We start from the raw sequence: 267,155 nt of genomic DNA, 5'->3' as shown, positions 1-267,155 counted from the left end.
AAACAAACCATATAGTTATTTTAGAATCCGTTATCATAAAGACATAAGAACACTTGGAATAATAACCATCCATTCTTTCCAGCTTTATCAATGAGTCCTTGTACATAATTCTCAAAAAAGGTACCAGGCGGGTTCTGCAAGGAATTAGGAAGGCAAACAGAATGTTTTTCTTTACTGCAAGGGGGATGGAATATATAAGATATATATGATAATTGTACAACGGATGGCAAAACTGCATGTAGAGCAACGTGTATAGTTTTGGACTGCTTACTGAATACTCTCAGGGTGTCTTTGTAATGCTTCCTTTGCCCTCCGAGTGATGGCTTAACATTGCAGAGCTCAGAATAAAGTCTTGTGTGTGGCAATCAGACAATGTGGCCTGCCATCACAGCCGATTGTGCGTGGATGCCTTGATACTGAGGATATTGAACAAGGAGAGGGCACTCACATTGTTACCCCAATCTTGCCTGTGGATTTGCAGACTTTTTGCAAAGACACTAGAGTGAATTCTCCAGGGGGTCGATGTATCTGTTGTCCATGGTTCATGTTTCTGATGCATACAGGAAGGGGGCCACCACTACTCTGTAGACCATGAGCTTGGTGCTGAATTTGAGGTTTTGGGCTGCAAGCACTTTGTTTCTCAGGCATCTGAAGGCTGCACTGGCACATTGGAATTGATGTTAAATTGCATTGCTAATATCTACTTACACCAAGACGAGGCTCCAAAGGTATGATCCACATCATCCTGGGACCATTGTGGATCTTGATGTTTGCGAGAGCAGTGTTATGTGACAGGAGTGAAATCTTTTCCAAATGTTTAGATTAGATTAGATTAGATTACTTACAGTGTGGAAACAGGCCCTTCGGCCCAACAAGTCCACACCGACCGCCGAAGCGCAACCCACCCATACCCCTACATCTACCCCTTACCTAACACTACGGGCAATTTAGCATGGCCAATGCACCTGACCTGCACATCTTTGGACTGTGGGAGGAAACCGGAGCACCCGGAGGAAACCCACGCAGACACGGGGAGAACGTGCAAACTCCACACAGTCAGTCGCCTGAGGCGGGAATTGAACCCAGGTCTCTGGTGCTGTGAGGCAGCAGTGCTAACCACTGTGCCACCATGCCGTCCACTCTCTTATAATTCTTGGTGAATTTGTCAATCATGGTTCGTAGTCAAGAGGGTGGTGCTGGGAAAGCACAGTAGATCAGGCAGCATCTGAGGAGCTGGAGAATCACATTTCGGGCATGAGCCTTTCATCAGGATTGAGGCTTGCTGGCGGGGCCTGAGAGATAAATGAGAGGGGGGTAGGATTGTGGGTAGGTAGCTGAGAAAGATATAGGTGGATGAAGGTGAGGGAGAAGGTTATGGGTCAGAGAGGGAAGTGGTGGACAGGTCAGGAGGGTGGTGCTGAGTTGGAGGCTTGGAACTGGGATAATGTGGGGGAGGGGAAATGAGGAAGCTGTTGAAATCCACATTTATCCCGTGTGATTGCAGGATCCCAAAGCAGAATATGAGGCGTTCTTTCTCCAGGCGTTGGGTGGTAATGGTATGGTGATGGAGGAGGCCCAGGACCTGCATGTCCTTGATGGTGTGGGAGGGGGAGTTGAAGTGTTCTGCCATGGAGCAGTGGGGTTGGTTGGTCAGGGTGTCCTAGAGATGTTCCCTGAAACGATCCACAAGAAGGCGTCTTGTCTCCCAGATGTAGAAGAGACCACATCGGGTGCAACGGATGCGGTAGATTACATTGATAAGGTACAGGTAAATTTCTGACGGATGTGGAAGGATCTCTTGGGTCCTTGGTTGGAGGTGAGGGAAGTGGTGTGTGCACAGGTTTTGCACTTCCTGCAGTGGCAGAGAAAGGTGCCAGGATTGGGGTGTGGGCTGGTGGGGGGCATGGACCTGACAAGGGAGTTGTGGAGGGAATAGTCTCTCCAGAACGCTGATAGGGGTGGTGTGGGAAATATATCTTTAGTGGTGGGGTCTGTTTGGAGGTGGTAGCAATGGCGGAGGATGATGTGATGTATGCAAAGGTTGGTGGGGTGGAAGGTGAGGACAGGGGGTTCTGTCATTGTTGCATTGGGAGGGGTGGTGTTCAAGGCTGGTGGTGCATGAAGTGGAGGAGATGCGCTGGAGGGCATCGGCAACCACATGGGAAGGGAAGTTGCAATCATGGAGGCAGGAGGCCAACTGGGAATTTCTGAGGTGGAATTGGGAATAAGGGATGGCGTTTTACAGAGGTAGGGTGGGAGGAGGTGTAGTCTAGGTAGCTGTGGGAGTTGGTGGGCTTGTGGGAGACGGTGATGGAGAGGTCCAGGAAGGGGAAGGAGTTGTTCAAGATGGTCCAGGTGAATTTGACGTCAAGTGGAAGGTGTTGATAAGGTTGATGAAGGTTAATAAGGTTCAACCTCCTCTTGGGAGCATGAGGTGGCATCGATACAGTCATTGATGTAGCAGAGGAACAGGTGGGGGTGGTGCTGGTGTAACTGCGGAAGATGGACTATTCCACATATCCAACAAACAGTCATGCATAGCTGGGTCCCATGTGGGTGCCCATGGCTACCCCTTTGGATTGGAAAAATTGGGAGGATTGGAAGGAGAAGTTTTTGAGGGTGAGGATCAGTTCAGCCAGCAGATGAGGGTGTCGGTGGAAGGGTACTGATTGAGATGGTGTGAGAGGAAGAAACAGAGGGCTTGGAGACCTTTGTTGTGATGGATCGGTGTGTACAGGAACTGGATGTCAATGGTGAAGATAATGCGTTGAGGGCCGGGGAAATGAAAATCATGGAGGAGGTGAAGGGCGTGGGTGGTGTCACGATCGGAGGTGGGGAGTTCCTGGACTAAGGGGGACAGGATAGTGTTGAGTAGGAAGAGATGAGTTTAGTGGGACAGGCGCAGGCTGAGACAATGGCTCAATTGGGACAGTGAGGTTTGTGAATCTTCGGTAGGATGCAGAAACGGGCAGTGCAGGAATCACGGACAATGAGGTTGGAGGCTGTGGCTGGGAGATCGCTAGAGGTGATGAGGCTGTGGGTGGTCTGGTTTGTAGCTCAGTCTCTGAGCATGTGCACATGCAGCTCAATGACAGAAGTTGGCCATGTTGGTTTTGACCTGGAGCCATTGAGGGTTGAACAGTTTCCCACTCATCCCATCCACTTTGGCAGGGAACTTCACGGAGATGTGGTGGATTGTTGAGAAGAAGAAAATAGAGAAGAGTGTTTGTGCAATGACAGAGCCTTGTTAACCCCAGGTTGTACTCATATTGGTTCTATGTTGGGTCCATTGGTGAAGATCATAACTCATAGTCATCATGAAGCAGGCAATGAATTTCTGCAGGTTCCATCATGGTTTACAGAGTTGAAAGCCTTTGTGAGATTGAAGAAGGTCATGTACAGAGGTTGGTGCTGTTCCATGCATTCATTAATATTATTTAATTTGATATGTTGCTCAATTGAGGTAAATTTCTGATAAGAAAAAAGCACATAAAAAGTCACAAGAATGTAAATACACATATATATAATTTTATGCTTATGATATATTGGTGTATTTGGCAAATATCAGACTATGCATCATTTAATGCTATATATTTTACCATAATATCACACAGTGAGAAAGTTTATACACTGTTACTAAGCTTATAGGATTGATTAATTTCATATTCTATGTATAGAAGAGTTAATTATGTCTCAGCTGTCCTTCAAATTCACTTTTCCTTCATTGGCATTTAAATTATGTCCTAAAGGTAAGATTCATGGTTTGTGTAACATTGCTTTAAAATATCCTGAATATGGGTATTCCCTAGCTGAAGCTTGCTTTAATAGCTTTGAGTTCCTTTGATGTGTCAAGGAACATTATTGCAAATTTTCATCTACATGGCTGGCAGTAAAACAATTTATTTTTGGCTTGCCACCACCAGAAGAGAATGCAATCATTTCTGCTACTTTGAACGTGTTGTCAATTAGTGCCGAGTTCGACGGTGTACCATGGCTTTGTGTCCATGATCACTTTGTACCATCTTTAACCTCCTCGCCCTTTAATGAACTGTTGTCCTAAGCAAGGTAGCAGCACTTTCTAATATGATTGCTACTGTTCTTGTCATTGACACCGGACTGGCAGTTCCCACATCCTGGATCTGCTCGGCATCTCTAACTGGGCACTGAGCTCACCTCCTGCCCATCCAGTCCATTTACATCTAAAAACAGTATCAGACACGCAGTCAAGACCAGAAATTCATCAATGTGTTGGGGGTTTGCTGATCCTACTTTGAAAATCCAGTTAGTGGCCTCATGAATCTGTCAAAGAGATAATAAAGCCTGTTTTAGGACCTGAGCCAGACAATGAATATTCTGAATGCAGTAGGTGTAGGGATCATCTGCTCTCTATGCAATGTATATATAGATACTTATCAGGACTGCTACAATCAGGTAAGTCCTAAAATTGTAAAAATTCTTAAAAAGGGACCCAGCAGGAGCCGTGCTGAGGTTTTACACACGCCAAAAAAACACACAGGCTGCTGCCCCACCTGCTTTTCCTGCTTGGCTGCCCCATTCCCAGACTCAGATTAGGCCCTGGGTCAGCTGATCTCACAGCCTACATGGGACCATTGACTTTTCTTTTGGCTGTGACTAGTGCCTACAGCATGCTGGCACAGTATACATGAGGATTGTGGACCATTTTGGTTTGCTCCTGCCATTGTCCTCACTAAGTAAGTGCAGCATGAACTGCAGCAGACTCACTGCTTGATTCAGTTTGATCATATTTCTAAATCCTTTCATTCTCTAGAATTTCATTGCTTCCTGTGTCATTTATTTTATGAGTTTTGTAACATCATTAAATGTTGTCCTAAATGTCACTTTTGTAATTTGTTGGAGAGTTTCTTCTGACATTTAGAGTCATACAGTCAAAGAGATATACAGCATGGAAACAGACCCTTCGGTCCAACCCGTCCATGCTGATCAGATATCCAAACCCAATCTAGTCCCACCTGCCAGCACCCGCCCCATCTTTCTAAACCCTTCCTATTCATATTCCCATCCAGATGCCTTTTAAATATTGCAATTGTACCAGGCCCCACCACTTCCTCTGGCAGCTCATTCCACACGTGTACCACTCTCTGTGTGAAAAAGTTGCCCCTTAGGTCCCTTATATATCTTTTCCCTCTCACCCTAAACCTACGCCCTCTGTTCTGGACTCCCACACCCACACTTTGTCTATTTATCCTATCCATGCCCCTCACAATTTTGTAAACCTCTGTAAGGTCACTCCTCAGCCTCCGACGCTCCAGGGAAAACAGCCCCAGCCTGTTCAGCCTCTCCCTGTAGCTCAAATCCTCCAACCCTGGCAACATCCTTATAAATCTTTTCTGAACCCTTTCAAGTTTCACAACATCCTTCCGATAGGAAGGAGACCAGAATTGCATGCAATATTCCAAAAGTGGCCAAACCAATGATCTGTACAGCCACAACATGACCTCCCAACTCCTGTACTTAGTACTCTGACCAATAAAGAAACAATACAAAACACTTCCTTCACTATCCTGTCTACCTGCGACTCTACTTTCAAGGAGCTTTGAACCTGCACTCTGAGGTCACTTTGTTCAGCAACACTCCCTAGGACCTTACCATTAAGTGTATAAGTCCTGCTAAGATTTGCTTTCCCAAAATGCAGCACCTCACATTTATCTGAATTAAAATCCATCTGCCACTCCTCAGCCCATTGGCTCATCTGATCAAGTTCCGTTATAATCCGAGGTAACCTTCTTCGCTGTCCACTACATCTCCAGTTTTGGTATCATCTGCAAACTTACTAACTATACCTGTTATGTTCACATCCAAATCATTTATATAAATGACGAAAAGTAGTGGATTCAGCACCAATCCATGTGGCACTCCACTGGTCACAGGCCTCCAGTCTGAAAAACAACCCTCCACCACCACCCTCTGTCTTCTACCTTTGAGCAAGTTCTGTATCCAAATGGCCAGTTCTCCCTGTATTCCATGAGATCTAACCTTGCTCACTAGTCTCCCATGGGGAACCTTGTCGAACGCCTTACTGAAGTCCATATAGATCACATCTACCGCTCTGCCCTCATCAATCCTCTTTGTTACTTCTTCAAAAAACTCAATCGAGTTTGTGAGACATGATTTCCCACCCACAAAGCCATGTTGACCATCCCTAATCAGTCCTTGCCTTTCCAAATATATGTACATCCTGTCCCTCAGGATTCCCTCCAGCAACTTGCCCACCACCCACGTCAGGCTCACTGGTCTGTAGTTCCCTGGCTTGTCCCTACCACCTTTCTTAAGTAATGACTTTCTTTATGTAGTTTATGTTGCCAAGCATTATTAATATTTGCCTTATATTGTAGCATATATATATATAATTTTATCACCTCATTACTTGGGGTTTTTTTGTGAAGAATAGTTTATTGTTTCTGTTTAACAGTAATTTTACAATGTCCTTGACGTCTCATTTAAAAATGTTGTATGTGTTGAAAACTTAACACCTATATGTAAATTAATTTAAATTCTCTGTGTATTTCTTTCAGTGTTTGCACTTTGGGTAATTGTGTTTATTGTTTGATGACCTGATTGTGGATTATATGTGGTTTGCTTACTGGATATTCGAGTGTTGCCATGGTAGCAGCCAGAGGAGGTGCTGTAAATTGTGGGTTGGGTTTGAATGCATTGGAGGAGCTGCTAAATGCTTCTGTCAGGATAGGTTCAACAAACATTGCAAAAGCAATTTTCATATTTGGTATAGCAATAATCCTATTAAATATATCCAATGCATGCTGTATGATTGCACTAGGAATATTAATCAGCGTGTAAATATTGAGTGAAGACAGAAAGCAGCTTTCTCAATTTAACCACAATACTAATGAAGGCATTACTTAAAATATTTAATCTATCTTTCTCTTTTAGATGCTTAGAGTCATAGGGACATACAGAACAGAAACAGACCCATTGATCCAAACAGTCCATGCCGAACATAAATCCAAACGAAACTCGTCCCAGCTCTCTGCGCGGGGCCTATATCTCTCCAAACAATCCTATTCATGTATTCATCCAAATGTCTTTTAAATGTTCTAACTGTATGTACATCACTTCCACAAATGAACCACTCTCAGTGTAGGAAAAGTTCCTTATGTCTTTTCAAATCTTTCTCCTCTCACCTTAAAAATGTTCCCCCTGGTCTTGAAATCCCTCACCCTAGGGAAAAGGCACCTGCCATTCACCTTATCTTATACCCGTCATGATCTTATAAGCCTCTATAACGTTGACGCTCAACCTCCTGTATTCTGGCAAAAAGGTCCGAGCCTAGCCAGCCTCTCATATGACACAAACCCTTCATTCCTGGCAATATAGTGGTAAATCTTTTCTGAACCCTCTCCAGCTTAATAATATCCTTCTGATAGTCGGGCAACCAGAACTAGGTGTAGTATCCAGAAGAGGCTTCACCAACATCCTATACAACCTTAACGTGACATCCCAACTCTTGTACTCAAATGTCTGAGCAATGAAGGAAAGCATGCTAAACGTCTTCTTAAACATCCTGCCTACATGTGATACAAACGTCAAAAAATTATGTCCCTGAAAGCGCTGGGTCTCTGTTCTACACACTACCCAAGGCCCTACTTATAATTGTACAAGTCCTGCCCTTGTTTGTTTTACCAACAGGCAATACCTTGAACTTATCCAAATTAATCTTAGACAAGGCATTCTTATTCATGTCACTCCCAGAATTTTACTGCCTTAACATCTATATTGTCCCGTGGACATATTGAGCAAATTGGGCTTGTTTCTCCTTGTGGTCAGGGGCTTGGGTCAATAACATTGCTTCCTGGTTTAGGAAGGCTCAGGCCTCTCACCCCAATGATGTCAGCTCTGACGCTGGTTACCAATACTGGACCCTTCATGTTCAGATTAAGGAAAGGCTTGTAATCAGGGGTGTGTGCTGGGAACTATCAGAAGATGTTGGGGCTCAGTGGGTATCCTGGATTAAAATCCGCATCCCTCATCTCTGTCCGTGTAATCCCCATCCTTAAACAGGTTCAGTATGCCAGACACAGGCTCAGGAATCTGAGTAGAATGTTAGTTTGTTTTACAGCATTGTTGCTTTAACCCTATTGGTATCTTCTTTGGCCTTAGTGGCTTTACACTGTTTCTCCTGTTCCCTTTGTTTTTTTTCATGTGCCCATTCACAGTCAGCTATGAACATCACCCTGTCTTTGTGAGTTCCATCCGCTGTACATCCCTCTATCCCCCAATCACGTGCAGAATTCCTTCAATTGCCTGACGTCGGTGGTGGGCAAGTTGTTGGAGGGAATCCTGAGGGACAGGATGTACATCTATTTGGAAAGGCAAGGACTGATTAGGGATAGTCAACATGGCTTTGTGCATGGGAAATCATGTCTCACAAACTGGATTTAGTTTTTTAACGAAGTAACAAAGAGGATTGATGAGGGCAGAGCGGTAAATGTGATCTACATGGACATCAGTAAGGTGTTTGACAAGGTTCCCCATGGGAGACTGGTTAGCAAGGTTAGATCTCATGGAATACAGGGAGAACTAACCGTTTGGCTACAGAACTAGCTCCAAGGTAGAAGACAGAGGGTGGTGGTGGATGGTTGTTTTTCAGACCGGAGGCCTGTGACCAGTGGAGTGCCACAAGAATCGGTGCTGGGTTCTCTACTTTTTGTCATTTATATAAATGATTTGGATGCGAGCACAAGAGGTACAGTTAGTAAGTTTGCAGATGATACCAAAATTGGAGGTGTAGGGGACAGTGAAGAATGTTACCTCAGATTACAACAGGATCTTGATCAGATGGGCCAATAGGCTGAGAGGTGGCAGATGAAGTTTAATTCAGATAAATGTGAGGTGCTGCATTTTGGGAAAGTGAATCTTAGCAAGACTCATACACTTAATGGTAAGGTCCTAGGGAGTGTTGCTGAACAAAGAGACCTTGGAGTACAGGTTCATAGCTCCTTGAAGGTAGAGTTGCAGGTAGATAGGATAGTGAAGGTGTTTGGTATGCTTTCCTTTGTTGGTCAGAGTATTGAGTATAGGAGTTGAGAGGTCATGTTGCAGCTGTACAGGACATTGGTTAAGCCACTGTTGGAATATTGCGTGCAATTTTGGTCTCCTTCCTATCGGAAAGATGTTGTGAAACTTGAAAGGGTTCAGAAAAGATTTACAAGGATTTTGCCAGTGTTGGAGGATTTGAGTTATAACGAGAGGCTGAACAGGCTGGGGCTGTTTTCCTTGGAACATCGGAGGCTGAGGGGTGACATTATAGAGGTTTACAAAATCATGAGGGGCATGGATAGGATAAATAGACAAAGTCTTTTCCCTGGTGTGGGGTGTCCAGAACTAGAGGGCATAGGTTTAGTGTGAGAGGGGGGAAGATATAAAAGAGACCTAAGGGGCAACTTTTTCACACAGAGGGTGGTACTTGTATGGAATGAGCTGCCAGAGGAAGTGGTGGAGGCTGGTACAATTGTAACATTTAAAAGGCATCTGGATGGGTATATGAATAGGAAGGATTTAGTGGATTATGGGCCGGGTGCTGGCAGGTGGGACTAGATTGGATTTGGATATCTGGTTGGCATGGACAGGTTGGACAGAAGGGTCTGTTTTCATGCTTTACATCTCTATGACTCTGTGAGTCTATAATACTCTTTACTGTCCACTACGTATTGGACAGGGGGTGGCACGGTGGCTCAGTGGTTAGCACTGCTGCCTCACAGCGTCAGGGACCCGTGTTCAATTCCAGTTTCGGGTGACTGACTGTGTGGAATTTGCACGTTCTCCCTGTGTCTGCATGGGTTTCCTCTGGGTGCTACGGTTTCCTCCCACAATCCAAAGATACGGCCTGTTAAATTGGCCATAGTATTCGTTGCATTAGTCAGAGGTAAATGTAGGGTAGGGTGGGTGAATGGGTCTGGGTGGATTAATCTTCAAAGGGTTGGTGTGGACTTGCTGAGCCAAAGGGCCCGTTTCCATACTGTCGGGAATGTAATATGTTCTTATAGACTCATTGTGGTTTTCTAAAGGGTTCAATATTTGTCTTTACAATAAGACATGTAATAGGCCAGGAGGCCAATAGAATTGGTGGAAAATGCAACCAGTTTTGTTTTTGGACTTAATTAATCATCTATGGGCCATCTTGTGGTGCAGTGGTAGCGTCTCTATCTCAGGAGATAGAGACCTGAGTTCAGGAACTCAGGAGACCTGAGTTCAAGTTCCATCTGCACCAGAGGTGTGTAATGACATCTCTCAATAGATTGAATAGAAAAATAGGCTAAGCAATCACTTAATTGGAGCTCCTGTGGTGCAGTGGTTGTGACCCTATATCTGGACCAGGAGTTCCAGATTAAATACCATCTGCCCCAGAGGTGTTATGTTTGAACAAATTGATTAGAAACAATCTAGGACTCTTGTGTTGTAGTTGTAGTGTCCTTGCCTCTGAGCCAGAAGGTCAAGATCCCAATTCCACATGTTCAAGAGGTGCCATGTCTGAGCAGGTCAGCTAATGCCAACTAGTCAATCATGTAGGTTAAATGCAATGGGATAGCCTCTGCATAAAGCCATGCACAAGCCCACTCCCCCAATATAGAAGGGAGATTTATGATGGTGGCTCTAGATAATGACCATAGGATCTTATAGTGGTTTGAATGTTGTGGTTTCAGGTGAGATGTGTGGTAAAATCAGGCAACAAATACACAAGGACCATCTCAACGTTGGGAGCAATGGTATGTTTCACATGCAGCATGGTGAGATTGTCTCTCAGCAGTAGTGAGTTGCCAATTGACAGGGATTATGGCCTCATTAATATTCAGCCACTGTTCTTACCAAACTCACCAAATAACATCAGGAAAACTCAACACGGAAATCAGAGTGAGCTACAGAATGGATTCAGCTCACTGTCTGCTCCAAACAACTCCATACTGGACTCCAAGCACCAATATTCCATGGCACACTCCACTGGCACTGACCACATGCACCCCATGTCCACAGACATTGGCATTGAATATGTGTCAGCCATGAAGTAGTTTCCAATGCACTTACAGGATGCACTCCAATGCTTCACCTTCAGCTGTACCGGCAGCTATCATAGTAATGCTTTGCTCAGAGATATGCACTCACATCATGGACTGGACCAGGCTGCATCTCTGGACTGTTTGCTTGCTGACATAGTGCCTACTTGCCCTGAACCCACCTGGATGCTCACTGCATCTCTGCCATGCCTTTTCTGCACCTTACCTCTTCAACCAGATATACCAGGATTTCATTACATACATCTATGTTGCCATGCCACTTAGCACAGGCACAATGCTTCTCACAGTTGTCAGCAGGCTTCAGTTAAGTCAAGCAAAATAGCGTTTGCTCAGGAGTTCCTGTCACAGTAAGTCAAGGGTAGACTCCGCTACCTGTCCAGACCAGCCTGGGAAACATCAAATTTAGGATCCACTCCTCATAAGAGGTGAGGAATTGAATGTTGGGGTGCCCACCATCAATCATTCTGCACCACTGTGGGCTGTTTTCCTAATGGAATGTGACAGAGGCAGGTACATACAGGAGTTTAAAGTGTGTAGTACAGCTATTACTGTTGGCCCAGGTTGGGAGTTGAGGGAGTGAGTAAGCAGTGCAGAGGGCTTGCAGGGTTTGAAATGTTGGGTGTTGAGGTGGGTGTGAGTGAGTCAGGAAGATGTTGCAGGTCATGGTGAGAGAGGTAGACCATGTATCTTGGAGGGTACAGTAGCAGAGATGGACTGAGTGTGAGGTATTGGAGAGAAGATGGTGGAGTGGAGCAGATCACTGATGTTTTGACACTGCTGTGAGTTCCTCCAGATGGTTTGGACTCCACAAATCAGATGGCTGTCTTGCCCCAGGCTGGCATCACCTGGTGCCATGGCTTCCACTGCTAGTCCTGGGGCAAGAGGATATCCCAGCCATGCATCATCCCATCCGGCAATACCTTCGTGCCCACCAAGGGCACTAATTTCACCCTGCCTGCTGTATTCGGGGAAAATGTCAGAAAGCATACAGGGAGCTCTGGTCTGAAAATGCTTGTTCAGGTGCACAATGACGTTTTTGAGATGGCATTGGTGCAAGGGATGCTGGTGAATTCTGAGATATTCACTGAGTGACAAGTTGTTCCAGGAATGACACTGGTAAGATGAGGTGGAAATCAGACATGAGAGATGTCATTGTGACAGGTAGTTAATGAAGCTGATTTGGTAAGATGCAGTGGGGGGACTTATTAAGCGTCACTGTGACAAACCGTCCAAATAAACTCGCAACTCAGGACCTAGCCAAAAAATTGTATTACTGTCGTAGCTGGCAGCATGGCTTCCAGGAGTTTCAAAGTTAGAGTATGAACATGGAGTGACCTATTTAGCAAGCAAACACAAGGAGTCTTTTCTCCCCTAGACAGAGCACAATCACATTAAGAGTTTAAAATACCATAGGTTACAGTAAATAAATTGACCCAGCATATAAAATAACCCGATGCTTTTTCATACCAAAACGCAAGCTGAGGGCTTTACTCAGTATACAAGTTAACCCTTCAGTTTTTAGTTAATAAATGACTGTTTGGTGCTATATTTGCATGAGGGCATTAACCTCACTTTTTTTCAGATCAGGAGTATATGTTTAGGGTTACTCCGATCTCATGAGTCAGAATTTGGGATCAGGCAGATGAAGTGAGTGTTATGAAGAACTTGCATGGGAGCTTAAAACATGCCCACAGAGAACAGAGCTCAGGTCACAACTGACAAATGGAATTAGCTCCTCCTGGGGAAAGATTGAAATATGAAGCTGGTTTCAAGCTATAAGTTGTAAAATTTGCTAACTCATTCAATAACAATGCTGCAGTGAGGCGATTCAGTGTTAATGAAGAATTGGTGTGAGAGTGAAAGAATAAGGAATTTACTCTGAAGATTGTCTTTTACATAAATGATTTGGATGCGAGCATAAGAGGTACAGTTAGTAAGTTTGCAGATGACACCAAAATTGGAGGTGTAGTGGACAGCGAAGAGGGTTACCTCAGATTACAACAGGATCTAGGTCAGATGTGCCAATGGGCTGAGAAGTGGCAGATGGAGTTTAATTCTGATAAAACTCACATTTTGGGAAAGCAAATCTTAGCAGGACTTATACACTTAATGGTAAGGTCCTAGGGAGTGTTTTTGAACAAAGAGACCTGAACAAAGAGTACAGGTTCATAGCTCCTTGAAAGTGGAGTTGCAGGTAGATAGGATAGTAAAGAAGGCTTTTGGTATGCTTTCCTTTATTGGTCAGAGTATTGATTGCAGGAGTTGGAGGTCATGTTGTGGCTGTACAGGACATTGGTTAAGCCACTTTTGGAATATTTTGTAGAATTCTGATGTTGTGAAACTTGAGAGGATTCAGAAAAGATTTAGAAGGATGTTGCAAGGGTTAGAGGATTTGAGCTATAGGGAGAGGTTGAATAGGCTGGGGCTGTTTTCCCTGGAGCAGAAGAGGCTAAGAGGTGACCTTATAGAGGTTTACAAAATTATGAGGGGCATGGGTAGGGTAAATAGCAAAGTCTTTTCACTGGGGTCATGGAGTCCAGAACTAGAGGGCATAGGTTTAGGGTGAGAGGGGAAAGATATAAAAGAGACCTAAGGGGCAATTTTTTCACACAGAGGGTGGTACGTGTATGGAATGAGCTGCCAGAGGAAATGGTGGAGGCTGGTACAATTACAACATTTAAGAGGCATTTGGATGGATATATGAATAGGAAGGGTTTGGAGGGATATGGGCCGGATGTTGGCAGGTGGGACTAGATTGAGTTGGGATATCTGGATGGCATGGATAGGTTGGACCAAAGGGTTTGTTTCTGTGCTGTACATCTCTATGACTCCATGACTCTATAACATTCACAATCAAATGCAATCAATTAACATTCACAAATCAAATGAGAACAGGGACTCGACACTGACTGGACTGTTCTTTGGAAGCATGTAATAACATTGGGGGTGTTATCAAACTTGTCAGAAACGTTTATTGGTCACTAGAATTGAAATGCAAATACACATAAACCAAACTCTGAGCTTAAAGATTTCAGAGCAATAGCTAACAGGTGCAGCTGCTGTATGGAATCAAATGTCTAATTTGGTGGCACAAGAACAGCTTCTTCCCTGCCCTTATTAGACTGATGGACGGACTTTCCATCTTCAGATAATGTTATCTTCTTAATGTTGATCTTGCTTCATGCACCTCCTGTGCTGTGTAACGTATATGCCTCACCCTGTCTATGGTCTATATGTCCTTGATTACTATGATCTGCCTCAGCTGCTTGCAAACAAAGCTTTTCACTGTACTTAGGTACACCTGACTACAATAAATCAAATGAAATCAGATGCCTATAATTGCACAGAAATTAGTGAAAGACCTCAATGCCAATATAACCAGTTCATCAGCAGACAATGGTAAAAACGTGAGTACCTATTATGTTACATCACTCGTGAATTTCAATCTTCCCTGAAACTGAACAGTGAAGTGATATGTTTCAAAATCAGTTCAAATGAAAATGACAGGACACAAGAAGGTAAGACTCATGGTGGTGGAAGTTAGCTTGCAAGGCTGTGGAATGAAATGAAAGTCTATGATAATCTTCAACTGTAAAACCATATTGAAAATCACATTCCATACAGGAGCTTTTGAGCATGTCCATGACAAAGGTTGGAGGGATGAAGGCAGTTTCAGCACTGCAACTGATGTTAGCTTAACAATCGAAATGGGAGACTGTCTCATGGAAACCAGATTGTTGCTCTCCATGTATTTTTCATCCGTTTAATATCCTGTCTCTAAGTTTAAACAAGATGGTAACCAGTGGAATGTAGTGATGGCATGCACTATGGGCTGTATTGAGCAAAAGATAGGTGCTAAACAAATGCAAATTATTTTTCTTTCTCGCTGGGGCATGAATAATGAGCTAGAACATCTGGTAGTCCAAAATGTGCAGGTGTTGTCAATTGGCCATGCTAAATTGCCCATAGTATTCAGGGGCATGTAGGTGAAGTCCATTAGTTATGGGAAATGTAGAGTAATAGGGTAGGGGAATGGGTCTGGGTGGGATAATCTTCGGAGGGTCTGTGTGGACTTGTCAAGCCAAATGACCTGTTTCCTCACAGTAGGGATTCTATGATTCTGTGAGTCCATTCTTCTGCTGTATCCCCGTCCAATTTCCTTTCAAAATCACTAATTTCCCATTCCAGAACCCCGAAGGGCAATGAATTACCATGACGCTGCATGAAAATGTCCTACCTCACCCCTGCATCTGTTACCCAAAACCTTAAATTTGTGTTCTTTGGGTTTTGTACCAACAACAACTGAGAACAGCTTTTCTTTGTAACTGTATCAAAACCTGCCATAACCTTGTACACCTATCTCTTGTTAGTATCCCTAACATGTCCTAAAAAGTAGTAATGTGAAAATGTGCTGAAGAAAACTCACTTTCCCATTGGAAAAATTATGTAATAAAAGTGAGTTATGTTCTTGACCTGTAATTTTTACATTGGCTATTGAATACCTTAAATCTAACTGATCCCAGAATCATCTTATCAATTTTTCTGAACTTAATGATTCTTAAGAACTTACAAACTGTTCTTATTTAACTCTTGCTTGCTGACTCTCACTCCTTACTCACTCTTTCTCTCCTCCAACCCTTTTGCTCTGCACAATAACCACAGCTTCTCCAATTTAAACTTGTAACGAAACTTCATCCTCCTTGGACACATTCAATACAGTCTCCTCTTACTTTCTCAAAGATCCTTACATTCTTTAAAGTGTAGTGACCAGTACTGATGCAATACTCCAGAAATGGCCTACACAGAGCTTTATAAAGATTCAGTGGAATGTAACATAATCTGTTGGATCTTACAGTGTAAACAGTGGCCGCTGAATTTGTCTACTACATAAATCTAATGACTGCATCTCAAAGGCATTCATCAGCTGTGAAATGCTTCCAGAAACTGAGTGATGAGGTGCTTTTTTAAATTATGCTTGTAATATTCATGTTGGTCAAAATAATTTTTTATAGGCGTGGTTTGCAGTAATGTAGATGATCTTTTACTTCTTTATTAACGCTGATTGAAAAAAATATATTGATTAAAACCCAACAAAATTCATTTATGATGAATGCACAGCTTTTGTTAAATACCGCATGATAATCTCGTAGCATTTAAGAAGTATTTAGATGAGCACTTGTGATGCCAAGGCATGCAAAGCTATGAGTCAAAAAGTGCGGCACTGGAAAAGTATAGCAGGTCAGGCAGTATCCGAGGAGCAGGGGAGTCAATGCTTTGGGGCATAAGCTGTTCATTAGGAATTCCTGTGCTTTTCAGCACCACACTTTTTAACCCTGACTCTCCAGCATCTGCAGTCCTCACTTTCTCTCAGTCGATACAAAGCTATGAGCCAAGTGCTAGAAAATGGAATGAGAAAAATTAGGTGGTTGTCTTTGACTGGCTCAGACTCAATGGGCCAAAGGGCCTTCTTCTGTGTTATAGACCTCTACGACATCATGTCTCTATGACTAGGACTTTGTTAATGCAAATCAGTGGATTTAGATTAGATTAGATTACTCACAGTGTGGAAACAGGCCCTTCGGCCCAACAAGTCCACACTGCCCCGCCGAAGCGGAACCCACCCATACCCCTACATTTACCCCTTACCTAACACTACGGGCAATTTTGATTGGCCAATTCACCTAACCTGCCATCTTTGGACTGTGGGAGGAAACTGGAGCACCCAGAGGAAACCCACGCAGACACGGGGAGAATGTGCAAACTCCACACAGACAGTCGCCTGAGGTGGGAATTGAACCCAGGTCTTTGGCGCTGTGAGGCAGCAGTGCTAACCACTGTGCCACCGTGCCGCCCAACTGGGCTTTCCAACTGAGAGTGGTGGGAATTGTATTCAAGATCTCACTGTCATGGTAAAGATGTGGCTGAGCTAAAAACAGGAGAGGGTGTTGAACTTCAAAACTGATCCAGGGATCCAGACATGTGTAGGCTGAAACCTGAAGACAGAGGAAAATATGTGAGCAAGACTGAAAAGGGTCTCCATACATGTGTTGCCTAACCGCAGGATGAATGAAGGGCAAGGGAATGACATGGTTCCCCAGACCATGGATATCAATTGCTCAGCTGTCCTGGAAAAGCGTTATCCAAAATGTAATCTCTTAAGGCTAGAAGGCCTCTGATGTTGTCAAATCAGTGGACCTCTTCCATCTTCTTCTTGAGTTCTTTGCTTTAGCAGATCTAACCCACAGAGCTCTGACCTCTGTCACATGTGGGGCAAGGAGGCCATTCCCAAAGCCACCCCAGCTGGACAAGAGATCAAGCCCCATGCTGTTGGGACTAATCTGATCCACATTGGACATTCAGTGAAGAGAACCAACCAGGTCCCCCAAGCAGTCCAAGTTGCTGCAGCAACAAACACTTTTGCATGCATGTTACTAGAGCCATGGATAGTGATGGTAAAGGCTCCAATTTCCTCCCATCATGTGGTTGACTGGGATTCACTCCAGCTTTTATTGTTAGTCATTGGAGTATGTTGGAAGTATCTACAAGCTGGTCATCAACCTGTTGCATTTTGTTATGAGTGCACGTCCATGGCTCTCAAGTCCTGGAGTGGGAAATGAACCATCAGCTTGTGATTCATCTGTAGGGAAGATCCCCTCTCACATTACAAGATCCCCTCCCCCCACTCCCCCCCCCCCCCCCCACATCACTCCATCCTTCAACAATTTCTATTAGGCTTATTGTCTAAAAGATAGTTTCTTTCTAGCATATCAGTGCATCATACAAACCATAAAGTTCTAAGTTTACCCTAAGGTTGATGGAGAACTAATTAATGCAAGTCCTACTGGTATGATTGACAATGAAGACAAAAACTTAGACATGGCTGACTTAAACAGAGAGTGTGGGCAGGTTATTTTTGTTTGAACCACATCTAATTCTGTCATTACCCAAAGTATAACTGGAGTGAAAAATTGGTCTCTTTTTCTTGTCAAATACAAGGTATTTGGTTTTACAAATAATTGGGTTCCAGTTTCCTGAAGGTTTGTTGCTTTTCCTTGTTCCCTTCATCGACAGTTAAAATTTCACGGATAAAATTTGCACTTGAACTCCTGTTGAGAGGGTTGAACACTCCTCTCTGTTAATGCAGACAGTATACAATGTCACAGTGCACAACACTTTTATTTCAAACCCAGACTTTGATATCATGCCATGTCACAGTTACTGAGTTGATGCTGCTGAAAATCACTGTTTGTTTTTGTATTGGAGGATGCAATAGCTGAGTGTAGACATGCCAAATCAAAGATCTTCAGGGGTGCAGCTAGCAGAAGCAGGCTGTCTCCTCACAGGGAGGGTGGAAAAGATAATTATAGGATGCATCACCCTTCACAGCTCCTGGACTCATTCTGCCAGCTGCTTCAAACACAGCATCGGGAAAAGGAGAAGACTGGCACACTCCCAATGAATAACACTCAGGATGAAAAAGTGGAAGGTGAGAGCGGGTATGTAGAGTGAGGTGGAGTGTCTCAGTTCTTTGCTGCTCCACATTCGGGTGCTTAACAAAAAGACCCTTTCAACGGCAGGTGACAGCTGTCTCATTCAGAACCATTGCTTTGCTTGCATTTAGATTCTGTCTGAGTGCAGTCAGTATGACCCCGAACTGTGTCATAGAGTCATTGAGTCATATAACATGGAAACAGACACTTAGGTCCAACTCGTCCATGCTGACCAGATATCCTAAACTAATCCAGTTCCATTTGCAGCATTTAGCCCACATCCCTCCAAACCCTTCTTATTCGTATATCCATCCAGATGCCTTTTAAATGTTGTAATCATACCAGCCTCCAGCACTTACTCTGGCAGCTCATTCCAAACATGCACCACTGTCTGTGTGAAAAAGTTGCCCCCTAGAAACCTTTTAAATCTTTTCCATCACACCTAAAACCTGTGCCCCCTAGTTTTAGACTCCCCTACCCTGGGGAAAACAAGTTGGCTATTCACCTTATCCATGCCCCTCTTGATTTTATAACCTCTGTAAGGTATCCCTCAGCCTCTGATGTTCCAGAGAAAATAGACACAGTCTATTCAGCCTCTCCATATAACTGAAGCGCTCCAGCTCTGGCAACATCCTTGTAAATCTTTTCTGAACCCTTTCACGTTTTACAACATCTTTCCTGTAGCAGGGAGACCAGAACTGAACACAGTATTCCCAACGTGGCCTAAGCAATGTCCTGTACAGCCGCAACGTGATCTCCCAACTCTTCTACCCAACGCATTGACCAATAAAGGCAAGCATTCCAAATACCTTCTTCACTTCCTTGTCTACCTGCGACTCCCCAAGGTCTCTTTGTTTGGCAACACTCCCCAGGACCCTCTTGTTAAGTGTATAAGTCCTGCCCTGATTTGCAAAATGCACCGCCTCACATTAATCAAAATTAAACTGTGCTTAAGACATCAAGATTGAGTAAGGATTTTCCACTCCTGAGTCCCCATTCCTCATTCTTCACTCCCCTTTCTTGACTCGCCTGTCCCATGTCCTCTCCCCATCTTCCTATTTTCCTCTCTTCCTCCCCCCCACTACATTGGTTCCATTTACAGAACCATTTATGAATCTAAGTTGTCAAACTGAGGTATATTACTCTTTTACAAGTGGTGAGTCCCTCACAGAAGGAATCCTTGAGCATAGCTGAATTATTGCCAGAGGTTTTTTTGCTTAATGTCCATTGTCCACTGGTAGTAATAAGATTTACCCCCGAGTTTATGTTTACTTCAGTTCACTGAGCAGCAAGAATAATTTACTATTTTCCCCAAAGTTGGCAATTTTTGCTTTGTTCTGGTGAGTATTATTTCCTGTGAATTATTTTCCCCACTTGTTGCTCTTTTTACCTTCTCCTAAAGCCTTATTGATTAGTCATTCACGGGATGAGAGTGTCACTGTCTGGGCCAGCATTTATTGCCCATCCCTAATTGCCGAAAGGGCAGTTAAGAGTCAACCACATTGCTGTGAGTCTGGATTCACATGAAGGCCAAACTGGGTAAGGATAGTAGTTTCCTGCCCGAAAGGACATTAGTGAACCAGATGAGTTTTTCCGGCAATCGACAATGGATTCAGGGTTGTCCTTAGACTCTTAATTCCAGGTTCCTTTTACTGAATTCATATTCCACCATCTGCCATAGTGGGATTTGAATGAAGGTCACCAGAACATTATCTGGGTCTCAGGATTAACTGTCTAGCGATAACAGTGGGCCGTCACCTCTCCCTCCATATTGATTATATTTTTCAGCCACCAATCACCATGAGAACCTCAGTCCATTGTTCATATGTAAGCTGTAAGAATGGGTTTTGGTGAGATGTGTGTCTGCAATTGGACCTCATATTTTTTTTTATTAGATTAGATTAGATTAGATTACTTACAGTGTGGAAACAGGCCCTTCGGCCCAACAAGTCCACACCGCCCCGCCGAAGCGTAACCCACCCATACCCCTACATCTACCCCTTACCTAACACTACGGGCAATTTAGCATGACCAATTCACCTGACCTGCACATCTTTGGAGTGTGGGAGGAAACCGGAGCACCCGGAGGAAACCCACGCAGACACGGGGAGAACGTGCAAACTCCACACAGTCAGTCGCCTGAGGCGGGAATTGAACCCGGGTCTCTGGCGCTGTGAGGCAGCAGTGCTAACCACTGCGCCACCATGCCGCCCACAAATCTAGTGTGCTCACACAGATATATATTCTCCAGAGAGCTTGATCTGAAATCCAAGCAAATTTCTGCTCCCAACTTAGGGCTCTGAAGTTATTTCTAGATCTTGTGCCACTATATGGCTAAGATCTGCACAGACAGCACGACTGGAAATATATCCTGAGAGCTTCATCAAGGGCTTGATAGGCGACACGCAATGAGGCTGTTTCCTGTGACAGGAGAGACCAGATACACAGATCAGACTCAGAATAAGGGGGTGACCATTTAGCACTGAGTTGAGGAGCTATTTTGCCTAGTACAGAGTTGTGAATTCTCCAAAAACTGAAATTGTCAGGGACACTCAGCAGGTCTGGCAACATCAGTAGGGAGAAAGCAGAGATATTGTTTTGAATCCAGTGACTCTTCATCAGAACCGATAGCAGCTAGGAACATGTGATATTATGCTGAAGGCAGAGCTGGTGTTTACGAAAGAGAGAGAGAGAGAGAGAGAGAGCAAGAGAGGTGAACAGATGAGTGGAGATGCAGCCCCGATAGAGAGAGATATGAAAGGGGTAGGCAGGCAAGCAGATTATTGATAGTAAGTCAGGACAGAAGAGAAACTGAATAAGTGGTAATGAGAATGCAGGAGGGAATGGGTAGGCTGTTCTGAAAGCAACCATGTCATGACAGGACCAGGGTGTGAGGGTGGGTAAAAATATTTGGAAGGACATAATCCGGTCCAAAAGTTATTAAACTCCATGTTGAATCCGAGAGGCAGGAGGGTCCTCAAGCGAAAGATGGGGTGTTGTTCTTTGAGCTTGTGCTGAGGTTTGCTAGAACACTGTAACAGGCCTGAAACAGCAGTGTTGGTGTGGGAAGATGGTGGTGTTTTGAAGTGGCAGACAACTGGAAGATCGAGATCATTTTTACAGGTAGAATGTAGATGTTCTGCAAAGCTGTCACCCAGTCTGCATTTCATCCCCCCAACACAGACGAGACCACATTGTGAGCAGTGAATAAAGTAAACTAGATTGAGTGAAGAACAGGTAAATCGCTGCTTCACTTGGGATGTATATCTGGTGTTTGGATAGTGAGGAGAGTGGAAGTAAACAGGGTGTCACTATCAGATATATATTTACATTCTCTCCTTTGTCAGCATTCTGCAGGAATCTTTCCCTCCGGGACACCCTGGTCCACTCCCAACACCTCCCACTATTTTATGGGAAGGTGCTGTTGGAGTGTGGGAGGTGTTGGGAGTGGACCAGGGTGTCCCGGAGGAAAAGATTCCTGCAGAATGCTGACAAAGGAGAGGATGTAAATATATATCTGATAGTGACACCCTGTTGGAGGTGGCGGGAATGGTGACTTATGATCCTTTGGAGTGTATGCTGGTGGGATGGTAAGTGAGCACTGGGGACCCTATCATTGTTGTCAGAGGGAAGCAAAGGGGCGAAGGCAGAGTGCGGGAAATGTGTCAGACGTGGCTAAGGGCCCTGTCAATTGTAATGGTGAGGAATCTTTGGTTGTGGAAAACCATGGATTTCTGATGGCTCCCTGGGGAAGATTGTGTCATCCAAATTGAAATTCTCCTCCCTGTAGGACAGTGAAAACTCAATTACTGAGTCAATTAATATGAAGGCTGATAGATTTTTGGAAGCTAAAGAAATCAAGAGAACTGGGGATATGAGTGCGAAAGTGAAATGGGTATAGAACATCAGCTCTGACTTTATTGAATAGCAGAGGTGGCTGTGATTCCTGATGAAGGGCTTTTGCCCAAAATGTTGATTCTCCTGCTCCTTTGATGCTGCCGACCTGCTGTGCTTTTCCAGCATCACACTCTTGACTCTGATCCCCAGCATCTGCAGTACTCACTCTCTCCAGAGCTGGCTGTGCACCCTACTCCTGCTCTGATTTCTTATGTTCTTAGGGCAATTTATCAGATAATGTCACTGCAAATATTACATTGTTGTATTTTTGCACCAATTGGCTTAAAGAATCACTTATGATTACAATTTTAGCAAGATACTTCAATGTTCTGATCAAACAATAATCAGCTACTTAACACATAACAAATATGGTCAATAATGAATATTTTTATTTCTATTTGTATCGAAAGGTAAACAATTATGAAACATCAGTTAAAAGCAGCTTTATGCGCTATTTGCAAAATTTATGGAATTGAGTAGACTTTTTATCTGGGGAACTAATTTATTTTTTGACAATGAACAGGAAGAAACCCAGAAAACATTTCGCAGGAAAAGACAGGGCATTTAACAGGAAGGATCTGGGCAAAGCACTTGTGAATCCTTGCCTTCCCATTCTCCACCATACTTTATGATCAGTGACATTCTGTTTTTCTTTAACTAGAATTCAGTTTTTAAGTATTTTCCTTTTTAAAATATGCTTCTAGGCATATTTTTCGATGTTATAATGTACACTCGCACATATGATTCATGTGCCTTGAATACATATGAGTGAGTATACTGTACATTTACGTACATTTTGTGAACAATCAATGTACAATTAAGATATATCTCAATTAGATCTTTTGTAAGGTTTTTGTATACTTTGATGCATAATAACCCAAATTACAATAAATCCTATATTTTCATGATATGTTCATGGAATCACTGCGCATCCAGAATGCACACGTCTGTGGAATAATGTATTGCAATGTCAAGCTCCAGGAAGGGAGAAATATTCAGGTTGAGGAGCCAAAGCAACTGTTTTGGGTGTTGGGATCTGAGGTTTGTCAGGTCAGGAATAGGATCTTGAATACCAGTAGTCAAGTTGCTTGAGATTAGTGCCTGGCCAATGAGTGAGGCCATTTGTTGTTTATTGGATCTCCAGTAATAGACCCCAGACTGCCTGATATTTCTCAGATATTGGACTTTACCTCCAGCACATATATTTCATGGTGTGTCTCACTAACTTGTTTGAGTTTTTTTAAAGAAGTAATGAGGACGACTGATGAGGGCAGAGTGGTGGACGTGATCTGTATGGACTTCAGTAAGGCATTCAACAACATTCCTCATGGTAGACTGGTTAGTGAGGTTAGATCTAACAGGGAGAACTAGCCATTTGGATACAGAACTAGCTTGAAGGTAGAAGACAGAGGGTGCTCGTGGAGGATTGTTTTTCAGACTGGAGGCCTGTAACCACTGGTGTGCCAGAAGGATTGGTGCTGGGTCCACTGCTTTTCGTCATTTATATAAATGATTTGGATGTGAACGTAGGAGGTATGGTTAGTAAATTTGCAGATGACACCAGAATTGGAGATGTAATAATCAGCGAATTGAATTGAATTTATTGTCACGTGTACCAAGGCGCAATGAAAAGCTTTGTTTTGCAGATCACAGAGTTAAATAGCATAGATAAGTAAATAATAGGTAAACAGTGGCAAAACATAGGTACAGGCGAATACTAAGAGTTTGTGAGTCCATTCAGTTTTCTAACAACAGAAGGGTAAAACTGTTTTGAAACTGGCTAGTGCGTGTGTTCAGGCTTTTGTACCTGCTCCCTGATGGAAGAGGTTGTATAAAAGCATTGTCAGAGTTGGATGGATCTTTGAGAACGCTGTGGGCCTTTCCTTGACAGTGGGCCTGGAAGATGGATTCGATAGATGGGAGGTTGGTCTTTCTGATTGTCCGGGCTGAGTTACCTCAGAGTAAAATGGTATCTTGATCAGATGGGCCAATGGGCTGAGGAGTAGCAGATGGAGTTGTATTTGGATAAATATGAGGCGCTGCATTTTGGAAAGGCAATTCAGGGCAGGACTTATACATCTAATGGTAATGTCCTGGGAGTGTTGCTAAACAAAGAAACCTTGGAGTACAGGTTCAGAGTACAGGTTGAAAGTGGATTTGCAAGTAGATGGGATAGTGAAGAGGTTGTTTGGTATGCTTGCCTTTATTGATCAGTGCATTGAATATAGGAGTTGGGAGGTCATGTTGCAACTGTACAGGACATTGATTAGGCCACAAAAGGAATACTGCATGTAGTTTTGATCTTCCTGCTATCTGAAGGATATTGTGAAATTTGAAAGGGTTCAGAAAAGATTTACAAAGATGTTGCCAAGGTTGGAAGGTTTGAGCTAGAGGAAGAGGTTGAATAGGTTGGGGCTACTTTCTCTGGAGCGTCAGATGCTGAGGGGTGACCTTATAGAAATTTATAAACTCATGAGGGGCATGGATAGGATAAATAGACAAAGTCTTTTCCCTGGGGGGGGGGGGGGAGTCCAGAACTAGAGGGCATAGATTTGAGGTGAGAGGGGAAAGATTTAAAAGGGCCTTAAGGTGCAGCTTTTTCACACAGAGGGTGGTGAGTGTATGGAATGAGCTGCCAGGAGAACTGGTAGACGCTGGTACAATTACAAAATTAAAAGGCATCTGGATGGGTATACAAATAGGAAGTGTTTTGAGAGATATGGGCCAAATGCTGGCAAATGGGACAAGACTTATGTAGGATATCTGGTCAGCATGGAGGAGTTTGATCTGTTCCTGTGCTGTATATCTCTATGATTATGACCTATGTACCTAAGAAAGGGAAATCTTGAGAAGATAATTTTAACTGTGTATCTGAGTTGAGAAGACACTTTCAGTTCAACCTGAGGAAGTAAATGTATTTTTATGTGTTAAAATTCATTCAAAATATTCAGGTTACAAGGACAGTATTTTCTTGGAGGATTAACTAGAAAGTTAAAAATCACACGACACCAGGTAATAGTCCAACAGGTTCAATTGGAAGCATGAGCTTCTGGAATGCTGCTCCTTCATCAGGTGCTTGTGGTGTCTCCGAACCATGATGAGCTAGAAAGTGAAAGACTAACAGGAAATGGATTTTATGTGGGAGGACAGCACCATCTGCTGTACAAAGTGAGGTAATGCATCAGACTAGCTTCTGAGCTTTAAAGATGTAAACAGTCAAGTTATCATGTGTGCTGCACATTATCATTTCAGCAGCACTAAAACCTAAAAATTGGAGTTTTTCATAATCTAAGACAGTTATTTACTTCTCATGTCATTGTAATATTAGAAAACACAGGGACACATAAATAGGATTAGGCCATTTAACTTGTTATGTTTGATCTGCTATTCAATTAGATCATAGTTGATCATTTACCTCAATATCACGTTCCACTGCTATCGTGAGGTGCATGGACAGGTTAAATAGACAAAGTCTTTTCCCTGGGGTGGAGGAGTCCAGAACAAAAGGGCATAAGTTTAGGGTGAGAGGGGAAAGATATAAAAGAGACCTAAGGGGTAGTTTGTATATGGTCTGAGCTGCCAGAGGAAGTGGTGGAGGCTAGTACAATTGCAACATTTAAAAGGCTTCTGGATGGGTACATGAATAGGAAGGGTTTAGAAGAAAATGGGCCGGGTGCTGGCAAGTGGGACTAGATTAGGTTGGGATATCTGGTTGGCATGGATGAGGTGGCAGGGTCTGTTTCCGTGCTGTACATCACTATGATTCTATGACTCTATAAATCTATTGATTTCTGTTTTTAATCTTGCTCCGTTATTGAGTTTCCAGAGTCCTTTGGAAATAGACAATTCCGAAGATTCACCGTCCTCGTGGTGAAGGGGTTCTTCCTCATCTCCATCTTTAATGACTTGCCTGTTCATCTGATACGATATCTACTGATTCTCAACTCACCAGCTAGAAGAAACTTCAATTCATTGACAAGTCTGTAATCTTTAAACAGTGGTTTTAAAGGGATCAAGGCCAATAGAGCATCAGTTTCAATTTAACAACAGCTTAAGGTGGGATGATGCACCTTTTTATAAGCTGCATTATGCATAGCAGGAACCCTATTAAGGAATGGGCACCCAGTGACCCATTTACTGAATTATAACTGTTCAAACAGTTTTATTTTATAGGTCAAGTGATAGATGATCCTACAAAATGAGTTGTGAACATTTCTCTTACATTGCCAATGAAGGACTTAACAGAATTAACAACATCCAATCTTTCCATTGACAATTGGAGAAATTCAGCAAAGGTCTACGAGGTTCTCAAAGATAGGAATGAATTAAGAATTAACAGATTCCAACTCATTTCATACAGATAGTAACTCAAGAGTCTATTGACTTTTTTCCAAAAATGCTGTAATGTGATCATATGGCAATAATCTGCCATTGTCACACTGCGACGCTTATGTCCGCTCCCATATGATATGTGTGAGAAGTGAGTTGTGTAGTCCTGACTCCTCAGATTTGTGTTTTTAAACTACAAGCAAGCATTTATTTTTGTTATTCATTTGTTGAATGTGGGATTCATTGGCTGGACAGCATTTATTGCTTGTCCCGAATTGCCCATGAGAAGGGGGTGGTGGTTGGTGAGCTGCCTTCTTGACCCGTTGCATGCCATGTGCGTAGGTAAACACAAAATGTCTTTCGGGAAGGAAGTCCAGGCTTGTGACCCAGTGACAGTGAAGGAATAGCAACATATTTCCAAATCAGTATGATGAATAGCTTGGAGGGGAACTTGAAGAAGGAGGTATTTCCATGCATCTGCCGTCCTTCTATATGGAAGTGATCATGGGTTTGAAAAGTGCTGTCTGAGGATCTTTGGTAAATTTCTGCACTGCACCTTGTAGATAGTACACACTGCTTCTACTAAGCATCAGTGATGGATGTTTGGTGTTTGTGGATGTGATGCCTATCAAATGGGCTGCTTTGTCCTGGATGGTGTCAAGCTTTGTGGATATTTTTGGAGCTGTACCCATCCAGATCAAGTCGGGAGTATTCCATCACACTCCTGACTTGTGCCTTGTGGATGGTGGACAGGTTTCTTCGAGTCAGGAGGTGAGTTACTTGTCACAGTATTCTTAGCTTCTGACCTGCTGTTATGGCCAGTGTTTATGTGTGGGGTCTAGTAGAGCCTCTGGTCAATGGTAACCCCTAGATTTTGATAGTGGGGGATTCAATGTTGGTAACACCATTGAATGTCAAGGGGCAGTGGTTAGATTGTCTCTTATTTTTGATGGTTATAGCCTGGCGTGAATGTTACTTGACACTTGTCAGCCCAAGCCTGGTTATCGTCCAGATCCTGTTGCACTCGCACATAGACATGCTTCAGTATCTCAGGAGTCATGAATGATGCTCAAAATTGTACAATCATTAGCGAACATCTCCACTTCTGACATGATAGTGGGAAGGTCATTGATGAAGCAGCTGAGATGGTTGGCCCGAGGTCACTACCCTGAGAAACTCCTGCAGAGATGTCCTGGAACAAGGACGTCAGACCTCCAACAACCACAACCATCTTTCTATGTGCCAGGTATAACTCCAACCAGCTGGAAGTTTGCCCCTGATTCCCATTGATTCCAGATTTGCTAGGGTTCCTTGACACCACGCTCATTCGAATGCAGTCTTAATATCAAGGGCTGTCACTCACACCTCACCATTGGGATTCAGCTCTTTGTGTTTGAACCAAGGCTTTAATGAGGTCAGGAGCAGAGTAGCTCTGGAAGAGCCCAAACCCGGTGTCACTGAGTGTCAATTACGGGCCTGGGTTAATGCTAACCAATTTGGAAGTACTGCAGCACATTTCACTCAGTGCATTATACTGTAAGAGGACAGAGCTCAGCAAAAGGAGACTGACAACTTTATACCATTAGGTGGCATGTCATGATGTGCTGATGACATCATGAGTATGTTACTTAAAGGTATAGTGCATATCAACTGTGAGACATAACATCCCCCTTTTGCAAATGAAAAGAAGTCCCAAATAGATATACATCATTATTCATAAGCATGCACTGTGATTCAATAATTATACAGACATATAAGAATGGAGTTAACAAGATTAATATTTCAAACATCAATATAATGTTTTGAACATTTGATAACTTGTTCTAATCTGGGTGATCACATAACCATCTGGAGAAGTACATTGCACTCTTGCTTGCAGCTGCCTGACAACTTGGTTGTCTTGCTGCTGGTTGCTGTCACTCGACATCATTGCACTATCATCATTATCAGAGTTTTTACTTCCTCACTGTCTGCATGCATGATCAATGTGTTATACATTGGCCTGAGGTGGCTTCTGGTCCTGAACAGGAGAGCACCATGATTAGGAATTACTTCATAAGACCTGGGCTGACTCCATATCTGAGAAACCTTTGCTGGCACCTAGGTATTTGCGATTGGATATCTGACTAACACTCTTTGGTGTGTAGTTGTGGTAGTTCTCTAACCACTTAGTGGTGGTGTATCTACTTCATTCTCTTCTGTCTTTGAAGAGGAAAACCCTGAGGCTTTTTAGTTCTCACTACCCTGGGGGTGGTTTGAATTGCATGAATGATCATGACACAGCTCATGCTAACATATTACCACTATGTATTCCAATAAGCGACACTCCATAGCAGAATTTACAAAAGGCTATCTCACAGCACAATCACACTGCAATGTAAATTCAGTTTGAATTCCCCAAATTTCCTACCTGGTAAATACCAACAGTGTGGCAGTGACAGGACTATCAGAACACACGCAGCTTCTTATCGATTTTGGCTTTCAGGGTGTGTTGATCTGCCTTTTGAAGGAGTAAAATGTTGATAATTGTAGAAGCTTGTTAGTTTCCTGCTGTTGACATGTGGGAGGTTGACAATCTGAAAGGCTTGGTCATCTCCAAAGGTTGATTTTTGTTTTGTTAATGGTTCGTTTCCTTGATATATTTGTGTTTGTTTGGTTAACTTTGTGGTTTTGTACCATGTTGTTGGTTACCTGGATCTTGTTCAAGGCTCAGGTTTGGGTTTTGAAGCCAGATTTTTTTACACATACAAAGCCAATGTCCTTTGTACTCTTTGTTTGCAGATGTGAAGAAGCGTTGGGCTACTTCTGGCTAGGTGTGACCACTCGCATCTATGACAGATCTTGCTGGTTTAGCATGATTGCTGACCACAATAATAGCTTGTCTGCACCTAAATTACATCGTGGATGTTGGCCTCCCACTTGGTTGCATGCTGGCATTCCTGTTCCAATTCTATGGCTCCTTTCCCGTCGTTCTTACTGGAAGGCTTTGACTGGGGTAGAGATGAGAATTCAATGCAGCATTCTGAAAGTGACCTCAAGAATGTCCTATACATTCGTAACATGATGTCCCAACTCCTATATTCAGTGTACTGACCAGTGAAGGCAAGAGTGCCAAACACCTTTTTCACTACCCTGTCTACCTGTGACTCCACTTTCAAGGAAGTGTGTACCTCTACCTCTAGGTTCCTTTGTTCAGTAATACTCCTCCGGGTCCTACCATTAACCGTGTAAGTCCTACCCTGGTTTGCCTTATCAAAATGCATCATCTCACATTTTTCAAAATTAAACTCCATCTGCCACTCCTCAGTCCATTGGTCCATCTGATCAAGGTCCTGTTGTATTTTGATTTGTACTTTGAGCTGGTCCGCAAATCTCTTACAGATCACCTCTGGTCTTTGTTTTATCATCCTCAGAAATATTGGAGGATGATTTGTAGGTTAGGCGGATTGACCGTGTTAAATTGTCCATAGTGTCCAGGAATGTGCATGCGAGCTGGATTAGCCTTGGGAAATGCGGGGATAGAGTAGAGAGTATGAAGGTAGGGGTGGGATGCTTTTCAGAGAGTTAGTGTGGACTCGCTAGGCCAAATGGCCTGCTTCCAGGGTATTCTATGATTCTTTCCGTGAAATCCTACCTTGTAAATAGCAAGTAATATTTTGAGAGTTTTTTTCAGAATAATTTCTGGTTTGATCTGCAGAAGTAAAGCTGCTTAAATAGCTGTAGCTGAAGGTGTCACTTGCTGACAATCTGTTATAAAATACTTGTCTTCCAGTTCTTGTTAAATATCTGTTGACTTTTTGTTTCATTAAAGGAAAGACCATTAATAGGTTCAGGCAGCATGCCATGGAGGGAGTATAGTGCCTGATTGTCTGTTCCTCTTTTGCAGTTATGTCTGCACTCTGTTGAGAGCAAGAATGCGGTGTCCACCAGGATGACAGAGGCCTTTAGAGACCAGTAGGCATCATAGGGGCTGGATTGGATCAGCACCCAATGTAACATTATGTTGATTTGATCTGAGTAAATTTTTGTTACTTTCTGTTGACCATTAAATTGTGCTTTAGATTAGATTAGATTAGATTAGATTACTTACAGTGTGGAAACAGGCCCTTCGGCCCAACAAGTCCACACCGCCCCGCCGAAGCGCAACCCACCCATACCCCCACATCTACATCTACCCCTTACCTAACACTACGGGCAATTTAGCATGGCCAATTCACCTGACCTGCACATCTTTGGAGTGTGGGAGGAAACCGGAGCACCCGGAGGAAACCCACGCAGACACGGGGAGAATGTGCAAACTCCACACAGTCAGTCGCCTGAGGCGGGAATTGAACCCGGGTCTCTGGTGCTGTGAGGCAGCAGTGCTAACCACTGTGCCACCGTGCCGCCCCGTGCTTCTGTTAAAGTGCCTTACCAGGAGCTGTTTGACTGAAGTTTATTGCAGAATAGAATAGAAAAGAGGATTAGTGGCCACACTCTATCTCAACCATAAACCTCCACTCATTACAACTACAACGTATAACATCAAGGTCACGTTGGAATCCTGCCAAAGAGACCAATCATTAACTCTTCTAAAGACTTGAACAGGTTTTATATGAGAGGAATTCTTAGGCAGCTGTGAATCGTACCCTGCTTCTGAGCTAGAAGCTCGAAGTTCAAGTCCCATCCTTGGACTTGATGACCATCCAGAACATGGCCAAACTAATTATCTATTAACTTGTGAATCCTTCCATTATATGCCAATGAGAGGTGGTGAGAGTGGGATGGATTCCTGATCACTCAAGTGTTGGAAAGAAATTGGAACCTTCACCATCACCGACCCTAACTCCAGGCTACAAGATGTAAGAATGTATATTGATGCAGCAACTAGGACTCCTTGGCAGATCAGTTGGCCGGGATAGTCAGGGTGGGTCAGATTGATGCCAACAGCATGGCGCTCGAGCCACACTCTGGCTGGGGTGGATTCAGGATCTTACTCCTCACACTATCCATACTGGAGGTCATGGTGTTGGTGATTGGACCTGTCTTTGGACCGAGAATGAAGAAACAGCGAAGAAGTTTGCATGGGGAGGAAAAGTTCATCTCTGGAAAGCAAAGCAGCATATAAGTAGGAAGTGGTGACAGGTAGGTCTTGGCAGATAGGTGTATCAAGTTCTGCCCTAAGTTTTGTGCAAAAGAGGATGGCTACAGTGAACCCATAGCAACAGCTCCTCCTGCTGGGCTTTGTTTGCACAGGATGAGCAAGGCTTCAGCCCACAGCAGAGCCACCCTTAGCCACAGTGGGGAGCTACAATTGGCAGCTTGTTCAGTGGAGGGCGTATTTCCCTCTTCTCATATTCTGACACAGTTGCCATTGTTGAAAGTGTGCTGCAGGGATGTGAGGTTAGGATGGAATTAAGAGTAGTGGCATTGCCTTTTAGAGTTGACACATCCATCAACCTTCCAACCGCAAAAGGATTGAATGTCGGACCTTCCTGGCCAACACTGCTCAGACACTCAGTCGTTTGACAAAAGGAGCCATAAGTTCCCACCTTTCACTGAAATTAGTGGAAAGTCTTCAGGCAACAGGAATCTGTCCTTATCAAAGGGAAAGGAAGAGGTGGAGGGGGCTGGTTGAAAGGAAACAAAAAAACAGAAAATAACATTTTACATGATGCTGAGAAGATAGATATTATTTAAAAAGACATGAAGAAATGCTTAAACCAATGCATATTTTAAACATGTTCCAAACACACTGCTGAAACATTTAACCAATATTCTTGTAAGCAAAAAAAAATTCAAAATTGGTACACTTCATGATACATTAAATATTTGTGTCACATGCTCCTGAAAATCTTGGAAAGAACAGATTAAACCTGGTTGGATCAGCTGCTTTCTGTTTCATGCCATTTCTTGAATCACATCTGACTCTGCCTGAGCACCAGATCAAGTTACCGAGTCCTTGGCAGAATCTATCGAAAACTTACATCTTCCTTCCCAATGCTATGTTCCACTTTGTGCCTATGGTCCTTAAATGCTGCCTTTTGGGAAGTGTCCATTCAACCCTGATATTTGCAAATGAGAAGTTTATTTCACAGGTTGAACTGGGTCTCGAGCAAGTTTCACAGGAGATTTTACATTTGCATTAAATGACAGAAGCGTTATGGCACAAAATGAAGCCATTGAGCCCGTCGTGTCTGCACTGGCTATCTAATCAGCAGTTTGAAATCGTGCCATTCTCCTGCTTTTTCCTTCTACAATCATACAATCTTTTCATTCAAATAATCATCTCATGCTCTCTTCAATGCCTTAATTGAACCTGCCTTCATTGTACATCCAGGCAGTGCATTCCAGACCTAAACTATTTATTGTCTGAAAAGATGTTTTCACATCATGTTTGTCATGTTTGCAAATCACACGGTAATGAAGTGCTTGAGACTGATTCTGTCGAACCTGAATGTTCATGTGTACACAATCTGTGTTTATAATTGGAAGCAGCAAACCTGGATTGATTTTTCTCTTCCTGGTCCAAGTTTAGCAGACAAATTATAATGCCCCACACTGAAATCAGCTAACGCAGCTTGCCGAAAGGACCCAGCTACCAGTTACATGCAGCTTAGTGCCAAGCTAACAGAAGGATACATTCTAATGCTCACAAACAGATCTTGTTGGAAGTGTTCTAAACATTACTGTTAACTTCTTATTTCATCATTATTATTCTCATTGAACCATAGTTCCATGGAAAGTTTTACATACTATAACATAGATAGTCTTTTTATACACAACGTCTTGTAGAAAATTTCATTGTGCAGCTGTAGAACACATAGTAACATCATAAGAGCATTGACTCCTGCAGAAGTGAAACAAATGCAATGCAGTAAGCTGGATAACGTTATAACACAGCAGCACATGGTCAACTCAGCTTGGCAGTGCTTGGTGTGTTTGAAATGTTCCTTTCCCTACATGGGGCACTTAAGGATAAGAATTGAAAATAGTGTTGGTCCAAAACACCTCTTCACAGATACAAATTGAATGCATTTGACTTTCATTTGTATTAATATTATTCCTGCAATCTGATTTTCGTGGACCATATAATAATGAATGTAGGGAAACTACATGCTAGATTGGGAAGCTCTTCCAAATCTGGATCCATTGCCAACACAAACTTGAAAGCAGATTTTACATTGCTGTTGACTTAGATCAGCTTTGACACAGTGGCTGAATTCATAAAACACTCAAAATATAAAGTTTTAGAGAAATTCTATACTCTGTTAAGCCACACATGCTAGCTCAGGCAGTTTTAGATTGTTTTGTTGTTGTTTCCTCTGGCTGTCTCTGGAGATCAGTCAGACTTATTCTAATGAGTGTCCAAATTCCTGGAACTCGAAATGAAAATAAAACCTTAGAAATGACAGAATTCTGATTTAAGTTATGTTTACAGCATTCACAGGATACAGTTTTTCAAACAGGGTCAACAGATGGTTTGCATTGCAGTTTGTAATGGGAAGGATCTTTCTGCTGCTTGAAAACTCTTAACTTTCCTATCTTTTCTGAATCTAAATATTTTAGTATATAATATATGCATAGAATAATGTTGTGGAAATTATGATCAATATCACAAGCAGTTCAACAAGCAATAAAAACTGCACAGTAAATCTTCACTATCCAAATTCCTGAAAATTGTAACTATATGTGAATCAATTTTTCCCTTTATAGCCGATGCAGGAGCTGCAGTTAGGTTCTGACCTTCCTCATCAGAAAAATATACGTTAAGATATGGCACCTTTAGTGATGATAATGAGGTCAGCCAAGTGGACCTCAAGAATCGAAAAGGGTGGCACTGGAAAAGCCGCAGCAGGTCAGCCAGCATCTGAGAAGCAAAAGAATCATCGTTTCTAGCATAAGCCCTTCATCAGGAATAGGGGATGGGGAAAGGGGGTTGAGAGGGTGGGGGTAGGGATGGGAGTGGGGATGGGGGGAAGGTAGCTGGGAAGATGATAGGAAGATGAAGGTGGGGGTGTGACAGTGATACGTCAGAGCGGAGGGTGGAGCTGATAGGTGGGAAGGAAGTTGAACACGTAGGTCAGTTCAAAAGGGTGGTGCCAATTTGAAGGGTTGGATCTGGGATGAGGTGGTGGGGGAGGGCAGATGAGGAAACTGGTGAAGTCAACATTGATGCTGCATGTTCAGAGGGTCCCAAGGTGGAAGATGAGGTGTTCTTCCTCCACTTGTTGCGTGGCTTGGATTTGGTGGTGGAGGAGGCCCAGGAGCTGCATGGATTTGGCAGAGTAGGAGGGGGAGTTGAAATGGTCAACCACAGGGTGGTGGGGTTGATTGGTGCCTGTGTCCCAGAGATGTTCCCTGAAATGTACGAGTTGGCATCCTGTCTCCATATGTAGAGACCACATCGAGAGCAATGGACACAGTAGATGAGGTACTTGGATGTGTAGGAAAATCTCTGTCAGATGTGGAAGGATCCTTTGGGATCTTGGATGGAGGTGATGGGGGAGGTGTGGGTGCATGTTTTGCACCTCGTGTGGTGGCAAGCGAAGGGGCTAGAAATAGAGAGTGGATTGGTGAGGGCGTGGACCTAACGAGAGAGTCACGGACGAAATAGTCTCTGTGGATCGCAAATAGGGGTGAGGAGGGAAATATATCTTCACTGGTGGGGTCTGATTGCAGGTAGTGGAAATGGTGGAGGATAATGCACTGTGTCTGAAGATTAGTGGTGTGGAAGGTGAGGACTAGGAGGGTCCTATCCTTGTTACAGTTGGAGGGGTGGGGTTCAAGAGCGGAAGTGTGGGAAGTGAAGGAGATGCGTTGGAGGGCATTGTTGATCACGTGGGAGGGGAAATTGTGGTCCTTGGAATAGGAGGCCATCTGAGTTGGAGTGAAATTGCTGCTTGTCATGTTTTCTGATCCACCGAGTTATTGCAAGCACTTTCCTATCCCCCCGGTTTGCAATCTCTGCCATTCCCTGGTCCTCCTGGACTTTGCAAACTCTTTTTTTGTCACTGGATCTCTTGTTCCCCACTCTTCCTTGTCACTTCTCTCTCCTGAACCCTTGCTGGAATCAAGGGCTTGGACAATGAGAGGCAAGAGACAGGAGGACCTTGTCCTGTTTTGACCTACAGAAGGTAAGCTGCAAGCTGGTGAGGTGGCAGTGAGAGGGAGGGTCAGGTAATAGCAGAGGCCGTGAACCAGAGCTTTGGCAGCAACATGAAGGATCATGATGCAGCAAAGAATGCGAACTGAGAGTAGACGGTGAGATAGAGGCTTGAGATTGTCAGAGGCTGCAAGTTGGAGGTTCAACAGTGACAAAACACTATTGATTGAGTGACTTGGTGCTACTTCCGTCTCAGTGCAAAACAACTTTGAAACAAATATCCTGAAGTTAAATGTAAATAGGGTTGCAGACCAACCACATAAACACATTGGCAAGGTTTGCATGATATAACGAGCTACAAAGCGAAGTTGAGTAGAATCGCGAGCAATAATGCACCTCTCCCTGATGAGCTCAATGCATTCTATGCTCATTTTGAACAGAAGGTCAGTGACTCTATGACTCTACAGCCTCGGGTGTACCTGACCCCACAGGCATTGCCGCAGCCGTCAGATCGGCCTTCTTGAGGGTGAACCCACGGAAAGCCCCTGGCTCAAATGGAGTACCTGGCTGTGCACTCAGATCCTGCACTGACCAGCTGACAGGAATATTTACAGACAGCTTTAACCTCTCCTTACTCTGATCTGAGGTTGTCACCTGCTTCAAAGAGACCTGCTTCTAACATCCCAATGCCAAAGGAAAATCAGGCAACGTGCCTTAATGACCACCATTTGGTGGCTCTGACATCCATCATTATGAAGTACTTCACAAGGTTAGTAACGGCACACATTAACTCTAGCCTCCCAGAATGTCTTGATCCACTACAATTCGCCTACTATCACAACAGGTCCACAGTACACACCATCTCCCTGCCCCTACACTCATCTCTGGAACATTTGGATAACAAGGGCACCTACAAATTGGCATGTCTGCAGTGACTCTTGCCATATTTTATAGATGCACCATAGAAAGCACCCTATCTGGATGCATCATAGCATGGTATGGCAACTGTTCTGCCCAACACTGCAAGAAATTACAGAGAGTTGTGAATGCAGCCCAGTCCATCGTACAAACCAGCATTTCTCCCATTGACTCTGTCTACACTTTGAGCTGCCTCAGGAAAGCAGCCAACACAATTAAAGACCCCTCCCATCCTGTTTATACTCTCTTCCACCCTCTTACATCAGGCAGAAGATACAAAAGTTTGTAAACAGATTTAAGAATAGCTTCTTCCTGGCTGTTATCAAAGTTATGAACGGACCTCTCATATTACAGTTGATCTTTCTCTGCAACTTCTCTGTAGCTGTAATACAGCATTCTACATTCTGTTCTATTAGAGTCATAGAGTCATAGAGATGTACAGCACAGAAACAGACTCTTCAGTCCAACTTGTCCATGCCAACCAGATATCCCAACCCAATCTAGTCCCACTTGTCAGCACCCAGCCCATATCTCTCCAAACCCTTCCTATTCATATACGCATCCAGATGCCTTTTAAATGTTGCAATTGTACCAGCCTCCACCACTTCCTCTGGTAGCTCATTCCATACACGCACCACTCTCCGTTTGAAAAGGTTGGCCCTAAAGTTTCTTTTATATCTTGCCCCTCTGACCCTAAACCTATGCCCTCTAGTTCTGGATTCCCCCACCCCAGGGAAAAGATCTTGTCTATTTATCCTATCCATGCCTCTCATGATTCTATAAACCTCTATAAGGTCATCCCTCAGCCTCCAAATTCCAGGGAAAACAGCCCCAGCCTATTCAACCTCTCCCTGTAGCTCAAATCCTCTAACCTTTGCAACATCCTTCTAAATCTTTTCTGAACCCTCTCAAGTTTCACTACATCAGAATTGCACAAAATATTCCAAAAGTGGCTTAATCAATGTCCTGTACGACCACAACATGACCTCCAACTCCTGTAATCAATACTCTGACTAATAAAGGAAAGCATATAAATGTCTTCTTCACTAACCTATCTACCTGCAACTCCACTTTCAAGGAGCTATGAACCTGCACTCCTAGGTCTCTTTGTTCAGCAAAACTCCCTCAGACCTTATATTTAAGTGTATAAGTTCTGCTAAGATTTGCTTTCCCAAAATGCAGCATCTCACATTTATCTAAATTAAACTCCATCTGTCACTCCCATTGGCCCATCTGATCAAGATCCCATTGTAATCTGAGGTAACCTTCTTCGCTGTCCACTATACCTCCAATTTTGGTATCATCTGCAAACTTACTAACTATACCTCCTATGTTCATATCCAAATCATTTATATAAATGACAAAAAGTAGTGGACCCAGCACCGATCCTTGTAGCACTCCATGGTCACAGGCCTCTGGTCTGAAAAACAACCCTCCACCACCACACTCTGTCTTCTGCCTTTGAGCCAGTTCTGTATCCAAGTGGCTAGTTATCCCTATATTCCATGAGATCTAAGCTTACTAACCAGTCTCCCATGGGGAACCTTGTCAAACACCTTACTGATGTCCATGTAGATCACATTTATTGCTCTGCCCTCATCAATCCTCTTTGTTACTTCGTCAAAAAACCCAATCAAGTTTGTGAGACAGGATTTCCCACGCACAAAGCCATGTTGACAACCCTGAATCAGTCCTTGCCTTTCCAAATATATGTACATCCTGTCCTTCAGGATTCCCTCCAATAACCTGCCCACCACTGACGTCAGGCTCACTGGTCTATAGTTCCCTGGCTTGTCCTTACCACCTTTCTTCAATAGTGGCACCACGTTACCCAGTTTCCAGTCTTCCAGCACCTCACCTGTGACTATTGATGATACAAATATCTCAGCAAGGGGCTCAGCAATCACTTCCCTAGCTTCCCACAGGGTTCTAGGCTACACCTGATCAAGTCCTGGAGACTTATCCACTTTTATGTGTTTCAAGACATCCAGCACTTCCTCCTCTGTAATTTGGGCATTTTTCAAAATGTATCTATTTTCCTACATTCTATATCTTTCACGCCCTTTTCCACAGTAAATACTGATGCAACATACTTGTTTAGTATCTCCCCCATCTCCTGCGGTTCCACACAAAGGCTGCCTTGCTGATCTTTGAGGGTCTCTATTCTCTCCCTAGTTACCCTTTTGTCCTTAATATACTTGCAAAAACCCTTTGGATTCTCCATAACCGTATTTGCCAAAACTATCTCATGTCCCCTTTTTGCCCGCCTGATTTCCCTCTTAAGTATACTCTTACTGCCTTTATAGGCTTCTAAGGATTCACTCGATCTATCCTGTCTATACCTGACATATGCTTCCTTCTTTTTCTTAACCATAACCCTCAATTTCTTTAGTCATCCAGCATTCTCTGCACCTACCAGCCTTTCCTTTCACCCTAACTGGAATATACTGTTCTGGACTCTAGCAATCTCATTTCTGAAGGCTTCCCATTTTTCAGCCATCCCTTTACCCGTGAACATCTGCCCCCAATCAGCTTTTGAAAGTTCTTACCTAATACAGTAAAAATTAGCCTTCCTCCAATTTAGAACTTCAACTTTTAGATCTGGTCTATCCTTTTCCATCACTATTTTAAAACTAATAGAATTATGGTCGCTAGCCCCAAAGTGCTCCCCCACTGACACCTCAGTCACCTGCCCTGCCTTATTTGCCAAGGGTAGGTCAAATTTTGCACCTTCTCTAGAAGGTACATCCACATACTGAATCAGAAAATTTTCTTGTACACACTTTACAAATTACTCTCCATCTAAACCCTTAACATTACCGTGATGTAAGGTATGATTTGCCTGGTTAGCATGTAATATAATACTTCTCACTGTATCTTGGTACATGTGACATAAATCAGATCAAAGCAAATAAGATCAAATCATTATCTGACTGGTATAAAAGTGGAGCAACTTAAAACAGGGACTTTCTAACTATTGCGCGATTGGTCACAAAATGATTTATTATGACATTCAGCCTGTAATCCTGAATTATACTGTTGATTGCATCTTGCATCAAGCCAAGTGACTGTGCTTGCATGATTGGATAAATTTCCTTTGCTCCATCCCAACCCCTCCCTTAAGTACAATATCAGAAATTGCTGGGAAAACTCAGCAGGTCTGCCAGCATCTGTGCAGAGAAAGCTGCCTTAACGTTTTGGGTCCAGTCACCCTTCTTCAGAACACTCCCTGCAATAGCTTTGCTTAATAAAATTAAAGAATTGCAAATGCTTGCAATCTGAAATAAAATCAGAAAATGCTTAAAGCTTACCTCCTATTTTCATTTTGTTCTTTTCAGAATGACTGTGTGCTTCTGTTACTTTTCTGATTACCTTTTAACAAAAGGCAGGACAACAGAATCTGACCTGCTCTCTGATCAAGACTTTTAAAAATATATCTGTCTAATCCAGAAGGTCCAATGGGTGTACTGGGCACTTTTAAAATGCTGTGCTAGACTGGACTGGGTTAGTTTGTACCCAGTTGGAACCACCCATGATGTGTGGTCTTCACTTCTGCTTTCATGTGGTGGGACGTCAGATCAGCCAAGTTAAATGTGTTTATGCTCATTCAAAGCCAATCCACACAGCCATAACTGCACCCTAAATCTCAGAATCATTCATCCTTTTCTCTTCACTTATATTTGCCTATGACTTTTTTTTGGTCGGCTTGGGCATTGTTTCTTTCCTAACTTTTTCTTAACACCTATTGCAACACTCCTCTCCAATTTAACTATGTTTCCTGTCAAGGATTTTTTTGTTTTCATATTACTTTAGTAGATAATGCGTATTCCTGTCTGACACTGCATTCCCATGACATATTTTCCATTCTATCTGCCCCATTTGTTGATCTTCTGTAATCTGATGGTACCTTCCTCCCTGCTGTCAATCTGGAAAGTGCAAGCAGATGGTATGTGTTGAAGAGGAGTTGAAGAATTACACAAGTCTCAGTTTCAGCCTCTGTAATCTGGAATCTGGCTCAGAATCCAGGTCTTGGAGCCAGCAAGGAGTCTGGGGACAAAAGGCTGAGATGTAACTTCAAAACATTCAGAGGAAGCTTTCGTATCGGAAGAAGAAGAAAAGTTTTTTTCACCCAGAGGTTTGATACTGAGGTAAGCAATGCGCTGTAAACTCTTGAAAATATTAGTCTTTAGAGGCTTTACATAAGTGTGTTGCAACATTTCTGTAACATTTCTTTTATATTACATTGCTCAATCCAAGCAAATTTACAGCCGGGTCTGTTGCTGTTTCCTAATGGCAGGCTAATAGCTGAGCTCTGCAAAGTTAACTCTTGTAAAATTATTATCAAGCTGTGTCAATTTTCAATTTAAAAGTATATATATTATCTTAGTTAGCTGCTAATTGATAGTTGGAACATAAATACTTGAATAATGTAGCACTTTATTAGTCACGACAGTATGTGATTTTAAACTGCATTTGGAAGGAAGATTGTGTTTCCTGGGAAATGCTGACTAAAAGAATGCATTTTGCATTATGTTCTGTGATGACATTGGCTTAGGATCAAATGGTGGCTTTTAGAAAAACATACAAATCCATTATTTAAAAAGTATTAATTCTTATAACATAGTGACTAAAGAGGTTTCATTCCAATATAAATTAACCTTAAACATGCCACAGTAGTAAACAGAGATATTGAAATGCCAATAGTTGTTTAGCGCAGCATGATTTTGGTGATAATTATATATTAAGCGTTTTAAAGATGTTGTACAAAAATCAACATATTGTCAAAAGTACAGATGGGCATGTGATTATCTTGGTATTGTTTAACTTTTAAATTGGCCTGACAGTGCTTTGGCTTTTTTTTTGAAAGCTGATAAAGCCTTTATGAGATGTTTTCTGAAATGGAAATAAAGACGTTGCTCAGCTGGTTCAAGGTCCCTTTCATACGTGATCGTATCTTTTAAATTACAACCATAACCAGTGACATTGGCCTCGACATAGTGTGATTTATGAGACTAGAGCATTACACCTTTCAAGATCCCAGTTGTGTGTGTGTGTCTGATTTGATACAGTCTTTTGTGGTTGTTCACTTTTTTAACTTTCTGTGAAATGAACTTTGGTTTCACAGAAGTGATACAGCATGAATAACATGAAATGCAGGTGAAAGAAAGGATCTGAATTCTGAACATTCTTTCATAGTGACAAAAATGCAGTGCTTTCTAATACAGACTTGTTGAGTAAAAGAGACCATTACCTTGGGAGAATCCTCAAGGAGGCACAAAATGAGGAATAGAGCTTAACATTAATTATCAGTGATTTCCTGTGTGCCACTCAAAGCCAATACATTTACTCACTTCTGCTTATATATTCACTATTGACTGCAGATTGTTTTCTGTGATAATGATTTTAATGGTGTAGAATCTTTGCACTTGTTTGGGGGAGAGGAGTGATGTGCTGATGTTGTGCAGAAATGAATTCAGAAGTGACATGTTTCAAGAAGATGTGTATTAATGCAGTGCCTGTTTATAAACAAACAAAGGAAAACTGAGGAATTGAGTTTTGGAATCAAGACAATGGCTGACTTGACGGGAATTGTTTGGGAAATGTCAACTTCCAGTGGGCAATTCTTGAGCTCCCGTGATACTGCATAAAAACTTTTGTCTCTGAGCTAGAGCCAGAGACTTCAGACTGTTCTGCGGTACTTAACAGAATACTGTAGTTACTAAGGAAATGTAAGATGGATGAAAACTTAAGTCTAACTCCTGGACAGCTACAGAAGGGGCAAACTACAATCCTTCACATTGAGCCTTCTTGACTGCTCTGTCAACTTTCTGACTAAATTCCCTGATATTCCAATTAACTCTGATCATCTGACTAACACCTGATCTGATCAGATTAGCTCTTGACCTGATCTGATCTAACTCAACTCCTCCCTGATCTACCTACTTACGTCACTCAGGTACATAGTTCACCTACGTACCTAACTCAGTTAGCAACCACCCTTCCATCCCACCTACCACTTCACCAGTCACCTATTGCCCTACCCTCTTACCAACTCAGGCACTTTACCCACCGACCCATTTGGCTCAAGAACCTACCCACACTGTAACACCACTCATTCACTCATTCATCTAGTCACCCATTCAGTTACATTCAGACTGGACATTCAAACTTATTGAGCTGTAGCTAAGATTAGATTACTTACAGTGTGGAAACAGGCCCTTCGGCCCAACAAGTCCACTCTGACCCTCTGAAGAGCAACGCATTCCCCAACATTTACTCCTTCACCTAACACTACGGGCAATTTAGCATGGCCAATTCACCTAACCTGCACATTTTTGGACTGTGGGAGGAAACCGGAGCACCTGGAGGAAATCCACGCAGTCACGGGGAGAATGTGCAAACTCCACATAGTCAGTTGCCTGAGGTGGGAATTGAACCTGGGTCTCTGGCGCTGTGAGGCAGCAGTGCTAGCCACTGTGTTGCCATGCCGCCCACCTACAGCTATTACTGTAAAAGAAAATTGCCTGTGTTGTTCAGCTTGGCCTTTCCTGTGATCCAGTGCAGCTGTATGAGGGATGCTGTGGTCCATGTTTTTGGAAGGAATGCGGAGCAGTCTTGTTTTGGAGAAAAGTTTAAGATGATTGCTTCTCCTCAAAAGAACAGGGTCCTGTTTCTTAAATGATGTACATTACTCTTTATTCAATCTCACTTCAATAAGGGCACTGAAGTTGCAGAGATCTCAGCGAAAATTCTTAAATAAAGAACATGAATTCTATAATAGAAATAATAGGTGATGGTAGCTGGCTACCTAGCTGAGCTACAGTTGCTCATAACTTGTGAAGTTTTATTTGATGAGTATGCATTCATCCCTTTTTAACTCTCCCCTTCTGGTAAACTTCTGCCTCTTATTAGCTATACCTTCCCTTTAGATAATCAGAGGGAGAAAAAGGATTATTTCAATCTGTGAAAGCATAAAGTGAGAATGGTCACTCTTTCAAAGAGTAACATAACTGAAAGCCTTCTTAAAGTAATGTCCAAACAGTGGAGATTGAAATTCAGCTGTGGCAGAGATGTTGTTAGCTTGTTACGAGCAGGGAAAACTCAGAGAGTGAACCAAAATCTATTCCCTGTAGGAATGATATCACCAACAATCTATCCTGGTCCATCCATGTCAGCCTAAGGTCAAGAAAACACACCAATGCCTCTACCTCCTCAGAAGGCTAAGGAAATTTGACATGTCCACAATGACGCTCACAAATTTTTATAGATGCGCCATAGAAAGCACCCTATCTGGATGCATCACAGCATGGTATGGCAACTGTTCTGCCCAACACTGACAGAAATTACAGAGAGTTGTGTACGTAGCCCAGTCCATCACACAAACTGGCCTTCCTTCCATTGACTCTGTCCACACATTCTGCTGCCTCAGGAGAGCAGCCAACAAAATCAAGGACAACCCCCCCCCCACCCCGGTTATACTGCATTCCATCCTTTTCTATGGGGAGAAGATATAAAAGCTTGAAAACACATACTAACAGACTTTAAGAATAGCTTCTTCCCTGCTGTTATCAGACTTATGAACAAACCTCTCATATATTAGATTTGATCTTTCTCCGTAACATTAAGAATTCAGGGAGGCAATGGCCTAGTGGTATTACTGCTAGACTATTCATCCACATGGTGGAATTTGAATTCAAAAACAAAGGTCTGGAATTAAGAATCTACTGTTGACTATGAAACCGTTGTTGATTTTCATTAAGAACCCACTTGGCTCCTTTAGGGAAGGAAATCTGTCATTCTCACCTGCTCTGGCCTCCATGTGACTCCAGACCCACAGCAATGTGGTTGACTCTCAGCTGCCCTCTGGGCAATTATGGATGGGCAATGAATGCTGGCCTTGCCGGTGACGCCCACACCTTGTGAATAAATAAAAGCAAATTATATTTGGCATTCTGTTCTATTACCCTGATGTACTTATGTAAGGTATGATTTGCCTGTAGAGCACATAAAATAATACTTTTCACAGTGTCTTGCTTCATGTGACAACAATAAATCAAATCAAATCAAATCAAATCAAATGGTCTGGTTTCCACCAAGATCGAATTGAAATGTTATTGTAATGCTTTACCCCAGGAATTTCTTATGATTCTGACAAAAGAGAGATCCCCAATAAGTCTCAGTCAGATTCTCAGTGATGAGCTTTCATAGAACCTCAGAAAATGAACAAAATAAAGAACTGGACTCAAAATGTTAACTCCTTTTTTCTCTCTTCAGATGCTGCTAGAACTGTTGTGTTTCTCCTGTGCTCTCGGTTTTTGTCTTAGAAAAATAAACTTCTCACATGCTTTGTGATCCTTTATTATTAGTTTGAACTGCAACAAAATATTTGTAACCTTTAAATGATACCTTGGTGACAATCCATGCAAATTAGGTTAATTAGAAAATAGATGTTCTGCTAGAAATAAAAAAGCTTTTTAATTTCTCACTTTTATGTATCTTGAAATGCTAGATGTGACCATGGTTTCTCTACCTGTTGATGTTTCTGTCTTGCATGTTTGATATCAGAATCATTCTGAGATACTCAGTGAGCTACTGCTGACATTAAGATGTTAGCTTTACTGCCACAAACCAGTATCAGTGTCTGCAGGGGCTCTTGCATCATTTTGGCCTTGGATTGAGAGCAATATGAAACAATAGGCTGGATCTTTTGAGATTTCGCAACCTTATGCTACTTTGGCTCTTTTTATTTTCGAGAGAAGGCAGCTACACATTTCTGAGAGCTGTTTTTGCCAAAGTTTCCCTCAACAATATGGTTAACTCTCAACCGTCCTCTGAAATGGCCTGGCAAGTCACTCAGGATTGATGACTGTGTACTTCACCTGTATATTGCTTGCTGACTGTTCAAGCACACCAAGCCACACCATCACAATATTTTCTACCTCTGCTTATCATGTCATGTTAATTATAATATTTAATAATGCATCACTCAACAGGGATTGATAAATTCTGTGGTTTAATTTATTTCAAACAGTAAAACATAATACAAATTACAAAGCAACATTCCAACAGCCAACTCATTCCTTTGTGTGTCAGCTGTAGACCCAGAGCAGACTAGCTGTGAGGAAAAGTCATAATATTGTATACATACACCACATGGAAATCTTGAAGGTGAATTCTCTTAAAGGTTAAGTTCGCATTCAAGAGTAATGAACAGATAACTGTTTGAGTGGTGTTATATTGCGGGTTCAATATTGGATCAGTAATTGTCTAAACTGAAAGAAGACAGCGGGTGGCGGGAAATATTCATCTGGGAGTTCAGTTACTAGCGGGGTACTGTTGGGATCTGTTTTAGGTCCACTGTTGTTTGTCATTTATATAAATGACCTGGATGAGGGCATAGATGTATGGGGTAGTAAATTTGTAGATGACACTAAGGTCGGTAGAGTGGTGGATAGTGATGAAGGATGTTGTAGGTTACAGAGAGACATAGATAAGCTGCAGAGCTAGGCTGAGAGGTGGCAAATAGAGTTTAATGCTGAAAAGTGTGAGATGATTCACTTTGGAAGGAGTAGCCAGAATGCAGAATACTGGGCTAATGGTAAGATCCTTGATGGTGTACATGAGCAGAGAGATCTCAGTGTCCAGCTACATTGATCTTTGAAAGTTGCTACCCAGGTTGATAGAGTTATTGAGAAGGCCTACAGTGTGTTAGCTTTTATTGGTAGAGGGACTGACTTTCAGTACCATGAGATCATGCTGCAGCTGTGCAAAACTCTGGTATTGCCATATTTGGAGTATACATACAGTTCTGGCATTATAGGAAGGATGTGGAAGCTTTGGAAAGGGTTCAGAGCAGATTTGCTTGGATGTTGCCTGGTATGGAGGGAAGGTCTTAAGAGGAAAGGCTGAGGGGCTTGAGACTGAATGTAGGTTTGCTCGCTGAGCTGGAAGGTTCATTTCCAGACGTGTTGTCGCCCTACTAAGTAACACCTTCAGTGGGCCTCAGGCGAAGCATTGCTGATAATTCCCACTTTCTATTTATATGTTTGGGTTTCTTTGGGCTGGTGATGTCATTTCCTGTGGTGATGTCATTTCCTGTTGTGAAGTCACTTCCGGTTCTTATTCTCAGGGGGTGGTAGATAGGGTTAACTTGATGTGTTTGTTGATAGAGTTTCAGAACCTAAACCTGAGCCAAAAATCTTCTCAAAACTTGCTAAGGCTTGAGACTGTTTTTGTTAGAGAGAAGAACGTTGAGAGGTGACTTACTTGAGACATCTAAATAATCAGAGGGTTAGATGGGATGGAAAGTGAGAGCCTTTTTCCTCAGATGACGATGGCTAGCATGAGGGGACATAGCTTTAAATTAAGGGGTGATAGATATAAGACAGATGTCAGAGGTAGTTTCTTTACTCAGAGAATAGTAGGGGCGTGGAGCGCATTGCCTCCAACATTTGTAGACTAGCCAACTTTAAGGGCATTTAAATGATCATTGGACAGGCATATGGGCGAGAATGGAATAGTGTAGGTTAGATGGGCTTCAGATTGGTTCCACAGGTCGGTGCAACATCGAGGGTCGAAGGGCCAGTACTGCGCTATATTAGTACATTACATGTTCTATGTTCTATTGGCCAGAATACCAGCAAGAACTCAGCTGCTCTTTTTTGACATAATAACTTGGGGTCTATTATATCCAGATAGCACCTCAGTCTTATATCTCATGAGAAAAGTGATTCCTTTATAATGCCTCAATCCGTCAGTACTGCTCTGGAATTAACTCATAAATGAGGAGAAAGTGAGGACTGTAGATGCTGGAGATCAGAGTCGAGAGTGTGGTGCTGGAAAAGCACAGCAGGTCAGGCAGCATCCAAGGAGCTGGAGAATTGATGTTTCGGGCATAAGCCCTTCATCAGGATTCCTAACCTGCTGTGCTTTTCCAGCACCACACTCTCGAGGATGATCTCATAAACCTTTGATTCAGAGGAAATAAATGCACCCTCAGAGCCACAGCTAACAGCTGTTGGGTGCAATGACCTGTATGTTGTACAAAACAATTGGCCTGAAGGGTTTAACATGGAAGCTTTAGAATAGTTCTGTCCACTGGTATGTAAATACCTGTGTGTAGGAGCAGCTAGCCAGTTCTGGTTTGTTGTTAATTGTTAGTCAGTTCTACAGTTTGCATCCATTGGCATAGATTGAGTTACTACCTCTTGGGAGATGGCAAAGTTGCTTAACTAGTGTTAATGTTGTTCACCAAATTCAAGTTAATGTAACCTGTTGTCTTACTATTGTGTAATAAACAGCTCCTTGATACTCAAGTACGTGCCTCTTCTGTTAAAACCTTATTCACCACTAAATACTTGTACCTCTGTGGGCAAATATTACAAAAAGAATTGTTGGTGGTAAACTACCCACAAAAGAGTGCCAGCCATGGACACCTCTTATATGCGTTACCCTAGAAACCTTATCGAGATTTGCTGCCTCCTGCTTCATTGTGATATGAGAAAGCAGGGTAATTGGGAACCCCAATGAAGATCACTGATAAAATACGATAAATATTATCCTGGTTGGATCAGAATGAATGTAGCACATAGTACTCCACACGTTTTCAATCTGCCATAAAATCAACCTATAAACTAAATATATATTTTGTAAAATCCCCCAGTTGAACCAGGAAAACAATTCACCTTTATGTTATATAGCAAATTCCCATAATATTGCTACTTAAAAATAGTCAAAGTACTGCAGTCAAGGTCAGCTTTTCTATAAAAAATAATACACTACATAAACCACAATTTGTTTATCATATTTGACTTGATTACATCGTACAACATCAGTTTTCTCTTATGTGATAATAAACATGCTGAAAATTTGCACAGTTGGAGGTTTTGATTCCATTGCATTCCACTTTGTTTCTGCTTTTAGACCATATGTTGGTGGGAGCTGATTATGTTTTGGCAGCGCTGTGTTGTGAAATCAGTTATTTTCAATCAGATAGGAATTTCCCTGGAATTCTCACTGCACTGTCCTGTATCTTCTTACATTAGCTTTTACCTCCACCAGCGCTGTGAATATACCCACATCACACAGACTGCAGTGGTTCAAAGAGTGAGCATCTCACCATCTGCTCAAGGGCAATTAGGGATGGGCAATAAATGTTAGCCTTGCTGTCAGTGATGCTGACATCCCAAGTACAAAGAAAAAAGAACAAAGAACTGCAGATGCTAAAGATCTGAAATAAAAACAGATAATGCTGGAGAACATCAGCAGATCTGGCAGAACTGAGTTCTAAAGAATGGTCACTGGACTCGAAACGTTAACTCTGCTTTCTCTCTTAATTAATAAAGGAAACAAATATTTCTTGTTTTCCTTTAGTGTTTCCATGTTGATCAATAGAGATTATTGCAATTACAAATATAAAATACTACAGATGCTGGAAGCCTAAAATAAAAGCAGAAAATGTTGGAAATGTTTAGTAGGTCAGGTAAGAGCTGGGGAAAGGGAAACAAAATCAACATTTCAGTTTGAAGACTTTCCATCAGAACTACGTCAGAAATACAGCAGGTTTTGAGTGAAATAGAAGTATACAGGGATAAGGGAATGAGGAATAAATGAAAGGGAGAGGATGCAAATTATGAGACATTAGATGACAAATGAATGATAGTGCAAGACAAAAGGCAATGAGACTGTTAAAGAAGCAAGAGGTGTGTTTAGAGGATTTTAAAATGGGAATATTAGGCTCATTACTAAAGGTTGTCTGAAAGAATGGAGGCATTTATTATGAATGAAAGTTGATGAACTCATCGTTGAGACTGCAGGCTGTGAAATGTCAATCTGTTCTGTTCCATTTCCCATCCTTTCTGCTTTTATCCCTTTTTCCTTCTTCCATGTCCTCACTTTTCACCTTCCACCCTCAGCAACCTCCACAGACAACAAATTCTCCTTCATCACTTTGCTCCCTTCAACCTGATAGTTTCCTTCTCTTTGGTTCTAAAGGGATCATTCCTTCCCCAGTTCTGGATCCATTCCCCAGTTACCCCAGTAGGTGCACTCACTCCCCTCCCCTTCCCACAGCTCTTTTCCATGCAAATACCAGAGATGCAACATCTGCCCTTTAATCTCCTCTGTTCTTATTTTCCACGGATCCAAAAATCCCTTCCAGATAAAACAGGCATTTTTGTCAATCTACGATACCATAGTCCCTGCTCACAGCAGTCTCCTCGACACTGGGGAGATCAAACACTGATTTCAAGTTACAAATTTAACCCAAAGCTTCTGGTCATTCTATCATTCTAATACTTAGCATTGCGTATGGTCTGACTTTTCCTTACTCTCAGATCCTTACACTGTCCCAGTGAAGCTCAAAATAAGCTCAAAGGAGAGCACCTCATCCTTCAGATTGGTACTTTACAGCCTTCTGTCCTCAACATTGAGTTCAACAATTTCAGGTCACTGCTTCCACTTTTGGAACAACTGCAGTTCGCACCAACTTTGCTGTTCCCATTTACATGTCCTATAGGTCCAGTTTTTGTTTCTTTACCTGTCTCATTACTATCTCTCTTTGTCTTGCAACATGATCCTTTCTTTCATTTAGTCTCCCCTGCTTTCCTTTTTCTCTTTCCTCCCCCCTCCCTTTCCTCACCCCAGTTCCTTAATTAAACCTGTTGCATTGCTGACGTTTTCCTGTATTGACCTGAAATGTAACTCTGTTTCTTTCTTCACAGATGCTACCCAAACTATTATAGACACCTGAATGTGACAATCTCTGATAAGAACTTTGAGGGAGAACAAACATTGGGCATGGTGTTCTGCATTTTGTTTGTTTGCATCAGAGCCATCACATAGATCTTCTAAAAATGGGCAGTCTGTTTTACAGGTGAGACCCATGGTGCAGTAAGGGGATGCCCCAGAGACCAGGATGTACAGAGGTCCACTAAAGTGCACTGTATGCCTTGCTAGAGGATGGGGGAGAAGGAGGGATAGTGAGGGAACTGAGCAAAGATTATTAGTACATTATAGCTTTCGTTTTATTATATTAGAAAGTTGTGTTAAGTTTAAAATATATACACTTAATTTTGTTAATTTTGAAATATTTGTTTCAGAAAATTCAGAAACAGATTTTAAAAAGCTTAATATCAAATTTTGAAGACCACAATTCATATTTCTGCAACTGGTTCTGAGGTACTTAGCACTAGTTCTTAAAGATGCTTTGATTACACTTAGAAGTCCCATTTTTATCACAGGGCAATATGCTTCTCTACAGCTCCCAAAGGAAATCCACGTCTGGTTAATTACAACTGAAGATAAATCTAAAGTAATGAATTCCTGAAAATTACCAGCAAGCTTTCCAATTTGAAGTTGCTATCTTAAAAATATTAGTGTGTCCCTGAAGTTGTAACACAAATGGGACATGTCCCATTTATATAATAGACTGCTGATCACAAAGCTAAGGACTAATTTTGCAAGATCCGAATTGTCACAACTGGTGAAGCTTGATAATGCTTTGTTTCGCTGAGGCTGTTTTGACTTTGGGTGACAACGTAAAACGTGTTCTACTGGAAAGCCAGAGGAACACCTCTCTTGATTTTAAGTCAACAGGAGAAACCTTTAACCTGTGATTGAATATTGTCGTATTTACATCATCCCCAAAGTCAGAATTCACCAACCCCCACCAAGATATTCTACTAACCTTCAAAGTTTGTGAGAAGATTTGTAGCTCGGGTGCTCGTTGTTGTGGTTCTCTTTGCCGAGCTGGGAATTTGTGTTGCAGACGTTTCGTCCCCTGTCTAGGTGACATCCTCAGTGCTTGGGAGCCTCCTGTGAAACGCTTCTGTGATCACAGAAGCGCTTCACAGGAGGCTGCCAAGCACTGAGGATGTCACCTAGAAAGGGGACGAAATGTCTGCAACACAAATTCCCAGCTCGGCGAACAGAACCACAACATTCTACTAACCTATTTGATATTAAACATGCCAACATCATAACCTCAGCAATCACTGTTTGCAATACCTGAGTATGAAAATGTAATGCTTCATGTGACATGCTTGATTTCACAGAGGATATGGCTTGTTTAAAATAATGGGTGTTATTACTGTTTTCTTTCATAATTGTTAACAAATAATAGAAATATGCAGCCACTATACATTTACAAAAATTCTTCAAAAAGAGAACAAATCCTAGAAGCCCAATGGTCCAAGGATTCAGTTAATTGCTTGAACAAAAACAGAGACTTCTTTATTCCCAAGGAGGCTTTATACTACTGATTTATGTATGCGTCATATGAACCTGAATGATATATATTTAAAATGATACTGTGAAAATCTGTTCTTGTTTCCTACAGAAAGACCAAATGCAATACGATGAATAAATACATAATGGGTGAGAAAGAGTGGATGATTGGAATATCAAAAACCTCTCAAAAACCTGAGAGGAAAGGCAAATCAGCTGTGGCTAATGAAGCTTAGATAAGGGAAAATAAGCAGATGTAGTATAGTTTGATTTTCAGAAGACTTCTGACAACATTCCACACAGGATTTCTTAATCAAAAGTAGAGCACATGATGTTGGTGATATACTGATATGGAATAGGCATTGACTAACAGTCAGAATTCAGAGAGTAGGACAGTGGCTCAGTGGTTAGCATTGCTGCCTCACAGCACCAGGGACCCAAGTTCAATTCCAGCCTCGGGCAACTGTCTGTGCAGAGTTGCACATTCTCCCTGTGTCTGTGTGGGTTTCCTCTGGGTGCTCCGGTTTCCTCCCACAATCCAAAGATGTGCAGGACAGGTGAATTGGCCGTGCTAAATTGCCCATAGAGTTAGGTTAGGGGAATGGGTCTGTGTGGGTTACTCTTCGAGGGTCGGTGTGGACTTGTCACTGAAGGACCTGTTTCCACACTGTATGTAATCTAATTAATCTAATCTAAAAGGGTCATTCTCTGGTTGATAGGTTGTTACTGCTGTGGTACCATGCTCATCAGTCCTTGGGTCCCAGCTATCCACAACCCATATAGATAATTTGGATGTGGGGAACAAATTTAATAATAATTACAAATTTACTGATTATGCAAAACTAGGTGGGAATTGAAGAGGATTCAAGGAGCCTTCAGGAAGAGCCAGTCAGGCAAAGTGAGTAGGCCAGCATATTGCAGATAGAATATGATGTGAAGTGTGAAGTTCATTACTTTAGTCGCAAAAAAGATAACAAAAAGGCTGAGTATCTCTTAAATGGTGAGAGGTTGGGGATTACTGATTTCTGAATGGATCTAGGTTTCCTTGTTCATGAGTCACTTAAAGATAGCATGCTGGTGTCGCAGGTAATTACTCAGGCAAATGATTTAACTCGTAAGAGGACAGAGTGAATGGAATAACACAAAGAACGATGAATGCTGGAGATTTGAAACAAATAAAAACAGAAATTGCTGAAGAAACTCAGCAGATCAGCCAGCATCTATGGAGAGAAAAGAGTCCCATATCCCTTCTTGAGAGTAGTGAAGACTGTTTATCGTTCATAATATGTGAATGTTCATGTTTTGATAGTTGCTTTTGCACATTTTACAATGCATGTTACTTAGAGATCTCAATGTGTTACTCTGGGTGTGCATTTACACAGTTTTCTCAGAATATTCATGTTCTGAGAAAATTTGTATACTGCATAGCTTTTGGGTTTGCACGTTACATAACTTAACACCCCAGCTTGTTTTTTTAAATCCCTTAATTTGATGGAGGATTAAGGGTGTTAGTGTTGTTTTTGTCCAGTGGTCCACAATATTAAACTTTTCCATTAAATTTTGGTAATGTTTCTGCTAATCCTACTGCTTAAGTAACAAACAGCTGCAAAAAAAAATTGCCAAACAGAAGCTTCACTATTTGACCGCAGTAAACCGATATTGGATGCAGTGGTTGCGTTCAGTGCCATTAGTATCTAAATCTTCTGGTATTTTGTTTACGCATACTGTGTGCAGTTCTGGTCACCCCTAAAGGAAGGATATTGCTAAGTTGGAGAGAGTTCAGAAAAGGTTCACCAAAATGTTGCCAGGAATGGAGGGCTTGAGATATAAAAATAGTCATGGAAAGACCGGGTCCTTTTCACTGGAGTGTAAAAGGTTGAGGAGTGATCTTATTGGGGTTTATAAAATCATGAAGTGCATAGATAAGGTAAATGACAAAGGCTTTTGCCCCAGGGTGGGGTCAAATTTAAAGTGAGGCGAAAGTTTTGAAAAGGACATGAGGGGCAGTTTTTTTTACATAGAGAGTGGTTCATATGTGGAATGAAATACCGGAGAAAGTGATGAACGCAGGTACAGTTACAATGTTTAAAAGACATTTGGATAAGTACATGAACAGGAAAGGTTTGGAGGGATATGGACCAAGTGTAGACAAGTGGGACTGGTTTAGTTTGAGAACAGGTCAGTGTGGACTGGTTGGACTTCAGTCTGTTTCCATGCTATATGACTCTATGACTCTCAGAGCGTTTTCTTTTACAATCATGTTTCTTATTTTCTTACATTTCTCTCTGCCATCTCTTGAAGGTGCTGACTTATTGTTGAGGACATTTCCTTTAATTTCATGTGCAAGTAGCTATTATTCATGTGTTAAGGTCTGTGAGTGTGGATAGAATTGCGATTTTCTTGCCCTGGGCAGCTAAGATGGAGAAGAGATGCATCCTGGCTCGTGTCACTTTATCCTGAGACCAATTTTAATAGGAAAACATAAATGATCTTAGGTGCCATTTTTGTAGGTATGGAATCTTACACACAGGAATAAGATGCTTTCAATGTGCCTGATTATTCTTCTATTTTTCCTTCCAACAGGCTTGGTGATTCTAGTTCTGTTCCCTGCTTATTGGTGGCTGTAGTTGTAATGCCTTGTGTTGGGCAGAAGCTTGCAAATTTGGATCTCCGGGTAAAAATTCGATATGCTGCATCGTACCCACAAAAGTACTTTTGACATCCTGTAATATGACTATTTCATCATTTCATGCAAGGCTTGACCTATCAAACATTACATCACTTCTTGCTGAACAAATCTCTTCCAATCCAATACTTGTAACCAATGTTGCTGAGGCAACTTCAGTCCAAAGATAGGCAATTAGGTCAATTGGCCAAACTCAATTGCCCTGTAGTATCCAGGGATGTGTGGATTAGGTGGATTAGCCATGGTAGATGTCGGGTTACAGGGATAGGGTGGGAAGCTAAGTCTGGGTGGGATTTCTTTGGAGGGTTGATGCGAACTTGATAGGCCAGATGGCTTCTTTCCGCACTGTAGGGATTCTATGATTCTATGTATGTTGGCTTTCTTAGCATTCGAGTATAGGAGTAAAGACATCTTACTACAATTGTGTTGAGCCTTCTGAGATTGCACCTGGCCAACTGTGTGTTGTTTTCTTGATGAAGGGCTTATGTTTAAAACATCGATTCTCCTGCTCCTTGGATGCTGTCTGACCTGCTGTGCTTTTCCAGTGCCACACGTTTCAACTCTGATCTCCAGCATCTGCAGCCCTCACTTTCTCCTGTGCTTAGTTTTAGTCACATTATCTAAGGGAGGATGTCCTTGCCATAGAGAGGTTCACCAGAGGAACCCCTTGGATGGCTATATTGTTGCATAAAGAGAGATTAAGGCCATGAGCCAGTATTTTCTAGAGCTTCAAAGAATGAGAGGTGGTCACAAAATTCTAACAGGACTTGACAGGGTAGATATAGTTAGGATATCTTTGGGATGGTGAGTCTAGAACTAGGGAATACAGTCTCAGATTATGGAACAGACCTTTTAAGACTGAGATGAAGAGGAATTTCTTCTCTCAGAGGGTGACGAATGTTTGGAATTCTTTACCCTTCAGGCCTGTGGATGCTCAATCATTGAGCAAATTCAGGACAGAAATCAATAGATTTCTGAATTCTAATGCTGACATGGGATAAGAAGATAGTGGGGAAAATGGCGCAGATGTACTGATCAGTCAAGATCTGTTTGAATGGCTGAACAGGGCTGTATGGCCTATTCTGGTTTCATATGCATTGTATCAAGCAACTGTCTTATTAATTCTAACATAAAATCTTTCGACCTCATTCTAGAGTAACATGTATAAAGTAACTCTATAAAGTACTATCCAGCAGTTTTCAATTCCTTGTACTTGTCCTGTTTGGTCAATGTCACAGTGTCTTTTCAGATATTTATTGTTCTCCTTGTTTTTCTGAACAATCATAATGCAGTTTTATTTTTATACAGGTGGTAAAGCAGTCAAACATGAATATCCATTTGGCTGTCTTGCTGACAATTGAAGTCTCACTGTTCCTGAGTTGTGTTGGTGGATTCTTAAGTAGAAACCCATTAGTACCAGAAACTGAACTGTCTAGTAATGAGCGAAAGGGACAAGAACATTATGACGACTCAAGCATTGAATCAGATACATATGAACCCAAGAAAGACTTTCTTCATGCAGAATCAAACCAGCCCGAAATCAAGGCTGTGGGAAGTGAAACTGCCCAGTGTGTCCAATGTTGTGATCGCCCACCTCGTCGCAGGCAGCGTTACCATTACTACAACGAAGATCCACCAGAATTTCAAGCTATTCCTCAAATCAACCTGACCATTCTCAAAGGTAAGGTTAAAATTACAAAGGATGATGAATTGAGATAATTCTCGGATAGAAGCAGGAATAAGTAATAACGTATGTTCAGGACATCCTTGTCGTGTATCTGCACTGACAGCTGGTCTTAAGTATGCTAACCAAGCTTATCACAAAAAGCAAAATACTGTGGATGAGGTACCAGGTTACAGACCTAGAATGTAGGTCAGAACAGTTGCAAAAGCTTTGCGACCCCAACACTGGGAGCAAATGGGGTCCCAAGTCTGTCCCAAGCAGTGATAATTGAATGGGACGATTGGGCGCAGCCGTTTGGGCGCTGATGTTTTGGCACGGTCGTTTGGGCGCCAGCTGATTTGTGATGATGTGGAGATGCCAGTGTTGGACTGGGATGGACAGAGTTAAAAATCACACAACACTAGGTTATAGTCCAACAGGTTTATTTGGAAGTACAAGCTTTTGGAACACTGCTCCTTAAGCCTGTTGGACTATAATTGAGCAGTGAGACTAGCTCATCAATTTTTCTAGAGGTTGTCTCCTGATTGCCTACGTCTGAGTTTGCCATTTAATTCAGGACAACAGGCAGAAAGTAGATGCTTCCACTTCATTGCAACAGCCAGCAGTTTTGAAGCCTTAACAACACCATGACTGGGACAGGAAGTCAAAAATTTAAAAGCTAGCAGTACCTGGTACACAGACCATTCTGGATAGCCCATTGGTGCAACAATAGTAATCTCATGGGAGAGTCTAGGATCAGATGGCATAGTCTCAGAATTAAGAGTTGTCAAGTTAAGATTGAGATGAGGATGAAATTCTTCAGTCTAAAGGGTTGTGAGTCTTTGAAACTTCTTGCTACAGGCGTCAGTAGAGGCAGATTCCTTGTGGATAATTAGGGTTGAGCTAGAGGGATTCTTGATCAGTAGGGGAATCAAGGTTTATGTGGAAAGGGCAGGAAAGAGAAATGTTGGATCCATTGTGATCTTGTTGAATGATGGAGCAGACTTGAGGGGCCAAAGGGCCTACTTCTGTTTCTGTTTCTTATGGTCTTAATCTGTTTGAGACCTACTTTCGGATACAGAATCTCCAAATCCAGCAGTCCATAAATGAAGTTGTGGTCTCCCCACGTGGTTGGAAAATTGTCCTTAAGTAGGTCTTGAATTATTTATAATAATCGCCTGCCTTGGATCAGGAGGCAGCTGATTTATATCATTCTTTCCGTAGGGAAACCACAGGCTTCCTTGCATTGCTTGGAGGAATACCACAGCTTCTGCAGACCCCAGGAAATTCTGAAAATATATTTGAAACATAATTACCCCTTCTGGATCCTGGCACAGTTTGCCTAATGGAGGAGCAAAAACTACGTTTCTTCACTTGATCAGTTGATATCAGGTCCTGATGACTGTTATCAAACAGAATCAAGCTCCCTTGCTCCATGTATCCTTTTCAGTTGCTCAACAGCAGGTTAATTGGGGAACACACAAGGAAGAAAGTGGAGTTGATGAGGGTAACTGCCTCTTCATCCAGTTTCTGCCCAATGGGATATTTCAAATCGGGTTTTGGGTTTTAGCTTGATTCAGTGTTGGCACATTTACTGCTGAGTCAGAACATGGTTTCTTGAAGGATCAACACAGACTTAAGACATGATATAGGCTAATAGTTCAGTCAAGTTCCATATTCAAGTTGGGAATGTGATATTGATGCTGTTCAGATGGATGAAAGATGGATTCTAGGAAATCATAACCCAGTCAAGTTTAAAAAATGATCTGCCTGGTCATTTATTACACTGCTATGTGCGACATGTTGCTGCCAATGCCTATAATATAATGACGACCACATTTCAAAAGTATTGCCTTGATTACAAAATGATTTGAATATTCAGAGGTTATGAATAGTGATAAATAAATACATACGAGTCTTTCTTCCCCTCATCAGGTGTTGATGGACATTTTATGTTCTAACTTTGCCATTCTTTAGCTCTTGATGCAAATAAAAACTGGATTGGAAATTTGAATCCAAATTTGGATACATGGCTCTGTGCTGTCATCCATTATGTATGTCAGAGCAGAAAAACACATAGACAGAATACTTGGGCAGTCTCTCCAGAGAGGGTAACCCTGGTAGCAATTCTTCATCAAGCACAGAATGAGAAAAACAGTGACAATGGCCCAACAAGCTGTCAGTCTGTTGGGAAGTAATGTTACCTAACAGCATACAGACCTTCAGTGCCATTAGCGATCATATAGAATGTACAGAACAGGAACAGGCCATTAGGCCCAATGATGTGCCTGAGTGTTTCACAAAAGTCTTTTTTACTCTTTCATTTCATCCTCTATTCCTCTCTATTCTCTTTACTTTATAAAAATTTTGAGTGGAGAGGCTGGTCAGAAATATTTAAGAAAATAATTTCCTGCAATTATTCCTAGGTTGCAATATTGTCAACATTTATTGTATTCATGTTTTCATAAATGCTATTTATTGGCAGCGTTTGAGAAGCAATATGATTTTTGTGGAAAATATTCATAGTGGAGTCATATGTAAGACCAAACAAAATAGGAGCAGAAATCAACTATCCAACCCATTGAGTCTGCACCAAAATTCAATGAGATCATGGCTCATCTGGTCATCCTCCACATCACTATTCTGACTTTCCTCCACAACTCTCACCTCCCTTACTGATGAAAAATCTATCTGTCTCTGTCTTGAATATACATAGTTAAAAGTCACACAACACCTGGTTATAATCCCAACAGGTTTATTTGGAAGTACAAGCTTTCAGAATGCTGCTTCTTCATTAGGTAGCTCGTGGAGTTGGATCAAAAGATACAGAATTTATAGGTAAAGATCATAGTGTCATACAACTGATGCAATATATTGAACAAACTTAGACTGCTGTTGAGTCTTTCATCGTTTAAAATGGGTTGCAGGTTTTGATTCATTAATATGTAAATTCCAGAACTTCTTTCAGGTCACATTACCAAGGTACATTAAGGTTTTCTAAAAAAAGGTGACATCTCAGCTCAGACAATGCATTAAAGATATGAGGTTAGCATCAATCTTGAGTCAGACTGGTTCTACTTCCAAAGTAGGAATTTATAAAATGTTACATGGATTATAAAAAATATTGACTGCCTTCATATTGTGTGCTTTTCAACAAAATAGAATGTATGTGCCAATACATTTCTGCCAGTGCAAATTCACCCCCTAGATTTATATGTGTGTATGTGTGCATGTGAGGGAGAGAGTGTATGTGCATGCTTGATAGAGTGTGTACGTGAATGTGATGGAGTAAATGCCTGTGAGAGAGTGTGCACATGGGTGTGAATGTGGGGGGATGTGTGTGTGTGCCTGAGAGAGAGGATGTATATGAAAGAGGGTCTGCGTGAGTGCTTGAGTATGTAAGAGTGAATGTGTATGTGTGAGTATGTGTGTGAGAGTGTATAGCATCCTGGGATCAACTGTAGTGTGACATGAACCCAAGGCTAAGGGCTCTCTTTCAGGCACACAAACCCACACCACCCATACTCACACCTGTTCACACATACTCTCATAGGCATATGCTCTATTACACTCATACATACACACACATGCGCGCATTTTCTCTCATGTGTACACCTGGACTCATACACACACATATAAGTCGAGGGGGTGAATTTGCATTTGCAAGAATTGTATTTGCAGATATATTCTATTTTGTTCAAAAAACACACAAGCTGTAGGGAGTCAATTTTTTAATAATTTATACAAAGAACAAAGAAAGAACATTTACAGCCCAGGAACAGGCTCTTTCAGCCCTCCAAGCCTGAGCTGATCCAAATGTACTGTCTAAACCTGTCGGTCAATTCCTAAGCATCTTTATCTCTCTGCTCCCCACCTACTCATGCATTTGTCCAGATGGATCTTAAATGAATCCACCATGCCTGCCTCTATCACCTCTGCTGGCAACATGTTCCAAATGCCCACCACCCTCTGTGTGAAGTACTTATCGCGTGTATCCCCCTTAAACTTTCCACCTCTCACCTTGAAAGCGTGACCTCTCGTTATTGAATCTTTCACCCTGGGAAAAAGCTTGTCTGTATCCATCCTGTCTATACCCTTCATGATTTTGTAAACCTCAATCAGGTCCCTCTCAATCTCCTTTTTTCTAATGAAAACAATCCTCTAATTTTCTAATGAAAACTCAACCTCTCTCCAACATCCTCATAAACCTTCTCTGCACCCTCTCCAAAATGTCCACATCCTTTTGGTAATGTGGCAACCAGAACTGTACACAGTATTCTAAATGTGGCCGAACCAATGAGTTGTACAATGTTAACATGACTTGCCAGCTCTTATACTCAATACCCCGCCCAATGAAGGCAAGCATACCATTTGTCTTCTTGACCACTCTATCCCCTGTGCAACAACCTTCAGCGTACAATGGACCTGCATTCCCAGATCTCTCTGCCCATCAACTTTTCCCAAGGCTCTTCCATTCATTGTATAATTTAGTCTACAATTAGCCTTACCTAAATGCATCACCTCACATTTTTCTGGATTGAAAACCATTTGCCACTTTTCCACCCAACTCTCCAGTCTATCTATATCCTCCTGTATTCTCTGACAGTCCCTTATGCTTTCTGCTACTCCACCAATCTTTGTGTCATCTGCAAACTTGTTGATCATACCAACAGTGCCCTCTTCCAGATCATTTATGTATATTACAAACAATAGTGGCCCCAACACTGACCTGAAATGTCGATTTTCCTGCTCCTCAGATGCTGCCTGTGCTTTTCCAGCACCACTCTAATCTAGAATCTGGTTTCCAGCATCTGCAGTCCTTGTTTTTACCCCTGTGGAACTCCACTGGTCACCTTTCTCTATTTTGAGAAACTCCCTTCAACTACTACTTTCTGTCTCCTGCTGCTCAACCAGTTCTTTATCCATCTAGCTAGAACACCCTGCACACCATGTGACTTCACTTTCTTCATTAGTCTACCATGGGGAACCTTATCAAATGCCTTACTAAAGTCCATGTATACGACATCAACAACCCTTCCTTCATCTATCAACTTGGTCACTTCCTCGAAGAACTGTATTAAGTTGGTAAGGCACAATCTCCCCCGCACAAAACCATGTTGCCTATCGCTGATAAGCCCATTCTTTTCTAAATATAAATAGACCCTATCCCTTAGTACCTTCTCCAGCAACTTTCCCACCACTGACGTCAGGCTCACTGGTCTGTAGTTACCTGGAATATCCCTACTACCCTTCTTGTACAGGGGGACAATATGAGCAATCTTCCAGTTCTCCGGCACCTCACCTGTATTTAAGGATGTCACAAAGATATCTGTCAGGGCCCAGCTATTTCCTCTCTCACCTCCCTCAGCAACCTGGGATAGATCCCATTCAGTCCTGGGGATTTGTCCACCTTAATAACCTCTAGCTTACCCAATACATCCCTACTTATGTCCATGTGATCCGGACTAATCAAATTTCTATCTCTAATCTCAACATTCATCATATTCCTCTCTTCAGTGAACACTGATGCAAAGTAGTCATTCAGACTCTCACCCATTCTCTCAGGTTCCTTTGTTATCCCTTAGTGGACCAATCCTTTCTCTAGTTACCCACTTGGTTCTTATATAAGAATAAAATACTTTGGGATTCTCCTTAATTCTGCTCGCTAAACCTAGTTCATGACCCCTATTAGCCCGCTTGATTCCTGGTTTAAGACTTGTCCTACTCTTCCGATATTGCTCCAGGGCCTGTTCTGTTCTTAGCTGCCTAGACCTTATGTACGCTTCCCTTTTCCTCTTGGCTAGTTGTACAATTTCTCCTGTCATCCACGGTTCACGAATCTTGGCCTTACTATCCTTTGCCTTCAACGGGACATGCCTATCCTGAACTATCTTTAATGTATTTTTGAAAGCGTCCCACATCTCAAATGTGGACTTCCCTTCAAATAGCTGTGTCCAATCCACATTTCCGAGCTCCTGCCTAATTTTGATATAATTGGCCTTGGCCCAGTTTAGTACTCTTCCCTTAAGACCACTCTCTTTTTTATCTATGAGTATTCTAAAACTTACAGAATTGTGGTCACTGTTCCCAAAGAAATCCCCCACCGCAACTTCTACCACCTGTCCTGGCTCATTCCCTGATACCAGGTCCAATATGGCCCCTACCCTTGTTGGACTATTGACATACTGCTCTAGAAAACTCTCCTGGACGTCTCTCACAAATTCTACCTCATCCAGACCTCTGACGTTAAGTGTATCCCAGTCAATGTTGGGAAAATTAAAATCTCCCATCACCACTACCCTATTGTCTCTACATCTTTCCATAATCTGTTTACCTATTTATTCTTCTACCTCATGCTCACTGTTGGGAGGCCTGTAATACAGGCCCAACAGTGTAAATGCACCCTCATTTCTCAGCTCCACCCATAATGCCTCACTACCCAAGTCCTCCATAGTGTGCTCCTTTAGCACAGCAGTGATATCATCCCTGACCAGCAATGCAACTCCACCCCCCTTTTACCTCCCTCCCTGTCCTGTCTGAAGCGTCTATATCCTGGAACATTTAGTTGCCAATCATGCCCTTCCTTCAACCAAATCTCTGTGATTGCAATAACGTCATATTCCCAGGCACCAATCCAAGCCCTAAATTCATCTGCCTTACACACTATACTTCTTGCATTAAAGTAAATGCATTTCAGGTCACCAGTGTTTTTGCGCTCATCTGCTCCCTGCCTACTCTTCCCTTTATTAATGCTATAATTCTTACAGTCTACAGTCTCCACCTCGTTGCCTAGTTTTTTCTCTTCTGGTTCCCAGCCCCCTGCCACATTAGTTTAAAACCTCCCCAACAGCAGTAGCAAAAACCCCCCAAGGACATTCGTTCCGGTCTGATTCAGATGTGGATCATTCATTTTGTAATAGTCCCACCTTCCCCAGAACCAGTCCCAATGTTCAACAAATCTGAACCCCTCTCTCCTACACCATCCCTCAAGCCACGTGTTCATCCTGCCCATTTTTTCATTTCTACGCTGGCTAGCATGTGGCACTGGTAGTAATCCCGAGATCACTACCTTTGAGGTCTTCCTCTTTAACGTCTCTCCTAGCTCCCTGAATTCTTCTTTCAGGACCTCATCTCATTTTCTACTTATATTGTTGGTGTCTATATGCACCAAGACAACTGGCTGTTCACCCTCACCTTTTAGAATGCTCTGCAGCCGATCGGTGACATCCCTGACCCCAACACCTGGGAGGCAACATACCATCCGGGAGTCCCATTTTTCGCCACAGAACTGCCTATGTATTCCCCTCACAATTGAATCCCCTATGCCTATGGTTGTATGAGTCTTGTTCCCGCCCTTCTTAACAGCAGTGCCCGCCATGGTGCCATGATCCTGGCAACTGCTGCCCTCCCCTGGTGAGCCATCTCCCCCAACAGTATCCAAAATGGTAGAACTGTTTTGGAGGGAGATGACCACAGGGACACCTGCACTGCCTTCTTACTCTTTTTCTGTCTTTTGGTCACCCATTCACTGTCTCCCTCTGCACTTCTAACTTGCTGTGTGACCACTTCACTAAACGTGCTATCCATGATCTCCTCAGCATTGTGGATACTCCATAGTGAGTCCATCCGCAGCTCCAGGGCCGTCATGTGGTCAAACAAGAGCTGCAGCTGGACATACGTCTTGCAAGTGTAAGAGTCAGGAACATCCGACACATCCCTGAGCTCCCACATCAAGCAAGAGACACATGCCATGGGTCTGAGGTCCCCTGCCATCGTAAGCTTAGCTTTAAATGAACTAACTAAAACCAAACAATGCACTTAAATATATGAGAAAGAAAGATAAAGAAAAAATAAAAGCCTTACCTTACAGAGTCTTTTTCTTCTGGTTAGAGGAGGGGGGTGGGGGTTGGGGGTGGGGGTTGGGGTGCGGGAGGGAGATACTAAACATGTAGTATCTTGGCTTTAGCCACTGCCCAAATATAAATTAAGCCCTTACCTTCCTGGCAGCCCTCGCTTCACTCCTCCTTCTCTCCTCACCGCTCTGTCAAAATGGAGGCCCGACTCCTGAGGTAAGTCCCTTTTTAAGTAGGAAAACGTACCCTTCTCAGCAGCACTCACTTCACTCCACCTTCTCTCCTCGCTGCTCTGTGACGTTATTCAATATATCACATCAATTGTATGACACTATGATCTTTAGCTATAAATGCTGTGTCCTATGATCCTACTCCACTAGCTACCTGACGAAGGAGCAGTGGTCTGAAAGCTTGTACTTCCAAGTAAACCTGTTGGACTATAACCTGGTGTTGTGTGATTTTTAACTTTGTCCACCCCAGTCCAACACCGGCACCTCCACATCTTGAATATACATAACAACCTAACCTTAACATCTATCTCTGGTAAAGAATTTCAGATTCTTCTGAGAGAAGAAATTCCTCCTTATCGCTGTTTTAAATGTACGACCCTTTATTCTGAGGTTGTGCCCTGTTGTCTGAGACACTCCCACAAGGGAAGACAGCCACTCCACCTCCATCCTCTCAGGATATTGTATGTTTCAGTAAGGTCATCTCTCATTCTTCTAAATTCCAACAAATATAGGTTCAATTTAACCAACCACCCCTCACAAGGCAGCAGGCTAGAGATCTTTCTCTGGACTGCCTCCAAAACCAGTTTGACATTCCATAGATAGGGGAAAAATACTGTTCATTATATTCCAGCTGTGGTTTAACTAATGCCTCATATAGTTTTAGCAAAACCTCTCCCTACAATTATACTCCATTCCCTTTGAAATAAAAGCGTACATTCTATTTGTTTTCCCGCTTACCCGCTGAACTTAAATGCTAGTTAATTGTGATTCATGCATGAGGAATCAGAAATCTCTTTGCTCTGTAACGTTATGCTGTTATTCTTCATTTCGGAGGGATTTTGGAGTGCTTGTACATGAATTGCTAAAAGTTGCTTTGCAGGTGCAACAGGTAATCAGGATGGCAAATGGAATATTGGCTTTCATCGCTCGAGGGATTGAATGTGAGAGCAGGGAGGTTCTGCGGCAATTGTACAAGGTGTTGGTGAGGCCGCACCTGGGGTACTGTGTCAGTTCTGGTCTCCTTCCTTGAGGAAGGCGAAACAGGCTTTGGAAGCAATGCAGAGGAGGTTCATCAGGTTGATTCTGAAGATGATGGGGTTACCCTATGAGGAGAGGTTGAGCTGCCTGGGACTGTGCTTGCTAGAATTTAGAAGAATGAGGAGGGATATTCCAGAAACATAAAATGATTAAAAGCATAGATAAGATTGAGGCAGGCAAATTGTTTCCACTGGTGGGTGAGACTAGGACTAGGGGACATGGCCTCAAGATTAGAGGGAGGAGGTTTAGATTAGATTCTGTACAGTGTGGAAACAGGCCATTCGGGCCAACATGTCAACACCGACCCTCTGAAGAGTAACCCACCCAAACCCATTTCCCTCTGGCGAATGCACCTAACACTATGGGCAATTTACTGCACATCTTTGGACTTGTGGGAGGAAGCCGGAGCACCCGGAGGAAACCCACGCAGACACAGGGAGAATGTGCAAACTCCACACAGACAGTTGCCAGATGCTGGAATCGAACCTGGATCCCTGGCGCTGTGGGGCAGCAGTGCTAATCACTGAGCCCACCATGATAAGGACAGAGATAATAGCTTTCCCAGAGAGCAGTGATTCTATGGAATTCTCTACCCAACGAAGCAGTAGAGGTAGCTTCATTAAATATATTAAAGACAGTTGGATGGGTTTTTGCATGGGAGGGGACTTAAGGGTTATGGGGAAAATGTAGGTAGGAGGAGCTGAGACGATGGATAAATCAGCCATGATCTTAATGAATGGCAGAGCAGGCTTGGTGGGCCAAATGGTCCACTCCTGCTTCTATTACTGTGATACTATGAAATAATATGCAGCTCCTCTAAACTGCTGCCTCACAGTGTCAGGCGACTGACTGTGTGGAGTTTGCACATTCTCCCCGTGTCTGCGTGGGTTTCCTCCGGGTGCTCCCACAGTCCAAAAATGTGCAGGTTAGGTGAATTGGCCATGCTAAATTGCCTGCAGTGTTAGGTGAAGGGGTAAATGTAGGGGAATGGGTCTGGGTGGGTTGCGCTTCAGTGGGTCGGTGTGTACTTGTTGGGCCGAAGGGCCTGTTTCCACACTGTAAGTAATCTAATCTAATCTAAAAAAAAAATTTCCACATTGCATTCCATCTGTTTTTACTCGCTTACTTAATCTATTTTTATCCCTTTGCAGGCTTTTTCTATCATCCTCACTGCTTGCCTTCCCGATCATTTTTGTGTCATCTGTAAACTTGGTTATAGTACATTCATTTTTCCTATTCGAGTCTTTTTAAAATAATTATGGACCCTGTGGTACATCACTAGATGCAGGTTGCCAACCTGATAGTGCCTCCCTTTCTTGCCCCAACTCTCTGTCTTCTATTAGTTAGCCAGTCCTCTATCAATGCCAATGCATTACCTCCAACATCACGGACTCTTATCTTACTAAGTAACTTAATAGGTGGTGCCTTATCAAATGCCTTCTGAAAATCCAAATATATTACATTTACAGCTTGCCCATCATCTACTCTGCTCATTACCCCCTCAAACAATTTTTCAGGCACAATTTCGCCTTCATGAAGCCATGCTGCCTCTGCTTGATCATATTATGTATTTCTAAATGCTTTACCATTTTCCCAATAACAGACATTAAGGTAACTGCTCTGTTGTTACCTGTTTATGTCTCCTTCCCTTTTTAAATAAAGGTGTTAAATTGGCAATTTTACAATCCTCAGGCATTTTTCCATAATCTAAGGATTCCTGGAAGATTACTACCAGAAGATTATCTCTGCAGTGAATGCTTGAATATCCTATGACGCATCCCATCAGGTCTAAGGGAATTTTCAGAATTTAGCCACATTAGTTTCCCTAGTACTTTTTCTGTGCAGATAATTATGTTATTTATTTCCTCTCCTCCTTTTGCCCCTTGAATATGACATGATCTTGAATTTTTATGCTTATTTGGTTCTTACAAACATTAGTGTTAATGTTTCATATGTTTGTAACTGTTCTGTGTATTATCTGTGACTTTGTGGGTACAAAATGGAATGTTTATTTTACTGGACAACCCAGAGGCCTAGACTAATGATTCAGAAGCCTAAATCAAATCTCAACAATGGTATCTGGAGAATTTAAGTTCAATTAATTAAATCACATGAAATACAAAGCTGGAATCAGTCGTGGTAACCTTGAAACCAATGGTTTGTTGTCAAAATTCATTTGGTTCACTAAGGCACTTTTTGAAAAAAAGCTCACCATTGCTAAAAGTAATTTTTTCTTTCATGAAATATAGCTTGGTAAAATAACATATAATTTTTTAAAAAACATAAAAATAGAAGAACAATCAATCCAGCAATGATTGTATTCATAACATCAAACTGTCTAGTCCTTTTAGGATTTTACAGATTTCTATTGTGGACGGCACGGTGGCTCAGAGGTGAGCACTGTTGCCTCACAGTGCCAGGAGCCCAGGTGGAATTCCAGCCATGGGTGACTATCTGTGTGGAGTTTGCACATTCTCCCCGTGCCTGTTTGGGTTTCCTCCGGGTGTTCCAGTTTCCTCCCACAGTCCAAAGATGTGCAGGTCAGGTGATTTGGCCATTCTAAATTGCCCATAGTGTGAGGTGCATTAGTCAGAGGGAAATGGGTCTGGGTGGGTTACTCTTCGGAGGGTCAGTGTGGGTCAGTGTTGGGTCGAAGGGCCTGTTTCCACACTGTAGGAAATCTAATCTGAAGCGTAACATCCTTATTTTTGGTCTCAGTTCCTCACTTCATAAAGGATAGCATTCCATTAACCTTTTAAATATTTATTGAAGTAACAGCAGTAGAGGTTAAAGAATCTTTAGCTCCCAAACACTAAGGAAAACATTCTCAAGGTAAATTATCCACAATGGAATTGATTACATGGTACTTCAAGGGATTGAGATACCCTTTTACATAATAGAAGTGAGTTCTTTCAAGTCTTGCAGGCAGAATTCTGGTAGAATTTTCAGGGGAAGTACAGAGACCCCATCAAAAACATCCCTTGACATTGGAGGAGTTGCTGGGTAGAAGATCTCCTCACTCTTTCCAAAGGAATTGTCTTGCCCTTGTCTTCACAAGGTGAAATCCCAGCAGAACCAAACTCTGATTTATCCCCATTACAATACCCTTCTTAGGCCATAAGACTGTAAGATTAGATTAGATTCCCTACAGTGTGGAAACAGGTCCCTTGGCCCAACAAGTCCTCACTGACCCTCCAAAGAGTAACCCACCCAGACTCAGTTCCCGCTGACTAATGCACCTAACCTGCACATCTTTCGATTGTGGAAGGAAACTGAAGGACCCAGAGGAAACCCACGCAGACATGGGGAGAATGTGCAAACTCCACACAGACAGTTGCCAGAGGCTGGAATTGAACTTGGCAGCAGTGCTAACCACTGAGCCACCATGCCGCCTATTGTGCAGAGTTAGACCATTCTGCTCATTGAGTTTGCTCCACCATTCGATCATTGCTGATGGGTTTTTCTACCCATTCTCCTGCCTTCTCCCTGTGAAATTTGATCCCTTACTAGTCAAGAACCAATCAATCTCTATCTTAAACAGACTCAATGACTTGGCCTCCATAGCCTTCTGTAGCAATGAGTTCCACAGATTAACTACCCTTTGACTGAAGAAATTCCTCTTTATCTCATTTCTATAGGATTATCCCTTTGCTCTGAGGCTGCGACGTCAGGTCATAGTCTCTCCTAACTAATAGAAACATCGCCGTCTCCTCTCTGTCCAGGCCTCTCGTTATTCTGTAAGTTTCAGTGAGAACCCGTCATCCTTGTAAACTCCATCGAGAAGAGACCAAAGTCCTCAACCACTCCTCATATGACAAGTCCTTCATCCCCAGGAATCACTCTTGTAAAACTCCTCTGGACCCTCTCCAAATACCAGCACATCCTTCCTTAGATACGGGTCGCAATATTCGAAACGCTGTCTGACCTGAGCCTTATACAACCTTAGAAGTAAATCTTTGGTTTTGTATTCTGGCCCTTTTGAAATGAATGCTAACATTGCATTTGCCTTCCTAACTGCCAACTGAACCTGAATCTTAACCTTAAGAGAATCCTGAACTCGGACTCAGTTCCTTTGTGCTTTAGATTTCCAAAGCTTTTCCCATTTAGAAAATAGTCTACACTGTTCTAAAAAAATGTCACTGAACTCAAAGTGGCAACTCTGCTTTCTCTCCACAGATGCTGCCAGATCTGCTGTGTTTCTTCAGCAATTTCTGTTTACATTTCAGCTCTTTAGCATTCACAGTTCTTTGTTTTATATAGGATCACTCAGTTTGATAAGCACATGATTCACATAAAGATAGACAGAAAACAGACTTCATATTTGATGTTATGGATACAATGATTCCTGGATTGATTGTTCTTCTATTTTTATGTTTTTTTAAAAACTTACATCATGTTATTTTACCAAGCTATATTTCATGAAAGAAAAAAATTGCTTTAGCAATGGTGAGCTTTTTTCCAAACAGTGCATTAGTGAACCAAATGAATTTTGACAACAAACCATAGGTTTCAAGGTCCAAAGGCCACCCCTGCTTTGCCTAAATATGATGCCATCAGGCACTTCCAATGCATTTTTGTGTGGCAATCTATCAGGAAAGGAACGATGTGATTATGAATTCTGCAGTGAGCACTATAATGCTGTGGATAGATGCTGTCTCAAATCACATGGCACAATACTAATATGATGTCAGGTTACTAAATTTGGACCCCAGAGGTCGAGGCAATTAAACCTGTCAACCACTCACCAAACAACAAACTTTAGACAGCAACGTGGAGCCAGCATTAGCTTTCCTTAAAGAAGCAGAAAAGCAATGGTGATGCCTATTTCCACAATGGAACCAGCCAGGTTAGGAGTACAGGCTACAGGCTTACTCCATACAGAGTTCTCTAGGGCATTGGTGAGAGCAATTCTCAAATACTATGTGCAAGTTTCATCTCCTTAATTAAAGAATGATGCAAATGCATCAGACATGGTTCAAATGGTGTTTACTAGATTGGTATCTGGTATGAGGTGGTTATCTTATAAAGAGAGGTTGGACAGGCTGGGCTTGTTTCTACTGGGGTTTCAGCTGACTTATTGAATGGTCTTGACAAGGTGATGTGGAAATGATGTTTCCTCTTATGAGCCAGCCCAGAATTAGGGGCACTGTAAAATTGTTATTTTTTTAGATTACTTACTTACAGTGTGGAAACAGGCCCTTCAGCCCAACAAGTCCACATTGACCAGTCAAAGCGCAACCTACCCAGACCCATGCCCCTACACCTAACACTACGGGCAATTAAGCAGAGCAAATTCACCTAACCTGCACATTCTTGGACTGTGGGAGGAAACCCACGCAGACACGGGGAGAATGTGCAAACTTCACACAGTCAGTTGCCTGAGGCGGGAAATGAACCTGGGTCTCTGGTGCTGTGAGGCAGCAGTGCTAACCACTGTGCAACCGTGCCGCCCACTCAATTTAGACAGAGGTAAGAAGATTTTTTTCTTATTGAAGGGTTATGCAATTTTGGAAATCTCGACATCAGGGAAGGGGTGTCATTGAAAGCTTTTTAAGGCAGAGGTTGACAGATATCTTTTAGGCAAGGGAATCAAATTTTGCCAGTGGTTGATGGGAACGTGTAATTTAAAGCAAAGGTTAGCACTGATCTAATTGAATGGTGGAGCAAACTCAAGGGGCCATATGGCCTACTTCAGCTGCTACTGCATATCACTGTATGTATATTCATACCTCTTTCTTGGTTGTAGTGCTATCTTTTTGGGTTTACGCTGGGCTGCTCTCAACATACTAATGTCCCCAACCAAAGAATGAGCATACAGACTAAGGGAAAAAGTGATAAAGAAAGAATAAAGAAAGAATATTTCAGAAATCTGCCACAAGTGGGAACAAAGATGCTCCTTTGTATAGCATTTTTCATTATCCAGTAGTCGTTAAGTGTTTTTTTTTCTTTGGTCTCCAAGACAGATGACCTTTTAGAAATGTTTAATCAATCTATTTAGATATGTCACTACTCATTGCTGCAACAGGTGAGGCATGAACATATGCCGCCTAAACCAATGGTTCGGAGCACTACCACTGTGCATCAAGAATCTTTGTAGGTAATTTTAATCAACGGGTTCAGACATATTATGATGTGTCTGGTGTAGATGTGCCATGAACCAGAACGCAGAGCCGAGCGATAGAGAGACGACCACAGCACCACCAGAGCTCTCTAAATGGTCGATTACTTTTGCTATGAAAATTATTAACTAATTGGCTAATTAAATAAATAAGGTAGATCAATGTGGCAGGGAAGGTGGTGTGCCATGATAGCAACAAGTGGGAGTCTCTGGAAGGTCATGCAGTGCAGAACACCCATATTTACAGCAATTCTCCACATGAACTGAACCATTCAAATTGGGAAGGGTTACTTAAAAGATAAGTATGCAGCATGTTTCCGTGGCAGTTTGCTGGAGTATTTTGGAATCAACTAAGGATAAAGTTAAAATGAAAACAGAAATATTCAATAGGTCTGACAAAGTCTGTGGAGATGGAAATAAAGTCAACTTTTCAGGTTGATGACTTTTCATCAGAACTGCAAAAGGTTAGAGAGGAAATGGGGTTTAAGCAAGGGGTAGGTGGAACAAGGACGAAAGGAAGGCCTTTGTTAAGGTAGAAGACAAAAGAGGTTGTATCACAAATGAAATGGCCTTACGAAGTCAGAGGGAATGGTGATGGGACAATAAAAGAAACAAGGAGACATCTAGAACAGATTTGCTGTCTGTAATCGAAACTAAGAGCAAAACTAAAATATGTAAAGAAAAAGAAGCAAAATAGGCGACAGTTTATAGCTGAAATTGTTGAATTCAATGTTGAATCTGGAAGACTGTCATTCCTGTGATTATTGAGTTTGGATTTCAATGTGTAAATTGTCTACCTCAGTTAAATAACAAGTATAAATTGAATAATATAACATTGGAAAAGCTACTCTCCTGGCTTGCTTGTTCTAGCTAAGATTTAAATGCCACGTTGCAAAATATGATGCTAAAAATAGGCCTTCAAAAGCTGAAATTTTGGATTCATGGCAGGAAAATTGACCAGATTGGTATCAAGGTCTCAATATGAGCAGTTTTGCTTTGCATTATGTTGTCATGTACAAAAGGAAGTAAGTACATTCTCCCTGAAATATTTCTCCAGAGATCCTAGTTAAAAATATTTCTTAACGAAGAAGAAATAGCCTCCATTTTGTTGACATTATTACAGCTTAAATTAGGTATTTTGTCATTTTATCTTCAGTTCACTGAGCCAGCAAGTAGCTAGCAATTGATTCTGTGTTTCAGTGCTAGAATTGGGCCTTGGATCTGAAAGGATGCTGATTGCCCTTGATTTAATGGCAACCGGCTAAATACAAAATGGTGATGAAAATCCTTTTAGAAACAATGTATTCCCCAATGGACTCCTAAAGCTCTGAAAGTCAAAGTGCCAATGGTGACATAATAATTATTGATACAAATTCTTTCCACTGGCTAGTTCTAGATTTTATTTTCAGGTTGTTGTGAAAAATAGTGTGGTCTTTGGACAGGATAAAAAACTCGAGCTTTATTTTGTTGCTCATTGATGAGGCAAGAGAGGATCTTTCTTTAGATTAGATTACTTACAGTGTGGAAACAGGCCCTTCGGCCCAACAAGTCCACACCGCCCCGCCGAAGCGCAACCCACCCATACCCCTACATCTACCCCTTACCTAACGCTACGGACAATTTAACATGGCCAATTCACCTGCCCTGCACATCTTTGGACTGTGGGAGGAAACCGGAGCACCCGGAGGAAACCCACACAGACATGGGGAGAATGTGCAAACTCCACACAGTCAGTCGCCTGAGGCGGGAATTGAACCCGGGTCTCTGGCGCTGTGAGGCAGCAGTGCTAACCACTGTGCCACCGTGCCGCCCACGCTGACAAACAGAGCAGATGTGTAGGAGCAAGTGTTAAAATGTGGGTTAAAAAGTGATGAGTATAATTCTGTTTTGAGCGATGAGCAGAAGACTTCTGCCCTTCCAGAAATGACTGACCAAACCAATTGCATAGAGTGAGAAATACATCCAGTTTTGTGCTTAAGACCTTGTGAAGGTCACTCACAAGGAGCTTTGATGTTTTTCGCAGATAAATCAAAAAATTATGATTTTATTCTATTATTCTGGAATTAACAATTTTAGTAAATGCCTGGGTGAATAATGAAGCATCACCACAGCACTGACAGAAATAGCACCGTTCTGCATGATATATGGATGCATGGAGAAAGAGCGATAGCACCCAGTACAAGATTAACAATGTTTCATTTTGTAAAATAAATTAATAGAACTTTCAACCTCTGCTGTATCCATTCCGTAACAAAAGAGGTATAGGGAGTAGATGAATAGGCTGGGGCTATTTTCCCAAAGTGTTGGAGGTTGAGGGGTGACCTTACAAAGTTTTCTAAAATCATAAGGGCCACAAATAGGGAGAATAGACAAGGTCTTTATCTCAGGGTAGGGAAGTACAGAACTAGAGAGCATAGGTTTAAGGTGAGAGGGGAAAGACATAAAAGAGTCATAGAGCCATAGAGATATACAGCATGGAAACAGACCCTTCGGTCCAACCCATCCATGCTGGCCAGATATCCCAACCCAATCTAGTCCCACCTGCCAGCATCTGGCCCATATTCCTCCAAACCCTTCCTATTCATATACCCATCTAAATGTCTCTTAAATGTTGCAATTGTACCAAAAATGGGATCTAAGGAGCAACGTTTTCATGCATAGGGTTGTGTGTGTATGGAACGAGCTGCCAGATGAAGTGGTGGAGGTTGGTACAATTACAACATTTAAAAGGCGTCTGGATGGTATATGAATAGAAAGGGTTTAGACGGATTTGGGCCAAATGCTGGCAAATGGGATTAGAATAATTTAGGATATCTGGTTGGCATGGACGAGTTGGACTAAAAGGGATTGTATCCGTGCTGTACAACTCAACAATTCTAAAGGATCTTGTGTGTGAAATAATCCCCTCCGACGGCCTAAATGTGATGCCATCAAGCACTTCCAATGTATTTTTATGTGGCAGGAAAGGAACGATGTGATTATGAATTCCCCAGTGAGCATTATAATGCTGTGAATAAATGCTGCCTCAAATCACATGGCACAATACTAATATGATGTCAGGTTACTAAATTAGGACCTCAGAGGTTGAGGCAATTAAACCTGTCAACCACTCACCAAACAACAAACTTTAGACAGCAACGTGGAGCCAGCATTAGCTTTCCTTAAAGAAGCAGACAAGCAATGGTGATGCCTATTTCCACAATGGAACCAGCCAGGTTAGGAGTACAGGCTACAGGCTTACTCCATAAAGCCTTATCCAGACCATGGGGCAAGGCATGAGGTTGGAAACAAGAGCAATGCAGTGACTGTCAATGTCCTTATCCATGTCCTTGAGCATGCACAAACTGGTGCATATGAACAGCCCTTTGCGATCGGGTGACATGCAGTTTAACTGGTCATGCAGGTCCATCTGAAGCTGGGAAAATTGCAACTGAGGCATGAAGACAATCTTAACTAGTCGTTAAGTGACCATGTAACCATCTTTGGGTCTTAAATGGAGGTGGGATGCGAAGGTCACCCATTGCTGTTAATCCCCTGCATTTATAAATGTGGAGGTGGGACAGTGTTATGGACCAGGTCAGACTCCCTCAAAACATTTCAAGAAAGTATCCCGGATCCTAACTTTGCCAGTTGTTTTCAGCAGGTGTAGAGTGGATATTCCAGGAGTGATGCAGTTGGCCAAACTACTTAGTTTTATACAAAACAGAATTTATTTGCAAGATTACCAAATGAAACACGAAGGAAAGAGAAATGCATATAGAATAATTTAAATTATTCGAAAATCCAACAGATTATTCCAATTTAATGATGCTGTTCCAATTTCCTACAACAATCCCCATAAACAGCCCTTGGCAAAAAAGGTAAAATCAAACATAAACTCTTACAGGAGAGATGGCAGAGAGATTCAGCTGGAACACCTTCTTTCATTTAGTTGTATCTTTGACCAGCAGCCTCAAACTGCCTGACTACTTGTGCTGAACAACCAGACTGCTAAAAACCAAAACAAACCAAACCAAGCCAGGCAAAAGCTGAACTGGGAAAACTGGCCATTCCACTTTCATTGTCACAGAGTCATAGAGATGTACAGCATGGAAACAGAACCTTTGGGCCAATTCGTCCCTGCCGATCAGATATTCTAACCTAATCTGATCCCATTTGTCAGCACTTGGTCCATATTCCTCTAAACCCTTCATATTCATATACCCATCCAGATGCCTTTTAAATGTTGCAATTGTACCAGCCTCCACCATGTCCTTTGGCAGCTCATTCCATACACACGCCACCCTCTGTGTGAAAAAGTTGCCCTTTAGGTCTCTTTTATATTTTTCCCCTCTCACTCTAAATCTATGCCCTCTAGTTCTGGACTCCCACACCCAGGGAAAAGACTTTGTCTATTTATCTATTCATGCCTCTCATGATCTTATAAACTTCTATGAGGTTCCCCCTTCAGCCTTTTACACTCCAGGGAAAACAGCTCCAGCCTATTCAGCCTCTCTCTATTGCTCAAATCCTCCAACACTGGCAATATCCTTGTAAATATTTTCTGAACTACTTCCACAACCTGACCTCCCAACTCCTGTACTCAATACTCTGATCAATAAAGGAAAGCACACCAAATGCCTTCTTCACTATCCTATCTACTTGCGACTCTACTTTCAAGGAGCTATGAACTTGCATTTCAAGGTCTCTGTTCAGCAACACTCTCCGGGACCTTACCATTAAGTGTATAAGTCCTGCTAAGGTTTGCTTTCCCAAAATGCAGCACCTCACATTTATCTAAATTAACTTCCATTTGCCACTCTCAGCCCATTGGCTATCTGATCAAGATTCCGTTGTAATCTGAGTTACCCTTCTTTGCTATCCACTATACCTCCAATTTTGGTGTCATCTGCAAACTTACTAACTATACTTCTTATGCTCAAATCAAAATCATTTATATAAATGATGAAAAGTAGTGGACCCAGCACCGATCGTTGTGGCACTCCACTGGTCACAGGCCTCCAGTCTGAAAAACAACCCTTTACCACCACCCTCTATCATCTGCCTTCGAACCAGTTCTGTATCCTAATGGCTAGTTCCTCAGCCGTTCCTCATATGTTAGGCCTATCATTCCAGGGATCATCCGTGTGAATCTCCGCTGGACACATTCCAGTGCCAGTATGTCCTTCCTGAGGTGTGGGGACCAAAACTGGACACAGTACTCCAAATGGGGCCTAACCAGAGCTTTATAAAGTCTCAGTAGCACAATGGTGTTTTTATATTCCTACCCTCTTGAGATAAGTGACAACATTGCATTTGCTTTCTTAATCACAGACTCAACCTGCATGTTGACCTTTAGAGACTCCTCGACTAGCACTCTCAGATCCCTTTGTACTTTGGCTTTACGAATTTTCTCACCGTTTAGAAAGTAGTCTGTGCTTTTATTCTTTTTGCCAAAGTGCAAGACCTCGCATTTGTTCACGTTGAATTCCATCAGCCATTTCCTGGACCACTCTCCCAAACTGTCTAGATCCTTCTGCAGCCTCCCCACTTCCTCAGTACTACCTGCCTGTCCACCTATCTTTGTATCATCGGCAAACTTCGCTAGAATGCCCCCAGTCCCTTCATCCAGATCATTAATATATAATGCGAACAGTGGCCCCAACACTGAACCCTGCGGGACACCACTCGTCACTGGCTGCCATTCTGAAAAAGAACCTTTTATCCCAACTCTCTGCCTTCTGTCAGACAGCCAATCCTCAATCCATCCCAGTAGCTCACCTTGAACACCATGGGCCCTCACCTTGCTCAGCAGCCTCCCGTGTGGCAACTTATCAAAGGCCTTTTGGAAGTCTAGATAGACCACATCCACTGGGTTTCCCTGGTCTAACCTACTTGTCACCTCTTCAAAGAATATTGAAGAGGTGAATTTTGAAAGCTCTTGCCTAATTCCATCAAAATTAACCTTCCTCCAATTTATAACTTCGACTGTTAGGTCTGGTCTATCCTTTCCCATCACTGTTTTAAAACTAATAGAATCATGGTTGCAGGCCCCAAAGTACTCCCCCACTGACACCTCAGTCACCTGCCCTGCCTTATTTCCCAAGAGTAAGTCATGTTTTGCACCTTCTCTAGTCAGAACCTCCACATACTGAATCAGAAAATTTTCTTGTACACACTTAAATTCCTCTCCATTTGAACCCTTAACACTATGGCAGTGCCAGTCTATGTTTGGAAAATTAAAATCCCCTAACATAACCACCCTATTGTCAGATAACTGAAATCGCCTTACAAATTTGTTTCTCAATTTCCCACTGACTATTGGGGATCTATAATGCAATCCCAATAAGTTGATCATCCCTTTCTTATTTCTCAGTTCCACCCAAGTAATCTCCCTGGATGTACTTCTGGGCATATCCTCCCTAAGTATAGCTGTAATGCTATCCGTTATCAAAAAGTCCTCTCCCCCTCCTCACTTGCCTTCCTTTTTATCCTTCCTCTAGCATTTGTATACCAAACATTAAACTGCCAGTCCTGTCCATCCCTGAGCCACTTTTTGGTAATTGCTATGATATCCCAGTCCCATGTTCCTAACCATGCCCTGAGTTCATCTACCGCCCCTGTTAGTCCCCTTGCATTGAAATAAATGCAGTTTAATTTATCAGTCCTACCTAGATCTCCACTTTGTTCCCTGCCCTGACTGTTTGACTCACTTCCTTTTTCAACCGTGCCAGTCTCAGATTGATCTCTTTCCTCACTGTCTCCTTGGGTCCCACTGGGTCCCACCTTAATCATTTAAATCCTCCCGATAGCTCCAGCAAATCTCCCTGCCAGTATATTATTCCCTTTCCAATTCAGGTGCAATCCATCCTTCTTGTACAAGTCACTTCTACCCCAGAAGAGATTCCAATGAGCCAAAAATGTGAATCCTTCTCCCATACACCAGCTCCTCAGCCATGCATTCATCTGCTATATCCTCCTATTCCTACCCTCACTAGCTCATAGCACTGGGACTAATCCAGATATTATTACCCTTGAGGACCTCCTTTTTAAATTCCTGCCCAACTCTATGTAATCTCCCTTCAGAATCTCAACCTTTTTCCTTCCTATGTCGTTGGTACCAATGTGTACAATGGCCTCCTACTGGTCCCTTTCCCCTTTGAGAATATTCTGCATCCTCTCTGAGATATCCTTGATTCTGGCACCAAGGAAGCAACACACCATTCTGATTTTCACTGTTGGTCACAGAAACGTCTGTCTGTACCTCCGGTTAGAGAGTCCCCTAACACGATTGATTGCTTGGAACTTGATGTATTCCTCATTATGTTACAGCCTGTCTTGGTACCCACATTCTATATCTGTTCGTGCTGCATTTCCTTGAAAGTCTATCACCCCCTACATTTTTCAAAACAGCATACTTGTTTAAAATGGAGATATCCACAGAAAACTCCTGTACTACCTGCCTACCTCTCCTACCCTTCTTGGAGTTAACCCATCTACCTGACTGTATCTGTGGCTCTTCACCCTTCCAATAACTGCCATCTATCACATCCCCTAGCTTTTGTAAATTCCTCATTGCCTCCTAACTGTCACTCCAACCATTCAATCTGACAGGATTCACAACCAATGACATTTATTGCAGATCTAATCCTCAATAACCTGGAAATGCTCTCGAAGCTCTCACACATGACAAGAAGAGCATATCACTCTACTAAAGGCCATTTTGCTCCTTCCAATCTATAGATCAGAAAATCACACCATCTTATTGCTCTACAAAACACTGCTCCAGGCTAACTTATTACTTATGGTTTATATTTTTAAAATTTAATCAAGAGACAGATCCCAATAAAAAACATATAATCAATATTGAACCCACTTTACTCACTATTGTAGATTTATAGTAAGGCTATACTTAAAACTATTCACTTATCTGTTTCTGTGCTGTGACATCTTCCAAACAGGTTCCTTCAAGATCAGCTGTGAATTTTGCTATTTGTTAAGTTTTCCTCGACACATTTTGACGTCCAGCAATACATGAATTCAAACAGGAAGGCAGTAACTATGCAGATTCGCTGCTGTGTCAGTTAGCAGTGCAGATTTCTCTCTCTATCTCCCTTACAGACCATGTGCTTGCTGTCTTTGTCTGGCTTTCTCCCTTTTAAAAGCTCTTCTCCAAAGTTCCAGAACAATGCAACAGCATATAAAACAGTAATTGCTGCTCCTGGAATTCGAGGAAATCACCTCCACCACCGAAAAGACCTCAAAAAAGGAGCAGCTGTTACAGTTACAAATTTTTCCCATCCTCCATCTTGGATTACCTAGAATCTAAGTGTTTTTTAAAAAAATCTTGAAAACCTTTTTCCTAAGGCAGTATCTGTTAGCTCAAATCAAATTGGCCCTAAAAACTATTTAACTCAGCCCTTTCAGCACAACACTTTTGAAAACAGCCATGGATAACATAATCTTGTTAAAGGAGCATCATCATCATAAGAGCATTGTGTATCAGTTCTAATTTTCCAGGCTTCCATGTCCTTCATTGACTTATGTTGGCTCAGAAGATTGTGCACATTGTTTTCTAAAAGAAATATGTAATTGCTTGGGTTTTAAAGATTGAAGTTGTTCATGAACCATGATTGAAGAGAAAAATACAGCATGTTGTGCTGCAAAACATCTGCCCTGAATATTTAAACAACCACCATATAAGAAAGAACTCTGATCTTCTGTGGCTCTTTTGATGTTTTAAGGGGCTTGTAAAAATAAAAACGATGAATTGTTGGCGCTTATTCATCTACATCGTGGCTGGCCATTATCATTCCATCTGTGAAGGATGGAACTGGAACAGAGAGAGCTTAAAAAGCTACATTGTGAGAGATTTACCGAAGCATTTAACTTGCCAATTAGTGGGCAGTAAAAAACGTAATTCCGCTGCTATGGTTTGGTGGGTTGTGGAAATCAAAGGAAAGTGGCAACTGATTTTTCACTATCTCCAATGAACTGATGGGAAGCATGAGGGTTTATCCTTTTGGGGACACCTTGTGTGTACCAAGGACACAGCGTCCAAGGTAGTACCCTCTTGTGACTCCACCTAACACCCTCCTACCCTCTCCTTAACTGCCTAGGTTCCATTATCCCTCCCCACCCCATGAATAAGGACAATCATTGATTTGGCGTCAACAATGCCTTTTTTCAGGGACTCGTTGTCCCTGAGGGTTGGTAATGCCATGCACCCTCACCCCCCCCCCCCCCTCCCCCCCTTGTAATACAACTGTGGTGAACCTTTTTTAAAATTACTCATCTCATGACCAACCCTTTCTTCTGTAGGGGTGATTAATATTACTCCCTACAAAAGTTCAGCCCAACGTTTAATCAACTAAATTGTGCTGAAGCAAACAGACAAAAACAAGAACCAGTAATGAACATGTTCACCAGCTTAAGCTAACAGCACATATGGCATGATGCCAAGTGGGTCTGTCTGGCTCCTTTTCTTGGCTTTGTAAATGTTGTTTTTGTAAACACTATTCCATGGTGGTTCTAATACAGTGGGATGTGCTGTTTTCAATTACCTGGCAGCAGCTCTATAGGAAAATTAGGAGCAGCAAACCTGAAACACTGCACTATTTTTCAATGTTTCCAGATTCTCCAAATAATGACTGAAACACGATCACTCTGAAACAATCTGAGTAGTTGAAGAAGCACGTGAAATAAAGAAATGGTCTGAAGTATGAGACAGTAGGTGACAGTAAGTTAATGCTTGGATATGACTTGAGCAAATAATCCATTATGGTGTCTTCAGTGTAGCACTAAGAGAGATCTGCATTGTTGTAGTTGACATCTTTAAATTAGATATTTCACAAAGGTCAACTCATCCATGTTGAAGGCAGTGTAGTGCTATAAGAAGTAGAGCTTGGAATTTGTCTGATCCCCTTGCCAGTATTAAAAAAAAATTCTGGATTATCCAATTACAATGCTATTAGGCAGGAACTGGGGTGCCTAAATTGGGAACAGATGTTCTCAGGGATATGCAGTGGGCGGCATGGTGGCACAGTGGTTAGCATTGCTGCCTCACAGTGCCAGAGACCTGGGTTCAATTCCCACCTCAGGCAACTGACTGTGTGGAGTTTGCACATTCTCCCCATGTCTGCGTGGGTTTCCTCCAGGTGCTCTGGTTTCCTCCCACAGTCCAAAAATGTGCAAGTTAGGTGAATTGGCCATGCTAAATTGCCCAAAGCGTTAGGGGCAGGGGTAAATGTAGGGCAATGGGTCAGGATGGGTTGTGCTTCGGCGGGTCGGTGTGGACTTGTTGGGCCGAAGGGCCTGTTTCCACATTGTAGGTAATCTAAAATAAAATGTGGAGGTCTTTTAGGGAGTACTTGCTGACAGTGCTGGATAAGTTTGCCTCACTGAGGCAAGGAAGGGATGGTAGGGTGTAGGAACCTTGTGTGACATCTAGTCAAGAGAAAGAAAGAAGCTTACTTAAAGTTGAGGAGGCTAGGATCAGACAAGGCTCTAGATGGTTTCAAGATAGCCAGGAAGGAACTGAAGAATGGAGTGGGAGAGCTAAAAGCAGGCATGACAAAGCTTTAGCAAGTAGGATTAAGAAAACCTGAAGGCATTCTACACTTATGTGAGGAACAAGAGGATGGCCAGAGTGAGGGTACGGCTGATCAGGGATGGTTGAGGGAACTTGTGCCTGGAGTTGGAGGAGATGGGGTGGTCCTTAATGAATACTTTGTTTTAGTATTCACTCTGAGAGGGACCTTATCGTTTGTGAGGATAGCGTGAAACAGGCTGATGAACAGGTTGATGTTAAGAAGGAAGATACGTTGAAAATTTTGAAGAACATAAGGATAGGTAAGTCTCCTGGGCCAGACAAGATATAATCAAGGTTACTACAGGAAGTGAGAGAATATATTGCTGTGATTTTGGCAATGATCTTTGCATCCTCACTGTCTACTGGAGTAGTACCAGATGATTAGAGGGTGAAAATGTTATTCCCTTATTCAAGAAAGTGAATAAGGATAATCCTGGAAATTACAGACCAGTCAGTCCTATATCTGTGGTAAATTATTGGGGAGGATTCTGAAAGACAGGATTTATGATTACTTGGAAAACCATAGTTTGATTAGAGATATTCAACATGGCTTTGTGAGGGGCAGGTCATGCCTTACAAGCCTTGTTTATTCTTTGAGGATGTGACAAAACACATTGATGAAGGTAGAGCAGTGGATGTGGTGTACATGGATTTTAGCAAGGCATTTGGTAAGGCTCACCACTGTAGTCTCATTCAGAAGCAAGGAGGTGTGGGATATAGGGAAATTTGGCTGTCTGGATACAGAATTGGCTGGCCCATAGAAAACAGAGGGTGGTAATAGATGGACAGTATTCAGCCTGGAGCTTGGTTAGCAGTGGCGTTCCGCAGGGATCTGTTCTGGGACCTCTGCTTTTTGTGATTTTTATAAATGACTTTGATGAGGAAGTGGAGGGGTGGGTTAGTAAGTTTGCTGATGACACGATGGTTGGTGAAGTTGTGGATAGTTTGGAGGGCTATTGTAGGTTGCAACGGGACATTGACAGGATGCAGAACTGAGCTGATAAGTGGCAGATGGAGTTCAACCTGGAAAAATGTGAAGTGATTCATTTTGGAAGGTCGAATTTGGATATAGTGTTAAAGGCAGGATTCTTGGCAGTGTGGGGGAACAGAGGGATCTTGGGGTCCATGTCCATAGATCCTACAAAGTTGTCACCCAAGTTGATAGAGTTGTTAAGAAGGCATATGGTGTGTTGGCTCTCATTAGCAGGGTGATTGAGTTTAAGATCCATGAGGTTATGCTACTGCTCTATAGAGCCCTGATTAGATCAGACTTGGAATATTGTGTTCAGTTCTGATTGTCTCATTATAGGAAAGATATGGAAGTTTTAGAGAGGGTGCAGAGGAGATTCACCAGGATGTTGCCTGTAGGGAGGCTGTGTCTTATGAAGAAAGGTTAAGGGAGCTAAGGCTTTTCTGATTGGAGCAAAGAAGGATGAGAGGTGACTTGATAGATGTGTACCAGATGATGAGAGGCATAGGTTGAGTGGATAGCCAGAGACTTTTTCCTAGGGCAGAAATAGCTATCACAAGGTGGCACAATTTTAAGGTGTTTGGAGGAAGGTTTAGGGGAGATGTCAGAGGTTGGTTCGTTACACAGAGAATGGTGGGTGTGTGGAATGCACTGCCAGCAGTGGTAGTAGAGTCAGATAAGTTAGGGACATTTAAGCAACTCTTGGATTGGCACATGGATGATAGTAAAATGAAGAGTATATAGATTAGCTTGATCGTAGATTAGGATAAAAGGTTGGCACGACATCAAGGGCTGAAGAGCCTGTACTGTGCTGTACTATTCTATGCGCTATATTCTATGTTCTATCTACCAACCTATTTCATTTGTTAAATGTGGGACCATGCTGGATGAACAATTGCTGCCATGTTTGTCTCTGACAACTTCATGCTTGTTTCTCTTTCTTTAGGTTTTATTTCACATAAATACTTATTTAACTGTAATATGCTTTTGAGAGGTTCTGAGGACAAATCAGATGCTATATACTCAAGCTTTTTACCATTTTTCCATTGAAGTAGTACAAATGTTAAGGTTGTTTATAACTTGTGTTTGAAGCAATGAATGCACGGTACTGTGTGGTCAAATTATTGTCACCTATTTGCCATGAAATGTTATCATAAGCGTTCTTGGTCACCTCGTCAATTTTTTTCCATTATGACTTCTAGTTGAAGTTGCCAAAGTAAACTTGCCACGCTATAATTACACTCAGCTGCATTGCTCCTGAGCACCACTCCCTCAACAGCACCACTTGCTCAATAAATGATTGTTATCTCATCATCTGGCCTCCTGGCCCAGCCTGTTGATTTACATTTTTTATTTACACGTATGTTGGAGCTAGAAAGAAAGAAATATGAATGAACGAGACCTAAAGGAAGAGACACATTCAGACGGCATGGGAGACAAGATTTAACTAGGCACAGAGTAGACAGAAAACAGAAAAGAAAAGCAAAGAAGAAGAAAGGGAGAAAGAAAATAGTAGGTAGATAAGGAGAGAGAACAGAAATGTGGAAAGTTGCCAGGCAAAGGCACAGAGAGTGTGAGGACATTGGAGTACAACCTCAGGAGAAAGGCATAATTGAAAGAGCTATTGATAAGACAAATCAAGCATTGTTGAGCAGATAGCAGACAGGTTAATTGTATTGGAGGTGAACAACATGTGGGGGTGGGGTTTGAAATAAGTTAGTAGTCGATCAAGAAAATTCAAATCATTGCAGTTTAGAAGCATGAGAAGTGACCTTATTGAAATATATAAGATTCTTAGAGAGGTTGACAGAGTAGATGTGGAAAAGCTCTTTCCCTTGTAGGGGAGTCGAGGACCAGAGGGAATAATCTCAGAGAAAGTGGTTGCTTTTGATGAAGAGATGAAGAGATGAAGAGGATTACTTTTTCTTTCAGAGGGTGGTGAATCTGTGGACTTATTTACTACAGGAGACTGTCGAGGCTGGGTCATTAAGTATATTCAAGGCTGCAATACACAGACATTTAACCATTAAGGCAATATGGATGTTCATTGAATGCTGAAGTAGACTTGATGGGCCAAATGGTCTACTTCTGCTCTTAGGCTTTTACAGCTTATGATCTTAAGATGTGTTAAATCAATTGACAAAAGTACAAAGATACAAAGAAAAATGAAGGTCAATTCAAATGATTACAGATGGAATATATTTTGTATTTAATTGATTTACCTGATGCCTGGACTGGGAGTAGGGAAATCAATGATTCAACTTATCATAGGAACATTGAAAATAGGAACAGGAGAAAATGCTATGGCCTGTCAAGCCTGTACCACTTTTCAGTATGATCATGGTTGATCTTGGGCTTCAACTCTTTAAATCTTTGAGTGAAGAAATTTCTCCTTATCTCAGTCCCAAATGATTGGCTCCTCATTTGGAAATATTGCCCCCTTGTGTTAGGTTCTCCAGCCAGGGAACAACCTTCTAGTATCTATCCAGTGTCAAGCTCCATAATAATCTTGAACACTTCAATGAGATCATAGCTCATTTTGCTAAATTACAGAGAGGATAAACCCAGTTTACTCAGCCTCTAGGACAATCCTTTCATCACAGGGACCAATCTAGTGAACTTTTGCTGTGGTGCCTCCAGTGCAATTATATCCTCACCTAGATATTCATGTCAAAGCCACACACAGTATTCTAGGTGTGGTTTCACAAAATCCCCATATAATTATAGCAAGATTATTGTTGTATTGTAATCCCCTTGTAATAAAGGCTAACATAATATTTGCTTTCCTAACTGCTGCTAACATGTTGCATTCTTTGTACAACTGTCTTTCAATAACATGCACATGCATAGGTTTCATGCTTTTTAAAAATATCAATCAGCTTTTCTGTTCTTAGGGCCAATGTGAGTAAACTCATATTTCTTCTTATGATGATCCATCCATCATATTGTTGTCCAATCACTTAACCTATCCATGTCTATTTGTAGACTGTTTCTATTCAAATGGCTTGCATTTCCACTTAACTTTGGATTATCAGCAGACCTAGGTATATTACTCTTTGTCTTCTTGTTTAAGTAATGAATATAGATTTTAGATATAGACCCCAGCCCTGATCCTTGTGGCATTTTACTAGTCATGCTTTAATTGGCAACAGTCTAAAAGTGTGGTGCTGGAAAACCATAGCTAGTAAGGCAACATCCGAAGAGCAGGAGAATCGACGTTTCGAGCATAAGCTCTTCATCAGGAATTAATTGGCAACATCCAATTTATCCATACTCTTTGTTTCCTATCTGTTAACATCTCCTCTATCAACGCTAAAAGGTCACTTCCAACACCAGTAGCCCTTATCTTATGTATTAACATTTTGTGTGACACCTTATTGAATGTCTTTGGAAATTCAAATGTAAGTAGACAAGGTCTTTTCCCTGGGGTGTGGGAGTCCAGAACTACAGGGCAGCGGTTTAGGGTGAGAGGGGAAAGATTTGAAAGGACTTAAGGGGCATTTTTTTCATACAGAGGGTGGTGCATGTATTGAATAAGCTGCCAGAGGAAGTGGTGGAGGCTGGTACAATTACAATATTCAAAAGACATCTGGATGGGTATATAAATTGGAAGTGTTTAGAGGGATATGGGCCAAGTACTAGCAAATGGGACTAGATTAATTTAGGATATCTGGTCAGCATGGACAAGTTGGACCGAAGGGTCTGTTTCCGTGCTGTACATCGCTATGACTCTATGTGGAGATGGGAGAGGCGCTAAATGAATATTTTTCATCAGTTCACACAGGAAAAAGACAATGTTGTCGAGGAGAATACTGAGATACAGACTATTAGACTAGGTGGGATTGAGTTTCATAAGGAGGAGGTGTTAGCAATTCTGGAAAGTGTGAAGATAGATAAGTCCCCTGGGCCAGATGGGATTTATACTTGGATTCTCTGGGAAGTCAGGAGGAGATTGTAGAGCTTTGATTTTTATGTCGTCATTGTCTACAGGAATAGTGCCAGAAGGCTGGAGGATAGCAAATGTGGTCCCCTTTTTCAAGAAGGGGAGTAGAGACAACCCTGTAATTATAGGCCAGTGAGCCTTACTTTGGTTGTGGATAAGTTGTTGAAAGGATTAGATAAGATAGGATTTATAATCATCTGGAAAGGAAACATTTAATTAGGAATAGTCAACACTGTTTTGTGAAGAGTAGGTTGTGCCTCACAAACCTTATTGAGTTCTTGCGAAGGTGACTAAATAGTTGGATGAGGGTAAAGCAGCTGATGTGGTGTATATGGATTTCAGTAAACTGTTTGATAAGGTTCCCCCGCAGTAGGCCTTTGCAGAAAATATGGCAGCATGGGATTGAGGGTGGTCTTGCCATTTTGATCAGAAATTGGCTAGTTGTAAGAAGACAGAGGGTGGTGGTTGATGGGAAATGTTCACCCTGGAGTTTACCGCTAGGATCAGTTTTGGGCCCACTGCTGTTTGTCATTTTTACCAATGACCTGGGTGAGAGCATAGAAAGGATGGGTTAGTAAATTTGTGGATGACACTAAGGTTGATGGAGTTGTGGACAGTGTCAATGGATGTTGTATGTTACAGAGGGACATAGATAAGCTGCAGAGCTGGGCTAAGGGGTGTCAAATGGAGTTTAATGCAGAGAAGTGTGAAGTAATTCACTTTGGAAGGAATAACAGGAATACAGAGTACAGGGCTAATGGTAAGATTCTTGGTAGTGGATGAGAGATTTTGGTATCCAGGTGTATAGATCCCTTAAAAATTGCCACCCAGGTTGATAGGGTTGTTAAGAAGGTGTATGGTATATGGTAGCTTTTATTGGTAGAGGGATTGAGTTTCGGAGCCATGAGGTCATGTTGCAGCTGTACAAAACTTGGGTGTGGCCGCACTTGCAGTATTGTATGCAGTTCTGGTCATTATAGGAAGGATGTGGAAGCATTGGAAAAGGTGCAGAGGAGATTTACCAGGATGATGGTATGGAGGGAAGGTCTTATGAGGAAAGGCTGAGGGACTTGACGCTGTTATTGTTAGAGAGAAGAAGGTTGAGAGGTGATTTAACAGAGACATACAAGATGATCAGAGGATTGGATAGGGTGGACAATGAGAGCCTTTTTCCTTGGATGGTAATGACTACCACAAAGGGTCATAGCTTTAAGTTGAGGGGTGATAGATATAGGACAGATGTCAGAGGTCGATTCTTTACTCAGAGAGTAGTAAGACTGTGGAACACCCGGCCTGCAACAGTAGTAGACTCACCAACATTAAGGGCATTTAAATGGTCATTGGATAAACATATGGATGATAATGAATAGTGTAGGTTAGATGGGCTTCAGATTCATTCCACAGTTTGGCACAACATCAAAGGCCAAAGGGCCTGTAGGGCGCTGTAATGTTCTATGGCTATATTGGATCCCATGCACCTACCCTCCAACTTACTTGCTGAGAAAGCTCTAATAAATTTGTTCGTCAGGATTTACCTTTCGTTAGATACAATCAATTGTTCTAATCATACTTTGCTTTCTCATTGATAAAAAATCAGATCATGCACTAGGAATACAGATCTCATCTGAATAACTGGTAAATATCACAAAACACAGAGTCAATGTAAACAGAAGTGAAAGTGTAGAAAAATGACCGATTAATAGAAAAGATTTGTAGGAAACCACAAGAACATGCATTAAAAATATCGTTGGTTCCTACTTTACAATAATGACTTACCCTTGTTGTTTGAATGGAAATGAAGTTATGTCATGCTTTGTGAGTTGGAGAAGAGGGGCACGTGATGTACTGACATTTTTTTATTGTCAAAAAATGTGGCGTTGGAAAAGCACAGTTGGTCAGACAGCACCTGAGGACCAGGAGAGTCAATGTTTTGAGCATAAGCCCTTCATCAGGAATGTGGCAGGGGCAGAGATTTAAGGGGGCTGAGAGATAAATGGGAGGAGGGTGGGGCTGGGGAAAGGTAGCTAGAAATGCAGTAGGTAGATGAAAGTGGGGGTTGATTGTGATAGGTCGGAGTGGAGGGTAATATGAATAATAATAAATTATTATTATTTATATTCATATTATTAATATTATTCATTATTGACAACCATTGTTCATGCATTACTGAGGGAAGTTTGTCTTAAATCTTATCATTGTTGCATTTAATCTTGAATTTTTGGTTTTCACTGCTTGTTGTATTATCACCACTCACCTTAAGCTAGTGGAAAAGAATACAGTTAGATGGTTAGACACATCATTGTTCTGCCATTCTCACATTCCAATCACTTAATGTGAACTATCCACATCTTTTCTTCACCAACACTTCACACCCTTCCACAGCCACATCCCTCCTCCACGATTGCTGAAACGCTGTCCCCTCTTGTGAGCTCTGAATAAGAGTCATCTAGACTTGGAACGTTAGTTTGCTCTCTCTCTCCATGGAATGCTGACTTGACCTACTGTGATGTCCAGCATTTGTTGTTTTTAGTCCAGATTCCAGCATCTGCAGTAATTTGCTTCTCCAGTTGGATAGATACTGTCAGCCTGTGACAATTAGCTGTCTTTTTAAAACATTGTTTTCATTTTTGTTTTAGGTGAGAAGGGTGACAAAGGGCCACGAGGATCTTACGGCAAAGATGGAAAAATGGGATACCCTGGACTCCGTGGTCCGGCAGGTGCAAAAGGTTCAAAGGGAAATCCGGGACGGTTCGGAGAGCCATGTAAAATGTACTATGCAGCTTTCTCTGTTGGCCGAAAGAAAGAACTTCACAGTAACAATTACTTCCAAACATTGGTGTTTGATACTGTGTATGTCAATCTATATGATCAATTTAATATGTTCACAAATAAATTTTACTGCTCCATTCCAGGTATTTACCACTTTAGCTTAAATGTACACACCTGGAATCAGAAGGAAACCTATATGCACATCATGAAGAATGAGGAAGAGGTTGTCATTCTCTATGCTCAGCCCAGTGATCGCAGCATCATGCAAAGTCAGAGCATTATGATGGATCTGAAACAGAATGATGAAGTCTGGATTCGTTTGTTCAAGGGAGAACGGGAGAATGCCATCTTCAGTGATGGTTTTGATACATACATCACCTTTAATGGCTACCTGATTAAACCAAACAGTGAGAATTGAGTGAATAATTAAATCAATAACACTTCAATGAATAGGGGACTGTCATTAGAGAGCAATAAGGAAGCTTACAAAAGGGAAACTCCATCTTTCTGTTATAAAATTTGTTTTATGTCTCTTATCTCGATTTATAGCAGCTAAAATCAGTTTTGTTACTTTTATATTCTTTTTATTCAGCCTTTCCAAAACACAGAAATCTGTACTTGTTTTTGTAGCTTGCTTTCATTCCATGATGCTATAATAGGCACTGTCAGTCTTATCAATTCATGCAGTTTTGTTCATTCAGAGAAAACGGTGAAGATTCAGATCTCCCCTGTAATGCAGAAAGCAAGAATGCTGTTTTCTGTGGCTGATATTAAAGTCTCTAAACATGGAGAATGTCACAACCAAACAGCCTGCTTTTCTAACCAGTATATGTATGTCCAATTTATACTCTGTTATCAAACTATCAGATAACAAGATGTTAGTGAGTTATTTTCCCTCATTATCTGAGTTCATATAAATAAGAATGTTAGGATTATATATTATGGGATGAAATCACTGCAACAAAATCAATGCTTCCACTCTGTGCCTATCTTGAGGGGCCAATTTTAGTGTAACCGGTGGGACAAGATTTAATCATTATTTTTCAATTGTCAAAGTAAATATGGAGTGATATTTAAAGGAGTTTAAAACCGGCAATCCACCTGTGCAGCAAGTTATTTTAAAATTAGCCACAGTAATAATGTTTAAGATTCCTTGAGTAAGTAAACAATGATCTTTTTATTTGTCACTCTTTCTCTTAGCTCTAGTTTTGTTCTGGGGCCAGTTAGCTCAGTTGGGTGAATAGTTGCTTTGCAATGCAAATGATACCAACAGTATTAGTTCACTGGCTGAAGTTACTATGAAGGACTCCCCTTCTTAACCTCTCCTCTCACCTGAGGCATGGTGACTCTCAGGTTAGGCCATCAGCCATCTTTCTTTCATGACAAAACAGCCCTTAGGTCCAGTTGGACTGTAAGGACCATTTAATTCCATTGATTTTTTTTATTTAAAGAAATTGTGGCCCATGAAATGCAGCAAATTGTACTAAGTTCTGCAACAGCAAAACCCTCAGTCACTTAATCTTTGATTTTCCATTTGGTTTCCGATGAAAAACAGACCTAAGCTGGTCAAGCTGGTCAAAGCTGGCGAGCATGCAGAGTGAGAAACCATTGCCAGATCCTTGCATGTTTATTGTTCATGGGAGTAAGGAAATTTTAACTTCTGGGCCAATCTGTATGCTTGCTGTCAGTTACCCACGTCAGCTTGGCGAGAAGTAGTGTGAACCCTGCTTTGCTATGGATACCCTATTTTGCAGCATTTGAGCTAGTAGCCATGTCATATAATCATTGGATCATTCACATAGGGCTCCTGTGGTACTTCAATCCAAACAGAGCTGTTGTCAGCCATCCTTACATGTTTCACTTCCTTTGGCACAGTTTCTATGGCCTCATCTGAACTGTAGGGATAGCTGTTGAACTCCTTCCAGACATTGAGAGGGACCAAATAAGTCCACCTCCTTGAAACATCACAAAGTATTTGAACTGCCCATTTAAATCCTGCAAAGACACTCAATTTCTGGCTTTAAAACAGACAATGTTTTAATCACAAGTATTTACATTGTCAGGAACTCGCCTTTTTAATGTAATGATGTGGAGGTGCCAGTGTTGGACTCGGCTGGACAAAGTTAAAAATCACACAACATCAGGTTATAGTCCAAAGGTTTACTTGGAAGTACAAACTTTCGGAGCAAGGCCATAAGTTCTGTCTCCTACGATCCTACTCCACAAGCTGATTGACGAAGAAGCAGAGCTCTGAAAACTTGTACTTCTAAATAAACCTGTTGGACTATAACCTGGTGTCGCGTGATTTTTAACTTTTTAATGTAAGTGAGTCTGCTTAGAGAATTACAAAAGTGGGTTCTGTGCACTGTAGGCTGGGCAGAGACTTTTCCTGCAATTTCTGATTCTAGTCGAGCTTAATCTTATTGGAAATTTATGACAACTGTGCTGCTACTGTAACAAAATAAACATGCAATATTTGCATGAGGGAACTAAACAGCCTGTAATGTTTCATAAATGCTGTATTATTCCATCCTTTTGGGTTTTGGGTTTGTCTCTATTCAATACTATCAAATTGTCACACTACTGTTTTCTTTTAATGCAACAGAACTATAATGAATTAGCATTATGTATAAAACCATATAACCTTGCTGTTATCATTGCTCACTGTTTATTCGACTTGTATTTATGTAATACCTTTAACATAATGAAACATCCCAAGATGCTGTTCAAGAGTATTATAAGACAAAATTTGGCGTGGCACATAAAGATTCAGGAGGCAGATGACCAAAAGATTGGTTGTGAAGGTAGGTTCGTGGAGTGTTTTAAACAAGGTGAGTGTAGTAGAGGGATAAAGAATAATGGGGAAGGATTCCAGAGCTAAGGGGCCTCACAAATGTAGGCACAATTGTCAGTGATGTAATGATTAAAATTTGAATGTCTACAAGGCCCGAATTTGAAGAGTGTAGAAATGTCAGAGAATAGTACGGTGGAAGAGATTACAGAAATTAAGAAGGGGCAAGGCTATGGAGGGATTTGAAAATGAGGGGGAGAATTTTAAAATTGAGCTATTAGTGTCTGGTTAAGGAATGTAGATCTGCGAGTGCAGGAGTGATGGATGACCAGGACTTGGTGCAATTAAAGACACAGGCAGCAGTGCTTCGGCTAATATCAGGCTTATGGATAATGGAACATGACAGACCAACCAATCGTAAGTAGGAATCATCAAGTTGCATTCCCTTGCCCTATTTTTGAGTTATCTTAGGTTCTGAAGACCTAATTTCTGTGATTATTTATGATTACTGGAGTACTAAAACTACATTCCTATTTGTGTAGTTTGTCTAAAATGATCCATTTAGAATGCAGAACTGGGAGAATGAGTTTTGTGTGGGGCAATAATTGCACGTATGGAAACAAAATATGTGGTATTCTGAAAATGTGAAATAAAAGCAGAAAATTCTGGAAGTACCCATCTTTAACAAGCGTAGATAGTTACAGGGATGTCAGGAACAGGCTTTTATTGCGGATCTAACAGCGAAGTGTTTTTGCATTCATTCTTTATTGAATATTCTTGTTAGTGTACGATGTTTAGATTAGTTTATAGTGTGGAAACAGGCCCTTCGGCCCAACAAGTCCAAACCGACCCGCAACCCACCCATACCCCTATATTTACCCCTTACCTAACACTATGGTAAATTTAGCATGGCCAATTCACCTGACCTGCACATCTTTGGACTGTGGGAGGAAACTGGAGCACCTGGAGGAAACCCACGTAGACACGGGGAGAACGTGCAAACTCCACACAGTCAGTCGCCTGAGGCGGGAATTGAACCAGGTCTCTGGCGCTGTGAGGCAGCAGTGCTAACCACTGTGCCACCTTGCTACCATGTTGTACTTGCTGCTGTAAAGGACATGGCTGAACTTGCAGGATCAGCTGACACCCCCTTCCATACATAGTAAAGGAAATTGTCTGAGTTCACTCTTCACAGAGATAATTGAAATGTTATATGTGAACTCAAAAGCTGCATGAAGACTGTGCCTGGCAACACTCTGAAGCAGTGACATATGTGCATAGCAGTGAAACAAAACCTTAGGTTCCTTATTTTCTTACCATGACTGATTGCCCCAGCTTCCCCTTATCACCTATGGGATGTCAGGCACTTCCCACTAAACATTGAAGGCCCTGACCACACACTCTGTCATCTCCTGGATCCCTCTCCCATTCGTCCATGCACCATTCCAAAGCCAGCCTGCCCCTAACCCTTCACCATTGGCTCAGCCTTGTCAATTCCAGTCCTCTGTCATTTTTGTGCTGTAGAATTCAACATGCAGAATTGCAATCTCAGCCACAAATGCACAAAGCTGACTGATGTATGATAACTTCAAGCAAATATAAACTGGATGCAATGATATTCTATGCACTGCTGATTTGATCTTAAAGGCAGCGCTTTATTAAAACAAAACATTTTTATTCACTTGTGGGACACGAGACATGGGCACCACTGACATGGGCACCATTTATTGCATATCCAAGTTGCCCTTGAGAAGGTGATCGTGAGCTGCCTTCTTGAACTGCTACAGTCCACCTGCTGTTTAATTCTGTCTTATGAGTTGCACAGGGTCTGCAATCTCATAAAGGAAGATGTGATATTTAAACAGTAATATCCTGCAATGCAACATGAAGTTTCGCATGCTATTTATACTGGTAAGTATTCATGTTGTACAAATACAAACCCATCACAGGCTGATGTGAGGCATGACGTGTAGTGAACACACTGTTAATTTTACTCTGGCTCTGAGCACGCTACCAGGAAATGAAAATTTTGCATCCTATCTCATTAAGTCACCACACATGTTTGCTGTTCTGTGGACTCCATTAAAACCCACCTATTTCTTTATCTCTGCATGGATGCTGTCTGACCTGCTGAGAAATTGCAGCATTTTATGTTCCTTTACATTAAAATGTAAGTATTTGTTCCTATGAATTGCAAATCTGGATGATCAATTTTGGATTATTGCCTATTTATCTGCACCAAATCTATTCCTGAAAGCAATGAGAAAGGTTTCCCTTCCTATTAGCAATCAAAAGCTACAATTGAATTCATTTCTATTTCCAATAAGCTTGAGTTTTTACCAGAATATGCCCTGAAGTCATGATCCTTCTTAAAAATCTCTGTGAAAGGTACAGAAATCAGGTTGTGCCACATGTGTTGACATTTAATGTACTTTGTCAAATTCGGTGCTGCTTGGAGTTTCCATTGAGGTTCTACATTAGAGGTTATAACCGAGTCAACAGCTTCATTAAAGAGGGGTTTAGACTGTTCTTTTATGTTTTCAATGACTAGAAGCTATTTTTTGACAATATATTGTAGCACAAGGGTAGTAATGGTTTGTGATGATTACAGCATGCACTTGGCTTCTGAAATGTGGCATTGGTTATGATTTTGCAGGATCAATATCGACCTTGTCACTTTAATGCCTTGTGAGTTGTATGGGGTCTGTAAACTCATAAAGGAAAATATGATATTTAAAGTGTAACAGTCTGCAATGCAATATGGATTTTTGAATGAGTGCTAGAATCACAGTTGACCAGCTTGTTGGTTGAACAAGGTCAGAATGTTATTCATGCATGCAAGCAATTTGCTTCATTTGTGCACTGAGGTACACAGCAATAAGGTTATTCATTTTTATATGTTAATCAAAAACCATTCAGTTTATTGAAATATTTTGTAAAAGCTGATAAAATAATTTGGAACATTTTGTATGACGTTAGCACATACTTTCTAGTCTATGTTTAATATTTGTATTTTTGCATGTAGGTTTGAAATGGAAATAAATTTATTGTTTGCTTTGGTCACAATGATAATATAGTCACATCTGAATTTATTGGTGATGTAATGGGAATCCTTCTTAAATTCCACAGTTTACTACCATTACAAAGAGGCGATTGTGACCCATTAGCTATGTGTGAGTGTCAGTTAGCTGGATGACTGCTCTCTGATGCAGAATGACATCAACAGCATGGGCAGAAGTGGGTACTGCAGATGCTGGAGATTAGAGTCAAGATTAGAGTGGTGTTGGAAAAGCGTAGCAGGTCAGGCAGTATCTGAGAAGCAGGAAAATCAACGTTTTGGGCAAAAGCACTTCATCAGGAATGAAGGGCTTTTGCCTGAACCGTCGATTTTCCTGCTCCTCGGGTGCTGCCATTAACAGCATGGGTTCAATTCCTGCACTGGCTGAGGTTGCCATGAAAGACTCTCTTTTTTAACCTCTTCCCTTGCCTGAGGTGTGGTGACTGTCAAGTTAAGCTACCACTAGCTGTTTCTCTCTAATGAGAGAGCAACCCTATGGTCTACTAGGTCTGTCGTACCTTTATTTAGTTCATCTGCAGAATTCCAAACAAGAAGGGCAGAAGTCATTCACAGTCATTGGGGTCCAACTGTTTAAGGAGAATTTTATCAGAAAGGCCCAGTTATAAGTCATCATTTCAAATGATCCAAGGTGAGCAAGGAAAGGCACGGTGATGCAGCAAAAGGGATGGGATAATTTGTTTTTTTTGGATAGTAATGAGGGGTTCTGCTTGCAAATGATCTATGCTGGGAGACACAGAAGCACTGTTGATATATCTCTGACTCCTTCTGACATCCTCAACATCACAGATGTTAGTCTTCAGGCAGTTTGATTTATTCTGCAGGAGATCACAGGAAGCTTGGATACTAAAATGTTTATGGTCCCTGACAATAGTAATGAAGACAAGTTTTCCAGAACTAGCACCTCCCACACCAGACAAGCTGTTCCAGTACAGTTAGAACTTCGACATTGACACAGCAAGATGTTGCCCAGGTACGTATGTCCTCTCCTCAAAAAGCAGGATAAATCTAATCCAACCAATTACTGCCCCAACAGTCATTCTCAGTCATCAATAAAGCAATCAAAGGGGATGTTGGGCTCTTTTGCAGTTGTATTGCCTGTACCCCTGGACCAGGAGGCCCATGTTCAAGTCCCACCTACTCCAGGGGAGAGTAATAACATCTCTGAAAAGGTTGATAAGAAAAATAGATCAAATAAAAAATTGGAAGCGTTTGTTGCGTGTACTATGAGTCAGCATTTGCTCAACAATAACCTGTTCACTGACACTAAGTTTGGGTTCTGCCAGGCTCACTAAACCCCTGACCTTATTGTTCAAGCATGGACAAAAGAGTTGAACGCAAGAATGGAAGTGAGGCCGACTTCCCTTGACACCAAGGCGTTTGATTGAATGCAGCTTCAAGGAACCCAAGCAAAACTGGAGCGAATGGTAATTAGGGGGAAAGTTCCTGGCTGGTTACAGTGATACCTAGCACAAAAAAAATTGATTGTTTTTGTTGGAGGTCAATCATCTCAGCCCCAGGACATCAACTCAGGAATTTCTTAGGATAGTGTCCTAAACCTGTCAATGACCTTTCCTGTACCATAATGTTAAAAGTAGGGATACTTGTTGATGATTATGCAAGGTTCAGAATTAACCATGACACCTTAGACTACTGAAACAAACTATATGCATATATACAGTAAGACCTGAACAACATTCATTGTTGGACTGATCAGAGGCAAGTAATGTTAGTGCCACACAAGTGGCAGGTGATGGCCATCTTCAACAAAAGAAAATCCAACCATCGTCCCTTGGCATTAACGATGACATAATGACATTGCCATCACTAAATTTCCCATTATCAATACTCTGAGAGGTACCATTGACTAGAAACAGAATGAGACCAGCCATATAAATACTGTAGCTACAAGAATAGTTTGGAGATTCCATGTTGAGAAGCTCACTTCCTGTCTCAACAGCTTATCCATCATCTAAGAAATACAAGTCAGGACTGTGATAGAATACTTAGCATTTACTTGGATGAATGCAGCTCCAACAATACTCATGAAGCTCATTAACAATCAGAACAAAGCAATTTTTTAAACACTGCTTAACACGAAACATTCACTCCCTCTGCCACAGTGGCAACAGTGTGTATCATCTACAAGATACACCACAACAACTCATCAAAGCTCCTAAGACAGCACATTCCAAATTCACAAACTCTACTATCTCGGAGGACAAGGGCAGGTAGAGCATTGGAATACCACCACCTGCAAGTTTCCCTCAAGTCACACGCCATCCAGACTGGGAAAAATATTGCATTCTGTCACTGTTGCTGGGTCAAAATCTTGGAACTTTCTCAGTAACTGCACTTACAAGTGTGCCTACATCAGCTGGACTGCAATAGTTCAAGAAGGCAGTTCATCAACACCACCTTTAGGGTGATTAAGAATGAGAAGTAAATACTGTCCTAGCCAGTGATGCCCATATCCCATGAATGAATTTTAAAAACCCAAGGGAAAGTAGACTTAAAAAAATATTTTTACATCATTTCTTTGCAATTTATGTGTTCTGTTGCATGTAGAAGGACTTGACTAGGTATGATTCAATACTTGAAAACCCATCTAAGTATATCAGAATACCTATTAAATCATGATGGAAATTCTAAAATGTATCAAGTACTCGATCATTAAAATATATTCAATTTAACTTCATTGCTTCTCTAATTAGAAAATATGGCTCATGTGTAAAAGTGGAAACATGGGAACTCAAAATATTTTTTGAATAATGGCAAAGATTAAATGCTGCAGAAAGAGAATTAATTAGCTGTGGGCTTCTGTAATGTTCACTTTATTTAATTCAACTGACTGGTGAATTGTAGAAACTGACTGTAAATCTTTGAAAACCCATCAGTGTTATTTCTGCTCCTTCCAAATTCAGTTATGAGACAAGACACTCATGGAATATTTGATTCAAAAATGTGGCCCTGACCTTTAGTCATATTTTCAAAATGGATATATTGATTGGATTCTGAGCTTCCAAGTAGAGTATATAATTACCAGGAGTGGATCATTACCACAATTATTTCAGTATAAGAGGTTGTTTGCTTTTTGGTTTTTCTGATCATATTAATCTCTTCACTTCTGCCTGAGTCCTGCGGCCTTTACAATTTTTTATTCACAATGTACTTAAAATATTATGAATTAACATTTGAGTTATTTTGCATTGTACTCAAACAGGGAGCACAACATTCTGGACTTGACTAGAGCTTTTGAAGGGTGGAAGCAAAATTTCAGTTTCCGGATGGTGGGTTTAAATTTTGCAAAGGCATTCATAGAAACTTTCAGGTTGGTCAATTCTCTTCACCTGCATCATCAGGAAACTGCTTTGCATTCATTAGAAGCCATGAGTAAACATTAAATTCTAGCCCACTGGAATTGCATTCAAGCATGCTATTTTTGAGTTGAAAATAGGTAATATGTGTGTGTTCACTAACATGACAACGTTTTAAAGAGGTGTGTACCTGCACGAGTAGAGTTCTTTCTCTGAGAACTAATGAGTACAAACATCTTCAGCAACTTGGCTCCTCCCTGGAACGTAGGAGGCTGACGGGAACATTTATAGAGTTTTACATAATCATGAGGGGCATAGATAAGGTGAATTGCCAAGGTCTTTTCCTCAGGGTAGGGGAATACAAATCTAGAGGACATAAGTTTAAGGTGAGAGTGGAAAGATTTAAAAGGGACCAGGGGAGCAACATTTTCACACTGAGAATAGTGCTGAAATGGAACAACCTGCCAGAGGAAGTGGTAAGAGTACAATAACAACTTTACAAAGACATTTGGACAGGTACATGGATAGAAAAGGTTCAGAAGGATATAGGCCAAACACAGGCAAATGCGGCTAGTTTTAGGAAACCTGGTTGGCATGGATGAGTTGGGCTGAAGGACCTGTTTCCATGCTATATGACTCTTTGACCTCTCCTTGTGCAAACACTTCCAAGATAAGGGGTGAAATGTGACCAAGTCAACCAGCTCATGAAAAACCTCAGTCATGTGGTGTCTTGTCTGCCTTCTTGTATAAAATGCTTACATTGGGAAGAAGGCTGATTGAACCCAGTACCCTGCCCAAGTGAGGGCAAGCAAGCGGGGCTCATAATCAAAGGAGCATTAACTTGAAAATGGAATGAACCAGAAGTGGGGCTCGACTTAAAAGGAAGATTAATATAAATGTAAATGGAAAAGTGGGCTAGGTGGAAAGGAAAGTTAGGGGATGGAACTTAAATGTTGTTCTTGCCCACTGGGAATGGAGGGAGGAAACTGGGATACAGAGGTGAGAATGACAGTAGTGGGACAAAGAAGCCAAAGAAGAATGAGAATTGCATATTAAGGATGGGGAACACCTTGAGATAGTTAGGTGCACTGGGAACAGAGAAGGGATAGTGGAAATGAGTAAGGGAGAGTGTGAGGGGGAACCTGGGCATGGGGATCTGAATGGAAATGGAATGGAGGGAAAGACCAGGCACATCCGGGGAGATATTGAAAGAACCGATAGACACTGAAGAGATGGATGAAGGATATGACGGGGAAAGGAGAAGACCATCTATAGTTATGGATGAGGTAATAGGGATAAAATTTACTCTAGAGGAGGAGGGTAGAAGGTGAGTGACAAACAAAAAGTTTGTTACCACTATCTTCCTCTAACTCAGTCTTCAAAATAAGGCTTTTTGGAAAGAGCACAGTGTGTATGGGAGAGGCTGCGGATTTGTTTGCACATGTCACCGCACAGCACAAGTATGCCCAACTGTGGGAATTGAAACCAAACCTAATGATATGATTGTGCAAACATTTGGTTCAGACCTTTGCTCAAAACAGAAACACTTATTGCAAAATAAGAGGGATTTAGAACATGATGATGCATTCAGCCACCTCCCAATATTCATTAACCTCCAACAAGAAGGAAAGCTAACTATTACCAGCTGATGGTGCTGCAGGGTGGTTATGGCACATTCAAATGTTCACAAGAACTCAGGCTTGTGCCTATGAAAATTACAGACATTTGCATGAAACCATTTTGCAAACTCTATTTTCTAAGGCCACAGAGCTGCATCACAGAAGATATTGGAACAAGAGTCACATTGCGCTAATCCCACATGCAAGTAAACATTATAATGATAAAGGACACAAATGTCTTGCATATGACAGCATTGGGAAAGAAAATATCAGACAGGGTACAAAGGTGAGAAATTAGACGAGGGGGAAATGGAGAAGCCTCCTGTCTCCTAAGATGAGAAAGAAGGAATGTTTAATGGAGATGCCGAGGGAGTCAATGCTGATGATGAGAATGCTGAGGAAACCAGGCCAGTAGTAAGACAAGGCAGACAGATCTGCAAAACCCTAATAGTGCCTTGATTTGAGGCTGAAGGAATTTGCACACTCATTTGAGGACACTCAGATGTATTTGTTAATTGTTGTGCAGAGGTATTCCTGTCCTGCAAGGAATTCTTGATTCTTAAATATTAAACATTAAAATACTTTGATTTCCAGTTAGTGTACATCCCTGGCACCAATACCTTACTGTCCAGTTTTCTGGCTACAGTATCAATATGCACTTCTGCAGACGTACATGAAGCTTGTATGACTCAAATCTTCATTTGCCAGGGGCATCATTCATCACTGAGAGGGAAAAGGCAGATCTACTGCCAAAACCCAACCATGTGGCTTAGCCTCCCACTTTATGTTCCTCCCAGAGGATAACAGTAAATAATAGATTTGGCAGTTTTCGCACTGCCTCACGTGGTGTACATGTGAGAGTCTAGGGTAATTAACACCACTCAAGGTAATCTACAAGGAAAACTGGAACAGTCAGCAGTCTTAACAAATTGAAAGAAACCACAGGATTCTGGTGTACAAAGAACTGGATTTATTTCATTCTTGTACTGTACAAAAGGGTAACTCCCATGCAGCCAAAGTGATTTCAAGGTTGTTTCATCTTTCTTTTCTTACTGCTACATCTTGGTGCCATGGCTGAGCTTATGGAATCCTGCTGACTGCTTTTCTGCCTTGCCACAGATGATTAGCGGCTATATATTGTTAAGCCTGAGCTTAGAGGGCTCCAATCTTCTGGGTAAGGGGCTTCCACATAGGATCAGGAGCAATTTCCTTGACCTGACCTAATGGAGATGTTTGGATTGCAGGAAGAGGGAAGGTGTTGTGGTGGGGCATTTCTGGAATATCTTGAGATGACAATCCCAAGGTGACTGTCCATTTCTCCTCTTCCCTGTCAATGTACATTGATACCTCTCTCACCCCTTGAAGGAATGGGGTATCTGGTAACTTGCCTTGGGCTGCTATCACTAGCCATTGAGTTAAATGGCTCAAATGATGGAGTGAAGGTCTGAGTGCATATCCAGCAGATATTGACTCATATGCTGGGTCTGGCTCTGCACAGCGTCCATAAATAACCCTTTCAATGAAGGCAGCCATGAGCCCATGTGCCAGAGCTATGATATCAGGCAGAACATGCGCAGACTTCTCTGCTGTTCCGTCCAGTCTGTCTACAATCATTGGTATTTGTACCAGCCATGACCCTGCTTGCCTACACATCTCCATTGGTTCATGTACAAAAGCCCATCATCTGTACTGGATTCAGTAAGTGGCTGTCCCCTAGTAGTGTTATGGGTGACTGAGACCACACTCATTTCTTCCTTTTCTACCTGCGTGGGCCCTGTCAGTGCTGTATTCACCAGAATGTGACCGCAAGCCTACTCTAGATAGATTAGCCACCACAGTGAATTCCTTTGCACTGATGGAGTGTGGGGAGGAAGGCCTTGATAATGCTGACTGTGTCTCCTTAGAGGTATGATGTACAGGGCCGCTTGTGTTGGGCTTGGAGGCTGGTATTCTTCTGGTTCTCTTTGACCTGGCTAGGGAAGGGGATACAGAGGCAGCAGAGAAACATAAAGAGTTATCAGTGCTTTAAGCCACCCAAGGCTTTATTGAAAAATGACAATATGATGTCAGCTGGGAGTAGCTGTTTCAAGGCGTTCTCTCTGGATGGCTGAAAATTCCAGTCTCTCCTTCAGCACAGTCATGTTCCCCTTGCTCACCTGCCTGCTCACTAACCTGTTCTTGAAAGTGGGTAAGGAGTTTATCTCAGCAGCAAGGAGACATTGGCATGGGTAAGTGCTCATGCACTTTGAGTACTTTGCCTGCATTAAGATTGAGATGTGAATGACCAGAGCTATAATTGTCCATGCATTACATTAAGCATAATGTGATATTGGGGGAGTAGAAGTAAAGGGGCTCTGACTGAAAGCTAGTTCAGTGTTGTCACAGATGTAGCGTTGATGGAAATCAGCAAAGCTTCATATGATATATATGCAGAGTGCTCAGTGAGGTGTTTGTCCCAAAGGTATCTTTTCTGGTTGTATCTTGCGAAAGCCTTTGTTGAAAAGCTACCAGAGGTCGGTGTTCTACTAGTTATGTTGAAATGTTAGTTAGGTGAATTGGCCATACTAAATTGCCCATAGTGTTAGGTGAAGAATGGGTCTGGGTGGGTTGCTCTTTGGAGGGTCGGTGTGGACTTGTTGGGACGAAGGGCCTGTTTCCACACTGTAAGTAATTTAAATCAATCTAAATCTAAATTTAAACTGATGGCTTGTGCGCTACTGGAAGTTGTAGTTTTTTAACTTACAGGTACATGAAGCATAGAGTAGACAGTGACACATATCCAGCCTGTGCTCATTGATCATTGATCCTCTCATCCCAATCAATTCAGTCTCTGTTGATTGCTCCCATGGCCAGGGCAGTCACCTCCGTCTAGGATACCTTGGTCACTCAAGATGGTGTCTTCTTGTCATCCTTTGGAAACAATATATCATTTCTATCCTGGAAACCCTGTAGGGGCACCTCTAGAGAGGTGTCACGAAAAGCATGAGGATGTGTATTGGCAGGTCCCCAGTGTCCTGAGGAGTGGGAGCGCTGAGATTAAATGATGCCTCTGGGCTGCAAAGAATTCTGTCTGGGTGTCCTTTAAATGTGACACCTGGAAACTCAAGTCTGATAGATCCTGCTGGACTTCAGAGGTTCCAGCTATCTGTCCATAAAACCTGATAGTTCATCCTGTGCATGAATATGTAATGAGTGAAGAAGAGCATAATCACATTGGAAAACCTGGCTGGCTTCCTGAAATAGAAATCCCTTCTGCTTTTATACTTCTCCCACACTTAGTCTCTAAAAATAAGATGCCATCCACTGTGTGCTTTGTTTTATTGTTGCTCATCTTCCTTTTTACTGAACCAAGGTTGTTCCAATTATTTTTTAGTTGATTTGCAAATTTTGGAGAGTTTACAGCACTAACATAGAGATATTAGCTGTCAGTTTCTTGTAATTGCAAGTCGAATGATTGGTCCTTTGCAAGAACAGGGAGCAGCAACTGTTCAGCAAGGTGACAATGGATGCCTTGATGTCAATAATTTACAAAAGAGGAAATGTCAGACGTTGAAGGTCATGATTTGATGAAAACAACTCAACTCCATTTTTCAAGCCTTCAGAATTTTGTTGGAGACCATTTGGAATTAGAAGGCAGTCAGAAGGTACATAATCATAAACTGAAGGCCAAGAATACAATGCTCCTTTCATTGATACATGTTCTAAATTAAATATTTTTAGTGAGTTATTTTCTTTTCAAGCTGTTTGGCAGGAAAATGATTGAGGGATATTAGCAGAATTGGAATGTTTCAAAAAGCACACAATTTTCTTTTCTCTGTTAAAAAATGGCTAGAAATGTTATTTTGCCCTTTTTGCGATTTTAGCAAGATGCTTGTTCTCTCATGAAATAAGAACAAGTGCATCTGTCTTTTAAGCTGAAATGAACTAATAAATTTGAAAATCCATTGTTAGTGAGGGCTGCAACAATTTATTGTCTCAATATTCCTGACTGTCTATGCAGAGCATGTGCATGCAATTGCCAAAGAAAATAATTCTGCGCACAAGCCATTAAATAAAATTGAGCAGCTATTAGAGCTAATGCAACTTAAAATGGCTGGACCAGGTTGGATATAAATTTTACATTCTGCCGGATCTTGGCATCCTTTGATTTTGAGTAAACTCTGATGGGTTGCCGAACCAATGTTCAAACTGTCCATATCATACTGTGGCAGAATAGGTTGAAACCACCCTTTAACATTATTATTACAGGTTTTCATTGATATCCTGAGCAGAATTAAAGTAAATTATAGTGGAAACTTCAAGAACAGAGTCATAGAATCTTAGTGCAGACTTTTTTCTTCACTGTGTGCAAAACAAAAGAACAAAAACAGCCACACATTATTGTCAATATATTCTTGACACTCATAAATGGTTTAATATTTTCCAAGCAATTATGTGGTTCGACATAAATTGCATCAATGTATTAATGTTAAAACTGTTGTGACTGAGATGAGAGACAGCACTGTCTTTCCCTAGATCCACTACTTCATGGGTCACAACATAAACTTAATTGTTTTCTTTGGTTTCCAATACAGTCAACTGGATCCAAATTCAATATTACACTTAAAATAAAAAGATCATGAACCAGGATACTTTACTAAGCAGAAAATTATTGATTTAGCATATATAAAATTAATTTAATGATGATGCAAAATTAGTTAACACACTTACTTTAGAATTTTCCACTCTCTTGAGCAGCAGTAAATTGGGAAAATTCTGTGGGCATAGAAAAATCAGATGTTTGATTCGAGAAAAACATTTCTGATTTTCCCTTTGGATTTAAATGGCAAGGTGTGAATCCCCCAATATCTATTTTAGTTCCATGCATTTGCATCTTATTATTAGCAAACTTCACCTCAATTCTATGCAGCTTACAATTCTCCACAACACCCCTGCTTTGCCCCGAAATGAAACAGTAACTCCTGATATGAAAATTAGGGTTCTTACTTGGGCAGTTAGCTGGACACTCAGATAACTCCACTGCCAAACCACACACATCATCATGCCTGCTTTCAAACTAACTCAACTACCACCTCAGCAAGTCAGGACCTCATTTTAGAGTTCAAAGACATGTACACTTTTGCAGGTCACTGTACACATATGGACATATATGCATCTACACAGCATACATCTTATAACTCTTAGCTTACTGTCTTCTCACATTTCTACTTTGTGCTGACTTAGGGCCTGTGATCCTCTGTGTGGCTTGCATTGCTTTTCAGTGCAGAGAAAGAGGCAGGCAATTTGTGACGGTTTGGGGCACTTGACAGTCAAGTGGGTGGACATATTCCTGTTCGATACCATGCTATGTCCATGTCATACTGTCAGCAGCTTACATGGTAAACACACTGCGCTGTGGTTCAATGGCCATGCCTAAAAGTCAATGGGATGCACTCTTTATCAGGATCAATGGGGATGACAGCTAGACAGGTATTTTACCACAATCTGTCAAGGAGATTGGCTGCAGTCAGTCAGGTCTTGGTCCCACCACAGTCTGTGGATCCATGCCTTTACAGTCCACTGGTTGGGCAATGGTCATTCTTGCTGGTCAAGTCCACAGTTTAGAGATTACAGATAAGTTAGTTGGGGTGCAGTGATGACATTAGTCCTGGGTTGGGCTATGCTTTGTTTGGGTTCTTCTGGCAAATCAGACTGGAGTGGATCTGGCCATGTCCTTACAAATAAACAGTTGGGACTTTTCAGGGTACTTTCCATGGAGCCCTGTCAAAAGTAGAAGAGGCAATAACTCTGACCTCAACATGGGCAGAGTGCAGTGTCAACAAGGGCATGGCAATTTGCAAAGCCATTGACTTAGGATGTAAATTGGAGACATTAACAATCATGTAAAGGGGATGAACAGAAATGAGAGGAGGTTTCAGGCTGAGAGCACAGTAACAGCAACACAAAGGGAATATAAAGTAAAGAGTGATCGTCCTGTATCTCAGGCAGAACTTGCAGCTCAGTCATAAGGGACACTCCTTGAAACTTGCCATATTTCTTCCAATCTCAACCCTGCAATAATAAGGTAATGTGGCTATTTTCCTCTTTGGGGCCAGATTTAAATTGCGTGAACGTGATGTCCTGCTTGGAGGAATTAGACTGATCATGCATCTGCTTATTTAATAATCCCACCCATCTGGCATCAAATTGCAAGTCATTGGGAAGGAGATTCATGTTGTAAGAATGTGTCGCAAAGCTGGTCCTTTTTTTTCTAAAAGCTGTTCCTTTTCTCAAGGATACTGTGCCCTTTGTTTTTTTTTCAGAGGGGTCATAAACAGGCCCGACTCTGAAATGGCTGGGTTTGGTACAGAGAAGAAAGGCCTTTTTGTTTATACGTAAACAGTTGAGTCGTTACGCCAAAGCTTTTATTTTTAGAAGTAACCAGTATAAGCCAAGGGGTGTGACCAACTCTCTAACTGAGCTGTTCAGTTCAGAACCAGTTTGGGAGTTCAGCTATGGGCTGTGTGGAAATAGGCTGGGAGACTCTCTCTCCTTCTGCCCTTCTAACTTCGACCTGAAAGCCCTTGTTTCATTTTCACTGTGTTCAAGGGGTTTGGTTATTGGGACTGTTGTGTATAATCAGAACAGCATAATTAAGTCCAGTTTGGATAGGCTGAGCTCTGGAGGGGTTCTTTATTCTGTTCTTTGTGTTTCATTGTGTAATTTTGTGCGTAAGTTTTTGTCTGTTTTAAAATATGGTAGTCAACCTAGCTAACTTACTCTGGGTAACTTTCACTGTACACTTACCAAAACAAATTGCAAAGTTATGGTCTGAGCTGCCTGCTTAAGAATGTTTTGAGTGGTCTGACCTAGTCCATAACAGATTGGGGGCTCTTTGCAGGATTTTAAACAGCGAGTGGTAGGTGCTAGTGTCTTTATTTCGGATGTTGGTTTGATTGGGTAGACAAAGCTTGGGATAGTAATGGCTCTTTTAATCGCCAAAAGTTTTCTGGAAGTGGATGTGGTGACTTTGGAATTTTGCAAAAGGTGAATCAGACCAAGCTGCAAGAATTTGCAGACAAGCTGGAATAGGACCTGCCTGCTTCTGTAAGGAAAGGAGAGATAATTACAGCAGTAGCTCAGCATTTAAACTTGCCGGAGAAAACCTCAGAATCTATAGAGATGGCAAAAATTCAATTTCAAATGAAGCAACTTGAGTTAGAGGCGAGAGATAAGGAAAGAGCAGCAGAAATGTAACAGTTTGAGTTACGATTAAAAGCAGAAGAGAGAGAAAAAGAGAGACCATTTGGGCTTCTAAAACTGACATTTAAAAAGGAAAGTCAGCTTAAAAGGCTAGAGATAAAGGCTGAAGGTAACCTTAGTGAGGAAGTAATGCAAACTTGTGGAAGAGCGGAGAGTTAAAACAGCAAGGTTAGCAGCTGAAGTAGCTGATGATTATGAACTGGTCCATAAAACAGGGTTTGGCTTCCAGAATCAATTTCAGTCCATGAGGGATAGAAATTGGGGCAAAGAGAAACCCTCATGTAGAAAGGGAAGGGTAGATCTCAGTGAAGATCATCAGGATAACTTACCATAGGGTAAAAAAGAAACCTTTGAGGGGGACAAAGAAGTTAAAATGCTCTGGTGTTTTCATTGTAATAAAGTGGGCCACATGAAATCACAGTGTTGGTAGGCTAGAAGTCAGATGTAGGAAAACGGGACAAGCCTGGGAGTTTGTTGGACTAGTAACAAAAAGCACAAGGGAAGTTAGACAACTGCCTCAGAGTGTATAAGATGATCAGAGGTTGATTAAGGAGAAAGTGCCAGATCTGCTTAAAAAATATACATGCAAGGGTAATGTTTATTCACATAGGCCAGGAGTAGCAGGCAAAGAAGGTTACAATATTAAGGGACACTGGATCCTCTCAGTTTGTGATGCTGAAGGATGAGGAGATATGTACTCCTGAGGGACTATTGTCAGAAAATGTACTGGTAACAGGAATTCATGGTGAGACAAAAAATGCTCAATTATGTAAAGTGAGACTAGAGTGTCCAGAGAACAGTGGAGAATTTGTGGTAGGAGTACCGGACAAACTCTCAGCTCCAGGAATACAATTGCATTGAAATAGCTGATTCACCAGTTGGTGTGCTGCCTACTCTAGTTGAAAAGCCAGTGGAGACTCAAGCTACTGATGAAATGCAGGATATTTATTCAGGAATTTTCCCCTGACTATGTGGTCACAAGATCACAGAGGCACAAGCTGAAGCAGGAGAGATCAAAAGGCACAGATAAGGAAGCTGAGACTTTTTTTGATCAGATAAGTGGGACAGATCAGGAGCAATTAGGTAAATCTGAAATATCTTTAGCTCCGTTAGGCTTATTGAGTTACAGCAGAAAGATGAAAACTTAAAACAGTTGTATCAAAAGGCATATTCAGAGAAGGAGAGTGAATGCATCCCTGTGTGTTATTACTAAACAAATGATGTCTTAATGACAAAATGGAGACCATCACACATTCAAGCAGATGAGAACTGAGCAGAAGTTCATCTGATTATTTTGCCACTAGGGTATAGGAAGGAAGTGCTGCAAGAGGCACATGAGCTACCACTTGGAGGTCATTTAGGAGTGAGGCTAAAATACAAAGACATTTTTACTGGCCTGAACTATACAAGGATGTAGTTGAATTTTGCCACACGTGTCATACGTCACTTAATTGGAAAACCAAAGGGAGTAATAAAAACTGCACCATTAATACCTATTCCAGCATTTGAGGAACCTTTCACAAGAGTCTTGGTTAATTGCATAGGTTCCCTACCTCAAACAAAAAGTGGGAATAAGTATTTATTAACAATAATGGATGAATCGACTAGATTTCCAGAGGCAATCCCATGACGCAACACCACAGTTAAAAGGTTGTAGAAGAAGTGATAAAATCTTTTACTAGGTACGGACTACCAATAGAGATACAGTCAGATCAAGGGTCAAACTTCAGATCCAAACTATTCAAGGAGGTCATGGATAACTTGGGAATAAGGCACTTCAAATCTACTGCATATCATCCAGAATCACAGGGAGTGCTAGAGCGATGGCATCAAACATTAAAGACCATGTTGAGGACTTATGGTCAGGATTATCCAGATGATTGGGATAAGGGAATTCTGCTTGTACTTTTTCTGAGCAGAGGTGCACCAAATGAATTGACCAAATTCAGTCCATTTGAATTAATTTTTTGTCATGAAGTAAGAGGACTGTTAAAATTGATTAAGGAGAAATTATTAAGTCAGAATTCAGAGACCACCCATTTGGACTATGTGCCAAATTTTAGAGAATGATTAAATAGAGCTGAAGAGTTGGCTAGATAGAATTTAAAAGTATTACAGCATACAATGAAACAGGAAGCAGACAAGAAATCACAAATTTGCAATTTTGCCATTGGGAATAAGGTATTGGTGTTACTTCCAGTAACAGGTGAACCTTTAAAAGCCAGGTGTAGTGGATCATATCAAATCAAGAGGAAATTAAGTGAGATGAACTACTTGATAGGAACTCCAGACAGGAAGAAATCTCACAGAGTGTGTCATGTGAATATACTCTAAAGGTATTTTGACAGGGAAGGAAGGCAAAAGGAGAAGGTGTTACAGCACAGAAGGAAGAACCAAGTTCAGAGGATTCTGAATTGGACATTCCTGAAATCAAATTGGACAATGAGGAAGTTGTCAAAAATTGGGATACATTATTGAGTTGCCTTCCACAAGAAAATTGAAATGACCTGAAAGAATTATTACTGTCACATGGGGAGATATGTGGAAATGAACTGGGAAGTACTAACCTAATTGTGCATGATGTAGATACAGGAGATACTGTTCCGATTAAGCAACATAGTTATAGGCATTACCCTCTAAATCTGGCACAGGTTCAGAAGGAGATAGAGCGCATGCTTCAAGATAGCATATTCGAAGTGAGTTACAATGACTGGAGCCCCCTCCCCTCTCAATATTCATGGTGCCAAAGGTAGATGGTACCCAACAGCTATGTGTGGACAATTGCAATGTCTACGCCGTTACAAAGACTGATGCATATCCAATTTCGTGGTTTGAGGACTGTGTCAAAAAAGTGGGAAAAGCAAATTACATTTCTAAGTTGGATTTGCTCAGAGGCTACTGGCAGGCACCTTTGTCAGAGAGAGCAAAGGCAATTTCGGTTTTCGTAACACCAAATGGACTGTATTAGTTTCCTGATGAAGGGCTTTTGCCTGAAACATCGATTTTGCTGCTCGTTGGATGCTGCCTGAACTGCTATGCTCTTCTAGCACCACTAATCCAGTATTTGGTTTTCAGCATCTGCAGTCATTGTTTTTACCGTATTAGTTTAAAGTCATGCCATTTGGAATGAAAAATGCTCCAGCCACATTTCAGAGACTGACTAATAAAGTCATTACCGGATTACCCAACTATGTTGTTTACATTGATGACCTGGTGACTTTTAGTCACTCACGGAAGGAACATTTACAGCATTTATTTGACTTGTTCAATCGATTTCAGAAGACAGACTTGGTGGTAAACCTACCTAAAAGTGAATTTGCCAAAGCCCAAGTCACCTTCCTGGGCCAAGTTATTGGACATGGACAAATGGGATGTGAAAACAAAAGTAATTGGGGAATTTCCCACACGCTCGATGAATGTCACCATTCCTGGGATTGAGTGGATTTTACCGAAAGTTTGTGCTGAATCTGTTCTTTGTGTTTCATTGTATAATTTTGAGAATAAATTTTTGTCTGTTTTTAAACCAGGTAGTCAACCTAGCTAACTTACTCTGGATAATTTTCACTGTACAAATTGTAAAATTATGGTCTGTGCTGCCCGCTTAAGAATGTTTTGCGTGGTCTGACCTAGTCTATAACAAACAAATATTAAAATGATGGCCTCAAGCAACCATGACCACTACACAATCTGCAGTAATTGCAGACCTTTCTGTGTCAGATAAGCAAATCTATTCGGCCACTATGAACGTCTCACATGGGTTTACCATTTCTAAATTGCAATTAATACCTAATAGTGGAAAGCAAAGCTTTAGAGCTGTCCCATTCACACACTGAACGGCAATGAAAAGGCTTGTGATGTTCAAGGTGACTTTTTTTGGGAATGGGTGCCAACATAGAACAATAAAGACAGAATTGCAACTCCTCCAAAATAGCATTAACACTGGCTTTGTGACATACATCTAGATGGAGTTACCCACCTCAGTGTTCCTTATCAAGGCAAGACATTGGCATCTTATGAAGCCTCCATGGCAGATTGTGTTAAGGAATATCATGACAGTTCATTGTGATCCATGTGAAGGTAGGTGTAAAGGTGGATGATTTGTACAGAGGCAGGCTCCATCACCATCCCTGCCCATTGCTTGTAGCCTCAGTATTGTCCACATTAAATTGCAATGCCTTGGCTACAGTCACCAATGTTTCAAGGATCAGTAGCTTCTGAGGCCAACTGCTGTCAAGAGCTTGGAAGAAATAAGCAATGCCTGGCCATTACAACTTCTTTTATTCTAGGGATGTCTGAATGGTGTGCTCATCACCCTCACATGAATGCATCTGCACCAGGTCTGACAACTAAAAAGACATGAGAGCAGGCATTTAAGAGTGAAGTGAAGTTATATTTACACACCATCACATTGGAGGCCACAAGAAGAGTGTTTTCAGAAGCAGCAGAGCTGAGCTGAGAAGCTCTTTGACATCCCCTGGCTACCTGATAAATGAACAGTGCTCTGAAAGCTTGTACTTTTAAAAAACATGGTGTCATGTGACTTTTAATGTTGGTTGATCACTGACTGAAACACCCAAACAATCTCCAAAGCAGACTATTGCTCCTCAATCTTCAGAAACCCAGGCAGGGGCCTGCAGTAAATAAGCAGCTAGTATAAGGCATGTGGCTACCAAGAAATGCCTTATTTAAAAAGAGAGTTCCACTGTCCTTTAATTGGAATCTTCAAATCAGAAATCTAAGTAACCCCAAACTTTCAACCTCAGGCCCACAATAATTGTTAAATATGAACCATTTATACATTTAAAATAAAAAGTGTCTCTTTAAGTTAGTTTTCAATTAGACAAAAGTCAACACAATGACTCTGTATTAACATGGAACAATTAATATCACTTTGCTCAAACAGAAATTGTACATATTGTAGATGATTACATAATTAAGTACCATATGCTGATGATAATCATACAGCACAGTTGTATGTTGAAGGCCAAAGCATTCGTCATAGCCTGAATGAGCTCAAGGGAATTGGCACATTAGATAATCAGTCGAGATAGTAAAATTAGGTGTTGTGCTCAGTTTTGATTCTACTTGGCCAGAACTGAATTGAGATATAATACATGTACTATAAAGCATATCGTATATGCATATTTTTTTAACTGTGGGTTTGGAGCCAGAATTGACTGATAAGATGAAAATCTCTTGCTTTGATGACTGGAAATGGTGACATTTGGGATCCCAACTCCATTTTTGGTGGGTATGTATCCACAGCACAAATAAGCCCCAGTGCCAGAGAGAGTTTTCAAAGTTACTCTGTTTTGGCAGTGAAAGAAAATTGATAATATAAGTGGATACCCTTGCAAGGTTAAAGGTGCACTCTTTAGTAGCATAGTAAGGTCATGCTTTACCAATGCTAATCAAATTCTGAAAAGTATTCAGTTTTTCATAAATGACAAATATCCTCCTCATCAGTGCAAAGACATAAATGGAAGACAGAAATAGCATTGTAGTTGTGTTGATTGACAGGAACAGAAACATTCAGAAAGGAGATATGCATTGAAAAGGCAAGATATGTAAAGTGACTTTCTATCTCTTTTTTGACTTTATCTGCACCATTCCTTCTTTTCTATCTGCCTCTCTACTTTTCGCAACTTGATTTTGACTTTTCCCTCCCAGCTATCTCATTCTTCCTCTCTCTTTACCCCCTCATGCATCACAACTTTGAACTCCAGTGAGACGAAAACTGATATATGACTATTACTTCACACCATTATATTGAACATGATTTAGTGATGCCAGTGTTGGACTGGGGTGTACAAAGTTAAAAATCACACAACACCAGGTTATAGTCCAACAGGTTTAATTGGAAGCACACTAGCTCCATACAACCTTGTCACGGTAGACACTACAAGACGTGTCAGAGTGTGGACATAGATGCCACCATTACGTGTGGGGACACCTCCCACCTTGTACATGGCAGGTACGCATGTGACTCAGCCAACGTTGTCTATCTTATACATTGCAGGCAAGGATGCCCGGAGGCATGGTACATTGGGGAAACCGAGCAAAGGCTACGACAACGGATGAATGGGCACCGCACAACAATCAACAGACAGGAGGGTTCCCTCCCAGTTGGGGAACACTTCAGTGGTCCAGGACATTCGGCCTCGGACCTTCGGGTGACCATCCTCCAAGGTGGACTTCAGGACAGGCAGCAAAGTGGCCGAGTAGAGGCTGATAGCTATGTTCGGTACCCATAGGGTGGGCCTCAACCGGGACCTTGGGTTCATGTCACATTACAGGTGACCACCATTGCATTATACATACACACAGATACTCCTACACACACAAACTCTCACACACACACACACACAGGCACACCTATACACACGGACACACATACACACAGATGCGCACACAGAGACCCACACACACCCTTACAGACACACACATTCCTAAACTCACACATGCACCCCCCCACAGACTTAAGACACTCTGCACTCACTACACACACAAATACACTTTCTCACACTCACAACCCACAACCCAGACAGACACACACACACACACAGACATTCAAAGACCTACATGCACACATATATTTTGTGAGGTGAATTTGTACTTGCAGGGATACATTGTACTTTGCTCAAAAATTGCATGCATTCATGTAGAACTCTGAGCTCCAAAACCGCATGAATTTATGTAAAACTCCGTTACCTCACTTTTTAGATTAGAATCAATCTAAACATCATGGCATAGACAGAGAACACAGGGGGCCAATACCTTCTACATATTGTCTAGCTATCACCCATTGTTAACAGCTAACACGAGAATGCAACTTTTTAAGAAAAAGGTTTTGTGATTTACACATGAAAGAAGTGAAACTATCACTGCATTCTAACAGATGAAAGGCTTAACAGACAATCAATTTTTCAATGTATAATTTCAATTACATCACATTGTAAATTTTTGCTATAAATTCTGTGTTAGGATTGAGCCCTCCACTATCATCTGATGAAGGAGCATCGCTCCGAAAGCTAGTGTGCTTCCAATTAAACCTGTTGGACTATAACCTGGTGTTGTGTGATTTTTAACATTATATTGAAGTTATGTATATTTTGATCTCTGCACTGAAGTACAACAAAAATGATCACTGCAAGGTACATTATAGAATTGCTTCTACAAAATGGAAAATGTGACATATTTATAGTTACATGTTTGTTTTATTGGAAACAACTCAGGCAAGACACACATTGCCAGTGAAGGACCAGCTTTGCAAAATCTTTTATTGATTCTCTGGTAGGTGAGGTCAGCAATTGTTAGTATCTGAAAGAACAAACATATACAATTACTGAAGTTTTTCTAAATAGAACAAAATACTACAAGTGACAATTGCAGCAAAATGTCTGGTTAGAAGACTCTTTGCTTTATTTTCAAGTACACTTTACAAATAGCTTGTCTTCACTACTGCAGGTTTGAGTCTGAATAATTAATATATTGCATGCAACATTTGTTGGTAAATGCAAGCTACAAAAAGGCAGTTTCACTATAAAGGCAACCTTTAAGGGAACATCTGCAGTGTTGCACAAATATCCTTTGACATTACTTGGTTCTTCATTGAAACTTTTTAGATTGGTCAACCTGTTCATTGATTTCTGTGCTTTTTCACTTGAAGACGTTTATCAGAGTGGCCAGTGAAATGTTTAATTCCTGACTGAATACCTGCCAGTGTCTGGAAGAATTTCAGCTTTTGCAATTATTTCTGAACATGCTTTAATCAGGCACTCAGGATGTAACTGGTAAAGGCCATTTCTTCATCCATCAGCAATTTAGAGAGCACCTTGCTTTAAGTTTTAGTGCATGAAATGGATGCCGAAAACCAATTGCTATCCTTACATTGCTAGGTGGTGAAATTTATGGGTACGGATTTTAAAGAAGCAGTATTAATTGACAACTTAGCTACTGTTTCTTTGGTATTTAAAGTTTCATTAGATGATAAGTGCTGACACAATGCAAGTTCTAAAGAGAAAAGCATAAAGAAGCACTTGCATCAGCGAATTTGTTTTCTCTTAGCTCACCAACTGACGTTACTGAATTTAGTTTGACAATCAACGTGCTTGTGCAACCGATGGTCACTATAGTCTGAAATAAAGCAGAATCGTAGGCTGTCATATTGGTCTTCAATACCTATGTGGAACTGAAAACAAAAAATGTTGGAAATCAGTGGATCAGGCAGCATCCATCGAATGAAAGTCTAGATGACTCTTCGTCAGGACTCTGAAGAATCATCGAGCCTTGAAACATTAGCTTGCTTTCTCTCCATAGATGCTGTCTGACCTGCTGTGATCTCCAGCATTTGTTGTTTTCAGTTCCAAATAAGTATTGAAAAACAGTAATTTGCCCCCACAGGTAACTTGTTGTAATCTCCATAGATAATGATAACTTTAAAAAGAACTTTTAAATTTTAATTAATGGCTAAAAGGCTGACACAATAATATTTCACGTTTAATACTTTATTGAAATAAAACACGGAAAGCACTAATTACTAAATATTATCTTTGTTGAAAACATCTACTTTAAATCACAAAATAGATCGATCTCTTTTTGTTTTATCACAAGTGAAGACACACTCCATAGATATACTTTATACAGTGCTTTAAGTAAGCATACAATTTTCTTGGAATTTGTCCAATGTGATTCCTAGCTCCTGAGGGCTCACTTTTTATTTTCCTTTATTGGCTGGGAATTTTTAATGTCAGAACTGTTTTTTGGAGTGAGACAGTAATAGTTTTTTCTTGGAAATGTCTTTTCTCGTGTAATATAAGCAAATCTTCCACCTTCATTTTAACTCCTCATGAATTTGGTCTTTTCAATCCAAGCACAAACTCCCACCCACTTTCCTACACAGGGAGCCATCGTGTCTGGCTGCCTGTAGCTGCTTTCCTTTCTCTAAACAAAAACAGAAATTGCTGGAGTAATCTCAGCAGGCCTGACAGCAGAAATAAAGCAGAGTTAAAATTTCGAGTCCAATGACCCATCATCAGAACGTTAACTTTGCTCAGTCTACACAGATGCTGCTTGACCTGCTGAGCTTCTCCAGGAATTTCTGTTATTAGATTAGATTAGATTACTTACAGTGTGGAAACAGACCCTTCGGCCCAACAAGTCCACACCGCCCCGCCGAAGCGTAACCCACCCATACCCTTACATCTACATCTACCCCTTACCTAACACTACGGGCAATTTAGCATGGCCAATTCACCTGACCTGCACATCTTTTGGATTGTGGGAGGAAACCGGAGCACCCGGAGGAAACCCACGCAGACACGGGGAGAACTATTATGTTTCAGATCTTCAGCATCTGCAATTCTTTGTTTTATTCCTGCTCCTAGAGCTTGCCAGACAGAATAGGTCACACAAATCCCTTCATTTTAACTTAAATTGAAGACAGTCCCAAACAACACTTTTATATAAACCTCACAATTGCAATAAGTATTAATATGTATATAACTTACTTTTGGCTCAGTTCTGCCTTTGGAACCGACAGCAAGTTGCACATTCTGATGGCAAAGAGATAGCAGTGACTTTGGCAGGTAAGGAGTTTGAATTTGAATTTGGCAGGTAAGGGGTTTGCACAGGCCTCCAAGTAGGTGACACATGAGGGTGAGGGTTGCATGGAAGTGGCAAGTGTATTGGAATTGGTAGGCCAGACCATGTGTGCCTGGCAGCAGTATTTTAGTGGAGCTCCCAATCCAAAAAAAAAGCTTTTTTGTTATTTCATAATCAGTTTATATGTTGGGGTGTGTACATACCACAGGTTCTATATATGTTCCCTTAATATTGCATTTGAAGCACAAATTACGTACTCAGGATTTTGATTGAATTGAGAAAGAGCTGACAGGTAGGTCCTGAAGCTGCTATGTTTAATAACTGTCAAATTGCAGTGAACCAATTATCAGGCAATTCTGGGGAGGTGTTAGTGCAGTGGTATGTCATTTGGATTAATGATCCACTGGCATTTGGGTCAATGTCAGAGTGACAAAGCCAATGCTTTACGACCAAGGTAATAGATTTTAGATACAATTAATAAAAATCTAGAATTGACAGCTCATCTCAATCGATTGTTGTAAAAACCCATTTGGTTAATAAAATCTTGCTGATCTGGTCTAAACTTTGGTTAGGGACAGCTGGAATACTGTGTGTTTACTTCTGGTCACCACACTATGGGAAAGATGTGATTGTACTGGAGGGGTGGAGACAAGATTCCTCGGAATGTTGCCTGGAATGGAGCAGCTTAGCTATGAAGAGAGGCTGGACAAGCTCGGGTTGTTTTCTGTAGAGCAGAAAAAACCGAGTGGGGACTTGATTGAGGTGTATAAAATTATGAGAGACATGGACAATGTGGACAAAAAATAGCTGTTCACCTTAGTTGAAGTGTGAAAAGCAAGGGGATATAATTTTAAAATGAAAGGCAGAAGATTTAGATTAGATTTCCTACAGTGTGGAAACAGGCCCCTCGGCCGAACAAGTCCACACCGACCCTCCGAAGAGCAACCCGCCCAGATCCATTCCCCTACATTTACCCCTGACTAATGCACCTAACACTATGGTCAATTTAGCATGGCCAATTCACCGGGCCTGCACATCTTTGGATTGTGGGAGGAAACCGGAGCACCCGGAGGAAACTCACGTAGACACAGGGAGAATGTGCAAACTCCACACAGACAGTTGCCTGAGGTGGGAATTGAACCCGGGTCCCTGGTGCTGTGAGGCAGCAGTGCTTACCACTGAGCTACCATGCCACCCTTTTTTAAAACTCCATGATTACATGCTGAATTGAAGGAAAAATGTATTCACCCAGAGGTTGGTGAGAATCTGGAATGCACTGCTTGGAAGGGTAACCTTCCACAACCTTTTATAAAGAACTTGGATGAGTACTTGAAATAGCTATGGGCCAAGTGCTGGAAAGAGAGACTAGTGCAGATTCAGAGTAGTTTTTGTCAGAACAAACTTGATGGGCTGAAGTGCCTCTAACCATACTGTGTGATTATATCATACATATGGCATGGCTTGTGGTTGACTCTTAACTGTTTTGTGAAATGGCCTAACAAGCCTCCTAACTGGGGGAAATTCAAGAAATTGTCAACAAATTCTGAGCTTGCTAGTGATACCCTTATTCCATGACAAAATGTGGCTGGAAGGTTATTGAGCATTGTTAGACCCATACTACCATGTAAACGGCGCTTTATCAATGCATGAGAACTTTTTGTAACAGTAGACTTCCAAACTTACCAGGGAGGAAGCTGTGCTGCTTCTGGTCCTAGGAAATGAGGCAGGGCAAGTTGAGAACGTTAGAGTCGGGGAGTATTCAGAAACTCTCAATCGTAACATAATAAGATTCAATATTAAGTTAAAAAAGGATAAAGATTGTTTACTCATTAAATTCTGGACTGGAAAAAGGGCAGATTTTAGGGATCTAAAAGTTGAACTGGAGTACGTCGATTGGAAATGCATTTTGTTGGATAAAACAGTGGATGAAAAATGACAGAATTTCAAAAGTGATAAACAAGCTAGACACCTACCCAAAAAAAACATATACAAGGTATCAAAAGCTACAGTAACCTGAATGACTGACTAAGGATATTGATGCAAACATAAAGAATTAAAAGGGGGCATATGATGTATGCTAGAATAATAATTGCAATAGAAATAAGGAAGAGTACCTTGAATGCAGGAAGAAGGCTAAGGCTGGAATAAGGAAGGCTAAGAGGCTGCTCCAAAACAAATAGTAAAACATTCTTCAAAAATATTATTTATGGTACAAATTTTTAATGAAGCATCGAGTGGGACCCATAAGAAACAAGCAAGGTAAGCTGCTCAGTGAAGCAAAGGATATGGCAAAGGTACTAACTGCATATTTAACTTCTGGATATACTAAATTAGAAAATTATGACAATGGCAGAGTTGAAAATGCAGGCGTTGAGCAACTGAACAATATAGCGATAGATAAAGAAGGGGTGCTGAAAAAGGCTGACAGCACCCCAGGTAGAGTGGTCATCAGGCCCAGATGGGAAGCATACTAGATTGCTGAGATAGATAAAGCAGCAAATTATGGAGCTGTTTACAGAATTTTCCAGGCCTCTCTGTGCACAGGATTAGTCCTGGAGGGATGGAGGATTGCAAATATGACACCGTTGTTCATGATTTTGAATACCTCAATAAGTTCACTGTAAGAAACAGGCAAACGATAACCCAGAAAATTGCAGACCTGTCAGCTTAACATCAATAACAGGAAAACCGATGGAGGCTACAACACGGGATAAGTTAAATATACACTTAGACAAAAATAAGTTAATACTTTATAGTCAACATGGCTTTGTCAAGGGCAGATTTTGTCTGGTAAATTTAATTAAACTCTTTGAGATGACACAGTCACTGGACGAGGATAGTGCTGTGGATGTTGTATATTTGGACTTCCAGAAAGTATTTGATATGGTGCCACATGGTAGGCTGGTTGGTACATTACAAATGTTTGTGGTCAATGGATACTTGGGTGCATGGATTAGAAATTAGCTAAAAGATAGTAAAAAGAGAGTAAGTATAGATTGCAGTTCTCAGATCGGAGATGAGTTGAAAGTGGTGTTCCTCAGTGATCAGTATTGGGATCCTTGCTTTTTTTCTGATTTCCATAAATGATTTAGGGATGGATATTGAGAGCAAAATCTCTAAATTTGCAAATGATACTAAGTTAGGGAGAATAGTAAATTGTGAAGATGATACTGAGTGACCTCAGAGGGACATTGACAATTTGATCAATTGGGTAGACATGCAGCAGGTGAATTTCAATGCAAAGAAGTGTAAGGTAGTGCATATTGGAGGAAGAAACATGGATAGATGATTCAGGCTCACTGGTACAACTTTGAGGGGAGTACAGGAGCAGAGATACCTATAGGTTCACATGCATAGTTCTCTGAAGGTGGCCAAACAAGTAAAAACAGTTGTTAAGAACTGAATGCAGGTTTGCTCGCTGAGCTGGGAGGTTCATTTCCAGACGTTTCATCACCCTACTAGGTAACATCTTCAGTGGGCCTCAGGTGAAGCTGTGTACATGATTCCTGCTTTCTATTTATATGTTTAGGTTTCTTTGGGTTGGTGATGTTATTCCTTGTGGTGATGTCATTTCCTGTTCTTTTTCTCAGGGGTGGTAGATGGGGTCTAACTCGATGTGCTTGTTGATAGAGTTCTGGAACTCTATCAACAAACACACCGAGTTAGACCCCATCTACCACCCCCTAAGAAAAAAGAACAGGAAATGGCATCACCACAGGAAATGGCATCACCACAGGAAAAGACATCCTTATTTCTGTCCTTATCATGGCTCAGTGGTTAGCACTGCTGCCTCACTGCACCACAGTCCCAGGTTCGATTCCAGCATCTGGTGACTGTCTGTGTGGAGTTTGCACATCTTCCCGTGTCTGCGTGGGTTTCCTCTGGGTGCTCCAGTTTCCTCCCACAGTCCAAAAATGTGCAGGTTAGGTGAATTGGCCATGCTAAATTGCCCATAGTGTTAGTTGCATTAGTCAGAGGGAAATGGGTCTGGGTGGGTTACTCTTCGGCGGGTCGGTGTGGACTGGTTGGGCTGAAGGGCCTGTTTCCACACTGTTATAACAAATGCACAGAGTATATGAGCAAGGAAGTGATGCTACACCTCTATAAATCATTGGCCAAACCACATTTGGAGTATCGTGTTCAGTTCTCGGCAACTTATTTGAGGAAGGATGCTAAAGTCATGAAGAAAGTTCAAAGGAGATTTACTAAAGGATACGAGGAATGAGGGATTTTAGATACAAGGAAAGATTAGAGAAGTTGGGCTTATTCTTCTTGGAGCAGTGAAGATTAATAGGTGAACTTATTGAGGTGTTCAAAATCTTGAACAATCTTGAAGGATATTCTGTTTCTACTAGTTGGTATGTCAGTAACTAGGGGTCATAATTCAAGACAGTCAACAAGATAGCTCAGAGTGAGATGACAAGAAACTTCTTTACTCCGTTCTTGGAATTTGGAATGTGCTGTCTGGAAGAGTGGATTCTATAGGAGGATTCAAAAGAGAACTGGATATATGTTAAAAGTGATTAATTTAGAGCTCTACAGAAGTATGACTAGAGAATGGGACTAGTTAGTAGCTTTTTTTTGGAAGCCAGTATCCCTGAAAGTTGCCATCCAGGTGGATAGTGCTGTTAAGAAGGCATATGGTGTGTTAGGTTTCATTCGTAGAGGGATTGAGTTCCGGAGCCGCAATATCATGCTGTAACTATACAAAACGCTAGTGCGGCCAAACTTGGAATATTGAATACAGTTCTGGTCGCCATATTTCGGGAAGGATGTGGAAGCATTGGAAAAGGTGCAGAGGAGATTTACCAGGATGTTCCCTGGTCTGGAGGGAAGGTCTTATGAGGAAAGGCTGAGAGACGGGTCTGTTCTCATTGGAAAGAAGGGATTTGATAGAGACATAGAAGATGATCAGAGGATTAGATAGGGTAAACAGTGAAAGTCTTTTTCCGAGGATGATGATGTTAGCTTGTATGAGGGGGCATAACTACAAATTGAGGAGTGATAGATTTATGACAGGCATCAGAGGCAGGTTCTTTATGTGGAGAGTGGTAAGGGCATGGAATGCCCTACCTGCTAATGTACTGGATTAGTGGTGCTGGAAGAGTACAGCAGTTCAGGCAGCATCCGAGCAGCAAAATCGATGTTTCGGGCAAAAGCCCTTCATCAGGAAGGGCTTTTGCCCGAAATGTCGATTTCGCTGCTCGTTGGATGCTGCCTGAACTGCTGTGCTCTTCCAGCACCACTAATCCAGTATTTGGTTTTCAGCAGCTGCAGTCATTGTTTTTACCTACCTGCTAATGTAGTCAACTCAGCCACATTAGGGAGATTTAAAAAATCCTTAGATAAGCACATGTATGATGATGGGATCGTGTAGGGGGACGAGCTGAGAATAGTTCACAGGTCGGCGCAACATCGAGGACTGAAGGGCCTGCTCAGCACTGTAACCTTCTATATTCTATGTGATTGGTTGAATGGCCTCGTGCTGTACTATAAATTTTGACTCTATGATTGAGCCTGCAGGAATACCTTCATTGTATTTCTGGTCTTGGTGATGCGGAGTCTGCTAATCATACCTTGATCTTGTTCCCTGTCATAGTTGCAAATTCAGTTTCCTGCCCAATGATAAATTCATTGTGAATCACATTGGTTCCAGGTGCAATTGTGATTTTCGAGTCGTTTCCATTCTGGACTATTTCTGTGATGCTTTTCAAGTCTTTCTCTTTTCCAATCAGCTCATTTGGAATTCCTGTAAATGGATAAAAGGAGAAAAACCTGAGAATTTGAATTCCCTGTCTGGTCTTTATTTCGATAGACTTTATCAAATTGAGCAATCAAAAACGTGACTGTTAAGGAGGAAGGTGGTACCTTTCTAACAACTGACCTTACCTAACATTGAATATCTCATACAAATTACTGTCCTATCAGAAACATATTTCCAAAATGCATCGTTGCTGAAAATTTGAGGTTGGGAATGGATCTAGGCTGTAGATCTTTAAGAATTTAAATGAATGGTGAACAAACCCGAGGGGCTGAAATATCCCATTTGGTGTATTGTCCCCAGGCCAAAGACAATATAAATAACTTTATTCCTGATGAAGGGCTTTTGCCCGAAACGTCGATTTCGCTGCTCGTTGGATGCTGCCTGAACTGCTGTGCTCTTCCAGCACCACTAATCCAATATAAATAACTTGTCTACTCTCACTGTCAATATGATGGATTGGGTGATTAGCCAAGGTCTTTTTCCCCAGGGGGTAGGGGACAGGGGAGTCCAAAACTAGAGGGCATAGGTTTAAGGTGAGAGGGGAAAGATTTGAAAAGCTCTTCAGGGGCAACTTTTCACACAGTGGGTGGTGTGTATATAGAATGAGCTGTCAGAAGAAGTACGGAGGCTGGTATGATTATATCATTTAAAATTCATCTGGATGGGTACATGAACAGGAAGGATTTAAAGGGATATGGGCCAAATGCTGGTAAAGGGACTAGATTAATTTAGGATATCTGGTTGTATGGATGGGTTGGATTGAAGGGTTTGTTTCCATGCTTTGAGTTATTGCTTTTACTCTAAATTAGGCAAAAGATATTAAACATTGTTGCAAACTATTAGATTAAAAGTGTGATATGAAGCACATTTGTTTCCGAAGAACCAAGAAGCTTCATAATTCCTCAGAAGGTGAGAAGTTGGAGCTGATTATATGGAAAAGCAGCTGCAGTTTAAGTTGGCTTCATTTAGATTAAACAACATGGTGTGTAACTAACCTCTAACAATGATTTTAAGGAAATGATTAATGTTATGCGTGAATATTCTGAAATGAAGAGACTTTGCTTCTGAAAAGCCAAGTTAGTATTTAACTCAAAACTTGGGGTGGGAGGTCAAGCAAGATTTGCTTGTATTGGGATTAAAAATGTTCCTTCTACCAATATTTTCACAAAGTTCTTCATGATCGTTACACAAGATCAATTTTCTTAAATACAAATTGGCTTTTAAAACATGATTAACAATATGATTAGCATTGAGAGAAAATCTGTAGTTGATAATGGTAACACAGATGAATTAGCTGTTAACAATTTAAATGGAGTTATTAAAGACATTGTTTAAACTTATATGTTAGTTATCATTAAATTACAGAATTCCTACAGTGTGGAAGCTGGCCATTCAGCCCATTGAGTCCACTCCGACCATCCAAAGAGCACCCCATACCCTGCACCCCAACCCTCAACCGTAGCTAATCCACCTAAACTACACATCTTTTGGACGAGATTCCCAGAGATTGGGTCATACACAGTTGAGGGAGGAAACCAGAACACCCGGAGGAAGCCCTCACAGACACAGAGAATATCGAAACTCTACACAGACAGTTGCTCAAGGCTGGAATCAAACCCGAGTCCCTGGCGCTGTGAAGCAGCAGTGCTAACCACAGAGCCACCGTGCTACCCATTGCTTAGGAACGGCATTGCCTTTATTATAATTTTTTTTGAGGGATTCTGGATTAATAGTAGTTTGGAGTAATAGTAGCAGGGAGTAATCTGCCAAAACGTAGTTTCAATTAAGAACTGCATGTTTATTTTGATGAAATCCAACTCAGTTAATTTTTTCTTTACTTACCTTCCGGAGAGAGTTCAGTTTGTGGAGCCGTGGCAGTGAGAGTGTGGCAATGGCTGGGAGTCTGGAGCAGGACTTTGACAGTCAACATGAGCCTGGATGGCGGTCGGTGGTGAGGTGTGGTTGGTGGTGAAGCCTTTCTTTATTTTCCTACTTTATACTAAGAAGAACTGTAATATTGAACTTATTTCTTTATTTTCCTATTCCTGTACCTAAGATTTTGTATCTAGGTACCTTTGTACCTAAGATGGCGCTGGGATTGGTGACTTTGCATACTTTTCATTGTACTCATGTACTCCTATACTTGAGTATACATGACGATAAAACTGAATTCTAATTCTAATTACTGTAAACAGTTTTCGTGAAAAGATCAAAATTCTCCTGATTCTCAAGTTCATGTTTTCCAGAGAATGAAATTTTGGTGGATCTTTGTGATGTAAAACTGAGATGTGAATGTGAATTTATTACCTTTGTACTTAGTATTTTAGTCCTACTCCTTTTTGGAAACCTGATAATAAACATTTTGGATCACTCATATGTGCATGTTAATGATAAGTGCAACTGTTTAATATTTAACAGAAATATTATGCAATGACCTCAATAAACTAATTATTTTCTCTGTTCCTTTAAATGTTTCCATGCCATGCATTGCAGTTCGTTAAGAGGACAAGATGGAAATTTACAGTGACGTTTTGCCAGTGTTGGTCTATCTCCCTCTAAATGACAGAAATGAGTGGTTTTCTCTCTCTTTCCTTCTTCAAAGTTTTCAGAATCTTTCCAAGGAACAGGGGAATCAGGAAGCCAATGTGTGTTGAACCATCTGCCACAAAACATCACTCAGGTATTCTGTGACTCAGTGTGTTGTAACTCCAATTGTTGCCATTAAAGTTTTTGATCTTCTCAATTTGTCTTATTAAGTTAAGTATCTTGAATGTTACAGTACAGAGACACACTAATGGTATGAAGTGATTTGAATATAGCATGGGAAAATGGCTTTGAGGTAAATGATCAGCCATGGGTCTAGAATCATACGGCGGTATCCAAGGGTTAATGATCTACTCCTACTCCTACGTTCTTAACAATACAGAACAACTTAGACCTTTGCTCGACATCAGATACGCAGAAGCATATAATCCAGAAGAGGGAGAATCCAGAGACATTTTGAGGCTTTAATATTTGTACGACACCAGGGAGCATAACAAAAATCCAACTGCCAAAGACTTTTTGGCCAACAAATCATTCTGCTTTGCTGGAAGTCAAAGGCAGCTAACATAGATGGAAATCTGCTGGAGAAACAAGACATTTTGCAGACAGGGGACAAACTCAGGGCAATAGTGAGCCACAGTATTCTTACAGAGGCTGGACCAAGGCTTCCTGATTTCAATTTTTCTATTTAGGATTCGCACCCTCATGCTTAAATTTATTAGTGACTTGCCTCAGTCTATTTCTGTAATTTTCACCAGCCTACAATCTCCCCAAGAATTCTGTTATGTGGCTTACGGTGCATCCCTCTGCCATTATTAATGGCTGGGTATTCAACAGTGTAAGACCCAACCTCTGGGAAGTCTTTCCTTAAACTCCCCTACCTTTTCTCTCACTTCCCTTTTTTCAAAGACTCCAGAACAATCAAGTCTTCAGCTAACCTTCTGTCATCCCTACCAGAATCTCTACTTCAAGTCCACTGCACATTTTTGAAGTATTTAACCTCTGTGAAAGGCCTTGGAATATTTTTGTACATAAAATGCACAACGTAACTGCAAATAACCATTGAAAAGGTACTTTTATTTTCCTTCGAACAATCAAGTAGCAGCTACGAATTGTCTTTGCCTCCAAGGATAATGGGTCTCAAGACTAGATTTGTGGCATGGGAAAATGAACTGAGCAATATCACCTCCTCATGGCTACACTGATTTTTAAAAAAAATCCCAGCCCATTGCGACTCCAGAGCTTCATCAGTAAATTATGAGATGGAATGCACCTGAATTCCATGGGAATGATGAGAAAGAGTAGGAGAGAGATTTCAGGCAATCTGAGGATTAACCCCTAGGTTAATTGGTTGGGTGCCAGAGATGAGCAGGCAATCATGATCTTGGGAGTGCAAAGAAATATGTGAAGAAATGGAGAAGTAGAGGAATATTTCTCTTTTTTTTTAACCGAGCCACATCGGTTCTGAAGGGCCACTGAACGCAAAATGTTAACTCTCTCATTTCTTTCCACAGATGCTGCCAGACTTGCTGAGCTTTTCCAGCAATTTCTGTTTTTGTTTCTGATTTCTAGCACCTGCAGTTCTTTTGGTTTTTATTGAGAAATGTTTTTTATTCATTTGTATTTAAATCACACTGCAGACAATATTGCATCTTTGGGAGATGTCTCAGTCTTCTTTTCGAAAACAAAATAATACAACCTCTTTTCGCTAAAAAAACAGGAAGATGTCTTTATTTAAAAACAGCTGTCTGTTGGAAGTTTCCACAGTAACCTTTGATCTATTTTCCCCTAGCACATCACAAAGAAGTGGTTTCCCAGAGGAAATGACAATAAGATTGCTGCAAAACATTCTGGCTGGTGCACTTAATGCTCACATAATCAGAGAGACTTCTCTTGTCACCATTCTCCAAAGCACAAACTTATTTCTAACCCAATGACACATAAGAAAAACTTTAACAAGAGAGAAAATATGTCTTGGCCTTGATGCCAAAATCCTGTTATAAGTTCTCCTTCAATATTCATCATACTTCCACATCTTCCATAATTTATCCATCAAACTCCTCTTGATCCAACTTCGAATTACTGCTTGATATCGGCCAAAATGTTACAAACAGAGGTGATTGAAGGTGCAACGACAACAGGTTTATTTCATATGTGTACACAGATGAATCAGCACTCTGACAGGCTGCTTCCCCAAAAGTAGTTGGAGTCTTATATTTATGCATCTATAAGTCTGATTTGGGGTGGGTTTAAACTAATCCAGCAGGGGGATGGGAACCAAAATTGTAGTTTGCTATAGAAAAGGTTGAGAGTAGGGAGGTCTGAAATCAAGTTTCGGGGACGCAAGATGGCACCGGCAAGCAAGAAGTTGGTTTGAAGTGTGTCGACTTCAGTGCCAGGAGCATCCGGAATAAGGTGGGTGAACTTGCAGCATCGGTTGGTACCTGAGACTTCAATATTGTGGCCATTTCGTTGTCATGGGGGACTTCAACTTTCCAAATATTGACTGGGAACACTATAGTACGAGTACTATAGATGTGTCAGTTTTTGTCCAGTGTGTGCAGGAGGGCTTCCTGACACAGAATGTAGACAGGCCAACAAGGGGCAAAGCCACATTAGATTTGGTACTGGGTAATGAGCCCGGCCAGGTGTTAGACTTGGAAGTAGGTGAGCACTTTGGTGATAGCGATCACAATTCTGTTATGTTTACTTTAGTGATATAAAGGGATAGGCGTATACCACTGGGCAAGAGTTACAGCTGGGGGAAAGGCAATTACGATGCGATTAGGCAAGATTTAGAAAGCATAGGATGGAGAAGGAAACTGCAGGGGATGGGTACATTAGAAATGTGGAGCTTATTCAAGGAAAAGCTACTGTGTGTCCTAGATAAGTATGTACCTGTCAGGCAGGGAGGAAGCTATAGAGCGCGGGAGCTGTGGTTCACGAAGGAAGTGGAATCTCTGGTCAAGAGGAAGAAGAAGGCTTATGTTAGGATGAGATGTGAAGGCTCAGTTAGGGCGCTTGAGGGTTACAAGGTAGCCAGGAAAGACCTAAAGAGAGAGCTCAGAAGAGCCAGGAGGAGACATGAGAAGTTGTTGGTGGATAGGACTAGGGTAAACCCTAAGGCTTTTGATAGGTATTTAAGGAATAAAAGAATGATGAGAGTATGATTAGGGCCAATCAAGGATAGTAGTGGGAAGTTGTGTGTGGAGTCAGAGGAGATCGGGGAAGCACTTAATGAATATTTTTCAACAGTATTCACTCTAGAAAATGACAATGTTGTTGAGGAGAATACTGAGATACAGGCCTACCAGACTGGGTGTGATTGAGATTCACAAGGAATAGGTATTAGAGATCCTACAGAGTGTGAAAATAAATAAGTCTCCTGGGCCGGATGGGATTTATCCTAGGGTCCTCTGGGAAGCCAAGGAGGAGATTTCCGAGCCTTTGGCCTTGATCTTTAAATCGTCATTGTCTACAGGAATAGTGCCAGAAGACTGGAGGATAGCAAATGTGGTTCCCCTGTTCAAGAAAGGTAGTAAAGACAACCCTGGTAATTATAGACCAGTGAGCCTTACTTCAGTTGTTGGTAAAGTGTTGGAAAAGGTTATAAGAGATAGGATTTGTAATCATCTAGAAAAGAATAATTTGATTAGGGATAGTCAGCACGGTTTTGTGAAGGGTAGGTTGTGCCTCACAAACCTTATTGAGTTCTTTGAGAAGGTGACCAAACAGGTAGATGAGAGTAAACCGGTTGATGTGGTGTATATGGATTTCAGCAAGGCGTTCGATAAGGTTCCCCACAGTAGGCTATTGTACAAAATGCAGAAGAATGGGATTGTGGGAGATATAGCAGTTTGGATCAGTAATTGGCTTGCTGAAAGAAGACAGAGGGTGGTGGTTGATAGGAAATGTTCACCCTGGAGTCCAGTTACCAGTGGTGTACTGCAAGGGTCGGTGTTGGGTCCACTGCTGTTCATCATTTTTATAAACGACCTGGATAAGGGTGTAGAAGGGTGGGTTAGTAAATCTGCAGGCGACACTAAGGTCGGTGGAGTTGTGGATAGTGACAAAGGATGTTGTAGGTTACAGAGAGACATAGATAAGCTGCGGGGCTGGCCTGAGAGGTGGCAAATGGAGTTTAATGCGGACAAGTGTGAGGTGATTCACTTTGGTCGGAGTAACTGGAATGCAAAGTACTGGGCTAATGGTAAGATTCTTGGTAGTGTAGATGAGCTGAGAGATCTCAGTGTCCAGGTACACAGATCCTTGAAAGTTGCCACCCAGGTTGACAGGGTTGTTAAGAAGGCATACAGTGTTTAGCTTTTATTAATAGAGGGATCAAGTTCCAGAACCATGAGGTTATGCTGCAGCTGTACAAAACTCTGGTGCGGCTGCAATTGGAGTATTGTGTATAGTCCTGGTCACCGCATTATAAGAAGGCTGTGGAAGCTTTGGAAAGGGTGCAGAGGAGATTTACTAGGATGTTGCCTGGTCTGGAGGGAAGGTCTTAGGAGGAAAGGCTGAGGGACTTGAGGCTGTTTTCATTAGAGAGAAGAAGGTTGAGAGGTGACTTAATAGAGACATATAAGATAATTAGAGGGTTAGATAGGGTGGACCGGGAGAGCCTTTTTTCAAGTCTGGTGAGGGTGAGCATGAGGGGGCATAACTTTAAATTGAGGGGTGATAGATATAAGACAGATGTCAGAGGTAGTTTCTTTACTCAGAGAGTAGTAAGGGTATGGAATGCTTTGCCCGCAACGGTAGTGGATTCGCCAACTTTAAGTACATTTAAGTCGTCATTGGACAAGCATATGGATGTACATGGAATAGTGTAGGTTAGATGGGCTTCAGATTGGTATAACAGGTCGGCGCAACATTGAGGGCCGAAGGGCCTGTACTGCGCTGTAATGTTCTATGTTCTGATTTGTTCCATAGGTTTCTCAAGCATCACAGGATTAAAGGACATGTACAATGATTACAGAGTTTCACATCTCCCAGACACATCTCTGGTTAGTGCATGGTATATCTAGAAACACCTAAGCCAGTACACATTCCTCAGCACTGGGCCCTTTTGTGCTGCTAATGGCACCCTTGATCGTGTGCATTCCACAATGGTTGTATTCCTTGTGTTTCTGACAGCAGCTCACCACATCCAAGCAGGAAAATGATCTGATCCCAGGTTTATTGACCTTTTTTGGCTCTACAGTATCAGTGGGATTCCTCTTTTCTTTGTGTTGCATAGAGGTTTCCCTCTGACCCATCTTTAACTATCGCCCTTCATTAGATTATGAGGGTTCCCAGTATTTGCAGGCATTACAATCATAATATACCTCTCTGTGTGATAGGGTGACAATCTTCCTATTTCATTTAATGCTTAGTCTGGTTCCAATGTTAAATGATTCGACTACAATATACACATTCCAGTTCCACTTGTCAATGTCATCACTTATATATATATTTATTTGATGTTGAATTTCTATATCCTCCTATTGCATCACCTTTCCTGGTTGTGATGCGACTCACATTCTACTTCACTATGATACTTTTTGTTTCTTTTCTGATCTGCCATTGCTATACTTTCATAACAAGCTGACAACCTTCAATTTTTTCCAGTTGGAATACATATCTAACCGACTATCTAACCAGCCTTTCCACTGCAGGGCCCATGGATGTCTTGCAATTTCCCACTCTTGCTTCAATCTCCTTCTAAATATGTTCTGGTCTGTTTCTGAATGCCTTGGTATTAAATCTCGCTCCCAGGCTTTTCCCACCTTGTGTCTTCCAGCTGTAACGTTCTGATGACTTATTAATCTCTTTTGATGTTGACAGCACATTTCTGTGCACAAATTTGTTAGGTTTGTCTACATCACAATAATGGCTGCATTTTTAAAATAACACATTGCTATGTAGAGATGACAAAGATGAATCTTTGTCTTTCTTTTTGTGAGTTCTTCCTTTTTGTACATTTTTCCAGCTCTCCCTGTCCTAGTAGCTATGACAAAGCTCTCAGCCATATCTACCCTCTCTCTCTCTTCCCTAAAATCTCTCCTGCTATTTGCTCTGAACTTTTAAAAGCCTTTTTAAAACTATAAATGCTCCAACCAAGGTGTGACATCCATTTGTATTGTGTTTGTACGAGGATTCTTTTCTGTGACATTAAGCAGACATTTCCTTGGGTAGCCATTCCAGCAGCTGTACTGGAAGAATATCTAATGGATGTCTCAGTGTTGGAGAATGGGTGATAGGGAAAATTTGGAGCATCCTTGGCAAATAATTACCTTAAGCTACAGGGAACAAAGTTAGTCAGCCCCCTTTGGTAAGAGGACTCATTACCCAGGTTCCATTGTGTCATTCTGAGCCATCCCCCATTAATATTGATTCTGGGTGACACTTTTGGACACCATTGTGACCCACATACACACTTGATGAGACCCATTTTATTGGGTGTAATAACCAACATGGAATCACTCACTCAAAAACAGGAATTGCTAGAGAAACTCCACAGGTCTGGCAGTGTCTATGGAGAGAAAGCAGAGTCAAAGTTTTGGGTCCAGTGACCCATCTTTAGAACACTATCTTCGAACTGATATAGTACAGAAGGAAGGTACTCAGTTAGTTGTGTCCATGCTGGCTCTCTGCAAGAACAAAATAATTAATCCCCTCTCCCAGTGCCTTCCCCATAGCCCTGTAATTTTATTTCCTTCAAGTACTTTACAGTTCCTGGATGAAAACTCTCATTGGATCTACCTCCATCATATTCTCAAGCAATACATTTAAGATCCAAACCACTCGCTACACACAAAAAAAAATTCCTCTTGTCTGTGTTGGTTCCTTTGCCAAACACCATAATTCTGCGTCCCTTTGCTCTTTACCCTTCTACCAATGGGACTAGTTTCTCTGTAACTACTGTATCTGGATCTCATGATCTTGAACATCTATTTGAACCTCTTCTTTACTTTCTCTTTGCAAAGGAGAACAACTCCAACTTCTCTATGTAATTCACGTCCTTTCTTCCTGGGACCATTCTAGGAACAGGTACTGCATGTCCTTGATAAGTATGTACCTGTCAGGCAGGGAGGAAGTGGTTGAGCGAGGGAGCTGTGGTTTACCAAAAAAGTTGAATCTCTTGTCAAGAGGAAGAAGGCCTATGTTAGGATGAGACATGAAGGCTCAATTAGTGTGCTTGATAGTTACAAGTTAGCCAGGAAAGACCTTAAGAGAGAGCTGCAAAGAGCCATAAGAGGACATGAGAAGTCATTGGCAAATAGGATCCAAGGAAAACCCTAAACCTTTCTATATATAAATCAGGAATAAAAGAATGATTAGAGTAAGGTTAGGGTCAATCAAGGACAGTAGTAGTGGGAAGTGATGGGTGGAGTCTAAGGAGACTTTTCTTCAGTATTCACCCTGGAAAAAGGCAATGTTGTGAAGGAGATCACTGAGATACAGACTATTAGACTAGGTGGGATTGAGGTTCATAAGGAGGAGATGTTAGCAATTCTGGAAAGTGTGAAAATAGATAAGTCCCCTGGGCCAGATGGGATTTATCCTCAGATTCTCTAGGAAGCCAGGGAGGAGATTGCTGAGCTTTCATTTTTATGTCGTCATTGTCTACAGGAATAGTGCCAGAAGACTGGAGGATAGCAAATGTTGTCTTCTTGTTCAAGAAGGGGAGTAGAGACAACCCTGGTAATTATAGACCAGTGAGCCTTAATTTGGTTATGGGTAAAGTGTTGGAAAAAGTTATAAGAGATAGGATTTATAATAATCTAGAAAGGAAACATTTGATTAGGAATAGTCAACACTGTTTTGAGAAGGTAGGTCTTACCTTACAAACCTTACTGAGTTCTTTTGAGAAGGTGACCAAACAGGTGGATGAGGGTAAAGCGGTTGATGTGGTGAATATGGATTTCAGTAAGGCGTTTGATAAGGTTCCCCACGATCGGCTATACTGTGTATAGTTCTGGTCACAGCATTATAGGAAGGATGTGGAAGCTTTGGAAAAGGTGCAGAGGTGATTTACTAGAATGTTGCCTGGTATGGAGGGAAGGTCTTATGAGGAAAGGCTGAAGGACTTGAGGCTGTTTTTGTTAGAGAGAAGGTTGAGAGGTGACTTAATTGAGACATATAAGATAATCAGAGGGTTAGATAGGGTGGACAGTGAAAGCCTTTTTCCTTAGATGATGATGACTAGCATGAGGGGACATAGTTTTAAACTGAGGTGAGATAGATGTAGGACAAATGTCAGAGGTGGTTTCTTTGCTCAGTCATAGGGGCGTAGAACGTCTTGCCTGCAACGGTAGTAGACTTGCCAACTTTAAGGGTATTAAAATGGTCATTGGATAAACATATGGATGAAAATGGAATAGTGTAGGGTAGATAGGCTTCAGGTTGGTTCCATAGGTCAGTGCAACATTGAGGGCCGAAGAGCCTGTACTACGCTGTAATGTTCTATATTTAATATTCATTGTCTTAAATTGTTCTGCACCTTCTCTAAATCCTCCACATTCTGGATAAACTGTGGTACCCAGCATTCAACCCAATACTCAATTGAGGCTGAGCCAATCTTTTGTACAGGGTCATCATCACCTCTTTGCTTTTGAAGTTGATGCTTCTACTTTCAAAACCCAGAGTCCTGGGGCACCTTTAGCCGCCTTCTCAAGCTGCTCTATGAACTTCAATGAGTTGTGCACATATGCCCCTTGCTCTCCCCCTATTTATCTGCCCTATTTTGAACAGAGCACTTTGTTTTATATTGCCTCTCTTTGCCCTTCCATCTCCTGCGGCTCCACACAAAGGCTGCCTTGCTGATCTTTGAGGGGCCTTATTCTCTCTTTAGTCCTTAATATATTTGTAAAAACTCTTTGGATTCTCCTTAACCCTATTTGTCAAAGCTATCTCATGTCCCCTTTTTGCCCTTCTGATTTCCCTCTTAAGTATACTCCTACTTCCTTTATACTCTTCTAAGGATTCACTCAATCTATCCTGTCTAAACCTTACATATGCTTCCTTCTTTTTCTTAACCAAATCCTCAATTTCTTTAGTCATCCAACATTCCCTCGACCTACCAGCCTTCCTTTTCACCCTGACGGGAATATACTTTCTCTGGAATCTAGTTATCTCATTTCTGAAGGCTTCCCATTTTCCAGCTGTCCCTTTACCCGCGAACATCTGCCTCCAATAAGCTTTTGAAAGTCCTCGCCTAATGCTATCAAAATTTAGAACTCCAATTTAGAACTGTAACTTCTAGATCTGGTCTATCCTTTTCCATCACGATTTTAAAACTAATAGAATTATGGTCGCTGGTCCCAAAGTGCTCTCCCAATGACACCTCAGTCACCTGCCCTGCTTTATTTCCCAAGAGTAGGTCAAGTTTTGCACCTTCTCTAGTTGGTACATCCACATACTGAATCAGAAAATTTTCTTGTACACACTTGACAAATTCCTCTCCATCTAAACTCTTAACACTATGGCAGTCCCAGTCCATGTTTGGAAAGGTAAAATCCCCTACCATAACAACTTTGTTACTCTTACAGATAACTGAAATCTCCTTACAAGTTTGTTTCTCAATTTCCCTCTGACTATTAGGGGGCCTGCCCCAATCAGGTGATCATCCCTTTATTTCTCAGTTCCATTCAAATAACTTCCCTGAATGTATTTCTGGGAATATTCTCCCTAAATATAATTGTAATGCTATCCTTTATCAAAAATGCCAATCCCCCCCATCTCTTGCCTCCCTTTCTGTCATTCCTGTAACCTTTGTATTCTGGAACAATAAGCTGCCAGCTCTGTCCATCCCTGAACTACGTTTCTGCGATTGTTATGCTATCTCAGTCCTAAGCATGCCTTGAGTTCATCTGCCTACCCTGTTAGGCCCCTTGCATTGAAATAAATGTAGTTTAATTTATCAATCCTACCTAGTTCTCTGCTTTGTCCCTGCCTGCCCTGACTACTTTGCCCACTTGCTTTCTCAACTGTACCAGTCTCAGATTGATCTCTTTCTTCACTATCTCTCTGGGTCCCCCACCTCCACCTTACTCGTTTGAATCCTCCCAAGCAGCTCTAGCAAATCTCCCCGCCAATATATTATTCCCTTTCCAATTCAGGTGCAATCCGTCCTTCTTGTTCAAGTCACTTCTACCCTAGAAGAGATTCCAATGAGCCAAAAATGTAAATCCTTCTCCCATACACCAGCTCCTCAGCCACACATTCATCTGCTATATCCTCCTACTCCTAACCTCACTAGCTCATAGCACTGCAAATAATTCAGATATTATTACTCTCGAGGACCTCCTTTCTAAATTCCTGCCTAACCTTCTATATTCTCCCTTCAAAGTCTCATCCTCTTCCCTTCTGATGTCATTGGTTCCAATGTGTCCAATGACCTCCTGCTGTTCCTCTCCCCTTTGAGAACATTCTGCACCATCTCTGAGACATTCTTGATCCTGGCACCAGGGAGGCAACACACCATTTTTACATTTTGCTGCTGGCCATAGAAATGTCTGTCTGTGCCTCTGACTAGACAGTCCCCTAACACAATTGATCTCTTGGAACCCGACATACCCCTCATTTCATTAGAGCCTGTCTCTGTACCAGAAACCTGACCGTTCGTGTTATGTTCCCCTGAGAATCCATTACCTCCTACATTTTCCAAAAGAGCACACTTGTTTGAAATGCGAATAGCCACAAAAGACTCCTGCACTACCTCCCTCCCTCTCTTACCTTTCCTGGAGTTAACCCACCTACGTGTATCTGTGGCTTTTCTCCCTTCTTATAACTGCCATCCATCACACCCCCTAGCTCTGGTAAATTCCTCATTGCCTCTAACTGTCGCTCCAACTGATCCATTCGATCTGACAGGATTCGTAACTCATGGCATTTGTTGCTGATATAATCCTCAGTAACACGTAACTCTCCCTAAGTTCCCACACTCGACAAGAAGAGCATATCACTCTACTGAAGGCCATTTTTGCTTCTTCCAATCTACAGACCCAGAAAATAGCATTGTCTTACTCCTCTACAAAATACTGCCCCAGGCTAACTTAATACTTATGACTTCAGGGACATATCTCAATAAACATACACTCAATAAAGAACCTACTCTCCTCACAATTGTAGATTTACAGCAAAGCTATACTTAAAACTATTCACTTACCTTTTTCTGTACTGTGACCTCTTGCAAACAGGTTCCTCCAAGATCAATTGTGAATCTCTCTCTCTCTCCACTATCTAAAAATTGTTGCTACTGGAATTCATGGAAATCACCTCCAACACCTTAAATACCTCAAAGGAACAGCCTGTTACATCCAGAAATGTTTCCCATCTTCCATCTTGGATTACCCAGAATCCAAAAGTTACCAGAGGGCACAATTTTAAAGTGATTAGTAGTAGGATTAGAGGGGACATGAGAAAAACATTTTCATCAAGAGGGTAGTGAGTGTCTGGAATTTGCTGCTTGGTTAGATGGTTAAGGATAAAACTCAATTAGAAATGAATGTGGATCTGCACCTGAAGCTATGGATCAGGGAAAAAGAATTGGGTTGGTTGCCTCGTCAGCTATTGCAGACACAATAAGCTAAATGGCTTCTTTCTATGCTGTAACTGTTCTATGGTTCTCTACTGTGCTGGGCCACAACAGGGTCTCAGGAGAGGCTGCTCCAATTTAGGCCTGTGGTTTGCCATGTAACAATGCAATCAGAATATCCCATGAAGCAAAGGCATCTGACCTGACAAAATTATTAGTTTTCAAGGCTTTCAGCTGACCTGCTTAAGGTTTGAACAGTGCATCCACCAAGGGACAAGCTAGATTTCTGAGAGTGGATTGTCAGCTTGGGTATTGGAGGAATTCTCTGTTCTTTATCAAACAGTGCTGCAAGACCTTTACCATTATCCAAACTGGTAGAAGAAACCTCCACTCAAAGTTTTACCTGCAGGACAGCATCTTCGACAGAGCAGCACACCCTCACTATCACCTGAACTGAGCTTTAATTCTACTCTTAAAGCATGGGACTTTCTGACTCAGAAACAAAAATGCTGTAATGAGCCAAACTAACATATTTGGCAATGCACTTTTGTAATATTTTACACTTTTTGATACCCTTGGACTTAATTGAATTGTTGTGTTTTTTTAACAAATGGCTAACAAATATCCAACATTAGAAATCTGAATGTCAATGCATATGGGTGACTTCCCTCAATCTGAACTGGGAACACTTTGATCAGCCATTTTCTCCAAATTTAATCTGCTTCATTTCCAGCTTGAGGCAACTCAGCTATTATTGATTTTTTCCAGCATTGGACATCTTTTGGGAAATCAGCTTTTGCCTTCCTTCTGAATTATGTCACTGTTCTCCTGAGCAGCTGCTCCTAGAACTTGAGAGAAAGTCACAAACAAGTAAAACCACAGACATTTGGCAAACGTATTTGATCAGAGCAGTCAGGCGTTCCAAATGCACTGCCCTCCCCTTCGCCCTGTCTTGGTTCACAGCCGACTCTGTGGTTTGAAACTGTTAATTATCTCACATATCCCCATCAACAGTCCAGCCTCCCTTTCCCTTCCACTACACCCAGCCGTGCTCCCCCCCCACTCCCCCCCCCCCCCCCCTCCACCGTCCCCCCATCACTCCTTTAACACTTACGTGATCTAATCTTCAGTCATAGGTTCCCATCCACTTTAAACTGTCTGTTTGAATCATTGCATTGGTTGTATAAATAATTTGCTCATACCTGACGCAGATTATAGTTTGGCTTCACAGTGGCATACAGACACCATGTGAAAATATTTGTGGTACAGTCCAACAATTTTGCTTTTGTGCTCAAGTAAAGTTGAAGTTCACTTACATTTTTAACTTGTTCATCTTGCACAATGAACATGAGAGAATAAATTGAACCATTTTTAGTTCTGTTAGTTCCAATAATTTGGCAGCTAGTGTTTTCAAAGCAGCTTCTGTGGTTCAGCAAGAAATATGAGAACATTGGCTGGTAGACTGTGGAAGAGAGTAGCTGCAGCAGGCTGTGTAACTAACTGGACACTTTACTTTGCAGTAAATCACATACTGCTCCCCCGACAGATAGCTAGTTTAGGTAGTGAGCTGTGCAGACGGAGTTGTAGTGCTTGGGGGAGGCATGCCCGCACCAGACTGGAAGAAAGGTCACAGTACAGAAGCTAAATAGGGAAGCTGAAGTAAAAGTGATAGGATTTGGATACATGGGCAGAAAGCTAAAGAAAAGCATTGAGACTCAGTGCAAAAAAGGAGAAAGATAACAAATTCTCAGCAAGCAGAAAATGCTACAGGAAGCAAATAATATAATACCTGTTTCAAAAAAACAGTACAAGGTGCTGATGTGACCTCATCTGGAGTACTGTGAGCAGTTTTCGTTTCATTTAAGGAAAGATCTTATTTCATTGGAGAGTTCAGATAAGCTTCACTGGGATGATCCTTGGCAAAGAGGATGGTCTTATGATCAAATGTTAAACCGGTTAGGACTGTACTCTCTGGAATTTAGAAGACTAAGAGATAATTTCATTGAAACACATAGGATTATTAAGGGCTTGACAGAGGATATGCTGAGAGGGTGTTGCCCCTCATGGGGTATCTATGACCAGAAAGAGGTGCAAATTTAAGACTGAGATAAGGAGGAATTTCTTCTGAGGGTTGAGAGTCTTTGGAACTACTTGCCACAAAGAGCTGTGGGAGTAGGGTCCTCGTGTATATTTAAGGCTGAGATGGATAGATAGATTCTTGATCAGTTGGGGAATCAAGGGTTATAGGGATAGGGCAGGAAAGTGGGCATGATGAATGTTGAATGGTGGAGTAGGCTTGAGAGGCCGAACAGCCTCCTCCTGTTCCTATTCTGATCTTAAACAAAGGATCAATGAAAAATAAAAGCATATCAAATTGCAGTTACACAGCATCAACCCCCAAACAAGGGAGTTGGAGGCATTAATCAGAAAACAAGCATCAAAAACATAGTTGTAGACATAACAGGATCAGATGTGAAATATTGAAGCCTTAAGGGAATGTGTGGAAATCAGTGTATAAATGAAACAATGCTGGAGAATTAGTGGAACTGAGTGGTTTAAAAAACCCTCAGGTGTGACAGTCTGCATCATATTTTTTTTAAATGAGATAACTGCAGTTATCATGAATTCATTGATTTTGCCCTTTCACATTGCAGATCAGAGCCTATGGATAGGAAAATATCAAACGTAACCCTGCTAATTAACAAACATAACCCTGCTAGTCACAAAGAGAATGTGAGAAAACAGATAACTATTGGCTAGTAACCTAACATTCAAAGGAGCAAAATAGTAGCATTTACTGCTAGAGGCTTAGATCTGTTCTTAATACATCCCCCTAGTGAGTTTGAATGTGGGTGATACGTAAAATCTAGCATAAAGGTCTTCTTGTCACCGATTCATCTGTCCTGATCTGGCTGCAGGACCTCATCGTGTCCCAGTGGGTCTAGGATTGTTTCCAGGTAAGCATGTACTTGCAGTTGTGGATGTCAGCAGACACTGCCTTTTTTCTTCCCTAATCAACCTGTTCAGAGATGTTATTATACACCTTTTGCAGGAAGTGCGACTTGAACCTGGGCCTTGAGGTCCAGGGGTAGGGACACTATCACTGCACAACAAGAGGACTCAAGGCTACTGCACCTGGTATTCCCAGGTGTTCTTCCATGCAAGTTTGAAACTGGCCTGAGTCTGCCTGGTTAGTACTTGGACGGGAGACACACACTGCTTTACCTTTACTCCCTTGCTTTCCTTGCCATCCTCTAATGCATAACATTGCACATCTGTGGATTAAATTTCATTTTATATCTTCACACACACACACAACAGAGCCATTGATATAATCCTGTAGTCAACAGCCACCGTCCTCACTGGTGATGTAATTGAAACATATATATTTATATAGCAAGCATTTTTCACTGTATTGAAACAAGTACACATACCTTAGCACTTTGTATTTTACTTGGAATTTTGCAAAGTTTTTCAAATAAAACACTTCTTTACTATATTTATAATTGATATAGATCACTGCAACATAATTTAAATCTGTTATATTATAAAACAATCCAACAGTTGGATTGCGAAAATGATTTTTAGACTTGCGGCAAAATCAATGTTTAACTATGAATGACAAGCACAAAATAAACGGAAATCATGGCTTTCCTGAACTGAACTTTAAACATCGATATTAGGTTATAACAGTTGTATTTGATGATGATATATAATTCTAATGTTACATTGTATAGTGAAGGATGACACAGTGGAGCAATATGACAGTACAAATTCCATTATAAAGTTCAAACTCTGCACCTGAACCGCAGGCTTGTGTTGATAGATGTTGACTGAACTTTTGGGTGGCATGGTGGCTAGCACTGCTGTCACATGTGGGTTCGATCCCAGCCTCAGGTGACTGTGGAGTCTGCACATTCTCCTTGTATATGTGTGGGTTTCCTCCCACAGTCCAAAAATGTGCAGATTAGGTGGATTAGCCGAGCTAAATTGCCCTGTTGCATCATTGGTTATACAGGCTCGGTGGAATGGTCGTGGGAAATGCAGGGTTACAGGGTTAGGATAGGGGATTGGATCTAAGTCAGATGCTCTTCAGAGCCGATGGGCTGATGGGCTTCCACACTGGAGGGATTCTGTGATCTTTTACTAGCATTTACTGTTTCGTATTTCTAATAGGTTATAGTCAGGTCATCTTGTTTATGTATGGAGAGTGAAGAACATAAGAACTAGAACCAGGAGCAGAAGTAGGCCATTTGGCCCTTTGTGTAACTAAAAGGTTCCACAAAATACTATTAGTCTTCAACAGCAAATATGATTTTCCAAGGGTAAATTGCACAAATAGACTACAAAAGTTGACTCAGTTGAATTGAACACAATTGAAGCCAACAGGTTTTCCAAAAAATGAATTTCACTAAAAACAGAGGCATATTGCTGACGTTTTTCATGTTGTCCTCATCAGGACAAAAGCGAGAATGTAAAAATTACGATCTTTTGAAATTTGGCAATAAGAGAAAAGGGTGCTGACTGGTTGGCAAGTTGAATCTGATTGGACAGGCCAATGGCACGGAGAAAGCTACAAGCAACTGCAGGCTGCTCAAATTCATGGGTAATTCAAAACAGTTAAAAAGCTTGAACGTATTCCTTTTGTGATGAACTGGCAAATTTAAGTGAGTCACTTGATGAGTTCAACTGACTATCTTAAATAAGTTATAGAGTCTTAGAGTCAAAGAGCACAGAAACAGACCCCTCACGCCTTCTCATCCATGCCAATCTGATCTGGTCCCATTTGCTGGCATATGGCACATATCCCTCTAAACTCTTCCTAAACACCCAGCTAGATATCTTTTAAATGTTATAATTGAACCTGCCTCCAGTACTTCCTCTGGAAGCTGGTTCCATACATGCACCACCGTCTGTGTGAAAAAAGTACCCCTCAGATCATTTTAAAATTTTTCCCCTCTCACCTTAAACCTATGCCCCCTAGGTTTGAACTCCCCTACCCTCGGAAAAAGACCTTTTCTATTCACCCTGTCCATGCCTCCATGATTTTATAACCTCTACAAAGTTCCCCTCAGCCTCTAAAGCTCCAGGAAAAAAGCCCCAGCCCATTCAGCCCTTCCCTATCACTCAAGCCCTCCAGCCCTGGTAACATCTTATAACTCTTTTCTGCACCTTATCGAGTTTAACAGAGCCTTTCTATAACAGGGTGGCCAGAATTATATGCAGGATTGTAAAAATGGCTGCACCAATGCTCTGTACAGCTGTGATATGATGTCCCAACTCCTATACTCAATGTTCTGACCAATGAAGGCAAGCATGTCAAACACCTTTTTCATCACCTTGTCAAACTGCCAGTCCACTTTCAAGGAACTATGCACCTGAACCCCAGGCCTCTTTGTTTGGCAACACTCCCCAAGACCTTACCATTAATTGTATCAGTCCTACCCTGGTTTGTTTCTCCAATTTCCTTCCATTTGCTCACATGGCTGTGTCTTGTTGACTTTGCAGTAAGGGCATTTTCTTCCTTTCACACCATCATCATTAACACCCAATTGGCAGCACCGTTTGCAATCTTTGCCTTTGGCTCTGGAGACTGTCACCATCTGTTCCCCTCACTCTTACTGTCCCTCTGTCTACAACTTAAAAAAACAGCCCCTCTCAGTTTGGAAGAAGAATTAAATCAAACTCTAGACAGTTAGTTGTGAGTCAGTGATTTGAGGGAGGAAGTTGAAGAAAATTTGTCAGCCTTGCAGAGTGTTAACGCTCTTTCCTGTAAGTCTAAAAATACTAAATGGGTGGTTGAATTCTATCTGCCCTCTGAAAAGGTCGAGTAAACCACTCAGTTGGACTAAGCATTACACAATCAAAAACAATGAAACGTAATGGAAACTCTACAATCAACCTAGACACCAGAAATGACAATGTCACATGCAACTGTCAACTCTGCAAAGTCATTTTTACTGACATCTAGGCTTGTGTCAAAATTGGAAGAATTATCCCACAGAATAGACAAGCAAGGGTTTAAATATTCTGCAGACAATGCTCCAGATGCTGCCATCATTACCCCTGTTGTCTCTTGATCTACCGACAGGTCAGACCTTGCAGCGGTGACATTGCAGTGGGGTTAGAGTGGGAGGAAGTTGCCCTGGGAATCCTTAACAATAATCTGTCGCATCTAGTCAAACTGCAGATTATGACTTACCAACTTTACTCACCTTCCCTCAGCTGATGAATCAGCACTCCTTCATGTCGAATACCAATTGGAAAGAACACCGAGGATGGCAAGGACACAGAATGTACCCTGTGTGGGAACGTCAATGTCAATTGCCAAGAGTGACACAGTAGCACTCCAACTGAATTAGCTGGTGGAGTCTGAAAGGGCATAGCTACTGGCCAAGTGGTGAAGAACTAGCAAGGGAAAAACCTGCTCTACATTGTCCTCACCAATGTGCCAGTTATATATGATCTGTTGGTGACAGATAGTATCAGCACAAGGTACCAAATAGTGGCATGGAGCCAAGTCCCAGTTTTATAGTGAGGATCCCATTAATTATGTTGTACAACACTATCACTGTGCTCAATGGCATGGGCTTAGAACAGTCTAGCTACTTAAACCTGGCACCCATGAGGCACTCTGGGCCATTAGCAGAAACAAAATTATTTTCAAACATAATTTGTAATCTTATGGCCCAATATATTCCTCACCCTACAGGTGCCATCAAGCTGGGAGATCAACCCTAATTCAATGGAGAGTGCAGGAGAATATGCCAAGAACAGCACCAGGCACATGAGGTGTCATCCTGATAGAGCTACTTGCAAGGCAAACTGTGGAAATAGCATGTGATAGACAGAGCTAAGTGATCCTACAACTAACAGATCAGTCTTGAATGGTGGTGGACAACTAAAAAAAAACAACAGTCAGAGTTGGCTCTGCATGTACCCCATTCCTAATCGTGGGGGAGCCACACCAGTGCAAAAGACAAATGTGAAGCTTTTGCATCATCTTCAGCCAGAAGGGCTGAGTGGACAATCCGTCAGCCTCATTCTAAGATGCCCAGCTTCATAGATGCCAGTCTTCAGCCAATTCAATTCACTCAATGTGATATCAAGAAATGGCTCAAGGTACTTGATATTGCAAAGCTATGTGCCCAAATAACATTTTGGAATTAGTCCTAAAAACACGTGCTGCAGAATTAACTGTACCTCTAACTACCTGTTCCAGTACAATGACAACACTGGCATCTGCACAATAGTGGAAACTTGCCTGGGTGTATCCAATACCCACAAGGCAGATCAAATTCAACTTGCCCAATTGCTGACCCATTAGTCTATTCTCAATTAAATAATGGAAGGGGTTGTTGATAGTGCTGGTCTGTAAGGGCTGCTCAGCTATATTTGTAGCACAAATATAGATTGACCTCCAGCAGCCAGAGCAATCATTACAATTCCATCAAATACTGGAGAGGTTCCTCAGGGTACTGTTCCAGGTTGAAACACATTCATCTGCTCATCAAAGTCCTTCCTTTCATCATAACGTGAGAAGTGTGGATGTTCGCTGAAAGTTACATAATGTTCTGCACCATTTGGCACTCTTCAGGTACTGAAGTGGTCCATGTCCATGTGCAGCAAGACCTGGACAACATTCAAGCTTTAGCTGATAAGTGGCAAGTAACCATTTGTATCACCCGAGTGCTAGGCAATGACCATCTCTAACAAGAGAGAAGTTAACTGTTCCTCATGCATTAAATGGCGTTACCATTATTAAAGTGATCATATCAGCATTCTGAGGATTATCATTGACCAACGATCCACCCATATAATTGCTGTAGATGCAAAAGCAGGTTGGGAATTTTGTGGCAATTCACTTTTCCATCATCCACAAGGCATAAGTTGGGAGTGTAATGCAATGCTTCCCACTCCCTGAATGAATGCTGCTCCAATTACACTAAAGAAGCTTGATACAATCCAATTCAAAGCAACCTGCCTGGATTGGCATCACATCCATCACCTTAAAAACATTCACTTCCTCCACTTGTACACTGTAGCAGCTGTGCGCACCATCTACAAGATGCACTGCAACAACTTACTGAAGCTTCTTAGACAGTACCATCCAAACCTACAAATACCACTATCGAGAAGGACAAGATCAACAGGTACCTGAGATCATCTCCATCTGTAAGTGCTCCTTCAAACCACACCCTGGCTCGCAACTATATTGCTGTTTCTTCATTACCAGTGTGTCAAAATCATGCAACTCCTTTCCTAACAGCACTGTCAGTGTACCTATACCCCGGGACGGAAGTGCTTTATCTTTCTGCCTCACCACTATCTTTTCCAGGGGACTAAATGCTGGTCCAGCTGATATCCTATAACAGAACAAAGAACAGCTAATGAGGAAAGTCAGGATAGTTCTCTCTCTGTCCTGGCCATCATTGATCTCTATCGATACCACTAGCCATACGTTATCAGGTCATTAATCTCATTGTTTTTAGTGGTGTCTTTGAGAATGCACATTACTGCAATATTTACAGAACATTACAGTGCTGACAACTTTTTAAAACTTCTTGATTGGATGTAAAAGAAAACTCTGAAAGAACTGTGGATGCTGGAAATCAGAAACAAAGACAGAAATTGATGGAAAAGTTCTGGTAGCATTTAAGGAGAGAAACCAGAGTTAATGTCTTGGGCCAAGTGACCCTTCATCAGAACCTCAGTTCTCAGATTTAACTCTGACATTAACTCTGATTTCTCTCCACAGATGCTGCCAGGTTGCTAAGCTTTTCCAGCAATTAGTCATAGAGTCAAAGAGATGTCCAGCACGGAAACAGAACCTTCGGTCCAACTCATCCATGCTGACCATATATCCCAACCCAATCTAGTCACACCTGCCAGCACCCGGCCCATATCCCTCCAAACCCTTCCTATTCATATACCCATCCAAATGCCTTTTAAACGTTGCAATCGTATTAGCTTCCATCACTTCCTCTGGCAGCTCATTTCATACGTGCACCACCCTCTGTGAAAATGTTGCCCCTTAGGTCCCTTTTCTAGTTTCCCCTCTCACCATAAACCTATGCCCTCTAGTTCTGGACACCCCCACCCCAGAGAAAAGACTTTGTCTATTCACCCTATCCATGCCCTCATGATTTTATAAACCTCTTTAAGGTCACCCTTCAGCCTCCAACGTTCTGGGAAAACAACCCTAGCCATTCAACTCAAATCCTCCAACCCTGGCAACATCCTTGTAAATCTTTTCTGAATCCTTTCAAGTTTCACAACATCCTTCTGATAGGAAGGAGACCAGAATTGCATGCAATATTCCATCAGTGGTCTAGAACTTTCCCTTTAAGTGTATAAATCCTGCTAAGATTTACTTTCCCCAAAATGCAGCATCTCGCATTTATCTGAATTAAACTCCATCTGCCACTTCTCTGCCACTGTTTACATAAAACAGGACCAAGAAGGGGGTACAGTTTTAAAGTGTTTTCTTAAATAATAAAGGTGAGGGGAGAAAAAGATTTAGTTAGAATATCTGTAATTCACTGCCGAGAAATTTTTTGGAGGTAGGTTGTTTCAGTTGACACGTTCAAAGGGACATTGTACGATTATTTAAACAGAAACGATGTACAGGTTTACATGAAAAAGGTAGGAATTTGGTACTAAGTCAGATGGTCCCAGAGCCATTGGCCATAAGGCCTCCTTCTGTACTGTAATAATTGTGATTCTTCTCTAAAAAATAAGCAAAGCAAAGATGCAAAACAACCAACTCTGAAGTTAAAGACTAAAAATCTCATGCCTAGGATCTGCCCAAATTTGCAGGTCTTTCAACAAGTGCTGTAATAGTTGTAGTTTGTTTGAAAGCATGTGATAAAATCAACAGCTACTCTACCTATTAAGTGTTGGGAATTAGAATTGTAAAGCAATGAATTGATATGTGTATCATTGGCGATGCAGTATTTGTCATCCTAATGGCATTGAGGGAGGGTTTGGTTAAGAAAAAGAAGGAAGCATATGTAAGGTATAGACAGGAGAGATCAGGTGAATCCTTAGAAGAGTATAAAGGAAGTAGGAGTAGACTTAAGAGGGAAATCAGGAGGGCAAAAAGGGGATGTGAGATAGCTTTGGCAAATAAAATAAGGAGAATCCAAAGAGATTTTACAAATACATTAAGGACAAAAGTGTAACTAGGGAGAGAAATAGGGCCCCTCTAGGATCAGCAAGGTGGCCTTTGTGTGGAGCCGCAGAAAATGGGGGAGATACTAAATGAGTATTTTGCATCAGTATTTACTGTGCAAAAGGATATGGACGATATAGACAGTAGGGAAATAGATGGTGACATCTTGCAAAATGTCCATATTACACAGAGGAAATGCTGGACATCTTGAAACGCATAAAAGTGGATAAATCCCCAGGACCTGATAAGATGTACCCTAGAACTCTGTGGGAAGCTAGGGAAGTGATTGCTGAGCCTCTGGCTGAGATATTTGTATCATTGATAGTCACAGGTGAGGTGCCGGAAGACTGGAGGTTGGCTAACGTGATGCCACTGTTTAAGAAGGGTGGTAAGGACAAGCCAGGGAACTATAGACCAGTGAGCCTGATGTCAGTGGTGGGCAAGTTGTTGGAGGGAATCCTGAGGGACAGGATGTACATGTATTTGGAAAGACAAGGACTGATTAGGGATAGTCAACATGGTTTTGTCCGTGGGAAATCATTTCTCACAAACTAGATTGAGTTTTTTGAGGAAGTAATAAAGAGGATTAATAGTAGAACGGTAGATGTGATCTATATTAATTTCGGTAAGGTGGTCGACAAGGTTCCCCATGGGAGACTGAGGAGCAAGGTTAGATCTCACGGAATACAGGGAGAACTAGCTGTTTGGATACAGAACTGGCTCAAAGGTAGAAGACAGAGGGTGGTGGTGGAGGGTTGTTTTTCAGACTGGAGGCGTGTGACCAGTGCTGGGTCCTCTACTTTTTGTCATTTACATGAGTGATTTCGATGTGAGCATAACAGGTACAGTTAGTAAGTTTGCAGATGACACCAAAATTGGAGATATAGTGGACATCGAAGGGTTATCTCAGATTACAACAGGATCTTGACCAGATGGGTCAATGGGCTGAGAAGTGGTAGATGGAGTTTAATTCAGATAAATGCGAGGTGCTGCATTTTGGGAAAGCAAATCTTAGCAGGACTTATATACTTAATGGTAAGGTCCGAGGGAGTGTTGCTGAACAAAGAGACTTTGGAGTGCAGGTTCATAGCTCCATGAAAGTGGAGTCGCAGTGAAGAAGGCGTTTGGTATGCTTTCCTTTACTGGCAGAGTGGGCGGCACGGTGGCACAGTGGTTAGCACTGCTGCCTCACAGCGCCAGAGACCCAGGTTTAATTTCCGCATCAGGCGACTCTCTGTGTGGAGTTTGCACATTCTCCCCGTGTCTGCGTGGGTTTCCTCCGGGTGCTCCGGTTTCCTCCCACAGTCCAAAGATGTGCAGCTCAGGTGAATTGGCCATGCTAAATTGCCCGTAGTGTTGGGTAAGGGGTAAATATAGGGGTATGGGTGGGTTGCGCTTCGGCGGGGCGGTGTTGACTTGTTGGGCCAAAGGGCCTGTTTCCACACTGTAAGTAATCTAATCTAATCTATTGAGTACAGGAGTTGGGAGGTCTTGCTGCGGCTGTACAGGACATTGGTTAGGCCACTGTTGGAATATTGCATGCAATTCTGGTCTCCTTCCTATCGGAAGGATGTTGTGAAACTTGAAATGGTTCAGAAAAGATTTACAAGGATGTTGCTAGGGTTGGAGGATTTGAGCTATAGGGAGAGGCTGAACAGGCTGGGGCTGTTTTCCCTGGAGCGTCGGAGGCTGAGGGGTGACCTTATAGAGGTTTTCAAAATTATGAGGGGCATGGATAGGGTAAATAGGTAATGTCTTTTCCCTGGGGTGGGGGAATCCAGAACTAGAAGGCATAGGTTTAGGGTGAGAGGGGAAAGATATAAAAGAGACCTACGGGGCAACATTTTCACACAGAGTATGGTATATGTATGGAATGAGCTGCCAGAGGATGTGGTGGAGGCTGGTACAATTGCAACATTTAAGAGGCATTTGGATGGGTATATGAATAGGAAGGGTTTGGAGGGATATGGGCCAGGTGGTGGCAGGTGGGACTAGATTGGATTGGGATATCTGGTTGGCATGGACGGGTTGGACTGAAGGGTCTGTTTCCAAGCTGTACATCTCTATGACTCTATGACTCTAAGATCCAACAACAATAATCTGAAACAGAGCACAGCTGTGCTGTATTTGTGAATTTATAATCTGGAAAAGTGTATAAATTCCATAAACTGTAAGTTACCAGATTTAGATAATGAAGTCTATGTTGAATCTTGCTACAAGGGAAAACTGTACTTGTTAAATTGGTAATTTAACTGCTGAAAAAGTGAATGCATAATAATTATCTTTGTAAGCACCAAAGGGCGAATTCAGAAACTTGCAACTTACAACTCTGAATAAACATATAGCTGGAGATTTTCTCACAAGGTCTGTCATCTTCACCTACTCTTTCCCCCAAATGTCTCCCATTGATCATCTGAAGTGTCTAACACTGAACAGAAATGGGAGAATTTCTTTATCAGATGATGAGCTGATTCTTCACCATCAGTCATAGAGTTGTATAGCACTGAAACAGACCCTTCGGTCCAACCCGTCCATGCTGACCAGATATCCCAACCCAATCTCGCCCCACCTGCCAGCACCCGGCCCATATCCCTCTAAACCCTTCCTATTCATATACCCATCCAAATGCCTCTTAAATGTTGCAATTGTACCAGCCTCCACCACATCCTCTGGCAGCTCATTCCATACAAGTACCACCCTCTGCGTGAGTCCAAGCCTTTTTGCCCCCGCCCAATGCTTTCTCAACTCATGACTAACAATCAACAAAAAAGTTATTTTTTTTGTAAAAGAAGTGTACTGTCTCGAAAATAACAGTATCCTGGATTTTGACCCAGCGACTAGTGTAAGTTGCTGCCGATTCTGGTGTGTTTGCGAGATCATCCCTGCCCATGCACGTTGTTATTTAAATCCCCTTGGTCAGGGGCTGGCTGCGGAAACAGCAGAGGAGCGAGTGACTGAGATCACTGAGTTTGGCTGTAACTGCAGAGCTTGGGTCTTAGTACCGTGCAAAGGTCAGAAAGTGACAAAAGGTTTGAACAGTGGTACAAACAGCGCTTGCCGCTAAATCCCCACCCATAAGCAGACTCTTAAAGTTAGTCTTTTGCTGATTCCACTTGGAGCGGACTTCAATCAGGGCAGCTCTCTCTCCCATCGGGCCCGCTGTCAACAAACGCGTTTCGAGGTTGTTTGGTGTAACTTGTGCTCAAGGAGCTGCCGTTAGAATTGGTAACACGACAGTTTGTGTTGCGGGAGATGGAGAAAAGTAAAAGGAAGAGGTTCCTGTCTGATTCTGATTCTGAGTCTGGGGGGAAGAGAGCAGCAGAGGATCAGGCAGAGAGCGGCACTGTAGGTGACAGCAGGAAGAACGTGAACAGCAATGAGTGAGTACACGGAATGGGCAGGTGTTACAGTGGATATGAGCATCTCAGCTTCAGCCCATGAATCTGTATTATAAAACGTTTTGCCTTTTGTTTGCATCTCCTCTCCACTTCCCATTCATTTCTCACCCCACTGTACCTATTTCTGTCACGCCTGTCGCTCAGGTTCTCCTCTTACAATGAAACCTGTTGAAAGTTTGGTGTAGCGACTCACAATGGTAAATGTTAGCAGAAAATCGCGACAACAAAAAAAAACTTAAGATGTTAGGAAATGCAGATCCGAAACAGGGTTTTTAATAATTGGGTGGTATATTTTACATGGTATTCTGTTATTCTAAAACAGCACCAGCAACTCACCGTCATCAGCAGTAAAGTCTCTAGAAAACCAGCAGGAACTAAATCTTATAACATGCATTATTTAGTGGTCAAGATGTTCACATGTCCAAAAGCCTGTCATAAAATTTCGACAGATGGTTTCTGTTTGAAACTCCATATATATTGTGGAAACCAGTAATTAATCACTTTTGATTATACTGTGATTTTGTACTGTAGGCCCAGGCCATTCTATTTTAGAAAATGAAACCTTGCTATTCCACGCGCCGCTTGAGTAAATTTCCTGAGATAATACTGCCCTCTGGTGTCCTGACCAAATGACCACTCTTTATTTGTGAGCAAGTGTGTTGGCAACATCACTAAAATCAGCCCTGCTTTTCCTTGGCAACAACATCCTCTCATTTTGCAATTGGGGTCCAAATAACTCCTTTTCTCGCTAGCAATTGCAGTTCTTCTTAAAAACCAATCCAAGCAAGATTGATGATGCACTGTAGAATGAGAATTCAATTTTGAACCTTTCTTGTCACCTTGTGTTAATAGTTAGGTTGTATTTAACTTTGCAACACAGATGCTGGTGCATACCTGTAATGTTATGATTTGGAGATGCCGGTGTTGGACTGGGGTGTACAAAGTTAAAAATCACACAACACCAGGTTATACTCCAACAGGTTTAATTGGAAGCACACTAGCTTTCGGAGCGACGCTCCTTCATCAGGAAGGACAATCACCTGATGCAGGAGCGTCACTCCAAAAGCTAGTGTGCTTCTAATTAAACCTGTTGGAGTATAACCTGGTGTTGTGTGATTTTTAACATTGTAATGTTGATTTGTGTCACTGTAATTTAGTTCTACATGTTTAATGCTGATATTGTAAACTATTGTCTGATATCATTTTTTTAAAAAAGGGATGACAGTTGAGGGAAAATATCTGCTGCTGAGTTCAAAAAACATCTTGCTGAAACTTCTCTGTTACAATTTGAACATGCTTGGGGAGGTTTTTGTTCTCATAACAACTCTGTTGTCTTCTCTTAGTGATGTCACATGCAACTTAATTATACTCACTGTTTAACTGCAAAGCAAATGGGCATTTGTTTTTTTATTTGAGTGCCACATTTGATTCTCTACTGTTTTAAATACATTACACATTATTACAGGATTAAATGTTGACTTGCATTAATGTCTGTTTTGTAGTGTCGCTGTTAATCAAGCTCATCCAGTGGAGCATCAAGTTGATCACACAGTTCAGTACGATGCACCTCAGCTGCCTGGTGAGTACATATAACTATAGCGAACACAGTCAGTGAGACTGCAGGCAAAGCAGCCAGTAATTTTACATACATCAAATGTTGGTTTTTGAAAATGTTTCACTGTGTTGTATTTGTTGTGAGCCTTTATCACTCAGAATCGACTGGAGATATGACATGTTTTGTTTTGAAGCATTGGTTGGAATGAGGGAACCTTTTATTTCCTTCCAAACTGTAATGCCAATTTTTTTATGTTGTGGGGTATAAAATGATTTTTTGAAATGCTCTCAAGTATCTCATTATTGTTCAAAATGTAGAAAATGAATTGTTTGAATCAAGATCCACCCAGAATATCCAAGTTCATTTTGTGATTTGGAGACGCCGGAGTTGGATTGGGGTGTATAAAGTTAAAAATCACACAACACCAGGTTATAGTCCAGCAGATTTATTTGGAAGCACTAGCTTTTGGAGCTCTGCACCTTCATCAGATTGTCAACTACCTGATGAAGCAGCAACGCTCCGAAAGCTAGTGCTTCCACATAAACCAGTTGGACTATAATCTGGTGTTGTGTGATTTTTTTTTAGACCAAGTTTATTTTAAACTAGTAATTGTATTCTTCTTTACATTGGGTGCAAGGGAAACCACTTTGATTGAGTTGTTGCTTCTCTGAGCATCTCAGTTCGGACTGTATAGATGATTTGAGTTTCCAGTTGCCTGCCATTTTTATTCTCCATCTCGCTCTCCTTCTGGCCTCTTTGCCCTCTGTCACCAACATTGTTCCAAGCAACCTCAATGTAAGGTTAAAGAATAGCTCCTCATCTTTCACTGAGGGACCTTACCATGTTTGAATAGTATCATACTTTGGCTTGGTATCCTTTTCATCAAGTTTCATGGAGGGTTTCTCTTCATGAGGGCTGATGAGTTTTTTTCACACTATTCTTGCAAAACTGCCTCATGAACTACCTACCACACATTGATGGAGCTCCTCTCATCTGATGTTAGCCTGATGCTACCACTACCAAGAATTTGGTACTGTCAGGGCATTCACATCCCTAGTGCTAGTAGTATCGTTGAATCTTGGCTGTGACCCAGTCAAATGCTGGCAAGCTGGAATTGTCCTTTACTGTTAATGTGTTTCCATAGCAACCACGATCCACCGCTTCTTATGACATATAGCTGGCATGATGGCACAGTGGCTCAGTGATTAGCACGACTGCCTCATGACACCAGGGACCTAGGTTCAATCCCAGCCTCGGGCAACTGTCTGTGTGGAATCTGCACATTCTCCCCATTTCTGCGTGGGTTTCCTCTAGGTGCTCCGGTTTCCTCCCACAGTCCAAAGATGGATGGGTATATGAATAGGAAGGGTTTGGAGGGATATGGGCCGGGTCCTGGCAGGTGGGACTAGATTGGGTTGGGATATCTGGTCGGCATGGACGGTTTGGACTGAAGGGTCTGTTTCCATGCTGTACATCTCTATGACTCTATGACTCTATATGCAGGTCAGGTGAATTGGCCCTGCTAAATTGCCCATAGTGATAGGGGCATTAGTCAGAAGGAAGTGGGTCTGGGTGGGTTACTTTTCAGAGGGTCGGTGTGGACTGGTTGTGCCAAAGGGCCAGTTTCCACACTGTAGGGAATCTAATCTAATCATAAATTATACTTACAGTTCAGGTGTAGAGAGCGTCAGTTCCACACTACTGTGTACACTATAATGTCTGACATTAGTTCTATGCGCATTGTGGCCCAGAGGTGCCCCTTTTAAGACTGTCATTGATTACTTCTGCCTCACAGAAGTGTCCATCTACAAACTGCAAGGACCAATGACACGGTCGACATTGTTTATGACAAGCAGCGGACCTCACACACTGGGACACTGCCTGTATTTCACATGCACAATGATATGATTGCAAATGATGTGAATCTGCATTCTTCAGGTGTATTATTAATGCAAATGCCCCTTGAAGGACCTGTTTCACAGAACTGAAACCTGCATCTTTGGCCAGCAATTGGTCAAAGCATTGAGTACAGGAGTTGGAAAGCCGTGTTGTGGCTGTATAGGACATTGGTTAGGCCACTTTTGGAATACTGCATGTAATTCAGGTCTCCCTGCAATAGGAAGGATGTTGTGAAACTTCAAAGAGTTCAGAAAAGATTTACAAGGATGTTATTGGAGTTGAAAGGTTTGAGCTATAGGGAGAGGCTGATTAGGCTGGGGCTATTTTCCCTAGAGTGAGGAGGCTGAGGGATGACCTTATCGGGGTTGATAAAATCATGAGAGGCATGGATAGGGTAAGTAGTCAATGTCTTTTCCTCAGGGTGGGGAGTCCAAAACTAGAAAGTATAGGTTTAACATGACAGTGAAAAGACGTAAAAGACATCTAAGGGGCAACCTTTTCATGCAGAGGGTGGTGTGTGTATGGAATGAGCTGCCAGAGGAAGTGGTGGAGGCTGGTACAATTACAACATTTAAAAGACATTTGAATGGTAATATGAATAGGAAGGGTTTAGAGGGATATGGGCTAGATGCTGGCAAATGGGACTAGGTTTGTTTAGGATATCTGGTCAGCGTGGATGAGATGGACCAAATGGTCTGTCTCCTTGTTGTAAATCTCTATGACTCTAAGTAGACAGTGACTCTGCCCACTTCAGGCACGCTAGCTGCAATTTTCCATTCATAGGCTACAATTGGCAATAGAAAGATTAGAGAAGGCAATGCACATCACATTGGACATTGTGAATATTGGGCTCATCCTGGTGGTCAGGCGTCCCTCTCCTACCCAAAAGCCCCATGTCCCTTTCTACCTTGCATTCCTTGGATCGTCCTCCTGACTGAACCCCCACATGTTTCTACCCACTACTTCAAACTGAGAACAAACTGTCTTCCTTAGCCCCTGAGCTCCGATCACTAGTTTGGTGATGTCCACCATTATGCTGCACTGTCCCTCCATTAACACCATGGTGGTGGTGACTATCTGTCACCCTGCCTCCTCTCCTGCAACATCCCATGTTCCCCCATGTGAGGTAGAGTCACCTGGTACCTACTCAAACTTTCTTGTTGGAAATTCCTGGTATCTAGTTTCTATCTAATGGAAACTTCCTGTTAATGAGGCAGGATTAGATATTAATAAGGAATAATGAGTAATAATTCCTATTAATAGACTTCTCACTGCTCATTAGTAAGAATCTTGTCTCAATGTATGGAATTCTGTTAAAATTGTGATTTGTTGCTCTTGACATCAAAAAAGGCCTCACTCAACTTCTCACATGATTCTCCAGATTTCCAGCAGTAATCCATGCCACACAGGATCTGGGAAGATTCTGCCTCTTTTCCTCCTTACCATTCTCTTTTTCGTTAAATCTCGAGTTATCAACTCGAAAAAGTAATGCTTTCCTCTCTGCACAGATAGAGCCTGCCTTTGATTTTCTTTAAGATACATAGAATTCTGAGGGACTTATTAGGGTAGATGCTGAAAGTCGTTTTCCTCTTATGATGAATATAGAACAAACCTGCCACAGTTTCACAGTAAAGGCTCCCATTTTAATTGCAGCAATGAGGTGGAATCGCTTCTTCAAGCATTGCAAATTCTTGGATGTCAGTCTGCCACAGAACTGTAGAGGCTCAGTTGTTGTCTTTCTTGACCATAAATACATTCAGACTTTTCAAAAGTAACAATGCTGTGGCTTATGGGGAACATGCTGGAGGGTGAAGAATTAGAATTAGAATTAAGTTAATTGTCACATGCATTCAAGTACAGGGATATATGAGTACAGTGAAAGTGTGCAAAGTCACCATTTCCGGCACCATCTTAGGTACAAAGATACTTAGGTACAATGTTTTAGGCCTAAATTATAAAAATGAAATAAAGTTAAAAGTTCAGCATTGTAGTTCTTATAAAGCTAGACACAAAGGTACCAGGGTACAAATCTTAAGTATAAATCAGCAAGAAATAAAGATAAAAGTTCAGCATTACAGCTCCAAAGCAGTGAGTCACTCTGGGCTTTACCTCGAGCCCGGACTCTGTCAAGTCCGTCTGAGGCATGGAGGTAAGTAGAGAGAAAAAATAAGAAAGAAGAAGAAAATCAAACACAAAACGAGGAGAAAGTAGAAAAGAAACTGATGGACCAGAAGAGCTCTGGCTCAGGAACTCTACTCTACCTCCATCTTGAGTTGACCTCCCTTGGTAATTGATGGAGTTGGATTTTGTGGAGTTGAGCCTAACTGTAGATCAGCAACGAACCTTCCTGAATGGTGGAGTAGGTTTGCTTGTTTTTGTGACCTGCTTTTCTGTGTATATTCTGGGTAAAATGATGTTAGGTTGGAAAGAACATGTTACAAAGACTCGGAACACTTCCTGTAATGTGGAACATTTGCACAGGAAGCTTCGAAGCAACATCATCAGAAATAATTGTATGTGGAGAGAAGATATAAATGCTAAAAGGGATGATTGAAGAGATGGAGAGGTAAGTGGAGTGTAGGTGAGGAATGTCAAAGCTTGAAGCTTCTGGGATAAAGGGAGAGGCAAGAAAAATTTGCAAAGTTCGGGACAAAAAACATAAAATGACTTAAACACGAGAATAACAAAATTGGGCTTGTTGAAGCAGGAGAAACCGATGTTACTCAGCAAAAACAAGAGTGTCAGTTGACCAGGACTTGGTGCATCATTGGATACGTTTAGCAATGTTTTGCATGAACTGACATTCATGCAAGCTGCGAGGTTGGCCAGGGATCACTGAGCCAAGGGATGATTGAGCCAAGAGATGACTATCTGGAAGAAAGATGAAACAGTTAATAGGTTCAGATGGAAGAGGAATCCTTGTGGAAATCAGGAGATAACTATCTGGGATTGGGAAGAGAAATCATTACTAGAGGTAGTTTGCCTGGCATTGGATAGATTGGAACTAAGCAAGGTTAGTCCCACTGAGCTGAACAGTGGAATAAGGGGGATAGTGTGGTTGATCATATTAATTATATGCTAGTTTACATATTTCAGGTAAACATTACAGAATGGCCCTGGTCTAAATAACTGAGGGCAGTATTCTCTGAGCAGAGGACCAGAAGAATTAGAATTTAGGTGGCAGAATGATGAGACTGAATTTTCCTGTATTATGGATTACCCAACTTCTCATATTTGAATGATTATCTTTGCTGCATTTTATGTACAATTAAAGATCATAGAAGGTTAAGTGTGTATATTTCTTTTAAAGTTGAATCTGTTTAAATCACCCTGAAGTGACATTATACCCAATTGAGAGAAGAGACTATCATCTTGTCTCGTTAAGATTTGAACTGTGGTTCAAGGATAGCATGCCAGTCTGCTGCCGTATCCGGGCTTTGAGGTTTTGTTGTGAATTTTTCTAAATCATTACTGTGTTTCCTAAGGTTCAGTGTCATGTGTAAATGGGAGATAAGATTGGTTATTGTTTTTGGTCCTTTGTTGAATGCAGGCCACTGTTACGACCCTGACACCAGTGCACCAGTCAGCTTTTACATCTCATCACTTGAGGAACTGAAATTGTGGCAGCCTTTTATTCAAGATGAGCATTTCAACAAAGCAGTCATCCCCCTCGCTCCACGACAGCCACCGATGCAGTGTAATCGGCCAAGGACGCTGGTCTGTCATGATATGGCTGGTGGCTACTTGAATGACAGGTGTGTTTTCTCTGGATAGCGTGGTGACTGATCGATATCCTTAACAATTTTTCTTTAAGTGTGAGGCAGGTCTCAATGGAAAAGAATGATGACAAATGATTCACATGTTTTGCCTTTTATACCGTGGAATGTGTCACGACATTCTGCCTTCTGACACAATTTGGTGAACTTGGAATACTTATGGTGATGTTGATCCAGTCACTAAGGATTCAACATTATCAATTTCTATGTCATTACTTAAAGCACAATGCTCAACATTTGCTTTTATATAATGTGCTATACATTAAACTAAGATGAAAATATCCATTTGAAGTGAGGCAATTGATTAACATTGATACTTAAATGCTTGTTAATTACTTAGGGTAGACAAATGTAGCTTGAGCACGCTGTTGAAGCACAATGGGAAATATAGGAAGTGAAAAATATAAGTTGTAACAATTATCCATTGCTGTACAGCCCACAGAGGTAAGGGAATACTGAAAGTTCAGTTGCCATGGAAATCAGGCTGAGATTGAGATTGAGATGAGAGGGGGACCGACATTAAATTGAGAATTTTCAACTGTGTTGAAACTCTTCAGGAGGAGATGAGCATTCCTGGAGATAGTAAGGATTGCAGATACTGGAGAGTCAGAGTTAATAAAATGTGGCGCTGGAAGAAGCACAGCAGGTCAGGCAGCATCTGAGGTGCAAGAGAGTTGACGTTTCAGGCATAGTCCTCCTTCAGGACTAGCCTGGGCATTTAGGCGAACATTGTCTTCTTTCAATAAAATCTGCGCTGACTTTACCCAAGATTCAAAAGTGGTTGTTTTAAAATTATCACTTTATAGCATAGTGAATTGTGATGAAATCTTTTTAACTCTTTCTAAGCCATTAATGAGTTGGATTTGCCATACAGAATAAAGTCCGATCACCTAAGACAGCACCACCTGTGTGATGCATTAAAATGTGGCAAATATTGAGAGGTAACACAATCTATGTTTACAGCTCTGCCATCTCATTGGAGAAAAGGATTATTTGATGGGAGATTGGAGATTTGGCAGGTTTCAAACCATACAAAAGATCTCTTTAAATATTTTTGAACTTCGCTAAAGCTGCTGTTTTAAAATGTGGATATATCCCTGACAGCAGAAACTGTCCAGCTACACATCTAGGTGACTTCAAATTCCTTTTGTGGTTTAATGTTGGAAGGTGGAAGTTTTACCATGATAGTGTATGTCTCATTAGCTTGTGGAGGTGAGGTAGGGAATTCCAGTAAGACAGCAGGTCTCAATTGGCCGAAGTTGGTGCTTTAGCCCAGAGACAGGCTATCTTGTGAAGAACAGAGGTCTTATCTGATATGTTACAGGGTTTGTCAATGGAGTACTTTAGATATGGCCATAATGCTTCAAATGTGTTTGCACTCAATATGCTGTTTTTTTTATCATGAATCTGTCATATCGTTTAACTTCTGGTGTGCGATTCCCATCTTTAGCAGTTTGCTGAATGGCAGTCAAAACATGACAGGAAAGGTTAAAATCCCAAATACATGGCTGCGAATTGTGAAGTGCTACTGCACCCTTGGAGCCTTACATTACTGTGATTTTATGTTTCATATATTTTCGAATTCCAAGTGTGTGATTGTATAAAGAAGATTAATGCAAGTTGCAAATCCAAATGTTCCAATGTCGCACTTTGCCCAGTGAATGCCTTGGATTCAGGAGAGTTCGGGCCCAGGAGAGGGGGGTGCATCAGAGACCAATAACCAGGACCAGGGGGCCACTGTGTTTGGATCAGAGGGACTAGGGACCTGGGCCAGGAGCAGTAAAGACACCCATAATGTCTCTCTCTAGCCCTGCATGGCACCACTGGTTGGGTTCTGCAAATTTAAATTTAAAGGAATTTAAAGTAAGGTCATGTTAGAATTGATTGGACAGCGATAATGGAAAATCACAGCATCATTTATATTTGGTTTGGTTATGGATAAAGAGAGATGGCACAGAATGCATTCTTAAAGTGTGTACTCTTGTTTGGACATCAGCCAGTCACTCTTTTTCTCTGGGAGATTATGCGCGATAAGTCCTTAACCTGCCACTTTCTTCTCAGGTTCATACAAGGTGTGCATGAGGAGAATCCTTTTGTTTTTTACCACTGGTTATATATCGATATCTTTGTATATTTCAGTCACCATATGGTGACCATCCCACCCGTCTGCTGGACCAACGCTGCGCATAAACACAGTGTCGCTATTCTAGGTAAATATGCTTAATTTAGGAACTAAGTATATTTGTGCTTCACTATGGCAAAAGGCATGGTTAACTTTCTGTATTTTCAATTTGGATGATTTTCATTGACACAGAAAGCTTCTGATGGAGTGCTTTGGAAGTTTGTTTATTCTCTTCTGGGAAATAATCTTTCTTAACTGCAATGTTCCAAGAATTAGAATGCTATTTTTGAGTTATTTCAAGGTTCTTTCACAGAACTGGAAGCTCTTTTTTTTCTCCTGTGTCTGGTAAGTATTGTTGACTGGCTCGGGTATCTCTCCCATGTGGCAGTCTGACTTAAGAAGTGTTTTATAGAAACATGCTGTTCCTGATGTCGGAATAAGAATGCTTTTTTGCTTGTTTTAGTGCTCAAATTAATATCATTACAGACATTCCCCAATGGATATTTCGATAAAATAGGTGAGGTTATTTCTAATGGGTGGAAAATTTTGATTTTGTGTTCAGCTGTTTTTGGTTTCAGGAACATTCATCACAGAATGGGAAGCTGGGGCTGCAATCTGTGAGACTTTCTTGGAGAATGAGGAGACATTCCGTGCACTGGCTGATAAACTAGTACTCATTGCCCACTGCTTTCAGTTTGATGGATGGTTGGTTAACATCGAAAATGAATTGAGTGTGAGTAAAGTGATCTGTATTTTGTTGGCACTTACTGAGCTAGTAAAGGATGCTGATGTGACAGCACTCTTTGAGCAGAGGGAAAATGTAATTGTCACATGCAAAGGCTTTAGAATCTAAAATATTTATTGTTTTGCAAGATGTGAGCTTCCTTAATTGATCTTGAGAAGGTGATGGTGAGCTGTCACCTGCTGCAGTCCTTGTTGTGTAGATACACCCAGAGAGCTGATAGAAGGGAAGTTCCTGGATTTTAACCCAATGACAATGATGAAGTGCCGCAGATCCAGTCAGGTTGGTCTGTGGCTTGAAGGGGAATTAGCAAGTCACAGTACTGTATCTGGTCCCCTTGCCCTTTAGGTGGTAGAGGCCATGGGTTTGGAAGGTGCTGTCAAACGAGCCAAGGTGAGTTGCTGCTGCGCACCTTGTGGATGATACACAATGTTGCCACTTCTGAGTTTTAATAGAGATCTGTTTCAAAAGCAACATTTTCCTGAAACAGTCAACAGCCTGTCGCCAGAGGCTATAGCATGTGATACACCACTCTATGGCAAATATGGCTGACTAGGTGACACTGTTGCACTAAGTGACTGACTGTCACAGGCATATCAGAGGGATTGACAGGTTGAGAATAAGGTTTGACCACATTATGAATACATCTTCCATTGTCATCAAGCCCTGGAGTGGAATGTGAAACTGAAGTGTTACTACTATACCACAAGATCTCCACCTTTTGGCTGGTTGCTAATTATACAGTAATATTAAGTAGACAGTAACTAAAGAATAAAGAGTTCAACATTTGTTTCTTTGGCCCAGTGTTTGTACAGAATGGTGTCCTGAACCCTATTAGCTTGCTCCAGAGCTTATTGTATGAAAATAAACTGTGATGGCCAAGTTACACTAAAAATATGCTACCCAGGCACACTTTTACATTGTATGTTGGTACTAGAGGGAATGAACATTGAAGGTAAAGACATGGGTATCACTAAATCACACTGATTTATCCTGGCTGGTATTGAGTTTCGTGTTCAGCTGTACTCCTTCATCACACTCCTGACTCGTGCTTTCGAGATGGCAGACAGAGTTTGAGCAGTCAAGAGTGGGGTTATTCACTGCATATTTCCCAAACTCTGACATACTTTAGTAGCCACAATATTTATTTAGCTGAATCCAATTTAGTTTCTGGTCAATGGTAACCCCCAGGATAGGCCATCCTTTGTCTAACTTGATCAGTACCTCCTCAAACAATTCTAACATTTGTCAGCCGTAATCTCCCCTTGGTGAAACCGTGCTGACTCAGCTTTATTTTGCCATGCACTTCTACGTACTCCTCAATCACATCCTTAATAATGGATTCTAAAATCTTACAATGACTGCAGTCAGGCCAACTGGCCTATAATTTCCCACTTTCTCCCTCCCTCCCTTCTTAAACAAAAGTGTTACTTTAACCATTTTCCATTCTTCTGGGACCCTCTCTGACTCCAGTAATTGCAGAACAGTCATACCAATGCTTCTATAATCTCTTCAGGTGAGTTCCTTCAGAGTCCTGGGGCATAGTTCATCCTCTCTGGGTGACTTATTCACTTTCAGACCGTTCAACTTCCCTAGCATCTTCTCCTCAGTGATGGCTACGACATTCACCTCTTCCCCGTGACTCCCTGAAGTTCTGATATGTCACTAGTATCTTCCACCGTGAAGACTCATGCAGAGTACCTGTTCAACTCCTCTGCCATTTCTTTGTTCCTCATCACTACTGCTCCAGCCTCATTTTCCCGCAGTCCAAAGTCCACTGTTACATTTTTATATATCCAACAAGAACTCCTGCAATCTTATTTAAAATTAAGAGTTAGTTTACTCTCATATTTCATAGTCATCCCCCTTATTATATTTTTAGTTATCCTGTGCTGATTTTTAAAGGTGTCTCAATCCTCTGGATTCCCACGAACCTTTGCCACATTGTATGCTTTTTCTTTTGCTTCTCTGCGGTCCTTGACTTCATCTAAGATTGCTTCATCCTCTCTTCCTTTGGGGATGAATTCCTGCTGTCCCTCCTGAAATATCCCAGAAACCCACTGCCATCTTTCCTGATGGGCACCCCTTCCAGTCACCTCCCTCATGTCTTTGTCATTACCTTTACTCCATTGTAATACCGTTACATCCGATTCCAGCTTTCCACCTCAAACTGCAGGGTGAATTCTCTCCTATTGTGGCCACTGCGCTCTAGGGGTTCCTTCACCTTAAAATCCATTATTAAGTCTGTCCCATTACATATTACCAAATCCATAAATACTTGTTCCCAAATGGGCTCCACCACAGGCTGCTCCAAAAAAAAACACCTTGTAGACATTCCACAAATCCCTTGTGATCTGCTACCAACCTCCTTTCCCCAGTCTACCTGCATATTGAAGTCCCTCATGATTATTGTAGTGGCTACACAGGTAGTGCCTTCCTTCCATACCTTTTCTATCTCCTAATTTATTTTCTGCCCCACATCTTAACTGCTGGTTGGAGGCCTGTACATTAGGATCTTTCTTGTTTTGCGGTTCCACAACTCTATCCACACGATTTATACACTTTCTGGCCTTATGTAGCTTCTTGCTATTGATTTCATTTAATTTCTTTACTAGCAAGTCAACTCTGCCCACCTGTCCTTTCGTCAGTATCCTTGGATATTTAGTTCCCAAGCGTCATGTCTCTGTGATGCACACAACATCGTACCTGCCAATTTCAATCTGTGCCACAAGTTTATTTATCTTGTTTTGTAGTGCTAACATTTAAATACGACACCTTCAGTCCTATTCCCCCCCAATAACTGTTCCCTTATCTGCTGTGCCTGAAGTTAGATTCCTGAGCCTTCCCATACTCTCTGTCCGAATACTTGTTCTGGAAACTTTAATAATCACAGCTGAGCCCTCCCTCCTTTCTGTCACTTGCTCATGGTTGAGAGTAGCTTGCTTGGTAATTGGCTGGGTTAAATGTGTCCTGCTTTTTGTGTACAGGATAGGCCTGAGGACATTTTCACATTGTCATGTAGATGCCAGTATTGTAGCTGTCCTAGCACTGCTTGGCTTGGGGCATGGCAGGTTCTGGATCATAAGCCTTTTGTCAGAATGGTGTCGGGTCCTGTAGTCTTTGCAGTATTTGAAATGTAAGCTTTTTTGCGAGAGAAGTGATGAAATGTAACTAAGTTACTAGAGAGCAGTTGGACACGAGGTCTTGCTTCAACATTGTGAGTTTACATCAACCGTTACATCAATCATTTACATAGTGCCTTTAATGTAGAAAAGGATGCTAAGCAACAGAGGGGGTTTTTAAAGAGGTAAAACTTTGTCAAAAATGTCAGTTTTAAGGAAGTTATGGGAAGGTAATGGACAGATTTATGGATGGAATTTCAGAGATTGAGGTCTCAGTGACTGAGGTATAACAAACTGAAGGGTGGAATGAAGTGAGGTCGGGACATGACACCAGAACAGGAGCCACAAAAATGTTCCAGGTGTGTGGGGAGGGAGTTGTAGGGCTGGAATAGGTTTCGGAGATGGTGACGATCAAAGCCACAATGGCATATGGAAACAAGGAAAACGTTTTTAATGCAGAGAAACAGGAATATGCTGTAGAATGTCATTGGGAGAATTTCTGATGAGCTGAAAGTTGCTGAATATGGACCGTTTACATTTTCCGATGGGACCGAGACGAAGTGGTCATGGTGTGAGGGCCGGAAGCAGGGAAAACAAGAAATGACTCATCCTCGACTAATGTTGTGTGCCTTTCAGATGGTGGCTGTTGTACAACTGGGTAAGCAGATTGAGAGCAGGTTTCCTGCCCAGTCTCAACGCCAAGAAATTGTGTTCAGAAGTTAAAATGGGGGGTTGATTTTAAAAAAAGTTCATTCATTTTCCTCTTAACATTATTTAACTATAAGTATCATATTATTATCAATAAATGATCCTTGCATTTCATTTGGAGCTGCTGTCGACATGGAGTAAGCGAACTGCAAAACAGCTGTGTGCTAATGATCCGATAAAATGTTAATTTAGTTTCTGTCTTGTTCCTTCCTGCAGTGGTGCACTGTTGAAATTCTTCCAGGATATTGAGTCTTCTACTTGATTTTAATCTCTCTTTGACTGAACACTTAGGAAATTCCAGTGCACTGGTGATGACACGGTGGCTCAGTGGTTAGCACTGCTGCCTCGCAATGCCAGGGATCCAGGTTTGATTCCAGTCTCGGGCGACTGTCTGCGTGGAGTTTGCATGTTCTCCCCCTGTCATTGGGGGTTTCCTCCAGATGCTCCGGTTTCCTCCCACAATCCATAGATGTGCAGGTTAGGTGATTTGGTCATGCTAAATTGCCCATAGTGTTCAGGGATGTGTAGGTTAGGTACATTAGTCAGGGGTAAATGTAGCATAATAGGATAAGGGGATAGGTCTGGGTAGGTTACTCTCTGGAGGGTTGGTGTGGACTTGTTGGGCCGAAGAGCCTGTTTCCGCATTGTAAGAATTCTATAATTCTATTTACAATTTATATAAGTTGTAAATAGATTCGGGGCAGCATGGTAGCTCAGTGGTTAACACTGCTGCCTCACAGTGCCAGGGACCCGGGTTCGATTCCAGCCTCAGGCAACTGTCTGTGTGGAGTTTGCATGTTCTCCCCGTGTTTGCGTGGGTTTCCTCCGGGTGCTCAGGTTTCCTCCCACAATCCAAAGGTGTGCAGGGTTAATCGCAGGGTTCAGAGTCTTTGGAGCTTTTCCTTCAGTAGGGTAGAAGCAGAGGATTTGAATTGGCAGAGGTAACTAGATTCTTTTAAAGCAAGGGGTGAAAGGTTATCAGGGTAGGAGTGTGTATTTGAGGGTGCAATCAGGCGTAATTGAGAGCAGGCTTGAGCGGCACAGGAGGCTGATAAATAAATTAAGAGCCCATGGTGGTATGGGCAAGGGACTGGCATGGATAGAGGATTGATTGACTGGCAGAAGGCAGAGAGTGGGGTTGGAGGGATAATGGGTTCTTTTTCAAGATGGCAGCCGGTGATGAGTGGAGTTCTACAGGGGTGAGTGATGGGACCACAATTATTACGTTATACATTCACAAATTGGTTGAAGGAACCGAGGGCCATTGTGGCTAAATTTGTAGATGACACAAAGATAGGTGCAGGGACTGGTAGTGTTGAGGAAGCAGAGAGGCTGCAGAAAGACTGGGGCAGGCCAGAAGAGTGGGCAAAGAAGTGACAGATAGACTACAGTGTGGGAAAGTGTGAGGTTATGCACTTTGGTAGGAAGAATAGAGGCACTTTCTAAATGGGGAAAGGCCTTGGAAATCAGAAGCACAAAAGGATTTAGGAGTCTTAATTCACATTCATTTGGCAGTTAAGGCAACTGCAATGTTAGCATTCATTTCAAGACAGCTAGAATACAAAAGCAAGGATGTACTGCTGAGGCTGTATAAAGCTCTGTTCAGATTGCATTTGGAATTTTGTGAGTAGTTTTGGTCCCAGTATCTAAGGAAGGATGTATGGTGTTAGCGAGGGTCCAGAGGAGATTTACAAGAATGATTCCAGGGATGAAAGGCTTGATATACGAGGATTCTGGGTCTGTACTCAACAGAGTTTAAAAGGACGAGGGGGGCTTTGATCGAAACTTACAAGATACTGAGAGGCCTGAGTCGAGTAGATGTGGAGAAGACGTTTTCACTAGTAGGAGAGACTATGACCTGAGGGCAGCCTCAGAGTGAAGGGATGACACTCTAGAACTGAGATGAGGAAGAACGTTTTCAGTCAGAGGGTGTTTAATCGGTGGAACCCATTGCTGTAGAGGGCTGAGGAGACCACGTCATTGAGTGTATTTAACATAGGTTCTTGATTAATCAAGAACCTCAAGTGTAACAGGGAGAAGGCAGGGGAATGAGAGTGAGAAACATATTAGCTGTAATTAATTGGTGGAGCAGACTCGATGGGCCAAATGGCCTAATTCTGCTCCCATATTTTAAAGTCAATAAATTTGTATGTTATGGTTATGTGATTTCATCAGCGATTTCACTTAACTTCTCAATTCAAAGACTGACCCTATTGGTAAGAAGTTCTAGATAATGTGGGAGATCAATGCAAAAGGAAGCAGGAGGGGAATTGAGTCAGTTGGAAATGTGCAGTATCAAGATTTTATTTTTACATCTTTTGAACAATCATTCTGGTCCTAGTTTCATTTGTTGTACATTTAAATTAATTGCAGTAACCCTGCTGGTTATGATACTATACTGTATAACATTGTTAGCTGCTCAGAGTCTTCCTATTTGCAACTTTCTCCAATCTAAAGGCAATCTTGAACTCTAGTTGGGTTTTACAACATTAGTGATTCCAGTCGGCATGAGCTGCATGCATGAAGTTTGTGATTGTCATTCAGTCTGGTGACTGGTGTTCTTGTAATGTGCTCCAATATCATAAAACCACTGATTAAGTAGATATCAAATAGAGCCTCCAATCACATTGACAACCATAAGAGCTATGACTAAAATCTTTACACAGAGGGGTACAGAGGACACAATTACAATTTAACAACCAGAGATTTTTTTTTTAACAACTGCACCACAGTCAGCTCAACATTGATTATTCGCTAGTACCTCATTTATTTTAAAAGTCATGGTGCTCTTGCCTAATTGGAAACACTCCTGAATAGCGAGAAGTCGGGAATCTGTTGTCTGAGTCCATAGCAACTGTAATTTAGAGCAAAAGCAGATCTTGGAGAGGTGAATAAATAGCCTGCCTGAGGGTACCTTACCGCAGGAAATGCCATTACTGGTTGCAGATGCTGCAGATGCCTGTGGTATGCATTCTGACATTTGTTGGATTAGCATGCAGATTCATCCAAAGTTGTGATTCTGATACAATGCATGAAACTTCTCCAAGACATTCTAGATAGCAACGATCACACAGGAAGCTTGAATCTTGAGAAAATGGGTCAGCGGTGTTAGAGTTTGCTTCAGGATAAAGACTGAGAAAATACTTTGAAGAGAACATGTCCTCCTGGAACCTGGATATCTTTTTAACACATCATTCCAATGACTGCTTTGTCCATTGCATGCAGGAAGAACAGTGAGACTCACGCTTAGAAAAGACCATAAGAAATAGGAACAGGAGTATGCCAATTGGCCCCTCAAGCCTGCTCTGCCACTCAGTAGGTTCATGGCTGATCCAACATTCCTCATGTCCACTTTCCTGGTAACTCTCTTTTCCCCTAAAGGTCAAGAATCTATCAACCCAGTCTTAAAAATAGACTGCTCCCACAGCGTCTCTATGGCAAGAAGTTCCAAACACTCTGAACCCTCTGAAAGAAGAAATTACTCTTCATCTCTTAAGAACTAGAGAAATTGAGGGGTGTGGTTCAGAAAAAGGAGGAGGCATATATCAAGTATTGACAGGATAGATCGAGTGAATCCTTAGAATATAAAGGTAGTAGGAGTATACTTAAGAGAGAAATCAGGAAGGCAAAAAGGGGACATGAGATAGCTTTGACAGATAGGGTTAAGGAGAATCCAAAGGGTTTTTACAAATACATTAAGGACAAAAGGGTAACTACGGAGAGAATAGGGCCCCTCAAAGATCAGCAAGGTAGCCTTTGTGTGGAGCTGCAAGAAATGGGGGAGATACTAAATGAGTATTTTGCATCAATATTTACTGTGGAAAAGGATATTCAAGATATAAAATGTGGGGAAATAGATGGTGATATCTTGAAAAATGTCCATATTACAGAGGAGGAAGTACTGAATGTCTTGAAACACACAAAAGTGGATAAATCCCCAGGACCTGATAAGGTGTACCCTAGAACTCTGTGGGAAGCTAGAAAAGTGATTGCTGGGCCTCTTGCTGAGATATTTGTATTATCAATAGTCACAGGTGAGGTGACAGAAGACTGGAGGTTGGCAAATGTGGTGCCACAGTTTAAGAAGGGTAGTAAGGACAAGCCAGGGAACTATAGACCAGTGAGCTTGACATCGGTGGTGGGCAAGTTGTTGGAAGGAATCCTGTGGAACAGGATTTACACATATTTGGAAAGGCAAGGGCTGATTAGGTATAGTCAACATGGCTTTGTGCATGGAAAATCATGTCTCACAAATTTGATTGAGTTTTTTGAATAAGTAATGAAAGGGATTGATGAAGGCAGAGTGGTGGACGTGATCTATATGGACTTCAGAATGGCGTTCGACAAAGTTCCCCATGGGAGACTGATTAGCAAGGTTAGATCTCATGGAATACAGGGAGAACTATCTATTTGGATACAGAACTGGCTCAAAGGTAGAAGACAGAGGGTGGTGGTGGAGGAGGGTTGTTTTTCAGACTGGAGGCCTGTGACCAGTGGAATGCCACAAGCATCGGTGCTGGGTCCACCACTTTTCATCATTTCTATAAATGAATTGGATGTGAACGTAGGAGGTACTGTTAGTAAGTTTGCAGATGACACCAAAATTGGAGGTATAGTTGACGGCGAAGAAGGTTACTTCAGATTACAATGGGATCTTGATCAGATGGGCCAATGGACCGAGGAGTGGCAGATGGAGTTTAATTTAGATAAATGCGAGGTGTTGCATTGTGGGAAAACAAATCTTAGCAGGATTTATACACTTAATGGTAAGGTCCTAGGGAGTGTTGCTGAACAAAGAGACCTTGGATTGCAGGTTCATGGCTCCTTGAAAGTGGAGTCGTAGGTAGATCGGACAGTGAAGAAGGCATTTGATATGCTTTCCTTTATTAGTCAGAGTATTGAGTACAGGAGTTGGGAGGTCATGTTGTGGCTGTACAGGACCTTGGTAAGGCCACTTTTGGAATATTGCATGCAGCTCTGGTCTCCTTCTTATTGGAAAGATGTTGTCACACTTGAAAAGGTTTAGAAAAGATTCCCAAGCATGTTGCTAGGGTTGGAGGATTTGAGCTACAGGAAGAGGTTGAATAGGCTGGGGCTGTTTTCCCTGGAATGTTGGAGCCTGAGGTTTATAAACCTTACAGAGGTTTATAAAATCACGAGGGGCATGGATAGGTAAATAAACAAGGTCTTTTCCCTGGGGTGGGGTAGTCCAGAACTAGAGGGCATATGTTTAGGGTGAGAGGGGAAAGATATGAAAGAGAGCTAAGGGGCAACGTTTTTATGCAGATGGTAGTGCATGTATGGAATGAGCTGCCAGCGGAAGTGGTGGAGGCTGGTACAATTGCAACATTTAAAAGGCGTCTGGATGGGTATATGAATAGGATGGGTTTGGAGAGATATGGGCCAAGTGTTAGCAAGTGGGACTAGATTAGGTTGGGATATCTGGTTGGCATGGACAAGTTGGACTTAGGTCTGTTTCCGTGCTGTACATCTCTTTGACTCTATGTCTAGGATGGTCATGTTCTGAGACTAAGCCTTCTGATCTGTCTTGCCCCCTTAGCATTTACATTGTCAGGCCTCATAATAGATGCTACTGGCAGTGTGGCTGACGTTGGAACAACAGGTTTACTGCGTAGCCCCAAGACAGCCAGTGAGAAGAGAATACATCTTTTGTTCTGCATTATCAAGCAGATTTATTTTAACAGAACTGCAACTTGTACTCTGGAAAGCAGCAGCTCCATGGTTACCATAAAAGGATTTCTGTCCATGCTATGAGCTACCTCTGCTCAATTCTTTACCTTGTTAGAACCACAGAGCTTGGTCCTACTCAATGGCAGTGAACTGTCTTAGTGAAAGTTGTAAATTGTTGGCTCTTGCCACTGGTTTACCAAGTGTAAAATCTTTTCTTTTTTTCAACTTTCCAGAACCTTGTGTCATTTTAAATTCTTCAGTTGAAACTTTGAAATTCAGACGCGTGGGAAGAAGTCTTTTGAAGTCATTTGTGACGTAGACAAATACCTTTGTGTACTCCTCCAGGTGAAAATGTAATGGATCTCGGAACGCTCATGGGCCAGATACACAGATTAGAATCCGAGAACTGTAATTTCTATAGAAGCCAAATAAATAACATTTACAGGTTGCATCCCATGTCACATGCAAATAATGTGTCTTTCTCTCTATTTTAATGCAGCCTAATGCAGTAAAGAATGTGCCAGACTTTCTTCGTTACTTCCGTGCTAAGATGCAGCAAGCTGTTCCCCATAGTCTCATTATCTGGTATGACAGTGTGCTGAAGACTGGACATTTGCAATGGCAGAATGAACTGAATAAGGACAACAAGTGAGTGACTGAAATAGTGAGTGAGTGAGTCATCTGCTGTTCAAACATAATTTTGTGTCTTATTGAAATCAATAACTTTGATTCTGGTCTTCAGTTCAGTTGTGTGCTGGTCATGTTGTAATCTGAAGGGCTTTTGCCCGAAACGTCGATTTTGAAGCTACTTGGATGCTGCCTGAACTGCTGTGCTCTTCCAGCACCACTAATCCAGAATCTGGTTTCCAGCATCTGCAGTCATTGTTTTTACTGATATTGTAATCTGTATAGAGTGTATTATCTCCCTATAATGTGTAGTGAGACGTAGACTGCAGTCTGAATAATGAGGCCCAGTAACATTTGAGACCTCAGGGCTTGACAGTGAGGAAGCTGTTGTTCAGAGAATACATGGAGAGGAGAAGAATTCAGGAAGCAAATGATAGCTTCTGTTACATTCTGTCTGTTCCAACCATCTTGATAAGATGTCTTACAATGCTAACATGATCTACTTTGCCTTTTCCAATCCCCAACTATAAGGCATAGAGTCACCAAGATGTACAGCATGGAAACAGACCCTTCAGTCCAACTCGTCCATGCCGACCAGATATCCTAAATGTATCTAGTCCCATCCGACAGTAGTTGGCCCCACATCCCTCTAAACCCTTCCCATTCATATACTCATCCAGATGCCTTTTAAATGTTGGAATTGTGCCAGTCCCCACCACTTCCTCTGGCAGCTGATTCCATACACAGATCACCCTCTGCATGAAAAGGTTGCCCCTGAGGTCTCTTTTAAATCTTTCCCCTCTCACCCTAAACCTATTCCCTCTCATCTGGGCTCCCCTACCCCAGGGAAAAGACCTTGTCTATTCACCCTTTCCACGCCCCTCATGATTTTATAAACCTCTCTATATTTACCCCTCATCCTCTGACGCTTTCGGGAAAACAGCACCAGCCTATTCAGCCTCTCCCTTTAGCTCAAACTCTCCAATCCTGGCAACATCTTTGTAAATCTTGTCTGAACCATTTCAAGTTTCACAACATAGGAGGGAGACCAGAATTGCTTCTTTGGTGTGTTTGCTTTGCTATATACTCTGGGTACTCTGGCCTATTTTTATCTTGCCTGTAAGTGTTTACATCCTCGTAATATTAGTGTTACTTTTATAACAATCTTGTTATCATTTGTCTTTTGTAGAAAGTACATGTGCTGCTTGGATTTTGCAAAAAGACTGCAGTTTAAAGAAACCTAGTAGCTTCAACTGGAAATTTATAACAATGATGAACTGTAGCCAATCATTTGCCCATTTATCATAAGTCTTTGTTGTGGTTTTCTTTAAAATTATTCTGAATCACTTGAGGCCACTACATTTCACAGATGAACACTATATAGTGGAGGGAAGTATCTGTTCCATAATCTATATTCAAAATCAGTTAAGGGAATGTAAACATAGATCTACAAATATCTGGAAAATTATGACTGAAAAACACTTAGGGACTTTCTCTGGGTAAAGTCCTTACTTCAGTGTCTTTTTTTGATGACATCTGTTATTGTTTTTGGGCTTTCTTTTTGGATCTTCCACAGTATGGAAATATTACACTTCAAAAAAATTAGCATTTGAAATGCTGCACGTTGTGCTATAGGAACAAGATTTTGTTCAATTTCTCAATCATCTTTGAGAGTTGATTTCCAGGATTCAGAACTTAGAACCTTTTGATGTCCAAGTGTAATGATTTGAGGCTGAGAGCCATTTTGGAGTTGGAGTGGTAGCTGCACGTTTGAGAATCTCCAAGTGCTTGCTGGAGACTGCTGTGCAATCTGTACTGGAGTGTGAAACTGTCTGTAGCATAAAGCAATCATCCATGCCAGTGTTGCCAGTTTAGAAAGATAAGATTTTGATCATGATACAAAAGGTCAAATTATTATTAATGTTGAACACAGTGCTTACAGTAAGCTAGAAGAATAATTTACAGATTCATAGGAAGTAAAAGATTATGCTATCAGACTGGTTTGATAAATTGCATGTCTTTCTGCTAACTTCTAGCATGAGACTAAATGGAGTATTTCCAAATGTGATTACATTTCACCAAATGTCTGTGAAACTCAAACATTTTATTCACAAATGCATAACAATGCCTGAGTGTTTGACCAGTGCTTTATGTTGCTAGTATGTGATCTTGTTGTGACTCATTTTACTTTGAGCCACACATTTTTGTATTGAGTATCTAAATGTTTTTTTTGGTTACTTCACACATTTTCGTTCCTTCTTGCAGAGTATTCTTTGACTCCTGTGATGGCATTTTCCTCAACTATAACTGGATGGAGGAACATCTTCAGCAAATGACATCGATGATAGAAGGACGCCAGGCTGATATCTATGTTGGAATTGACGTGTTTGGCCGAGGAGATGTCGTAGGGGGAGAGTTTACAACCAATCGGGTAAGGCTGATTTAGAGCTGTATTCAGACAATTAACAGCTCCAAAGGCAGTTCTTAACTCCTCCTCCCAAATCTCTTATTTTATTTCTCTCTTATTATATGACTGCATTATTTTCAATGGACCCTTCAAATCAGAGGGAACCATTGAGTATTTTGGTCATTTTAATGGGATATTCTGTTTATCGCTTGCATGAATTGCAGATATGAATATTGATCTGTGCTTAGTGAACATATTGTTGCTCAAATTGTCAGTCGACTGGTAAAGGGAGATAGTGGTCTTGTATGAATCCAGTGAAATTACTACTCCAGTGACCCAGGCTGACACTGGTTCAGATCCCATGTGGCTGGGGTTTAAATTCAATTAATTTCAGGGGGTGAGATTTAAATTCAATTAATAAGTCTGGAATATAAAGTTATTCTGCTTAATAATGACCATGCCAACTAACATTGTTAGTTGTAAATCCCCCATCTGATTTATTACAGTCCTTGTGGGAAGGAAATCAGCCCTTGGTCCTGTTGACATGTGACTCCACTCATCACCACCACCCCCTCCCCCCCCCCCCAACTGAAATGGCCTAGTAAGTCACTTAGTTCAATAGTAATTATGAGGATGGGCAATAAATGCTGGCCTTGCTAATGATGTCCACATCCTGTAAAGGAATAGAAATAAAAAGTCATTTCTAACTTATGTTGAAAAGTTCACAACTTTGATTTTCTGGACCATTACGGTTTTATTGCAGCAATTTTGTCAGACTATCTAATTGGTGACATTTTAGGAAGAGGAAGAATTAAGTGTGGCACAGTGGAATAAGGAGTTCCCTTCTTTGCTGGTACAGGGTTTTGACTTTTGCAAAGGAATTTGCATTTCATATTAGTGCTTTTGCTGCCCTCTGCTGTTGATTCATTGTATTCACAGCTGCTGCTTTGTGCATTTGACCAAATGAGGTTTCACAGTACAGTTCTTTGACCATGCTCAAATGATGGCAATAAATCATGGCTAAACATTTTTTAAATTCTTAAAGTTCGAATACTGAGACAAGAATTTGGAATTGGCCAGAAATTTGTTTTTGCAGCTGTTGAATGAAAGCTAAAATCTGAAAAGTTTAAGGCCAAAGAGTAAATTATAAAGGTAATAGAGTCTGCAATTTGCACTGGTCTGGATAATGCTTTTTCATCAGTTTCAGAGTGCAATGCGTCTTATAAGTCCAGTTGAAAATAAAGGAATGAATTGAAGGTCCAGTTTGCGTGTGCTAGACCAATTCTTCTTCAAGTATGGATACCACACAAGTTGTTTAATGGTTGAATATCAGATTTCCTGCCAGTTCCTGCATTGACTAGAGCCTTTTTATATGGTTATTTTATAAAAGTCTGTACAGCAGCTCAAAGACAGAGATTATTTTTAAGAAAAAGGCAATTGTAGGTCATCCTTTTGTATACTGTATGTTACTCAAGCAAATTACAAATCCAGGAACAAGGAACAATTTCATTTTAAATATGAGAAGCTGTGACACAATTGTGTGCATTTTGGAACATGTAATTATGTCTTTGAAGTACGTTCAGACTACCTTCTAATAGTTCAAAGTAATACATAAATGGAAGTTAATTTTAGTAAAAAGATATTGTCGTTCGTCATGCAATTGATTCCCTGCGCTCAAAAGTAAAAGTTTCAGAACTCGTTAGCTCTTCAATGCAGCATTAAATAGAAAGCCTACCTGCCTATTGCAGGTGAATGTTAAAGAAGTAAACCAGTAGTTGTTCCACCTTCTTCCTCCACTATCTCTACAATTATTAAATTGGCTAACTGACCATCTCACAGTTGTATGGCTTATTCACCAATATTTCAAAACAATTCCTTCTGTATAAAGTACTTCATGATGTCTGGAGAAATGGCAAGGTTCTATATCAATGAAGATTTCTACTCTATAAGTACAACTTATTTTGATAACTTTTGCAAATCCCTGTTTGGCACTGTTATAATTTGCAGAAACTTAAGGATAATTTTTGCGCAAGTTGCAAAAATGTTCTTAATTATCCCATTTGTTGAAAGCTTCTAACCACAAAATTTCTTTCTACTGTTACAACTTCATAGTAATTTGCATTGTCTTCCAGTCTTTGGAACTCATCCGCAAGTACAACTTCTCCGCAGCTATATTTGCTCCTGGCTGGGTCTACGAGACTTTGGGAAAGGAAAACTTCCATCAAAACCAACACAAGTAAGTCAACATTGTTCAATGGAATATTGATGCTTACCAAACTTGCGGCGATCAGGTCACCAAGTTCATCACATGACACAAAATATGTGCAACAGGTGCGGTGAATGTTGTAGCAATGTCCCAGAGATGAACCGGGATTAAGGGCTGGGGTAGAATAGCACTGAGGCTGAGCGATATTGTGAATAGCAGCTCTGTCACAGAAACAGAGTAAGGTAAAAGGTAGGAACAGGGAAAGGTGATTTGGTCCTTCGTGTCTGTTTTGCCATTCAATCCTATAATCATGGCTCATCATTCAACTCGGTAACTTATTCCAGCTATCACTGCACACTCTTTGATCCCTTTAGCCTTAAGAATGATTAGATTCCCTACCGTGTGGAAACAGGCCCTTTGGCCCAACCAGTCCGCACCAACCCTCCAAAGAGTAACCCACCCAGACCCATTTAGCATGGCCAATTCACCTGACCTGCACATCTTTGGACTGTGGGAGGAAACTGGAGCACCTGGAGGAAACCCATGCAGACACGGGGAGAATGTGCAAACTCCATACAGACAGTCGTCCGAGACTGGAATTGAACCTGGGATCCTGGTGCTGTGAGGCAGCAGTGCTAACCACTGAGCTACCATGCCACCATATCTCATTCCTTCTTAAATGTTCAATGTTTTCGCCTCAATTGCTTTTCTCTGGGAGAGAATTCCAAAGGCTCACTACTCTCTGGGTGAAGAAATTTCTCTTGATATGGTCCATCCTGTATCCAAAGACTGTGATCCCTGGTTCTGGATTCCCTGGTCATTGGGACCATCCTTCCTGCATTTATACTATCTAGTCCTGTTAGAATTTTATTGCTTTCTATGAGATCATTTTTCTAAACTCAAGTGAGTATAATCTGGACCGATTTAGCATCTCTTCATATGTTAGTCCTGCCACCCAGGAGTCAGTCTAATAAATCTTTGTTGCACTCTCTCCATAATCAGAACATCCTTCCTTTGACAAGGAGACCAAAGTTGCACACAATACTCTATGTATAGTCTCACCAATGCCCTGTGCAATTGCAGCAAGGCATTCCTGCTCCTGAATCCTCTCACTCTGATGTCCAATATAACAACATTATACTTCATTTACCATGCATTTTCCCACTTGCTCAACTTGTTCCAATCAGACTGAAGCATCTTTGCATCCTCCTCATATCTCACTCTCTTAGTCAACTTTGTGCTGTCTGCAAACTTACAGACATTATACTTCATTCCCTTATCTAAATCATGAATATATCTTGTGAATAGCTGGAGTCTAATTACTCATCACTGTGGTAACCCACTAGTCACTGACTGCCCATTTATTCCTACTCCGTTTCCTATCTGCCAGCTAGTTCCCTAACTATGTCATTCCACTGTTTCCGTGCCAATGTTGTGTGCCTTCTGTAAGCTCAAGTAAACCACATCCAACGACTCCTCCTTATCAATGTCTCGAATTACAATCCTCATACTTCGGTAGATTTATCAAGGATGTTTTCCCTTCCTTAAGTCCATGCCCACTCTGTCCGATCCTTTCATTATTTGCCAAGTGCTCTGCTTTTAAACCTTTTAAAATGGACTCCAACATTTTCTGTGCTATGACACTAGGTTAGCCATTCTATATTTCCCAGTTTTCTCTCTATCCTCTTTTTTTTAAACAGTGGGGTTACATTAGCCAGCCTAACAATCTATAGGCACTGTTCCAAAGACTGTAGAATCTTGAAATATGGCACCAATGTTTCCATTATTTCCACGGCCACTTCCTCAAATACTCTGAGATGTAGATTATTGGGCTCTAGGGATTTATCAATATTTAATCCCATCAATTTCCAAACACCATTTCCCTTCTAGTACTGATTTCACTTGGTTCTTTCCTCTCAATAGACCCTCTTTTCCTCAACATTTTGGGACATTACATGTGTCCTTCTTCATGAATACAGAACCAAAATGTATATTTTATTGGTTTGCCAATTTGTTCCCAATTTAAATGTAACCTGTTTTTGACTGTAAGTGACCTACATTTGTCTTCACTGACCTTTTTCTCTTCACTGACCTTTTTCTCTTCACATACCCTCAGAAGCTTTTACAATCAGTTTTTATGTTACTCGATTTTCCCTCTCTTAGTCAATCCCTTTTTCCTTCTTTGCTAAATCTAAACTACTTCCAATCTGCAGGTGTGCTGCTTTTTTTAGCCAATTTTTATGTCCTTTCCTGGGTCTAATATTATCCCTAATTTCCATTTCTGGTTTTAGTTTTGTTCCAGTCAAAGAATATTTTTAGTACTGGCAGCTAATTATTACCCAGCATCCAGTTGCAATACAGTAACTGCCAGAATTTCATTTTCATCGACAGTGGCCTCTTTACTGCATAACTGAATGCAGCGAGACTGGAGATTATTTTTATAAAATTGAAGATTGTTTCTACCTGCAGGACTTTTACTTAATTTTAACATGGCCAGGTAGACTCTAGTGTGTTCTCAGTCAAATAGATTGCCACAGGGTCCTAATGTCTCACCCAATAGAGAGCATCAATTCACCAAATGATTTACCCCATGCGACTGAAGTGTCAAACAACACGACACAAATGCTACTGGCATTTCCATTGTTCCATTTGACACAGTGGGTGAAAGAGCAAGCATTATGGGAATGAGTTCTGTGCAGTTATTGCAGGTAGAGAAGACATTAGGGCTGCTCTGAGATTTCCTCCCAAAACTACTTCTCTGTTCCAACTCTCTCCCTTCCTTTCAAAGTCTGTCTTGCCTGGCCCAATATCTGTACATGTGATAACATTTGTTTGAAGTGCCTTAGAATGTTTTACTATGTTGAAGGGATTATGTAAATATAAGTCAGGTTGTGGGGGGAGTTTGACATTATTGATCACATTTTGTGAAAGGATTTGTTATGTGTTGGAATCTGTTGTCTGTCTGTCTGTCTCTTTCTAGGTTCTGGAACTTGTTGACTGAATACTTACCCAGTCATAGCATCTGCAGCTTGCCCTTTGCCACCTCTTTCTGTCAGGGCTTTGGAATGAATCTTTACAGGAATGGAAAGGTAGGACTTGAGTGACTAACTTTACAGTACAACGTTAACTCCTTCCCTCCCTGTCCTCAGGCAGCAGACATGTGGAGGGAGCCTATGTGGAGCAAACTAATTTTGAATTTAATCGCATGAAAAAAAGAATGTTGAACACATTCATTTTTGTAACTAGTCATCATTGCTGCAATGGTAGGACTGAGCATTCCCCTGATTCACCTTCCTCGTTATGTTTAAAAATATGTCCTTAGGATGAGCTTCCTTTGTGATGTTATTGTATTAAGTTCATCCAGGTGCAGTAGAGGGTGGTATATGTACATTCAATTGCCCTCCATGCTCCTGAGAAGATGGTGGTCCTCCTTGGACTAGTGCAGTCCCTGTGTTTCCAGGACTTCAACAATAGTGTTAGACAGGGAACATCCAGGAAATGCCAGTAGCATTTGTGCAGAAATAGCAGCTTGCAGTCTAGTCAGGATAGTCTGAGGAGGATGGTCATGATCTTGTTGCTCTTGCGCTTCTTGGTGGTAATGCTGAAAGGACAAGAACGGATGTTTGCTGTAATCTTGGTAAATTGTACGCTACTAATGGAGTGACTGGGTATTACATCCAGTGGTGGAGGCACTACTCAAGGAAGTTGCTCTGTGTTATTAGGTTTGACAGACACTTGGTGAGGAGATCCAAATGTCAATCTTTACTTAGTTTTAGATTCATTGACAAAGTGAGAAATCAGAAATTTATGGTTCCTAAGTCTACAGTCCCCAACCAGTGTCAGTATGTGTCTCCTGATGCTCTTTAAATGAACCAATAAAAGAACCAATAACCAAATTGACCAGCAATAGCCCCCTAACAGGGCTGTGTAACACAGATCAAATCCTCAGTGGCACTGTGTTAGATTTAAATTGAAGTTTTTAAGGGAGTCTCTCTCGCTCTCTCTCTCGCTCTCTCTCTCGCTCTTTCTCTCTCTCTCTCTCTCTCTCTCTCACACGCGCTCTCTCTCTCTTGCTCCTACTCTCTTTAGTGTGTTGTATACACACATGCTGTTATCGCAGAAGAGTGCACCTCCCCGTCTTGTAACCACCTAATCTTATTTATACAATTAGCACAATTTCAGCTGTGAAGAGAGATTAGAGTGGCTGGGATTGTTTTCCCTGAGTGGTGGAAGCTGAGAGTGGATCTGATTGAGGCGTACAAATTTCTGAAGGGTCAGAGACAGGATAGCTCGGGAGAAACCTTTCCTTTAGGTAGAGGGGTCAGTAAACATGGGGCCCAGTTTTGAGGTAAGAAGCAGGAAGTTTAGAAGATTTTGAAGAAAACCTTTTTCTGGAAAACCTGTTTTTGCTGCCCAAAAGCATGGGAGGGGCTGGGACCCTCAACACATTTTAAGAACTGTTCAGATGAACACTTGAAACACCATAGCATAGGGCCGAAAGGCCTCTTTCTGTGCTGTAAAAACTCTAGCCTGTTTATGATGAGCTTCCTTTGTGATGTTATTGTATTAAGTTCATCCAGGTGCAGTAGAGGGTGGTACGTGTATGGAATGAGCTGCCAGAGGAAGTGGTGGAGGCTGGTACAATTGCAACATTTAAGAGGCATTTGGATGGGCATATGAATGGGAAGGGTTTGTAGGGATATGGGCTGGGTGCTGGCAGGTGGGACGAGATTGGGTTGGGATATCTGGTCAGCATGGACGGGTTGGACCGAAGGGTCTGTTTCCATGCTGTACATCTCTATGAGTGTATGAATCTTGAGTACACCATTTCATTCCCGACTTGAGCCTTGTAAATGATGGAGAAGCTCTGAGGAGTCAGGAAGTGTTTGGCTTGGTCTTTTAGCTACTTTATTGATATGGCTAGATCACTTATTCTTTGATTCAGTGATGGCAGTTTGTTTGTGGAAGGAGGTTTGTTGATAACAGTAGATTTTAAAATTGGGGATGTGGAGATAGATAATCATGACCTGGCACTTGTACTAGTGACTTGAATCCCAGGCCTATGTTTATTCAGGCTCTATTGTAAGTTGCCTCAGGTTGCTTAATTATTGCAGAAGTGGAATTAAACAAGTTGAATCCTCAATGAACAGCCTAGTTCATGACCTTATGAGGGAAAGAAGGTCATTTATAACACAACTTAAAAAGATTGACTCAGGATGTTTCCCTGAGGAGCTCCTGCAGTCATGTCCTGAGGCTGCAGTGACTGACTTCTGGTGAGCATTTCCATAAATCCTGTTGAGACCAGCTACTGGAAGGGTTTCCCCTGGAAATTTACTGACCAGTACTGGACCAAATGCTGCCTTGACTTTGGGGATGGTTACTGTCACCTCTGCTTTGTGTTTTACAGAGAATTCTTGATGCTGCAGTAGTGTTTGTTCTGCTTGATTCTGTAGTTCAGCACAAACATAAAATTTGCCAGTCTATTCAAGCACATGTAAAATAAATGTTCTGTGACTCCATGTAAATAACACTTAAATATATTGGACATACATCTCTTATTCATTTGTGAATCTATTTCTTAATGACTGTTTACAAATCAGCATTAAAGGCACTCTCCTACAAACTCCATTTAGCACAGAATGAATCTCAAACAAGTCCACACAGACCCATTACCCAAACCTATTATTCTACATTTACCCTAACTAATGCACCGAACCTACACATCCCTGAGCACTATGGGCAATTTAGCATAGCCAATTCACCTAACCTGCACATCTTTGGATTGTGGGAGGAAACCGGAGCATCCGGAGGAAACTCACGCAGACACAACTCCACACAGACAGTCGCCCGAGGCTGGAGTTGAGCCCGGGTCCCTGGTGCAGTGAGGCAGCAGTGCTACCACTGAGCCATTGTGCCACCCCAGACAGCAGAGTTCTTTCATGCGCATTTGAACTCATCTCATTCTTGTTGGACCTTTTTGACATAAAAGGCATCAGTAAGGAATATAGGAAAAGGAGTAGGCCATTCTGTCCATTGAGCCTACCCCACCATTCAATACGATCATGGCTGACTGAACACTCAAGTGCGTTTTACTCACTCCATCCCCATAACCCTGTACACCACTGGTAATCCGAAATCTATCAATTTCGACCTTAAAGACACTCCAAAAGATTGAGCTTCCAAAGGTTCACATTCCAAAATAATTTCTTCTCATCTCAAACCAAATGAACATCCCCCTTATTTTTAAATTATGTTTGAGTTTGATTTATTGTTGTCATGTCATAGAGTCACAGACCCTTTGGTCCAACCCGTCCATACCGACCAGATATCCCAACCCAATCTAGTCCCACCTGCCAGCACCGGGCCCATATCCCTCCAAACCCTTCCTATTCATATACCCATCCAAGTGCCTTTTAAATGTTGCAATTGTACCAGCCTCCACCAATTTCTCTGGCAGCTCATTCCATACATGTACCACCCTCTGCATGGAAAATGTTGCCCCTTAGATCTCTTTTATATCGTTCCCTAAACCTATACCTTCTAGTTCTGGACTCCCCCACCCCAGGGAAAATACTATTTATCCTATTCATGCCCCTCATAACTTTGTAAACCTTGATAAGAGCCTGTTCAGTCTCTCCCTATAGCTCAAATCCTCCAACCCTGGCAACATCCTTGTAAATCTTTTCTGAACGCTTTCAAGTTTCACAACATCTTTCTGATAGGAAAGAGACCAGGATTGCAGTGGCCGAACCAATGTCCTGTACAGCCGCAACATGACCCCCCAAATCCTGTACTCAATATTCTGACCAATAAGGGAAAGCATACCAAATGCCACCTTCACTATCCTATCTACCTGTGACTCTACTTTCAAGGAGCAATGAACCTGCACTCCAAGGTCTCTTTGTTCAGCAACACTGCCTAGGACCTGCCTTATACACCTGAGTGTATAAGTCCTGCTAAGATTTGCTTTCCCAAAATGCAGAACCTCGCATTTATTTGAATTAAACATCATCTGCCACTTCTCAGCCCATTGGCCCATCTGATTAAGATCTTGTTGTAATCTGAGGTAACCTTCTCCACTGTCCACTGCACCTCCAATTTTGGTGTCATCTGCAAACTTACTAACTATACCGCTTATGCGCACGTCGAAATCATTAATATAAATGACGAAAAGTAGAGGTACCAGCACCGATCCTTGTGGCACTCCACTGGTCATAGGCCTCCAGTCTGAAAAACAACCCTCCACCACCACCCTCTGTCATCTACCTTTCAGCCAGTTCTGTATTCAAATGGCTAGTTTTCCCTGTATTCCATGAGATCTAACCTTGCTAACCAGTCTCCCATGAGGAACGTTGTCGAATGCCTTGCTGAAGTCCATATAGATCACATCTACTACTCTGCCCTCATCAATCCTCTTTGTTACTTATTCAAAAAACTTCATTAAGTTTGTGAGACATGATTTCCCACGCACAAAGCCATATTAATTATCCCTAATCAGTCCTTGTCTTTCCAAATACATGTACATCCTGTCCCTCAGAATTCCCTCCAACAACTTGCCCACCACTGACGTCAGGCTCACTGGTCTATAGTTCCCTGGCTTGTCCTTACCACCTTTCTTCAATAGTGGCACCATGTTAGCCAACCTCCAGTCTTCCGGCACCTCACCTGTGACTATTGATGATAAAGATATCCCAGCAAGAGGCCCAGCGATCACTTCCCTGGCTTCCCACAGAGTTCTGGGGTACACCTGATCAGTTCTTGGGGATTTATCCACCTTTATGCATTTCAAGACATCCAGCATTTCCTCCTCCGTAATATGGACAGTTTTCAAATGTCACTATCTATTTCCCTACATTCTATATCTTCCATGTCTTTTTCTATATTAAATACTGATGCAAAATACTCGTTTAGTATCTTCCCCCGTTTTCAGCGGCTCCACACAAAGGCCACCTCACTGATATTCTCTCCCTAGTTACCCTTTTGTCCTTAATGTATTTGTAAAAACCCTTTGGATTCTCCTTAACTCTATTTGCCAAAGCTATCTCATGTCCCCTTTTTGCCATCCTGATTTCCTTCTTAAGTATACTCCTACTGCCTTTATACTGTTCTTAGGATTCACTCGATCTATCCTGTCTATACCTGACATATACTTCCTTCTTTTTCTTACCCAAACCCTCAATTTCTTTAGTCATCCAGCATTCTCTGCACCTACCAGCCTTTCCTTTCACCCTGACAGGAATATAATTTCTCTGGACTCTCATTATCTCATTTCTGAAGGCTTCCCATTTTCCAGCCGTCCCTTTACCTGCGAACATCTGCCCCAGTCAGCTTTTGAAAATTCTTGCCTAATATCATCAAAATTGGCCTTTCTCCAATTTAGAACCTCAACTTTTAGATCTGGTCTATTGTCATCCATCACTATTTTGAAACTAAAACAATTATGGTCGCTCCCCCACTGACAGCTCAGTCACCTGCCCTGTCCTTTTTCCCAAGAGTAGGTCAAGTTTTGCACCTTCTCTAGTAGGTACATCCACAGACTGAATCAGAAAATTTTCTTGTACACACATAACAAATTCCTCTCCATGTAAACCCCTAACACTATGGCAGTCCCAGTCCATGTTTGGAAAGTTAAAATCCTCCACCATAACCACCCTATTAATCTTACAGATAGCTGAGATCTCCTTACAAGTTTGTTTCTCAATTCCCTCTAACTATTAGGGGGTCTATAATACAATCCCAGTAAGGTGATCATCCCTTTCTTATTTCTCAGTTCCATCCAAATAATTTCCCTGGATGTATTTCCGGGAATATCTTCCCTCAGCACAGCTGTAATGCGATACCTTATCAAAAATGCCACTCCCCCTCCTCTCTTGCCTCCCTTTCTATCCTTCCTGTAGAATTTGTATCCTGGAACATTAAACTGCCAGTCCTGCCCATCCCTGAGCCATGTTTCTGTAATTGCTATGATATCCCAATCCCATGTTCCTAACCGTGCCCTAAGTTCATCTGCCTTCCCTGTTAGGCCCCTTGCATTTAAATAAATGCAATTTGATTTATCAGTCCTACCTTGTCCCTGCCTGCCCTGACTGTTTGACTTGCTTCTGTTCTCACTGGGTCCCCCCCCACTCCACCCCCTCCACCTTACTAGTTTAACTCCTCCCGAGCAGCTCTCGCAAATTTCCCTGCCAGTATGTTAGTCCCCTTCCAATTTAGGTGCAATCCGTGTGTGCATCGAGATTTTGTGAAAAGTGTTGTTTTGCATGCTTTACAGGTAGATTGTACCTTACAAAATGCATGAGGATAGCAGAACAGAGTGGAGAATACAGTGTTACAGCTACAGAGAAGGTGGAGAGAGAGACATCACTATTAACATCTGAGAGGTTCATTCAAAAGTCTGATTATAGAGGGGAAGAAGCTGTTCTTGAACCTGTTTGTACATGTATTCAAACTGTCATATCTTCTGCCTGATGGAAGAGGGTTGAAGAGAACATGACGGGTGGGGGGTGTCTTTGATTATGTTAGTTGCATTCCCGAGGCAGCAGGAAGTATAGATGGAATCAGTGGATAGGAGGCTGGTTTGTGTGATGGACTGGGCTGTGTTCACAATTCTCTGTAGCTTCTTATAGTCTTGGGAAGAGCAGTTGCCAAACCATGCTGAGATGTATCCAGATAGGATGCTTTCTATGGCGCATCTATAAAAATTGCTGAAGTCTTTGTGGACATGCTTGTTGAGGAAGATATGTACAGACCTCCTAACAATGGTCAGGACCACGGGTACAAGATGTACCGGGAAATAGACACAGCATGTCAGAAAGGCAAGGTCATGGTGATCATGGGGGACTTCAATATGCAGGTGGACTGGGTGAATAATGTGGTCGGTCGATCCAAAGAAAGGGAATTCATGGAATGCTTACAGGATGGCTTTTTGGAACAGCTTGTGATGGAGCCCACAAGGGAGCAGGCTATTCCGGACTAAGTGCTATGTAATGAGCCAGACTTTATAAAAGATTTTAAAGTAAGGAAACACTTTAGAAAGCAGTGATCATAATATGGTAGAGTTCAGTCTGCAGTTTGAAAGAGGAGGAAAAATCAGATGTAATGGTGTTACAGTTACATAGAGGTAATTACAGGAGCATGAGAGAGAATTTTTCTCTTAAGTAGACCCCTACTGCTTTTATACTCTTCTAAGGATTCACTCGATCTCTCCTGTCTATAACTGACATATGCTTCCTTCGTTTTCTTAATCAAATCCTCAATTTCTTTCATCATCCAGCATTCCCTATACCTACCAGCCTTCCTTGGTCTATCCTTTTCCATCACTATATTTTAAATCTAATAGAATTATGGTCGCTGGCCCCAAAGTGCTCCCCCATTGACACCTCAGTCACCTGTCCTGCCTTACTTCCTAAGAGTAGGTCAAGTTTTGCATCTTCTCTAGTAGGTACATCCACAGATTGATTCAGAAGATTTTCTTGTACACACTTCACTGATTCCTCTCCATAGCCCCAGTCTATGTTTGGAAAATTAAAATCCCCTACCATAATTACCCTATTATTCATACAGATAAGTGACACATCCTCATAAATTTGTTTCTCAATTTCCCTCTGACTATTACACAATCCCAATATAACACAATCCCAATAAGGTGATCATCCCTTTCTTATTTCTCAGTTCCACCCAAATAACTTCCCTGGATGTATTTCCGGGAACACCCTCCCTCAGTACAGCTGTAATGCTATCCCTTATCAAAAACGCCACTTCCCTGCCCCTCTTGCACCCCCCCACCCTCCCCACCCTCCACCTTTCTGTCCTGCCTGTAGCATTTGTATCCTGGAACATTAAGCTGCCAGACCTGTCCATCCCTGAGCCATGTTTCTGTAATTTACTATGATATCCCAGTCCCAGGTTCGTAACCATGCCCTGAGTTCATCTGCCTTCCCTGTTAGGCCTCTGACATTGAAATAAATGCAGTTGAATTTATCAGTCCTACCTTGTTCTCTGCTTTGACCCTGCCTGCCCTGACTGTTTGACTCACCTTCGTTCTCAATTGTACCGGTCTCAGATTGATCTCTTTCCTCACCATCTCCCTGGGTCCACACCACCTTACTAGTTTAAATCCTCCAGAGCAACTCTAGCAAATCTCCCCACCAGTATATTAGTCCCCTTCCAATTTAGGTGCAATCCATCCTTCTTGTACAGGTCATTTCTACCCCAAAAGAGATTCCAATGATCCAAAAATGTGAATCCTTCTCCCATACACCAGCTCCTCAGCCACACATTCTTCTGTTCTATCCTCCTATTCCTACCCTCACTAGCTAGTAGCACTGGGAGTAATCCAGATATTACTACTCTCGAGGACCTCCTTTTTAAATTCCTGGCAAACTCTCTGTAATCTCCCTTCAGAATCTCAACCTTTTCCCTTCCTATGTCGTTGTTTCCATTGTGCACAGTGACCTCTTGCTGGCCTCTTTCCCCCTTAAGAACATTCTGTACCCTCTCTGAGACATCCTTGATCCTGGCACCAGAGAAGCAACACACCATTCTGATTTAGTAAGGGGTGGTTGTGCGTGACAAACCTGTTTGAATTCTTTGAAGAGGTAACAAGTAGGTTAGACCCAGGGAAACACAGTGGATGTTATCTACCTGGACTTCCAAAAGGTCTTTGATAAGGTGCCTCACAGGAGGCTGCTGATTAAGGTGAGGGCACACGGTGTTCAAGGTGAGCTACTGGCATGGATTGAGGATTGGCTGTCTGACAGAAAGCAGAGACTTGGGATAAAAGGTTCTTTTTCGGAATGGCAACTGGTGACAAGTGGTGTCCCACAGGGTTCAGTGTTGGGGCATCAGCTGTTCACTTGTATATATTAATGATCTGGATGAAGGGACTGGGGGCATTCTGGCAAAGTTTGCCGATGATACAAAGTTAGGTGGACAGGCAGGTAGTATTGAGGAGATGGGGAGGCTGCAGAAAATAATTAGACAATTTAGGAGAGTGGTCCAGGAAATGGCTGATGAAATTTAACATTAGCAAATACAAGGTCTTGCACTTTGGAAAAAAGAACACAGGCATGGACTATTTTCTAAACAGTGAGAAAATTCATAAAGCCAAAATACAAAAGGATCTGGGAGTGCTAATCCAGGATTCTCTAAAGGTTAGCTTGCAGGTTGAGTCCATGATTAAGAAAGCGAATGTAACATTGCCATTTATCTCAAGAGGGTTGGAATATAAAAGCAGAAATGTGCTTCTGAGAATTTATAAAGCTCTAGTTAGGCCCCATTTGGAATACTGTATCCAATTTGGGCTCCACACCTCAGGAAGGACATACTGGCACTGGAGCATGTCCAGCGGAGATTCACACAGATTATCCCTGGAATGGTAGGCCTAACATACGATAAACAGCTGAGGATCCTGGGATTGTATTCATTAGAGTTTAAAAGGTTGAGGGGTGATCCAATAGAAACTTACAAGATAATGCCTGGCTTAAAATGGTGGACACTGGGAAGTTGTTTCTGTCAGGCGGGGAGACTAGGACCCGTGGGCACAGCCTTAGAATTAGAGGGTGTCAATTTAAAAAGGAAAAGAGGAAACACTTCTTCAGCCAGAGAGTGGTGGGCCAGTGGAATTCATTGTCATGGAGCGCAGGCGAGGCTGGAACGTTAAATGTCTTCAAGACAGAGACTGATAAATTCTTGGTGTCGCAAGGAATTAAGGGCTACGGGGAGAGTGCGGGTAAGTGGAATTAAAATATCCATCAGCCATGATTAAATGGCAGAGTGGACTCGATGGGCCGAATTACCTTACTTCCACTCCTCTGTCTTATGGTCTTATGGAAATAGTGGAGTTGTTGTGTTTTCTTGACCATTGTATCCCTCTCATTTTAATTCCCCTCATTTTAATTCCCAAGACAGAGGGAAATCTTACCTGCACCTACCCTTTTAAATATTATGTAGCTTTCAATGAGATCACCTTTCATTCTCGAGAGAATACAGGCCCAGTTTGCCCAAACTCTCTTCATAGGATAGTTCTGCCATCCTGGGAACACATCTGCTGAACCTTCATTGCACTCCCTCAATGGAACTAAAGATATTAGAAGACCAAAACTAGACACATTACTGCTGGTGTGGTCTAACCAATTTAGTGCGTAGCTATGCACTGCCCTGGGTGAGGTTGAATATTCGTGTTGGGAGAAAGTGAGAACTGTAGATGCCTTAGATCAGAATCGAGAGTGTGGTGTTGGAAAAGCACAACAGGTCAGGCAGCATCCGAGGAGCAGGAGTATCGACGTTTTGGGCATGAGCCCTTCATCAGGAATTTAAGACTAAGATAAATAGGCTATCGAGTATCAGCGTGAACAAGGGTTATGGAGAGAAGGCGGGAGAATAGGATTGAGAAACCTATCATCCATGAGCAGACTCGATAGGCTGAATGGCCTAATTTCTGAATAGCCACCTTCCTGATGAAGTGCTCATGCCTGAAACATCGATTCTCCTGCTCCTCGGATGCTGCCTGACCTGCTGTGCTTTTCCAGCACCACACTCTCAACTCTGAATATTCATGGTTGAATATTTTACAATAAAAGGAATCTGCTGACTCTGACTTGGACTTGGCCACTATGGCTCATTGTGAGCAGACTGCAAATAACATCTGAGCTGAGCCACAGTACAATGGTACTTGTCAAAATGTTCAAGTAAAAATATTTCATTTCTAAAATAAACCTCATCAATCACAAAGAGTCTTGCCAACAAATGCTACAATTTTCAATGTCTATTTTTTGGAAAGTCTTGCATTAACTATGCAAAAGCACCAACTCATAGAACATATTAAAAGTAATCTGCAGACAGAGCCACAGCCAAGCACATTAAGACTTTCTAATGTAATGATCCGAAATTTCCATCTATATTGCCACAAATAATATGGAGCCTTATAAAAGACATAATCAAATCTGTGTTTAGATAACATAATAAAGGATCAGTCCAAAGCATTGCAGCCTTTGATTAGATTACAAGCTCATAGTCAATCCTTGCTGCATATCATTTTTTATACATATTGTACATTCATTCTTGGACACTTGCAAAAATGTAGTGGCATTTACAATGTTACAAGTTACAATGATATCTTGAGTGTTTTAATAGCTGTAAAAGTAAACATGCAGATGTAGCATAACCACTTCTCCAAGTCTTCATGTCTCTGATCTTTGATGTATCGGAACTGCTCAGTTCATGGTCCAGTTTGACCTTCAGACAATAATATGCAAGAAGAAGAACCTTTGAGCATCTACAGTGTACACTCAGCAGTAGCACTCTCTCACTTTCTCAGGTAGAAGGTTGTGGATTGAAGATTCACTCCAGAGGCATGAGTACTGTAATCGGGGCTGACACTCTCAGCACAGTACTTCCTGCAGGAATTATAAAACATGAAGGCGAGACCCCACCTGCCCTCTCAAGAGATTTTAAATGATCTTACGGCATTGTTTCAAAAGAAGTGCAATGCACCGCTCCCTGATATCACGGCCAATGTTTACCCCTCTGTAATATTACTAAAACTGTCTGCTCCTGGATGCAATTGCTGCTGCTGCTTTGCTCAGCCCAGAATACTTGTTGCCATTGTTCTTACATTACAACAGTGAGTGGTCATAGTGAAGTGTGGGTGTTACTAGCTGGGTCATCGTTTATTGCTTGTGCCTAGTTGCCTTTGAGAAGGTGTAGTGAGCTGCCTTGAAATACCACTGCAGGCTATCTGTGTGGGTACAACACAATGCCATTAGGGACAGAGTTTCAGGATTTTGACCCAGTGACAGTGAAAAGACGTGATATATTCCCAAGTTGGAATGTTGAGTGGCTTGAAGAGGAACTTGAAGGTGGTCAAGTTGTTCTGTACTGCTGTCCCTTGTCCTTCTAGATGGTAATAGTCACAGGCTTGGATAGAGCTGTTTAAGGAGCCTTGATGATTTTCTGCAGTGCATCTTGTAAATGGTATACACTACTGCTACTGAGTGTTGATGGTGGAGGGAGTGGATGCTTATTGATGTGGTGCCAATCAAGTGGGATGCTTTTTCTGGATGGTGTCAAACTTCTTGAGTGTTGTTGGAGCTGCACCCATTTGTGTAAGTGGGGAGTATTCCATTACACTCCTGACTTGTGCCTTGTAGATGATGGATAGGTTTTGGGGAGGCTGAAGCTTGAAGGTTCCTAGCCTCTGACCAGCTGTAGTTGCTAGAGTACTTACAGCTACTCAGATCAGTTTCTGGTCCGTGGTAATCCCAGGAGGTTGATAGTAGGGAATTCGGCAAATGGCAATGCCATTGAATGTCAAGGGACAATGGTTAAATTCTCTTGTTGAAGATGTTAATTGCCTGGCACTTATATACATGAATGTTACTTGTAACTTGCAAACATAAAGGAGACTTGGAGAATTACATTTTATATTGACTTTAAAGTCCATTAGGGTATCCTGAACTGATAAGAGGCACTACCTAAAAACAGTTTTGCTCTTAATTTGGATATATTCTTGGAAATATTTGATTATGATGCCAGGCTGTTGGTATTTTGGATTAGTTGTTTGAACAATTAATTAATCCACTGATTAAAAATGCAGAAAATCAATACTAGTAATAATATTTTTATTTTGAGTACCATCAATAAAAATCAGAATCTAAATTGTCTACTGATTCCCATTTCACATTGCCTGCCAGTAGACTTCACTATTTTTGTATCTTGCTTGAGTCATTTACCAGCACTGTGGTGTTGCTTCCTGCAGGTGGAGGTTGCTGGAAGTTGGCTTAATCTTAGTGCACAGGAAATTCAGCCTCTGTTTGTGGATCAGCAGCTGGATCCGGCCAATGGCTGTGTGAAGACCCATGGGTGTTCAAAGGATGCCTGGAATGGAGGATGCTGTCTTGTGGTTAAAGGGCTAATCCCTGCCAGCAGATCAAGTGTGTCTGTGAGGTTAGTGCATGTATAAATATTTCTAATATTCTTCATTATTTACCACTCCTCCCAATTAAGAGATGTTTTCTAAGAAACAACTTTATATTCAATGTGGACTATCCCAGTGCCATCCCAAAGTTTTCATGGCATTTAAGACAGCAGAGAGCGGCGCGAGCTGGGCGGAAGTGAAGTTGGAGCGCAGAGCTGGTCGGGAAGGTAAGTGATTGATATTTGAGTGGGTGTGTTCAGGATCCCAGGCCCTACAAAGTAGGGCCTCCCTCCCATCCTCCTCCTCTAACCTAACTTTAAAGTCCACAGGTAAGCTACTCAGTGTTCTTGTTTTGGAGACTAAGTGTAGAGTAATGGCAGCGCAGGCAGTAGAATGTTCCTCCTGCAGGATATTTGAGGTAGGGGTGACCACCGATGCTCCTGCCGACTTCATCTGCAGGAAATGCAGTCAGCTCCTGCTCCTCACAGAATGCGTTAGGGAACTGGAGCTGGAGTTGGATGAGCTGAGGATTATTCAAGAGGCTGAGAGGGTGATAGGTAGAAGCTACAGGGACATAGTTATGTCAGAGAACAGAGATAGCTGGGTAACAGTTAGAGGTGGGAAGGGGAGGAAGCAGGCAGTGCAGGGGTCCCCTGTGGTCGTTCCCCTCAACAATAAGTATAGCGCTTTGGATACTGTTGGGGGGGGAAGGCCTAGCAGGGGTAAGCTGCAGTGACCAGGTCTCTGGCACGAGGTCCGGCTCTGAGGCTCAGAAGGGAAAGGGGGAGAGGAGGAGAGTGCTAGTTATAGGAGACTCTATAGTTAGAGGGACAGACAGGCAGTTCTGTCGACATGGGCGAGACTCTCGGATGGTTTGTTGCCTCCCGGGTGCCAGGGTCCGAGACGTCTCGGACCGTGTCTTCAGAATCCTTAAGGGGGAGGGTGTGCAGCCAGAAGTCGTGGTGCATGTTGGCACCAATGACATAGGTAGGAAGAGGGGTGGGGAGGTCATTCAGGAGCTCGGAGTTAGGCTGGAAGCTAAAAGCTAGGACGGACAGAGTGGTCATCTCTGGGTTGTTGCCAGCGCCACATGACAGTGAGGCAAGGAATAGGGAGAGGGTGCAGTTGAACACGTGGCCGCAAGGATGGTGTAGGAGGGAGGGCTTCAGGTATTTGGACAATTGGACTGCATTCTGGGGAAGGTGAGACCTGTACAAGCAGGACGGGTTGCACCTGAACCAGAAGGCACCAATATCCTGGGAGGTAGGTTTGCTAGCACACTTTGGGGGATTTAAACTAATTTGGCAGGGGGATGGGATCCGGACTTGTAGTCCAGCAAGTAGGTTAGCTGTTTGTCAGGATGTCCAAGAATGTAGGGAGGATGTGGAGAAGGTAGCACTGACAGGGAATACTTGCGGACACACAGAGGGGTTCAAGTGTGTATACTTTAACGCAAGGAGTATCAGAAATAAGGTGGGTGAATGTAAGGCGTGGATCGGTACCTGGGACTATGATGTTGTGGCCATCACGGAAACGTGGATAGAAGAGGGACAGGAAAGGTTGTTGGAGGTTCCTGGTTACAGATGTTTCAGTAAGATTAGGGAGGGTGGTAAAAAAGGAGGGGGGGGTGACATTGCTAATTAGTAATGGTATAACGGCTGCAGAAAGGCAGTTCGAGGGGGATCTGCCTTTGGAGGTAGTATGGGCTGAAGTCAGAAATAGGAAAGGAGCAGTCACCTTGTTGGGTGTTTACTATAGGCCCCCCAATAGCAGCAGAGATTTGGAGAAACAGGTTGGGAAACAGATTGTGGAAAGGTACAGAAGCCACAGGGTAGTAGTCATGGACGATTTCAACTTCCCAAATATTGATTGGAAGCTCTTTAGATCAAGTAGATTGGACGGGGCGGTGTTTGTGCAGTGTGTCCAGGAAGCTTTTCTAACTCAGTATGTAGATTGTCCGACCAGAGGGGAGGCCATATTGGATTTGGTACTTGGTAACGAACCGGGACAAGTGATGGGCTTGTTAGTGGGTGAACATTTTGGTGATGGTGACCACAATTCTGTGACTTTCACCTTGGTTATGGAGAGAGATAGGTGCGTGCAACAGGATAGGTTTTACAATTGGGGGAAGGGTAAAAACGATGCTGTAAGACAGGATCTGAGGAGCATAAGTTGGGAGCATAGGCTGTCAGGGAAGGATGTCGTGGAAATGTGGAACTTTTTCAAGGAACAGATACGATGTGTCCTTGATATGTATGTACCTGTCAGGCAGGAAAGAGATGGTCGTGTGAGGGAACCTTGGTTGACGAGGGAGGTTGAATGTCTTGGCTTACATAAGGTTGAGGAAACAAGTTTCAGACAGAGCATTGGAGCATTGGAGGGATACAGGATAGCCAGGAGGGAGCTGAAGAAAGGGATTAGGAGAGCTAAGAGAGGGTATGAAAAATCTTTGGCGGATAGGATCAAGGATAACCCCAAGGCCTTTTATGCGTATGTGAGAAACATGAGAATGCCGAGAACGAGGGTAGGTCCGATCAAGGACAGCAGTGGGAGACTGTGTATTGAGTCAGAAGAGATAGCAGAGGTCTTGAATGAGTACTTTTCTTCAGTATTTACAAATGAGAGGGACCGTATTGTTGAAGAGGAGAGTGTGAAACGGGCTGGTAAGCTAGAGGAGATACTTGTTAGGAAGGAAGATGTGTTGGACATTTTGAACAACTTGAAGATAGACAAGTCCCCCGGGCCTGACGGGATATATCCTAGGATTATGTGGGAAGCAAGAGAGGAAATTGCAGAACCGTTGGCAATGATCTTTTCGTCTTCACTATCAACGGGGGTGGTACCAGGGGACTGGAGAGTGGCGAATGTTGTGCCCCTGTTCAAAAAAGGGAATAGGGATAACCCCGGGAATTACAGGCCAGTTAGTCTTTCTTCGGTGGTAGACAAAGTAATGGAAAGGGTACTGAGGGATAGGATTTATGAGTATCTGGAAAGACACTGCTTGATTAGGGACAGCCAGCATGGATTTGTGAAGGGTAGGTCTTGCCTTACAAATCTTAATGAATTCTTTGAGGAGGTGACCAAGCATGTGGATGAGGGTAGAGCAATGGATGTAGTGTACATGGATTTTAGTAAGGCATTTGATAAGGTTCCCCATGGTAGGCTTCTGCAGAAAGTCAGGAGACATGGGATAGAGGGAAATTTGGCCAGTTGGATAGAAAACTGGCTAACCGGTCGAAGTCAGAGAGTGGTGGTAGATGGTAAATATTCAGCCTGGAGCCCAGTTACAAGTGGAGTTCTGCAGGGATCAGTTCTGGGTCCTCTGCTGTTTGTAATTTTTATTAATGACTTGGAAGAGGGAGTCGAAGGGTGGGTCAGTAAATTTGCAGACGATACGAAGATTGGTGGAGTTGTGGATAGTGAGGAGGTCTGTTGTCGGCTGCAAAGGGACTTCGATATGATGCAGAGCTGGGCTGAGGAGTGGCAGATGGAGTTCAACCCTGTCAAGTGTGAGGTTGTCCATTTTGGAAGGACAGATAAGAATGTGGAATACAGGGTTAACGGTAGGGTTCTTAGTAAGGTGGAGGAACAGAGGGATCTTGGGGTCTATGTTTATAGATCTTTGAAAGTTGTCACTCAGGTGGATAGAGCTTGTAAGAAGGCCTATGGTGTATTACGTTCATTAGCAGAGGGATTGAATTCAAAAGTCGTGAAGTGATGTTGCAGCTGTACAGGACCTTGGTTAGGCCACATTTGGAGTACTGTATGCAGTTCTGGTCACCTCACTTTAGGAAAGATGTGGAAGCTTTGGAGAGGTTGCAGAGGAGATTAACCAGGATGTTGCCTGGAATGGAGAATAGGTCGTACAAGGATAGGTTGAGAGTGCTAGGCCTTTTCTCATTGGAACGGCGAAGGATGAGGGGTGACTTGATAGAAGTTTATAAGATGATCAGGGGGATAGATAGAGTAGACAGTCAGAAACTTTTTCCCCGGGTACAACAGAGTGTTACAAGGGGACATAAATTTAAGGTGAAGGGTGGAAGGTATAGGGGGGATGTCAGGGGTGGGTTCTTTACCCAGAGAATGGTGGGGGCATGGAATGCACTGCCTGTGGGAGTGGCAGAGTCAGAATCATTGGTGACCTTTAAGCGGCAATGGATAGATACATGGATGGGTGCTTAAGCTAGGACAAATGTTTGGCACAACATCGTGGGCCGAAGGGCCTGTTCTGTGCTGTATTGTTCTATGTTCTATGTTCTATGTTAATTTTAATACATCCAGGACCCAGATAAAGTTGTAACACTCCCAGCTTTTGTGTCACCAATCCCTCAATGCCTTGGAAATTAATTGTTTTGATTGGATCTGTGTCCTGTCGGTTCTATTTCTAACACACACTTAGGTGATCTTGACCTTTCCATCTGCAAATCCTGCTTCACTCAGTAAAATCAGAATAAATGATTGGATTCTCATTGTGTTTAATAATGACAGGTTAATATCTGAAGAGGTTCCAGCTGTCCAAATATCTTTAAGCAAAATAAAGCAAAGAGCTAACGGATGCTGGAAATCCGATACAAAAACAGAAATTGCTGGAGGAGCTCGGCAGATCAGGCAGCATCCATGGGGAGAGAAAGCAGAGTCAGTGTTTCAGGTCTAATTCACCTTTCATCAGAATCGCTGGACCTGATACATTGCCTTTGCCTTTGCTTTCTCTCCCCATGGATGCTGCCAGACCTGCTGATTTTCTCCAGCAGTTTCTATCCATGTATCTTACTTGGTGGGAGGTGGGGAAAGACATTTGTGACTTTGCCAATGTTATGCCTACCCTAAAGAGGAACCAGCTTGTCAGGAACAGCCTTTTGACCTGCATACACATACTCGGGATCAGGTCTGCACCATGTTTGGCTTATAACTGTGTAACTAGTGTTTCTCTTCCTTTCATGTCTAATTTGCGTGCTCATTATGGAATTGGACATTTATTGACAAAGTGGGCAGGAGAGTGAAGGAAGAAATGCTATCTATCTGGTCGATTGAAAATTCAATTTGGATGATCGTATTTTTATTATCTATTTAATTTCCTCTTTTATCTTGTTTCTGCCCCTCTACTGTTTAAAAACATCAGCTCTTATCAACACTCCAAATTGCAAGCTGTATGACTGTGGTAAAAACAACACTTTTCCACTGTTGGGCAACTGGGTATCTGCACTCACCTGGTTCAATTCTCATCTGTGTCTAGTCATAGCCAGAAGGTTGATGCTAATGGCTTCTCTTCCCATTCCTAAATCAGTGGCTTTTGTGTTACCTCAAGATCTGTATGATCTTGGAGGTCAGTAGTGTCTGTGACACCTTCTTCCAGAGAAAAGAATGGTTGAGTTTTCAACAAATGAATGTGTGTTAAAGACTAAGTTGAAATTAAAGTTGTCTTTTTCTCTAATTGTTGTGATGGAGGAACGCAAGTATTTTATGATTCTGCCAAGCTTAGAATGATACACACTGTGAACAGCTGTATTTTTATCTTTTTTGGAACAAAATGGATTGGGATTTTTTAAAAACAATCCATATTCAGATATGGACCAGATTTAGTGGGATTTATTTTTATCCAGCTTTGAAAATGGAACAAAGCCACCAGTGCACCTCCCAATGAAGGGGAACTCTGAACAATTTTCAGATTCAGACATCAGTTGACTTAGGTCAGAAAGCTGATAGTGTTATATGGGGACCTTGCTGCCCCCTGCTGATTATTGGCATACTGCACTCAACAGGTTGTGGCTTGGCTCAGATACAAGAGGTGAAGTCGGACTGGCAGCGGGCCCCATTCAAAATCTGTGCCCGCTGACCCACCCCTCTCAAAAATGAAAATTCCTAGGCTGGTTTGCAGTGACTTCCAGCTGACCCTTTCAGCGTTAGTAATTAGACCACTCAAAGCTTCAATATGACTGGGCCTTGAGTGCCAGGTACACACCCTCCCATTTGGGTTTGAAAATGGCAGTCAGTGTCTCCAGTTAATCACTTTTTGCATAGTTAAACAGTCTTCTGCCTATTTTGAGAAGAAGTGCTAAATGTCAATTCCATGGAGGTTGAACTGAGCTCTTGGCTTTACAGATGTGTCTAAGGTCTCCTTTGATTAATTTCAGCTAATTGTCCATTATTTCAGTCAGGAAATGGACAATCAGATTGCTATCTCTCCATCTGCTGTCTATTGGGATTTTGACTGCTTGGTTTGGGAGAGAATTCTAGTTTAACAGACCTTCGAGGTGAAATCAGATTAGGCCTGTGAGGTACATTAAGAAATTCTGCCAAGAGGAAAGTGACAGCTATCAAAAGGTTACTGTCATTGGTTTGACACAATGGATGAATTGCTTGCACATTCCAGCGTTGTTAACAAGTTGTGATGTAATGGATCCATTTATTTGAACTTCATAAAAGTAGTCACCCAGGATGAAGTTTGTCATTTTAAATGTCAACTGAACTGGAGAATCTCTCAAAATTATGTGGGTCAGAGTTCAAGTCTCTAACTGTTCAGTGAAGAGAAAACACTGCTGATAGAGAGAAAGGCCTGTTGGATCTCAACAGGAATTCAACCAGAACTTTCTCCCTAATATCTCTGAAATTGTTTAGGCTAAAGCATAATGGTCAAAACGTCTGTTTAGATTACTAAGCTTGTTACGTTCTTTATCATTTTACATATCATAGGGTTAGATGATAAATTATAATTGACTGCATCTGCTATTCTGATCATTCACATTATTTGTTGAAAAATATCAATGTATTAGTTGATTTGTAACCTTACTGAACTGCTCATCAATCCACCTTTGAAAGGCAGCAGAGTCTATCATGGGGACAGTATCCAGTTCACCCAACAAGCAGTCTTATTTTCAACGGCCTTTGATCTGGGTCATGCTGTCATATGACTAATTACTGGGCAGTGAAGGCAAAAACCCCTGATCATAAAAGTATGTGGGACCTCTTTCAGCATATATTGGTAATGCTGAATGTATTGAGACTATTCAGTGTAGCTGTTAATTTATAATGCTACCCTAGAGTTCACTTGTTCATTTTAAGGCTACAAGTGAGCAGGCAGTAATTATCTGGGGCATATATTGGTCTTTGCAATTGTGGTGTATTCCCAGTGGATACACTGACATGGATTGAAATATGCATCTACATGAAATATGTAATCCATGACAGAAGTCCCTGTAGCAAATACTTTAATTTATCTTATAGCTCTCAGCACTATTTATTGCCAATATCCAGACTGTGTAGATAAGATAGTTGCTAGAAATTTTCAAAGCCGTATCATAAACGTTGATGAATGATTTTAAAAAAGTTAGGTGAGTTTTAGTCAAGTAATACGTAGAAAGTTAATAATTCCAATTTTGAGGATGTGTCTTTGTGACACTGCTTTCCATCACTATTACCATCTTTGTGCAAAGAGTCTTTTAAATTACAATGTATAACATTTAGACAAATTGCTCTCCACAGGTTATTTAGTTTGCAGGTCCAGAGTCCTCCCAAAGTCTTTGTTGCCTTTGTTTATAAGGTTGAAGATGACACCAAAGTTGTTGTGAGGCCAGAGCTCACAACCTGTCCCGTCTCGCAGTGTGATTCAGAGGCACCGTCTACTGTGGATGGTGAGTGAAATAGGAATGAGTTCGTGTCTATCTCTAGAAAATACTAATAGGCATCGGAATCCTTTTTATTTATATAAATAAGACTGTTTTCAGATCTCGTTGTTTAGAAATTCAGCAGCACTGTTGTACATTTGATTTGATCCCCATGCTCCCTCTGGCACTTGAGCACGATATGCCCTGCAGTTACTGTGTGAGCTGCTCATTGAGGTTATTATTTTACCAAGAACTAAATTGGTTTATTTAGAATTTAATAACATGTATTTTCCACTATATATCCCCACTATGATTTCTAAATTCATCACCAATTAACAACTGCATTCAGTCTAATGAAAGTATCAGACTTGAGTTTCACACTATACTGTGGAGACCATAGATGTAATTGTGCAGCAACATGTATTTGGTGACTTGAGCTCTTTACAGAAATCTCTTTCCAAAATACACACAACAGTTGCCTTCTTTTTTTGCCATCTTATTTAGCTGTTCTGACATTTTATTTTATAATGTACAGCAGCCAGGACTAACACACATTGCCAAGTGTGGAGATCCTAGTTAATGACTCTATTTATGTCTTGTACAGAGGATGTATTCCTAACATAATTTCTCGGTTATAGTGACTCCATTTTGTTTTTATCCAGTGATTTTCAAGAGCCTAAGAAAGTCCAAATGACAGGTGTATGAATCAACTAATTATTTTCAAAAATCTTTACTTGTGTTGATTCAGCCTTGGTATTGCATAGCCAAGAGAAAGGATCTTGTCTTTGACATTGGTGTCAGTAATGAATGGACATCACTTGTAAATGTATTGCATGTCCACCTTCCCACAGACTTTCCATGGGCCTTTACTCTGTAAGATGTGCTGAAAACCAAAACAAAATGTCATTCTCCAAAGAGAATCTAAGCTTTGTGAGAGCGGTGGGGGTGGAACAGCCTCCAATAAGAAATGAAACTTTGCAGAAATGACCCTCCAAATTTACAAAATTACATTTTCAGTGTCAGAGAGGCTGTTGGTAAGTAATTAAGATTTTAGCACTGCTAGTTCCTATTGGACAGGTGTCTGGAGGGCTCCTGAATATAGAATATTGAATAATGCTCAGAGTTGGACCTTGCTGAGTCCGTGCTGATTTGGAACTCAAGACTGGGCATCCTTAAGGTGCTGTGAGCATCAACGGTGACTGGGCCGGCATGGTGGCTCAGTGGTTAGCACTGCTGCCTCACAGTGCCAGGGACCTGGGTTTGATTCCGGCCTCATGGGACTATCTCTGTGGATTTTGCACATCCTTCCTGTGTCTGTGTAGGTTTCCTCCGGATGCTCTGGTTTCCTCCCACAGTCCAAAGATGTGCAGATTAGGTAAATTGGCTGTGCTAAATTGCCCATAGTGTTCAGGGATGTGTAGGTTAGGTGCATTAGTCAGAGGTAAATATAGGGTAGGAGGAATGGGTCTGGATGGGTTACACTTTGGAGGTTTGGTTTGGATTTGTTGGGCCGAAGGAGGGGAAAAAAAACAGCAGCAACCTCACGGCCTTCCACATTCCCCACTCAACCATTACCATCAAGTCAGGGGGTAACCCTGGTTCAATGGAGAGTGCAGGAGGGCATGCCAGGAGCAGCAACAGGCATACCTGAGGATGAGGTGTCAACCTGGTGAAGCTACCAAACAGCACTACTTGCATGTCAAACAGCATAAGCAGAAAATGACAGACCTAAGCAATCCCACAATAACAGATCAGATCTAAGTTCTGCATTCTTGTCTCATCCTGTTGTGAATAGTAGTGGACAATTATACAAATCCCTAATGGAGGAAGAGCCTCCATAAATATCCCAATCCTCAATGATACCCAACACATCAGTACAAAAGATATGGCTGAAGCATTCGTAACAATCTTCAGTTAGAAGTGCAAAGTGGATGATCCTTCTGTGCCTCCTCAAGTGGTCCCCAGCATCACAGATATCAGTCTTCAACCAATTCAATTCATTCCAAGTGATATCAAGACGCAGTTGGAGACACTGGATATTGCAAAGGCTATGGGCCTTGACAACATTCCGGCAATAGTACTGAAGATTTGTGCACCAGAACTTGCTGCTCCTGTAGCCAAGCTGTTCCAGTACAATTATAACACTAGTAACTACCTGACAGTGTGGGAAATTGCTCAGGTATGTCCTGTACACACAAAGCAGGACAAATCCAAACTGGCCAATACCCCCCCATCAGTCTGCTCTTGATCATCAGTAAAGTGATGGAAGGTGTCATCGACAGTGCTATCAAGCAGCACCTGCTCAGCAATGTATCTGCTCATTGACATTCAGTTTGGGTTCTACCAGGGACACGCAGCTCCTGACTTCATTACTTGCATTCAAACATGGAGAAAAGAGCTGAATTCCAGGAGAGAGGTGATAGTGACATCAAGACTGCATTCGACTGAGTTTGGCATCAAGGAGCCCTGGCAAAACTGGAATCAGTGGGAATCGGGGGGTCAAAATCTCCACAGGTTAGAGTCCTATCTGGCACATAGGAAGATGGTCGTAGTTGTGGAGGTCATCTCGGCTGCAAGACATCTCTGCAGTTCTTCAGGGTAGTGTCCTAGGTCAAACCGGCTTCAGCTGCTGCATCAATGATCTGCGTCCATCATGAAGTGGGAAGTGGGGCTGTTCGCCAATGATTGCACAATGTTTAGCACCATTCACGACTCCTCAGATACTAAAGCAGTCTATGTTCAAATTCAACAAGATCTGGACAATATCCAGATTTGGGCTGACAGGCAGTGATCTTCTCCAATAAGAGACCATCTGATCACCGATCTCTGGCATTATCATCACTGAATCCCCCATTATCAATATCCTTGGGGTTACCTTTGACCAGAGTTAAACTGGACTCATTACATAAACTCAGTGGTGACAAGAGCAAGACAGAGGCTAGGATTATTGTGGCAAATAACTCACTTCCTGACTCTCCAAAGCTTGTTCACCATCTACAGAGCACAAGTCAGGAATGTGATGGAATAGTTCCCACTTTCCTGGAGGAATGCAGCTCCAACAACACTCAAGAAATCTGAAAACAGGACAAAGCAGCCTGCTTGATTGGCACCACATCCATAAGCATGCACTCTGTCCACTCCGATGCTCAGTAGCAGCAGTGTATATTATCTGCAAGATGCAATGCAGAGACTTAACAAAGAAACTTAGACAACACCTTCCAAACCCTTGACCACTCCAATCTAGAAAGACAAGAGCAGCAGATACATGGGGACACCACCATCTGCAAATTCCCCTCAAAACCACTCACCATCTTGACTTGTAAACATATCGCCATTCCTTCAGTGTTGCTGGTTCATAATCCTGGAATTCCCTCCCTAATGGCATTGTGGGTCAACCTTTGGCATGTGGGCTGCAGCTGTTCAAGAATCCAGCTCCTTGTGGGGTGGGGTGGCAACTGGGGGTGGGCAATAACTACTGGTCCAGTCAGCGATGTGGATATCCCATGAGTGAATTTTTTAAAAAATTCCACGGTGGCCAGAATGGCTTCAGATTACTTTGGAGAATAATTAGAGAGATTCTTAAACAAATTTAATCACTCTTGGGCTATTCAAAAGGTTCATCACTAATTGTTTTTCCTCATGTTCTGTACTCTTGCAGTGCTAAAACCGTTATCACTTGCACAAGATAATGCCCTTGTTCAAAACTTTATTCAGAACAGTGCTCCATGGGACCCTGAGGGATGGACAACTTGGTGAGTCTGTGTGCTGACAACATGTTTGTGAATTGAATGGGCATACAGTGATATCCAACTATAATGACCATAACATGTGACATTGGCTGTGATTTGTTCATGACCTTATATGCACTTTGGCGTGAAACATTAATCCTGATTATAGTGTAAACAGTGTTTGTGAAAATAAATTCAGCTCCCTTCACCTAAAATTAACAATGGTTGACTATTTGGGTGAAGTCAAAAAGTGTGGTGCTTGAAAAACACAGCCATTTGGGTGCAGCTCTGTTCCAGTTGTTCCACAAAATTTCTCGGTTTTGATGCAATTGATTTTCCTTTTTCTGTTATCAATGCCACTGGGTTTTAATTTCACAGAAAAATGGGTAGAATCACACAGTCGGTTCCTAAAGCATTAGAAAGAATTCAGTGTGAGCAATAATGAATCTGTCTCCTTGTGAGTAGTGATCATACCAGTAATGTCAAGAGAGGAAGTAAAAATTGTTTAACACAAGAGTTCATGTTGGGTCCTACGTCAAAATGAAAAGCCTCCATAATGCCTCCAGAGGACTGTTGTGATGCGTACAAGATGCAGTCCATCACATTTCATCTTGTAGATGGTACACATTGCTGCCTCTTTACCCTGATAGGAGAGGGAATGAAAGCTTCAGGCACTGAGTGGGGTCTTGATCAAGTGGGCTACTTGTTCTGGATGGTGTTGAGCTGCTTGAATGTTGTTGGGATTGCACTAATTGAGGCAGTTTGAGAGTATTCCATTGAACTCCTGACTTGTGCCTTGTAGATGGTGGACAGGCTTTGAGGAGTCAGGAGGTGAGTTATTTGCTGCAGGAATCATAGCCTTTGACCTGCTGTTGTAGCCGCAATTTTCTTTTGTGGCTGGACAGTTAGGTTTCTGGTCAGTGGCAAACCCTGGATGCTGATAGTGGGGGACTTAACAATGATGTGTTGATAGTTAAGTGGAGATGGTTATTTCCTAGCAATTGTGTGGTCTGGGTGTTACTGGCCTCTGTCTCAAGTATGAGTGTTCTCCTGTTCTATCTGCATGGGCAGGCACAAACTGCTTCATTATCTGAACAATTGCAAATGAAATTAAATACTGGGCAACCATTGGAAAACTGTCTCACCTCTCACATTCTGACAGAAGGAAAGTCAGTTTTGATGCAGGTGAAGCTGGCTGGTCCTGGGAAACTCCAGCAAGAAACAAAAATTGGTGGAGTTGTGGATAGTGAGGAGGATTGTCAGAGGATACAGCAGGAATGGGCATGGGCAGAAAAATGGCAGATGGAGTTTAATCTGGACAGATATGAGGTGATGCATTTTGGAAGGTCAAGTACAGGTGGAAATTATACATTGAATGGTAGAATCATTAGGAGTATTGATATACAGAGGGATCTGGGTGTGCAGGTCCACAGATCACTGAAGGCAGGTAAATAAGATGGTAAAAAAAGCCTATGACATGCTTGTCTTCATTTAAGTATAAGGATAGGCAAATTATGCTGCAGCTTTATCGAACTTTAGTTAGGTCACACTTGGAATATTGTGTTCAGTTCTAGTCACTGCATTACCAGAAGGAAGTTGGTGCTTTGGAGAGGGTACAGAACAGGTTTACCAGGATGTTGCCTGCTATGTGGGATTTTAGTTATGAAGAATGGTTGGATAGACTGAGTTTGTTATCACTGGAGCACAGGAGTTTGAGGGGCGACCTGATTGACATTTGTAAGATCACAAATGATATGGATAGAGTGGGAAGTATGAAGCTTTTTCTCAGCGTGAACAGGTCAATTACTAGGGACATGGGCTCAGGGTGGGGGGGGGGGGGGGGGAGGTGGGGTGGGGTGCGGTGGTGATGTGGAGTTTAAAAGAGATATGCGAGGCAGGTTTTAAAAGAGATATGCGAGTGCCTGAAACATGCTGCCAGAGGAGGTGGTGCTAGCAGACGCAATAGCAGCTTTCAAGAAGCACCTGGACAAATACATGAATAGGAAGGGAATAGAGGGATTCAGATCCTGTAAGTGAAGACAGTTTTATTATAGGAGGGCAAAAGGTGTGGGCGCAGGCTTGGAGAGTCAATGGGCCTATTCCTGTACTGTAGTGTTCGTTGTTCTTTGTTCCCTGCAGCAGTGTGCTGGGGCTGAATTGACTGGACCTCCAGCAATCTCAACCACTTCACTTGGTGCAACTTGTGACTCTAGTTGGGCTCCTATTGGTTTTTAATTTTGCTCATGCTCCTTGATGTTGTACTCAGTCAAACACTATCATAACATCAAAAAACAGTTGTCCTTGCCTTGTCTTGTCTTTGAAGCAAGAGTGTAATAAAATCTGGAGCTGAATGGAATTCAAGCTGAGCATCAGTGAGTAATAGTAGTAACAGAACCAGTGTGTAAGTGACACTTGTTTGCATGTCAATGGCACCTCCTATCCTTTTGTTGTTGTTTGACAGAAACTGAGTTGGATTTGTCTGGGACTTTGCGATTAAAAATAAATGTGGGCAATATTCCACATTGTTGGATTGCATCAAATTAGCTAGGTATCCATCTAGTTCTCTGGCATAAATCTTCAGTACTACTGCTGTGATCTTACCCATAACCTTTGCTGTATCCAGTGCACTTAGTATTTCTTGAGATTACATGGAATGAAGTGATTGACATTTGTGATGCTGGGGACCCATAGAGGTTGCTGAGGTGGTTCATCTACTCAGCATTCTAGGTTGAAATAGTTGTTTGTTATACACTTGTGGGGCTGTGTAGGCATGTTTATGGAGCTACCCTAGTTGTTTTAATAAATTGTTGCCATTTTGACTGAATGTAATGGAACTGCATGCTTTTGATTTGACCTATCAGTTTACAGATTGGGAGGCTTTGTGCAATGTACTCTGCGTTTGCAGTTTAGCGTGCATGTGGTCTTGTATTATAGCAGAGGCTTGCACTTCGTTTTTAGGTGCATTTCATGCAGCTTCTGGCATGCTCTCCTGTGCACCACCTCATTTATTGAGAATTGGTTATCCAGCTTGATGTTAGTGGTAGATTGAGGGATGTTCTGGGTAGTCAGCTTACAGGTGGTAATGGAGTACAATCCTGTTACTGCTGATGGTGCAGTGTGCTTCATGGGTGCCCAGTTTTTAGCTGTTGGATCTGTTCTGAATGTACCCCACTTAGCCTTGTGGTAGTAACACATAACACAGAGGCAGCTGCCCTCCATGTGACTATGGAACTTCTTCCGCAAACATTGCATGATGGTCACAGACTTGGGCAGATAGATTGGTGAGAACTTAAACAAATAGGTTTTTTTCCCTTGTCTTGGTTTTCATCAGCAGTCTGGCAACTATGCCTTTCAAGTTTTGGCCAGTTTGGTAAATAGTATGACTGCTAAAGCATTCTTGGTGAGGTATATTCAAGTTCCTCACCCTTCTGTTGTCGTGTTCAAAGTGGAGACTTAAGTGGTTTGGAGTCAATGTTGAAGGCTACCTTGGCCATTCCTGACTGACTGTACCACTGTGCTGCCACCTAGAGGATCTGCCCTACTGGAGAAGGCATACTCAGAGATGGTGATGGGGGAGTGAGGGTCATTAGCCAAAGGTGTGATTTTGTCAGGATTTTGTTTGACTTGTCTGCAGAACAGCTCTCCCAGTTTCTGCTGGGTTAATTAAGAGTTAACCATATTACAGTAGATCAGGAGTCATGTTAATGTCAAGATTAAGTAAGGATGGCAAGTTTCCTTCCCTACAGTTGTTTTAAAGTTATTTTTGACCATCTGATTGCTTTACGGTCACCATTTAATTCCAGATTTCCATTTAATTAATGGAACCTAAAATCACAAACTGCTGTGGTGGCATTGGAACTCAATATTTCAAGGTTAGCAGTCGAGGGTTTTAGATCAATGTAACCAGCCACATGATCACTTTGCGATCAGACCGAGCAGAATTTATCTCCTTGGTATTGTGGGGCCTTGTCATTTGTAGTGCTTTTGTTGAAACAATAGTGGCTTCCTTTCAGAGTAGTTTGTTACCTGTGAAGTGCTTTGGAATGTCTGAGACATGAAAGGTACTTTATAAATGCAAATTTGTTGATTATGATTTTAGGAAATTTCTGACTGCATTTCAGTTACTTTAGTGTTTGCCTGACCATTTAACCTTTGCAGACTGGATAACCAAGACTGGGACTTCAACATAATGGCAATTGTGCAAAATCTTTTTAAATAAAGAATCTGGGTAATTGCATGCAACACAATATTGAAATATTTCCTCCGATTGCTTTAATGCCATACATTTTGAATAGAACTACATCAGCATCAATTCTAAAACTTACAGAAGTATAGTGTGAAATTACAAGTCACTGAAGCTGAACCATAACTGGCACCGTTGTTCCAGTAGACTTTGTATGAATACCTATTGATGCTGTATATCAAAGTGCGAAGGAAGTCACTGTGCACTGTGTACATCATCTTCATGTATAGTCATATATGGCCTTTATGTGTCGTTCCTTTCATGAACAAGCATCAACATGACTATCATTAAAATGGTTAATAAAAACAATGCAATAAATGACCAAATATTTTTGTAAATGTTTGAATGATAAAAATTGTTTAAGACACTGAAATAATTCCCTTTCGTTCTTCTACAAAATGCCCCATGATTGTTTACTTTTATTTCATTGGAGAGAAGGAACTTCTGCTTTTTAACACTCTAAATGACAGCAGTTCCTCTGACAGTGTAGCCTTGTCTCAGTGCTGCACTGGAGGCTCAGATGCGATAATGCCCTGTGGAGCTGACTCTCAGGTGAAAGCTGGTACTCACTAAATGAGTGCAAGTTCTTTTATTTCTTTAGCTTCTGCTATTTTCCCTTCCTAGTTCTTTACCCCATTATTCCTTCTGTCAAAGCATCAATCACCGCGATACAATTGTAAGGATGGTGTCAACCTTCAGGCATTACACCCAAGCAGCCATACTTTATTTCTGAAGCTAAGTTAAGTATATTGCAGCTGCACCCAATCTTCATGGCTTCAAGTCAAGAAGAAATCCCTTCCCACGATCAAATTTGTCTTCTCTGAGCTCACTTTGCAATTTAGTCAGTTAACCATGTTTGATCACTTTGCAAACCAGCAAGGAACCAATCTTTGTTTCAGTTACTAAAAACCTCTTTATTTTTCAGCTTCTATCTCTTAGAGCTGACAGATTGCATTCTTCAGGATATTTCTGTCATCATTACTCGTCTGCTGAAGGATGAGCAGGATGTACAGTTTCAATGCAGAATTGGAGAAATCAAGGTAACCTCAGGACTTCTGCTGTGCATTAAAAGACATTGCAGAAGAATCACTGTTAAATGCTGTAACATTCGCTATCTTTCTGAATGTACAAGTTGTGATGCTGTGCAATGGTGGTCTTTTTGCTGCAAAGGTACCCGTGCATAAGAATCATTGACTTTGCAGATCCTGTTTACACAGCAGCTATGGTGTTTGATCTTTGCTGCTGTGATCAATTAAAGTGCATGACATAAATATGATAGAATAACGGTTCCATTTCCTCACGACTGTTTATATAGACCATCTGCAAAATCAAAAGGTTTCAAATTATGGTTATGTCGGTGGACTGATTTAAGTCCTCATTTGTTTTGCTCCATGCAGTACAACTAGGCAAATGCGTCAGAGTGTAATTTCATACTGTCTGACTCGTGTAGTGCTTGAGGGAAGGAAGGTACTTTGCAAACGCTGAGGAAGATTGAAAATGTTAAACATTCTATTGATCAAATGTGACACTTTGGGAAGGTATATGGAGCGGATCATTTGATTACATCATCATATGACAACCAGGCAATTTAACTCCATTTAAACAGGTTTCTGTGGGAATCAGCTCCCAGCCAATCATTTATTTCCAACTAGTTCTGCACTGTCTGCACTACTTCTGCACGGTTTGCAAAAGCAGCGCGCCGGTTTCAAATCTGCATTTTACTTTTAGAATTGTGCAAATGATTGTTACTTCTCAAACAAAAAATCTACCTATAGAGGACAGTGATAAAATGAGAACCATATACACAATCAACTTGAAATTAAAAATGAAAAGATTCAGAAATATGTAGTCATCACATCTTCAATCATTTTCAATGTTTTGCCAATTATTTTAAATTTATTGTTGATCCAGTTGCCAGAGGACATGGTTTCTCTCTAAATATTGGATCAATACCTCTCATAACTTTACACTAGGTCTCTCCTTAATCTCCTCACTAAGGAGAGCAATCCAAGCTTCTCCAAAACTTGCCATCTAATTCAAGGTCTCTCATTCTTAGTAACCATCCTGAATAATCTCTCCAAGCCTTAACATCCTTCTTACAGTGTGATTCACAGAATTATACACACTACACCAGCTTAAGGCTGCCAGTGATTTATAAAAATTTAGATTGTAAATGGGGCAGGGAAGAAAAGATTGATTTGAAGGTGATTCATACCTTTCTTGCTAATGTCTAAGAGTAAAGCAAAACTTATTTTGTTCTTGTAAAAGGTAATTAGTGGTACACCAGTAGGTAAATGAATGTTGTGCTTTGTTTAAGATACTGGACGCTGCGAAATTGCGTGTGGAACAGAAGCCAGTTGAAAATCTTACTGTCTTTGACATTTTGTGGAAAAAGGTGCCTGGAGCTACAGATCACTTGCATCTGAGTGCCACGTTGCAGTGGACCTACCCACCAAACACAGCAAGTTGCTTCAAGATATACTTTAGAGGACTAAGCTACCATAAAAACCAAAATGTTCCAGATTCTGAGCCAATATATATTGGTCGAACAAATGCAAACCTTTACCGTGTGGTGAATTTGCGACTTCCCAGTGCTCCAGCTGGCGAGCCCTGTCGAGTGGAGTTTCTGATTCAGCCACTGACTCAGGCAGGTTTTGCATTACTTGAGTCGACGTGTGGAAGGTTAACTCTCAATTACACTCAACCTCCTGAAATCAGTAACACACAGTAGCTTTGCTGTCTGAAAAGATAATAATAAATAAAAGTTCTGTTGGTTTCTGTTTTTGTGTGTGCTCATGGCTGGTAGTGTCCAGGAGTTAGTTAACTGGTGTTGGGTTGCTTTGCTTTTCTGAGGCCAGTGGAACAAAGTAACCTCATCACCTTGCAAACCTCCAAATCACCTTCTGGTCTTGGATATCATGTGCTGTGTGCATTCTTGCAAAATGGGAAGGTGGTGGCATGGTAGCATTGTCACTGAACTAGTAAACAAAAGACCCAGGCTAATGCTCCAATGTTATTGGTTCAAAACCCACTCGGGCATTTAAATTCAGCTCATAAACCTGGAACAACACTGTCGGTCTGTGGTAGTACAGCAAGTGGACTCCAACAGTTCAATCAGGCAGATCCCCACCACCTTCTCAAGGGGCAACTAGGGACAGGCAGTAAATGCTGGCCCAGCTAGTGACGCCCACATTCCATGAATAAATAAACAGAAAACTACACCAAAGAATTTGCATTTAGATAGTACCTTCAAGACAGCAAAACAACTGAAGTCACACTTCCCACAGTAATTTATGATCTGAAGTCAATGAGAGTTTCTTGAGTCTAGAAATCTTTCTGGTTCATTATCTTGTCTGAAATAATCTATTGCAGCTAGCACTGTAGATTCATACAGTGGAGGCTGAGCTATAAAATAGAAGCTGAAAATGTCATCATGGCAACTTTGCTCCTCCTCTACCCATTTCTTTACTGCATCTCTTAACTCTTTGGTTAGCAGGCAATAACGGCTTATGAACCAATCAACAAAATCAAAAATTGACTCACAAATGATCATGACAGATTAACTTTAGTGGGAAATAGGTGTTGGAGGAGGAAGAAAAGCTTCACAAAATTCCTTGGAATGGCAAAACTGATAATCTTTAAAAGACACTTGGGAGGAATTTGCAAAGTTATGGTCTGTGTGGTCACAGAGTTCTTTCACGTTGTATTACTGGAGTTAGACCTTGGTCCCCCACGAAAAGTGGTGGTGAGGGAAGTGAGAGAAAGAAACACTTGAAGAGATTATAGAGGGCTGTTGTAGGCTGCAGCGGGACATTGACAGGATGCAGAGATGGGCTGAGAGGTGGCAGATGGAGTTCAACCTGGATAAATGTGAGGTGATGCATTTTGGAAGATCGAATTTGAAAGCTGAGTACAGGATTAAGGATAGGATTCTTGGCAGTGTGGAGGAACAGAGGGATCTTGGTGTGCAGGTACATAGATCCCTTAAAATGGCCATCTAAGTGGACAGGGTTGTTCAGAGAGCATATGGTGTTTTGGCTTTCATTAACAGGGGGATTGAGTTTAAGAGTCATGAGATCTTGTTGCAGCTCTATAAAACTTTGGTTAGACCGCACTTGGAATACTGCGTCCAGTTCTGGTCGCCCTATTATAGGAAAGATGTGGATGCTTTGGAGAGGGTTCACAGGAGGTTTACCAGGATGCTGCCTGGACTGGAGGGCTTATCTTATGAAGAGAGGTTGACTGAGCTCGGACTTTTTTCATTGGAGAACAGGAGGAGGAGAGGGGACCTAATTGAGGTATACAAGATAATAAGAGGCATAGATAGAGTCGATAGTCTGAGACTATTTCCCAGGGTAGAAATGGCGAACACGAGGGGTCATAGTTTTAAGCTGGTTGGAGGAAAGTATAGAGGGAATGTCAGAGACGGGTTCTTTACACAGAGAGTTATGAGAGCATTGAATGCGTTGCCAGCAGCAGTTGTGGAAGCAAGGTCATTGGGGACATTTAAGAGACTGCTGGGCATGCATATGGTCACAGAAATTTGAGGGTGCATTATTGAGGATCAATGGTTGTCACAACATCGTGGGCTAAAGGGCCTGTTCTGTGCTGTACTGTTCTATGTTCTAATCTGCACATCCCTGAACGCTAATGGGTAATTTAACATGGCCAATCCACCTAACCTGCTCATCTTTGCTCTGTGGGAGGAAACTAGAGCACCCGGAGAAAACCCACACAGACACAGGGAGAGCTTGCAAACTCCACATGGGCAGTCACCCGAGCCTGGAATCGAACTTGGGTCCCTCGCACTGAGGCAGCAGTGATAACCACTGAGCCACCCCAAAAGACTTGCATTTATATAACACCTTACCCCACTGGGCATCCCAAAGTATTTAGTGCCAATGGAATCTAGGCACTGCTCGAGTGTTATAAGTGCAGCAACCAATTTGTGCACAGCAAGCTCCCCAAAACAGCAATGTAATAGTAATCTGCTTTTGTACTACTGAATGAGGAATAAATATTGGCCAAAAGGATAACTGCCCTTTTCTTCTTTGTAGTCATGTCCTGGAATCTTTTATATAGAACAGAGGGAGGTTCCTAATTTTGCAGCTCATCTGAAAGTGAGCAAGCCTCCAACCATGTAGTGTCTCTTCACTGCAGATTTAGAAGGTCAGCATAGTTTTTGTGTGCTTAGTTCCTGAAGTGAGATTTGAACTCTTGACCATCTGACTGTGAGGCAGGAGTGCTACAGCTGACACCGTGGGCCCAGTTTCTGTACATCAGCTTCACTGCAGTTGGTGGAGAAGTAAAAGAAGTGCCTGATGGGAAGAGACTGACACTTCTTGCAGTTTCCACCCACAGACAGCAGGAGGCAGAAGCTTCCTCCAGGACACAGATGGATTGTAGAGTCTGCCCACGTGCAGGATGATCCTAACTGTGCTTTTCCTGGCTGACATTTTCACGTGCTTGTGTGCATTAATGAATTGAGATTTTTTTTAGGAGGACAGAATGCTGTTTGCAAACAAACCACATGCTGATTGTCTTTGTCTTTGAAGACAGCTTCCCCCCCCCCCCCCATAGCTGTTACTTGTATATTAGTTTTATTGAGTGACAAGTGTAGGATATATTTGCAAAAGTAATGTCACCATGGTTTTACCAGATACAGTAGAGAGAGGTGACTGGTGGTGGTATAACCTGAGGGACACCATGCCTCAGACAGGGGGAGGGATTGAGGAGGAGAATCCTTCAGACCCTTAGTCAGTGTGGGAATTGAACCCACACAGAATAATAAATAAGGGTGTGTGACCGATTGCGAGTGACCTGCCCAACTACATGGCTGTGGGGACTGGTTATCATGGCAACTGGGGCATCAGGTTAGGTCCTATTGAAAATCATGTGGCAGATTCAGCACCTGAGAACAAGCCATAAGACAGCTGAGCTCAGAGCCATTGCAGAAAGAAGTGTATGTCCAGGAGAGAGACTCTGGAAACCGGGAGCAGTGGAAACAGTGATTCTGTGCTAAATACAGACCAAATCCTGGCAGGGGCTCATCTTTTGATCAAGGAGATAGGGCCCAAGGAGATTCTGCTGGGGAAAGGATCACCAGAGTGTTCTGTGCTGCTGTAGTCTGCTCAGAATTTTTCGGAAGACTGAGGGGGAGGACATTTGATGGTCACTGGATGTTGCGACTCAGTGAGCAGGGAGAAGAGAGCCCTTTAAAAGCTGAGAGTAACTTTGGACTGATGGCTGTAAACACTGAGGTTATCTGGGGAGTGTACTGTTGGATAGAAATGTAACATTATCAAAGCAGTGGACAGTGCATCAAAGATAAACCCGCCTTCATCCAGATCCGCAACGACAGGAGATCAGCGCAACATAAGCCTGAGTGGGAGCTTCAACAGATTTGGAATTTTCCATAGGATTCCATCTCCCCAACCCCCTCCCCCCACTCCCCAAGCCATCCTGCCTGTCAGTGCCATTTGTAGCATTTTTACTCTAGGACTGACTTGACACATGCAAAGACTTCAGCCTGGGATTACTCTATTCTACACAGGGATGTTGCACTCTAAATGAGAACAAGAGACCATGCTTATGTATTCACTTCCAAGCTGTTATATCAGTTCCACATGAAGAGGCTGTCATCAATTGATGGGGTTGGTGCAAGACAGCTGGTAAACTTGGCAAGTCTTGTTCAGTAGATCTCATGGACTCACTGGCTGACATCTTCAAGGGAAACAAGGAACATTTTAGACACTTTCCTTTCAGAATAGAAATAGAAACCTTCATCCAGAGACCAGATCTAATACAATGAAATGAATAATCTTGAAAACAATTAGCTACTCTGCTGGAAAAAAGGAAAAATCATGAACACTGTCTGGATAATCCTCTGATGGTGTTCTACCAAATGACCCTTTAGCCCCAAAGTCAGTCAAAGAGCCATTGCCTCTCATCATTAATCTTTGTGTTATTGCTGAAAATGATATATTATTGTAGCTTTTTCTCTTGCACTCATCAGGGTAAAGGCAGGAAAGCCACATTTCAAAGGAAACAAAAAATTATGTTACAGGAGAGAAGTGATGATCTGTTGGCAAACATAGAACATCGAAAAGTACAGCACAGAACAGGCCCTTTGGCCCACGATGTTGTGCCGAGATTTAATCCTAATGTAAAATATAATAACTTAACCTACACACCCCTCAACTCATTGCTATCCATGTGCATGTCCAGCAGTCGCTTAAATGTCCGCAATGACTCTGCTTCCACCACCACCGCTGGCAACGCATTCCATGCATTCACAACTCTCTGTGTAAAGAACCCACCTCTGATGTCTCCTTTATACCTTTCTCCTAATATCTTAAAACCATGACCCCTCGTATCAGTCAATCCTGCCCTGGGGGAAAGTTCTCTGGCTATTGACTCTATCTATTCCTCTCATTATCTTGTATACCTCGATCAGGTCTCCTTTCTTCATCCTTCTCTCCAGAGAGAAAAGTCCGAGCTTATTCAACCTTTCTTCATAAGGCAAGCCCTCCAGTCCAGGCAGCATCATGGTAAACCTTTGTTGCACCCTCTCCAAAGCCTCTGTATCTTTCCTATAATAGAGCGACCAGAACTGGACACAATATTCCAAGTGTGGTCTCACCAGGGACTTGTACAGCTGTAGCAAAACCTCGCAGCTCTTAAACTCAATCCCCCTGTTAACGAAAGCCACAACACCATATGCTTTCTTAACAACCCTATTCACTTGGCTGGCAACTTTGAGGGATCTATGTACTTGCACACCCAGATCCCTCTGTTCCTCCACACTGCCAAGAATCCTGCCTTTAATCCTATATTCAGCATTCGAGTTCGACCTTCCAAAATGCATCACTTCGCACTTATCCAAGTTGAACTCCATCTGCCATTTCTCAGCCCAACTCTGTATCCTATCTATGTCGTACTGCAGCCTGCAATAGCCCTGAATACTATCGACAGCACCTCCAACCTTTGTGTCATCTGCAAATTTACTAACCCACCCCTCAACCTCCTCATCCAAGTCATTTATAAAAACTACAAAGAGCAGAGGCCCAAGATCAGAGCCCTGTGGGACACCACTCATCACTGACCTCCAGGCAGAATACTTTCCATCTACAATCACTCTCTGCCTTTTGTCAGCCAACCAATTTTGAATCCAGATAGCCAACTCTCCCTGTATCCCATACCTCCTGACTTTATGAATGAGCCTGTTGATTCTGTGGTCAAGGCATAGCCATGGAGAATGCACCAGGGAATTGTTGTCTCTTAGACTTTTATTTGATTAAAAAAATGTCCCTTCCTCCAGGATAGGTCAGGTCTTTGTGTATGAAATATACGTAGCTTCCATATATATATAGCAAACATAGCCTGACTGATAGTCCTGAATTGGTCATTAATGTGCAATTGGGATTATTCAGCAAGTATTTTCTAACTGTAGAAGCCTTTCTAACTTTAAACCTATACATTTAATAATTAAACAATGAGACCATTAAAGAAAATGGGGGAGAACAAATGCACAACATGATTCTTCTCTTTTCCTCACGGTCTACAGGATAGAACTCTGGAGTGTTGGCAACACTGACACAGAAGGAGATTGGTAGTTGTATGTTACTGAAATCAACCAATGGGGCTGGGACATTTTGGCCCTTTCTTATGAGCCTGGTTAAAAGGATTTGGGTGTAAACTTTGCAATTATTCAAATTTCTGCAGGATTTCAAGCTTGATGAATGTTTACCATCATAAGTTTACCGTCTTATTGTAATATATCCTACCATTTTTGTTATTTAAAAGCACAGTTAAATTTAATATCTGAAGTAGTTATACTGTATCACTGGGGAAGCTGCAAACTGGGAACAGAATGCAAGAAGCAATTGGCAGAATTGTCAATATTTGTAAAAGTGCTTGATAACTGGATCCAACTTTAGAAAGAATAGCATCACATGATTCATGGAAGGGTTTAATAAATGTGTCTATTGTTGTAGTGTTTTTGATTTGGAAAAACATCTACTCCATGATGATTAATAGTCAATAGTCTCAGCAAACTGTTCACATGACCTCGTAAATAACGAGTGCAAATATTGAACAGCTTATTAATTGTTATATGAACCCCAGGGTGAAATAACAGCCTTGAAATTGCTGCAGTGTTTGTTTTTGAAGAACAGTATTTATGTGATGTTGTGGAGATAGTTTTATTCTATCCTTGGTCAGTTAATTTTTATAAGGCAGCAGATGTAGCAGTCCTTTAAAATGACTACTTTTAGAATCCAATCTTTCCCTTGTGCATTTGTATCTTTTTCTTTTAACATTAGCAAATACCAAGAGGACTCCATTCACAGGAATTTTGTTTTTGTGTTATGACTCCCTCTGCTGGATAATGATGTAATTGCAACATTCCATTTGAAACTACCTGTCTCAGTGCCCATATAAGATACAGGGCATCACAGAGAGAGATAACTGAGACTGGCCACAAGAGATATGTCTCACCTACTAGATATATGCACACCATCAGATGAAAGAAGACCTGATGATGTACAATGAAGGAGGACCTTCAAGAATAGACAGGAGCAGAAGAGAATTTGATGGACTGGGGCTTGTGGCAAAGTTTTGTTGCCCACCAACCTGCACAGGAGCATAGGAGTGAAGCTAAGTAAAGCTATAGCTGTGGTGAAGTCAGAAAGGAAAGATTGTCCAACAGAGGAAAGTCTTTTCAATGTTGTGATGCTGTCAGTGCTATGCAGCCACTAATTTTCTTTATCATTCGCAGGATGTGGAGTGTCACTGACAAGATCAGCATTTATTAATTTTTAATTGTCATTGAGAAGGTGATTGTGAGTCATCAGCTTGACCTTTTGCTATCTGTGGTGTGTGGTGAAGATACAGACTCCAGTCATAGTGATGTTGGGAAGTGAGCTTCAGGTTCCTGAGCCAGTATGGGTAAAGGGATAGTGTTGCATCTGGATGTTGTGTGACTTGGAAGGAAACTTGGAGTTTCCAAGTGCCTGTTGACTTTGTTCCTCTGGATTGTATATGTTATGGTTTGGGTGAGGTGATGGAGCATTAATGGTGAGTTGCTACAGTGAATACTCATACTACTTGCACATTGAGATATTTGCGTATCTTGGGCTGTGGGTACCTGCACAGACACTGTCCCTGATCAGGGCTTCTTGCTCCTATCACTAAGTAAGTCTCTTCAACACCTTATGTACTTTAAGTTAATTACACCTGTACATAATCACTTATCAAATGCAGCTTTCTTATGTCTTCTTATGCTCATTCTAGACTGCTAAACAGTCTCATTGATCCCTTGACTCTGACAAGAATTATATCACCATCATTGACAGGAATCACATTATACCACACAAAAGACCACATACCACGGTTAGTGTTCAGGGACAACAAAGTGTGACTGTAAGTGAGGTAGGTAGGGGGATTCTGAGTTCAGGAGTGGAGGAGTCTCAGCCCTAGACCTGTCCAACAGGTATGAGATTCTTGCTCCCTGTACGGATGAGGGAAAGGGCTGTGGACAGGATGAGCCAGCTGACCACGTCACCATGGTGCAGAAGGCCATTCAAGAGGGGACAGCAAAAAGACAAGTAGTTGGTATAGGGGATTCTATAATTAGGGGGACAGGTAGTATCCTATGCAAGCCAGATCGGGAGTCCCGCATGGTGTGTTGCCTGCTTGGTGCCAGAGTGCAGGACATCTCTGATCAGCTTGAAAGGATATTGGAGCGGGAGGGAGAGGATCCAGTTGTTGTGGTCCACGTTGGACTAACAACATAGGCAAAGCTAGGATGGAGGACCTGTTTGGGGAATATCAAGCACTAGGAAGGAAATTAAAGTACAAGTGCCTGAGCCACATGCTAATTGGCACAGGGATAAGAAAGTTAGGGGAGTAAACACATGGCTAAGGGATTGGTGTAGGAAAGAGGGATTCCATTTCATGGGACATTGGAAGCGGGGGTTGGGGGGGATCTGTACCAATGGGACGGTCTCCACCTGAATCCATCTAGAACCAGCGTGGTGGGGAGTCAGAGTCGGGTTTCAAAGACAGTTTATTCTACAGGAAATACCGGAGCTCTGGGGAGAGAAAGCCACCAACAGCACAGTGGTCAGCTGCAAGTCTTCTCTCAACACAGAGCACATGTCAAGATACTTTTATATATTTTGTGATATAATAGGTCAGTGATAAGGTTCTTGTCTCTGTAACATAGTTTGTTCATTGTAAACATTGCAGAATTGTTGATAGTTTTGGTGCAGTCATTGCCAGTACCAGTACAGCCTTTGTTAATTTAAGTTCAGTCAGTTTCAATGTCTGCACGGAATTCCATTGCTGTAGTAATGGGCGTTAATCACTCTTCCTGAGAAGAGACGATTACTGCAGCCCTGGCTATATCACTTTATATTGAGTCCGTATCAAACTGTTAGCATTTCTATATGAGGTGTTGGCTGGACCCAGACACTTCGGCAGGCAGTATACACTACTCATGTGTATTCTCTTCCCCCACCCGCCTTAAACTAATCAGCTAGGTTGTGAGTGCATTGTGCTGGCATTCTGGTGGCCCTAGGCAGTGCCTGTGTTTGCTCTGCTGTCTCTGTGGTCTGGTGGCCATCTAATGTGTCAGGTGGCCAACTTATGGCCCAGCGGTCATCTTGGGTGTCCGTGTGCCTAGTGTCACCCTGCCCCATGCCACCTCCCACTTCACTCTCCCCTTTGTAGTCGAGGAGGAGACTTTGGAGATCTCCCACAGACCACCCAATTTACATGCAGAGGTAAATCATCTCTAGTAGCTCCTCCACCCGAGGGGTATCATAGAGTGCCGATTTCACTGGGGGCTCTTCTGTAGAGACACTCGCTGCTGAAATAATTTTCGTCAGTAGAGCTTTAATCACCTGAGGCCCACACAGAATACCAGCATGAGTGCAATGAGGGGAACTATCCCGTGTGCCAAATAGGGTCCCCAAGATTTACCTATCAACCAACGTAGCCAGCTGTCCGTAATTGTGACTCCCTGTCAAAAATTATCTAACTGGTCTTGGATATTCTTGATGGCTTCTGTGATGTTGTAAGAGTCATCAATAACATGGGTGATACAATTGTCACCAATAATTGTACAAACTCCCCCTTGCTGTGCTAATTGATAATTCACCACGTAATGTGTCTGCTGTGTGTAGCGTCTGAGTTCAGCAAACTCTGTATTAATTGCTTCCAGAGCTTGAGAAGTATTGTTGCCTCAGATAGTCAGGCCACACACAAGGTAATTACGGTTTTTAGTGCTGACCCCTGCTGCGCTCCCCCAAAGATAGAGATCCCAAGAAATCATATCCCCATGATGATCCCAAAATGGAGGGGACCTGCCAGTCAGCACAGAACTCCTGACTGACTCCGAACATGTCCCCTGCTGGGGCATAGTACAGCAAGATCCTTACCGCGAACAGGTTTGGGAGGTCTGGGGTGTCTGTCCATTAAATAGAAAAACAAATTCCTTTGTCACTTACTAACACAGACTGTCCTGTCCTCCCGTCTGTTTGTCCACCCATGTTGCCCCTGATTCCCCCAGGTGCCCCCCCCCCAGCTGGTAAGTATCGACCGGGTATGTCTATGTGGCAGAGCTGACATGGGTGTCATTGCACTGACCACATATGAATTGTCTGCCCATGGTCACATTCAAGCATGCCTGTTTGCTGCAGGTGCTGGTAAACTGTCCCCTGTGATTGTACAGTGCTGATAAGTGCACTGTGTCTGGACACATGAGTCATTTTTGGGAACAAGGGCAGAAATGCATCTCCCTCCTTACCCTGTGAAACATAGTGGGTAATTACCGGGTTTTAAATGGGTCTACCCTTCCCTAGGCTAGGGGACCCGGTGCCATAGGCTGGTGGTCCTGCCCAGCTACACACATAGATTAGATGAGATTAGATTACTTACAGCATGGAAACAGGCCCTTCGGCCCAACAAGTCCACACCGACCCGCCGAAGCGCACCCACCCACACCCATTCCCTTACATTTATCCTGCACCTAACACTATGGGCAATTTAGCATAGCCAATTCACCTAACCTGCACATTTTTGGACTGTGGGAGGAAACCGGAGCACCCGGAGGAAACCCACGCAGACACGGGGAGAATGTGCAAACTCCACACAGTCAGTCGCCTGAGGCGGGAATTGAACCCAGGTCTCTGGCGCTGTGAGGCAGCAGTGCTAACCACTGTGCCACCGTGCCACCCACATCTGCCCTGGAATCCCCATTTGTATTTTCCTATCTGCCCCTTACACGGCACTCCTTAATACAGGTCGCGAGGGGTCCACACCAGAGTGGCCACAAATAGGGATTCTACTGATCGCGCCGGTGGGTAGCAGACAGTTCAGTTCCCATGCAAACTTAGGTGGGTTTGATAGACGAGGTTATCCTCAAATCCTGACATGCTCCCGATAATTGCGACACTTAAACACAGTGAAATACATGCAGGCAAATACATTTTGCAGTTAAATAACGTTATCAGTCAAAGTGTTTGTTTTCGTCAGGAGCTGCAGTCGTGCTTCTGTGATTTGTTGTGGTGTGTTTTCGGTATTCCCCCCAGGATGACAGTATTGTCCACTGCTCCTGTCTGCACCTGGGGAATGGTCAATGACATTAGTTTGGTCACAGGAGTCTTTAAATGGTTTTAGTTGGGTCCAGTGTTTCTGTGTGTATTTTCCTTTAATATCTAGGGAGGCACGGGTGTCCCCACATATTACCACATCGTATGGCCCATTCCATTTCGGGGCAAAGCCTGGTTTGTCGGGCAATGCTCACACAAGGACACTGCTTCCTGCTGCTGGGACCTCAGGGAAGATTTGGGGTTCCTTTGCCTTGTCCTTTTTGTCCTGTTTATCAAGTACAGATTTCTGCATCCCTTTCAACTGGGTGCTTAATTCTATCACATATGGCCGAATTTTGTCTTGGTGCCACCTGTGATTATTGTCTCTGGTAATTGCATTGCTCACCCGGTCGTTAACTCACGGTGTTAGCCCGGTTGCCTGATTCGTGGAGGCTCTTAATTTCATTAGTATGGCTGGCAGCACTTCAGCCCATGTTCTGCCTGAGGTTTGCATAGCTTTAAGGTAAAGTATTTTTGATTGTTCTATTCATTCTCTCTACCATCTCTGAGCTTTGGGGGGTGATAGGCAATGTGAAATTTTTGTCTAATGCCAAGTAATTGGCAGCAGTCTTCATGACCTTGCTTGTAAAATGAATCCCTTGGTCAGAGTCGATCTGGAAGGGCACCCCCTCCCACCCCACCCCACCCCACCCCCTACCTTCCGGACATAACAGTTTCTAACATATCATTTACCACAGCCCATCCTGTTCGGGGTGACCCGGCTACGTATTTTTGTGACCCGTCCACAATGAGGGTCTCCTCAGCTGTGTCTAGGGGGTATCCTTTACTCTCCCCCTATCTTCATCCCAATCTATATCCCTACAGTTGTGCAGTTCCCCTGCATCTAGAATTCCCTCAGCTGGGTTTTCTCCTGTATCCCTAACTATTACCATGGATTGACTTGGGGGGGGGGGGGTAAAAGAACTTTTAACCTTTTCATATTGGAGATGCCCCTCAGTTTCCTTGTGTTTAGCATGGCAAAAACAAGGACTGCAGCTGGTGGAAACCAGATATGCTGTGCTTTACCAGCACCACTCTAATCTAGAATTGTGTTTAGCACCTCTACTAGGGTTGTGTTTAGTGTGGATTGGTTCAGCCAAGTTTGTGAACTCGGGTATAAAGCTCCGACTGTAGTTGAATAGCCCCAAGACCTTCCTGACTGCGCTGACAGTGGCAGGTTGTGGCATCTGTTGATTTGTCTTCTTGCGGTCGTTGGGCATTTCTTCGAGTTCTGGGATGTAAGGTGTCCCAGCTATGAGACTTGTGTTTTGCCAATTTGTACCTTTGTTGGGCTAACTTTTAACACTGCAGTTGCCAATTCTTGTAATCCTAGACATAAAGCTTCCTGGTGTCCTGACTTGGACTCTGAAGCTATTAGGATATCATCTACATATTGGATGGCAGTGCTACCCTCTGGTAAATCGAATCTCTTTGGAATGTCACTCATCACCCTGTGAAAAATAGTGGAGCTGTTGTGGAACCCTTGTGGCAGGAGGGTCCATGTGTACTGCCTGTCCCTTACTGTAAAAGCAAATTTGTTCTGGGACTCAGGATATAACAGGATAGACCAGAACCTGTTGGCTATATCTAAAACAGCAAATATCTTATGATCGGGAGCCAAGCCATTTAAAATGGTGGAGGGGTCGGTTACAATGGGGTGCAATTTTGGGGTGACATTATTTCGTCCTGTATAATCAATGGTAAGCCTGTAGCTCCCATCAGGCTTTATTACTAGCCATGTTGGGGAATTAGTTATACTTGTGGTTTCTTTCAGGATTCCCTGTCTCACTAGTCCTTTCACTATGTCCACAATTGCTTTTTCTGCTTTGGGTTTTATTGGGTATTGCTGGTGGGGCTTATATTCCTGTCTGGGAACCCTTACAGGGTCTATGTTAACTAGACCTGTATCTAACTTTGTTTATGCCCCGGCTCCAGGGACAGAGGCGCAGATGGCTCTGAATCCCCCCTTTTCAAGGTTCCAGTCCCTACTGGTAGCTATAACCTCTTTAATAGTTTCAAGGTGACTTGTAAGTTTCCCAATCTTGGTCTTTTGACCGTCCTGTCTGGGCCAAATTAATTTCCTTTTCGCACAATGGATTAGAACATTATATTCTCTCAGGAGATCATTGCCCATTATGGTGCCCTTGTTATTTCATGGGGATATACAGATGTTGTTTATTTCTGCGAGGGTAGTTTTGCTTAGGTAAGCTGGTGTTTTATCCCCTCCTACCCCAGTTAAGTGAATCATTTTGTTTGTGTGGGGTAAGGGTAGGTTTCTGATGGATACAGCAGCTCCTGTGTCTATTAGCATTTCACATTTCCTCCCTCCTATTACTGTGGGCACGTAAATTCTCCCCTCTGCCTTACCCTCACGAATAGCGGCAGCTGGTTGTCAGCTCTGCTGACCTCAGGACTCCTGTGGTTCCATGGTGCTCTGGGTGGTGGTTGGGGTGCCCCATGCTTTTTCTAGCACACTGTTTCTGTGTGTCCTATTCTGTTGCAGTGGCTGCAATACGTACATTGTTCCCTGCTCTAACTCATGTATTCTGTCCTCCAGCTCTTTAATGCATCCTGGTCCTTTCTCCACCTACTCATGGAGGCACTCACTTATTCAATTAGGCCTGCTAATTGGTAGACTAACATTACCCCTATCCTTTTAGTTTTATTCCGTTTCTGTTTACCTATCCACTCTTTCTGTTGTGCTAATGTCTGGGCTGGGTCCCAACCACTTATCTTCATTTGCTCTGTCAACCCTTGTCTGTCTGCCTTGTATTTCTCAATAAGGGTACCTGCAGTATCCCCCTTAAAACTTTGGTCTGCCATTTGGCAGATTATGTGTCCCTGGATATCACCAACAGTAAAGTGTTCCTAACCACTGGGGACTTCACTACACCTTGGCCAATAATACTGTCCCAGCACTGTCCGTATGGCTGTAGCAGCTTCCTAGGAAGGTGTGCTGTCTACCAGTGGGACTTCTCTACCCTCCCGGCCACCTCTACTGACCCAACGCCTCCCGATAGGCCCAGAAACCTACCTCTAGCCCAGTGTGCTGTCTACTGGTGGGACTCTTTATCCTCCTGGCCACTGCCACTATTCAAGCTGTGTCATATTACTATGGACTGACAGGGTATTACAGTTACTCACAGTGTCCATGCTCCTCACCTTGGTAACATGCGCTCCACTGAGATTTGGCTCTTTGTCGGTGTGATCAGATCCTCTTCCTCACCACATTGGAAATTACAAGTACAAAACAGCACCCAACTTATAACTTAAACTCTAACTGAACTCTGCGTTGTTTGCCCCTACAGATCCAATGTTACCTGACTTTGCCACTTGTGCTTCACAACTCCTAGCGCCCTCGGTACCTCAATTCCCACTTCAAATCCCAATCTTCATGGGGCGGGGGAGGGTGGGTCGGTTCAAGGCAGGGTTTTTGAGACAGGCACTACCTTGTCCTCTGGCTGTTTCAGCCCAACAGCAGGTTCTTACAACATATAATACATTTAACACTTATTCTCCACATACATGCACTTACATTTTTAACTCCGTACTGTAGCAAGTTAGACATTACAATCGGTATACCTTTTAAACTATGTCTTTGGCCTGGTCTGACTCTTCCCGTTTGCAGGTACAAATTGGTTCTTACCTCAGCTCCCCGATTGTGGCCTTTGACCAAGGGACCAGTAACAAGAACCCTGCTCGCAGTGCCAATTGTTGTGGGGAAAATCACCAGCCTCGGAGTCAGACTCAGGGTTCAACGACAGAGTTTATTGTCCGGGAAATACCAGAGCTCCGGGGAGAGAAAGACACCAACAGCCCAGTGGGTCAGCTGCGAGTCCTCTCTCAACCCGGAGCACATGTCAAGATGCATTTATACAGTTTGTGACATAATAGGTCAATGGTGTGGTTATTGTCTTTAGATGTCCTAAGTTATCCTTCCTTTTTGCTGTATTCCTAGTCTGCCTCAGCTTAAGCTCACCTGCTTATCCTGCTGCCTATCTTTTCAGTTAACTTCATACTCCCTGTCGCTTTCGCTTTCCCTTCCCCCCGACTTAGAAGTTTAAAGTTTGTTATTGTAAACATTGCAGAATCGTTGATAGTTTCAGTGAAGTCATTGTCAGTTTCAGTGCAGCCTTTGTTAATTTCAGTGTGGTCATTGTCAGTTTCAGTGCAGACATTGTCGGTTTCAATGTCTGCGTGGAAGCCCATTGCTTTAGTAATGGGCGCAAATCGCTCTTCCTGAGAAGGACAATTACTGCAGCCCTGGCTATTATCACTCTGTAATGAGTCTGTATCAAACTGTTAGCATTTCTATCAAAGGTGTTGGCTGGACCCAGACACTTCAGCAGGCAGTATACGCTACTCATGTGTATTCTCTCCCCCACCCACCTTAAACTAATCAACTAGGTTGTGAGTGCATTGTGCTGGCATTCTGGTGGCCCCAGGCAGTAAGTAGCTGTGTTTGCTCTGCTGTTTTTCTCCATATTGTGGTCTGGTGGCCATCTTGTGTGTGAGGTGGCCAACTTATGGCCCAGCGGCCATCTTGTGTGTCAGTGTGCCTATGTCAACCTGCCCCATGCCATCTCCCACTTCACCAGTGTTCTAGCAAAAAGGCTAAGTAGGGTGATCAGTAGGACTTTAAACTTCTAAGTCAGGGGGAAGGGAAAGCGAAAGCGACAGGGAGTATGAAGTTAACTGAAAAGATAAACAGCAGGATAAGCAGGTGAGCTTAAGCTGAGGCAGACTAGGAATACAGCAAAAAGGAAGGATAACTTAGGAAATCTTATCATTATTAGAGATATCAGAAATCATAAGAAAGTAGACATTAAGACACTTTACCTAAATGCACGTAGTATTCATAACAAAGTAGATGAATTAGCGGCACAAATCATCGTGAATGATTATGATGTGGTATGCTTCACAGAGATGTGGTTGCAGGGGGTTCAGGACTGGCAGTTAAACATCCAAGGATTTGCAACTTATCAAAGACAAGGAGGTGGGCAGAGGGGGCGGGGTTGCCTTGTTAGTTAAGAATGAAATTAAATCTATGGCACTGAATGACATAGGGTCAGATGATATGGAGTTTGTGTGGGTGGAGTTGAGGAACCACAAAGTCAAAAACACCATAATGGGAGTTATATACAGACCTCCTAACAGTGGTCAGGACCAGGGGTGCAAGAATGTGCCAGGAAATAGATAGGGTATGTCAGAAAGGCAAGGTTACAGTGATCATGGGGGACCTCAATATGCAGGCGGACTGGGTGAATAATGTTGCTGGTGGATTCAAAGACAGGTTATTCATGGAATGCTTAAAGGGTGGCTTTTTGGAACAGCTTGTGATGGAGTGCACAGGGGAGCAGGCTATTCCGGACTTAGTGCTGTGTAATGAGCCAGACTTTACAAAAGATCTTAAAGTAAGGGAACACTTAGGAGGCAGCGATTGTAATATGGTAGAGTTCAGTCTGCAGTTTGAAAGAGAGAAGGCAAAATTGGATGTAATGGTGTTACAGTTAAATAGAGGTAATTACAGGGGCATGAGAGAGGAACTGATGAAAATTGACAGGAAGCAGAGCATGGTGGGGAAGACAGTAGAGCAACAATGACAGGAGTTTCTGGGTATGATTGAGGACGCAGTACAGAGGTTTATCCCAAAGAAAAGAAAGATTATCGGGTGGGGGGAGGGGTGGTGATTAGGCAGCCATGGCTCTCACAGGAAGTCAGGAAATGTATCACAGAAAAAGAGAGAGCCTATAAAGTGGCCAAGAGCACTGGGAAATCAGGAGATTGGGAAGGCTACAGAAACAAGAGGATGACAAAGAGAGAAATAAAGAAGGAGAAGATCAAATATGAAGATAGGCTAGTCAGTAATATTAGCAATGATAGTAAAAGTTTCTTTCAATACATAAGAAACAAACAAGAGGCAAAAGTAGACATTGGGCCTTTCCAAATTGATACTGGAAGGCTAGTGATGAGAGATAAGGAAATAGCTGAAGAACTTAATAAGTACTTTGTGTCAGTCTTCACAGTGGAAAACATGAGTAATATTCCAACAGTAAAGAGAGTCAGGGGGTAGAGTTGAGTATGGTAGCCATTACAAAAGAGAAAGTACTTGAAAAGCTAAATGGTCTAAAAATTGATAAATCTCCTGGCCCCATTGGGCTACATCCTTGAGTTCTAAGGGAGGTGGCTGAGGAAATACTGGAGGCGTTGGTTGTGATCTTTCAAAAGTCACTGGAGTCAAAGAAAGTCTGAGATGATTGGAAAATTGCTATTGTAACCCCCTTGTTCAAGAAAGGATCAAGACAAAAGATGGAAAATTATAGGCCAATTAGCCTAACCTCGGTTGTTGGTAAAATTCTAGAATCCATCGTTAAGGATGAGATTTCTAAATTCTTGGAAGTGCAGGCATGGATTAGAACAAGTCAGCATGGATTTAGTAAGGGGTGGTCGTGCCTGACAAACCTGTTAGAATTCTTTGAAAAGGTAACAAGTAGGTTAGACCAGGAAAGCCCAGTGGAGGCTTTCTATCTAGATTTCTAAAAGGTCTTTGATAAGGTGCCTCATGGGAGGCTGCTGAGTAAGGTGAAGGCCTATCGTGTTCGAGGTGAGCTACTGGCATGGATTGAGGATTGGCTGTCTGACAGAAGGCAGAGAGTTGGGATAAAAGGTTCTTTCTCGGAATGGCAGCTGGTGACAAGTGGTGTCCCGCAGGGTTCAGTGTTGGGGCTGCAGCTGCTCACTTTATATATTAGTGACCTGATGAAGGGACTGGGGGCATTCTGGTGAAATTTACCAATGATATGAAGTTAGGCAGACAGACAGGTAGTCCTGAGGAGGTGGGGAGGCTGCAGAAAGATTTAGACAGTTTAGGAGAGTAGTCCAGGAAATGGCTGATGAAATTCAACATGAGTAAGTGCGAGGTCTTGCACTTTGGTAAAAAGAATGCAGGCATGAATTATTTTCTAAATAGTGCAAAAATTCATAAAGCGAAAGTACAAAGGGATCTGGGAGTGCTAGTCCAGGATTCTCTAAAGGTTGACTTGCAGGTTGAGTCCATGATGAAGAAAGCGAATGTAATGTTGTCATTTATCTCAAGAGGGTTGGAATATAAAAGCAGCAATGTGCTTCTTTTTGGGCCACGCACCTCAGCAAGGACATATTGGCACTGGAGTGTGTCCAGTAGAGATTCACATGGGTGATCACTGGAATGGTAGGCTTAACATATGATGAACGGCTGAGGATCCTGGGATTGTATTCATTAGAGTTTAGAAGATTGAGGGGAGATCTAATAGAAACTAACAAGATAATGCATGGCTTAGAAAAGGTGGACGCTGGGAAGTTGTTTCTGTTAGCTGGGGAGATTAGGACCCATGGGCACAGCCTTGGAACAGAAATGAGGAGACATTTCTTCAGCCAGAGAATGGTGGGCCTGTGGAGAGTGCAGGTAAGTGGAGTTGAAATGCCCATCAGCCATGATTAAATGGCTGAGTAGATTTGATGGGACTTGCTTCCACTTCTATGTCTTATGGTCTTAAAATCATTTGAATTTCACTGTACAAAAGGAGGCGATTCGACACAGTGTGTTTGCACCAGTTCTCAAAAGAGCTACCTGACTAGTCCCACTCTCCAGCCCGATCTCTGTTGCCCTCCAACGTCTTCACTTTCAAATATATATCCAACTCTCTTTTGAAACCTTTTGTGGAATTCACCTGCACCACTCTCCTAGGCACATCTCCACTTGGTCCACATTGTTTCAGCAGCTTACTTTTTACTTATTAGCATACCTTTTCTCTACTGAATGAGAAATACAATGCCTCTGATGACAGTGAAAGGCAAATTTAAAATCAGTGCATGAATGAGAGTATTGGGTGCAAAGATTAAGACTCAAAAAGGAATTGTAAAGAAGAGAAAGGAAACAACAACTCATCGAGTCCTATAGTACAGATGGGCAAAGACAAGATGGGACTCGTAGTGGTAAAAGTATTTAACAGAGGAAACTGAAACACTTACTGAAGTGCAAACTGTTTTTGTGACAAGATAGTTGGGACTCCCTGCAGTGATAACTGAATCTTAAGGTTTCTTCTGTAACTAATTTAAAAACTTAGTATTTTTTCCATTGCAGTCCTTGTAAACTGAGGAGAGGAGGCCCATAAGCTTATGACTGCCAAGAACTGGGTTGAAGTGCAAAATTATAGCAGAAGTCAGAAATGTGATAATATGTAAAAATTCATGCATTCTTCCCTTTTTATATTGTTGTTTGCCTCTGTAGTAACTGATTGTAGGCTGATGTGTTTGCTGCCTCACCTCTTGTTTACCTTTTGGAGAGAAGGAAGAAAATTCACACTCTCTTCCAACTACTTTGGAGAATTCCCCATCTCAATCTGCACAGTCTGCCCAATGTTCATAAAGTCAGGGCAAAGTCATCAGCTGGCCCACATATATGCTGATGCCAGCAGCACATCCTCAGCCCTGCAGCGCACCTCCAGGCTTTCTGCTCTGCAGCAACCCAGTTCTTGGCAGTCATAAGCTTATGGGCCTCCTCTCCTCAGTTTGCAAGGACTGCAATGGAAAAAATACTGAGTTTTTAAATTAGTTACAGAAGAAACCTTAAGATTCAGTTATCACTGCAGGGAGTCCCAACTATCTTGTCACATTTCATGCTGATAGCTGCTGGACATAAGGTCTAATTATTTATTTGGATAGGAATCTTTAAAATGGTCTCTTCTTATCTGATGTGGAAGGAGTAATCTGTACTGATACCAGTCCAGCATCTTTGCACGTTTTTAGATAATTTAAAGCAGACCTATATCTGTGGGAATATGGAGCATGTAGATGCTGCAACAATGCTAATGTCAAGCAAATAGTACACAAATTGCTCAATAGATTGAGAGACTTAACTTCTTTTTCACTTTTTTTTTTAAAAAGTGTTTACCTTTTTTGATTACTAGGTAGCACTGGAAAATCTTCAACTCCTTTCTTTATGAGGTATGGTAGAATTTATCCGAAATACTATTAATGCAGTAGACTTTGTGATAAATTTATTGTCTCCAGATGCAACAGATTTTGATCCTGTAGTTCTTTTATCTTTTATCCCCCAGTTGTGCTTTGGTTCCTGTGTAGTTGTACTTTTAGATTTGGAACAAGGCTTAGCTTCTTTGTTCTGACATATTACCATCACCTATATCTTATTGTCCAGTAATAACTAACATTCTATGTAATTCAATTTTGCAGTGATGCTGTTGATGAGGATTCTATTTACAGGAATTTTATGCAGGCTTCTGAACAGTCTTAAAAGACCAATGGAATACAATGTTGCCTGTACTGTCTCTTTATTGAACTGGCTGTAAGATGGATACCTGCAGTGAACGTGTTGCATGGAAGGGGTTACATGATTATGACAAGCCAAGTGACCTACTAGTGCATCATTACATTTTAATCCCAAACATATGACCTTTCATACAAAAAAGTGCCTACACAATTATTTACACTAAGTTATACGAGCTAACCCAACATGCAAACACCTGTTCTTGTGCATGTACCATTAATCATTCTTATCAGTATGTGCACATGCATTGCACACAGTCTTTCAAACTGTCTTATGCTGATTTCTGATTTATGGTGGTTTCTGTCTTATGCTGGTTTCTGTTTTATGGTGGTTTCTGTCTTATGGTGGTTTCTGTCTTATGCTGGTTTCTGGTTTATGCTGGTATTGTGGGTTTTTGGCTTTCCTTTCAATGTTCACTGGTTGGAATGAGGTGCTTTCTTGCTCTGAGCTGACTGTTGACTCCCACGGTTACCCTTGACACCTCTTTCCTTTAGTTGCATTAGTTTTGTCTGGAAAGACATTCTTCTGATTTTGTGGCTTAAGCATCAAGTTTCCTTTGTGCTCCTGCAGTTAGACCCTATCTTGTCTTGTGCTGTTTGTTTGTCTCTTTGTTATTCAGTGTGGCGTCTGAAAACACAGTAAGCCAGTTTCCGGACTTTTGACTTATCTTCATCTGTAGAGATGAGTTGCTTTAGCTTTGTGGTTAATATCTGCAATGCCCACTCTTAATTCTTGTCTTAACACTCGCATGCAGATTAATTTGCCCTCTTGGGGTGAGCTATGTTCTGTCACAGGGGCTCACACATACCTTTGAGATTTTCACTTTTTGCTAACCATTGGGTGTAAGTGCATAAAGTTGCAGGAAAAACCGGTGTCTATCTAGTACATCAATGTGGTTTGATATTCTTGTGTCACTGTCTCAACTGCAATATTTGCAAACTATTTCTCTCTTTTAGATTTGAGCTTGTCAAGTTGCTTTAAGATGTCAATTGAATCAGTGAATTTTTGTCTGACATCTCATACTTATTTGATTAGACAGGATTGCTGTCCAACAACCCTGTCTCAGCAACTGTTTCTATAGGCTTTATAGGCTCGTTTATCATCTTTATGGTGAAACAATGACGTACGAAATGGTTTAGCTTCTTGCACTTTAAACATTGTTTTCTCCATGCTGGACAGGTTTCCTTTTGCTTTACATGATGACCTCCACAATATCTGCAACATACCCAGCAGTCTTGGTTTTCTTTTTGCTCGCTTTCAGAGTCATAGAGTCATAGAGATGTACAACATGGAAATAGACCCCTCGGTCCAACCCATCCATGTTGACCAGATATCCCAGCCCAATCTAATCCCACCTGCCAGCACCCGGCCCATATCCCTCCAAATCCTTCCTATTCATATACCCATCCAAATGCCTCTTAAATGTTGCAATTGTACCAGCCTCCACCACTTCCTCTGGCAGCTCATTCTATACACGTACCACCCTCTGTGTGAAAACATTGCCCCTTAAGGTATCTTTTATATCTTTCACCTCTCACTCTAAACCTATGCCCTCTAGTTCTGGACTCCCTGACCGCAGGGAAAAGACTTTGTCTATTTACCCTATCCATGCCCCTCATGATTTTGTAAACCTCTATAAGGTCACCCCTCAGCCTCCAACACTCCAGCCTGTTCAGCCTCTCCCTATAGCTCAAATCCTCCAACCCTGGCAACATCCTTTTAAATGTTTTCTGGATCCTTTCAAGTTTCACAACATCTTTCCAATAGGAAGGAGACCAGAACTGCACGCAATATTCCAACAGTGGCCTAACCAATGTCCTATACAGCCGCAACATGACCTCCCAACTCCTGTACTCAATACTCTGACCAATAAAAGAAAGCATACCAAATGCCTTCTTCACTATCCTATCTACCTATGACTCCACTTTCAAGGAGCTAAGAACCTGCACGCCAAGGTCTCTTTGTTCAGCAACACTCCCTAGGACCTTACCATTAAGTGTATAAGTTCTGCTAAGATTTGCTTTCCCAAAATACAGCACCTCGCATTTATCTGAATAAAATTCCATCTGCCACTTCTCAGCCAATTGGCCCATCTGGTCAAGATCCTGTTGTAATCTGAGATAACCCTCTTCGCAGTCCACAACACCTCCAATTTTGGTGTCATCTGCAAACTGTACCTCTCATGCTCGCATCTAAATCATTATGTAAATGACAAAAAGTAGAGGACTCAGCACCGATTATTGTGGTACTCCACTGGTCACAGGCCTCCAGTCTGAAGAACAACCCTCCCCTACCACCCTCTGTCTTCTACCTTTGAGCCAGTTCTGTATCCGAATGGCTAGTTCCCTTGTGTTCCATGAGATCTAATCTTGCTAATCAGTCTGCCATGGGGAACCTTGTCGAAAGCCTTACTGAAGTCCATATAGATCACATCTACCATTCTGCCCTCATCAATTCTCTTTGTCACTTCTTCAAAAATCTCAGTCAAGTTTGCGATACATGATTTCCCATGCACAAAGCCATGCTGACTATCCCTAATCAGTCCTTGCCTTTCCAAATATATGTACATCCTGTCCCTCAGGATTTCCTCTAACAACTTGCCCACCACCGACGTCAGGTTCACTGGTTGACAGTTCCCTGGCTTGTCCTTACCACCCTTCCTAAACAGTGGCGCCACGTTAGCCAACCTCCAGTCTTCTGGCACCTCACCTGTGACTATCGATGATACAAATATCTCAGCAAGAGGCCCAGCAGTCACTTCTCTAGCTTCCCACAGAGTTCTGGAGTACACCTTATCAGATCCTGGGGAGTTATACCTCTTTACGCGTTTCAAGACATCCAGCACTTCCTCCTCTGTAATATGGACTTTTTGCAATCTATTTCCCTACTGTCCACAGCAAATACTGATGCAAAATACTCATTTAGTATCTCCCCCATTTTGTGCGGCTCAACACAAAGGCCGCCTTGCTGATCTTTGAGGGGCCGTTTTCTCTCCTTAGTTACCCTTTTGTCCTTAATGTATTTGTAAAAACCCTTTGGATTCTCCTTAATTCTATTTGCCAAAGCTATCTCATGTTCCCTTTTTGACCTCCTAATTTCCCTTAAAATCCCCCACCATAACCACCCTATTAATCTTACAGATAGCTGAGATCTCCTTACAAGTTTGTTTCTCAATTTCTCTCTAACTATTAGGCGGTCTATAATACAATCCCAATAAGGTGATCATCCCTTTCTTATTTCTCAGTTCCACCTAAATAACTTCCCTGGATGTATTTCCAGGAATATCCTCCCTCAGTACAGCTGTAATGCTATCCCTTATCATAAATGCCACTCCCCCTCCTCTCTTGCCTTGTTTTCTATCCTTCTTGTAGCATTTATATCCTGGAACATTAAGCTGCTAGTCCTGCCCATCTCTGAGCCATGTTTCTGTAATTGCTATGATATCCCAGTCCCAGGTTCCTAACCATGCCCTGAGTTCATCTGCCTTCCCTGTTCGGCCCCTTGCATTGAAATAAATGCAGTTTAATTTATTAGTCCTACCGTGTCCCTGCCTGCCCTGACTGTTTAACTCGCTTCTGTTCTCAACTGTACTGGTCTCAGATTGATCTCTTTCTTCACTATCTCCCTCGGTCTTACACACCCCGCCCCACCTTACTAGTTTAAATCCTCCCAAGTAGCTCTAGCAAATTTCCCTGCCAGTATATTCGTCCCCTTCCAATTTAGGTGCAATCTGTCCTTCTTGTACAGGCCACTTCTACCCCAAAATAGATTCCAATGATCCAAAAATGTGAATCTTTCTCCCATACACCAGTTCCTCAGCCATGCATTCATCTGCTCTATCCTCCAATTCCTGACCTCACTAGCTCATAGCACTGGGAGTAATCCAATATTACTACTCTCGTGGACCTTCTTTTTAAATTCCTACCTAACTCTCTGTAATCTCCCTTCAGAATCTCAACCTTTTCCCTTCCTATGTCATTGGTTCCAATGTGGACAATGACCTCTTGCTGGCCCCTCTCCCCTGTGAGAACATTCTGCACCCTCTGTGAGACATCCTTGATCCTGGCACTAGGAAGCAACACACCATTCTGCTTTTTCGCTGCTGGCCACAGAAACGTCTGTCTGTACCCAAACTAGAGGAGCCTCTCACACAATTGATCTCTTGGAAACTGACGTACCCCTCGTTGCATTAGAGCCAATCTCAATACCAGAAACTTGGCTGTTCGTGCTATGTTCCCGTGAGAATCCATCACCCCTACATTTTCCAAAACGGCATACCTGTTTGAAATCGGTATAGCCACAAAAGACCCCTGCACTAGCTGCCTACCTCTCTTACCATTCCTGGAGTTAACCGATCTATGTGACTGTATCTGAGACTTTCCCCCCTTCCTATAACTGCCATCCATCACATACTGTTGCTGTTGCAAATTCCTCATTTTCTGTAAATACTTGTTGCATTTCATCACCTTGTTGCTTGTGGCTGGTCTGGGCTCCTTTTCAAGATAGTGGAAAGGTTTGAGCAGCTTATTTACATTATGGGCTTTCCTTGGCAGCTGTGCTGTCATCATAGGGTCTTTAATTCTTAAGATATTTCTGTTCTTGATGAGATCATCTTCAAGGGACTTAATTCACAGGATCCTCCAAGCTATGTTAATGTAGTTACCTATTTATCAATGGACTCTTCTTTACATTAACTAATGTGGAGTACAACATTCACATGTTACATTCAGTTTTGATTTAAAATGCTTCTTCAAGCCACCTAAAATTTTAGTTTTCCATTGTTTTGTTCTTTGGAAGCACTTCGTAATAGTTTCTGTCCAATAGTGATGATATGTAGCTACTTGTAGCTGCTCTGGTTTGTTTAGTAAATCTGTCACAATTTTATAATTTTGCAATTGCGAATGAAAAAACTGCCAGTTTTCTTTTATATCACTTTTCATTTCAACCAGGGCCAAGAGAGATTCCAGTTGTTCTGTGACTTGCCCAGTGTTTCAGTTACAATCTCTTTCTTTGTTCTTTTTCTGTGCTTTTCAATGGCCTTTTAGAAGTCTTGAGCATTTCTAGTTCCCCTTTAAGCAGCAGTGTTTCTTTAGCACTGAGTCTGACACCATGTTATAAATTCAGTGAAATATTAGATTAGATTAGATTACTTACAGTGTGGAAACAGGCCCTTCGGCCCAACAAGTCCACACCGCCCCGCCAAAGCGCAACCCACCCATACCCCTACATTTACCCCTTACCTAACACTACGGGCAATTTAGCATGGCCAATTCACCTGACCTGCACATCTTTGGACTGTGGGAGGAAACCAGAGCACACCCACGCAGACACGGGGAGTACTGCAAACTCCACGCAGTTGCCTGAGGCGGGAATTGAACCCGGGTCTCTGGCGCTGTGAGGCAGCAGTGCTAACCACTGTGCCACCGTGCCGCCCATATGATGTTGCCTGAACATTATTCTTATTGAACTAGCTGTAAGGTGAATGCCTGCACTGTGTGCCCCATTGTAGAAGTCACATGACTTCCCAAACAGCCAACTCACCCCAGCCCCATACCCAAAATCAGAAGGGTCCTACTCCAAAAATATGGCTTAGAGGTCAATGTTATCACTGAGCCCTGCTAGATCTTCATTTAAATTTGTGCCAGAGTAGGGAAGGTCCACCAGGAAGGTAGGAGGCCCATACTAGTATTATTTTGCTTTTCTGTGTGGCCTTCATAGAGAACTCGTACTCTTTTCACTTCAGAGCTTCCTGGCTCAGATTCTCCTCCCCCATCTCCACATTTACGTGAGCTCTGGTAACCCAGGACAATGTGATATTCTTGAGTCAGCAGCTGCTCCGATCCTGGAGAGGAAGAGGACCAGGAACATGCTAATGAGGCTCGGGAGTTACAATAGGCTCATCCTTTAATCTCTCACAGTGAATGAGATGTCTATTTACCTTGTTACCTGGTCTCCTGGGAGACCACTCTGGCAAGATAGATCGCTGATGCCACCTGCTCAGTGTGTGGCAGTAATAAAGGCAGCAAGTGGGGGTTTGAGCTGGACAGCTCAAAGAAAGTGCCATAAATCATGGCAGGCAATCTGCATTTGTACAGCGTGCTGATATGGGCTCTCAATGCTGATCACAGTAGTATTAGAAAGATATCCAGGTACTGAAGAGATTGCAGCTACGTTTGTTGCTAGGTTTGGGCACTTGATTATAAAGAGATGCTGTGGAAGCTGCAAGTGTTTTACACTGAAGTGAGAACGTTTGGGCTAAACTTATTGTCCTTTTCAGAATTGCATAAATAAAATGTAGCTTTGTCATATAAGAATGTGTGACCTCAAACTTGAAAGATGGAGGGTGGACTGCCCACAATAACAATGATAGCTGGTTTGACTGGTAAATTGAAACAAATGTTAAATAGGTAGAAAAAAAGGTAAAATGTATGGGGGAGCAGCATAGATTAGATTACTTTACAGTGTGGAAACAGGCCCTTCGGCCCAACAAGTCCACACCAACCCGCCGAAGCGCAGACCACCCATACCCCTACATTTATCCCTTACCTAACAATACGGACAATTTAGCATGGCCAATTCACCTAACCTGCACATCTTTGGACTGTGGGAGGAAACCGGAGCACCCAGAGGAAACCCGGGGAGACACGGGGAGAATGTGCAAACTCCACACAGTCAGTCGGCTGAGGTGCGAATTGAACCCGGGTCTCTGGCACTGTGAGGCAGCAGTGCTAACCACTGTGCCACCGTGCCGCCCACAAAGTATATAGTATATAGTTTCTAAACCAGATGGACTGGAATAGCTTCTGATTCAGTAAATTCCCATACTTCTGTAATGAGTCTAACCAATTCCCTCTTGTACTAGGTCAAGGACTCTCATGTTTTTTATATATAAAAGACTTGCCTAGCTTTATAACCTATAGATTACAGTGAAGTCTGTGCGCCTTCTCTAATCCTTCAAATCTAGTTTGCAAATTGCAAATGAAACTCCCGACATTAAAATCATTTCAGCTTGTTCTGCAACTGATCATCTGCACTTCCATCACAACAGTTTATGGAAACCTTTTAGTTTTTTTTTTCTTCAAAAATTTCCAGGCGACATTGGAACTGACAGCAACTATAATTAAAATATGGATGGAAATGAGTTTACAGTCATGTGAACACAGGTCTTTTGCTCAGACTAATTTATACATCTTAACCTTTGTAGTTGCTTCACAGCTGTGGTTGCCCAGTGCAAATATATTGAACAGAAACAGCCTTAGTTAACAATAGTGAAAATGTGAAGCAGCCATGACGGAAATTGGTGGAACCACTCGGGCAAGGAATGGAAAAGAGAAGAGATCATCAGTCTCCTGTAAGGAACTGAAACTGCCCTCACAAATTGAAAAGAAAAGAGAAATTAATGCCTTCTGGATGTCACATGAAAGTAAAAAAGCACATATAGAAATGGCAACTTCTATTCATAAAGTGCATCTACTGCAAAACAGTTCTGAGAGAGACTAGACAGTATTGGAGTTCATTAGATACAATGATTAGAAAAAGAAGGCCTTTAAGTAGGAGAATGAAAGGAATATGCACAGCAAAGGTTTAAGGGAAACAATTCTAAAGCTTATAATCTAAAACTTTACAGATTGATTTCATGGTTTTTCAGAATTCTCAACATTTTAGAGATGCCTACAAAAGTTGAGAAGATCAGTCAGAACGTGATGCTGATTAACCCAAAATTAATGGAACATTTGGAGGGCACGGTGGCTCAGCGGTTAGCACTGCTGCCTCATAGTGCAAGGGACCTGGATTCGATTTTGCCCTTGGGCAACTGTTTGCATGGAGTTTGCATGTTCTCCCCATGTCTGTGCGGAATTTCTCTGGGTGCTCTGGTTTCCTTCCACAGTTCAAAGTTGTGCAGGCTGGTTGGATTAAACATGGGAAATGCAGGGTTACAGGGTAAGGTGGGTTTGTGTCGGATGTTCTTCAGAGGGTCAGTGTAAACTCGATGGGCCAAATGGCCTGCTTCCACATTGTAGGGATTCTATGATTTGACATTACGATCTACTGAATGGCAGGTAAGTACTAAGTCAGAAACTCCTGAGAAAATGTCCCCAACCTCCGATAACTCAATTGCATGGACAGTACTTGAGTGATTAGATTAGATTAGATTCCCTACAGTGTGGAAATAGGCCCTTCGGCCCAACAAGTCCACACCGACCCTCAGAAGAGCAACCCACCCAGACCCATTCCTCTACATTTACCCCTTCACCTAACACTACGGGCAATTTAGCATGGCCAATTCACCTAACCTGCACATTTTTGGACTGTGGGAGGAAACCGGAGCACCTGGAGGAAATCCACGCAGACACAGGGAGAATGTGCAAACTCCACACAGACATTTGCCTGAGGAGGGAATTGAACCCGGGTCTCTGGTGCTGTGAGGCACCACTGAGCCACCGTGAAAAATCTAAGCCACTCAATTTGTGAAATGACGTTTGAATAAAATGGTTGCATTTTGTTATATGCCAAGAATTCTGAATTGTCCACCTGATTTGAAAGCCATTACTCTAATGACAAAGAGAAGACCATTCTCTCTCCTATGTTGTGATTCTTTTTTTATTTGTTTATGGGGTGTGAGTTTCACTGGCTGGGCTGGTATTTATTGCCCATAAGAAAGAGATGCTGAACTGCCCTTTTGATGTGCTTCAGTTTGTATGTAGTTTCCATTTATAGTGCAGTAGCGGTTTCCAGGTTTTTATCCCAGCAGCAGTGAAGGAATAGAAATATAACTCCATGGTATATGGCTCGGAGGGAAGTTTGCAGGAGCTGTTAATCTCATATATTTGCAGCCTTTGACCATCCACACAGTTAAAGCCGAGAGTTTGGAAGGCACTGTTAGAAGAGATGTGGTGAGTTGACACAATGCATTTTGTCGATGACACACTATGTGTCAGTGGTGACGAGAGTTGAATGTTTAGCGTGGTGAAAAGGGTGCTCGTCATTTGAACTGCTTTTTCCTGGATCATGTCTTAAGTAATGTATTCAGGAGAAAGTGTGGACTGCAGATGCTGGAGATCAGAGTCGTGAGTGTGATGCTGGAAAAGCACAGCAGATCAGGCAGCATCCGAGGAACAGGAGAATCGACGTTTTGGGCATAAGCCATTCATCAGGATTCCTGATGAAGAGCTTATGCCCAAAACATTGATTTTTCTGCTCCTTGGATGATGCCTGACCTGCTGTGCTTTTCCAGCATCACACTCTTGACCCTGGAACTGTACTCATCCAGGCAGGTGGAGAATATTCCCTGGTTTGGCACCTTGCAGATGGTAGACAGACTTTGGGGTGTTGGGGAGGTGAGTTTCTCACCACAGAATTCCTAGTCCCTGATTTTCTGTTGTAGCTATCTTGGTTATATGGCTGGCCCATCAGTTTCTAATTAATGATAATTCCACAGGATGTTGACGATGGGAGATTCTGTGCAGGTAATGCTATTGAATATCAAAGGAAAGTGGTTAGATTCTCTCTTGTTGGAGATGACCGTTGTGTGGCATTTGTTTTGCCTGATGAATGCTTCTTGTCACTTATCAATCCAAGCCTGACTATTTCTTTCTATGTCTGCTTCAGTATCTGGGAGTTGCGAATGGCACTGTGCCATGTGTAATCATCAGCAAACATCAGCAACATTGATCTTCTGATGAAGGGAAAGTTAATGAAGAAGCAGCTGAGGATACTGGACCGAGGACTCAATTTTGAGAAACCCCTGCACTGATGTTGTGAAATGATTGGTCTCCAACAATAATATCAGTGGAAAGTTCTCCCCCATGGCCATTTGACTCTAGTTTTGTTAGGGCTCCTTTATGCTATCTCTAATAAGTGTTGCTTTGATGTCAAGGGCAGTCACTTTAGCCTTACCTTTGGAATTCAGTTGGATAGAGCATATAGCAATGAAACTAGCCAAGGGGCCTGCTTGTTTATACTCTGTATTAGATTACTTACAGTGTGGAAACAGGCCCTTCGGCCCAACAAGTCCACACCAACCCGCCAAAGCGCAACCCACCCAGACCCATCCCCCAACATTTACCCCTGCCCCTAACACTGCGGGCAATTTAGCATGGCCAATTCACCTAACCTGCACATTTTTTTTTGGAATGTGGGAGGAAACCCACACAGACACAGGGAGAATGTGCAAACTCCACACAGTCAATCGCCTGAGACAGGAATTGAACCCGGGTCTCTGGCGCTGCGAGGCAGCAGTGCTTGCCACCGTGCCGCCATGAACCTTCTCTCACCCATCTTTTTCTGACCTTATCATAACCTTCGATTACATTCTTCCTCTTTTTTTTATATTTAGCTACCCTTTAAATACATCAGTGTTCTCAGAGGTATTATTAATTGTGCCAGCTGTTTTGCAACCCACTTCTCTCATTTAAAGTTCTCTGTTAGCAAGTGGTAGAAATCAGGAAAATAATGGAAGTAATAGTAATAGTAACAGAAACCAAGCTGTAACTAGCCTTTGAAACAGATCCCTCTTTTTTTTTGTGTCCATGTTTGGAGCAAGTTTGTAACGAGGTCAGTAGCTAAACGGCCTCAGCGGAATCAAAATTGAGTATTGACACACAGGATATTGTGTTTAATGGTAGTGTTGATGACATCTTCCATCTCTTGCTGATTTGAGAGTGGGGTGATGGGGAAGGAATTAATTGGAATATTTTTGTTGCATTTTGGTTAATGGAACATCCCTGGGCGATTTTCCAGTTTGTCCATTAGATGTCTCTGTTATTGCTAAATTGTAATAGCATGATTGGAAAGGATGTGAATGTAACTATTTCTAATGGATGACGAAGAGAAACATATTTGAACACTGATATGTTTTGTGAAGGAAAATTGTGTTAGTGTTAATGTTATATGTGTATCAAAGAGTTCCATATATACATGTAAATATCTAGTATTGCTTTGGATTTATTGTTTTGATACATTTGCTTGCATACACACTACAGCCAACGCCAAAGGCTTTACACCCTCCTGGTAGGATGTTTGCAAATGAAAGCAGGGACTGAGGAGGCAGCCATTTAATAACATTAAAATGGATTTGAGCATTTCTTGTCAAATTTCTATTCCATTTAATCTGCTACCTCCAATATAATTTCCTTGGTCAGAATGGTGAGGTAAACTGGTCCGCTATCAGTTCTACAGATGTTTCCCTGATAACATCTTTAATACTGTAATAAATGGAGCAACTCACTAGATTAATATGCTTGCATTACATTAGTTATGCTAACATTCAGGCTTCACTGCAGATATCAGCTTAGCTGCCAGATGCTCTAATGTATTTTGCAGTAAGGTTTCCTTGCCCCTTGCCATCTCATGGAAGTGAACTTGTTGTGACTCTTGTTATCTGCCACACATGTTAGCAAATAGTTCTGAAACTCAGCCTGCAGTCCAGATGTTCATTAAATCCTCCTTTTCACAGCAGGTTTGTGGCTTCCTCAGCAATTAAAATATATTCACTGGGAAAGGGAAGATTCCTCCCCCATTCTCCACAGCCTCAATACCACAGTATATTTTGGTGTATTTACCTCTCCCCACCATCTACAGCTTCCTCCCAGTTGGAGTCTGATTTGATCTCAAGAACTGAGAAGTGAAATAACCCCACAGAGGCTAGTATCCAGTCACCAAGTCACCCTTTATTTACATGTGGAGAGTCCTTGACACTGATCCAACTCCCTCCGAGCCAGCTCTGAGTGAATATAACCTTTGAAATTCTTGTTTTTTTTTAATTTTTTATTAAACAATTCACAATGACAGGGCTGAGGACGGCCTACCCACCTTCTGGCTCTCCGTCTGCCCCTACATACCATTGGACTCTCACCCATCCTGATATGTCATCCAGCCCATGGACTGCCCTGGCACCTTCTGGCCACTTCTAGGGCAGCCCACAAGCCTTCCAGATCTCAGCCTGCCCCTACCCACCTTCTGGCTCTCGGCTTCTCTGTAACACCTTCCAACCACCTCTAGGACAGCCCATCCCGCATACACCTTCTTGGGATGACAGTGCTCAGAACAGCCTACCCACCTTCTGGCTCCTGGGGTGACCGACCTCAGGGTGGCCTACCCACCCTCCAGCTTTCAGGACAGCCTACAAACCTTCAGGTTCACAGGATGGCCTACCCAACCTCTGGCTCTCAGGGTGACAGCTTTCAGGACGACCTATGAAGCTCCCAGCTCAGGGACACAAGACAGTACAGGTGATAACCCATTATCAACACACAAACAGAGTCCTTTCTGGTACAGAGCCCATTACCACAAACAGTTCTGTTCAAAATATAGAGTCCATTCCCAGGAACAGAGTCAACTCCAGTATACAAAGTGCATTGTCAGAAATGGAGTTCACTCCAAACTGCAGAGTCCATTGCTCAAAACCAGGTCCACAACCAAGGACAGAGTCCACTCCCGAAGGCAGCAAATGCACACCTCATAGCACACAGGATTCCAGTCTCCATGAAATCCTGGCCCATAAGAACCAGGCCCACTCACAGGAACACAGTACATTGTAAAGGTACAGTTAACTCACAGAGGTTTGGTCCACTCCTGAAGAAAGGTCTTCTTCAAACTCCAGGATACAGCGAGTGCTTACCTCCCAGCATATATACACACACACACACACACACACACAAAGTGTTCAGTCTTTACAGAGGCATAGTCCAAGGGTCAGGCCTACCCACAGGAACAGCTCATCTGGTAAAATACATTTTCTCACAAGGACTCGGTCCAAACACCAAAAAAAAGTGAAGACACATACAAAAAACAAAGAAAACCATAGCCAAGGGCTAAGCCCTGCCACAAAATCAACATTGTCCTTTTCTCAAATTAAAAGAGTGAAGAGTAACACACAGGGTGTAACCAGCCAGTGAAACAACAATTCCCTACTGAGAACGGAGTTACACCTGAAACACATTGACTGTGTAGGTCAGACAATTTAGAAATCAGTCCTCAATAAAAAAAGGAATACCAGTTAACAAAACTGGCTTTGTAAACCAGCCCGTTTAAGAATCAGGTTCCCCCCAAAAATCACAGAAACCAACAGTAGCAATACACACTGGATGTGGGCAGCTAGCTCAGAGTCAGCTCCCTCCCTGACACAAATTGGATAGTCCTTGACACTGATCCAGCTCCCTCAGGGCCAGCTCTCATAGGGAACATAACCGTTGAAAGTCCTGTTTATATCTGTCAGCCAGGGCTTCCTGATTGAACCAGATTAACAGGCCCAACCAGGGAATACATATTCTATGAGTTGCACCTGGCTGACCTTGTTACAATCAATACAAGGTGGTTGATAAAGCTGGTGCAATCACAGAAATGTAAACATAGGAATAAGGAGCAGGAGTCGAACGTTCAGCCCAACAACTCTTTCCACAAGTTCATAAGATCCTGACTGATTTAATTGTAACCGCAAATCCACGTTCCTGCCTCGCCCAGATCACCTTTCACAACCACCCACCCACCCACCGCTCCAGCCTAACAATAATTTACCCATCTCAGCTTTAAAAACATTCAAAGGCTCTGCATCCACCACTTTTTTTGGGAAGAGAATTTCAAAGATTTACAGATTTTTGAGAGAGAAAAAGAAATTCACATCGTTGTTTTAAATGAACAAACATTATTCTTAAACACTGACACCTAGTTCTTGATTCTCCTGTAAGAACAGATAGCTTTTCCACATCCAACCTATCAAGACTCCTCAAGGTCTTGTATGTTTTACTTTATTATTCTAAGTTCCAGTGGATACAGCCCAGCATATTCAATGTTTCCACTGAAGACACCTCTTCTAGTTACTGAATCTGGTAAACCTTCTCTGATGGGCTTCCAACACATTTACATCTTTCCTTAAATAAGATGCCATTACTGTACACAGTACTTCAGCAATGCCCTGTACAGCTGAAGGATAACTTTACCACTCTTGAATTCATTTCCTTTCACCATAACTGATGATACTCTATTAGCTTTCTTAATTACTTGCTGTTCCTGCATACTAGCCTTTTGTGATTTGTGCACTGAGGTACCTAGATTATAAAGCACTGCAATTTCTTACCATTTAAATAAAATGCTTTTTTTATTCTTCCTGCCAACATGGACAATTTCACATTTTCCCACATTATAATCCATTTGTTGGAGCTTTGCCATTCACTTAACCTGCATATGCCTTTTTTTTGTAGCCTCCTTATGTCCTCCTCACAACTTACATGCTGGCCCATCCTTGTATCATACAGCACAGAAGGAGGCCATTTGACCTGTTTATACTAGCTCTCTGAACAATCCACGCAGTCCCATTTCACCGCACTATCCCTGCAAGTTTCTTTCTCTCACATATCTACCCACTTCTTGTAGAAATCATTGGTCATTATCACTGATATGCAATGAGTTCCAGGTGACATCATTTGCTGATTTCTTTAAAGAAAGGTTCTTCAGTCACCCCACGGATTTCTTGTTTAAAATATCAAACCTGTGTTCCTCAGTCCTTGAAATCAAAAGGAATTCAGAAGCTCCTCAGGGCAGTGAGATGGGATGATTATTGTCTTCATTGTCAAAGTTTTCCAACAATAGTTAGTCATTTCTTTGGTCCTCTTGCTCCTCTCCACCCTTCTCTTCTGCTCTAGCTTCCTGAATGTACAGCCAGAACAGAAATGAGAACTCAGTGTGTGCCCCGTATATGGCTGATCAGTTTATCAACAACAATCACGAACTGACTTGTACGTTCTGGGCTTTATCCTGACCACCCCCCACCACCACACCTTTATTAAACAGAAGTATAATACTTGTCATTTTACATTGCTTCCTTTTCCAAAGTTGTTTTGCTATGCAGGTGAGAAACACCATATTTGGAGTTTGCATTCTGAGGGCTGGGAAAATGGTAGTGGATGGCATTCAAAACTGCTGCTGGCACCGTAGCATCTTACCAATGGCAGCAGACTCAGTGTCATCCAGTCAAATTTCACCAATGAAGCCTCGGATGTTGCCTGACTGGCTTGCTTTTTCCAGTGCCACACTCTTTTGAGTCTGCACCAATGAAGGGTCTACTAAGGGTCGTCTCCTGCACTTGCTGGCATTTTACTCATATCAGGAGGGGCCTCTGGCACATGGGGTGACTGGCAGGTTAATCCTGGTAACCTCCTAGCAAATTCTTGGAAATAGGGTTGAATGCTCTTCTGTATAGCTGCTGCATCATTCACGCAGGGGATCTTTGATGGCAATGCCCACCCTCATAGTTATGGCTATGGTGGACAGCTCCTGCCCCTGATTGCCTAAGCCTGCCTGTTTGACCTTGGGATGGTTAAAGAAGAAATCTTTCATGGCCATTTCAATACAATGATGCTGTCTCCTTTGTGATGCCTCAACACTGCCCCCTGTAATGGTGACATTACCCAACCTGCAGTGCTGCTAGTCCTGTCTTTGGGCCATCTTGGGAGGTGGGGCACTATCCTCAATTGGATAACAACCTCTGAATTAGAGTCGTGGAATCATTGAGATGTGAATAGGCTGTGTTTTTTTCCTGGAGTGTCGGAGGCTGAAGGGTGACCTTATAGAGGTTTATAAAAATCATGTGGGGTATGGGTAGGATAAATAAACACATGGTCAAGATATGGGCCAAGTGCTGGCAAGTGGGACTAGTTTAAGTTAGGATATCTGGTCGGCATGGACAAGTTGGACCGAAGGGTCTGTTTTCCGGGGAAAACAACCCCAGTGTAATCAGCCTCTCCCAATCGCCCAAATCCTCCAACCTTTGCAACATCTTGAAATGGTTCAGAAATGATTTACAAGTTTCACAACATCCTTCTGATAGGAGGAAGACCAAAATTGCACACAATATTCCAAAAGTGGCTTAACCAATGTGCTGTATCGCTGCAACATAACCTTCCAACTCCTACACTCAATGCTCTGACCAACAAAGGAATTGATGGCAGTTGGTAAAATGCTAAGGGAGCAGGACTTCACTGCTAGTGGAAAACCTGAGCCCTGGAAGGTCACTTTTGCCCACAGGAAATACACATTTTACATAATTTCATGCCCAATTTATAGTCAGAAAATTGTGTGGAATGTGTGCTGGAGTGTGTTCCCAGCAGACTAGGTTACCTGTCGGGAGTGTAAAATCAGAAAAATGCTGCTTAAACCCCTAGCAGTTTAAGAGGTCAGCTCTATTAAGTTTCCATTTTATTGTTGTGGTATCTCTTATAGTAGGCAATACAAAAGATCTTGAATATATGATTTGTAAATAGAATTACTTACCACAGAAATGTAAACTATGCAGAAATTCAATAACTCTAAACTGGAAATGAGATATTCAACATCCTGTGTCATCATGGTCTTAGAAGTAATTGAAGCATGTATTTCTGAAGGAGCTGATTAGGATAGTGCTGGACCTCTCATCTGTCACTCCATGTTATCATGCGATGGCATAATTTATTAGAGAAGTATATCAACATCAAAATATTATCATAAACTATGTCTGTGAGAGGCAGATTGTTAGTTTTCTGGATGATAGAAATGTTACAAGACCAACAAAAAATCAATTTGTCACTTTAACCTCTCTTTAAAGTGAAACTATATTGGTTTCACCATCTGCATTAGAGACTGAGCCAATGCCTGGAATCTTGTTAAACCTTCGCTATCTGTTTGCTCTGTATATAAATTCTCTCAATCCATAGCTCCTTTAGACTATAAATGATGGTAATATTACACGTGATCTCTGATCCTATTAGTTGCCACAGTTTTCTTATCTGAGCAGATAAAATTAAACCGGGAACATGTGGATAATCAAAATAAACCACTTTCCCTCCCCCATTCAGAGATTACAGTTGGTTTATTTTCTGTAGTCATTTATCACACATGACTCTATGGGTTGCACTATTGCCCCTGAGTCTGAAGGCTGAGGGTTCAAGTCCCACACCAGAGACTTGAGCATAGCAATCTGGCTGACACATCAGTGCAGTACTCCCTTAGTCAGAAGCACCATCTTCTGGAGAAGTAAAACTGTGACTCTGGATGCACTTTCAGGTGGATGTAAAATATCTTGAGATATTATTTCAAAGAGGACTAGGGAAGTTATACCTGATATTCTAGTCAATATTAATCTCATTAACATCACTAGGACAGATTATCTGGAGTCATTGTCATTCCATTTCTGGAAGTTATCTGTACAAATTGCATAGGTACAAATTGCATGCTGTGTTTATTACATTATAACAGTGACTAAAATTCCAATGCATACCATTGGTTGTAGAGGGATTCCAGGTGGCCTGAAGACCTGAAAAATGATATATACTGTACATGTGCAAGTCATTCTTCTCTTGATTTGTCTTTCCCATTGGTTAACATCAGGTTAGCAGCTGGAGCGACTGGGTCATGGTAGACCAGATACAATGCAAACCCAGCCCAACAAAGAACCTTCTATTCAGGAGGCTTTGCACAATAATGCTGAAGACACTTAGAAGCTGGACTAAGTTTGGAATGTTTGAAGTCCCAATCTGGCAATGTACCAGTATTGGATTGGTGATAATTCAATGCAGAAAAATACTGTTCACAAGCTCAGGCAACATTTCACTAATTATGTCTGTGAATCAATATAATGCACTTCTACATATCTTTGTAGATAATTAGCACTGTAGAAATTTCAACATTATAAGTTAGAATTTTACATTAAAATTGCTACCATCTGATTCTGTGCACCGTTGCACTAATAACAATTAGTTTGTGCTACCTTTTGGTTGCCTAATTTAAAATAGTTGATTGTGATGTTGATTGAGCGATTAAAATTAGATTAAGACAACTCTGCAATAATATGGGTGGTGGTTGAATTGGTGCAGCAGGACTGCATTTTTTTGTTTATATTTGTAGGTAACCATAGTGACTATACCTATCATCAATCTCCCTCTCTCAGTGAAATGTCATTTGAATTTCAATCTTTACATTTACCTCCCTCCAGGGAAATGTAAATTGGAGAGGCTCTTTTTGTCCTTAAGTAGGTAGAAACAATTCATTACTGCCTTTAAGTGCCTTGGAGCATGTTTGAGGATATGCTAATTTATATATTTTCTATCTGACACTTCTCCTCACTGCAAATCTTATCCAAAGGCAGTTAAAAATTTGTACTGTAAAAAAATTCATACCTTTTCCAGAAGATGTCCTTTATTGTTGGGTCAGCACAAAAAAATTAAAGTTAAGTGCTAATTTGAAAAGCAGGAGGCCTCTTTTTGTTACGAAAGGGACAAACTGCCTCTCATTGAGTGTGTGTTGTGGTGGGGGAGATTATTTTTATTTTGTTTTCTAACCTAATGTGAAGTAAAAGACAATTTGAATTAACTGCTTCAGAGTTTTTAGTTGTGGCAGATTCTGCTGATCTTTACTGTATAAAAGAACCATGCTGGAGAAATGCAAGATCAACATTTTATTTTTTATTCAGGCTGTTCTGATCATAAAAATGCATTTTTTTTCCTGAGCCTCTATTTATGTTCAGTACTGCTTTTAAATATAGTTTTACTGAAGCTGATAACTTGGCATACAGTTGGATTTGTAGGTTTGCAGTATATCAAAATGATAATGTTGATAACTATTGATGTCACGATAACAGACTGGTAAGCTAATGAAATTGTTTTTCTGTTTTCTGTTACTTCTGGGAAGATAACGCCTTGAGGAAAACGCAGAATATTTTCTCTGAAACAATAAAATAAACTTTTCCACTCAATCAGTGACAGACATTTCTGAGAGAAAAGCACAAGAGAGTAGTTATGTCTCCTCTTTCAGTTTTAAACCTGCAAATTGTTTGTTTTTAAATAAATGTACATTTATAATTTAGAATGTACAAAAAGCCTTGCCTTTCAAACTTGGTGTATCACATTCAGCACAAGGATTTACAGAGTTCATTCTCCAAAACAGGCTATTGAATTTCCAGTTATTATTTCTTTCTAATCTTTACTTGTTTCCCTTACTGCATGGCTTGTGTTGTGGAGTGTGAAATGTAAAAGTATTGGTCTTAATGTATAGCTTTCTGGTTGATATAACAAATAGATTTCCAAACCCTTTAGCAAGGAATCTGTCCTTCTAAATCAAAATCCTACTAAATTAGCAAATTTGGTACTTATTTACAATAAGTTATTTTAAAATCTGAAGATATTCAAACACTTATACTCAAATTTGTTAAACAAACCTGAATGATCAGATCTATTAAAAATGTATCTTTAAAATCTTGCAATGTTCCATCCTAATGATTAAAGTCTAATTTATTAACGGCATTTATGAGCTCCGAGATCATTAAATCTTCACTTTAAATCTTTTGGAAAAGTAAAGACTCGTTAAATTAGTAAATCCCGAGACTGAATTTTTTATGAAAGCTTAGGTTTAACAAATCACATTTAATAAATTGCAATAACCCCCAAATTTAATATTCAGATTGACCAAATCTGAACTTTAATTGACGGGTTTTAAAAGCAAAGCTCACATAATTCTGGGACTCATAAATAATGTAAAAGATGGAAATGTGTACCATGAAAGCTTGGTACCTTATCTCATAAAGCTGCGGGAATCTAAAGATGTTCAATACCATACTATTGCATTAGAGGCTTCACTGTCGATGTGACTACCCACACCAAGATTTAATTTAAAGTAACTAAAACTTCATGAAAAGTTCTAACATCTTCTAAGAAAAGCACTATTTCCACTACCTTCGCCACAAAATCTGCACTTTTTATTTTACTTTATGATGCACTTATTTAATTAGCAACTTACGACATCCCACAGAGAGAGAGATTTAAATGGCAGCGCCTGGGACAAAATGCTAACAGAAGGACGCATAAGTACATTGCCTCAGTTATCACACGTGCACAAGTTATTTTATTACGCTACAATTCTACAGCTACTGGTAAAGCTAATTAAATGAAAAAATATAGTACTTAATAAAAACAAAATCAATTACAGTTTTGGGAATGAAGATTGACAAAGTAAAGTTGCTCAATCAGCAGAGATTGCCATTATTGTTTTAATCGATATCTGAAAGATCAGACGTTGCAGTTTCAAAACCTGGGCAGTATTTGAATAGCGAAGCTACTGATAGGTTAAAAAAAACAATCATTTTCAGTTTTTATTCTGATGAATTGGCAAACCCGAGACACCAGCCAATTATGCTATTTGATTCCAATGAAGTCATTAAAGCGAGCGGTTGATTAAAATTTAGCGTGACAAAATGAAACTATTCAGCAAGGACCAGGAATGGACCTCTCCGTCAGTGCCAAGTTTCCCATTTACTAAACTAAAATATATCACTCGGGGACAAAAGAAGGATCTGAGCTCATTCAGTGGCATAAAATATTCAGCATCCCAGCACACACGGAATTACAGCCATTTGTTCCCTTCACTCTGCTGCCCTTTTTTTAACTGGAAAGCATAAGTAATGCTATTTTTTTTTAAAAAGGAGAGTTTGTAAAACAACAACAAATATATGTATTCAATTGCAAAGCAATGAAGTTACTTGCAATGAGAGTGTGAGAGGTTTGGGCTGGAGTTAGTTTCTCAATGGCTTTGGGACCAAATGGAGGCCCCGACTTCGCATCCAGCAGCAGCCCAGCCAATGGTGCAGTTTTCCAAGAAGCGGCTTCCTAATCGTGTTCCTCTCACAGACTCTATGATGAATTGACAAGAGGTTCCGAAACCTCAGAACACCCACCAAAAGAGGCGGAGACAGCCGTGGTAGGTAGGCAGGGAATTGTCAGGACACCTCGACTTGGGGACGCCCTGGACGTGGGCATTTAAAGAACAAATTCTCAGGAGGGAAGCCATAGCAGGCCCTTCGGAGCTGAGGGAGAGAAACCGAATGTTTGGCCCCTAAAGTTGGGTTGGAGCCTCCCGCTCTGGAGGCCCCTTGATTTTCTGCTGAAGCTGCGGACCTGCCCTGAGCTGGGTACCATAATCAGATCAGTCCCGAGCCACTTCTGTGCTGTGGGCTTTTGGCCGAAACAGTCCCGAGCCACTTCTGTGCTGTGGGCTTTTGGCCGAAACGTCGATTTTCCCGCTCCTCGGATGCTGCCTGACCTGCTGTGCTTTTCTAGCACCACTCTGATCTAAACGTCTGTGCTGTGGGTCTGGCTCCTCATTCCCCCACCCCCAGCAACAGCGGACATTGTGTGAAGGTTTGAGCAGAAGTCAGAATTTTTAACCAAAAAAAAATCCAGTGTGAGCCAACTAATTGGCAAACATCAGATCAACAATGTGATGTGATGCCAAGTGTTATGTTGCTGGGAGTGCGTGGGGAAGAGTAAAATAAAACATGGTCTCTTTAAACGAGCTAGATTTAAAGTACAGTAGCATATTGTGTGGATGGTTGATAGGTGATTTTGCATTTTCAATGTGAGTGGGAATAAGAAATGAATCAGTTGAATTACATTGTATTGTATTAATATATACAATATTACATTAGTACACCTTATGAAAACATACAGCTCATGAAGGCTATTCTCTGCTGTAACCTAACATTTGCAGTGTGTGACTGTTGGTAGGCAGTGGTGCAAATAACTAAGCAGAGGTCAGATCTCCATTGAAATATCTTTCTTCCATCCACTGTCACCAAAAGTAATTGCCAGGAACCCTCAAATATTAATCCCCTATTGCAGTGAATCTTACTCAGCTGTTTTATTTAAGCCTTATTGCATTTTCTGTTGTGCCAGAAAATAGTAACTCAGAGTGTAAAATGACTTGGATTCTTTTTTGTTTTCGTGCAGGGCTCAAACTGGTTGCTATCTACTGGTTAATAATAATGGTAAAGGTGAATAGAAAGACCTTTTCCATGAAGTCTGAAATCATCCACTTTGGATCTAAGAAAGATAATCAGAGTATTTTCAAAATGGTAAGCAGACAGTTGGATGAGCAGAGAGAGACATGCAGAAATCACTGAAAGCCAGTGGACAAAAGAAATAAAAAACACTGATGCACTGTTTGCCGTTATAGCAAGGAGTCTACAGTATATGGGTTAGCAGGGTGGTGTGGATTTGGGGATGCAGTTAATTAGACAGCATCTGAAATATTGTATTCAGTTTTGGGAACTGCACCTCAGTGAAGATAAATTGGATTTGGAGGGAAGTGAATGGAGTAAGGTACTAAATAAAAATTTAGTGAACTGTGGATGCTGTAAATCGGAAATAAAAATAGAAGTTGCTGGAAAAGCTCAGCAGGCCTGGCAGCATCTGTGAAGAAAAATCGGAGTTAATGTTTCGGGTCTGGTGAATCTTCTCAGAACGGCGGACCCAATTCAAATCCTGACAGATGGGGGAATTTTAATTAAAAAGAAAAATCTGGAATTAAGGTTCTAATAATGACCATGAAACCACTGTCAGCTGTCATAAAAACCCTATGGTTTATGATGTCCTTCAGGAAAGGAGGCCGACACATGATTCCAGCAAGGAATTGACTCTTAACTGGGCAACAAGGGATGGGCAGTACATGCTGGCTTAACCAGTGATGCCACATCGCATGAATGAATTAAAAGAAAATATCTTGCTAGAGGCGAAATGCACATCATGATTAGTGGTGGTGGCCATTTATAAAGGACACTCCAAGGTATTGGTGGTCGATAAAGAAACAATTGAGGATCATCTAGATAACAATTTTAGACAACATAGAATTCAGGCATTTAGCTCAGTCAGTATTTCTGTACATATAGCAGCATGACAGCATAGGTAGTCAAAATTAGAAGACAGGGCTAATTTTTTTATGATTAACATCTGAGTTATTTAAGCTAGTAGAAATTCTAACAGTGAATCTGAAAGTACAAGCAAGGCTGAAGTTTACAAATCTGTGTAAGGCAGTGAATCCTTCTCTCTCCCTTGAAGAAAAAAACATAAACTTATGGCTTGCTTTTTTCTTTTGATTTAACTGGCAGCTTAATAGTCCTCACAGTATAGTGATAAAGTTCTCTTGAAATAAAATGCAACTAAAAAAATCACTAAAGATTGATTTCTACACTAAGAAGGCTTACCTGTTTGCAAAGGTTGGTTGGTTTTGCCATTATTACTCTCTGATTCACTGAATAAATAATGCCATTACCTCTTATTTTGTGTAAATTCGCTCTCGTGGCTGAAATCTTCTACCACAAGACTTGATGAACAAAGGAGCAGCAGTGGTGAAAAATGAAGGGAAAATGAAGCAAAAAAAAGGAAAACTAAAAGGAGAGAAAAGCAAAACAAAAAAAGTAAAAATACAAGCAAATATTACAACAAATACTTATTAACAACAAAGCAAATACATTCAATGAGAAATGGAAAGTCATTCTTAATTAGGGACTGGGCAGCCAATTAAACCTTCACTAAAATGCAGCTGTGCAAACAACACATGCACTTTGATTTTTCAGCTCAGGTGATCGATTCTCTGAGGGGTGCTTTGGAATGTTGCTTACTGTTGGCATGAAGGAGCTTTACACATTTGCCAGGTCAGACTCTCTTTCTTGCATAGTTAACCAGGAAATGTTAGACAGAGAAAGAACAGTTCTAACTCCTGAGCAGCAGTGAACCTGCCCTTCCCTCGCACTTTTAGTCCATTTGATGCTCCAGTCTCCTCTGACCCAACCTGAAGGGATTGCACCACTTGAAACCCTACCCTCTTACGCAGTCACCTCACTCACACTTACTCATTACAAGCTGAAAAGCTCATTACCTGTCCCAAAGCTTTTAAGTGCTTCAGTAAATGAATGAACTTGCCAGAAATCAGTCACTTTTCCAAAAAAGATGTTTTCCTTGGATCTCCCCATTGATCATGCACAGTGAAGAAAGATCCTGGAGAGGCTAGTTTGGAATTCTGGGCCAGAAAGGCAGAGCTACATCAGATCAGAAAACAATAGTAGCGGAGTGGCAAACTCACCATATACAAGTATAATTTGGTGTTATTCCTTGTAACTAAGATTACAGGAAATTCAAGCCCTCTAATTCTTTCTCTAAACCTCTTTGCACTTCTACTGCTCCTTTCTTTAAGACATTCCTTAAAATCTACCTTATTGTAAGCTGTTCGAAACTTTGTCAAAGTTTGTCTCTTATCACTCCTCTGTACTGCTTTGGGACATATTATTACAATAAAGCCACAATGTAGATAAAAGTTATTTTTGTAAGAGATAAATAGTTTGAACTCAACATACCTGGTGATGACTTCCTTCTGAAGGCCTCGCTCAAAGAATAACCTATTTATAATGTTAATTTTAAGCCTGTTTAAATCTTAAATTTAGATTGGCAAATGGAAGTAAATGCTTTGATGCAATGTGGCTTATTTGAAGCAAATGGCGCAGATGCAAAGTGTAGGATCTTGCGTGTTTTCAAGGAGAGAAAATTTATGGAACTCAGCCCCTGTTTTTGAAGATTTTCAAGTGACAAATGTTAATACACATCAAAGCTAATCATTAAACAATGAATGCATATTAATTAGCTATCTGTTCAACAGGTATAGGGCAATTATCACATTTTATTCAACACTGAGTAATTCAATCAGTATTCAAAAGAACATCCAACTGTTAAGCAACAGCATATGTCTCCTTCACAAATGTATATGCTCAAAATATTGTTACCGATGACTAATCATCTTGTGAAGGAATGTAAATTAATTCATTAGTGTAAGCGGTTGTAAATTGAGTTGGAATAATTTTCCACTTCCCACAGAGAAATCATTTTCATCTTGGTTCTGACTTGTGTTTTAGATACTTTAAAAAGCTGACCAGCAAGTCTTCACAGCAGTATTATTGCATAATGTTTTTTTTCAGGCAACTCTTTGGATGCAGTCCTGGAAATTATATAATGAGAAGAAACAGCAGAAGGGTTTCTGAACGTGGGCCCACCTTTTTTCAACTTGCCTAATTTACATCACATCTGATTTAGGCAATACTGTATGTGATGCTTATAGCAGGTATCAAGCTAGTGTATTCAATAAATGAACACTTTTTAAAAATTACAGATTCACTTCTTTCAATAGTTTTGATATTGAAATATTTCTACTGACAGCAGTCTTTCTTAATCTTGGTCTCTTCCTATGTGTAAATATAGCTTAAATAACTTAAGTGTCCCAGTGTAATTAAGATAGTTGAGTTGGGAATGGCTCCATGCTCTAATGCAATGGCAAGATGGATTCAGACTGGTCAGCTTTTTTTAATACTCATAATAATGTTCTCGGGATCCTTTGATCTATATAGGTCTGTGCTTTCAGGTTCTAACTTGCATATTTAAGATGATTTTGGGCAGCCCAGAAGAAAGAAAAACTTGCATTTATATTGCACCTGTCACAATTATCTAACATCTCAAAGTGCTCTACAGCCAGTTAAGTAATTTTTGAAGTGCAGTCACCATAGTAGCTTGACAGACAATTTGCATTCGGAAAACATCCACAAACATAACACTGCAGTAATAATCAGAAAATCTATTTTTGTGATTTGATTGTGGCCAGAATACCAGGGATAACTTCTCTTCAAAATAGTGTCATGGATGTGGCTCGTTCCTAACGAAGAGCATATGCTTGAAACGTCAATTCTCCTGCTCCTCGGATGCTGCCTAACCGGCGGTGCTTTTCCAGCACCACACGTTTTGACTGATCTCCAGCATCTGCAGTTTCCACTTTCTCCTCATAGATGTGTCCACCTAACAGGACAGAAGGGGCATTGTTTTCCATGCTTGCCAGGAATGCTCATGTAATCTTGATATCCTTCAAGTATCAAACTGGTCCAACTTGCCTCAAGCAAAGCCTTGCAATCCAAATCATTGACGTGCCTTTTCTCTTACCAAAATATATTTTTTAAAAGTGCTGGGTAACTATGAAGGTAAAGTTGCCTAGGCTTACCAGATCATAGGCATCGCTTTCATTAGAGGGAGACACCTTGATGGTTTAACCAGACAGTCACCATGCCTTAGTTGAGGGGAGAGATTGAGAAGGAGAATCCTTAGCCAGTGTGGGAATTGAAACCACACTGCTGGCATCACTCTGCATCACAAACCTGCCAACTGAGCCCACAAGTCCCCTTGGGTAACCAGTTACTAGATTGCAAACCTTGGCATGGATTAGATTCTGTTAAGAACATAAAAGCAAGATTTGTGAAATTAGTTTAAATTTCTAATGCTTGCATTAAAAAAAGTCTTCTGGCATGCTGCTTATAGTTATTATAAATTTTCAGTGTTTCCTGATTTGCTTCAATATGGATATGCCAAGTTTGATAGCACAGCCTGACCGCAGCAGTCTCCTCACTGAAAACTGCTGTACTGCACTTTTTCTATACTGGAAACAATCACCAGCTTTAAATGTGTTACAAGATTGTAACATGGTCTTGCAGTTTAGATGATGTCATAAATCATAGCAGAACAGTTCAAGTGGTTTATACAGTCATTTGAACTCCCAAGATTGCATTATACAACCTTGGAACATAACACGAGTTAGCTCCTATTTGAATAATATTCAGAAGGGAAGCAAGTTGTACATATTATAAATCTTGGTTACTGTGATTCCCTGGGGTTAGTGACAGTTACTGTGACATGGCATGACAGAAATGACAGCATTGATGTAACTCTTTGTGATGTAAGTACTTATGTGGTTGGACAAGTACATTTTATAGCAATTATGATGCTTGACCTGCCTTATGTCAACAGTGTGTTACCGTGGGACAGTTTTAGCGAAAAATAATATGTTTCTTTACCAGGGCTTGAGTCATAAAGCATTGAAACAATACTCCATTACATTGTGTCTTGATGTGAAGTGTGCAGTTCAACAGTTAGAGCTGAATTTTAAGAAAGTAGTATTCAATCTTCTTCCAAAATGTAACACTTCTAAATATTCTTGTTAAAACTTTACTAATATTGCAGGTGATGTGTTACTGAGAAAAGATAAAACTCCTTTTTTAGAAAAAGTGTTAATAAACAAAGGTGTCTGTTGGTATTCAATATTATAAGTTTGGCTATTTTTTTGTTACCGTGCCGCACAGTGACAGACTGCAGAGAGGCCTTGTGAAGAGGGATGGGATCCGACGCAGGAGTGACAGCTAACGGAAGGGAAACTCTTCTAGAATCTTGCTATGGAGCCTTCAACTTCCTTACTTATATCATTGGGGATTAACCTTCAGGCAGCCCTGGAATGTAAGGCTCTGCTCCATACATAGGCTGCATAATAGCAAGAAAATGTTATCTGTTCTAAACAAAATGCTGCATCCATTATATAAAGTAACAGGTACTTGGGAATCAAAGAGATGTTTATGCCTCGAAGGGAGATGAGTTGAACAGCTGTGCATCACTTTTTGTCATGAAGATGATTGCCAGCACAAAGAACATTTCGACACTTTTATGATGTTTTGATGGGTATTCTATCATTGGATCTTAGTGTTGGCAAGCGAGCAAAAATGCTTTGCCAACTGCACCTCCTTCTGCATAGTGCAATTAATTTTGATATTTACTAGCTATTTTTGCAGGTTATGGTACCTGAACCCTTCAATTATTAGTACTGCAAGCTCACTTGTGAGTATTAGTTACTGCATGTATAATTGCATCTGCATGCAAACTGCTACTGAAAATTATTCCTCTTATTGCACGTACTGTCATATCATACTGTTTAACTTCAGGGGTTGCAACAGTGGCATTAATAATGTCTTATGTCCTCAATAATAATGGCATTACTCTCACTCTGACTCCTAAAATGGAAAAATTTCTGCATCAAGGAACAGTGCGCTATTGCTATACTTCAAAAACTCACCATGGAAGCTTTAATTTACTACAAACAGCCGAGTCAGATGAAAAACAATAACCACATAGAGCCTGAAGTCAGCTAGCCAGCCATTTTCATCTATGCACTGTAAAACTCCAAAAGCCCATATTGTAAATCATAATAAATAAGTAGAAAGACTTGAAAGCAGTAATCCAATCTTGGCAGGCAGATGAAGTGCTTGAACTTACCGAGCCAGATGGTTTATGTTGCTATCTGGGGCCCTTTGATTGGATTATTGCCTCTTCATTACCTTCCAGGTATCGACTAATCCCTGTGCACTGCACATTATGGTGGATCTTCATTTGGAAATTGTAGCAGAAAGTCAGAGTCTGCTATTATTCCTTGATCAGATGTGCAGCTTGAATTACAAACTGGGTCAACTTGCAGTTGCTGTGATTAAAACAAGGAAACTTTTCAGCTGCTATGCCTGAACAACAGACATGGAATGTTACTTGTCAATTTGTGGATCTCAATTAATTTTGGAGTGATATTCCATTGTGCTTTTTTGGACAGCAATGGAGTTGAAACCATAGAATTTGTAATGTACATGTCCTGCTCCCTAACTTGGATTGACAGCTTGTGATTGAAGACAAGAAAAATAAAGGACAGTAAGACAATAAGTATGCTTGCTATTCCTAACATCCTTTGTTATAATACAGTGAAGTTCAACTCTGTGCTCGGTCATTATTATGCTATATTTGGCATCAAATAGTTCAGTCTCTAATCGAGCGTCCACTAGAACACAGTCAGATGTAGTCCCATGCCCAATAGATCCAAACCTGACTAGATTGCTTAAAACGAAAAGCTTTGCTCAGGTTCTGTTGTTTCTCTTAAATATTAATTATTTTAATCATTTTTAAGGGACACAGAGAAATATCAAGCTTTCCTGTATAATTAGTTTTTTTTAAAAGCAGGGCCAATTCTGAATACTTTAGTATGCTTGTCCTTAACTAGCTCAGATATTTCTATATTTTGCATGACTTAATTGAACTTCTTACTCTGCACATGGATTTAAGCTGTGACTCAGTGGTAATGCTCTCACCACTGAGTTACCAGGTTCAACCCCCATTCCAAACACTTGAAATACATTGGGTGAAATCTTATGAGGGCCTGAATGATGTGGAACACAATGAGATTAATGACGTGAGAAATCTGCCATAGCCTTTCTCAATGTCTGGAACAGTGCATTGCATCTCTTATGCATTTGCTGAGTGGCCAGGTGAGATTCTCATTAAGGTAGTGTTGAGTTCCCAATAAAGGGCGATTATTGTTTGTTACATGCCTCATTGACACCATAACTCACCTCATTAGTGTTCAGCTTCCCATCTTTCCAAATATGTTGAACAAGATAGACATCAAGAATTCTCAATATGGAAGTCACAGTGGGTACCTGGCACCTTCAACTTGCCAAGTGTTCCATAAGGCACCAACCTCTCAGGGCTTGTTCTATAAGCACCAGTCACATGCAGTCTATGACCACAGTCATTAGTATCTAACATCTGACATCCTCTATTAACTATCATGGCACATCTCTTATCCAGTAATAAGACGGTTCTGCATTTCAATGTTGCACTGGTATCTCTCATGATAATTTTGCAGCAAGGTCACTGAACACTCAGGGACACACACCCAACTAATGGACTGGATCAGGCTGTACCTCTCGGCTCTGTGTTTGAGTATTAGCCCTCACTCACTCAAGCCTGTCTGGATGTGTATAGCCTTCCTGTTTTGAATCGCTTTGTCTTGCCTTTTTGCAAATTGCTCCTCAGCCAGAGCTAACAGGCTCACAGAATATGTCTCACACAGTTTGTCTTATGAGCCAAGGTTAAACAAATTGGGACTCTATTCGCGAGAATTTAGAAAAATGAGAGGTGATCTCATTGAAATATAGAGGATTCTTAAGGAGCTTAAAAGGGTGCATGCTGAGAGGAGGTTTCCACTCATGGGTTAGGACCAGAGGGTACAGTCTCAGAATAAAGGGCCACCAATTTAAGTCTGAGATGAGGAAGAATGTCTTCTCTCAGAGGATGGTGAACTCCTTTTGGAACAGAGAACTGTGGGGGCAGAGTCCTTATGTATATTTAAGGCTGAGGTAGATTCTTGATCAATAGGAGAAGCAGGCAATATAGAGAAAGGGCAGGAAAGTGAACGTGAGAAATGTTGCATTAGCTGTGATCTTCCTGAATGGTGGAGCAGGGTCAAGGGGCTGATTTTCCTATTCCTGTTTCAATTTCGTATGGTCTTATGATCTAATTGTTGTTTGCCGTATCACTTAGCACAGTGTGTGTCCCTGAGTGTTCAGTGACCTTGCCTTTAGTTCTCAGTCAAGTCAAAGGATATACCTTTCAGTCAAGGTGTTCCAGCACATTGATGTCACTCCAATAGCTTGGACATGGTCAGTCAACTGCCACTCAAGGTGCTCGGATCCTTTCATAAGGGGTGGAGCTGAATGTTGAGGTGCGGTGCCCACTATCCATTTGACTCTTTCTATTTCCCTAATTGGTGGCTGTTTTCCTCCTGGAATGTGAGAAAGGCAGCTATTAAGGGAGATGAAAGTGGAAGGCACAGCTGTTATTTTGGTGCAGGTGGGGAGCTGCGCTGAGTGAATGAGAGGGCAGGATTAATAGATTGGGGGTCAGGGTGGGTGACAGGGAGTGAAGAGAGATTTTGCAGACAAGAGAATGGTAGAGCATCCTTGATGGGATATGGGTACAGTAGAGTCAAGGAGTCATAGAAATGTGCAGCATGGAAACAGACCCTTCGCTCCAGCTCATCCATGCCGACCAGATATCTTAAATTAATCTAGTCCTATTTGCTAGTATTTGGCCCATTTCTCTCTGAAACCTCCCTATTCATATACCCACCCTAATGCCTTTTAAATGTTGTAATTGTACCCACTTCCTCTGGCATCTCATTCCATACATGCACTATGCTCGCCATGAAAAGATTACCCCTCAGGTCTTTTTCAAATCTTTCCCCTCTCACCTTAAATCTATGTCCTCTAGTTTTGGACTCCCCTATCATTGGGAAAAGAAATCTTGGCTATTCACCCTATCCATGCTCCCCCTTGATTTTATAGACTTCTTTAAGGCCACTCTTCAGTCTCTGATAATCCAGGGAGAAAAGCCCGAGCCTCTTCAGCCTCTCCTGATAGCTCAAACTCTCCACTCCTGCCACAATTCTTGTTAATCGTTTCTGCACTCTGTCAAGTTTAACAACATCCTTCCCATAGATGCATGACCAGAATTGCATGCAGTATTCCAAACGTGGCCTCACCAATGTCATTTATAGCCGCAACATGACATCTGAACTCCTATACACAAAGCATCATCAATGCAGACAAGTGTGCCAAACGCCTTCTTCACCACCTGTCTCCCTGTGACTCTACTTTCAAGGAACTATGCACCTGCACTCCTAGGTCTCTTTGTTTGGCAGCACTCCCCAAAGCCCTGCCATCAACAATCTAAGTCCTGCCCTAATTTGCCTTATCAAAATGCAACATTTCTCATTTGTCCAAATTAAACTCCACCTGCCACTCCTCACCACATTGTCCCATCTGCATAAGGTGTAGAGTCCTCGCGGTTAGTGTTCTTAAAGTAATTATAGCAATCTTCAAAGTAGGTCCAGTGTAGCAAACATCCAATAACATTGCAGCAAACTTTTCTATTTTAAAAGTACTATATGAATACTAGTGGCTGTCTATTTCTTTTTTTGAGTGCTTTGGAAAATGATACTGTCAGCATTAATGTTGGGTTATATGTTGGAAAATGCAATTCAGAGCTTCTCAAAAGCACAAAGTTGTAAAAAAATGCAGTTATAATACACACAAAATCAATTAGCATTCCAATGTCCACAAAGCATATGGCATTTATGAAGAAAGATTTTATGTCAGGCCTTCCAAGTAATTTTACATGATGTTACAAAGTAACTTCAATATAAAACATGTAAATGAAGTTGACTTGGAACAATGTATTGTATGTATTCTGTAAATTTAATATATCTGAAAATGTAATTTGCTGGCTGCTATATTTGTGTGATATAATAGACAGGGTCAGTCAGTTCCTATTGTCAAGAAATGGTCCAGAATAACTCTGCCTTTCATTTCCCAAAGGTGAAAGTCTGTTGGAGTATCACCAATCATAATAACTTGTTGTTACTCCAGTGAGAAATGAAGACTTCGCATTACATTCCTCATCTGTTTATCTCATTTCCGTAACTTTGCATTGATTAACTATTCCATAATTGAGAAATACTAGCAGGAATAGACCTTTCAGCCCCTTTATACTGCTTCATCAATTAATATGATCTGATTTGATGAAGCTTTAACTTCATTTTCCTGTCTATGTATTTAATGATCCCGCCTCCTGGGTGGTAAATCAACCACTAGAAAGGTGACTTTATAGGAAATATGGAGCATTTATGTTATTAATCTTCTTGAACATATTGCGGGGAACATACAAACTGATTGTAAAAGCTGATATGCCAAGAGAAAAACATGTGCGGACACAAATGTAGGTCCCTTACAACACAAAGCTAGATGGGAGGGTGAACTGAGAGGAGGATGCAAAATGCTTCAACATGATTTGGATAAAGTGGGTGAGAATCTATGGCAATACATGATCGAGTACAGTGACAGCAATGGAGATGTCAGCTGAAGGAAGACTGTTTTTACTTCAAAGAATCTAAAAAACCATGAGACAAGGTTGAACTACAAGGCAAGAGGATCCTCAGAAGATTTCCCCATGTCAGTAGCTTGATGGCTTACCTGAAGTGAAGTGATGGAAGACTTGCCCGAAATGAGATAAACTGACGCATTGTCAGAAGTGCAGCATGTTGACACTAGCTGACAAATCACTGCCCTTTCCAATGTACTTTGATGTGGTCAAATAGCACTTAGATGGGCTGTGTGGGTGGTACAGTTCCACTGGTACACTGTTGCCTCAGGTCTCCCTTTGAAGTAGAAACAGCTCCAGGACTCTACATGCAAGGAACCATCTTGTTGAAGAAATCCTTATGATGCAAAATGTTGATTAAACCTCAGCAGATTTTCACTCAGTCCTAGCAGCCTTCAACATATATTTTGGTCCTGACAATATTGTTAATGTATGTTTTTCGGTCCAGTCAAGTGGCCTTAGAAGCCAATAGACATGGAAAAGATGTAAAGACTGTCACTGATTCACGTGAAGACGAAACATTGAGAAGTGAATGCTTTAGAACTCTCAACAGTATATTCCCTGACTTGATGCTACTGGAGCCTGGACTGACTTTCAAACAGAAGAACCAACATGCCAAGTTGGCCAGACATGGGCACATCGCTGGGGCAGCAATTTGATGCAAGGCCAGGCTTGGTCTGATCCCATCAGTGAACTTGACTCATGGATAGTAGCCGTGAAAAACAAGAATACTACCAAAAATGAGGAAAGGGCTGAAACTGCCATTTTGAAGTGCTGGCATCTGAAGCTTTGCAGGTAAAGTGAATGTCCAGCAGAAACTGTTCTGTGTCTTCATTGTGACAAAGGTGACAAACTTCAGCCGATTTGCAACATGCTAGCATCTTGTAAAAGCAAATGTCTCAAGATTACCTCTGAATGGTATGTCCATGAGTTCAGGGAATAGGAAGCAGTATTTTGTTATAATGCAGATTTCGTCAACACGAATTGGCTATTGGTGATTTGCATGCTGTTTGGATATTGTGAACTTTCTACTGGACAGGTCTAGCAATTTTTTATAGTGATCTTCTACAGTGTGATTTTCTTTAACAGTTTTCCATTGTGTGATTTTCTATAGTGCAAGGTTGTAAATGACCATAACTGTCGCATTATAGCAGAATGACTTGTTAGTGTAAAGACCAAGTCACTTTATTTCTGATTGTGGAAAGAAATAGGAAAAGAACTGGTTCAAAAAATAATTTTAAAGGTTTGCTGCACTTTTAAAAGCAAGTAACAAGGCACTCAATGTAAGAAATTTCTGGAAAAATTCAGCAGGTCTGGTAGCATCTGTGAACATTTTGAGTATGAAGAACTGAAGAAGGGTCATTGGACCCGAAACATTATCTCTACTTTCTCTCCACAGATGCTGGTTTTCCAGCAGCTTCTGTTTTTGTGTCTGATTTCCAGCATTTGCAGTTCTTAGATTTTTCCACTCATTTTAAGTGCTGTTAACACAACTGCTTGTTCAAGTAATAGTGAAAGTCTGGCTATAGATGAGCTGAAGCCAAAGGAAATGTATGAACAAAGCTTTTTCTGGTAACAGGTAGTTGTTTGGTCTGTGGCCTGGTGACCAGTTATTAATCCCAAAGACCTTCCGCCAGCCAACAACTGTGTGATGGGTTAGGGTTGAGTAGCTCAGAGGTGGGAATGTTTTGGTAGAAGCCCTCTGGAGGAGGAGGAATTGTTTTTGTTCTGCAGTAAAAAAGCACCTCAAACCTAAAGGTGGCCAGTCTATTTCCCTTTTCAGTTACTGTAAACTGTGATTTTTAATTGATAAATTAGAGGCCTATACAAGTGAAGACCAGCCACCCTGTGTATTCTGCAAACAAGTGAAAGTACTTGGAGAGGAAGATCAAGAAGCAATGTTCTGATCAGCAAAATAATTATTTCAGCAAACTCTGTGGACGGAGACCATTAGCTGCCATTCATTCTTTTCCACCGTCAACAACACCCACATTTTTTCTCCTATCTCGGTGTATATGTGTGTGCAGAAGGAGAGTTTATAAAAGGGTTAGAGTTGTCACTAGTAAAGTTATGTGTTGATAGTTCATAATCGTTTCTCTTGTGCTCTCTGTCAACCTGATTCTAAAAGATAGGTAAATTGAAAATTCTGCATATGTTTATAAAACCTTTAATTTTTCTAATGTCTTTCGGATAGTGGGCTTCATTTCCAGTGGCCCAACCCAATGTAACATAACAATAGGAACATTCTTTTGCAGTACTGAGGTATGCAAATATTATTCTACAGTCAGTTCTGCTGTAACGTGGCAGTTCCATTCTCTTGCAATCCCATATTATAAGAAAATTCGCATAATAGCCGAACCATTTAAGTTAATGAGACCGGAATTGTACTATAATCAATACACACTTTAAAGGTTTGTGCTTTAAAAAGTGCCCAGAATTTGTCAATCGTATTATAGTGAATTTGCATTAATGAAACATGTGTTGTACAAGAAATCAGAATATTCTTTACCCTCATTTGGTGATCTGGCAACAATGTCTGTAGGCATGACTGAGGATGCCCTTACCTTTTTTGTGCAGAATATTTTATGGCCCTTTCAGATACTGTTCCAGCACTCTTGAAATTAAGCATTTCCATTTTAAGCAACAATCCCTGAAGATATTTTTATTAAGGCTTTGTGGTCCTCAAGCAAGTCTTTTTGAAAGGGTGAATCCATACTGTGTAGTATTTCTAGTTTCACTTTATCTCTTCGTCAGAAATACAGTGCAGGAATCTTTAGATGATGCTATCCTCCAATCAAATGGTGATATTCCTTAGCTCTTCATCCATGACACAACTTCACTATTTGGAAATCTTTCATTGTCGGATCGTCTGTTCACAGGAAGGTATCGTGGAAGTGGTAAAAGTAATTGGCATCCAGTCAAATGCTAGTGGGATCCTCCACATGAGCATCGAGCTGTCTTCACCCAAATACAGCAGCCTCCTGGCCATTGGTCCTTACAATACTATGAACGTTGGGATAGTGTTATTAATCCAATTTTTTTTTAGTTTCATCTACGGAAAGCATGATTTCGGGCTAGCTTTCTGACTATTGTTCTCCTATGCTGTTTCAAAGGATTATTCAGAGAGAGTTATGAGACCTCCTCAATGTTTGAATCTGTGAAAAATTGACTTTGAAGGGAAATGGTGGTGTTGGCAATGCATTCAGTCATGATGAGAGTATTGTTAGTTAAATGTATCAACTAGCTTTGGCAAATAGAGTTAAAGAGAATCCAAAAGGCCGTTACAAATACATTAAGGACAAAAGCATAACTATGGAGAGAATAGGGCCCCTCAAAGATCAGCAAGGCAGCCTTTACGTGGAACTGCAGGAGATGGGGGAGATAGTAAACGAGTTTTGGATGTAGGTTTGCTCACTGAGCTGGAAGGTTCATTTCCAGACGTTTCATCACCCTACTTGGTAACATCTTCATGGGCCTCTGGGTGAAGCACTGTTGATAATTCCTGCTTTCGTTCAGTGCTTATTGTAGAAAAGGACATGGAAGATATAGAATGTAGGGAAATGGATTGTGATATCTTGAAAAATGTCCATATTACAGAGGAGGAAGTGCTGGATGTCTCGAAATGCATAAAAGTGGATAAATCCCCAGGACCTAATCAGGTGTATCCTAAGAACTCTGTGGGAAGCTAGAGAAGTGATTGCTGGCCTCTTACTGAAGTATTTGCATCATTGATAGTCACAGGTGAGATGCCAGAAGACTGGATGTTGGCTAACGTGGTGCCACAGTTTAAGAAAGGTGCTAAGGACAAGCCAAGTAACTATAGACCAGTGAGCCTGATGATGGTGGTGGGCAAGTTGTTGGAGGGAATCCTGAGGGACAAGATGTACATGCATTTGGAAAGGCAAGGACTGATTAGGGATAGTCAACATGATTTTGTGCGTGGGAAATCATGTCTCCGAAACTTGATTGAGTTTTTTGAAGAAGTAGCAAAGAGGATTGATGAGGGCAGAGCAGTGAACGTGATCTGTATAGACTTCAGTAAGACATTCAACAAGGTTCCCCTTGGGACACTGGTTGGCCAAGTTAGATCTCATGGAATACAGGGAGACCTAGCCATTTAGATACAGAACTGGCTCAAAGGTAGAAGATAGAAGGTGGTGGTGGAGGATTGTTTTTCAGACTGGAGGCCTGTGACCAGTGGAGTGCCACAAGGATCGGTGCTGGGTCCACTACTTTTCATCATTTATATAAATGATTTAGATGTGAGCAGAAGAGGTGCAATTAGTACATTTGCAGATGACACCGAAATTGGAGGTGTAGTAGACAGCGAAGAAGGTTCCCTCAGATTACAACAGGATCTTGACCAAATGGGCCAATGGGCTGAGAAGTGGCAGATGGAGTTTAATTTAGATAAATGTGAGGTGCCGTGTTTAGGGAAAGCAAATCTTAGCAGGACTTATACACTTAATGGGAAGGTCCTAGGGAGTGTTGCTGAACAAAGAGATCTTGGAGTGCA

General features: G+C 41.8%; 3 protein-coding genes and 1 long non-coding RNA gene across 5 annotated transcripts; 3 read left to right on the top strand and 1 right to left on the bottom strand.

The window, feature by feature from the left end:
* Positions 1-40,753: 40,753 nt before the first annotated feature.
* On the top strand, positions 40,754-95,673 carry LOC140463970 (complement C1q tumor necrosis factor-related protein 1-like). The gene is made up of 3 exons (XM_072558511.1): positions 40,754-40,936; positions 56,008-56,380; positions 89,721-95,673. The coding sequence occupies exons 2-3, from the start codon at positions 56,026-56,028 to the stop codon at positions 90,269-90,271; spliced, it is 906 nt and encodes a 301-aa protein (XP_072414612.1). The 5' UTR covers positions 40,754-40,936; positions 56,008-56,025; the 3' UTR covers positions 90,272-95,673.
* Positions 95,674-115,160: 19,487 nt separating this feature from the next.
* Positions 115,161-151,394, bottom strand: LOC140463969 (fatty acid-binding protein, liver-like). Of its 2 annotated transcripts, XM_072558509.1 has the most exons (4): positions 151,245-151,394; positions 123,078-123,250; positions 119,185-119,212; positions 115,161-115,218 (listed from the first exon to the last, which is right to left on the bottom strand). In XM_072558509.1, the coding sequence occupies exons 1-4, from the start codon at positions 151,300-151,302 to the stop codon at positions 115,202-115,204; spliced, it is 276 nt and encodes a 91-aa protein (XP_072414610.1). In that variant the 5' UTR covers positions 151,303-151,394; the 3' UTR covers positions 115,161-115,201. The 2 variants fall into 2 exon arrangements, 1 of the variants encoding a protein (XP_072414610.1); XR_011954828.1 differs by lacking the exons at positions 115,161-115,218; positions 119,185-119,212; positions 151,245-151,394 and adding an exon at positions 138,653-138,801 and having other exon boundaries at positions 123,139-123,250.
* Positions 150,479-210,033, top strand: engase (endo-beta-N-acetylglucosaminidase). Its single transcript, XM_072558508.1, has 14 exons — positions 150,479-150,890; positions 152,411-152,487; positions 157,913-158,117; positions 160,200-160,348; positions 160,839-160,993; positions 171,023-171,171; positions 173,416-173,581; positions 175,690-175,793; positions 178,744-178,852; positions 191,521-191,708; positions 199,159-199,307; positions 202,939-203,032; positions 208,177-208,291; positions 209,569-210,033. Exons 1-14 carry the CDS (start codon positions 150,763-150,765, stop codon positions 209,980-209,982), a joined length of 2,202 nt encoding a protein of 733 aa, XP_072414609.1. The 5' UTR covers positions 150,479-150,762; the 3' UTR covers positions 209,983-210,033.
* An 8,325-nt stretch (positions 210,034-218,358) lies between these two features.
* On the top strand, positions 218,359-255,068 carry LOC140464226 (uncharacterized). The gene is made up of 3 exons (XR_011954886.1): positions 218,359-218,445; positions 251,978-252,102; positions 254,995-255,068. It is a non-coding gene; the product is annotated as an uncharacterized lncRNA (long non-coding RNA).
* The last annotated feature ends 12,087 nt before the right edge of the window (positions 255,069-267,155 follow it).

This window comes from Chiloscyllium punctatum, chromosome 39 (genome assembly GCF_047496795.1).
Source record: "Chiloscyllium punctatum isolate Juve2018m chromosome 39, sChiPun1.3, whole genome shotgun sequence".
In the NCBI taxonomy this organism is placed as follows: Eukaryota; Metazoa; Chordata; class Chondrichthyes; order Orectolobiformes; family Hemiscylliidae; genus Chiloscyllium; species Chiloscyllium punctatum.
Note: the sequence above shows the minus strand (reverse complement) of the source record. Positions and strands in the feature narration are given on the sequence as shown.

Coding starts and splice junctions, on each gene's coding strand:
- engase (XM_072558508.1), top strand. CDS start 150,763: ATGGAGAAAAGTAAAAGGAAGAGGTTCCTGTCTGATTCTGATTCTGAG. Junction 150,891..152,410: donor AAGAACGTGAACAGCAATGA/GTGAGTACACGG, acceptor TCTGTTTTGTAG/TGTCGCTGTTAATCAAGCTC. Junction 173,582..175,689: donor GAGAGTTTACAACCAATCGG/GTAAGGCTGATT, acceptor ATTGTCTTCCAG/TCTTTGGAACTCATCCGCAA.
- LOC140463970 (XM_072558511.1), top strand. CDS start 56,026: ATGAATATCCATTTGGCTGTCTTGCTGACAATTGAAGTCTCACTGTTC. Junction 56,381..89,720: donor CAACCTGACCATTCTCAAAG/GTAAGGTTAAAA, acceptor TTTTTGTTTTAG/GTGAGAAGGGTGACAAAGGG.
- LOC140463969 (XM_072558509.1), bottom strand. CDS start 151,302: ATGCATGTTATAAGATTTAGTTCCTGCTGGTTTTCTAGAGACTTTACT. Junction 123,251..151,244: donor AGACTTTACTGCTGATGACG/GTGAGTTGCTGG, acceptor ATCCATTTACAG/GAATTCCAAATGAGCTGATT. Junction 119,213..123,077: donor TGACAGGGAACAAGATCAAG/GTATGATTAGCA, acceptor CTCATTTCCTAG/GACCAGAAGCAGCACAGCTT.